Source organism: Ursus arctos, unplaced genomic scaffold (genome assembly GCF_023065955.2).
Source record: "Ursus arctos isolate Adak ecotype North America unplaced genomic scaffold, UrsArc2.0 scaffold_7, whole genome shotgun sequence".
In the NCBI taxonomy this organism is placed as follows: Eukaryota; Metazoa; Chordata; class Mammalia; order Carnivora; family Ursidae; genus Ursus; species Ursus arctos.
In genome coordinates, this window is record NW_026623089.1 from 11,442,175 (window position 1) to 11,684,646 (window position 242,472).

Genomic DNA, 242,472 nt, shown 5'->3' on the forward strand with positions numbered 1-242,472 from the left:
AAATGCTCCTCGAGGCATCGACCTGGACCACAGCTCAGGGCCGATAGTGGCAGGATTAGAATTCAGGTCTTTCAGACCCCGCAGGGCACCACTTGTCGCTGCCCCCAGGCTCCCCCCACCCCCCCCCACCGACCAGGGACCAGATTTCAGCTCAGGCCAATCTGTGGCCATTCCCACTAGAGAAAAGAGAATTTGCTCTCTATTCTCCCAGGGACAAGGCCACCACCCAGCTGCTCTTGGCCTATTCGTCCTTTCCTTCTGCAGGATATGAAGAAGTGGCTTCGCCCCAGCTAGGGGGGTCGAGTCAAATGCTCCTTTAAACAGACTGGTTTTGTATTTGCCACCAGCTTTTCTTTTTTTTCTTTCCTTTAGCAATACATCATGACCATCTTTCTATGCCAGTAAACACAATTATACACCATCCCCCCAAAAAGTCCAGTTTCAAGATTATCTAGGGAAGATAAATGTTTCCCTTGTGCTAATTCCAGGACAGTTTATATGCTGTTTTGCAACACGGGCAAACTGTTTTCTTCTTATTTAAGCATTTAAATGCTGTTTTTTAAACTGTTATGGCATACAGATCGCCTAAGAGTAACAGATGTCTGCTTGATAGAGATGTTCCCAGGAAAAGAATTTGCTGCTTCTTGGTCTCCAGAGGAAGGATGCCTTTGCAAGTATGTGGCTTTTGGTCCACATGCCCCCCCCCCAACTCTCCTAAAAAGAGGGGGGAAGAAATACAGTGCTGTGGGCTACTTGGTAAATATCTGTATTCACAGATCCTGGTGATGATAGAGGGGAGACCCTGGTCCCCCAGGAACGTCGACCCTGCCCCTCCCAGAGGGAGTATTTCTCTGAATTTTTCTAGGTGGGCGAGGTCACTGTCCATGATCTGGAGACATGAAAACGTAGGTCCATTTTTACTAAATTTGTAGCTTCCTCCAGAATCTTAGGAGTGAGAGAAACGTTCTCAAGTATCTCTATTATTATATTATTATTACTATTATTTTATAATAGGTTAGCATGAGAATTTTGGTTAAGATCATATCATGGAGTTCGACTGCCTAAATTCCAGCCCAGATCCATCACTTCTTAGCTGTGTGATCTTGGGAAAGTCACATCTCTTTCCAAGCCTGTGTCTGTACCTTTTTTATGGCGATGACATTGGTCCCTGTGTAAGATTCAAAGAGATAATACTTGTAATATGCATAGTGCAGTGCCTGGCCCTTAGCAGGTCAGTAAATATTAGTGATCCAGAGAGGTTGTGTGGTCTGTCCGAGGTCACACAGGGAAGATCTACTAGATTCCTGGTCTGGGCTGATTTCTGACTCCTTGGCTGGGGCTCGTCCCTGTTTTTTGGCAGGAAAAGACCCAGAACCAGGGAGCTGGATCTTCATGTCCTCAAACGACAGAAGTTGAAAGCAGGTGGCTCTCCAAGCAGGAGAAGGTGAAGCTCCAGGGTGAAACCCCAGCAGAGGGCAGCCAGGGGTGAGGAGAGACCTGAATGCGCCTGGGATTCAGTAACACGGCTGGGAGAGAACTCCATTGCCAGCCTGGAGCCAGGTTCCTAGTCCAGCCAAGCGGCCAAGTGAAAGGGGTGGAAGTCAGAGAGAGGGTCGCTGACAGCGGGGTTTAGCATCCCACAAGGGAAACACAGTGAAGATAGGGAGCCAGTACTCTCCTCTGGAGGCATTTTGCATCAGGAGGATGGGCAAGGGAGTCCAGGTGTCCTTTGGGGAGCCTCTTGTATCCTCGGTGACTTTCCCTGGCAGGCACGTCAGGGAGGAGCTGCGCTGATGTCTCGAAGGATAGCAGGAGGAGGAGGAACCCGGCAGCACAGCCTTCCTGAAGTTCCTGGCTTGGGCTCACGGGGGAGCTGGTGAGCTGTGGAGGGAGTGAGCGTGCTGGGTCCTTGCAGCGCAATACCCTCTGAGGTCCTGGGCACCCCCCACCCCCACAGGTGCATTGCAGTCCTTCCTCCCCAGGTCCAGCTGTAAAGGGGTTTCTGTGCCAATCAGCTTCCGAGAGCACAGGCCCGGGGATGGGGCAGCCCTGGAACTACCGGGTCTGTGCCAGCTGACCAAGGGCACCACCTTGGCATCCAGGGGTGGGTGGCCCCGAGGCTGGGACTGGCCAGGAAGCTGGGGCAGCTGCTCTACCCTTCCTCGCTCCCACAGTCCCATGGCTGTTCCGGCAGGGGGACAGGGCACTTTTGGGGCTTTGCTCTGAGGTTTTCTTTCTCCTTCCACTGGTTCTTGACCCCCCGCCTGTCCCCCTCGCCCCCACCTTGGCCTCAGCTGACCCCAGATACCCCCCCGCCCCGGGCCATCAGTGGGAGACTGTTTTCTTCATTTCATTCATTTCTAAAGTCACTGCTAATTTTTTTTTTTAAACCTTGGTAACAATGTTTTGATGCAAGTTTGTTAAAGAAGTCTAGGACTTCGTGCAATAAACTGCCTGCTGCTAAAAGTTATATTAACAACGAGATCAAGAAATGACTGGCTGTGTGCACAGAGGCTTAAAGGTTTAAAACAGTGGAGATAGTATGTCTCTCCCTCTCGCATGGCTGGATTTTCAAATATATCTCCAAATCCCTGTCTTTTAGCTCTGGTGTTTGTTCTGAAATGTAGTTATTATTTCTGAAGCTTCCAAGATAAGAGGCTAAAATTTTACTCTTTCTTCCCCTGTTATCTGGGATGATTTGGGGGAGGGGGCTTTTTTTTTTTTTTTTAATTGAGATGAAACTAATGTTCGGTAAAGTAGAACAATCCTGAGTGGGCAGCTCAGTGAATATGGAAGCACCATCGGCATCTGGGGGATAGTTTTTAAGGGGCGTCTTCTCAAGAAGTCCATCCCACAGGAGCGCTGACCTGAGCCCTGGGACCAGGGGGGCGTCGAGGAAGCCATGCTTCCTGCTGTGCTACTCATCCCTCCTACCTTCCGTATTTTATGTCTCTCAGCAGAGGGAGAGTGTCCATGCCCTGTCCCCAATTCCTTGTCCAGCTGCACAGAGTGAGAACAAAGTGGCCTCTCCTCCATGCACAGAGCTCTTTCAGACTTTCTTCTGATTTTTTTGCCATTAGGGAAATTAGTCATGTGGTAAAATCTTTAGCAGCCAAGGCGCCATTTTGCCTTTGTACAACTTTGTGGCAAATCTGGGATTTTCGGGGGACTTATCCATGTCTCTATATCCCTGCTTCTTCAGTGCTGACAAATTGTTTTGCTCAGCTCACCACTAGACCATGACTTAAAAAAATTTTTTTATAGGAATACTTTCAAAATATTTATAAAGGTTTAACTAGGATTATAATAAAATTGCCTGTACTTAATAATTGACACTCTGCCACATTTCCTCTATCTGTTCGTTTTCCTCCAAATGATTTAAAAAATTAGACAAGATGGTTCACCTAAAAGAACATTTATGACACCTAATAAAATGAACAATTATCCCTGATATCATCTGATACCTACTCCATATGCAAACTTCCCAAGCTAGAGCGCACTTGGAAATGTCCTTTTTCCAAACCAGGATCCAGTCGAGGAGCAGGCATTGTAATGCCTGGTCTCCCCATCTTTTTAAGACTGGTCTCCCCATCTTTTTAAGTTTTTTTGTAAGTGTAGTGTAAAATGCCCCACATTTTTGTTTCATTTCTGGTCTCTTCCTGGTGTCATCTAACTTTTATATCCTTTACTTCTGAGGAGGAGATAACATGGCCTCTCCTGACCTTTCCTGTGAGCCTAGGGGTTCCTGAATTTTCTCAGTTCATGATGCCACTGATGTCTCAGGAAATTTTACAGTGTCGCTAGGTTAAATAAAAATTTAACTATTCCATTTAAACAGGTCCAAATAACTTCATAAGTATTTTTGTCTAACAACTTAGCAGCTGATTGGGAAAAAAAAAAAAAACCCAGAAAAGAAACCCTAACATGAATTGAACGTTTACAAGAATATTTCTGTTTCATTAAAAAATAACCAAGAATACTTACTACTAGAATGTTTGCACCTATGGGCCCCACACAGCTTCTCAGACCTTGGAATCAGATTGACGCCACCAGCCTAATGTCCTGTCCCACAGTGGTTTTCGTGTGGGACCTACTTTTCGTCACAGCAACCACCAAAAACCCAGGTTTGCAAAGATAGGACTCCATTGAAAGGAATGTACCATGATCTAATGTTGAAATCACGAGCTAACCTGAGCTAATTCGCAGTGTCTGCTGTCACTGTAGTTCCCTTGACAATTTAGAACATTCTAGGGTACTCCTGTTGGTTTGCCGTGGCATCTGGGTGCCTCCATCGGCAGCTGGGGACTCTGGGATGGATACGGTCTCTGGTAACTTCCTCTGCGAGGATTACCAGTTGTTTGAAGGCCACGTGAACAAGGACAGGTGTGCCTCAACTCAGTGAACAGAAACACTTTCTTCTAACCTAGAGCGGCACTTCCTAAGTCTGCTTTCCTCCAGAACCATCTGGGGAGCGTATTAAAATGAACACTCCTGACCCCCCCCACCCCCCCGCATAATCCAAAGACCCTTGTGTCAGGCAAGACTTCTGGTTCATCTCTGACAGGGTCCACTCTCAGAGAAGAAAATGGGAAAAGACAAGAAAGTCAAGTCTCTGCCGACAGAGCCTGGGTCTTGCTCCAGCTGCTAGCGTGAGTTTGGTGGCCTTGAGAATGCCCCTCACTCCCCTGTTCTCTCGAGCTCCACACTTGGGTAAGCACTTCTCGTGCGACAATCCCTGAGCCCTGCAGTGTGTGGGACCCAGAGACGAGGCAGCCCGGCCCAGCTCTTGAGTTCCCCCAGCGGGGTAAGAGGAGAGGGGTGCGAATATTGAGTCTTCAAGGCACCACTTAGGGTCAGGGCAGATTTAACTTAACAGTGTTGGCGCAGTTTTCCAGGGCTATTGACGGATGCCACCTCGTATTTTCTCCTTCCCATTCCATAGCAAATAAGGCCATTTCCCCCAAATCTCCGTGGGGGGTGGGTGGAGAGGGGGATTGGGGCTCTTTTTCTATGCAATTATCAACATGGCCAGAGTGAATTATTTAAAATTCTAAATGGAAACGTGGGGGGGGGGTGTCTTTCTAGGGTTTCTTCCCTCATTCCTTAAAAAGTTTATACCCCATAAGTTTATACAGTTCTTTCCAGCTCACACCTACGTCATCTCCACTGAAATTAAAAGCAGCCTAGAAGGCCGGCAGAGCAGCAAGGGTTAACCCCATCCTACAGGCGAGGAGCTGCGTGGCCCCGGGGTAAGTGGCTGGCTGTGGAGCTGACAAGAAGTCATCAGAACCATCGGAATTCTCATTGATCAAGGTTCAACCATGTGCCTTGAAAACATTCATCTGCTCAAACATTTTGGGCACATCTTTGACACGAGGCTCTGCGTGGATACTTCTGGGTCATCTCTTTCGACTTCCTCCAATCCCCCCCAGAGGCCGGGAACACGGGGCAGGAAGGTGCAGGGCCCGGGCAGCGGAGGCCAGGCTGCCCTTCGGGAGGGTTTGCTCGAGAAGAAGCCAAGCGTCATCTGCTCGGCCTCGGGAAGCAGGAGGAGACTCTCCGCTCTCTGAGACATTCAGGCAGAGGCCTGGCCCTCACCGGTGGGATGTGGCATCCCGGGGACGTGCAGACGACACTAGCTGACCCTTGAAGCCTCTTCCAGCTCTGAGAGGCCGCGGGTTTATGTTCTGGAAGAGGCTTCCCCAGCCAGACAGGAACTCACATCTTCATTTTCACCCAGAGGGAAAGCAGGAAGTGAGCTTAAAGGAGATTTAGGACAGAAAGACTATCCCGAGAGGCAAGATTTGTTTCAACATTTTGACAAGCTCTTAAGTCTGGGCCCCGGAGAGCTTGGAGGACACCATCAAACGAAACAATCTCAGTGGGATAATAAATATTAGCCGGGAGCCTTCCTCTGTGACCAGCTGCCCGCCGGAATCCCGTCTTGCCAGCTGGGCCACCATCCCAGGCGCAAACAGGAAGGGTTCTTTCCGGCCCAAAGAGGTTAGATTGAGCCACATAACCCAGAAAGTTGGAGAGGGAGGGAGGGAGAAGCAGAGGAAGGTGCCAGGCGACTGGGGGAGGGGTGAAGGAAAGGGAGTGGGAGACAAACAGGGATTTTAAAAAGTTCCTGAACTCGGCATTTGCTCTCCTTCAGGATTTGGGGGGAACAAAGCGAAAACACGTTGGACTGTGCCTCTTCGGTGTTCTGAGATGGGGCCATGTAGGTTCTGGGTCCTATAAGGGTTACTTTATTAATCCTCGGGCTTCACCGGGAGAGGCGGGTGGGACTGCCACTATAGAGGGGTTAGCGCTCGGTGTCGTGCGGTGTGGTTAGGAAGGCTCTGGTCACCTGATTCACCTTAGCAAAGATACTGTCTTTTGAGCTCCCTAAACAACCCTCACCCCATAAGTCACAAAGCACTCACTCCTCCAGCTGGTCTCCTTTGAGCCTCACTGCAAGTCTGGAGAGAACACGAAGGTATCACTGTGCCCATTAAGCAGATGGCAAAGGTAAGACTCAGAGGCATGTATCACAGCTGCAAGGAACACCCGGGTAGTTAAGCTTCCTTTTTCTCACTGTGACTCTGGCACTTCTCCCACGGCCTGCGCTTTGAGCCCCAGGCTCCGTTTCTCTCTCCAAACTTTGGCCTGAAGAGTCACCAAGTTGGTTTGGCTTCTCTGTCCTCAGAACAATTCTCAAGTAACTTTGGAATGCCAGGCTGAATTTTCACTCCCCCCCACCCGGGCCTTTCTTTGCTGGTTATAGGCACTTTTTTTTTTAAGATTTTATTTATTTATTTATTTATTTATTTATTTATTTATTTGACAGAGAGAGACAGCCAGCGAGAGCAGGAACACAAGCAGGGGGAGTGGGAGAGGAAGAGGCAGGCTCCTAGCAGAGGAGCCTGATGTGGGGCTCGATCCCAGAACGCCGGGATCACGCCCTGAGCCGAAGACTGACGCTTAACGACTGCGCCACCCAGGCGCCCCTGTAGGCACTTTTTAAAAACCCATCGAATTGTTTGTGAAAATGAGTGACAGTACGTTTGCCAAAGCATTATGTGGGTGGTGGCATCTTGCTCTCCATTCTGCACGCACAAAGAAACAATGCTGCTAACGACCCCGGTCCTGCCTGGATGTGCCCCTCAGCACGGTGACTGTTGGTGGCGTTCTCGGCTCAGCCGTGAAAGGGAGGGGGCCGAGGGAGCCGGGGGCTTTCTCTCTCCGGGTGTTTACAGGGAGCCAGGCGTGTCATTGAGGTTCTCGTTTCCATTTTGTTGTTGCTGTTGGGCGGTGGGGTAGGGAAGGGGGAGCAGGGGGTCTCCCTGACACAAACGGGGTGGGGGGAGGCCTCGCGCACGGCCACTGAGAAATGAAACCGACCGAGTTCCACTTGCAGCAAGTTCAGAGGATGCATCAGGGAAAACGGCAGGTGCTGGATCTGAGGCTTTTGGAGTTTGGATGAAAGAGAAGAGCAAGCAAAGCCCTTGGCAGCTCCTCTCGAGGACTCCGCCGGCCCTCCTCCCCCAGAGCCTCCTCCGCTGGGTCCCCAAGGAGCGGGGGGTGCTGGAAGGGGGCAGACGGCGAGAAACAGGGACAATAAAATGCGTTTTTTGAGTCAGCTCGTTTGCCCAGCCTCTAAGTGAAATAGAAGGGGGCAGTCCTAGAGCAGGGACCACATCAGAAGATTTTACGAGATGCCACAGAAGGAAAGACTTCCCTGAAGTTCCAGCGTTGGTCAAGTTCAGGCTGTAGAGACCACACGGTTTCCTTAGAGGTGAGGCCAGTTCACTGGCCTGGTTTTCATGGAGGAAAAACAGATTCTAAAATGCTCCTAACGCTACGAAACTCACTTCGAGTGTCACCGAGGCCCGGAGCGGGAAGGGGCGACCGGTGTCTTAACTCCTTCAGGTCGGACGCCAAGAGGCAGGAATCCCGTGACCTCCCGCAGCGGTGACCCCGACCCCCCCAGGCTGGCAGAGAGCGTGGGGCCCCGATGTCCAGGCCTGCATCCTCTCCCCTCTACCTCTGGGTCCTGGCAGACTCCAGGTTCCCGCTCACCGCGCTCAGGGCCTCCCTGAGTCCGAGCCGGGCTGTGGAACAGATTCATCTCTGGGGTATTTATTTCCCTTGGGCTCAGGCGGCCAGGCCCTCGGGCCCCTCTCCCGCTGGGCCGGTAGGTCTGTTCGGAGCGTGTGCGCTCTGGCCTCCCTGTCCGTCGCTTCTGTGGTGGCTGCGTGAGGGGGTAAGGAGGCCGTGGGGCAGGAGGAAGGCGGTGGTTCCCGGACGGCAGCACGAGGGCCCCTGTGGATGTGCCCCGTAGGCTGGAGTCACGTCAACATCCCGGTTGTGCTGCTGGATGAGGGTGTCACAGATGCCACCGTTGGGGGAAACAGGGGAGGGGTACACGGGACCTCACTCTGGGGTATCTTGCCACTGCTTACAAACCTGCAATCATCTCCAAATTTAAAAGAAGTTTACTTAAAAAACAAACCGAACAAAGCAGCAAGAAAACCCCCTGCATTTCCATACTACAGTCGGGTATAGGGGGTTACTTCCAACAACGTGGATTCCTGAGAAAGGCTGTTTCACCTACAAGCCAGCGGACAGCCATGATGGGCCTGTTTAAGGCTGACCGGCCCACAGGCCCTTCAGGCAGACAAGCTTGGCTCCGGGTCAGTGGTTCTAACATGGAGAGCACATCAGAGTCACCCAGAGACTTGTTAAAGCAGATTCCCAAGCCCTCATCCTAGAGTCCCCGGGCTGGGCTGGGCCCGGGGAACCCACGTTTAAACATGGCCCCAGGAGGAACCCATGGAGGCTCATCGACTGTTCCCTCGTTCCTTTCATCCCCCAGAGCGAGTGCTTACCTGTGCTGGAGCTGTATGGGTTATTGGTTTCTAGATCTTTATTTTTAAAAAATAAGTATACACCCACATGTGCACGCAAGCCCACACACACAATAAATAAATACACACGCCTGGGATTCGGCTCTTTCGGGATTCCTTCTCTGGTCGTTACAATAGCTCATACGAATCGAGGACTCCCTCGGGACCTGCTACTAAGCTAAGCACTGTGTGTGCCCTAGCCTGCTTGGTCCTTGCACTCCTGGGAGATGCAGACACAGGCACACGGAATTCAAGAAATGTGCCCGGTGTCGCAGCCTGGACGTGGTGGGGCCCAGACTCGTTAGACCCTGCTCTCGAAATGCTGTGGTCTGAGTGTGTGTGTTTCCCCCGAAAATTCAGAGGATGAAGTCCCACCCCCTGTGCCTCAGCTTGTGACCGTATTTGGAGACAGGGACTTTAAAGAGTGATTCAGTGAAAATGAGGTCATGAGGGTGACCTAATCCAATCTGACCAGTGTCCCTCTGAAAAGAGGAGATGAAGACACGGAACCACAGTGAGGACAGAGGAGGGAGTCGACCATCTTCAAGTCGGGAAGAGGCCTCAGAAGAAACCAGCCCCAATAACACTTAATCTGGGCCTTCTGGCCTCCAGAACTATGAGAAAAGAAATCTCTGTTGTTTAAGCTGCTGCTCCATGGGACTTCGTAGCTGCCCTCGCAGACAGACTTTCCTTGTAACCAGAAAAAACTTAAAAATGAATGGCAAGGAAATTTTTTCTAGGACGCCAATGTCCATTATTTAACTCTGGGTCTGAACACCACCCCAAAGGATCTCACCTGTTGGGGGAGTGGTGAACAGCTAATTCAGGGGTCCCCAAATTTTCTAGGGGGATCTTTATTCCCCATTTCACCAGAGGCTTAATTAAGGCCATAAAGTGGGAAGGGGCTAAGGCCTCAGTGAGGGTGAGGTGGAGTAGGGGGGCCACCCCTGGAAATGCTCAAGGTTCATCCCAGAATCCCCGGAGGCCTGCTGGCAGCCAGAGTTGCCCAGCCTCCTATGGACATGGTGAGGTCCATCGAGGCCACTTTGGGTCAGTGGGGATGGAGCTTTATTTTCTCAAGTTCCCGAGACCAGCAGACCCCTAAGTCCACCCTCCTCATTTCCATGAGCCTCATTGCCCCATCTCCCCACTCCTTTGCATCAGGTGAGAATCTTGCTTGGTTAGAATTGCCCGTGGCAACCCCCTGAGAAGGCACAACAACACGTCACACTTCCCGCCAGGGTGGGACAGATTCCCAGGTCTGAGGACAAGCCCCTAGCCCAGCGGTCGGCCTTGAAGGGGGGCCCAGGCCTGGTGAAAAATAGGCATCCTTAAACACTGGAATTATGTGCAGGGCAAGAGGACCTCGCCAAGTGGGGCAGGGGGACCAGCTGATCAGACCCATGCACCCCCCTCATGCTTACTCAAGGGGGATAGGCTGCCTGCACGTCATGGGGTGCGGGATTGCCTCAACGATTAAAATGGTCATTTCTCACTCTCGGTCGGTAGAGTTGAATCTCTGCATTAAATCATGTGACCTCCTCGTGCTCGGAGGCTCTCAGACGGTGTCGGCGTCCCTGTCCCTGAGACCTGACCCTGCATACGTCTACTCCCTTTCCCTCTGCCACCTCCTAGGGCTCTGAGTTGACCTGCTTCAGCCCAGATATGCCTCCCTCCTCCTTTCCCGAGGCCATCCTCACCCCCATGAACCACAAACTGCACAGCGAGAGGCCGTGACCTTCTGGGGCTGGGCCCCTCATGCCACCACCCCCCCGGACTCTTCAGTGGGGGTCCGCCCCCTCATGACCACCACGCATGTCCTCTCCCTCGCTCTTCACTTGCGGTAACAAGAGTATGTTTTCTTTTGTGTATCTGGAGAAAACCCATACATTTATCGGTTTGGTTTATAGTTCTGTTTTTAAACAAATAAAGGCATGTCATTCTGGCTGGCTGCCATCCCCAGACTGATAAGGCTTATTGACCCTCTGCTCTGTCCTCGGGGGGGGGGGGGAGGGGAGTAGGGGAGGGGTCAAAAGGTGGAACAGGAATCGAGGGGAAAGGTTAACACTGGTCGAGGGGAAAGGGTCTCCAAACCCCTGGGGGCTGGAGTGGACAGAAAAGGGAATCAGGGGGACTTCTGGCCCAAGAGGCCATGTGTGTCCACCCCACAACCATCTCCCATGTGGTGTCTGGACGCAACAAAGAGTAGAACTGGCCTCGGGAGAGCCAACCACGTGCATCTCTTCTGAAGGCCACATTCAGTGACATCACGTCGGCAGGGGGCATCAGCCACGGTGGGAACACTTAACCCCAGGAACGGCCAGTGCTGCAAGCAGGACGCCCCTGTCCTAGGAGCCCGTTGTTAAACCTTTGTCAGCACACCACTGAGCGTTCTGGGCACAGGTGGTCATCACAGCGACACTGCTCTATCTACCTGTCTATCTAATTCCTGGGGCCCGCGGAGGGTCATCTGTAGGACCAGAAACACATCTTTTGCTGGGCAGGGGGTGAATAGGAAAAAAATGGGTGCATGGTGAACTCAGACCCAGGCAGTGGCTGACATGAACCTAGGGGGAAATGAACAGAGGAACACCTATGAAGCAGATCTAGGAGGACAGAGATCAAGTTCAGCCGGGTTCTTCTTTAAAAATATTTTATTTATTTGGCAGAGAGACAGTGAGAGAGGAAACACAAGCAGGGGGAGTGGGAGAGGGAGAAGCAGGCTTCCCGCCAAGCAGGGAGCCCGATGTCGGGCTCGATCCCAGGACCCTGGGATCATGACCTGTGCCGAAGGCAGACGCTTAACGGCTGAGCCACCCAGGTGCCCCAAGACGGGTTCTTCTTTAGAAAATAGAAAGATTTTAAAACTCATTCCTTCTCCAGCTTTTCAGAATTTCCACAAGTTAGGTTGCAGAGAGGTGTGATGTCACGGACCCCTCCCAGTCCTCCAGGAACGGCCCTCACACCCGACGTCCAGGCCAGCCACAGGGAGGACAAAGCCTTTTCTGAAAACACCCCCCACAGCCTGGGCCCCGAGAGGGATGGGCCCACCCTCCTCACCACCGCCTTGCCCTTGCTTGTTACGTGACGTTTAATTCACCTAAGCTTCTCCCGTCCACTCGGCTGAATACTCGGGGATCATTTACAAACGCACGAGCAAAAGCCCTGAACTACACTTGCCAGACTCAAACCCACTTGTCTTTGGCACCCTTAGGGAGGCCCGGGCCACTGGGAAGGGTGGCCTTTGTAGCTTGGCCAGTGACTCGGCCCAGATGCTCAGGCCTCGTCTCGGGCCCAGGCTGGGCTGCACAGAAGGACGTCTCTGAACCCCCAGAAACCCGGTGTAAAAATCCACTGAGTCCATCACACTTTTACTGCTTTTTATCCTCTTTGTTGTTGTGGGTCTGGGCTCCCTTTTGTGCGCCCGGCATGAGGAGGGCTGTAGGATCAAAAGCGAGGTGGTGAGGAGGTCGGCAGAGGGCCCTCGGTTAGCTCTGTGCCAAGCTCCTTCCAGTTAAAATGGGGCTGGACAGCTGGAGGCCTGGAAATTGCAAAGAACTGAGCTTGGGAGATCTCGGCCAGCTGCTGAGAGGTGCCTGGGGCATGGGGCCACAGTGCCGGGTGGCGCCAGACACCACAGGGCGGCACAGACGCAACGGACGTGACCCGATCCTGCCCACCGAATCGGAGGCCAGCTGCACTGTCAGCTGGGGCCCAAGGGCCCAGCAGCACGTCCTGCGGGCCTCCCCCATGCCCATTCCTGGGGAGAGCCAGGGTGGCAGCTATGTCCTTGCAGACGATGACGGTCTCCTAACAACTCGGCCTTCCTGCCCCTGGGCATTCTCAGCACACATTACGCCATTCTAGCCCAGCGTGCGGCAGAGTCAGCCAATTCCAAACAGAGCTGGGCTGGACGGACTGTGGGAAACACCCAGAAAACCCGGCTAGCTGCCCTCAGACCCTGCTGGCTGGGATCAGGCCGCCTTACCCCTCGCTGCTCTGGCAACAAGAAGCTCTTGGATGACAAAGTGCCTTGGAAGGAAGGGGCCCTGGGGGGGGGGGGGGGCGGGGGGACACACCCTGGCTGTTTGTTACTGCATGTGGGATGCGTTAGAAAGAAATACGTTCAATAGACCAGACGATGGGGTGGCCAAGCCGCTGCTCTGGGGGAGCTGCTGGTTGCTTCCATGCTTGGCTCCTGGGGGCCTGGCCTGAGTCCACAAACCCCGCCTTCCCAAAGCCTTAGAGGGTTGGGGTTTTGGTGCACTGGGAATGGGCTTCCTTTCAGAGAGAGAATAACCTAGGAGTGAGGGGAGGGCTGAGGGGAGGTGGGGCAGAGGAGAGCATGGGCGAGAAAGACACACAGGGACCTCGGGAGATGGGTCCAGAGACAGGAAGTGACAAAGATGGATGAAAGCCAGAGTCGGTGACACAGAAGAACCACCCGGACACGAGAGAAAGGAGCAGAGACAGAGATGGACACACAGAGTCAAGGACAGCAGGACAGACAGACTGTGGGACGGAGAAGGAGGGAGGCGCTGAGGCCTTTCTCAGACTGGTCCTGCCCCTCTCAACAGTGGCCCTCCCAGCAGCTGGCAGGGGGGTAGGTGGGGTCTCTGGAGTCATTGAACCTAGAATGTCTCCTGGGGGCTGGAGGCAGTTTGGAGAACCCCTTCTCCTCCCCAGGGGCCACGGGGAAATGTGTAGGGCACTTAGAGGCCCAGGGGCGCCCGGTCACCTCCAGCCCAGCTGCATGCCCCCCCCACCATAATCACTCCCTCTCCCCCACTCCTTGGTGTTCCCAGAGGGAAGCAAATCTGGGCCACCCTAATCCCTCTCACTGGGTCAGCAGGGGTGCACAACCCTCCAGGATCTGCCTGGTTCTTGAAACCCCCTGCAGGTCTGGGTCTACACAGAGAACCTCCCTTGGGGTTCAGGAGCCCTGTCAGCACTGAGGAAACAGGCATAGAGACCCACCTGACTGCTGACTGATGAAGATCGTGGCCTGCTGGAGGCCGGGCTCTTAAATCCCCGGGGTACTCACAAATGGACATGTGACTGCCAGCAAAGGAGAAGGACAAGCCGAGGTGGCCCCCCCCTTTCCCAGGCCCAGGGGGCCATCCCACCTCCCTCTCTTCCTCCTGTACTCTCCTTAGTGAGCTGGGAGGTCCCCACTGCTGCTGAAACTCTTCTTCCACTCGGGACACACCCTCCTTGCCAAGCACGGTCCTCGGAGCTGAATGATTCCTACCTCGGCACACGTGACACTGGCCGTACGGGGCAGGAGCTGTTGTTGGACCAACTTAACAGGCAAGGAACAGACTCAGAGAGGTTAAGTAACTCGCCCAAGGTCACACAGCTAGTAAGTAACAGCCCTCCAATCCCATATCTCTCTGCATCCAAAGCAGGATCTCATGCCAAACGTGTAACACACCACCTGGAGAACAATAGGAGAGGCCCAAGGAGTTGAACATCTATTCAGAGGAAATGACAAAACCCAAGGACTTGATTGTTTAGGTTTAGATTTGAGAAGGGTTTGTATTGCTGGAAAACACAGCCCTTCCTGACTGACCTTAGCGAATGGCTGTTGGGGATGGAGTGGCTTCAGTCTTATTCCCTTGTGCTCACTCGCGTGTGATTCAGCACTTTCCTTCTTCTCCCCTGGACAGCAAGCTCCTGCAAGGCCAGCAAAGTACTTCACACTCAGTGGTTCCTCATGACTATGTGGTGAGTGAATAAGTGGCTGGTTCTAGAATTCAAGAGAGAACGAGCTGAAAAGCGCTGGTTCTTAGGTTCAGGAGCAAATATGCTGCCTTTAGTTTCCTGTCCTGTGCCCACTGCAGACATCACTAATCGATCGAGCCATTCTTTCCCTCATCACAGCCTCTGCGCCCAGTTTCCTGGCTCCAGGACAGCGATGACCTCCTAGCCTGCCCACCCCTTGGAGCTGGGCGGTTCTTCAGAGCTGGAGCCAAACTGTAATTTACAAAAGACACCGAAGCCCAGAGGAAGCACTTTCCCCAAGCTCACACAGCACAAGTAGCGAAAGGTTGTCTGTTTCAGGCCTTTGGATTTGTTTTGGGGGAGAAAGGCTCTGTTGCTAGAACAAGTTTGGGAAAACCACACGTTCTGCTCGACTGTCTCCCTTCACACCCCGGCTTCCTAGGGAACAGGTCATTAAAACCGAGAATAAGGATGAAACGTACGAGTTCCAAACAGCCAAACAGGAAATGGCCTCAGCTGGAAAGGGAGAAAGAGGGGCTCTTTCCGATCTACTCCTACAGACCCCCCCCCCCCCAATGATGTGGGTCCACTGGGATAGCAAGGCGCCATACCTCTGTAACAACCGGGAACCAGAGATAGGAGTGTGTCCTCGACCTCGGGGACGTGCAGGAGAAATGGCTCCCACTGTGCTTGGATTCTGTCTGGGAAGGGAGGCCGCTGCGACCTCGTGCCAGAATTCAAGGGACATCACCACTGTCTTCACAGCACAGCCCAACCCCAACCTCACTAGCCCTGCGTATCCACCCTCCATCCCCTTCTGTCTTTATTTTGCAATCACAGGTCACATATCATGTCATCTGTAAATAGTCCAGTGTGCATCTCCAAAAGTTAGGAACTTTTAAAAGAAACACGACCACAGCAATATTTCACATACACACACAAGAACAGAGTTTTAACACTTTTATTTTTTTAAATTTTATTTAAGAGAGAGCCCAAGCAGGGGGAGCAACAGGCAGAGGGAGAAGCAGGCACCCCGCTGAGCAGGGAGCCCGACACGGGGCTCAATCCTAGGACCCTGGGATCATGCCCAGAGCCGAAGGCAGATGCTTCACCGACTGAGCCCCCCAGGCGCCCCAAGAACCGAGTTTTTAAAATATAACACTACATTCTCTAATAAAAATAATCTAACATTATTATTTGCAGCCTTCTGGGTTCACGCTCTGGGTCACAGAAACCACCCCCTGCCCTCAGGGGTAGTTGTGTGTGGTATGCCCGCCCCCAGATTTCCACACTTCCTCCCGCCTTTAGTTTACATTTTCCTACAGGTTAAATAATAACTCTGAATTTGGAAATAATTATAGATTCACAGCGAGTGGCAGAGACTATATGGATGGGTGTCCTGCGGCCTTTACTCAGTTTCCCCCAACGGCTGCATCTCGGGTCATGATAGCACATCAGCAAAGCCAGGAAACGGACGTTGGTGCAACGTGTGGGTGTAGTTTTCTGTAACCACCGCAGCTACCAAGGCGCACAGAGATCTCTCGGGCTCCGGTCACCCCCGGCCCAAGCTCTGGAAACCCCTAACCTGTCCCCGTCTCTATCATTTGAGAATGATGCATAATTCCCTTGAGGTCCGTCCAGGTTGTGAGCCTCAATACTCCTTCCTTTGTACTGCTGAGTGGTCCACGATGGCAGACGCAGGACAACGTAACCATTCACTTATCAAACGACATTTGTTCCCCTGTTTTATTATTTCCTCCTGAGCATTTTTGACAAGCAGACTTTGTATTTATTTCTGTGCTGTATTTAGTTTCCATACCCCATCTGGAAGGTAAGCCCCCTTAATGCTGGGACATTTGCCTCTTTTGTTTATTGTCGCATCTCTAGGGCCCCCGGCCGGGCCTGGCCTGCGGTAGGAGCTCAGTAAATGCTTGCAGAGGGAACGTTGCATGGGTTTTACAGAGGAAGAGATTTAGATGTAGGGACCGTAAGTGACCTGCCCAACGTCCCGGAGCCAGTGGGTTGCAGGGCTGGGTCTCACACCAGCTCCCTTGGCTCAGAGCCCCAGGCTCAGCCCCACGCCGGCCCCGCTCCTTCTCCTCTCTGGCCAAGCGTGGGCAAAGTGGTTCCCGTCCCTGTGTTTCTCTTGGCTTAAAGGACAGCAGCAGGGGTTTTCAAAATGGAACTTTACTGACGACCCGCAAAGCCAAAGAGAAATAAACAAGGGAAACGTGAGGACTTTAAAGTGTTGAACTTGTGAAATAGATTTTTTCTTCTTTTTAAAAGGAGTGTGAAGATTTAATGAGAAAGCACAGAAAATGTTTCGGGTAGTGCCTGGGACATAACGTGTACTGAATAAACGCTACTCTTTTCCTTCCCTTGCTCCTCATCTCCTAAGTTTCTGGAGCAGTGTTAGACGCTATTGGGGAGCGAGAGTATAAAAGGCAATTCATAGCCTCAAGGAATTTGTAATCTAACTGGGGAGACAAGGAGGGAAAAGGCTTGGTGTAGAGTGAAGCATCATAGGAGTGTAAGACACTATTCATATAAGGAATATATTAATCTCAATCTTCATTGGTTTCTGTTTCGTTTGTAACAAATTACCACAAATTTAGGAGCTTAAAACACACGTGTATGATCGCTCATTCTGGAGGGAGAAGGTGAGAGCTGTTTGGCAGGGCAGGCGGGTGTCCCTGGCAGGTGGGGGGCTGCTGACAGTGCTCTGTGACCTATACTGGCCTAGAATACATTGATAACATTTTTTAAAGATGGGAAATAAAAACCATAATGGAAAATAAGCTTCATATTAGGAGATCCCACTGGACTCTGGTCTTTTTTCTGGGCTACACCACGTCCACCCTCCCAGCTCCCAGATAGCAGGTAGGAAGCATGGGGGGACGGGAGGCCCTTGACGGCAAAGCAACATGGGGGAACTTGTCAGGATGAAGGCAGTGTCCTATATCTTGACTGGTAGATGTGGGACTGTATACACTTGTTAAAACTCACTGCATTGTACACTTGCAATCATTGAATCTCATCGTTTGTAATTATGTGATAATCAGGCCAATGAAAGTCATTCTCAGGAGGGCTTGTTCAACAGCCTGACCTTGACGCCCTTGCTGCCCTCTCTGGTCTGTGCTGAAGTTTTGCGTAGGGCTCAGTAGCACCGTAGACCTCTCCCTCCGGTTCTAGTTAGTTCTCCTCCTCCTACTTCCTGTCACTGTAGGATGGACCTCTAGGGCTCTGGGAATGCACCCAAATCCCCAGGTGTTCAGAAAAAGGAACTGGTCCAATGTGAGCCCAAAACGCCAGAAGCTCCTGCCACAGGAAGTTGTGCAAAGATGAATAGAGATATTCAGATGGAACCTGCTGGGCTATTTGGGCATGCAACTGGCAGCCTTCGGGAGCCCTGAGGCCAGGAGGCCCAACCCAGGGGTCGCTAAGGGACCCAGGGAGCTGACTCTGCCAGGCACCCCCAGGGACAGTCTTGAGACCCAGGTGCAGCTGTGGTGATGCCATGACAGCTGGTCAGGGGACCGAGTGGGCTGTGGCCCGGGGAACTGGAGAGCACCAGCCAGGGGTGGTCTGACCTCAACCAGAGCCTGGTGACCCAGCCACACTGATGGCCCCCAGCACTGCTCCCCTTGGGGCAGTCAGGTATAAAGGTTGGGGCTGGTGGCACAGAGGATAAAGATGGTCCATGGGACGGCGGCTCTGCCGTCCTCCTGCATCATTCTTTGACCCCACTGCGCTCTGGGGGTACTGTGGACAAGCCGATCCCTGTATTAGCCTGGTACCGCTCCTTACACAAGCTTAGCGGCTTGAAACAATACACATTTGGTTCTGGAGATCAGAAGCCGGCATGGGTGTCACTGGACTAAAACCAAGGTGTCAGCCCAGTTACGTTCCTTCTGGGGTTCCTAGAGGAGAATCAGTTTTTGGGCCTCTTCTAGCTTCTAAAGGCCACCTGTATTCCTGGACTTGGGGCCCCTTCCTCCATCTCCAAGGCCAGCGATGGCCAGTCCAGTTTTCCTCACACCACTCTGACTGTTCTGCCTCCTCTTCTATTTTTTTTTTTTAATATTTGAGAGAGAGAGAAAACACATGCACGTGTGGGGGTGGGGGTGGGGCAGGGCAGAGGGAAAGCGAGAATCTCGAGCAGACTCCCCGCTGAGCTCAGAGCCCGATGCAGGGCTTGATCCCGTGACCCTGAGATTATGATCTGAGCTGAAACCAAGAGTCGGATGGTCAACTGACTGAGCCGTCCAGGCGCCCCTCTCCTCCTCCACTTTTTCTTTTTAAAAGAGACTTAATTCATTTCTCTGGAAGTGAGCGCACAAGCAGGGGGCAGCAGAGGGAGCGGGAGAAGCAGGCTCCCCGGAGAGCAGGGAGCGCAATGCAGGGCTCCACCCCAGGACCAGGACCGGGGCGAAGGCAGACACTTCACCTACTGAGCCACCCAGGCGCCCCTCCTCTTCCGCTCTTAAGGACCCTTGAGCTTACATGGCCTGCCTCCTCACCCCGGTAATTCAGAACAGTTCCCTATTTTAAGGTTAGCTGATGGGCAACCTTATTGCATCTCAGCCTTAATCCCCCCTGGCCACATGGAACATATGTAGGTTCCAGGGGCCGCTGTTCTGCCCGCCACACTCCCTCAAGGAGCTCATGGTCTAAGGAGGGAGACAGGCTTTAGCAACAGCTGCGTTCAACACGGCATGGGTAAGAGCACGGAGGGAGGGCAGCCGACCCAGGCAGGCAGGGTATTGCTCCCCAGAGACGGGTGGCCGACTGAGGACCTGAATGACAAATAGGAGTGGGTCAGAGGGCGGTGCAGGCAGGGGCACAGCACGGGCAAACGCCTGGAAGTGAGTGGCGAGAAGCGGTAATAGGGAGCTACAGAGGGTTTTGCACAGGGGGAGACGTGATTAGCTTGTGCTCTAGAATGAGCATTCTGTCTGTAGCCCTCAGCCCCTCTTGGCAGCTCGCCTCCTTCCCAGATCCTACGAGAAAAGCCTGGGGGTGGTCATCCAGAGAGCGGCTGCTTCACGCATGAGACCCCTCCCCGGCTCGCTCATCCTTGTCTGGGCCCGTGTCCCTCTGCCGCGGCCTCCTGCCTGTCCTCCAGAACCGCCCGAACGCTGCAGAGGGGCCTGGTGAGGAGGACCCCAGTCCTTCGGTCTCCCCTCCTCCCCAACAGGAGGCCCTGCATCTGTAACAGACCCTCGTGAAGGTGGGACACGGGAGGAACGTCACAGGTGGGAGGACACAGCTGGAAGCTGGACCTAGTATGTGCCAGTGACCCAAAGATGCACAGTCAGCCTTTCCCGGGGGTCTCCCTGGGGACGCACCCCAAGCCCAAGCCTTGTCTCAAGGTTGACCCTTTGCCGGGAGCAGCTCCGGAGCCAACCCATGTCTCCCACCCACTTCCCGAACATTTAGTCACACAGATTGGTCTTGTTTTCCAACTGGTGACTTTTACCCTCTAGTGCGGTTCAAGAACCCAGCACCTAGACAGGGTCCTGAGTTTCTCCGAACATTCTCTGCCTGGGGGGTGGGGGACCTTCAGCACCAGTGGGTTTTCACCAGATCCCCTCCATGGAAGCCTCTAGAACTTCTCCCAGGCTTCAGGGTCATGACTAGTAATGGGTCGGTGACCACCCCCACACCCCAGAGAACGAGCCTCAGAGCCACAAACGAGGCACAAACTGGCACAAACGAGGGAGCTTGTCTCTACTTCATTTATTTATTAATTTGCTAGTTAATTTGTCTGCAGTATCCCCTCTCCCTGCCGCTCTGTTGGAGACCATCCTCCACTGGGGGACAAACCCTCGGGGTGGGGGAAATGCTTGTTCATGTCACATTATGGGGAAAAGCCCAGAAGAGGGGCGAGTTTTCTGTCTTGGCTGCCTTTTTGAGAAGAATTACAAGGAGGCAGGTTTGGGGAGAGGAAGGTCGTTTCCCCTCCTCCTGGCGCATCTAGTGGAGGGGGCCCCTCTCCCCCTCGGTCGGACACACCCAGGCCGCACCCATCTTTGGAAAGAGGCATAAATAGTCCAATAGAGGAGTTACATGAAATCGTAAAACATGTTCACTTAAACCCACAGGAGGCAGAAGAGGAAAAGAGAAACAAGGAACAAAGGGAACAGATAGAAAAGAGCTAAGATGGTAGATTTTAACCCACCTGTATTTATATTTAAAGCTTTTATTTAAATCCCAGTTAACACAGTGGAATATTACTTTCAGGTGTATGATAGTGCTTCAACACGTCCAGACAACACCTGGCACTCATCACAACACGGTCCCTCCTTAATCCCCATCACCTGTTTCACCCACCCCCCCACCTCCCCTCTGGTCACCATTAGTGTATTTGCTCTCTATAGTTAAGAGTCTGTTTCTTGGTTTACCTTTCTCTTCCCTCCTTTATTTTCTTAAATTCCACATGAGTGAGGTCATAGATTTGTCTTTCTGACTTATTTCAGCACAATCCACTCTAGCTCCATCCACGTGGTTGCCAATGGCACGATTTCATTCTGTTTATGGCTGAGTAATATTCCGTCGTGTGTACACCACATCTGCTCTATCCTTTCGTCAGCGGCTGGACATGCGAGCTGTTTCCACAATTTGGCTGTTGTTGATAATGCTGCCATGAACATCGGGGTGCGTGTGCCCCCTTGAATTAACGTTTTTGTATCCTTTGGGTAAATACTTAGTGCAATTTCTGTATAATTATTTTCAATGTGATTTGTCCAAATATACCAGTTGAGAGATTACCTGATTGGATTAAAAAAAAAAAAAAAAGCAAGACCCAACTCTAGGTGGCCCACAAGAAACCCATTTTAAATATAAAATAGTTTCCCCAGGCTTGCTGAGTGTATTTTCTCCCAGTACCCGAAAAATCTATTTGCTTTGAAGACCTCTATTTTCAAGTTTGGGCAAAAGTCAAGTTCAGTTTTTTCCAGACTTAGAGGAGCTCAATATTGGGGGTCTGAGGTTTGGCCTCCCCGCCCCCAGTGTTGTGTGTAGTTTTCTTTGAAATACATTATGGCATCAACAGTGGAAAAAACAAAAAAACGTGGGAATTAACTTCAGTCCACACCTGTGCGTACTTAGCTTACGTGGACCCTCGTCAGGAGTCCGCACTCCCAGTGTGGACATGAGTGCTCCAAATATGGCGGCCCCATCTGCACAAGGGGGCTGCCTCAGCAAAGAGAGGTCAGAGATCCTTTTGTACAAGGAAATGAATGCTGCTCAGATGTGTTTGGCTAGAAAGAATGGCAACGCTAATCCTGCGGGGGTCTTGATTAGAATTGCCTGGCGTCTGTAGTTAAAATGGGGGAAATGGCTATCTTGACAGTATGGAGTCTCCCAATTCATGAGCATGGCATATTTGTATCATTTCTTTCAGCAATAGTGTTTTTAGTTTTAGCATAGAGGTACTTTACGTTTTTTGTTAAGTTTATCCCTAAGTATCTTATGGTTTTGGATGCTATTTTTAAATTTCATTTCGTCTTTGTTGCTAATATAAAGGTGGAAACTGATTTTTTGTATATTGACTTTGTGTCCTGAGACCTTGCCGAATTTATCAGATTTCCTGTGTGCACGTGTTTGTTTTTGCTAGATCCCTTTGGATTTTTATACACAATTATTTCTAAAGAGACCACTTATTTTCTCCTAGTCTTTCAAACTCTTTTCCCCTTAATACATTGGTTAGAACCTCTAATATGGTGTTAGTTAGAAGTCCTTCCTTTTTTCCTGCTTTTAGGGAGAATGTGTTCAGAATTTCACTCCCAAATATGAGGTCAGCTGTAGGGGGTTTATAGACGCTCTACCAGGTTAAGGAAATTCCCTGCTAAAATTTACTGAGTGTTTTTAATCACCAGTGAGGGCTCAGGTTTGTTTTTTCCCCCCTCAAATGCTTTTTCTGCATGTTTTGAGGTGATCATGATTGTTCTGGTAATGTGTCGTTACACGGATAGGTTCTTGAATGTTAAACTTGTATTCCTGGTATCAAACCCATTAATTCTTTGGGTGACAAATGGGACTTGGTGCCTTCACAGTTTTCAAAACAACCTGTTCTCTAGACCTTTCTAAGTGTGACAATGTTGAATTTTACTTGAGTCCTGTGCTCCTGGAGAACAGAGATGGTTAAAAGAGTGCCCCTCGCCATTTTGTGTTCTGGGAAAACAGCAAAAAGCGACCCTTCCCCTTGCGGGCTTAGAGAAGACCCTGGGAAGCCCCACCCCCTACTTGTTTTTCTACGACAAGGCCCGACACAGGCCCTTCAAATTCCCATCGTTTGCCTCGAATGGTTAGATGAAACGCCAATCCCTGCCGGTCCGTCCATAAGCGCTCGCTGACCAAACTTTGGTTCAGTTTCGGTCCTTGCTCCAGGACCTTGAACTTCGGCCGATCTTCAGCCTGAGCCAGCACGCAGCCCCTTCTGAGAATAGGCTGACCTCACGGTAAGGCATTCTCTTTTAGAAAAACCTGGGTGTGGGGAAGCGGGATGTGAGGAGCCTTGTTTCCTCCTCTCTGTAAAGCCAAACCCCTTTCGGCTTGACCCTTGGGAGCTTGCAGAAAACTTCTGCAGTATCTCTACTCGCTGTCGCCATAGCTCCTTCCAAATAAAAGCCTCTCCTCACTTAAGCCAGGTTTTTCATTTGATACTTGCTTCCAAAATCAAGTCTACAGGACAAGGCACATTCGGCAAAGTCTGGCTTTTCTGTCTGCTCCCTCACCCTGTTCCCCGCTGGCCGTCTGTCCCTATAGGTAACTTTTTTTCAGTTTTGGCCTATCCTCTCTTTTTTTTCCCCAGAGATTTGAGAGAGAGAGAGAGAGAGAGAGAGAGAGAGAGAACGAGCCGGGAGAGGGGGTGGCAAAGAGAGAGAAGGAGAAGCAGGCTCCACGCTGAGCAGGGAGCCTGATGGGGGCTCGATCCCAGGACCCCGGCATCATGACCTGAGACAAAGGCAGACACTTCCCCGACTGAGGCACGTGCGCCCACCCCCTCGTTTTTAAAAGCCTGCGGCAACACGATTATACACCATCGCGTCCTCGCTCCAGTTTGAAAGAACAAAGGCGGCAACGATACACACCGTGTCACACTTATAGCTCAGAGCCCCACACCACCTGCACCTCTCCGGTCTCCACATGCAGAGCCGTCAGCGGGGGTGGCGGTGAGATTCCCAGGAGGTGAAAGCACTTCGTCAATCAGCCCTCCTCCAGCTTGAGCGTGTATCCGAATTACCGGGCAGGCCTGTTCCCAGCTCCCACCCCAGAGCTTCCGACGAGAATCGGGGTGGGGGTTGACAATGCCTCCCTCCCAAGTGCCCGGGGTGGTGGCCGCTGCTGGTCCAGGGGCCAGACTTTGAGAACCGCTGGTGTGAACTCCCCTCAAGGGTGCCACAAATGTGAGTGAGAACAAGACATCTCTCCCTCCGCATGCAGGGCCTGAAGGGGACAGCAGTGGGAATGTAGGTCCTGGTTTGACTGCAGACCTTGGCCTGACATTAGGGTGTAGGCCTCTCTTCTCAAAGCGGGGTCCTCGGACCGGCAGCGCCTCTCAGGAGCTTGTTAGAAGAGCAGGCCCAGACTCGGGTCAACTGAGTCGGGATCTGTATCTTATCACAAGGCTCAGGTGAGTCTGTGCTCTTTGAAGTACGAGAGGTCCCTGTGCCCTGTGGTCTGTCTGCCAGGCGTGGCCGATGTCCCTGGGATACAAGGTCCGGGAGGGCAGGGGCTTTGTCTGATTCGGTTCTGAGTGCTGTGGATGAAGTAGGAGTTCAACAAACACCTGGTGAATAACTGAGTAGGGAGGAGAACTCAGCCTCTAGCCTCCTGAATGGGCCTCTTTCCTGTTGCTCCCCGCCCCCCACCCAGGCCGTGGAGCCGGCCCGACCGAGGTCAGTGCGAGGTGTGACAGGAGTCCTGGCCTGCCGCACCTGGAGTGCCTGTTCCCGAGGCCCCGACTTCCTCTCCTCTTCACGGCCTCTGGGGAAGCCGGTTAGATCCTGATACCCTATGGACACTCCTCCCAGAGGGACAGCAGCCTGAAGCTCCTTGGGGTCCTGGGGGGTGCCCGCTTTGAACCTTTCCTGGCGATGACTTGGTTGCAGACCATTTTGGTGCCCTCGCTTACTAAATCCACAGCTGTCTGGAGGGAGAGAAGGGAGGGGGCCTGAGTGGGTGGAGGAGGTGAGGGAAGGGCACCACCTGCCCCGTCTGCCTGGGAAGAGGTCAAAGTTGCCGGGCAGAGGCGTGTAAATGGTGGGGATGGGCTGGTGCTGTGGGGAGAAGGTCCCCAGAGAGAGTCCCCTGTGATGGCACGCTGGGGTCAGAGGCTCGGAGTGTACCTTTTCCCCCAGTGAACGCTCTCTTGTGGTCAGGGGGAGGTCTGGGGGGCTTTGGGTGGGGTGGAACCATAAAGGGTTAAGCAAGACGCTGGGGCAGCAGGTGCTGGCAAGCTGGGGGTGACAGCCATGTGCAGAAAGAAAGAAATGCAATGCTCTTTTCATTAAGGAATTTATTTCTCTTAAAAAAACAACAGTGGTTCGATCTAGATACAGCAGCACGGTGACATATTAGAACGTACAGAGATTCAGAGCAGCAGAACAAAAGCCGTTATCTTCAGGAATGACCTCCAAAATGGAACTATTTTCTTTTATCATCAACGTGAAAATTTCCCTGAAAAAAAAAAATAGAAACCTTTGGATACTAGAAGGGTTATTATTTTAACACTACCAATAGCCACGAAGCTCTTCTACTCGAGAACATTTGCTTTTGATCTATTACAAAAATGACTTAATGACAGACTGGAGAAAGACATCGAGATTCTTCTTTTAAGAAGCGTCTTTCCGTCCGGGGAGAGCTAGCTTTTCAAATGTTTTACCCACCGTCCCCAGCACGAGACCAGCGGAGAGCCCAGCCCTGACCCGCACACTCTGGCCTTCCAAAGCCGGCGGGGGAGGGGCCTCGGGGGACGAGGCTGTCCTGTCCTGGTCCCTTGTGACAGAAAGAAGTGAGCTCGGCCGGTCGTGACTCAGCTCTGTTGCTTCAAAATGCGAGCGAGGTCACACGCGTGCCCTTTCCCCACGGCGGCCGTAAGGTTAGGAGGTGCCGTCTCGGAGGGTGGGGCTGTGAGATCAGGAGACCCCGCGAGAGGTTGTCCTCGGAAGGCGCAGGCGCGCTCGCCGGCAGGGGAGCCTGCCGCAGCCCAAGAGGAGGGCTGATGGCCCCGAGCGGCACTTCCTCTTCATCATGGGGACGGCGCAGGTGGGGGTGGGGGTGCTCCTGGTTGTCCGCGAGGCCGCCGGTCCCTTTGGCCAGGCCTGGGATGCCAGGTGCAAGGAGGCCGCGGTGTCCCCTCCGAAGCGAGGTCTGGGTCAGCGGCTCCCTTGGGAGAGTCGGTGGGAAGCCGATGCCCCGAGCCTTTCGGGAAAGGACGGGGTGTGGAAGAGCGACGAGGAGCTTCGACAGTGGGCAGGGCTCCTGGGCGAGGCGTGGAGGCCCTGGCTGCCCCGAGGGCATGCCCTCTGTGTCGTGGGGGCTCGCTGGGCTCCCGGGCAGGCGGCCACATCCTGGCGTGCCTTCGATGACAAGGTGGCGTCCTCACGTGTCCCCAGAACTCACCACCATGGGTCGCGGCGGGCTACCTGTCGGGTGTGCATAAAACCCAGGTACCCTGCTCTCTTGCACGTGCCTTGCCCCTCCAAGGCTGAGGATTTGCTGAGAGCAGTGCACTTCAGGAAAAAAGCCCTTCTGGGGCCACTCGAGACGCGGCAACGCTTAGCAACAGGGCAAGTGAGCGGCCCTCGAAAGCGCGTGGTTTAAAGAGTGATGTTCCCGGACGAGAAAGAGTCGAGAATGAGTGATACGGGATGGGGTGGCGTTCCCCGTGACGGCAGGGCTCAGGAGTTGGTGGTATTGTGGGTGACCTTGTGGGAGCACCCCCAAGGGCGTTCGATAAACACTCGTCGGTTGTGGTGCTCATGGCAGAGATGACCCCTGTCCCACTGGGGACAGCAGCTTGTCTCCTGAAAAGTGGAAGCAGAGATGTTTCTGCGGGGCCCGTGTCTCACCTCAAAGGCACAAGGTCAGCGAACGTCAGTGAGGAAAATGTCATGCTTGGAGAAAGAGAGGCCCTTCTGTGAAGAGCTCAAAAGTTAAAAAAAAAAAAAAAAAAAAAAAAAAAATCATTCACTGCCCAAACATGCCTCATCCCAGATGGGGGGATGGGGAGGAAGGTGGGGTTTGTTTTGGTTTTTTTTCCCCCCTAATTTAAAAATATCTTTTAAAAATGTAGCTATAGAAAACAAGTTGGAGGAGAAGAAGGGGGGGGTAGGACCTTCGGTGACTCGGGGACTGGGGGACTTGGTGGAAAGGAGGGCTGATTTTCAGGCATTGTTTTAAATAATGACTTCCCTTCTCTTGTAGGAAACGACAGGCCAAAAGGAACAGAGCCGGGGAGGCACAGAAAGGCCGGTGGCTCCAGTCCTAGGAGCACTCGGTGGGGACAGGCTGCAAATACAAAGGAAGACTCCAGTCATTTTAAGAGGCCCAGGAAGGCCTGTGCGTTCGCATCGTTGGAGCTCCCGGGACGCAGAAACCCACGGAGCAGACAGGCGTTTCCTTCTTGCTCCTTGAGGATTCTGTGCGGCAAGCGGCCAGTGTGGGGCTCGGAGGCGTGGAAGGAGATGGCTTCTCAACCCGTCATTCGGGAAGCGTGGAGTTGCTGTGAACTGGGCAAAAGGAAGGAGAAGGGGGAGTGGGAACTTGGGCTGGTGACCGTCCCAGGAAGATGACTGTCCTTTCCATTAAGAAAGGAGGGTCAGCAAGAGTTTGAGGATCTTAAAATACTGGAGCTTTCCACTTGGCAAAAACAGAGTATGGCTGTTTGTGTTTATCTCGTACGCAGCCCAGGAGAGGTTAACAGAAGCAGCCCCATGAGGCCAGAGCTGGTCTTGAAGAGAATAATACTGCACGTTGGAGGGATCCAAGGGAAGCCCAGCTCTTGTTTCTCTGCCATGTTTGTCAAGTGACCTAAAACAATGGTCCCAAAGGCCCCCTCTCCGGCAGTGTGCTCCAGGACCCGCTGGCCCAGTCGGAGGGAGGAGCCCGGACATGGGACAGGAGGCTGCCCGGACATGGGACAGGAGACTGCCATGCCCGCTACACTCTCCTCCCTCAAAGCTCGTGCTCCAAGCTGCCTGGGTCACGGAAAGAAATGGTTTTGGGAGAGTCCAAAGCCCCACTGAAGCTAAGGCAGCAGTGCCTTTTTGAGGGTGTGTTAGAATGTTCTGAAGAACTTCTTAAAAACACTGATTCCTGGGCCCTACTCCCAGAGAATCCATTCCATAGGTTTGGGGTGGGGCCCAGGAATCTGCATTTTGACTGGAGACGCCAGTGCAGGTAGTGCAAGACCCACACTGGGAGGAACCCTGGCAACTGCCGGGTGGCCGACAACAGGTCTGAATGAGGCTGACTCGGTCACTAGGGACTCAGCCAGGCAGGGGAGCAGGGGTGTCAACCACTCCCCCTGTTCTGGGGCAGGGGGGAGGTGACGGTGGATTTGCTCCTTGTCACCTCATGGAGGCAACAGGAGGCGGCCAGTGGCTCCTTGGTGCTGGAGGGCCATGCTTAAATGTCCTGGGCATTGCCCTCAGAAGACCCTGGTCTGGCAAAGCCACCACGTCTTCCTGGGGGCTACTTGTGCCTGAAGTTTTGAGATGCCCCCTCAGAGCTCGCCTTTCCCACCCCTCTCAAGAAATGACAGTTTGTCTCGAGTTCCGCGGTATCCCGGCCTCCTCCTCAGGCATCCCATTGCTTGGAGAGCCAACCCCACCCATGCCACCGGGGCCAGGGAATCTGGGGGGCCTTGTGAGGCTCTCCAGACCCTGTGACCCCATAAACACGCAAGGAACGTGCCTGGAGTCCCTGGGCAAGCCTCCCTCCCCCTCTCTGGACTCATTCAGTAGGACTCCACTGACCCCCCACTCCCTGATGCTTCCTCGGGCCATAGGATTTGGGACAGGTGGGGTTCCATGACTACTCCTTATCATCGCAATGTGTCCCTTAAAAAACAGAATAAGACAAAAATCCCCAAATGCAAGCCTCTTGAAAACATACGGGCTTTAGCAGTCAGAACTTGCTCAGAAAGAAAGTGTGCCAGCCGCCTTCCAGAAGGAAGAGGAGGCCAAGGCCGAAGCAACACGGACACCGTGTGCCTCTAAAGGAAAAGTGCACGTTGGCCCCAGGTGACTCCAGAGACCTCGCAGAGGATGTTGTGACGGGGGTTGAAGCCCCAAGTATGTCCGGAGCACTTAATTCGGGTTGTTACAAGCCAACAGCATGGTGACATCAGTGTGAGGGAAAGGTTACAGAGATGGATACAACCAATCCTTTAAAGGTGAAATGTGAATCATTTTCTACATTTAATAAAAACATTTTCTCATTTGAGGCTCTGGAAGTCTTGAGTCACATTTTTTTGTTTTGTAAACCCCCCCACCCCCCCACTCTAAAATGTCTTAAAACACATGGCTTAACAGCGGCTGCACAGAAAATATACACCCTCAAAGTCTGACTTTCATTTAAATACAAATATACAAAATGTAAACTGAGACGATAGAGAAATTTACAAAACTTTTCTTTAAAAATAATAAAGACAAAATTCAGTTCTAGGTATGACGCTATTAAAATACGTGCAAGTTGTCGTATCCAACTGGATTTCTATTGCAATGTTCCACGTCGGCTTGAGGGCCACCTCTGGAGACAGACCTGAGTGGAAATCTCTTTGAGAAACCTGGAGGCTCTGCGTTGGCCTCCTTCCCCGGCTCCTGGGAGGGCTCCCCCGTCCACAAGTTCTGCTTCTAAGGACAAGGGTCTAGGCTGGTCCCACCGTGGACTTCAAGGCCAGAGCTCCAACTAGCTGCTTCCGGTGGAGTTTGAACTGACGTGGTTTGAATTTATGTGGTGGTTAAAACTGGTCTTGGAATTGGATGAACTCTTGGAATTGTTTTGATGCTGGAGGGGAGAGAGGGAGAGGGAGAGAGTGAGTCAGTCCTGGTGGACGCGTAGGGGCCTCTGAATCTGAAAACGGGGCCATGGTCAGGGCTGCTGACCAGCTCCTCTTGCTTCCTGCTGCCTTGTGCCTTGTCCCACCACAGACCCAAGGCCAGAGGCCACCCCTTGGGGCAGGGGGAGAGCTATGGGATTAAGAGGACCCCAAGGGGATGTGAGGGCGATCTGGCTGCGACATCTGTCACCCCATTGATCGCCAGGGTTGATTCGGCTGATCTGGCTGGCTAGGCGGGTGTCCCCTTCCTCCCTCACCGCTCCATGTGCGTCCCTCCCGAAGCTGCGCGCTCGGTCGAAGAGGACGACCTTCCCCGATAGAGGAGGACCGTTCTTCGGTCAAGGGTATACAAGTAGCTGCGCTCCCCTGCTAGAACCTCCAAACAAGCTCTCAAGAGGACCCCAAGGCAGGGAGGGAGCAGGTGGCCCCTCCTAGGAGATCTATAGGGTTCGTTACTGTAGGCCCAGGGTTACACTGCCTGGGTTGGAGTCGAAAACCTGTCAGTTAGCTGCATGACCTTGGCAAGTAATTCAATCTCCTGGTTGCCTTGTATGCCGTGAGGGACAAGAGCCACTTCTGTACTGGGATGGTGGAACGTGAAGTGAGGGCCCCCAGAGGCCAGGGAGGGTCAGTACGGTGCCACCCACGTAGCGGGAAGCGTCGGGGCCAGATCTGAACCCTGGGTCTGTGAGCCTCCACAGCAAGGGATTGTCCCAGGACCTAAGTACATGCTAGGGACTCAGCCGTGTGGAAGGGGACAGGTCCCTTCTTTGGGGAACTTCAATTTTACTTCGTGGAAGCACTTAAAAACTAGATTTTTATAGTATACGAGCGGAGTCTGTTTTGGAACAGGATGTGAAACGCACATGAAGCTTTCAGTTCAAACCCCAAACTTGCCCTCAGTCTGCATTTTCTCTCCATGTGCCTGAGCCGTGCCCCCTGCCATTACCCCCAGATCCTTCGTATGGGCTGACCAGCCATGTGACCTTGGGCAAGTTCCTGGACGGCCCTCCACCTCCGTTTCCCTGTGAAATGGGGTAATGGCAGCACATCCTGGGCTCACACTGCACTAGGAGGCCCAAAGGGAGGGATCCCAGTTTGGCTTGCTGGTGCATCTCAAACCCTGAGGAAACAGCCTTGCACACAGTAGGCACTCGCTACATACTGGCTGAATGACCGGTTGAATTAAGACCCCGGCTTCTCCGGAGATTACGTAAGACAAGCCCTCAAACAGCACTCGGTGCAGGGCTGGGTCCACAGCAGAGCGCCATCAACAGCCACCCCATCCTGTCATCAGGGTGGGGGTGGGGGAGCTGGGATGCCTGCGGCCTGGGGACCAGAGCTGCACAGCCTCTCCTTCTCCAGCCTCCTGGGAGAGGGGCAGCTCCTTGGGGCTGGGGGCGGGGGGATGTAAATAATGGAGTCTCCCAGGCTGTGGGATGGACACACTGGGGCCAAGCCTTCTTCAAGGGCCAGGCCAGGAGGGGGCGCTATTCTGGCCACCTTGGGCAAGGGAGATGAGGTGAGGGCCTCCGTGGTCTCTCATAGGCCTGCGGGGACAGTTCTGCCACTTGGCCCATGCTGAACCCTCAATCCAGGGACAGGCTCTGAGGAAGAATGCCTTTTCCCAAGGGGTAAAGTCTCCTCAGGCTGCCCGCTGGAGGCCACAGCCTCCAACTAGGGGGGGCTGACCCCAGGAGCCGTGAGGTTCTGTCCTGCCCGCTCCTTGTTATGCACAATCATTACCTACGAAACCCGAGCCTTTCCAACGGCCACACAGGGCAGCTAGTTCTCTGTCGGGGCGACTTTGCCCCCAGACAACATGGGGCCAGGTCTGCAGACATTTTTGACTGGTACAGCAGGGGTGGGGCGCTACGGGCACCTGGGGGGGTACAGGCCACAGAGGCTGTTCAACACCCGCGAGCGCACGAGGCAGCCCCCTCGCCAGAGAATCAGCCGAACGTCCGCAGTGCCGAGGCCGAGAACCCGAGATGAAGGGTGGGCTCTGGGCAGGCCCTGCCCCTTCCAGCCTGCGGATCCCCTCGCCTGGTGGGGCTCAGGGGCTCAGGCTGCTCATCCATCTGTGCTGCTGCAGCCCCTGGGCTCCCACACCCCACACGCGGGGAGAAGGCCACAGCTCCGGTCTCAGGGAAGTACCTGGGCCCAGGGCGTCCCGGGGCCGATGCCAGGACAGACGGGCACGGAGGAGGCATCTCTCACCTGACGCTTGAAGATTCTCTGGAGCAGCCCTTTCTTTGGCGGTTCTGGAAGGTGACTTCTGTTCAGGTCCGGTGAGAGGGTACCGTTAGGTCCGAACACGTTCAGCTCCTTAAAGCACTCGGTTTCTATCATCTGGAGGAGCCAGGCCAAGGTGGCATGAGGGGCTGCACTAGTCATCTTGGCTGGACAGGAGTCCCAGCGGCCGCCACCCTGCCCCGAGCCTGCTCCCTAAATAGGTCCTCCACCTGCCCTGCGTCCTTCAGGGGCCCAGGCCCGGACCGCTTCCTGCCTGCCACTGCCTCTCCCCTGCCAGCCTCCCCCAGCTGCCTCCACTGAGGGGGTGTGCTCATCGTCCAGCCGCCAAACCCACACCTCCTCTCCCCCTCCACCCACCCAAGCCCAGGTCACCCACATGCTCTGCGTCCTTCCCCTTGCCAGGGCCCCCTCCCCTGCCCCATCCCATCCATCCTGTGGAAGCAGCACGGGCTTCCCCCAGCGCATTCCCACTTGTGCTTCCAGCCACGGCCCCTGTGCTCCTGCTCCCAGTCAGACTTCCCAAGATAGCCCTCTAGACGACCGTGTCTCTCCCGCCCCCTATCCCTCTCCCGATCCCCACGCCAACAGCACCCTAGTCCAGGCCTCGTCCGTCCGACCCAGTGGCCCCTCCTTCAGGGTGCAGACGGCCACAGCTCTGCTCACCTCGCTCTGCCATGGGATGGGCACGGAGCCCGTGGAGAACTTGGAGTAGAAGTCATCGTCCGTGTGGTCCAGGTTGACACCTTTCACGGTGGAGAACTGCTCGATGTCCAGCACGTCCTTGCAGTACACGGCACGGGGCTGCGGGCAGAGCGCTCGGTCACACGGGGCCCAGCCTCGGGTTCTGATGGGGGGCGGGGGGCACCTTACCGGGGACGGTGCAGCTCTCTCCCACAGATCTGCCGAGGGGCTCCTTCCTGCCATCACCCTTACGCCAGCTGCCGGTCACCCCACTCTCCAGGCTGGGGCCGCGGTGGGGTGACGGAACATGCCCTCTCTGACCTCACATTCCTCGGTACCTTCGGGGATCCCCGCTCCCCTGGCAGATTGTTTCCCTGGAGCCCACAGGATCAGGATGGTGGAAGCGTTTCCAGGCACCTCCATGGGAATGAGGGTGGCCGCAGCTGGGGCCTCAGCGCACCCTCCACAGAGAGAGGGAGTGCTGGGGGGCCAGGGCCAGAAAGCCACGCTGCCCGGGGAGGCCCTCCTGGGCCCTTCTCACACTGCTGGGCGCCCAGGCCCTGCAGCCCGACACGCCTGGGCTTGGCTCGCAGCGGTGGTGCTTAGGAGCTCTGGCAAAGGCACGTGTCCCCTGCAGGCTTCAGTCTCCTCCCCGGCAGAGTGGGGACAGTGAAGCACCCAGGCCGTGAGGCTGATGGAAGTGCCTGCCACGGAGCCAGGCCCCAAAACTGCGAGCTGTGCCTGTTACAGCGCCAATACCCGCTACTGTCACTCTCCCACTGGCCCTGTCCTCCCGGAGTTCAAGGACATTCGTTTGGTCGAGGTCTGAGTGGGTGCACAGGCCCAGCCTGGGCTGGGGAGGCTACTCACGTCTGGAATGAAGGGGGGGTCCAACATCCCGGCTTCTAAGCGCTTGAAATTCATGTTCCTGAAGAAGGGGTGTCTCTTGACCTCCGCGGCCCCCTCCTCCTGGCAGCCCAGTCTCTGCTTTGCATCTTTGGTGAGCAGCTGTGACAAGAGAGCCCCGAGAGGTCATGCCTGGTAGGCCTTCTCTCCTGCTGAAGGCCACAGGGGGCTTGGGGCGTGGGGCACCGTGGCCATCTCCTTTCACAAGTGCGCCCCTAAGTACGTGTCCCTCCTCCAGCCTCTGCAGTGCCCACGCCACCCCCAGGCACACCCAACGGACACCGCCCCAGCCTGCTCGGGCCTGGCGTCAGGGTGGTCTCGCCATCGCAGCGGACTTAGGTGCCTGGAGCCCAGAGGAGAGCAGGAGTCCCGTCTGCCCTCCCCAAGGGGGCACGTCTAGGGCCAGCTGTGCGCTGGGCGCCGCTAATGTTCGCCGCACTGTGTTACCTCCCCTGCTGTCGGTCAGCCGCCGAGGGCCAGGACCGTCCCTGCAGGCCTCCCTCATTCATTCACTCAACTCCGGAGGGCTCTGAGGACCTGCACCTGGTTGGCACAAACCACTGTGCCGAGGGGGGTGGCACGGAGCACGTAGCCTCAGCAAGATCCTGTTTGGAGGACCCCTCGAGGCACTACAGGTGCGACACCATGGTGGCCGAGGAACAGAACCTGGCTGCCAGCTGGGGGGCCAGGAGGCTTCCCAGGGAAAGGGCGTTTGCAACAGGCTTTCCCGAGTGGGGAAGGCATCGGGGAGAGGGTCTGCACTAGCACGAGAGACCTGACGAGCAGGCTTGGGGAACACCCGTCTTTGTCTCTGGGTGAAGGATGAGGATGGGGGGATGGGTCAGGCTGAAGGGGATGTGCTGGGTAGAGTGCTGGGGGTCTTGAAGACCAGGTCAGGAGGGTTTTGATCTGGAGGTAGTGGGGAGCCACGGATGGTCAGGGTAGAGGAGTGTCCTCATCAGAACCAAGAGGTGGGAAGGTTCATAGGAGAAGAGGAGGTGCCGAAGTAGACGGCCAGGCCAGAGGCCTAAAGGTGTGAATGAGGCCAGGAGGCTGGCAGGAGGGTAAGGGGCGGGGAGGGGGGCGTTGGGAGGGGGCGAGCAGGGGGCTGAGGGAGGGGCAGGCTGTGATGCTGGAAGACCATCAGCTGACCACAGGCATCAGTCCCCGCCCCCCAGTCCAGGCGTCCCCACCTGTGCTGCTCTCTTCCCCACCCCACTGAGCACTGCACCTGGTATGCCGTTGGAATCTCCTGCTTGCTTTGAGACTAGAATCAAGGTACACGGCCTGCACCCCAGAGGGAGTCCAGCCCTTTCTTCCTCCAACACCCTGGCAGCCTCTCCTCTGTGTGTATTCCTTCCACACGCATTTGCCACCAGCCGCATGGGCTGGGGTTGCAGTGGACAGACGGTGGGCGGGGGGGCCTCTTGGGGTGCATGGTCTGGAGGGGAGGCTTGCAGGAACCATTCCCCGGCCCCCATTTCCCTTCAAACAAAGGAATCAAAGGTGGCACCAGGGCAAGCACTCAGTCACAGCCTGGGAAGGACTGAGCCCTGAGAATCGCTGTCAAGCTGTGATCCGCGACCACCCAGGCCAGTTCTGCCCAGCGAGCTGGTGGCTCGGGGCCTCAGCTTCTCGTCACCATGGCTTCTGCCTTTCCACAAAGGCTCTGGGAATCGGCTCTGCTGGGCCAGGCTCCTCCCTGCTCTGAGAAATCCCAAAGAGGCAAGGCTCCTTGGGTTGAGGCTGGACCTCCCAGCTGTAGACCCCAGAGCCTGCAGGGGCCAGCCAGATAGTAGACACAAACAGGACAATAAAGGCCGAGTGGGCTGGGTGAGCCGCGCCAGGCTACCGATCAGTTCTTGCCAGGGCCCAGGGCTGAAAACCCAGGTTTTTATGTGGAATCTCTCCAATTCTCAATCTTGCCAATGAATCCACCATTCACCTCTTTCTAAAATACCGTGCAGGCTGAACACCCACCAACACGCTGCCTGTTTGCAACTCTGATATCGAGTGTACACCGGGAGAGGTGGTGTGAGCTGGGCAAGTGGCACAGGCAGAGTGGGCTTCCTGGAGGAGCAGAAGGGATGGGGTGGAAGGCTGAGATGGCTGAAGGGCCAGTGCTGGGACTCAGCAGGGACCTTAGGGAGGTGGGGCTGAGGTCTGGGCCAAGGGACTGGACCAGGGGCCAGGGCAGTAACACGCATGAATTTCTGGACCCCAGGAGCAGTGGAGAGGGTCCTGTGGCTGCCAAGGTGGAATGGGGGAAGGAGCTGGCAGCCAGGGACCAGCTTCCTTACTGTTTATGGAGTGGCCTTCTTAGACAGGCAGGGCTGGAGCTGCCAGAGTCTAGAAAGAGCCCGACGTGCCCCAAGCCTTCATGGTTTCCTGAGTCAGGCCCTGCTGTGTCCTGAGCTGGCACCTCTTGGAGAGGACAGGGCAAACCTGGCTGCCAGACAGGCTGGGGTGAGGGGTGCCAGGAAGCCTCAAGGCTAGACTCTGAAGACCTGATAGTCATTTGTAAGAAGACGAAGCAAGGTCAGAAGCTTCTGTCAGTTCTTCCAGCGGAGAAGATGAGGGGACTCTGGTTTGACGCTTGACACCCATGGGCCAAGGTCGGTCCAGAGCTCCAGGCTCAGCTCACCACCTTTCCCTTGGTGGCCACCAGGGGGAACCAGAGGGCCAGCAGAGCCCCAGGTCCTGGATCCCCAAAGCCCAGCACCAAGGAGGACAGCGGGCAGGGAGGGGGCTCTCTTCTCCTCTCTGTCCTCTCGGCATGTCCCACATCCTGTCGAGGCCACTGAGTCCCCAACCCTGACCTGGGACATTTGGTGATGCTCTGACCATGGCTGACGACCTCCCTGTTCTATCCTTCACCCAGTTTGGTCCCACTGGATAAACACCTTGCCTCCATAACCAAGTATTATTGGCAGTCCCCCAATCTCGGTTTTCAAACGTCCTTAGGACCCCAAATTTCCACCGACCTGACTTCTGCCTCGCTCCTCCTGTCCCCCTCCCCTGACTCTGGCTGCCGTGACTACCTGGGTTTCTGGGAGGCCCGCACATGCAGGCAAGTGCCCGGCTGCAGGCCAGCCCACGGCCATGTGGCTTGGGTGTGTGTTTGCACGTGTGCACGCCATCCGTCCTTCAGGGTCTCCCACACACGTCAGTGGCAGGTCTACGGTTCCTCTTTTTTGGAAGTGGTCAAATGGTAGCTCTTGCCCCAAATCCTTCTTCCCATGGCTCTGTGACATCAGACCGAAGCTGGTAGGAGGAAGTGGTCAAGCGGTGGGTGGACAGCTCCAGGAGAGGGGTGTCCTCAGGGTGGGGAGCTACGCCACATGGATCCTGGGCCACTCGGCTTTTCCGGAAGCAGAAGCTTGGCTACTTTCATCAGCTCCTCGGGCCCGCTCTTCTCTACACTCCGGGCTTGTGGTTTATGCACATGAGTCAGAGGTGGCAGGGAGGACAGCCTCCAGCCTCAGCCCTGCTCATCTGCTGCTCCAGGTGCAGCAGTGCCCCAGGGAGAGGAAGTCTGTGGGCTCACGCGTCCCCGGAGCTCAGGCCCTCCTGTCCCCATGTGGCCGGCACAGGAGGGCAGGGGCCTGCGGTGGGGGTACAGCACAGCTGGGCCTGGCATCAGAGGGAGGAGGGCCCCAAGCAGACACGGGCAGAACTTGGGAACCTGAGAGCCAGGAAGGAATGGGATGTGGCCACCCCCCCCCCCCCCCACACACACACATAACAAAGCCTCTGGCCAGGGGTGGGCCCAGCTGGGCTGAGGGGAAGGACAGCGGGCCAGGGGCGGACTCACTTCCAGCTTCGCTTTTGATGCTCCTGTCACTGCTCCAGCTTGCCGGCCCCGCAATCTGGCCCTGCCTGCCCAGCCTGTCTAAACATCACTCCCCACTTGCACCCTCCCCGTGGACGATCGAATCCCACTATGCATAGGATTGTTGTCAGGTGGGACCTAAGCCAGTGTGATAAGCATTCCATGTAGTGGAAGGAAAACTCTGTTGTAAGATGTTCAAAGACTGAAAATATCAGCACCCCCCCGCCTGCGCTGCACCTGCTGGCCTTAGCCAGCACCCAGGGATCCAGAGTTTGAGGCTGCAGGGGGCCAGGGTCAAGGGCAGGGGATACCCCAAGATCCCTTTGTGTCTTGGGGAACCAGTTGGGATCACCTCCTTTCTCCTCCACGCCGATTTCCCCCAACAAAGTGGGATGGAGGGTGTCTCATGCGGTTCTCCTCAGCCCCCTTCCCTTGCCGCGGAGCCTCCCTGCCCCCACCTTGGGCTTTCTCCTGGAAGCCCTCGCCGACCACCCCGGTAAACAGCAAGGAGCACTCGCTCCTCTGGCTTGGGGGCTCCCTGACGCCTGCCCTAGTGTGCCTGACCCTGCCTGCTTCAGCCCTGTTCGCGGCACTCGGCTGGGGCAGGAGGAGAGACGTCACTAGACGCCCGGCTCAAGGGGAGTGTCTGGCTCACCGGGAGCTCACCATTTTGCAGATGGACTTGGCCTCCTCGGAGAACTTTTGGGAGTACACCTCTTCCGTCTCCAGGACCCGGCGGTCCACTTCCTCCCGCTTCACCTTCTCTTTGCGGCCCCGGAACGGTGACTGGCCCTCGATCATCTCATAGATGAGGCAGCCCAGACCCCAGTAGTCAGGGCTCAGGCCATATCGCTGGTTGTTCAGGACCTCCGGAGCTGCAGGCAGAGAAGCGGGGCCAGGAGAGGTAAGAGACAGCTAGTGGCAGGACAGAGCAGGGCCACAGGGGGCCAGGGCTGAGACTCACAGCAATGGAGCCTCACGGCGTCCTGCACCCAGCAGTGCTGGCGTCGCTCACAGAAAGCCTAAAGCTTCACAGCAGGGACACACTTCCTCCTGCTGACTCCTACTCACCAACTGCCATAAACACCACCTCCTCCAGGGAGCCTGCCCTGACTGCTCTCCTCTGCTCCTGAAGGGCTCAGACTATGGCTTCAGAAGCCTGACCACAGTGGATGGAAATGTCTCCCCCACTAGAATCAGAGCTGCCTATTCACTGCTGTGTCCAGTAACGGGTATGACACCTGACACAGAGTAGGTGGTACACGCGTATTGATTTCTAGGAATGAAGATGGGTCCACACAAAGTAAAGATGATTTTAAGTTCACCTGGAATTGAAACAGCCTCTCACGATGCCTTCCCTACTACTTTGATAAAATGAATTACAGATTAACCATACAAGTGCAAACAAGATAAGCCTCTTGTCATCAGGCAGGTCAGAAACATTGAGAGGCAAAGGCATCCACACACGTGCCAGGGAGCACATAACGCTCCGTGCTCGAGGAGAGAGACGCAGGTGCCCTCAAAGACGTGCAGATGGAGTGCTCGATTTATCATCTGTCCAACCATCCATCCATCCATCCATCCATCCATCCGCACTGGCGTGGGGATACACAGCCGCATACAGGTAGGTGCACACCCCACAGACTCCCAAATGACGTGCAATTTGAAAAGAACCTTCTAGCAACAACCTAGAGAACCCTGTACAAATGCTGTTGGCACGAGCCTGGCAGAGGACAACATCCCCGGCTCCCAGAGCTTTCTGGAGCCCCCACCTCCTGGGGTGAGTGGACATATGTGTGGGGGCTACCATGTGCAGGAGGAAGCCCGGGGATGTCCTTCACCGGGAGGGGTCCTGGACTGGGCGTATGCGGTGAGGGGTTGGGGGCAGGGCGGGGAGCCTAAGGCTGGTCTCTATGTAGCTACTTGCTTGGTGACACAGCAGGTGACACTCCTTTCTGGGCCTTTCCAAGTGACTGCCTTCCTCTCAGGGGCCTCTCTGAAAGGCTGCCTGCCAACACAACGCCCCAGCCCCTACCTTCAGAGCAGCCTCTCCGAGCAGCGCTGTGTGCCAGCACTGACCGCTGACAACGAGAGTGGCTTGGCTTTGACGCACAGGTGGGGCCGGGGTGGGGGGTTCAGAGAGCTCAGTTTAGGCAAGTTGAACCCTGGGGCCCAACACCCCCCCTCCACCCTGGCTAAGACCTCCCACTGCCCACCGTGGCTCCACTGCTGGTCACAGTTGCACCAAGAGGCCAGCGGCCAAGAGGTGGGCTCGGGGAGGGGCCATGCCCACACTTACCCATGTAGCCGACGGTGCCCACCCGGCCGCGGATCAGGTCTCCCTCGGGGATCTTCACAGCCAGACCCAGGTCCGAGATCCGAATGTGGCCTGAGTGGGGACAGCAGAGTCAGCGGGTCTCTGGGACAGTCCGTGGACGTGTGGCCCACCCTGGGCAGGGCCACAGACCCTCACATTTTTATCTGTCTGCGAGGAGCAGCGGCACCATCAGCCCCTCGGGTGACTGCAGACCATTGGGAGAGTCCAGGTGTCAGAGGTGTGGGTCACTCGTTACTTTTCAGGAAGGAAACATAAAGATAGGAAAGGATGCCTGGATTTGGCTGGACAATGGCCAACCTACCTTGTAAAATGCCCTCATGGGCTTTTTGGAAAGCTGAGATCACCAAGTTTAAAACGCCTTGGCCTGATTCTGGGATTGCTTCATGGGAAAAATGGGAGATTCTCCCAAAATTTTACAACTTGCTTAAGGGGAAACATTATAAAACAATTTGGGAAGCAACGCCCTGTTCTGCCTTGTTGATCTTCGGGGGTTCTTTGCGTTCTCCCTTCGGAGAAACAGAGTGAAGTCGTCCAGGCCTTGGGGAGACAGGGATGGAACTGAGTGCGGGACCAACCCCCAAAGGCCGAGATGACACAGTGCTGAGAGCTCTGTCTTGCTGTTGTCCTATTCAGCGGCCCACCCAGGCCGGGTCACAGCCACGTCTGCCCCCTGCTCTTTGTCTGTGCCTGCCAGGGTTCCGACTCCAACAGGGAACAAGAACCCCAGTGAGCACTGGGCTCACCCAAGGCAGGCCTGGGGTGCTCTGCCCCCTCTTTCACATAGTAGCATCACACTCAAACCTCCCTCCAGGTCACCAGCGACCTGCTCCCTCTCTCCCTCTCCTCTGCCTGGGGCTGCTTGGTGTCTGGGGCATGCTGGGGTGCCCCTGGTTTCTGGTCTCAGCTCCCCACTGGTATTGCTAGATGACCTTGGCAGGTTGGCTCCTCTGAGCTCAATCTTGTCATCTGTCAAATGGGCACAGGGATGCTGGCCCTGCCCCCTCCACAGAAATGGGAAGATCTCGTCAGAAAACAGGTGTGAGCCTCACCACTCCCCCCGGCCTCTAAAGTGGGAAGAGAAGGGCCCACTGCTCCCATTTCACAGGCAAGGAAGACAGGGTACAGGGAAGTTGTGTAAGAGTTAAGTACTTTCCCAGGATCTCGGAAATTCCGGACTCCTCAGTCAGTGTTCTCTCCGTGTCTTCGTGTCTGTTTCTCTTTTTTGGCCAAGCCACACTACTTCTTCACCAAGCAGGCACTTTATCCATGCCCACTGCCCTCCCCAGGTACCCAGGATTGGGGGGAGGCTGTGGGTACTCCCCCTACTAGCCCGCTGCCCTCCCACGGTCCCAGGGCCGTGCCTCCAAGAGGCTCTACAGAAGGCCCACTGCTCCCTTTGGGTTGTGACACTCATCTCAGCTGCAGAGCAGGAAAGGGGTCTCCCAGGCTGCTCCCCAACTTACCATAATCATCTAGCAGGATATTTTCGGGTTTCAAATCTCTGAAAGGGAAAGACGGCAAGCATGTGAGTGTGGGCGCTCCGAGCATCAGGACATGGCATCCGGATTGACCTCTTTCCATGTCGCCTTCCCGCCTCTTGGCTCATGCCGTCTGGTCTCTCTGGATCCAGACAATCTTGGACTAATTTCCCTTCTCCCAGTATTTAGTACAAATGCCACTGTTGCCAGGCATCTTCCCGACCCTGGAGATGACTGGGAAGGGGTCAGGCAAAGGCCAGCCCTGGCTCCCATCCGCACAGAGGGCACCAGGACAGAGAATGCTTCTGGCCGGAATAGTGAGAGACCCTTCCAGGGCTGGGAACACCTGGAGGCCTCAGGATGCCCTGGGATGCCCTGACGGCAGAGCGGGGCCTGGGAATCAGCCAAGAGACGTTATCGAGCGCACAATGCAAACTGTAGAGCTGGGGCGGAGAACTGCTGAGGAGGGACCCCCTTTGCGAAGGGGACCCCTAGGGCCTGGCACATCTCTCAATCCAGCAGTGACAGGCCTGGGGGAAAGCACAGTGGCAAGGCACAGCTGTAGGCGCGCCCCTATCCTTCTGCCCCTCCTGTCTCTTCTCTTGGATGACATCATCGCTGTTCATAAGCATGGGCCCCCCACTGGGGGAGGGAGGCGGCAGAAGTGTCTGGTTTTACTAGTGGCAGGTCCTCTCTGTGGGTAAAAGAACAGCCAATAGGATAGCGTGTGCAACTCAGTTAAGCCAGTAGCATCTGGACTGAGGATGGGATTCTCAACCAACTGGCTTTGCTTATTTAACTGATGGCAGCTGTCCTCACGGGAATGGTTACTGTGTTCAAACCCAGTGCGGCAGCCTCACAAGGTGATAATGGGTTTGTACATAGTTATTTATTACAAAACACTCTGCTACTGTTATTTAATTGGCATTCTGTTGATGTGTTCACAATTCCAAATAAGGGCGAGAGCCATCACCTCAGCAAGCCAGCAGCCACAGGGTTGGAAAGATGGCTGGCTAACAGGCATGGGCCAGAACCCAAACCCGCCGAGAGGCCATGGCAAGTGGTGGAGGCCAGGGAGGCGCTGTGGTTCCCTTCTTCCCGAGAATAAGGGCCAGAACTTGGAGGGCTGCCTTTCTTTTTGTTTTAAGTGAAAAGCAATCAAGTGGAGAGTTCTTTTTTCAACCCTCAGGGAATTTTTTCTCTTCTCACTTGAATGAAAACAGAACAAAAGCCTAAATGGGGACATGGGGGGGGTGGAGAAGAGCAAGCCATCAAGACCATTCCTTCTTGTTTCCAAAATCTTCTTGGACTCCCCAAGATCATCTCTGCCACGAGCTCCGTGGCCAAGGTCTTTGTGCTGGGGTGTGTGTGCCCGCTGGGTCTGCGGGAACCGTCTAGGGGGCTCCTGTGTGCTCCCGGTTTCAAGAATACCGAAAGAAGAAAATTCAAGAATTTTCTGCCTTTCTAGATCCTCAACACAAGAAAGCCCTGTTCCGGCATTCTTTGGGATCTCCCCTCCCACTTGCCCTTTCTCAGTAGCACAGATGCCAAGTGACAGACGAAAAGCAGGTTCCTTCCCCCTCCCATGACGATGGTGCCCTGCTCCACAGTGTAAAATACCCCAGGATCCCAATGAGAAAGGGTTCTACTAACAATCATGACAATGGCAACTCAACAGAAGTTATTTTAACACTTAAAGCCTGTGGTCAAAGGACATTTTTAAAAAATCTTATATATATCCACCTATTACAGAGCTGCATGCTGATTACTGACAGACTTTTAGGCAAAAAAAAAAAAAAGGTGATATAATAACAATCTGTGCGGGTGGAGAGGATGATAGAGAATCCCTCACCTTTAAAGAATTTTCATGCATTTTAAAAATGGATAATGGTGGAAATCACTTTGCCACAGCAATCAGAATCTACCGGATACCTTTTAACATGTGATGTGACTGTTCAGTCTCAAAATATCAGCCACTATTTTAACAGACGATGAACTATTTCAGATGTTTCCGTAATGTATAAGGGCACACAGATTTTCACATTTCCTTGAGAGGGGCAGTGAGCAAAGTCCGAAGCCCACTGCTCGTGGAATCCATCAAGCTGGATGGAGTGGGAGGGACCGAGGTCCGCTCTGCTGTCTGCCTGTGGTGGTGACCCTACTAGGGTCTTTCCGGGCCTGGCTCGCTGAGCTTCCCGCAGGCTGGGCTGGAAGGGACCCGTGGCTCGGCCCGTGCTCATCACTTCTGAGGGAACATCACCTCATATACTTGGTCCTCAAGTGAGCCAGGGCGTGAGTCTCTATGGCAACAACCAGGCCCTGAGTCCCAGCGCGGGGGTGTCTGCGTGGCCGAGGATGTGGCAGGTCAGCCCCCGCTGAGACGCTGGTGGCAGGACCGGACAGCGAGCCTACTCACCTGTACACGGTATGCTCCCGGTGGAGGTCTTCCAGGCCGCACAGGATCTCTGCCGCGTAAAACAAGGCTCGCTCCTCCTCGAAGCCAGGGTTACCCATGTTGTAGATGTGGAACTTGAGGTCACCCCCGTTCATGATGGTCAGAACCAAGCACAGCGCGTCCTTGGTCTCGTAGGCATAGGCCAGGTTGACCTGGGAGCACAAGACAGCACCACGGTGACGGTCCAGCGACTGCCACCCACTTCCACTCGTCCTCCTCAGGGTCCTTGAAGCTGGCGGGGGGAGGGCTGGAGCGGGGTCCTCAGCAGCTTCACGCCACTGCCCTGCACCCAGACAGCCTCACGGTGGCCCTGCCCCCTGCCCCTCCTGGGTGGCGAAGGACTCACAGCTTCTGACACCGTGGTTCCAGGTGAGGAAGCAAAGTGGGGAGAGCAGGCCGGCACTCCGCCCTTTCAGGAAGCCTGACAGGATAGTGTCTCTGTGTTTACACAGACAAAGAAGCCTGTGCGTGCTTCATTTGGTTAAGATCGTGGGTTGCCTTTTTGGCCAGTCAAGAAAAGCAGGCCCAGATGCCCTTTGGGCTGGGGTCTCATTACTGCAGGGATGTTGGGAGTGGACTGGGGAAGTGGCCAGAGGGACCCTGTAAAGGGGAACACAGTTTGGCAAAGTCTGCCTCCTCTTGCATGCGGGACACGTCTGGTCAAAGGGATCGTTAACAGGGAGGACCTAGTTCCTTGCTGTCAGAGACCAGCTGCCCAAGGATGGAATGGAGGCCATGGGGCTGGGGGAGAGGCAGCAAGGCTGGGCCTGAGGCAAAGTCCACTAGATGGTACTCATCCTTCTCCACTTAGGCAACCAGTCCAAATGAAATCTGGCCACCATGGACCAGGATGGGCACAGGCTGGGCCATAAAACTTGGATGCTAAGGCCAGGAACAATGGAGTTATTTCTGAGGAAAGGAAAGAGAACAGGAGCTGAGTGGGGAGACTCTGGGGATGGTGCTCGGTGCCAGCTGCCAGGCTGGCCCTCCCTCCCACACCTGCCTGTGGTCGCCAAGGAGGGGCTCCGGGAGGGCGCTGAGCAAACCCCAGCCAGGAGCAGTGGACGGGGCACAGTTGAGGGTGGGTCAGGCCCTCGAAGACAGGCCACCCCATTTACCAGGCACAGCGCCCTTTTCCCCTGAGTAGCACCCACCATCACCAACCCCGGCAAGAGCCAGCGCTGTCCCTTCCTTTAATGAAGTTTCCACGGGTAGCACGGAGGCAGTGACCTGTGGTCCCCACTGAAGGGGGCTGGCAGCACAGAGCGTGGCTGGCGGCTGGGGGCAGCCTGAGAGGAGACCCAGAGGTGCGCACTCCTGTCCCCTCTGAGTGCCGCCTTATAAAACCACACCCTCTGGGGAATGACGGAAGCGCTAGGCTGATGGCATCGCTCCGGCTCACACACAGCTGGTGGGCGTTTAACCGGCACGACCTTGATGGAGAGCCATTTGGGAACTGCTACTAAACGGAAAATGCACACACCCTGTGACGCCACAACTCCTCCACCAGGAATCCATCCTACGGACACACTCAGGGAAATGCGCCAAAGGGATGTTCAAGGGTGGACACAGCAGCCGTGTTTGCAGGGGCTTAAAGCCCAGAAACGCTCCACACCGGCAGGGACTGGCCGCACAGATGACGGGTTATCTCTGTGCTGGACGGCAGGGAGGGGGGTGCACAGCGTAAAAGAAAGAGCTACAGCTGTAGGTCTGGCCACAGGAAAAGACCTACAATTTAAGGGGAAAACACTGCAGCTTGAGACGTCTGGTAGGACTCCACTGGCTACAAATATTAAAGCCTCTGCATGACTCCACCATGTTAGAATGGTTACCCGAAGAGGGAGGCTTTTATTTGTATTTCTTACCTCTCTGTGCTGTAGGAGTTTCACCCTGTACATGCTTTTTATAGTGACATGTGGCAGACGGATTGAGAGCTGACCGAACACCCACGGGCTCGTCCACATTTCCCTGCAGCTGGCTCGGCCTTGCAGTGACTAGTGCTGGCCCACGGACGGTGGGCGGTGTGAGGAACATCCCTGCGGCTGAGGCAGTGAGGGTCCTGGGCAAACCCCCCGGGACGCACTATTAAGACTCTAGGTGGGGCAGCTGTAAGACGGAGGGGGGTGGCTGGATCGGGCTAGACTCTGTGTGCGTGACAATGGTCTTTCTTATGTCCAGCAACTTCAGGTTGGGGCTAGTTCGTTACTGCAGCAGAACCTGGCCGAGATGTGGTAACACAAAGAACATAAACAAGATGGTGTCTCTCCAGGATCTCGACACTCAGGTCTCCCCCATGATGAAACCAGCCTGCGGGGGTCTGTGGAAACAAAGCTCCTTGGCTGGGCCCAGGGTGGGCTGCTTTTTCCACTGAGGACTTTACAAGGTGGTCCTGGAGAACAGAAGCCTTGGCTGCACACACAGAGGGGAGCCAGGCCAGTTTGAGTGACCAGAGCAAGTCAGCCACGATTGGCCATAGGGAGCCTTGTGATGGAGGGAAGGCCTGGCTGCCTTTCTGCTGCTTAATCTTCTCACTGTGTTCCACTTCCCTGGGGGATGGGGACCTGCCACACTGGAGGACCCCCCCCCCCCGCTCCTTCCCAAGGGACAGAAGCCCTGGTCACTAGAAGGGTGGCCTGTCGCCGGGCCCTGGACACTCACCACAAACTGGCTGTTGACCTTCTCTAAGATCTGCTTCTCGTTGAGTGCCATGGACTCCCCTTTCCTCTTTTTGATCCTCTTCTTCTCCAAGCGCTTGCAGGCATACATTTTACCTGTGGCCCGAACCTGGCAGGCACAGACCTAAGGTACAAGAGAGAAGCCAAGGGTATGGGACAGGTGAAAGCCTGGCCTAGGCTCCTCCAACACCAGGATGCTGGGTCGGCAGGGCTGGGAACTGATGTGCCAGAGCCTGGCCTGATGGTCATAGACCTAAGGATGCCTGGCCTTGGACCTACTGCTGCCCCAAGCCCTGCCCTCAAGAGCTGGCTTCTGTGCCCCTTGCTTCCCTCTCTCTACCCTTAGGTGAATCCTAGCTTTTCAAGGTGCACGACCAACCATTTACACCGGTATTTAAATGACCGGCCAAAGCCTAAAGTGCTGTCCCTCTCTCAGATGCAACTAGAGCTTCTCCGTCCCAAGCTTCCACCCAGATGCAGCCACTGCTAACTGGGGACTTCCAAGCACCAGCTGCTGGTAAGAGAGGCTTGTTTTGGTGACAACGCTGACTTTATAATTCAGCGGAATAGGAGCCAGGGCATTTGGGTTCTCGTCTTCTTGGTTCCACCCCTTTTGTGACCTTGGCTGAGTCATCAACCCTTCTGACCCTCAGTTTTCCTCATCTCTAAAATGGGAATAACAAGGCTTGCCTCACAGACTGGGAAGATCAGATAAAGTGCAACAGCACATATTAATGTCATCATCTGGCCAAGACGCTTGGGCCCCTCGTACCATCACGCCTCCCTCCAAAGACAGCCTATAACGCCCGTTTCTCCTTTCCAGACTCAAACCCTGACTGAGGCTGGCTCCGAGAGCACCTCCATCCCACCAGCCCTGCGGACCACCTCCTTTCCCAGCCCAGCGGCACCTCCTGCTCCCGGGCCCCACGCCTCACCCTCCCTCCCCGCCAGGGGGTGCAGGACGTCTGAGGCGCATCCAGAAGGGCCAGACGCAGTGACGGAGTAGGGGAACTTCCCACGGAAGACGCGGTGTTCACTCACCTCCCCAAAGCCCCCTTTTCCTAGGACTCGGTACTGCCTGAAAGTGTTTTTGGTTACTGGTTGCCTGGAAAAAAGCAAGAACCCAACATTGGTCTCGTGGTGCTGAGACGCAGAATCCACAAGAAACAGACGACAGCAGCACCGCGTAGCCTCCAAACCAAGCCAGGAATCATCCGTGTGGATGGGTCCCTCAAGGACTTGCTCTGGGGCTGGGTGTTCAAATCCCAGGCCACCACCCTCGGCCCCCTGCGGCTTGGGACCCGAGCAGTCCCGGCTTGCTGGCTTGCTTGGAGGGAAGAGCAGAGGTGAAGGAGCTGCTTCCCCACACTTTCTGCGTGGTTCCCTCTCTCCCAAAGGAAAATCGGGTGGCTAAGCTCAGAAAGCAGCTGCGTCCTCTGCAGGGAGAGGGGAGGGGCCAGGAGACGTGCAGGTTCAGTGTCCCGGGGAGGACATGGCGGCCTTCCCCAAGCCTGCACATCTCGGCCACCCAGCCACCTCCTGTCCCAAGGGAGAAAGGCTGCTGGTCATCCTTTCCCGCAGGTCTCCAGCCCTTCCCCGACCCAGGCCCCTTTATCACATTCCCCCCATCGCTCCGCAACACCAGCAGACCCTGTCTGCCCAAAGCGGGATTTATGAAGCATCACTGCTTTGTGTCTCCCAGCCCCCCATTTTAACTAGCTAAAGCCACCCGTGTCTAATCAGACAGACCCTCCGATCATGAGGCCAGGGTGGGACCTCCCGGAGTAAATAAACAAACGGTCATCTAAAACTGCCCGAAGAACTCCAGGGTGCAGACAGCTTGGGCTTTTTCATCACTGGCCTGTTTGGCTAAAACTCATCAGCTCCCCCCACCCCCAGCTTTTCTCAGGTACAAGTGACAAATGGTAAGTAACCAACTTGGTGCTTTGATACATGTGCACATTGTGAAAGGGTCACCACAATCAAGCTACCTTTCTGTCACCTCCCATGGTCGCGTCCCTCTTCCTCTCTCTCTCACTGGTAAGAACACCTAAGATCCACCCTCTTAGCCAATTTCAAGCACACAGTACGGCCCCGTGAACCAGAGTCACAAAACTGCTCATTCACCTGCCAGAACTAACGGAAACCTTGCATCCCTCCACCTCCACCCCCCCTGCCCCCGGCAGCCACCATCCACGCTCGGCTTCTATGACTGGGACGTTATTTTAGAGTCCACATCTAAGTGAGATCATCAGGATCTGTCTGTGGCTCCCTTCACTTAGCAGAACGTCCTCCACGTTATCACAGATGGCAGGATTTCCTTCCTTTTTTAAGGCTGGGTAATATTCCGTTGTATGTGTCTACCACATTTTCCCTCCCATGCTCACTGCAGCATTATTCACAAGGGCTAAGAGATGCGAACAGCTTAAGTGTCCTTGGACCATGAACGGATAAAGAACAATCCGCTTTTCGGATGTCAAACTTAGCTCTTGGACCTCCAGGACTACTTCTGAGCGTCCCCCAACCCCAGCCCAGAGGCCGGACCAGGGCACACGCTGGAGTGTGACTGAACTGGCCCACCTAACTGGGTCAGCTTGAGAAAGACCGGTGAGCCTCTGGTCACCCAGCAGCTCGTGAATGAACCCTCTGTTGCAATCCTTCTTGCTGCTGGGTCACGAAGGTCCTCGGCACCTCTCCTAGGACAGCCCTGAGCCCCCGGCCCCCACCGGCTCTCTCCGGTAGGCCCGTCTGGAGTTCAAGTGCCCTGACTCTTCCTCTCTTCTGTTTCCTTGGGGGCGGGGACCCGACACACGGATTCTCTCCCCGCTGGGAGCAGAGGGCCGCCCCTCCGCGGACTCTCCGTGGTTCTATGTCCTCCTGCACACGAGCGGCCTGGCTGCAGCGAAGCCTGCCATGCGCTGCATCCGCCATGCGGCCCTGGAAGCGTTTCTACAGCTGCCCTCGAAACCACATGAAGGCGCCTGGGCCTAACAGTTTACGATACATGGAGAACAAACAGTCAGTCGGCATTACCACAGAGCTCCTCTGCGAGGGGAAATGAGTGTAATACAGTCTCCGAGGAATTTCTCGGTTAACCTTGGGAGGGAGAAAACCCCTTTAATATTTCAACAGTACGGCACGAACAGGCCATGATCTTGTTAGCAAAAAAAAAAGAAGGAAAGGGAGGAAGTGGGGTGCTGTCAGTCATTTAGGGGCATTTCTAGGCCAGGGTCCTGCCCTAGTGGCTTCAACAACTCAATGCCCGCAAAAGTTAACTTCCTCACAGTTAACACACAGATTTAAAAAGTCTGTTTCTCCATTTCAAGTGTTCAGTACAGACAAGTAAAATCAAAGCTAAAGGGTTCTATTGAACAGAGTGCTGGGTGGAAAAAGGGTGAAGGACTTGATCGAAGGGCCATGGGTTCAGGTTCCAGCCTTGCCAGGCCCTTGCTGCGTGACCCAGGGCCAATTGATCAACCTCTCTGAGCCTTGTATCTTCAGTAAAACAATACTGAAAAGGCATCTGCATCCCAAGGCTGTTTGCAAGCTGCTGTGTGTCAGATGGCATTATTAGAACTCTAGGAATAGGGGCATCTGGGTGGCTCAGTTGGTTAAGTGTCTGCCTTCAGCTTAGGTCATGGTCCCAGAGTCCTGCTCAGTGGGGAGCCTGCTTCTCCCTCTCCCTCTGCCACTTCCCCTGCTTGTGCGCACTGGTGCGTGCTCTGTGTCAAATAAATAAATAAATAAAATCATATATATATAAAGAACTCTAGGAACAAAGGACACATCCCCTCTAGGGGGTCTTTGTGGTAATAGCCCCCACTGCGTGAAGCACCTTGCACACGCACTAATGTAATCCTCACACCTGCCTCGGGAGGTGGGACTGTCCCTGCTGTGCAGGTGTGAATGTTTAGGCCCTGAGAGGGGAAACAAGCTGCCCAAGGTCATGATGGTTAAGTGGTGGCTTTGGGCCTGGGATCCCAGGCAGCCGGCTGCAGAGCCCACCTCCAGTGTCTCAACCCCACACTGCCACCCCGGGAAGGTGGGCAGAGATCGGGTTGTGTGGCCCACAGCCCCAGGATCGCGGGGGGGGGGTGATGAATACATCCCCACCACACGTCCTGTGATCATCAGAAACACAAGGACCAGCGGTTCCTCCCCATACCAGACGCTTGAGGGTGACGGCCACAGTGACACTGATGATCTCACCACCAACCACAGCAACTGTATCCAGCATCTGACTTCTGGGGCCGAATGGCTGACCTTTCTTGAGCACTTGCCATGTGGTAGGCAAGTACTGTGCTTACCTCAGCCCGTCCGCACCCACGCCTACAAAAGCAGGCACTGTTACTAACCCCATATCACAGATAAGAAACCTGAGGTGGGGAGGGGGAGCAGCCCTTCCCGAGGTCCCCGTGGAGAAGGCAGAGTCGGGACTCAGACCCAGGCTGTGGACTCCAGGGCCGGGCCCGCAGCAGGATGTCTGCCTGACCCTCACTTCTCCGGCTCTCCCGGAGCCACGATGTGCATGTGTGAGGGGGCCAGCGGCAGTAAGTGGCCCACAGAGAAGACTGTCCCACCAGCGGGGGGTGGAGAGAAATGTCCCCCACCCCACCCCGCGTGTACGGAGCTGGGTGGTTTCCTCTGGGCTTCCTGAAGTAGGAGGCAAGGGCCGCGGCTGGGGCTCTTCGGGCATCTGTGTCCTGCAGCTTCCTAAGTGTCTACAGGGCACTCGGCCAGCAAAGGTGGGGACAGGCAGAAGAAAGATGGCTCCTGGCTCTCTGCCCACAGGGGGTCCAGACGCCCATGAGTGCCAGGCCTCAGGCACAGGGACCCTTGGGCTGTGGAAGGGGATGTTCCCGCCCTTGTCTACCAGGGGAGCCCAGCGTGGATTTAATGCAGGCATTGCCCTGTTCTGCAAATTCTGCTACAGTGGTGGGGGGGGGGCAGAGCCCGGTGCTAGGGGTCCTGGGCCAGGGAACCCGCCTCGGCTACACTACAGGCCTGCTGCATGACCAGGCAGGCCACACCCTCTCTGTGGCTGTCGCTGTCAGGCCGAGTCACTGCCATGTCTGTGACAGCACTTTGCAGAGAAAAGGCAGTCAACAAAACAAGAAAAGATGCTCAGTTTTACCCATTATCAGAGATGAAAAGATAAACGAGAAGGAACCCCTGCTGCTCACACACCGGCCAGGAAAGCACGAGAACAGTGTTGATGAGGCTGAGGGCAAGTGGGCACTGGCGCACTGGCGGGACTGGAAATGGGGGGCAGCTGTTTGGGAGAGCAACTTAGCGGTCCCTCACGGTTTCAAATCAGTGCTTTCTGACCCAGAAATTCCTCTGCTGGGATTTCTATGGATGTAACTGCAAAAGTCCATGAAGATACACGTACAAAGCTATTCGTTATTTAGGGAAGATTGTACCCCAAATTGGGAGCACGCTCCAAGTCCATCGACAGGGGGTTGAGCTACGTCAGGGATGTGTAACTCATTCAGAGAACATGGCGGCTCTTAATTTGCCGGCAGAGGGAGGATCCCCAAAAACAGTGAACCAAAACAGGAAGACTAGGTATGTATGTGTGTAGGAGTGTGTGCGTGTGCGTGTGCGTGCACACTTTAACAAGCACAGAGCATTTGGCTAACATGGCTACTTTCCTTTGAACCACGGACCCAGGGAGGTAAGTGATTTTTATGTGGGTTGTCAGGTGGAAAACCTGTCCCCCCGCCCCTGCCACGCACGCATGTCGGCACACACTTGTAGGTGGGCTGTGCCGGGGAGCACTCACCTTTCCAACCACTTCCACTGGAGAAAGCGATCAAAATACATACTGTCCAGATACTCATGGAAGGGCTCTCCCTTCAGGTAGTCGTGGACAGACCTGGCTCGGAGGGAACAAACAAACATTTTATAACCCCGGCCTGACGCAGACGGCCAGAGCCGGTACACATCCGGCAGGCTAACCACTGGCGTCAGAGGCCCGTCGTCCTAACGAAGGGACTGCCTGATCCCGCGGACACTTCCTGGGTCCCCGCCGCAGCACGGCTCTAGGCCCGGGGTAGAGCTGTGAGCATGAGGCTGGTGTGATGTGGGACAAGGGTGCGGATGAGTGTGAGATGTGCTGAAGTGTGTTATCACGAGGGAGGGTTAAGTGAGGTCCCTGGGGGCTCAGGTAGTTTTCTCTCTCTCTCAAGAAGGGACTCTTAAGCTGCAGTGAGGACAGAATACTTAACTAGGTGCAGGGATGTGTGTGTGCAGGGGTGGGCCGAGCAGGGATGCAGCGCCTGGGGGCCCAGGCTCTGGATTTGGTCCAGGACCAGTGAAGCCACTGGGAGATTTCTATCCCCGCAGCAGAATTCACCAGTCACCTGTTGTGGGCCAGGCCTGCAGGGTTCTGAAGCTGGCTGTCGGCAGGGATGGTCTTCTTCCCTTTAAAAAGTGGTGATACTGACCAATCTAGCCCAGGCGTTTGGGCCTGTGGATGGGGGAGGGGGGGGAGCGGCATGTACAGGGGAGGCCATGTTGGACGCTGTCTCCTGCCAAACATGACAGCAGGGGCCAGTGTAGGGGACCAGGATGTCCACTCCCTCAGGGTCACAGTGACAGCCCAGGGGCCTAACCCGCTGTCAGATCTGACCCTCAGCCAGCTCCAAGAGGACAGCAACCAGGTTTGTTTCTGCTTGTGGTGGGGAGGTGGGGGGGGTCTCTCCCTCGGCACCTAACAGGGCTGGGCCCCCAGTTGGGCCTCCCTAAATGTCCATTCTCAGCATGGGGCTCCCGGCTCTTCCCACAGGGCACAGGGGCACTGGTTTCCATGTCCTCCCCGCCTGGCTGTTAAGCTCCGAGAAAGCCGGCCCTGGATTCTTGCTCACCATGGCACCCCAGCACCTATCACTGCCAGGCACACAGCAGGCGCCCCATTGTCTGTGGGCAAAGGCTGAACAAGGGCATACAGCAAGCCGTGGGGGATCAGGCTCCGAAAGGTTTTTGGTGTGCAGGCACGTGTCAGCGTACGGGGTAGGGTCTCTGCGTGGGCACGGGTACGTGGCTGTGCCTAGCGGTTCACACTTCACAGTGTGTGTGCCAGGGGCAGGTGGGGGCCTCACTGGTGTCTGGCCAGCAGCACACCAACCGACCTGTCTCATATACCGTTAGGATCGCCGGACGGCCCGCACACAAGGCGATGGCATGTGGCTGAGAAGGCGGCCCGCACTCGTTCCTGCAGCAGCGCTACCTGGCTCTGGTTGCTGGCGGCTCTGGGGGCTGGGGGCCCGGGCAGGACTCCCAAACCACCCAGATGGGGGTCAAGTTTTTGTACATTCCTCTGCTCAACAGCCTGGACAGCCACTTGCTTTCAACACCCTTTGAGGCAGATGTTTTCTTTGGACTTGGCACTTTGGTATCTTTCCCCTTCATAAGAAGTATACAAACAGCTGGGTGGCTTGGCTGGGGCCCCTGGGCACAGGAGACCTGCCCCGGAGCCCGCTGCTCCAGGTGGAGGGTAGGGGCAGCCGCTCTCCGGGGCCCTGTGGCTGCAGACCGGAGGCTGAAGGGCCTGAGGCCCGGCCTGGGGAGGGAGGGAGCACTTACTGTGCACAGGCAGAAAAGAGCTCCTTGCCGGGCCTCTGTAGAAGCTTCTCCTCCGTCTGGGAGACCAGGTCCCGGCCAACTTGGGCAATGAACACTGGGGACTGGAGGAAGAGAAGAGGACGTGTCAGCGAGGGGCAGGAGCGGGGCGCCACCTGTCCCTCCCGCCCACTCCAGGCCCTGAGCCACATGCCGCATTCAGGGGTGCGTGGAGGTGGCAGGGCTGGAAGGCGGTGAACGAGCCCAGACTTAGGGCCAGGTTTCTGGCTCTGCCACTTTCAGTCCGTGTGACCTCATGGAGGTCACTTGGTTCCTCTGAGCCTTGCTGCCCTCATCTGCAGCACGCGGAGAGTGATGTCCCTGTGTCCTGGGCTTGGGGTCAGACCCGAACGAGATGTGTGTCCGGAGCTGGGCGATGTGGATGGGTTGGCCAGTCAGACCCCCTGGGAGCTTGCAGGTGCCCCTTCCCAGGCTGGGCCTGTCTGCTCAGAGGGCAAGGTGAATACTTGCTCAAGATCTTGCGTCAGAGGGTCTGAAAGGGGTGGAAGGGCCAGCAAAAGGCCAGCTTGGCAGCAGGGGAGGGGTGCTCAACGGGCACAGCCTTGATTGGCAGGGGATCGAGGCCTAGATCTGCTACTTGCAGCCGTGGGATCTTGGTCTGGACTCAGCTTCCCGTTATCAGGGACATGATCAGGAATAACAGTTTCTCCTGGAGAGAATCAGTGAAACCTTTGGGTCAGGTGTTCGGCCCAGACCGTAGCAGCTGGTAGGGAGGGTGCGGTAAACATCATTACTGTTGTTCTCCTTCCCCTCCTTTAAAACCAATGGGTAGCCCTGGTTTGCCTCGGCTGAAGGCCAACCGTGGGCGGGCGGTGTGAGAAATCCCTTACATGAACTATTTCATCCAACCCCATCACGGCTCTGCAAGGTAAATACTACTGTAATCTCATTTCACAGACGAGGAAATGGGGGTCCAAAAAGGTTCAGTCGTTTGACACCGGGTCACCCAGCCAACAAGTGGCAGACAGGGGATACGAACACAGGTTGGGCGGGTGAGCCTGGAGTGAGTCCGGTTGAAGGTGGTGGGGTGCCTGTGCCCCTCTCGCCCACTCCCCATCTCCCAGGAGCCCCTCAGCCCTCAGGGTGCGGAGGGCACCGTGCAGCCCTCCAGCAGAGTCAGGAAGAACTGAAATGGAAGATGACGCAGCCCAGGGCAACGAGCCCCTGGGCTCAGAGAGGGAGGTCTTTATGGGGCGGGGTCATCTGGGAAAGGTTTCATGGAGGACAGGGTCAGAGGCAAAGCAGAATCTGGGCTCAGACCTCCACCCGTCATGGGCCTTCCCATGGAGGGCCAGACGCTGCTCCTCAGCCAATGGGAGGGGCGGCCCAGGGTCTAGGGGTGACCCAGCTGCGTGCATGAAGTCCCACCGCTCTCATTCTCTAGGATGGGTTGGCAGGAGGGCTCTGGGGATGCAGCCCATGCTCAAAGCCCTAATAGGAGTTAATGAGTGGGTAGTAGTGCGTTTGGTTTGACGACCATGGGTTTAAACTCAGTCTCTGGCTCAACATGAAGAGATTAAGGGATTCCAACCAAACCCCCTTTCAAGTGACTCCAGAGAGTAACGCCTCTGCCAGTAAGGGAATGAGAAGCTGTTGGCCAGTTTAAGTTGGGAACTGAAACCCAAACTTGCCAGGGGGGTGAGAGGAGCAGCTGCCCAGGGGACATTTCCATGGGACATTTGCAATTTGCATTGATGGAAGGTATTGGTCCTTCCCCTCCAGTTCAGAGAAATCGGTTTCCAAGGGAGACCCATGAAGACGGCTCTCCCTAGCCTGAGTGCAAGGTCTAACACACTGTGTAAGATAAAGTGCCCCCAGATGCTCAGAGCGCTCTGGGGTCCCAGCAACCACAGCCCGCTGCACACCACCCCCTGTGGCTCGAAGGCAGAATTCCACAGTTTCAGATCTCATTCCAGGAGGCTAATCCCTTCTAGTCCCAGGAGGCCTGTGAGGTGGGCTGGGGAAGGGAGGGGTGTATCCTTGGGGCCAGGTGGGCTCTGGACAGGAATATCACCCTCACCGTGAGAGGGTTCAGGAATGCCAGGAGAACTGTGGTTCTTTCTAGCAGGAACTATCCCTCTGAGGGGAAGCTGAGGGTCAGGGTGGGGAGAAGTCTAGGGACCGTCCTCCTCCATGTTAAAGATGTCCCCCTAACTTCTAATCAAACAGAAAAGCCCTAAGACCCTTAGATATTGGCAGGGCTGAAAGCAGCCAGGAGAACAGGTCTTGGTGGAGGTTTCTCTATAAGTTCCCCTGGGGTCTGGGACCCTCTCAGGCAAGCAGTATTTTGAAGTGACACTTTCTTTCTTTGGTCACCAGATGGTCTCAAGTAGCTCCAGCCAACAGACCTTGACTTTTAATACCACAGTGTGAATTTAGGCACCAAGTTTCCTCCGAAATGTGTGGAATTAGCTCTTGGTGGTACAGCTTCCAAGGACAGGAGGAAGAAATTGCGGACAGGGTTTCTCTGCTGGAGGCCCCACCATGAACGGCTTCCTGATGGTCTTGGGCACTGAAACTCACCAGCTGGCCAACCTCCATGTGATCATATGCCCAGCCCGGCCCGAAAGTCCACTCTGATGACAGGATGACTCCCAGTTGCTCTTAAGTTTTGCTCCATGGCCAACTCCTGGGACAGCTTAAGACAGCATGACATGCCTTGGGGACATGGCTATGCTTGCTGGGGGCTGCTCTATCCCCTCTAGCCAGACTGACAAGAACTCCACTTCGTTGAGGAACTGTAGGCTGCAGGGAGCACCTGTCTTGCCCATGAAACCACAGCTGGAGCAAGAAAATCTGCACCTTGCTCCCCTCTTTGGCTAAGGCTCCTCTCCACTGTTTCCCCTCAAAGTTGCTGGGAAACAGAGGGGGTGCTTTATCCACTGAGTCTGTGCCTCTGGATAAGAGCCCCCTTCACCTGCAGGGGAAGAACCTGTCCCACACCCCCTTTGGAATGAGCAACTGACCTTGAATCCACATCCGGTACCAGAGGCACTTGGGCCCTCACCTGGCTGGGGACAGGCTGCCAACATTCGCAGCTGGTAGGACAGACTCAGCCCGTGCATGTTGGGCTCTAGGTCTCCCTTGGAATCCCTCAGAATAGCTGCTCCTTCTTACCCCCCGCCCTGGTGGCCCAGACTCAGCCCACTGTTCCTGGTGCTTACGGCCCGGGTTCTGGGGATACAGGCAGCTCCTGCTGTCCGTGTGAACCAGAACACACCTTTTGCGGCAGCAAGACTCGGAGACCGCTGCATGGGTGTCTTTCGGGCACCACAGCACTCTGAGAGGAGTCCCTTGTGCCGCTTGGCACGCAGGGAGGAGAAACCCCTGAGGTGGATGCAGGGGGCCAGTGGGTTTCGCACCTTCACTCTCCTGCAGGCCCCTCTCCTCCCTTTTGTCCCCCCACCCCGTGAAGTTCTCTAGGACCTCACACCGCCTCCACTGCCTGCCTGTGACCCTAAATTCTGACGTGGGGCCTAAGCCAGACCGCTCTTACCCTCCGCTCCATCGAAACAGTAACTTCCGCAATGCACAGGCACAATATTGATGACCGGCAATGAATCAATGCCCTGGAGGCCTCGGGATTTCTAAAGAGAAGGTAGTTCGTAGAGCAGAGGATGGGGAGCATGGGGTGGGGGGTGAGATCTGACTGAACGGAAGAGCCAAGCAGCCAGGACTGGGCCTGAAGCTGCATTTGCAATCCGCAGCGGTCATTGTGCGTCCGGAGTGCCCACACACTGGGTCTGGGGGACGTGCTGGCTAACTGCCCACAGGCAGGCTAGAGCTGCCTCAGTGCCCCTTAGCACTCCAGCTGCTCAAGGCTCCACCCCTCCCCGGTCAGAACTGCAGCTTCACAGGGGCCTTCTGTGTGAACCTGAAGCGGGACAATCCCGGTATTTCAGGGACAGAGGCTGGCTCGATAGGGAGGGTCGGCGGTGAGGAGGGCAGGGGCCGGGCCTGGGCAGGAAGCCACCCCACGGTGCTGCACTCGGTACTCAACCCAGGAAGCAGGTGCTGATCACCCGCCACACCCAAGGCTCTGCCTCTTAGGGTGCTCTGGCGCCCACCCCCACTGACGTCACCGCGAGATCTGACGCCCCAGCCCAGCTCTGCCTCCACGGGCCAGGCCCTCCAGCCTTGGCCCACCCAGCAGTCCTCCCACAAGGTGGCGCTATTGAGCCCCTCACCACGAGCTTCGCTGCACACACTCCCCACAGGCGGCCCAGCCTCCCGGCCTCGGAATAGGGAGGCCAGATGGCACACCTGAAATAATTACCAAGTGATTCATCGCAGACCTGAGGAGCACAGCCTTTGCAATAACAGTTGAAGGGAAAAATGAGAAATCGGCCTGGGAGGGAGCCCTCGGGAGGGAGCCCTTGGGAGGGAAGGCGAGCGCCAGACCTTGGGGGAGAGGTCGGATTTACACAGCTGGAGGAGGCCAGCATGGTACAGGCAAAGGCCAGGAGGCTGGAGAAAGCAGGGAGGGGGTGTGCAGAGAGAGGACTCATCTAGAAGATGTTAAATTAGTGCTGCCGTGTCTGTGAGGCCAGTTCTCACGGACTGCTGCATCGTTAGCCCGAGGGTGGCACCTCGAGGGCCCTGCTGCATCTGCCGTGCGGGGCACTGCTGTCTCCCTCTGCACTGGGACGACTGGCAAGAGGAAGGGACGTCATTTCCTGCATGAGCGAGGAACTCCACATGTCTGAAGACCTTGCTCCTGAAGCATCTTCTGGCTTCAGTCTCTGGTTTAAAGATGTCAGACTGGAGAGGGAATCAGCTGTATGTGGCTGGGGTCTCTGGAGACACCCAGAGATGGAGGCACAGTTGGGCTGGAAAAGGCTCTTCAGAACCACCTCCCACACGTCCTTAGAAGTCACCAGTAATTCTACAGTAAGTGCCCCTGGGGTCACCCTCAGAACCTTCTGGAAACACCCTACACTCGTTCAAAGATTCGGGACCCAAGGTGGAGCAGAAGGAAGAGATCACAGGGGGCTCTCCTGGAAAGACCCATCAGGGCCCAGCTGGTTCAAGCCACTCATGGCACACATGCGTTAACTGAGATAAAGGGCCAAGAAGGGAAGAGACCCCTCCAAGGTCACACTGTGGCCCATGGTACAGCCAGGATTAACACCTGGAGGGGCTCTATGGCAGGGCTGAATGGATATGAGCTACATTGGCCCTGAACCAGGTGTCCTGGGCCACCTCAGGGGAAGGACATAGCTTTGGTCTCATTGGCATCACTCAAATCCAGCTTGTCCCCACCTCCCAGATGGGACATGCACATACAGCAAGCCTAGCCCTGGTATCTATCCCACCCACCCCTCCTCTCCGTCCTCACCTCACTCTCCTGCATTCGAGAATTCTCTTCTCTCACCTGCTACCACTTGCTCTTGCAGTGACACAATGGCCACCAAGGGAGTTTCTTCATACCACACAGCACAGATGGTCTCTACTCCAAAGGACAAAGCCCACTGCGTTCTTGGCTCTGGCTCCAAACACCCTTCTCGATCTGCTTCTCCCTCTTGCCTTCTGCTCATGGATGTTCACTCCACACTCGTCTCTTCCTGGGAAGCTCTAGCTCTCTAGCTGCTGGACCCTTGCTCGTTCCCTTAGAAGAAGCCCTTCCTGCCCCATCAGGGCATGTCCAAATTCCACCCAGTCTTCAGGACCCACTTCTGATACAACCTCATCCAAGCTGATTTTCTGAGCAGACAAGATCTTCTACCCAATCCCACCTCCCATTGCAAGTGTCACCATCACCATCACTGCCATTTCTTGAGCACCTACTATATGTTGAGTCCTAGAAGCTTTATATGGGGTTATCTTTCTCAATCCTCTCAAGGTAGGTTTTAATTATTACAGTTTCTATTTTAGAGATGCAGAAATAGGTTCAGAAAAGTTAAGTAACTTGCCCAAGGTCACGCAGCTGGCATGGGAGCAAAGACAGGATTCAAACTCAGGTCATCTAGTCAGAGAGCCGTAACCCTAAGCACTGCCATGTCCTCCAAGAATGTCCCAGTCCTCTCAGATCTCGTGAGAAGGATGGGACTTTGGTCTTGGACGCCCGTGGGGCTGGAGAATGAGATGAAACGGACTCTGTGTGTTTGGGTAAACGCTATTTGTATAGTGGTGTCGTACGTACCACACAGGCACGCACACGCGCACACATACACGCAGGCTAATGGCCAACATATGCTTCACTTCAACATATGAAAACATCCCACCGAAGAGCTCCGTGCTCATTAGCGGCGGTTGCATCAGTGAACAAAAGGTCAGCCCGGGAGACTGTCCGCTCTATCTCCAGACGCAAGCACTTAGGGCTTAATGATGTGTATATTTTCATATGTGGGCAGCTGACATTCCCCATGTAAACTATTTGCAATTTCCCAATGTGGACAGACTCAGCTTTTAGGAAAAGCGGACGGGAAAAGGGGTTCTGGAGGGCCCCCTGCCTTCCAAAAAGGGCTGCTTAGAGGTCTGCCTGTCTGGCCCATACCAGGGCGGAGGCAGCTGTTTCTTGGGGGGCCACCCCCATTTCCCATTCCTCCCCCTGGACAGGAACAGGGGAAGGGCACTCCCACAGCCATACCCTGACCACCCCTTGACCCCTCACGAGGGGATCTGCGTCAGCCACGGGAAGCCCTGCACGCAGAGCCGCCAGGGCCTGGCTGTGGGCGGGGGTGGGGGCGGGAATCAGGCGTCCAGCAGGAGCCAAGGCCAGAGGCGCTTGTGGGCGCCTGGGAGGGGGGCCGGCCTGATAGTTACTGGCCCATCGACGTGAGTTTGCCCACAAATTTATACTTCTGTTGCTCCCCAGAACAAGGTCATATGATGGAGCTTGTTGATCTAGGGTCATAGATGTGGAAACTGAGCCCCAGACAGCTCTTGGAAGGGCAGGAAAGCTGTTCGTTCCTGTCTCCTCAGAATCGGGTACAATGCTTGGTGAGCAGCAAGTACTTCCTATGTGCTCTTAGCCAGAGTAGTTAGTAAAGGGTAGACCTGAGATTCAAATCCAGGCCTGCCTGGCTCCAAAACCTATAATCTCTCTGCTCTGTTTTGCTGAAAAGAACTGATGATGGCACACAGTAGGTGCTCAATATATCCGCTAAATAAATGTATGTGCGTATATTCACACTCACAGCAGGGAAGAGGGAAGTGGAGAGCAAGAGTGTCTGGTCCATCAGAAGCACCCTCATGAGGTCATCTGGTCTACCCTAACTTCATGACAACTGGGCCAGTCAGAGTTCTTCGGGATGTTCTTAGTTACAAGTGGTTGGAGTGACTGTCTCAGGCAGAAACTGTGGGCTGGAGGCTTGGGGGAGAACCTGGAGCTGCCCCTGGGGGAAGCATCCTCGTGCCAGGGTTCCCCAGCCCATGTACAGCTGGTGTCTCTCTCCAGTTTCATTTCATCATATCCCCACCCTTCCAATAAATTCCTCCTTTGTTTGAGCAACTGGGAGTTAAGTATCTGCCACTTGCTGCCAATAATCCAGACTAATTCACTCCCTGTAAAATTAAGAGGTAGGGCAGATGAGTAGGAGGGCCCTCCAAACACTACCCAAAGCACCAGAGGCTTCCTCTCTCCTTGCTTTTCCCTCCCCGCCACCCTTCAGGTTCTGGTTCTGAACTAACTCAACCCAGTCCGCCTGACTCTAGCGATGGGCACTGGGACTGGCAGGAAGTGGGTGAAACAGGGCTCGTTTCAACCCCAAATCCTGGCTTGAAATGAAACCTGCTTGTACAATCACGACCAGAAGACAAAGGAGGGAGTTTACTGAATGGCAGCCCTGGACAGAGTTTCCTCACTCGAGGGTTGGTTTAAGGTCTGGCTGACAGGAAGAAAAAGCACCATTCTTCCACCTTTTTAATCAAAACCTTCAGCGGCATGTGGAAAAGCCACTGCCGTGCCCTCTGTGTCCGTCTGGAGCAGTTCCTCTCTCTGACCACGGCCAGGCAGCAGACACAATCCACAAGCCCCAAATAAGAACAGAACCGAAGGACCAAGTCAGGGTTTTGCTTTCTTGGCCATTGGGGGAAAATAAATCAGCCCAGACAAATGCTTGTGAGCACAGTGCCACGGGGCTGTGGCTCCCTCCACGCGAGGTCTGATGTCTGTGCCCTCCAGCCCTCAGCCGAAACATCCCCAACTCCTCCCCGAGTGTCCACACGGTCAGCCTGACCGGTGGCCTACAGGGCCTGAGCGCCAGGCCAGATGTAGCCCCGCTGTGCGGAGACACAAGGCTGGACAAGCAGCTGGTGGCCACAGGTCCTTGTGGTAGAAGGCACAAAATGACCAGTCTCGGGGCGCCTGGGTGGCGCAGTCTTTGAGCGTCTGCCTTCGGCTCAGGGCGTGATCCCGGCGTTCCGGGATCGAGTCCCACATCGGGCTCCTCCGCTGGGAGCCTGCTTCTTCCTCTCCCGCACCCCTGCTGTGTTCCCTCTCTCGCTGGCTGTCTCTCTGTCACATAAATAAATAAAATCTTAAAAAAAAAAAAATGACCAGTCTCATTGTGCCTCTTCCGAGTTCTAAGGGAGCTTACCGGTTCCCCTCAGGGTGGGCAGAGACTCCAATCAGACGCGATTCCCTGGAGCAGAGAAAGCTTAAGCTTCGGGGCCCTTCACTTGCAGTCCTGGGAGCTACAGAGAGCTCGAGGTGGGAGGGGAAGCATTTCTACAGAGGCATTTCTGGTAAACTGAGATCTCAGATAAAAAGGGCCTGAATCTCCAAGGATCTAGTCATTGGTTGTGATTTTTTTTCTCATTCTCAGGAAATACTTTTGTACTTAATATTCTCTTCCTTTTTGTAATGAGGATGGTCTCCAGGTTATTCACGCTTCAGCCCCCCCCAAAACCTGGATCCTCCCTGTCTCCAACAGAGAGCACTGTGTCTCAGAGGGGCCTTCTCCGCAGGGACACCCAGGAGTGCGCCTTCGGCCTGCCACCAAGCCTTCAGGAGCCTAAGCTTCACCTTTATGTTTCCGTGATGAACAGCCAAAGACCCAGAGTCTGAGGAGCTCACGGGTTCCCTGGAGCTTCTGTGGGAGGAGGAAAGGGTGCAGAAGCCAACGCCCTGACGCTGTGTTGAGAAGTAACCCGGCGTCCTCCGTAAGGCCCACAATCCCACTGTGACGCAGATACGCGCGAGCACCCGGGCGATCTCCTTAACTCTTTGGGCAATGATCTCTGGCACCACTTTGGGGTGCCCCTGGCGATAGCTGGTTACCCTGCCAGGCCAGGAAACACTGCAAGGGACGGAGCAGTCTTCGCCAGCGGAGCTGACGAGGCGCTGTGAGTAGTCAGGAAGCCAGGAGCCCACCGCTTCTCCTGCGGGGATCCAGGCTGATTTAGTCCATTAGCCACGTGGGCGCCCTGTCCGTTCTGTGCTCAGGTCATGAGTTCCACCCCAAGGACCTCACAGACCAACTTACTCGGCCGAGGGCACGACGGAGTTCCAGACTGGCGCCGACTAAGGATGGCTGAGTGCGGATCAGCCTCTCGCCCCCAGAGGCAGTCTCATTAGACACAAGTGGCTTCATGGCTAAGGTGAGGTCTGACCAAGGCCCAAAGGATGAAGGGTGTTTGGCTGAGCAACGAGGGGGACCCTTCCTGTTTTTAGCTCCTGGCATTTGCATACCAACAAGTATTCTGAGAAGCCCAGGGCTCTGAGAGAATCAATTCTTTTCCTGACACTTTCCTGGACAAATTTAAGATGGCAGGATTACCTTTAAGGGCCCCAAACAGCAGGCTCAGAGAGGTCACCAACCGAGTGAGGGGCCCTGAGGCCAGGAAGTGCTCGGAGCGAGCGCAGCCCCTGCACAGGGTTCCAGGCCTTTGCGATGGCGCCCCTGCTGACCTGGCCACCCCAAGTCACAAGGTGTCACATTTCCTGGGTCAGCAAAGTGGAGAAACACAGCCCTTGAGAAACAGCCACAACTCTTCAAGAAGGGAAAAGCAGACTGGGGCTTAAAAGGTCTTGACCCGTATTTCCTTTGCCGTTCAAGAGGCTTCGCAGAAATCAGGAGGAAGGATTTTTAGGGGTCAGAGAGAGAGGACATTTTTAAACATCAGCAGAACTTAGCCAGGGGCCCTGAGAGCTAGGCAATTTTAATGAGAAAGAAAGGAAAATACAAAGTGACCCTGACCCAGGCCTGGACTCTTTACGTCAAAAGCAAGAACCGATAATTAACAAAACGAAACGTGCCTGGACGGGAGGGAGGGGCCAGCCGGGCTCTGTCAATGTGATAATCCCCGGCCATGACCTGTGGGCATGAAGCACTGGATGGGAGATGACGTGCTGTTCACCCAGGCCACGTTGGCCGTCGGGACCCTCAGAAGCGTGACTTTGCCTGGCGAGCTGTCTGCATCCAGCCCCCTGTGCTCCGGGTGAGAGCAGCCGTGCGCAGGTAACTCAGGAGCGGGCTCCGGTCCGAGGCGCCGGCTGCAGGATGCTCACGGCGGGGAGTGTCCCTCATTCCTTGTGCGTGAGAGGCCACGGCCCAGCAAGCCAACTCTCCATCTGCCAGAACGCCCTCCCTCCCATTCCTCGGCTTCCAAACCGGCTTCAATTTGAAATTGTGTTGGAAATATCTTGGCCTTGGAAGATTTTTCTCCAGTGAAGATTTCATTCCACGGGGCTTGGGAATGAAGGAGGGGCAAGAATCTCCAAAGATCCAGGGAGTCGAACTGAAACCCCCCATCCCCTACCCCCCATGATGTCATTGCTCTACCCAAGGCCCATGGATGGGGAGGGCCAATCAGGCCACACGGTGAGTCAGCGGAGCACAGGCAGCGCAGAGGCCGGCACGGCTGCCCACCCAGGGCAGATCTGGGGAGGTGGGGGAGGGGCTATGTCCTCAGGAAGCCTAGGGCTGATTTCTCTGTCTCCAGCCACTCTAAAGAGAGGAATGCTGGGCAGGAAATACTATACACACACACAGGAATGGGGATCAGAGGCAGAGCTGGCTCCACCGGCATCAAAGGAGCGTCCAAGTTTCTGACCTGGAAGGTCACAAGAAAGGAAAGGGACCCAGACGGGCATGCTGTGAGGAGCCCCAGCTGGCACAGAGGCCTCAAGGATATCAGAAGGAGCTGAAAAGAAGTCAGGCCGCCAGCGAAGAGAATTTGTTTTCCAGGAAAGGTCATGGAAGAAAAATAAGTATGCCTATCTGAAGGATAATTGCACAGTCGTTAAAAATGCTGTGCAAGGAGACCGTGACATGAGACCATGCGAATGACATGGTGCGACGTGTAAGCCAAGCCCCAGGCTTGCCATGAACGGGGCCAGCAGCTGGACAAGGGCCTGGAGGGAGCAGCCTGTGTACAGTCTACAGATGGCAGCACCCTCGTCCTCCAGACTTGCTCCTTCCTGCAGCACCTGGGAAGCTGATCTGGGGGGGATTTCTGTCTCTGGTTAACTTTAGAGAAGACAACACAGTGGAGGAGAAAGATCCCAGGCTCTAAATCAGACAGACTGGACTTGGAGTTCAGCTTCACTCTCTTTTTAATACTTTTTCTTTTATGGTAAAATATATGTAACGTGAAAATTGCCATTTCAACCATTTTCGAGTGTACAGATCAGTGGTTATAACTATATTTATAATGACAACCATCACCACCATCCTTTTCCCAAAATGTTCTCATCACCCTATTAAGTAGTAACATCCCATCTCTCCCTCCCAGGAGCCCCTGGTAAACTCTAATCTACTTCTGTCTTCACGGATTTGCCTAGGCTGACATTTCATGTAAGTGGAATTACACAATGCGTGGCCTTTTATGTCTGGCTCCTTTCACTTCGCATAATGTTTTCAGAGTTCACCCACGTGGTAGCCTGTGTCAGGTTTTCGCTCCTATTTATGGCTAAATAATATTCCATTGTGTGGACAGACCACGTTCTGTTTATCCATTCATTTGTTGATGGGCACTGGGTTCTTTCCACCTTCTGGTGACTCGGGGTAGGCTGCTGTGGACATTCGCATACACCCATCTATTGCAGTACCTGTGGTCAATTCTCCCAGCCTGCCCTCTCAACAGCTGAAGACCTCTGCCCACCGTAGAAGGGACAACTGGTCTACTACACAGGATGGCCAGGAAGACAAGAGAGAGGTGCAGAGCATATAGCATATGGTAGGTGCTAAATTAACCTGACTTGCTCACACCTCCCCCATTACAAGCCACCCTTAGTAAAGGAAAGAGCGAACAATATTCCCTTTCAAGGGTCTCCATTTAAAAAGCACAGATGCTAAATGGTGCAGCTTTCGGCACCAGCAGCTTCCCTGCTTTGCCTCGATGCTGCTAACGTCTCAGCATTTAGACACATATAGCCCAAAGAAGAAGAGCCTCGGGGGAACTGAAGCCCAGCTGCAGGCCACGACAGTAGAAGTTGGAAAATGAAGTCAGTTCCTTCTAGTGCCTTCTCTCCAACCTTCCAGGGTTGTGGAAAGCCTGGCAAGGAATGGTCCAGTCTCTTTTCCAAGTCATGTGACCCTTGGAGGGGAGGGGTGCAGCCCCTCTCTGGGCCTCAGTTCCCTCACATAGGGAATGAGAAGTTGGGCTCAGTTCAGGTTTTAAAGCTGGGTTCCACCAAGCCACAGGTGTTCTTAAAAGCCAAGGTCTGGGGACGGAGAGGGAGGCAAAAGGGGGTCCAGCCCCAGGCCACTCAACTGTGGCTGGTCTCTGTGTCTTTGCATATTGGAAATCCGCAGTTAAAGCTATCTGCAAGGCCCTGGACTGGATGGTCCCTGAGATTGCCCTGGGTGCCCGGGCCCACCCCAGGAGGTTTTCTGTCCCCTCGGAGTATATTGGAGGAATGATGTCCCAGCAAGGGCTCTCGGCTCCTCTCCCAATGTACCAGGATTTCTGGAGGCTGAAGCCTGCATTGAGAAGGCAGTCAAGCAGCACGGGCCCTTCATGGAGAGTGGTGCTGTGCCGGGCACTGGGGTGACCTTGAAATGACCCAGGAGCCCTCACAGGCCCTGCTGTTCTCCAAACAGTACCCTAGCTCCCTGGTGAGTGCTCCTGGGTCATTAATAAACCCTCAATCAAGAAGAGACTTAGGCAGAGCTCAGGGCAGGGAGCCAGGTTAGGTCATCTTAGGAAAACAGGGTCAAGAGCACAGACAGAAGTCTCAGCTTTCCCCATCCCAGCTATGTGACCTTGAGGGAGTGACTTAACCTCTCTGTGTCCATCTCTTCATTTTTAATATGGAGATAATAACCCACGGGATAGATGTGAGGATTATGTGAGTTATTTAAAGCCAGTGGAATCAGTCTGGCCCGCAGTAAGAACTGCTCCTGGAACTGCAGGGGGTTGGAGCCGGGTGGGCCTCGCAGACAGCATCCAGGCCAACCTCCTCACTCTACTGACAGAAACTGAGGCCCAGGGAGGGCAGGCATCTGGCTGTGAGGGGAATGAGAAGAGTCAGGCTTTGGGGCTCAGGCCCGGCTTCGATTCCCCACTCGGCCCCAAGCTTGGTGTTCTTGGGCAATTACTTAACCCCTTTCAGCCCTTGTTTCTCATCCATTCAGACAACCGTTATAAGGACCGAATGAAACAGGGAACATGAAGTTCCAGGCACGCAGTAGTTGCTCAATAGATGCTAGCTCCCTTCTGTCTTGCCCCCAATAGCTAGTAAGCACGAATGTGCCTTTATCTGTTTTGAATTCTGTTCTCTGCTGCTCCCAAAAATGGAAGAGGAAGAGGCCCAGCCTCCCCTTCCCCACTGCTGCTTGAGAAAACTCAGGAAGTTCCTCTGTCAAGTTTTCTTTTCAGTCCTCTTCCACGGAGTCATTTTGCAGTGCTGTGGCGAAGTGGGAAAAGCCAGGGTGCAGGCCCAGCTGCCCCTCCAGCCCCGCTGCCTACCCAGCCAGATCCTGCTCAGGAGGGGCTCAAGCAAAGGTGGACTCCGAGCTCACTGGATTCATTGACAACAGGATGGAGGTGCCCTTCTAGGCACCTTCTAGGAGACAGATGAGGGCCAAGCAATCTAGCAGAGATGAAATGTTGGGTCCAGGACCAGTGTCTGGAAGCCCAAACCCCATGGAGGATGGGGCAGGCACTGGGAAGGGAGTGATTTGTCCAAACCACTCATATCCCATGCCCTGGGTTGCCCTGGAGACCAAGGATTGGTTAGATGGTTAGGCAGACTCTAGGCCAGCTCCCTCCCAGGCCACGGAAGCCAGGAAGGGAGATGGGGAATGAGCCCGACTCCTAGTCCAGTGCTCCTGGCTCCAGGTTACGCTGTCTCCAGCAACAAGTCAACATTTATAAAATGCATCACAGCTGGGAGGTAGATAGTCAGCCCCGCATTTTCCAAAGATGATGAGGTCGTCTCAGGAGGTGCAGGGACACAAATAATACCGAACCGCTCAGTGAAAACGGTATCCCCTTTTCAGTCCTCCTTTGAGCCTCCCGTCATGAAGAAGAAAGTCTCAGTGTGGTGCCACCATCTTGCTAACACATCTCCAATACTCACTAATCTTTCTCCCAAACAAAGAGAAAGGCAGCTCTAGGCTCGGAGCCTCAGGCCGGCCGAAGAGGACCCAGCTAGGATTTAATGCCACTTTTCCCAGTTAGCTTTCTGTATGACAAGCCGGCGCTGGCTTTCCAGGCATGGTCCTGACACAAAGTTTTCTTTTGAAACTCATTTATTGTAATTAATTAATTAATTAATTTTTAAAAGATTTGATTTTTAAGTAACCTCTACACCCACGTAGGGCCCGAACTTACAACCTCGAGACCAAGAGTGGCATGCTCCAGCGACTGAGCCGGCCAGGTGCCCCGAAACTCATTGATTTGAAACAGAAAGACACGAGTTAATTTACAAGGGAAGAAAGTTCTATATAACTGATTGCAAGGGTGGGATGCAGGTACAGCGGAGCCTGTGGGCGTGCTGTAAGGAGGAGGGCCGGCCACGAACCCAGCGGCAGCCACATTTATCATCATACCAGGAGAACGGAGGCTCCAGGGACGTACAGCAGGAAGGAGGCCGAACCGGGGCTCCATGTGCTCCTGAGGACAAGGACTGAAGCTGCTGACTGCCCCCAAGGTAGAGGAACTGTCCCCGCCGAGAAGTGAGCCGGCTTGGACTAGCTCAGACTCCGGATCGGCTGCCCAGGCCGGGAAGGGGGAGGCGCCGGTGAAGCGAGCAGGGGGCCAGGGGCCAGGGAAAAAGGAACTTGGAATAATTATTATTTCCTTTCATTCAAGCTCTTTACTTTTTAAAAGGTGGATGTTTTCCGGAGAGCCACACCAGCACTAGGAATAGATTTCTTTTGTGCAAAAACTCAGGCTGATGGGTAACTTCCCCTTAACAAGAACAAACTTCCCTGCCTTACCCTATCAGTGTTTACAGAAGCAAAGAGGCCTGTGTTTGTGTGGGGCCCAGAGAACAATACCCTGCCGGTAGACCTCCAGCAAGAAGTACCCTCCAAAAGCTGCTCACCCCAGGCATTCCCAGCATCCCACAGAGGCCGCCAAGCCGGTTCATGTCAGAAGCCTGCCCCAACCCACCAGTGCACCTTGGTGTCCAGGCCCCTTCAGCAGGACCCTCCACCGGGTCTGAGCCTCCCCTGGAGTTTGCTGATAGTACATTAAAACTGGGTGCCACCCGCCAGGCCTCAGTGACTGGGGTGGTGCAGCTCAAAGACGGAGACTCGGAACCACTGCTCGTGGGCCCAATTAAAATGAATCATGGCAAGACGGACTACAAACGACACTGCCGAAGCAGGATACTCAGGGCCTCACCTGAAGCCCTGCCTCCACAATTCGAAACCAGCCTCTTCCCTTCCCAGAACTTGGTTGGCTGGTCTGTAAAATGGGTACACTAACACTTAGCTTGAAGAGTTGCTATGGAAGATCCAAGAGCAGGTCTGTAGGATGCCATTGCAGTGTTGGACATAGATGGCCTAAAGGAGAGGATATTGTTATGTCAACTGGGAGAAGGACTGGAATAATCGTGAAGGACCAGGCCAGGCCCTGCTTTTCCCAACTGGCAATGGGGCTTTGGTTCTCCGGAGGAAGACAGATCCATGGGCCTGAAGTGCACTATGATTTGTTTACTTTGTCCCCAGATGCACCCTGTTCCCCAAAACCCTGAGGCCTTCTGACAAGGACAGATAAGACGCAATGAAAGCAAGTCATTTAAAAACAAGTAACAAAAATGAATCTGAGTTTTATCAAAATTAAAAACCGTTGTGCTTCAAAGGACACCATCACAAAAGTAAAAGGACAACTCCTGGAATGGGAGAAAATATTTGCAAATCGTAGATCTGATAAAAGCCTTGTATGCAGATCAGACAAAGAAGCCTTAGGATTCAACCTTAAGAAGATGAACAGCCTAATTTAAAAAACGAGCAAAGGATCTGAATAGACATTTCTCCAAAGAAGATCTAGAAAGGGCCAATAAGCACGTGAAAAGATGCTCAGCATCATTAGCCATTAGGAAAATGCAAATCAAAACCAAGATGAGATACCACTTCACACCCTCTAAGATGAATACAATTAAAAAGACAGAAAATGCCACCTGTTGGTGAGGATGTAGAGAAATGGGAACCCTCAGGCGCTGCCAGTGGGAATGCAGAATGGTGCAGCCCCTTCAAAAGCAGTCTGGCAGGTCCTCAAATGACTAAGCATCGAGTTACCCCGTGACCCAGCTAGCTATTCCACTCCTAAGTATCTATCCAAGGGAGATGAAAACCTAGGTCCAGGCAGAAACTTGCACACGAATGTTACATGTTCACAGCAGTGTTATTCATTCTAGCCAAAAAGTGGAAACAACCCAAGTGTCCATCAACTGATGAAAAGATACATAACAACAGGGTTTACCCATACAGCGGGATATTATGTGGGCCATAAAGAAGACTGAAGTACTGATACGTGTTACAACATGGATACACCCTGGAAACGTTATGCTCAGTGGAAGAAGATACAAAAAGCCACACGCTGTACGATTCCATGTACATGAGATGCCCAGAATAGACAAATCCGCAGAGACAGGAAGTAGATTAGTGGTTGCCCGGGGCCAGGAGGAAAGGGAAGTAGGGAGTGAGTGCTAATGAGTATAGAGCTGCTATTGGGAGTGATAAAATATCCTGGAAGCGGATAGTGGTGGTAGTTGTACAACTGTGTGAATATTTTAAACCACTGAACTGTACACTTCAAAAGGATGAATTTTATGGTATATGAATTATAGCTCCATAACCCTAATATTTTAAAGTCTGTAGTGATAGATGATATATCACACTGCTTTCATAATCACCTATTATTATTCATTACTGTACTTAAAAATCCTTCCTGGTCCACCCCAGCTCAAAGCAAGCCTGCCCCCTCCCCACCCCACATGCACCCCCAAACACCTGTAATACCTCCGGTCTGCAGGTATCGGGAAGATGAGCTGCCCAGATCTCTGCAGAGCCCAGCACAGAAACCTGATCTGACCAAGGGCCTCTGGGCAACTTCACTGAGCTGACACACCTCTGACTATTTCTAGGACATGCCGTACTCATGGTTGTCTCACCATCACCAGAGACGAGGCTGTCATACAGACAATGTTTTCAGTTTGGGGCTTGGGGGATGAGAGGGTAGGCAGGAAGCTGTACGCGACATATGCTTCCCCGAGTCCTTCAGCCTCCCTCGCTGGCCAGTGGAGCTCGAACTACGCAGTTAATGCTCGTGGGCTTCCTTCACTCCTCTCCTCCCCTTTGGCAGTGACCATGAGGCACCATCTTCAAGATGGTGGGGCCACAAAAGCAGCCAGGACCCCTGGTCTTCACCCAAGAGAGTTGAAGACCCAATCAGATTGTGCCTAAGAAAGAAAGAATCTGTGTTGTGTGAAGCCCCTGAGATTTGGGTGCTGTTTCTTGTGGCAGCTAGCATTAATCATCCTGACGAACACATCGCCTTCTAATGAGCCTGGCCTTTCTGGCCAGCCTCTATGGCTGGGGCCCTCCAGACCCCTCCTTGGCCTCTCTCAACTCCACAGCTGGAGTTCATGTCTGAATGATTTCCTCATTCAACAGTCTAATTTTGAAAGCACAGAGAGGAGGGGGAGAGTCAGATGCTAGCCACCACTGAGTGAGTGTCTAACACGGACCAGCTCCTGAGCTCTGCACTTGCGGGTATATCAGTGACCCCCACGGCCACCCCACCCACCTGACAGACGGACCACCCGAGGCACTGGAAGGCTAATTAACTTTCCCAAGACCACGCAGCTAAAGGAGACCAAGTCTGGCTTTCTATCCAGGTCTATCTGGTCCTAAAACGCCTTTTCAAAGCACTCTGTGGCCTCTGTGTTAGATCTCCAACACTTTTGGTGCACTCCAAAGCCCGCCCAGGGCTGGTGTCTCTAACAGCCCCCAGAGCAAAGCTGGCCACATTTGGACAACTGATGCAAGATCTGGGCAGCGTCCAAGGAGTGGGCTTTGCCCCTTGGGAACGAAGCCTTTAAGCCAGGGTTTGAAGAGCATCATCGCACAGGGAATGAGAATTCAGCTCAAGGCATAAGCTCTGGCTTTGAGCAGGGACTTTCCAGCCAGACTCTCAGCAAACATACCATGTCAGACACCAGGGAACACAAGCCAGCCAAGTGGCAGCTCCCCAGGAAAGACACGAGGCAGGCAAGGTGAAGGGCCCACAGAAGGAAGCTTCCCAGGGCCCCCTCACTGTCTCATTCAAACCAGCTTGCAATGATCGCGAGCCATGAGTACAGCACGGCACAGGCGCAGGGGATATCCACAGAGAGCAGATGCTATCACTTCTGCCCAATGAGCTAATAACCCTGCCACCTGTAGCAATGACCTTTGTCCTCTGTCTCTCTGTCTTTCCTGGGAGGGGGGGAGGGCAGCCACTCAGTAACTCAAGATGAAAACCAGAGAGTCACCTGGGACCCCTTCTACCCTTCTCCTTCATGCCCCACACCTGGCCATCCCCCAAGAGTTCCTTCCATCTAGCATTTCCTAAGACCCTTGTGCCACCATGTCCCTAGAGCCGCTGTCCCAGCATGGGACACGGTCACTCCCACAGCACCTGCAGCAGCTCCCTAGATGGTCTTCTGCCCGCAGCCCTCCTCCTCCCCTTTCCTCCCCCATGTGGTCAGAGGGACCAGCCTGAACCAACTGCAAATGGCCTGCAAAGCCCTCGTGGCCCCACTGCCACCAGGATGGTGTCACACTCCTCAGGTTGGTCTGCCAGACCCTGCCACCCAGAGGGCCCTCATCCCCCTATCTTTCTACTCCTGCTGTACTGACCGCCGCACGCCCTGTCCCACTCCACAGCAGGGTTTCCCAACCTCGGCGCCACTGACACTTAGCGTCGGAGAATTCTTTGTTCTGGGGCCGGCCTGTGCACCACAAGGCATTCCACAGCATCCCTGGCCCCTACCCGTTAGATGCCACAGCACATCCTCCAATGTGCCAATCAAAGCTATCTCCACACACTGCCAACCGCCTCCCGGGGGCAAAACGTCCCCAGGTGGGAACCACTGCTCTATACCTTTGCCCACGAAAGGCCCTTCTTTCCTTTCATTCATATCTGGCCTCCTCCTTCTCATCACATTAACATCTGATTCAGCTGCATCACCTCCCAGGAGCGTCCCCGGCTCACTCAGGCAGGTGGAGGGGCAGCTTCCCTTTGCACAGTTCTGCCACTGCTCCTGTCACACTGCAGTGGACCCATCCACTGACGTGCTGTCACCCCCCTGCATGGTGGGCTCCTCAGAACCCGGGGGCATGGGAGCATGACCATGGGAACCTGCGTAAGTACGACAGTGCGGCACGTTCAGAGACTACCCAGGTAGGTGTGGCAGCTTCTGACCACAGGCAAGGGGCTGTGTGCAGCCAAAGTGTCAGGCTGAGGGACACAGAAGGGAAAAAAAACCAGAGCAGGGGTCTAGGTGGAGGGCCTTGCAGGGAACAGCCTGAACAAAGGCTACGAGGTGTGGTCAGCAAGATAAGACTGGGAATGACATGGCCAGAGCCCAGTGTGGGGCCTGTGGGAGAGGTATCAGGAGAAAGGATTTTGAAGCAGAAGGAAACCAGGTCATGAAGACCTCTGGATGTCTTCTACAGCCGCAGATGTATCCAGCAGGATGTAGAATTTGCGGAGGCGGGGGAAGGTTTTATGGTCAAATAAGTTTGGGAAATGCTTTGTCTGCAAACAGGTTTCCTTACTGCAGGACTTCTCAGAGCCTTTGATTATATGCTCACATACCAGATGAATCTTTACAAGTGGAAGATATAGCATGTAGCACCGTCCACATGTAACTGACTACAGAGCCTCTCAAATGATCAGTGTCCTTTAGCGTACCCTTTGGAAATGCTGCTTGGAGACGAGATACGGGGCTACAACTCGAAGAAGGGCTCAAGGTAAGGACGATCTGGGTTTGGGGACAATGGCTCTGGGAGTTCTTCAAGGACCTCAGGGCCACCACTGGGGCCTCAGCCACTAGCTCAACCCCTCTCCCAGCCCCTGGCTCCCCAGCCCCTGGGGCATCTGCAGCACTGAGAAGTGAAAACAGCTCCCGAGAGATTGTCTACAGGAAGGACTGGGAGGCAGTGCGAAATTTATTGTAGGAAAACAGTCACCCCACGGGACTGCTTCGACCACCTTCCCCAGGCCCTTGGGCCACAACATATGGTGTGGTTTAAATTTTTAAAATTGAGGAGTACTTAAGGAAAAAATGTTGGCAGGCTCTGAGGCACTTGTAAAACCGTCTGAGCTGATGAGCGGTCTGGGCCCCGTCCCTCCAGGAGATGGAGGCGGCGCTGAGCAGGGGCAGGGAGGTCTGGAGAGCAGGATGGGGTCCTCCAGCAGAGGCTTCTGGATGAGCCTGGCCAGGCAGGGAGAGAATGGAACAGCCCCCTGCAGCGGTCCCTGGATGGGCCGAAGGAGCAGACCAGGCTGGACAAAGGAAGCACTTCGTCCTCACTGTGGATCGCAGCCGGGGCGGGGGCAGCAGGAGGGCATTGAGTGGCCAGGTGTGGGAAACAGGACACCACGGGTGGGGGTAAGGGGCTCAAATCCCGGCTGCATGGCCCGGGACAGTGACAGCCCCTCCGGAGCCTCCCCGGGCTCATCCATAATATGGAGCTAATGGAATCCCATCACGTGGTAGCGGCACGGACTAGGTGAGACCGTGTCTGCACACAGTGAGTCCTCAATACACGTTAGCTGCCACTGTCTAGGGGGGACACAAGTGGGTGGGCAGCCCCAGAGCGGGTGCAGATGGACAGCTGGACCGGCAAAGCTGAGGCTCCGTGGAAACTGCCTTCGCTGAGGGCAGCTGAAGATCCTATTAGCTGAGTGGCCGTGGCACGTTACCTCCCTGCCCATCTGGGCCCTGGCAGCCACCTGTACCCTTCTCATCTCACAGAGGCTGGCGCCATCACAGATGATGCCTAGCAGGTGTCTGGCACCCACAGGCCCTGAGCCGTGAGCTGCTCTTCTCACCCACCCTGGGGCATTTACCCCCTCAGGGCGGTGCCTCCTGAGCTCTGGGTCCTGGTTCTCCCCAGGGTGTTCACGCCGTTTCAAGTGGTGGCCGGGAGACCAAAAGCAACACGACAGTGGCAGCGAGTGTGGGGAAACAGGGACCCTGCTCTCACGTCTCCTCCTTGACCACTTTCGACCTAAGAACTTCCACCGATGCCAACAAGGCCTGTATCGGGAACAAAGCAAGGCACGGCTGCCCCTTGGCCGCACAGACGGAGCAGGCCAGCCGCATGTGCCCAGGGCCGTGCTCGTGCAGCGCTAGCGGGCCCTGCCCAGCGTCTGGGGCTTTCATGGACGTGAATCGTCTCTTCTGAAATGTGCAGAAGGACTGGGAGTGCTTGCCCATCACGTGGAGAGAAGCATACACTTACGAAGGAAGCAGAGACACCAAGGGAAGCAGTGAGAGAATGACAAGTCAGGGCGGTGGCTTGGCGGGAGCGGGAAGAAGTGACACAGGAGACCTCTCCAGGTGTGAGGCCGAACTGGCCGCCCGCAGATGCTGGAGATGAGCACATCTGCTCCAGAACAGGACCCAGTGTGGTATGAGAGACCCCTGGGGCGGGGGGAACCCCTGGCCCTCCATAACCCCTGAGGGCACAGCGAGGGCTTGAAGGGGGACCAGAACTACCGAGGACCCCCTGGGACCCTTGCTGAGAACATCAAGCTGGGAGTTACAGGCCTCAAGGGACTCCCATGTCACAGAGATAAAACTTATAAAAATACGCAGAGATGGACTGTACGCGCAGGGGAGAGGAGGCCTGATGTGAGACTCCGAAGGAGCTACTACGAGTGTAAAGTGTAAAGCCCTCAGGTCACCCTGGATGTCCTTTCCAGGGGGTCACAGGCTGGCAGCAGCGCCCTCGTGCTGCAGGAGCTGCTGTCTGTGACCCGGATTCCTTGTGTCCACAGTCCTGTCTCCCGAGCGGAGTCACCCTGAGCTGCGGCAGACCTCTGTAACTGCGTTCTGCTTTAGTGCAGTTGTGAAGGGACCCCAGCCAGGGCACAGCACCCCCAAGGAGGCAGGCCGGCAGGACAGGGGCTGCCTTTTTTCCAGGGTGTCAACGTCACATCCAGGGAGTCCCTACACCTCGCTGGCAACACCTCTCTCTCTGACTGAAGCATCTCTCATCTTTCTCACTGTTTGGTTCTTACCTTGTGACTCACTAGTCATTCCCTCAGTGTAAGCTTGTAAAGTCTGTGAAGGTCCGATTTGTAGGGACCCTGAGACATTATCCGGTCAAGCCTCACCCATTTTACAGCAAAGAACACCGAGGCCCAGGGAAAGGAAGACCAAGGTCACATGGCAAATTAGGGGTGAAGCCGTTTCCTGACCCACATGCCTGTGTGTTGCCACTCCCTGCCACACCCTGTGAGGATGGACTGACAGGACCCTGTCACAGTGGCTGTGGCAGCCCCAGTCCCCTGGTGGCCTGGGGCAGAGGCAGTGCCCAGATCCCGGATGAGGACAGAGCCAATGCTGGCCCACAAGGCTACAGAACACACCGGAACTGTTGGGAGGCAGGTCGCAGCTCCGGCTCCCAAGGCCTCTAGGAGATGGGTCTGGCAGGGAGGACCTCTTTTAAGAAACGGAAACTGAGGCCCAGTGAGGGAACATGACTTAATTGTGTGGGTAGAACAGCTGGGACTAGAACCCCATGCTCCCCAGCCAAGTTGTGAACTGGATGGAGACCACATTTATCTGTCAAGTTGGGGATGAGAAGGAACAGGTTCCAGGGAAGCAAGGCCACCAGGACCGCAGGGGGCGGCGCTCACGCTGTGCCTTCAGCACTGGGGTGGGTGTGCTCCTGAAGCTGGGTCCTGGCGGCCCCTCCCCCTTCAGCATACGGCCAAACTTACTTCAGGATACTCCACATTCTATGTGAATTCAGCCAATGTTGCCTCTGCCAGCATAGCCTCAGCCACTTTGTTTCCCTCTCATTCACCCCCAGACCCTTCCCCTCCACACCAATCTCTCCAAACCACCCCTGCTGTGCACTTTCTTCTGGGCCAGGCCTCCACTGGTCCAGCTACAAACGCTTGGGTGTGGGCTGTGGGCAGCATAAGGCCCCAGGAAGCAAGCTCCCCACCCCACCCCGGGCCCAGCCTGGCCCACCTGCCTTGGCCTTGCCAGACTTGGGCCCTCTCTGAGGGAGGATGAGAATGCTGGCTCTCTGGAGACCAACAGCAGCCACCAGCTGGGTGCTTCATAGCTCCCCACATGGCCTGGCCGGGATCTGGGGCCCATACTCCTCCAGAAGGCCTCCCATTCCTCCTACTATGCGGTCTGGGCAGCCTCTTACCTTTGGGGTGAGGTACTTGGTCATAATTTCCTTCCCTTTCTCCCCCAGTTTTTCATCTGGAGTAACTTCATATTCTGCCTGAAACAGAAGAAGGGAGAGAACAATAACAGATCTGCCCCTGCACTGCTCCCGGTTCCACAAGCTCCTCCTGGAGAAGACACCATGGAGGTCAAGTGACCACGCCCTCCCCCTCGGAGCAGAAAGCTGAGGCCCAGACTGGGGAGAAGACCTGGCCAAGGAGCCCTGACGTCCAGTCCAGCCTACTCTGCACCCCGCAGGGACACGTGCTTATCAGAATAGGCGCTCTCCTCTCGGGCGGCACGTTAGGACCACCGGGAGCAAACACTGGAGCTCGGGCCCTACCCCACCCCAAGAGACTCCGACCCTTTGGCCAGGAGCGCAGGGCTCCGGGCAGCTGGGGTTGAGAACCACCGACTCAGATAAATCACAGGAAGCCACTGGAAAATAACAAGCCACCAAACTGGAAGGTCTCCGAGAGGCTGCCTTGGGTCACTCAGACCTTACAGCTGCATGACCTTAGACGGTTTCCTTCACCTCCATAAAACACAGACTGAAAAAGCACCTACTACAGGGCAGACAGAATGTGACGAAGCTCTCAGCCCAGAGCCAGGCACATGATAATACTCAATGAACAGCTGCCGTAGTTATCACCATTGTCATTACTATGCCTTGCAGGAGAAAACGCAAATATAGATGCCTTACCTTTTGCAGCTTTTCAGCTTATAAAATGAGCATACAGAGATTTGTCAGATGTTCAGAGGGCGCGCATGCACACAGAGGAAGAGGAAGAGGGAGAAGCAGACTCCCCGCGGAGCAGGGAGCCCAGTGCGGGGCTTGATACAGGACCCTGGGATCATATGCTGAGCCGAAGGCAGACGCTTCACTGACTGAGCCATCCAGGCCCCCTTTTCAGATGTTCTTATCTGAACTTCCAGAAGGTTCCAGCCAGTGATGTGGGAGGGTAGGGTGCCCACTACACCCCTTCGCCTGCATATGAAAAATAGGAGGTTCAGCAGACTCGGCCAGAGTCATGCAGAGCAGATGGCAGGACTGAGGCTTCCATCTCCAAACCGGAGCTCTTTCTCAACAACTCCAAGGAATTCAGGACTCCAGATTGCTGGCCAAGTCAGCGGGACCTCCAAAAGACAAACCTTTTTATTTTCCTTGACCTCAAGAGGGGCTCCTTCGCTCACATCTGACGCACTTGCCAAGAGGATAAAAGGCCTCAAGTTAACAAGAAGCCTGGGTAAGCCTGCCTTTCTCATTTAGACAAGAGAACTAATTGCAAATTGTTTATAACCCTTTCAAAATCCACCACCCAAGGATTTGTCAACCTCGGTCCAAAAGTACAGCTATTTCAAAAGAGACAGTAAATGACATCAACACAGACTGAAACACGGTGGAGTTAGGCACCCGGCCCTCCTGGCCCAGTTCACGGCAACCCCACCACCCAGTGTCTAGGGTCCAATCTCCCCCCAGGCCAGTCCAGAAGCCCCTCCAGAAAGGGGGAAGCAGAGGCAGCAACTGGAATGCCCACAGATGCAGCCAGGCACATTTCCAATCAACACGAGTGGGTTTTTCCTGTTACCATTTCTCTTCTAATAGAGAATCAAGGCTCAGTGATTTTTCTCCAAGAAAGAAATGTTAACACTTCCATCATTTGGATCACAGGGCTATGGGATAGTAATTCTGGAAAGAATCCAACCCCCTCAATTTACAGAGCTGGACACCGGGGCTCAGAGAAGCCAAGAGCCGGGCCCAATATTACACAGCTGGTCGAGGCAGTCAGGAGAGGAGCACAAGCCTCCTGACTTCCATGGGCCGCCCGCCCCCTCAGTGCGTCTCCCTCTATGATGACTCCACACCATGAAGACTAGCCTTGTGGGACTGATCATTTCTTGTTGAACTGATTTGATTGATGATTTCCTGAGACTATTTAAGGAGAGAAGGTGGCTCTTCCCCCTTGAGTTTTTCCTGTTATTTTCTCCACCGATGCTCCCCAACAATCCCCCCAAACTAACACGGTATCGAGTAGTTATAGACTCACCCTCAAAGTAGGGATCATTATTCCCAATTATCAGATAAAGAAACTGAGGCTCTGAGAGCACAAATAACCAGTTCAAATACAGTCGTGTGGGCACGTGAGAGGGCTGGGAGCTATGTCTCCGGAGGGGCTCGGAGTTCTAGAGCACAACTGACCACCCTTTTTCCAGGATGAGGAGAGAAGCACCTAGAGTCCTGCCATTCTGGAAACCCTCCTAGTGGTCTGGCACCATGGGAATCTACCCAGACTGCTTTGCGGGGCCCAGGCCCCGGGCACATGGCCGACCACATTTTGGGGTAACTCAATCCCATGCAGAACCCTGGATTTGCACTGTCCCAAAATACATCTGTGAAGGCGGCTCTATTTAACCAAATGGAGGCTTGAAGCTCATTAATCAGCCTCAATAACCAGCTGAAAATATTATTGCTCTGGATACTAAAACCCACGTTAAAAAAATAACATCACTTTCAGGTCAGCTGCCTCCCAGCAGAGGCCCGGCTGGGCGGCTGGGCGCCACAGTTCCACAGGGAGGCAGCCGGGAGCACGCGGGGACAGGCATCCCCAGCCCAGGATCAAAAGGCCTTTCTTTGAGAGTCCATGTCAGGTCACCACCACTTGAAGAGCATTTGTGTTGGGAGGCAGAAAACCAACAGAAGGCTTCCAGCTGGGCTTTCCACACTGATTAAGTCACCTGGAGTGACAGGCCATGTCTCCACAGTGACCCCCGAGAGGCCTCCTACAGAGAGAAGGCACCATGGCGGCTCAGCTGGGCGGGCAAAGCTCAGGCAGGTCACGCCACCCGAGGCGGGGGACCACCCAGGAACCCACTGCTGTGGGAACGCCCTTGCCCAGGTAGTGGGCAAAAGCTGCTGAAATCAGCTGCGACCAGAAAACAGAAGCAGCAAATAAGAGGTTGGGCCAACAGCCCAGAAGTTTACAATTAGCGTTGGCTCAGGAAATGGCAGCCAGACAAAGACTTCAATGGAAAGAGAGAAAACCGCATGCAAGGATTGCCCCCGTGACCTCCATCAGTAAGGGAGCTCCCTTCAACCAGAGAGGTGCTAGGTCTTATCCCCTCCCCCAACGGAGGGGATGGGTGCGGTCCTCTCTGCTGTAAGGCCCATTTGAAACCGGGGAGCTCAACCCTAACAGCCAGAGCACCAAAGGACACCTACACTAATCCACTCGGGGGATACCTCTCTTCCCCAGATACACCCAAGGTGCTCATTTCAGGAGCCTCTCCTCGCACTGTGATTTATGCCAAGCGCAGAAATGGCCTTTGGGGAGGAGACGCTGCTATAACACAGAGAGCAAAACGCTCCATTGAGTTTAAGGCAAAAGAATTATTTATAGAACCCTGCCTGCCGAAGAGTATAAACATCGGTGTACATCCTAGTTTATAAACCTAATATTTCATCCTCTTGGTCTGCTCTAATTGCATCATCAATCTCAGAAAATGCTGGTGAAAATATGTCCTCTCTATTAAAACACACTTCCCTCCGACGATTTTTAAAAACATGAAGACCACAAGCCAGTAAAAGGGGACCTGCCACGTTTTCAAAGCAGCCGGCACTGGGTTAAAGAGCAGAGTCTGAGCCGGATTCCTCTCGGCCTCTGACTAACTTCGGATGTCACCTCCTCGTCCTGGGAGACCTTCTCCTGCCCTGACAAGAAGATGAAGTCAGAGATGCTATGAGGTCTTGCCACCTCCGGCTTCTGTAATTACCGATGTGGTCAGCTTTTCCAGAGTCCTCGCAGCGGGGACAAGTGACGCGCTTGGTTGGCAGGGCTGCTCACCACGGCCCTTTCTGGAGAAACACCCAGCTCCACCCACACCGGCCTCGGCATCTTGCCTGTGCTGCCCGTGTGGGCTGGAGGTCTCCATTTGCCTCTCTGGAGTCTCTCTGTACCCTGGTGCAGGGCAGGCGAGAATCAGGCTGGGCAATTACCCCTCCCCCAACCTGGGCACCACGGTTCCTGGCCCCGTCTCCTAAAGACCCATCCTGCTTAGCACTCCACCAACAGCCCTGCACTTGACTGTGGGCGGGCCGTCCATCTCCTGCCGGAACCCTGACTGAACAGTCCTTCAGAGGGCTGGGCCCTGACCTTGCCCCCTCTCTGCTCCCCATCTAGAATGAGGAAGCACTGCCGAGGGGCACATCCCCCAGGAATCCCAGGATCCGGTGGGTCTGGTCAGCCCCAAAGCTTGTATCCACCCGGGTAGACTATTCTCTGGTCTCTAGCTGCCACCTGAGGAACCCTTTAGGCCTGTGTCAGGAAGAGAGTCACTGGCCCCCCTCAGGGCAACAGATGGGACAGGACCAGAGAAAGGAGGGAGGGAGAAGCCGACCCATGGCCATGTTGGAGGATAGCCTGAGAGTGGGAAGAGTGACCCCAAGGGGACCCCAGATCATACTTATGCAACATAGCCTGGCTGGGGCAAAGGCTAAAAAGAAGGAAGGAGGAAAGGGGTATCACACCTTTCTCTTGGGTGAGGTAACAAATTCACCAGCAGCTGTCAGAGTCCCCTGGAAAAGGGGCCATGCTGTCACCTCCTGCCTGCCCCGTCATCCTTCTCCCGAGAGCCTCAACCCTGAGTGGCTCTCTCCCCACCCCCTCTACCATCCCTGGACTGCCTAGCTGCTTCTCCTCCTTCCCCAGCCCCAACATTATTTCTCCATCTTCACTCTCCAACAAGGCTCATAAGGCCACCACGCACGGGCCTTTGACTCTCCCTGTTACTCTTTTAGTTCTAAGTGAGAAGAATCCTAACCTAACCTAGTTTGGGCAAAACCGTTATCTCTTAGCTCCTAGAATTCAAGGATGGACTGAACAACAATATTGTGGGGCGAGTGAAATGCAGCCAGGCCCAGACTATCAGGAGCCAGCCACATGAGCGTTTCTGGAACCCACTGTCATCCACATGTGTGTGCACTCACACATGCCTTGGTCTCTCTCAATGCTGACTGGCTTGCTCCAGGGGCACATGGTAGTCAACAGCTCCCGGGCTTTTTATGTTAAGCATTCTCTACAAGAGAAGGAGCTCCTCTTAATTCTATAAATCCCAGAGGAAGAAATCACTGGCCTACATTGGCTCACAGGCTCATCCCTGCTCCAACCGACTATGAACTGGGGGTGACACCATTAGGAACATGGCAGCTTCCAGGAGAGCCATGTTGTTCAGGGGTTTGGGTGGGGGACTGGGGACTGGACAATCCCATCGAGGTCTACTAGATGAACCCATTTTATAAGTGGTACTTTTTCAAGATGACCCTGTTCCCAGGGTCTGGCATTACCAACTCTTCTGAGGGTCTCCATGTCCATCTGAAGAACGATTACTTCCCTCCCCCTCCCTCTTTGGGGAGAGCACAGAAGTGACAGAAAGACAAGACAAATACTGGGTATGACTCATAAATAAGAGAAGCAGGATACTTGACTCCTGTGGTGAGGCGCAGCAAATTGTTTCGTTTTACAAATAATTTCAGGATAACCAGGCATATTTAATGCCAAGTGATAGCCCACTGATTTCAAGTGATTTCCTGCAGTTCTGGGCTAATGAATGGCTTGAAGTGCCTTTTAGCGCTTCCTGATACAAGATTTCATTTGTCGTAGCCTCCTACCTGTAGTTGCCACTCTCCAAGATGGAGACTGTCATGATCCTTGCCTCCTGTTACTCACGCTCTTGAGAAGGCTCTTTCCACACTGGAAGGAGCTGACCTGTGTTAACATTATGACACTATGGAACCTCTGAGGCTCAGTCATAACAGACACTGCAGCTTCTAGCATGCCGTCTTGAATCACTGGCTCTGGGGAAAGCCAGCCATGGGGTAAGGACACTCAAGCAGTCCCGTGGGGGAGGTTCACATGGAAAACAACTGGGGCCTCCAACCAACAGCCACCACTAACCTGTCAGCCAAGCGCATACACTTGGAAACAGATCAAGCCCTGGATGACTGCAGCCCCAGCCAACATCTTAATAGAACCTTGTAAGAAACCTGGAGCTAGTACCATCTCGGTAAATCATCCCCAAATTCTTGACCCACAAAAGCCATGAGATAGTAAGTGTTTCTTGCTGGTTCAAGCTCCTCAGTTTTGAGGTAATTTCTTATACAGCGATAGGTAGTGAATACTTCCGTATCTGAACTCGTAGATAGTATCACTTACTTAATTTCTTCATTTTTCAATCCTCCATTTAATCAGAAAGCAAGTTCCACGAGGGCAGGAACTTTCTTCTCCTACTCAGTGTGTAGTCTCCGACTGCTAGAACAGAGTATGATATACTGGAGACATCCAGGAAATAGGTGCTTAAGAACTGGTTGAGTATCTCCCAGATCTCCCCTAACCCCAAAGAGAAGAGACCTGAAAACTTTTAGTCACACCCAAGTGAGGGGACAGGCGGGCATCATTCTGGGATGCCATCAAGACTCCCAGAAAACAGGTGAGAGAAGAAGTACATCAATCTTTAAGAAGGCTGTGGAAAAGACCCTATTGGCCTATGGAGGCTGACACTGGAGCCCCTTCTGGTCCCCTGACCAGGTGGGCAAATCCTCTTTCAGCCCAAATCAAGTCACGGCTTTGACTTTGGTCACTGACCCCATTTCTCTGTGGGAGGGCAATGAGAGAGTCCTTCTCAGGCTCCCAGGAGGCCCTTGACAACCTAAGACCAAGGGCTGCATGACCCCTGCAGCCTGGTGAATGATACACAAACAGTTCTGCTGCCCCCCAATCACCCAGGCCCCATTTTAAAACAGCCACAGGTCTCCTGCTTGACTTGAGAAATTCAGACATTAGGACTGTGTAAGACAACAATGTTTCCTGGGGACTACGTCAGAGCCTGACGAGGACGGGTTATTTTTAATAAACCCCACTTGGTAGAAATTCAACACAGAGGTGGGAACAGTGTGGACGGTGCTGGCTGAGCCAGGGAGCACCGGGCTGTATGCTGCCTTCTCGGAGCTCCAGTCAGGATGGAAGGAAAAAACATATTTCAGACGAGAGCCGCGCCAGCCCTGGAAAACTCAATAAAGTCTTCCTGCGTAAAAGAGGTGTTCCAAAGGCTGGTCCTTTGACGTCAGGATGGGTGATGAAAAGGCCCTGCTAGTTCCCAGAGATGCAGACAAAACGCGAGGGGCGGGGCTGGCCCCTAGGAGTGGCGGCGAGCTAAGGCGTATGTAAAGAACATTTGTCGCATCAACACAGGGAGCCAGACTCACATTTCCTTTCCAGAAAAAAGCTCTTGGTACCGGCCCAGCAAAAGGGAACGTCTGCACGACCAGAATGAAAATGGGCATCCATTGGATGTTTTTTTTCTTCTTCTCAAACTGACTATAAGCGTCTAACAAGACACGTGGCTGGAAAATTCCACTGGCTCCTGGGTTTAGCCTTGCCCTGCTCTGCCTCATCAACTCTCTAGACGAGTCTCAAAGCTGGCGATGCCTCATCTTTTCCAAACAGGGAGCAGTGTTGGTCCAGGGCTCGGTCTTTGGTCCTCGTCTCTCCTTCCATGTTCATCTCCTTGGTCAGCTCACCCAGTCCACGGCCCTAAATACCAGCTATAGGTTGACAGCTCCCAATCTTCCATCTCCAGCCCAGACCTTTCTTGCAGATGCCAGACTTGAACGTCCATCTCCCCTCAATCATCTCCACTCGGATGTCCGAGTCACACTCCAGCTGAGCGTGCCTAAAATGGGGTTCCTGGTCTTCCTACAAACACGCCTCCCACAGCCTTTCCCTTACCCCATCCTTCCATCTGCTCAGGTCAACGCTTTGAAGTCATCCGTAACTCTTCTGTCTCACCCACAATGCATCCAAAAATACTGTTAACTCTGCCTCCAAAACATGCCCCAAATTCAACCACTCTCACCACTGCCAAATGCTTCCTCGCTGGCTTGAGCAACCATCAGCCCTCCCCTGGACTCCTATCAGAGCTCCTGCGCCTACCCTTTCCCCACCAATACAGGAGCCAGAGGGATCCTTTAGAAACCCAAGTCCGACCATGCCACTGCTCTATTCAAAACCCTCCAGTGGCTCCCCATTTCACTCCAAGTCAAAGTCAAAGTTCTTTAATGGCACAAGGTCTTGCATAATCAACAGCTCTCTTAGACCCCTCCCTGCCCTTGCTCCCTCCATTTCAGCCACAGATGCCATGCCTGTAGGCCTTTGCACTGGCTGTTCCCCTGCCTGCCTTGCTCTTCCACCACATACTCACCTGGCGAACTCTCACGGAGGGGTTCAGCCCCCACCCAGGGTCTCACTGCCCACTGGCAGCAGAGCCAGCATTGCTCCTTCAGTCTGTCTGTGGAGGCTGCACGCCCGACTCATACACCACTCTGCCAGCACAGCCCAATAATGAGGCTCAGGTGCGTGCTGGAGCCAGCCCCTGGAGCAGAGGGCACAGCAGGGAGGGGTGGCTGGGGAAGGCTTCTGAGAGTAGAGTACGAGAGAACAAGGAACAAGCAGGCATTCTCCTGAGGGGCACGTGGGGGCATTTCAGGCATCAGGAGTGAGGAAGCCAGGGCCGAAAGGCTTCAACCTGGGTGGTGGCGAGTCAGAAAATGCAGGGCTCAAGAAAGACCCGGGTGAAGGTTAAGGATGAATGGTGCAGGTAGGGGCCTGGCAGCGGAAGGCCTGGTATTCGGCCTCAGAACTCAGACTCTGTCCTGGATGTCAATGCTTCCCAACCCTGGATACACAGCATAGTCACAGGCAACTTGAAAAATGCCAACATCTATTAGAAATCAGGGCCAATCCATGGATTGGCACCAATGAGCACCCCTAGTGCCAAACTGTGGTCTCCAAGTACCATTTCCCGGTAAAGGAACCAGGGCTCCTTGGAGATACAACAGACTCTAGGTCTAGGGCAGGAAAGATACAAGATGAGCTGTGACATCGCATCCTACCAGAGAGCAAAGAGCTGACCATGACTACTGGGTCCTCTCAAGGGCTCAGAAGCCAAGCTGGTGGCCAACGATGAGATCACAGAGCATCAATAAGGATAATGACCACCACACATTGAAATGCATCCGTGTTTAAATCCACGCCTTTAAAACAAATTGGTTACTATATTAGAGGGTGCTAGTGAACTGATCGGGTACTTAGAAAACATAAATACAGGGAAAGAATGAAGCAACTCCTCCATGAACTTCATCACTGGGTAACGAAACAGTAATCGAAAGGAAGTTTCCCAGTTAGCAAATGAAGAAGGAATGACAAAATGAGAATGTCGCCACACTGCAATCCCTAATTAATCAACACATTTAGGCACTGCCTAAATCAGCTGCCATCTCTAGCAGAAAGACAAGCAGAGGGTAATGTCCCCTGATGGAAGAACAAGAAACCACTTATGAAGTCACCCTGCCCCTGCCAAAAACAAAACAAAAAGGAAACAAAAAAAACTGAAACTGAATCTGGTCAAGTTTCTCGATTCAATGAGCAATTTACAAGCAATTCAGAGGAACCTATTTATTACATGACATATGGGGTGACAGAACAGAATTCAGACCGCGGGGCACTCTTCTGGTTGAGCAAGGAGAGATGGCTATAACCTGTTAAAACATGCATTTACAAAAAGTATGAGAAAGTTGGACATTTAAACACTAATGTATGATGATAATAATTATAATTACTTTTTTGAGAGCTGCACTAAGGGTATTGTGGTGATTTGTGTGTGTGTGAGAGAGCCCTGATCGTTCAGGGATACTGAACTGAAATGCTCCCAGACGAAATCGTATGTGTTAGATCTGCTACAAAATGCTACAGGTGGGGAGGACATGGTGAAACAAGACTGGCTATGAGCTCATAATGGTTGAAGTGGGGTGAAGGGTGCATATACTGCTCTTTGACTTTACTTTTTACAGTTTGAAATTATGAGAAGTTATGAAACTACTAGCCCCCTCCCCCCCCCCACTCCCCGCCAAGATTCAAATTAATGAGTCTGGGCTTCAGCTCAGGCAATGGTATTTTTTTAAAGCAGGTGTTTCTATTACTCAGCCAAAGTTGAAAACTATTATAGTCACTATGTGAGACATGCTGAGAGCCTCCCCTAAAACCAAGACAGAGGCTATGGAGGGGAACTGGTCTGCGAGGTCAAGAAATCAAGCACATGGTCCTGGATTAGATGGGGGAAGAGATGAGGAAGAGGGAGGGGTCAAGGACATTGCAAAGATTTCAGGCTTGGGTGACTGGGTGCTGACCACTGGATCAGGGAACATATCAGGCCTGGTAGATTTGGGGGTCTGGGGGAAGGTGACTTTTGGCAGAGACACTCAGTGGGCAGTTTGGTTTGTAAATCTAGAGATCCACACTGAGACCCTGAAGCAGACACAGAAACCTGGGCCCCACAGGACTGTCCCCCAAACCAAGATAGAGGTCAGGACGACTGCAGCCAAGGGTGGCATTAGGGCCTCTAGGAAACAGCAGCATCTTAGTCGCCTGCCCTGGGAAGGGGGCGCCTGGAAATACCCCATTCCTTGGTCTCTGAGGTGCCCTGCCTTCCTGCACAAGCGCTAAGGAATTCCTGCATATTCCTACATCCTGTCCTAAAAGCCCATGCAGATCAAGCACCATTTGTTAAACAAATCAATGCCTGGTAAATCTGAAGGAAGTCTCCATATGGCGTCAAACTCACACATGCCAGCAGCCTCTGGAGCCAGCGACTGTCAGATTGGCTTAAAACGGCCAACACATGTTCATTGCACAAATGTTCCCTTAAAGCCTGTATGTGTCATGTTCTGTGCTAGGCAGGGGTGATGGGAAGCCCAGGGTCCTGGCCTCAGGGCACTTTCAGTCCAGCGGAAGAGTAGACAATAAATAAGTACACAAACACAAGCTTCAGAATTTTAGAAAAGGGGTTTCATACAGGAAAAGGGGCCATGGAATCCAAGTGTTACCTTGGGGTGTTATCCAACTTCCCCTGGCACTACCGTGCATAACCCGGGCTCCCAGAATCAGAGAAGTGACAGGGCTTCACTATAAAGCAGTAGTAACTGAGGCCCAGAGAGGGGGGTGGCCCGTCCACGGTCACCCAGTGGGTGCAGACTTGCAGACAAGTCAATATTCTCAAAGTCTCCACTGGAAATTTCTTGAACAACAATTTCATTCTTCACCCTTCTAAACGATATGGTCTATCTCTTCCTCTGGGCAAAAACAATCACTGATCACAGAGGACCAAAGGGCCTCCCCAGGACCAGGGACTTACCACTGAGTCCAGGAACTGAATGTAACACTCCAGCCCGGGTCTGGTTTCACAGAACTGCCGGAAAAGCAGTCTTCCAATTGGCTGCTTGTCACATAAACTGCAGTAATCCCTGTCTGGAAACAAGAAAAGAAGAATGTGGTGAGATGCAGGAGAGAGCCAGGCAGGGCCGTCCAATCAACCCACACCTGGATCCAGAGCCCCAGATGGATGGAGCAAGATGACTGGCCAACTCTCAGGACCCTTTCTTTATCTCCAAGCGGTGAAGACTCAGAGGGGACAAGGGCAGTTTAGAGGAAAGCACCAGTTATGACCCAACCTCTAGTTCTTAGCCCACTCCCCCTTTCCAATGCCCTGATTCCTGTATGCCAGATATGCCAGCAGTTCTGGGGACAGTGACTCCACCCCCGGATGGCGATCACCATGTCACATTCCCCACTTAGTAACTGGATAAGGGTGGCAGACATGTAACTCAAGCCAGTTCCAATCGGAGTGGACCACAGACAGTGCCTGGGCACACGGAGCAGAAATGTTCTCTCTTCCTCTGGGTGCTGGGGTGCACGGGTGTGAGACCAAGTCTGCTGCAGTGCTCTCGACACTGCAAGGGAAGCTGCTATGATGAGGCTCACGCACAGAGGAGGTCAGAGCTGGGAAAATGACTACAAGTAAAGTTGGTGTCCTCATGGTGTCATGAATCTCTGGATCAAACCGTGCCTGCAGCTCAAACCACATCTGAAAAGTTTATTTATGAGCTTGTTTAGGGCAGTTTGAAAAGATGTAAAAATTACTTGTAATTCAAAGCACTTCAAATTATGAAAACCCTGCATTTTCCAGCTGAGGAGCTGGAGGCATGGAAACAAGAAGTGACCAGGCCTCAGCCACACAGCAGCCAAGAGAGTTCTAAAGAGGAAATGTAGCACAGGACTCCACGCCTGGAGGTCTGGAGACCGGGTGCTGGTCAGTCACTTGCTACGTGACTTCAAGCAACTCACTTGCTCTCTCTGGGCCTCAGTCTTCCTCTGGACAATAAAGGTTGGAGGTAAGATGGGGGGGGGGGTGGAGGTTCCTTCTGGCTCTTCCTGCAATGATGCCAAAGCCTCTGCAGGGCTTTCTCTGACCAGAAAGATGCTCAATGGACAGACTGAGACATGTTGCCTCTGACCCTGTCAAACACTGATCATTGGACCTTTGTGCAGTTGCTCTAGAAAGTCAGGTGACCTCACGGGAAACCGGGAAGAGGGTTAGACTTCGGGAGAGCTACCCGAACAAAAGGAACGACTATCTCCTCGCCGAATGCAGAGGAGGCACAAGGACCATCACCCCGGTGGAGGGGGTTTCTCTGAAGATAAGGAGCACGACAAGGAGATATGAACACAACCATCACGTCCACTCACTTTGACACCCAAAGAGTTCATCCACAGAAAGCAAAGCTGTGTCTTGTCGGGAGGGTGGTGGCTGTGAGCATGGGCTCTGGAGCTAAGCTGCCCGGGTTCAAAGCCAGCCTCACCACGCACTGCCTGTGCACCCTGAGGCATCTGACTTAACACTCTCATCCATCAGTCTCCTCATCTGTAAACTGGGGACATTCATCATACCTATCTTCTAGGACTGTCGTGAGGATTAAATAAGACAATGCATAGAAAAGACTCAGAACAGAACTTAACATAGAGAAAATGTTTACGACACACCACCTGCTACCATTGAGTTATGGGTCTCTTGGTCTGTTCCATCTCCATTCCTTCAAGGAATCTCCGTTTCCTGACATTGTAAAAATCCAGCCCTAGGCTCTAAGGGAGCCTAGAGCACGTGACCCAGCTCTAGCCAACCAGAGCCGTCATCTCCCAGCCGCAAGATAGAGTGAAGGATGGGCACATGATTCAGCCCTAGCCAATCAGAGGTCCCGGTTTTTACCACAGTGATAGGTTCAGAAGCAGACATGTGACTCGGCCCCAGCCAATCAGAGCCCCCTCTGTCTCCAGGCCACAAGGATAGGTTCAAGGCGCACGACCTGAGTGGGTAGGAGTTCTCTAAAAGTTAGGGGAGGGACGTCTCTCCGGGATGCCAAGGTCTTAGGATCAGTCAACTAAGAGCTGCCACAACTGTTTTCCCACCAGGCAGTGAGAACCCACAGAGAAGGAAATAGGGGAAGGCGGGGCTGAGTGCAGAAGAAAGCAAGCCCGCGCTGCAAACATCACAGGAGCCCCCGAAGCCAGTCCCCCGGAGGCCAGCCTGGTGCCTGCACATGTATTTACCCGACGGAGTGCTGAAGTCAGTTGGTGTTAGGTTTTTGTCTATTGCAACTCACAGAGCACGTGAGTGGGCATATAGGCTGGAGAGTTTTACAGCCCCCTTCTCCTCTCATGGGTAAAACTGCCCGAGGGCAGCGACTTTTTGTGGGGAGTCACAGTTCTAGGCACAGCGTGTATAAGATAAGCACTCAAAAATTTCTCATTCTCTCCTGGATACTTTGATCAACATGGGTAGCCACCTTCCAGTTCCCCCCTTGATCCCCTCTGCAAGTGGTTTGGGGGCTGAAACTAGCCCTGGACTATTGCCTTAAGTCGGTTACCTTTCCACGCACAGATGGTTCACAAACAGCCATTCCAACGAACATTTAACCCACCTCAGCGGGTGCCAGAATCAGTCGGGGGGGGGGGGGGAATGGGACGCAGTCCCAGACCTCAGGGAGCTTGGATTCTGTTGGAAAAGGTGGAGTGTGTGGGTGAGCAGACAAGATCCCAAGTGACAGTAATAAAATGTCAAGTTAGAGGAGTGTTATCGTCAGCTACAGGAGGGGATCTGGGAAGGTGGGAGCTGAGAGGGTGATCGGCCTGTAGCCCGCACCTGTTAGCATGATGCCCTGCAGATACAGCCTGCATTCTCACTGCCTCCCACTTGATCTGACTCCCCCCCAAGGTGAGGAAAACAAACTTCCTCACCCTTTCCCAATCAGCTGAACCTCCCCAAGCACAAATACAGAATGAAAGTAAATTACCTAGTGTCAAACTCCAGTTTTATTCGATTATGGCAGAGAACCGCTCCGCTTATGTGATTTGAGCAATGTGCCCCTCCCCATTTCCAAAAGCAATTAAGAGATTTCATGTACCATATTGTGATTCCGTAAGGGTTCATCCGACAGGATTTTTTCTCTCCATATGGCATTTGCTGTCAGTATGGAAACAAGGCTGTTATAAACTCACAGCACAGTAAACACCATGTGATTCCAACACAAGCTGTCAGCACCTCAGTTCCATGCCTCTCCCAGTTGTACAGAGGATCCCAGGCAAGAAAGCCACTCACTGGAAGCCCAGAAAGAGATAAAAGCATCAGTAATCATCTATTTGGATTCTTTTCTCAGGCTTATATAAAGATAAATGGGCCTATCTTCTGAGGAAGCATCGCCACCAACAAAATCAGAGTGCAACGTTTGCAGTTCCTTTAGAAATGAAGAACGAGGTCATAGGAGGGAGACTATGAATTTGGAAATTGATCAGAGTGACGGGAGGAGATGTAAATTGCCAAGCACAACCCAAGGTGTGGATCGTTTCTACAGAGTGAGATGACAAAGTTGGAAGCATGAGGAGGTCTGCAATACATCTTCAGAGCAGACCCTTTCTTCTTGGTTTCTACAGAAGCCTTCCTGTCATTTAAATCCAGCTTGCAGGGCCCTGCCCACACCCCTCCTCTCAAGTGTGATCTGTTGGGTATGATGGGGAGGGGCATCCCGGAAAGAAGGGCAGAGCTTTTTCTGTCTCTGAATCTCTCTATCTTTCAGGCTAGGGGAACCCTGGTATGTTATGCACACAGCCATGCAGGTGCTGTCCACACACATACTTACACACCAGCTCTTCTAGAACATGAGAACCCTGCTTTGGGCCACGTGCTTCATTGGCCCTTTCCTCTAAGCCAGAAAGAAGCTGTTGTTATATAAGTTATGAGGGGGCATCAGGCTCCTCTATCCCAAAGTATCCACCAATCATGTAATTACTCTAGCTTTACTCCTGTGGGTCCTTCATTTAACAAACTGTCTTCCAATGTCTCCTGATTTTTGATACAAGAAGGTTCCTTCAACTTTAAGACTCTCTTCTTGAATTCAACAACGGGGTGGGGTGGGGTGGATGAGTGGGAGGAAGCACACCTATATTTACTGGCAGGTTAATGATCCAGTAACAGGCTTAGAGTTAACAGCTGGTGGTCAGTTAGGACTAAGAATGGGAGTGTGGCCTTTGTGATGTGACCCTGGCCGTGGTAATAGAGGTCTAGTGGACATGGCAAACTGAAACATATCTAGAGGAAGGTGACTGGAAATGGGGAAGGGTCTATGAAGCCCCTTATAAGCTCTAGGACACTAAGCTGTACCCTTGATCAAAAGAGTGCCCCAGGGGGCGGCTGGGTTCACTGTGCATGCAGGAGTGTGGTGGGAGGTAACATGTTGCAAAGGCAGGTTGGGCCCAGGAAATAACTGGGCTCCAAGTCCCAGGAGACGGGATGGACTCAGTGTCCCATCAGGAACCAGTGATTTTAGAGCACATGTGATTCAAGTGGAGTCCACAGAAAGGTGGATGACGATGGGGTGGGGAGCAGGGAACCTGAGACGTGAACAGAGGTCACTGGTTGGGGAGCCACTGCTGTCTGCATAGGGAGGGTGCAGCCCCTGTGGTAGGAATCCTGCTTTGGTGATGAGCTGGACTGAACTGGCTTTAAGAAAACCACATGTGTCATTGGTGTCTCCAAGGGTTTGACACCTCCCAGGCATGCCCATGAATAGGAAAGCAGGATCGCCACACTTTCCTGTAACACTGAACTGAATTCCAGCCATGCCTTCAGACAGAACCATCTCTTCCCTGCAGATAGTCCCTTTAGCAAATTGACAGATGCTTGCTGAACCCCTAATGGGCACCGTATTCTGGGCCTTGTTATGAGCAGACAAGGCACCACGGACTTTGTCTTAGTCCTAAGCAGTGTGCTTAGTAGTCGAGGCAGGAAGGAGGCATGTTCACAGACAGGGCTAGTTAGAGCAGTCACCTAACAGTGTGCATGAAACAGAACTGCGTACGGCAGGCCTGCTGGGAATGGTCGGGAAGGTGTCTCAGCATAGAGGGCACAGATTGCTCTTATGATGCTGGGCCCACGTCAGGGGTGATGGCCACAGGAGAGCACACTGGAGCATGGAATGGGAGTTGACCACCTTGCTGACAGCAATGCCAGCAGAGGCTGAGTGCTGGGGAAGGAGAAGGAGAAGGTCAAAGCCTGAGAAATGGGGCCAGAAGTTGGGGGAAAAGGGCAAGGACAAGCTACAGTGAGGAGGTAAGTCCCCATGTGAGAAGCCAGGAGGGCATGGCAAAGCATGGGGGAAGGTGTGTTAAGGATAGAATTCAGGGCTAGGTCTGTGACCACCACAGGGAGCCAGTGAGTAGACCTTCAAGACTGGCTTAAAGTGTTCAAAGGTTCCTCAAAAAATTACAAAGAAAACAACCATATGATTCAGCATTACCACTTCTAGATATTTATCCAAAAGAACGGAAACCAAGACTTCAGAGGTATCTGCACTCGTGGTCATTGGGACACTCTTCACGATAACCACAAAAGATGTGGAAACAATCTAAATGTTCATCAACCAATAGACGAGTTTTTCTAAATGTGGCATATACGTAAATGGAATATTATTCAGCCTTAAAAAGGAAGGAAATCCTGCCACAGGTGACGACATGGAAGGACCTTGAGGTGCTAAGTGAAATAAGCCCATCACAGAAGGACAAATATTCATGATTCCACTTCTGAGAGGTATCTAAAATACTCTTAGAAACAAGGGTAAAATGGTGATTGCCGGAGCTAGGGGAGGGGGAAGTGGGGAGAGGTTGTTCAACCGGTATAAAGTTTTAGTCCCGCAAGATGATTAAATTCTAGAACTCTGCTGTGCAACGTCATGCCTATAGTTAACAATACCGTACTGTGCACTTAAAATTTTATTAAGAGGGTAGATCTCATGTTAAATGTTCTTACAATAATTTTTTAAAAAGAGAACAGCTTAAAAAAATTAATAGTGATAGTTGCTTGGGGATGGGAAGTGAGGCAAGAAGGGACAGGAATCAGAATGTAGTGCTAACTGAGGGTGTCAGCAAATAAATGTACTTGGTCATGAACATACACTCGCAGGCCTGCAGGCACACGCACGGAGAGAGGCAGTGAGCATGTCCCGAAGGCCGAGGCACAGCCAAGTCACTTCCAGTTTTACCCTACACAGGTCAGGCGTGATGCTTACCAAATTCCAAGACAAGGGCCCTGTCCTCACCACCACCAGCTTGTGGTGTTGGCCGCTGTGCTGAGTCTCTCCTTGTCTCCCAGCCTGTTCTCCTAAGAAGCCACTCACGGTACCACGACTTCAGGTCTATTGTCGAGGATACCAGCTACAGACTAAATGTTTGTGTCTCCCCAAATTCATATACAGAAACCTAATCCCTATTGTGATGGTATTTGGAAGTGGGACCTTTGGGGGTGATTAGGGCCTGAGGGTAGGGTGCTCGTGAGTGGGATTTGTGCCCTTATAAAAGACTCCTGAGGACTCCCTCAGCCCTCTGCCACGTGAGGGCACAGCGAGAAGATGGCTGTTGATGAACCTGAAGGCAGGCTCTCGCCAGACAGCAAATCTGCCAGCACCTTGAGTTTAGACTCCCGGCGTCCAGCACTGTGAGAAATACATGTCCGTCGTTTAAAATACCCAGTCTGAAGTATTCTATTATAGCAGCCAGAGTGGACTAATTTGTCCTATAGCCTTGGCAAGTCTCCTGACCAGGGGCCCGGCCGCTTCACGTCTCACACAGGCACTCTGGGTGAGGCCACCCGTGGCCGCCGTGGATTAGCAACGTGGGGGAGCGCCTGCCTGGTCTTGGCGCTCAGCAGGCCCCGCATCAGCTGTGGCCCCCAGGCCAGATCGTAGCCCCTCTATGCAGGCAATGGTGGCTTTGACGACTCTGAAGGTTCAGAAAGAAAACGGGAGGTAGCCGGTGAAAGGGGACTTGACTCCACATCGGCTCCAAAGAAGGCAAGAGCCGCCCCTCCCGTGGCAGAGCCATGGACTCCCAGGTCGGAGAGGGCAGGGGCCGGGGCTCTGCCGGCCTCCTCTGCCTCCCTTGGAGCCTCCCTCTCACAGGGAAGCCACATGTCCCCACAGCACATGGCCGAGGTTAGACTCTCACAACCCAGTCAATTCCTCCAAGACTCCTAACCCCTGGTGGACTCAGAAACAGGAATGTTATCGATAGTGAAGAGAAATAAATGCTGTCACTGTTTTCATTCTTTTCGAGTGACATGAAATGGGAACATACTTTCTTAATTAAGAGCTGTGGTATGCGGACGCTTGGAGGGCAACCAGATTTTCCCAACTGAAGGCCAGAACACAGGCGGCGAGGACAGCGTGGCTCCCCTCAGAAGGCCACAAACCCAAGGGAGCAAGGCCGCCAACCCCTCCCCGGCCGGGAGAGTTGGCGTCAGGCCCTCGCGGATGGGGAGCAAGGAGAAGTCGTGGCTGGGGGTGGGGGGGGGGTGTCCCTGACTGGAACCTGCTTGGGACTGATTTCATTGTTGCCCCAGGCGCTCCTTGAACTGGGGCCAATGAAAATGCACGTTCCATTTCAGAAGTAAGAGCAAGAAAGGCGGCTTCCTGAGGAAATGGAAACGCTAACACGGCTAACACCGGAGCCCTTGGAAATGAAACCACATGTTTATTGTACATAGGGGGTGGGGGGGGTCCAAAAGCAATTTCTGGAACCATCTTTCTACCAACTGGAGGTTTATATTAGTTTGCGTTGTTTCATTTTTATTTTATTTTATTTAACATTGTTTTTCCAAAGTACCAGGGGTGGGTTTTTTGGGTTGGTTTTTTTTTTTTTTTTTTTTTTTTTTTTGGTTTTCGTTTGTTTTTTCGAGGAGTGGGGAGGGCCTGATAGGTCCTAAGGCAATTTAGGAAAACAGATGTGAGGAGACTGGATTAGGCAGGGGCCATGAGCCCTTCACTTTGCTGTACTCCAGGTCTAAAACAATAAACAGAAAAGTGATTTGAAAACAGCTTTCTCTTAAAAATTCCTGCCAAAGCTGGAAAAAACAATCGAGTGTTTGCTCTAAGGAAAAAGCTCTCTGACGTTTGAAAGGCAAGATAGCATCACGGATAACGGCAATTCTTCACAGCCCACCTCTTGGAAGGAGCAAGGGAGGCGAAGAGAAACATTTGGTATTTGGTTAGCAACAGCTGAGTGGGCTCCTATTGCTTCGAGAGAGATGTTTTCATGTGAAAAGAAAATGACATATGGCACATTACACAAACACACCCAAGCCGAGCCCCATCTTCCTGTGCCTTTTGTCCCCCTCATTCTGGTCTCGAGTTTTACCGAGAGTCTGGGAAAGAGCTGGGGGCTGAGCTGGACAGGACACAGAGCATATGCTGTCACCGCGGGGCCCTCTGGGCAATAATGGGGCCCCAGAGTCAGGCAGTGACCTCTCCCTTAGCCTCAAGGCCAAGAAAAGCAAACAATTTAGATATTCCCTTGCAGTGGTAATGAAACGAAGAATCCGGTGGGTAAGGACAGGCGCGGGCGGCGTCGGTGGACCCAGGGAACAGTCAGGTAAACAGAGGCACTACAGGCAGTAGTAGGGATGAGTCTGGCATGTTGGAATGAGTTGGGGGCCAAGATGGAACCCGGGTTCCAGGCCTGGCTCTTTTACCTGCCATCTGCAGGTGAGAGGCCCGAAGCATTGTGCTCTGAGCCCTCTGCTCTACTGAAAGCCCAGCTCCGTGATCGGAAGCCTTCCTTCCATGTCAGCAGTAGGTGACCACGACCACCAAGAGGTCAGCAGAAAGGCACCTGCTACGTCAGCAGTGGTGGCTCTGGAAAAGGCCAGGCAAAAAGGAGACACGCCGATGTGTGACCTCTGGTTCTATTTCTCTAGATTTTTAATATTTTTACAAATGAGGGGAATGCAACTATTCTAAAAACACAGCTGCAAAACTACTGAGACCAAGGAGGCCCTCGGAAGCACAGGAGCTGTAGCCACCAGACATGACCCCCTTTTCGGTGTGGGGCCTGGGTCACAAGCTGGTGCTCTGCACTCTGTGTTCACCCCGAGGGGGCCTGTGATGGAACCTTCTGGAGAGCTGGGCCCAGGCCTGCAGTGGTGCCAGCCACTGGGACAGCTCCATCAACGGTGGCTGCTGTCCCTTCTTGGTGACCCGCACCGCCTCGCTCACACCCATCCTGAGGATGCTATCCTCTACGGTCACATTCTTTCTAGAAGCTTTTTCCTCCTTGAAAATAAATGTCCATGCAGATACAGGCAGTTTTGGAAACGGAAACACCCAGGCCACACCCAGGCCTACTGCATCAACTCTCTGGAGACGGCGTCGGTGGTGTTGAAAGCTCCCAGGATGAGCGCAGCTCTGTGTTCACTCTAAGGTCTAGCTCACATTTCATCCCCAGCGCCCGGCCGGAGCCGCAGCACAGGTGTGCCTGGCAACACGCAAATGATGGAACAAGTGAATGAACAAATCAACGTCATGTGGAGGCCACTGGCTTCCAAACGGGGGAGAAGTCTCGGGTCCACACCGCCTCGACACACCCCCAGTGGTGAATCTGCCAGAAAGGAAGGTCTCCCTGTAGCAACTAGATGATAGAGTTGTTCCTAGCGGGGCTTCGGTCCCAGGGAAACAAAAGGGCTCGGGGTGCCCGGGCCCAGGGCGATGCTGGCCAGGCTGTGTGCTGCACTTGGAGGGGAAGCCATGCTGGGTCCAGAGCCCCCAGAAGTGAGGTAGGCCTGAATGTGGCACCCTGCCTGACTCACTGCTTTCCAGAAAGCTCGGCCAGGGCCATGGGAATGGGGCCAAGGGGACTGGACACTGCCTCCAGCTCCTCCTCTGATCCCTGTATGACCTCAGACCTATCACTGTCCCTGGACCTTGGTTTCCCCTTTTACAAAATGAGCCTGATGAATGACAGGAGCTTCAATGTCCCACCTCCCAACATGGTAGCTCCCCGGGGAGACCGTGAGGAGCCTGGTGGGGATGGAGACACCACAGGGCATGGGGCCTTTCTCCAACATCAGAGCTCCGAGCACACCACCTTTGGAGTCCGTCAGCCCACAAAGCTGCCTTCCCACCCACATCTGGACTGTGGCCAGAGCAGGAACAGAGCAAGCGTGGCCTTAAAGGCAGTATTTCCAGAAGGCCCAGGAAGGTTGCCGTTTGAGGGCCAAAAGCCCTGGCTTCCACAGCAGCCTGCTACAGTTTGCTGTGAGGCCCTGGGGTTGTTACTCCCCAATTCTGTGCCTCAGTCTCTCTTGAGTGCTTTTCCAGCTTACCCTTGGATAGCAATGCCTGACCCACCCTTACTGTGAGCTGCCGTGGCCTGGGAGGTGCGGGGGCTCTGAAGCCGCGGCGGCTGGGCCATCCAGGGCCCCAGGGACTGGCTTCACCTGGAGCTGTGAGCTAATGAAGCAAAAGCCGCGGGAGGGCGGGGCCAGGAAGTGGCGGGGCCAGCAGGGGCCAAGGCAAACAGCAGCCTCTGTGCAGAGCGGCGGCCCTGCTTCTTCCTGGGCTATGGGCCAGGGCCCAGTGAGGCTCACAGCTGTGCTGGCCAAAGGTACTTGAGAAATGAATGCCCGGGAAGGTGGAGGCAATGATGATCTCCCGAAAGTCCAGATGTCTCAGGCTCTGAAGACCCCAGCTACAGTGAGCCCCATCGGGGACTCGGCCAGCCTTCGTTTGTTCACTCCTGGAGACGGGAAACATTTCACCTGCCAAGTGTCCAGCGCTCTTTGCTAACATCATGTTAAGAGTCCATTCTTATTTTGAGGCCAGACCTGCTCCTTGGTTCTCATTCTTGGGATACAGAGGACAAAAGTTAGGTGGCAGGTATTCTCTGCTCCTGGACTCTTCTCTCAGGTAAACCTCTGGTTTCCCCCAGCTGCTTCCTCATGACTCCTAGAATACCAGCCACTTGACACACCCAAACTCTGTTTCTCCAAGGAACGGAGCTGGGTGGCCCTGGCCCCCTAGAACCTGACCCAGGTTTCTGGTAATTAAACATGGGACCATGTCAACAACTCCCATCAAGACATCTTTGCCTAAGTCAGCCCCAGAACCAAGAGGGGCTAGAGTGGGGGAGACGGGCATGCTTGTGGAGTTCACCAAATGCCCGTGTTCCAGACAAGAGACGGGAGAGGCTTGTTGCTTCTGCAGAAACGAACACAGAGAAAGCTGGAGTCTCAACGCAGACTTTGCTCAGCTGAGTTAGAGCTCAGGGGTGTCCAGATTTTAGATATGGATTTTTATAGCATTTGGCAGAGCTAGTTTTCAGAAAGAGATGACCTTTGGGCCAGACAGTGGCTTTCCCACTTTGCCACCTGATGTATAGTGATAATCATAGAAACAATAAGAGCTAACATGAATGGGGCGCTTGCTGTATACAAGGCCCCTTGCTAGGCATTTTACACGCTTGTCTCCTGCAGGCCTCAGAATAGGCCTATGAAAAGGATGCTGTGATCAGCCTGTTTTCAGATGAGGCCAAAAAATGCGGCATTGAGAAGGATTAGCACCAGGCCACAGAGCAGCAAATGACAGAGACGGGATCTGAACTCAGCTCCTCCTAAGAGTAGAACAACTGTTCTGGAACTTTCAGCTTCTAGGGATCCACAGCAACAGCAGCAGGCAAGGACCTCAGACCCTGAGAGGTGGATGACATCTCACCAATGACACCATTTGGCAACCTCTGGGGGCCCATGGGGGAGGGGCACCCTTGTAACCTGGACATACCCATGACCAGTGGGCCCAGGGCTGCTGTGCACACCGTATCTGGGAGCTCCAGCCACATACTAAGGACTGGAAAACCCATGACAGCTCAGTGGCTGGCCATCAGCCAGACAGTTACACTCCGCAGACTGGGCCAGCACAGGAGAATGATCTGGAATGCCCTCGCTCCCCTCCTCCTCTTCCTCTAGAACACCTGACACAAGTATGCTGTCCCCTTCCTGGCTGTGAGCTCCTTCAGCTCCGAGGCCCGCAGCACACCTGCGATCATGTAACCTACGTGCTGTCTCGTTCCCCTGGCTGCTGTCCTCAGAGTTGGCCTTGGCTCCTTGGCCGAGCTGTAAATTCTCTCCACTGCCACCCCCTCTGCATCCTCTGTAGAGTCTGGGACAGTCTGGATACCATGAGGTCACCAACAAATATAAGACTGATTAAAGCAGGAGCAGCCATGAGAAAAGTTATTCACTAGGATCCTGTTTACACTTCTTTTGTCAAAACAAATCCTTTGCTCCTTGAAGATAGAAGTCTTAAAGTCCTCGGTGTCTAGAAGTAAATGCTTGGCTTTTAATAGGGTGTTGGAACTGCATTTCATAGCACATTCCTGGGCGCAGACCTACATGGAGGCAAGTCCTGAAGCCAACAGGACAGTAGTCCAAGCAGGGCTGGACCCAACCTGGAGCAGGCAGGGCCCGGGCCGCCTCGGTCCCCGCGTACCCCAGCCCTAGCACAGAGCCTGGCATACAGCCAGCACGCAGTAACATTGGACGAGTGAATGAGTAGAATACATTAACGACCTCGCTCGTCCATTTGCTTGCTTTTGGCTATATTCTAACATACTTCTTTCCAAATGCTTCCCTGTGCTCGGTCACGTTCATGAATGGATCTGCCCCATGGGAAATGGAGCCCCTTTCCAGCACTGACATCGCACCTGCCCTTCACAATACAACAACATCACAGCTGGAGAAAGGACACGTCGCAGAGCATGGTCCGCGACCTGGCAGAAAACCTGAAGGAAAGCCAGTCTGACACCCTCCCCTCACAGATGGGGAAACTGAGGCCTGGGTGGGGAAAGGGTCTCATCTTATTTATCACCCCAGGACTTGCTCAGCTGCCTCAGTCGCTCGCAGGCCCCGGAACAGTGTGAACAGGGAGCAGAAGTCCGCTAGTAAAACTCAAAGACCCTCACCCAAGAGGCCGCCCACCCAGGTCTGGCATAGAGAGAGGCCCAGTCAAGCCTCTCAAAACTCCCTCTCGGGATCTTGAGCTCACGTCTTGAGCGCTGTGAAGTGTAGCTGCTTCTGGCAGCCTGAGGCCTATAATCGATACCACGCAGGTGCCTCAGATAAATCTTCAGGGGCTGTCTCCGCGTGCAGTCAAGGAGCCGCTTTTAATTGTCAAGAAGAAAAAAAGCAAAGACCTCATGCATTTTCATTTTTATCTAAGTAGAAGGGCACAGTCTGCCAGTGTGCAGTACCGCCTCTTGCCAAAAACCACTTGTCTAAACTAAAGCTTTCTCCGCCACCCGAGTACAGAATCAGAGCGTTCAGGACCCAAACGCACGTGCTTTTCTTTTGTCCCTTCTTCCTTTCTTTCTTTCTTAAGAGCCCCACATATCTCTTAGCTGTCTAGACCATACAAGCTCCAGCTCAGCCTGGAGCACGGCCCTCTGGGAACGCTTTTTCTCCTCCCTCTGGCTCCAGGCTCGTCACAGACATTTTGACAAATATTTAGCTGATGCCCAGCCTCGAAGGTACCCTCCTCAGCTACTCAGCACAAGACGGATAGCTGGGAATAGAAGAAAAAAAGATTGGGATGATCAGAGAACACGCCTATTTCTAACTGGTCTGAAAAATGTAACCCACAATGGCTGTTTGTTTTAAATTATTTCTTGCCAAGAACAATGTTCGGATGATAGAAAAATTCCACACTGGAACCTCCAATGCTTACGTATTTTTCCTTCTGAGCACCTGCATGGAAAAGCAGCTTTATTCAGAAAATGTAACCAGTAAAAGGGACGGGAGAACTCTCCAGAGCTCCTACTCAGCATGCTGCACCAGAAAGTCTCTGAGGACATCTTCCAGGGGGACCTGGGCTCTGACAGGCCAGGCTGTAACTGCATTTTGCTCTAGCTGAGTTGGGGCCAGTTAAAGTAGGCGACCAGAACACTGTAGGAGGAAGGCAGAGACCCTTCCTTACAGACAGGGTCCGCATGGGAGCCAGCAGCGGACAAACCGGACCTACGAATCAGGAATGTATGCAGCACAGCCCGAGTGACCCTCCACGAGTAGAGAATCCAGTTCCTCCCAAAGGGGGGTAAGAATCAGATTTCCAAAGGTAGCATAGCTCATAGACATCATCATGGTTGGGGTTAAGCCAACAGGATACCCTGAACCTCTCTAGTCCAGAGCTGTACCCTCGAAGGGAATCCTTCTGGACCTGGCTGCCTTCTGGTGGTTGGTCCCAGAAGTCTCCAGCGCCCTTATCTTTGTGTCCAGGTTTGTTCAGCTCATTAGCTGGGTTGGATCTGATAGGCCAGGGCCCCCTCTCCCACCCTTCCTTTAAGACTGCTTTATTAAGCATCTACTTGGTGCCCCGTGCTGTGCTAGGCCAGAGGATCAAGTGATCACCAGAAATACCTTGCACCCCAAGCACCCAAGAAGCCAGTCCAGCTCTGGGCTCTCTTCCTTGGAGCTAACCCAGAACTCCTCCAGGATGAGAAGCAGCGGAGGGGTGAGAGGCAGAGGCAGGAACTCATTTCCTAGCCACCTTTGCATCTAGGTGTGGCTAGATGACCACGTTTGCAAAGGAATGTGCACAGAAATAATGGCTCCTAGTTCTGGATTATGCCCTTAAAGGGAAAGGGTATGTGCCTTTTCCTTCACTGCTCCCCTTCCTATAGACAGACACACCTCGAAGGCAGATGCAATGGGCCGGCATCTGGGACCAAAAGGAAGAGGGCGACACCTTAGGGACAGAAGAGACTGGAACAGAATGACCACACAGAACCTCCATAGCAGCCTAGGTCCATGCCCAAGCCCCGTTCCAGGAGAGAGATAGGCTTCTACCTCATTTAAACCAGGGTTAGTCCGTGTCGTTGTTACAGCAGCCCTTGATCCAACCCCATACCAGCTGTATGACCCTTTCTGAGACACAGTTTCTTGGTCCTACAATGCAGATAATGATAAAATGACCTACGTCATAGGTATGGCTCAGTCAAGGCGCTTGGCATGGTGCCTGGCACATGCTAGCCCCTCAGTAAATACTATCCACCCACCATTATTATAAGAAGCAGCCACTGGATATCCCTGTCCAAATCCCCTGCACCCACCCCCTTCGCTGCCCAACCAGGAAAGAGGGTGAACAACTGCCAAGAAGGGTTAACTAGAACCAATGCTCGCCCACCGGAGCCTCGTCTCCTAAATTGGACGCTGTTTCACACGCTCCTTCGCCACAGAGAGGGAGACGGAGGTGTGGCTTCAAACACAACGGACCCACCTGACCTCCCCTGGCGTGAACCAGGTTGCCGTAATACCACTCCAAGGGCCCCAGGCTGCTCCAGCAGCCCCTACACGTGAGCAAAGAGAGGACTGTTTCTCTGACGGAATCAAGGCACCCAAGTCTCAAAAAGCTTGTGTTCATTTCCAAAGATGGTGAGTCGAAATGCAGAACATTATTCGTCCCTGTCGAGCACAATTCAGTCTTCCTCCCCTACGATATCCTGGGTCATCCACATTGAAAGAATATTTTAGTAAGAATTATAGTTCGGATGCTGGAAGGTTCTGAAGTCAACAGAACTGGTTTTGCTGTATATTACATAAAATAAACACTCCGGTTCCAGGAACTCAAGGGAGCACACTGAGAACCACATTTGTTTTCCCAAGATGCATGTGTTGTGCAAACTGCCCCCGTTCTGGCCACATCAGACTCGTGCGTCTCTAGGGTCCCTGAAGGGCACAGGCGAGGGGCAGTCCCAAGCTGACCACACCCCTGGATGATACTGCCTTTACTTACAAGGGCTGGGAAGGCCGGTGAGGTATGTGCACCCGAGGGGCGGACATCCCTGCAGTCTCTGACCCCAGGCTTTATGTAAGTGGCTAAACACAAGATTGTATACAGGGCAACCAAGGGCTTCCTAAGAACTGACGTTCCTGTTTTTAAATATTGACTTCCTTCTTGTAGCATCACTGCCTCTGATGGTCACAGAGCACAGAGCGGGGGCTGCCTGCAGCTGGGCCCACACTTCCAAGAGCTGCCTTTCCAGTTGAAATCCCCCCTGAGCCTCAGCCAGGGCTGGGCACCAGCCTGGGTCCTAAGTCTGAGCTCCTATCACCGCCCCTTCAAGGCACTCAACGCAGGTGATCTTTGCAATCTGCCTGGGTAAGATTGCGTGATGACTCCGCTCCCCACCCTCTGCCTGGAAATGGAGCACAAGCCCTGCTCTGTGGGGCTCAGGGCTGTGCTCCCCAGAGCGAGGCCTGGTGCAAGGCAGGTGCTCAGAAATGGGAGAATGAATGAATGGTGACCAGGGCTTGTTGAATAAGGGAATGATTTGGATTACGATGAAGATGAGGCCTCCCCATCTAGGCAGTCAGAGAGCGGCAAAGGCCACCCACTGACAAGTGTGTGTGGCCATCTGCCCACATTCACCACCCTCCGGGGAACCGGAACACGCCTACCGTAGTGAGTGCACGTGAATTTGGCATCTACTAGGAGCCAAATGCTTGAAGACTCCCTTCTCTCCCTTAATGCTAGCCGGTGGGGTGGAGAGTACTTCCCTCTGGCACAGCTGGTCTAAGGGACTTGCCCAAGGTCATAAAGGGGCAGTGGTGAGGCCCACCCTTGGGAATCAGAGGGAAGGCAGCAACTCGCTCTTCCCTTAAGAGGAAACCACCGTTTCCCACCAGAGAAGTAGGGGAGCCACAGGCTCAGAAACACTCAGGGCCTCCGCCGGGGGGAGGGGACACTCAGGATGACACAGGGCCTGGGAACAAGGAACAGAGCATGACCCTAGGGAGCAAAGGGCTCTGGGCCAGGTGCAGAGGAAGAAGATAACGGATGGGAGATGCAGGGAGGGTAAATATTCGCGTAACTAGGGGGCTGCAACCACTTTAAGTACTTCAGTATGGAACTACAAGAGGGGGATTTTCCGGGGCGCCTGGGTGGCACAGTGGTTAAGTGTCTGCCTTCGGCTCAGGGCGTGATCCCGGCGTTATGGGATCGAGCCCCACATCAGGCTCCTCCGCTATGAGCCTGCTTCTTCCTCTCCCACTCCCCCTGCTTGTGTTCCCTCTCTCGCTGGCTGTCTCTATCTCTGTCAAATAAATAAATAAAATCTTAAAAAAAAAAAAAAGAGGGGGATTTTCCTTCTCCTTTAGGCTGGGGTTTAAACTCTGAAGAGCAACTTATTGAACACCTCTGGAGCCCACCAGAGGCCCAGGTGAGCTGAGCTGAGGGACAGACACAAGAGAGGTCAAAGACAGGCTCTGTACCCCCCAAATGGAGGGGCTCACAGACCCTTCTTTAGGGGAGGGCCGGACACTGTGGCCTCCACGGAGGAAATGTGAGAAACGGGAAGTTCCACCAAAAGAGCAGCCTCCCAGCCTCCCCAGCCTCCTCCAGCCTCCCCCAGGCTCCCCAAGCTCCCCAGCCTCCCCCAGCCTCCCCCAGGCTCCCCAAGCTCCCCAGGCTCCCCAAGCTCCCCAGGCTCCCCCAGGCTCCCCAAGCTCCCCAGGCTCCCCCTGCCTCCCCAGCCTCCCCCAGCCTCCCCAGCCTCCCCAGCCTCCCCCAACCTCCCCTAGACTCCTTGCTAATACCTTCTGCAACCCTGACTGGAACCCATTATCTCTTCTGGACTTGGTGCATGAACACGGTCCTCATTCCAGAAACAAAGACACTACAGAAATTTAAAGTTTCTTAACCTGGCAGTGAGGACCCCCTTCCCCAGCTGAATCCGGCATGTGAGTCTAAGAGAGATGGACAGATACTAGGTGAGGAAGGCAAGAGAATTTACAGCAAGGGCCTGCCCACACAATGCTGTCTTAACACAGTCCATCTTGACAGGAAGCTCAGCCTCCCTGGCAGCAGGGCCGTGGCAGCGGGGACTGGCCACCATGTGCAGACCCTGCTCTGCAGATGTCTCTCTCTGCTAAAGGAGGGCTCCCTGGGTCCTCAGCTCTATTTCTGCCTGCCTTTGCCCCTCCCTGCCCACCTGGAATTCCATTCCCTTCCACATTAAAGACCTGCGGGCCCTCCTACCTGACTGGCTGACTCAAGCTACAGCTCCCTTGCTGGGCCAAACAGGAACCAGAGGGTCCCCTCTAACACAGGCATGGACAGAAAGTGGCTCCTGGAAAACAGCCGCACTGGGGTGGACTGTGTATGGGGTTGCCTGAAATGGGCCAGATCCTCCCTAAGCACACATGCTACCCAAGTCCAGCATATGCATAAGCACACACCTCCTCCAGGAAGCCTTCTGGGATTGCCCCAGCCCCATTTCCAGGCTCCTGCACAATCACTCCAAAAGGCCTTCCTTGAGGTGTACTAGCAGCTACCTCCTGCTGTGGTCTGGGGGGCCCAAAACCATGAAAGGGGCTGAATTGTGGGCTGAACTGTGCCTCCCCCCCAAAAAAATCCCCATGTTGGAGTCCTAACCGTCAATGCGACTGTATTTGGAGATAGGGCCTTTATGGAACTAGTAAAGGTTAAACTCGGTCATCAGGGTGGGGCCCTAATCAGGGGGCTGGTGTCCTTAGAAGAAGATAAAGAGACACCAGAGATTGCTGTCTCCCTCTCTGTGTGCACAGAGCAAAGGCCCTATGAGGACATGACAAGAAGGCGGTCAACGACAAGCCAGGACAAGAGTTCTCACCAGAAACCCATCCTGTCAGTACCCTGACCTCAGACTCCCAGCCTCCAGAACTGTGAGAAAATACATTCTGTTGTCTAAGCCAGTGAGCCCATGTCATTTGGTTCCGGCAGCCTGAGCTGGCTAATATCGGGCGGGTGATGAAAAGAGCAAGGTCTGAGGCTTAGTCCTGCCATTTATAAGCTCAGTGATCTGTGACAAATCACTTGGCCTCAGTTTCCTGGGCTGTGAAATGGGGGCTACTAACCCTCAGCCCTGCCTACCTCCCTAAGAGGCCTGTGGAGGCCCAGGGAGAAGGTGGCCAGACCGCAGGATGGGAGAGCTGGGGTGTGAGATGGACAGGAGCTCAGTCCTGGCCCCACCGCTCCGCATCTGGGTGACCCCAGACAAATCACATGATCAGAGCAGCTATCATAAGCTGAGCACTTGCTATGTACTAGGTACGGCGCTGGGAATGAGAATCCTGCTGTTCGTGGGGGTGACAGCCATGTGCTACCATGGGCACAGCATCCAAGCCAGGCCAGCCATGCCTGCTGGGCAGCCTCCCCAGAACGCTGCCTCTCAGCCCTCACCACTGCTGGCCCCGGGACACCGGCAGGTGCTCCAGGAATGAGGGAAAGCTGGCCCTTTGCTCCTTCCCACTGCACAATGGGGACATCAGCTGGGGCCTTGGAAACAAGGGGCCAAACCATTCCAGGCCACCTGTGGCACTGTCCAAGGCTCACAGACTTTCCACACCGAAGCCTCTCCCCTTGGGGTGTCACTGATGCAGCCACCCCAAGAAGACGGGAATCTGCTCGGCAGACGCTGCCCAGCCCAGCTCAGGAAGCCGCCTTAACGCCCCTCCAGAACCCAGTCCCACGGGGCCAAGGCATGAGTCAAGAAGCATACTCCCACCTGCCCATCACCCTGCTGACGGCTGTGGCCACTAAGGACGGGAAGCCCTGACAGGCCACATGGCCACAATGGCAGGCAGGGAGCTGAGTGGTGGGGAGGGAACCTGGGGTCCCTTGCTTGCATGGAAAGAAACACATGCAGAGCTGTAAATGGTGGGGGCCAGCAGAGGGGTGCTGAGTTTGAGCTGCTATTGTTAACACTGAACGAATTTCAGTCAGTATGTCCCTGGCCCCTGGACACAGGTCTCTGGAGAACAGCCAAGAACAGTGCATCAGAATGGAACATTCTGTACCAGGGCTGGAGAGACCCTCTCCCCGTTATTGGCCACAGCTCTCCCAACATCTCCCTGACCCCAAGCACCACTGAGCACTGTCGGATACTCCCATGTGGGGCCTCAGCCTCCATCTGCTGGGGGGCAGATCTGTAGACACGACACAGGTCCCTCTAGAGGCACTTCTTCGTGCTGCTGAGATGGTCTCAGACTTTAGGGAATTTGCCCAGAGAAAGGGAACAGCTTCCAAATGCAGTGGAAGGCCACAGCCCACCCTGTCTCCCATTTGTTGCTTTATCTTTGCAGCATAAACAAGCTTCGCCTACATTTATGGTTAAATTGGTCAAATCCTATTCCTCAGCCAGCCCTGCTCTGTCATTTAAAAGGAAAAAAAACACCACTTACAGATCACTTTCATTACCTTGGATAGGGCAAAGCGTTTGGCATCACTTCACTCCGCCTGGGCTCTAGGCTCTGGTTGGCCCCCACCCCTTTCACACCCCACTGGTTATTAAGAATTTTCCCTTCCCTAGCCAGGCCTCACCCACATGCTGTTCTTCTGTGGGCGTGGAAACTTCTTGTCCTGGGGCTGGGTCTTTGTTGACAATGCCATAGAGGTATCAGGAGACAGCCCAGAACTGGTAGGTTGCAAAAGGGAGGGCTGGCAGTGCAAATTTCAGTAAAGCAAAACCTTCTTCCTTTTGTCCGTTCTGAGAAGGGTTCTCACATGAGAAGACAAATCCTCCCATTGACTGTGTTGAAAACTTGTGACAAAAAGGGGTCAGTGGGGGCTTAGGCTAAGCATTGGCACACAGACGGTTGTCGTTCTGTTTTGTTGTTTTTTAATTTTTGGTAGTTCTCTCTATTCTAGGCACTTTCCTGTGGATGGTTCTGGGGGCACAAATGGAAATAAGCCTGGGATCAAAGGAGAGAGAAGGAGCTGGATGAGCCCAAAGGCTCTCAGAGGTTGGATCTAGGCAATGCTGGGAGGAGACAGGCGGGCATGGTTAGGGGGCTGCTCTGACAAGGCATCCAGCAAAGAGGACTCTAGCTAGCCCAACCTTGGAAATCAGACAGGATCCCAGAAATCGAGAAGGCATGAGCCACTACGAACATGGTCTGGACAATATCTGAGCCAGATATCGTAAACATGACTATGTTCCCTGGAGAACTTTTTAAAATTATAAAAGTCTGGGCCCAGAGACTTTGATTCTGTAAAGCCTTAGAACTATTTATTTCTTAAAAGTTTCAAGGTGATTCTGACATTAGGCTCTACTCTAGGCTCCCTGATGAAATCACTAATTTTCCATCAAACCGCGGAAGAGGGTGCATAGGCGATGGAATTGTCATTGTGTCTTTTTTAAGTTGCTCTCTGTTTTATCTAAGAATTTGTTTTGCCTGAGCCTATCATAATGGCATACTCTGCCTGACGGAATTTGCGCTTCTCTATGTCCATTTTGGTCCAAATACAATATTTCCGCTTGTGGGTACTTTGTTCCATAGAGCTGGGTTGTAATATCCCTATTGTTCAGTAGGTGTCGCTGTAACACAGGACGACCACAACCCAGTCCTGAAATTCTTCCCTGTCTGCATTCTTGCCTGCACAACACATTAGCACATTTCTTCATCAGTCCTCTAGATTTAAAAGTTTCTATCTTGAATTATCTTACAACAAAGAATAACTATATACCGCCACTTGTTTCTCAGAGCTCAGGAAATGCTATTTCACAGGGATTGTCTTACTGTTTCTCTTCCCCTTTTGTCCCCTCTCCTACAATAATGCATCTCAAACTTTATGGACTCAGGACATCTTCACACCTCTAGAAATTACCGAAACCTGCCCCCCAACTGCTTTCGTTTATGTGTGTTATATCAATATTTTCCATATTAGAAAACAAAATTGAGAAAAATCTAAAACACAGGAATACACAAGTATGTATTGTGCTAATTGTCAGAGTGATGATATCATCAGGTGTCACATAGGGTCTAGAAAACGCTACACTTGTGAAAGAAAATGAGTGAAAAGGGAGAATAACATCATTATGGATTATTATGTATCACTATGAAAACAGTTTTGGCCTTGCTAAAAAGCATCTCAGGGACTGTGTCTGTTCTTAACAAAGCTGAGGTTAATCAACATCTTAACTTTCCTTCTGAAAAAGACAGAAGGAACTTCAAATTCTTTAATTCTGATTATTACATCTTCGTTTTTAAAAGTTTTCTCCCTTTTTTAAAATGTGCTTTACCATTTTTATAGCCTCTTCTTCCTTGCTCATATTTCTCATAAGTCTCTCCTATACTTCTTAAAATATACCTGTATCCCATATGCTCTTCATACAATGGGACTGACACCCCACCCCACCCCTGCCCCAAGAGCTGGGGTTGGCGTTCTCTCTCTTTGAATCTGGGTAGGGGCTTGTCACTACTCCAACCAATAAATGCGGGGAAAGTGAGTCTTTGTGACTTCTGAGGCTAGGTCACCATCTCTGGGAAGCTTACCCATGCAAACAGCCACTATGCTGTGAGGAAGCCCAGGCCACATGGTGGAGCCACGTGGGGAGGAGCTGGGGACCCATTAACTGCCAGCATCCAAATTCAGGACATGTGAGTAGATGAGTCTTCCAACCTTGCACTCAGGCCTTGAACACCATGAAGCAGAAATAAGCCATCCCTGCTTTACTCTCTTAGAATCCTGGACCTACAGAACCCATGAGCATAATGTTTGTTTTATGTCACTACGTCACTCAGGGGTGTAACTGGAACATTCCCCCAATGTATTTCTGGTGCCTAATTTAGTAGATGCTTAAATATTTGTTAGATTTAGAAAATACATTAGAAAAACATATTATTCTTCTGCAATCTACAGCCTACTCTTCAGAAAAGTCCCACAACCTTCACTGGATATCTTCAATCCATGATTGGAACAAGAACTCACTCTCGTTTGCCAGTGAATGAAAGCCCCCAGATCAGAGGCGGCTTCTGTGCCACACAGCTCCTCAGAAAGTCAAGGAGTATGGATTCCCTGGGATTCACCCTCAAAGCAAATAAGTCACTCATCCCTGTTTCCCAAGCAAATATTTGTATTGTCCTTGACTGTGGGTGCCATTTTGTTTTCCTCCTAAACTGGGTACTTCCAGGACAAAAGTGATGTGGGGAGAAAAAGATATTTCCAAACAGCACCTGCATCATCCAACCTAAAAATAAATCCAGTAGAACCGGTTTTAGGAGTGATGCCACTGCTGAAAATAATGCTTACACGTATAATGACATCAGCAGGTAACAGACCTGGGACCTGCAGGGCCCCAGTGTCTACCAGCATCTTGAGCTCTTGCCTGTTTCCGAGGCCGATCCATCTACCCTCACCCTCCTCCCATCTGGCGTTCATTTCAGGAGCCCACGTCCGGACCTACTAAATTCAAGGAAAAGGGCTGGCTGAATATAGGGAAGCTCTGGATTTAGAGCTTTCATTAAAAAGTAATATGGACTTTCTATTTCAAGAACCGAATATCTAATAGTGTTGCCAAGGAGAAGCTCTCCAGGACCTGCTTTAATGGTAAATACGAACGGTTGTAATTAGCATATTAATAGCAGTTTGATTTTCTAACGCCATATGAAAGCATCTCTCCAGCCTCTTTACAATACTATCGGCTTGGAGGTAATTACAGAACAGAGACAGAGCACTGGAGTGCAGAAGCATGCTCTCCCCAGTTCGGCCTCCAGCCGGCCGCAGCCAAGTTTCCAGACCAAGAACGTGGAGGCATTGGGGGGCTGATTCCTCCTCTTGCACCCCATTTTAGCCCTAAGCTTCTTTCCATGGTCTGACAACCTGATTCCCAAAAAGTGAAAACAGAACATTTCAGACTCCAAAGAACCCAAATCCCAGCAGAGAGAGCTTCCCATGAACAAGGATTGACCTATGAACGAGTCCCAGAACAACTTTGGCTACTCACAAGAGCATCACTGATTTTTAAAGAACTCTCCAAACTTGATATTCCTGGCAACCAGCCAGGCTGCACTCCTGAGAGCTGAGAAGTGAAAAAGCAAACTCACAGCCCCAGGGCCTGGAGGCGGGGGATGAGGCAGGAGGATGCTGCCAGGTCGGCCATGGTTTCCAGGTCTCACACTTGCCCGTGAGCTGCACAGAACACCCCACACCCACCCTCGGGCTTGTGAGCACCGCGCTGGGCTCTAAATCACAGCCCAGGAGTCAGTTCTGGGCGCAGTGAAAATCTGGCTATGTGGCTCCGGCCCTAATTGCATTGCAGGGTGGAAGGTTGGGGAGCCGGACTGGCTTGCACTCAAGAGTGGTTCTTGTCTTTTCAGAGGGGCTGATGGGATGGCAGGCAAGGCTGTGTCGGGCAGCCTAATTGCTACAACTCTATACTCCAATTAAACACCAAATAAGGGTGCCTGGGTGGCTCAGTTTAGTGTCTGCCTTCGGTTCAGGTCATGATCCCAGGGTCCCGTGTTCAAGTCCCACATCGGGCTCCCTGCTCAGTGGGGAGTCTGCTTCTCCCTCTGCCCTTCACCCTGCTCATGCTCTCTCTCGCTCTCTCAAATAAATGAATAAAATCTTAAAAAATATAAAAATAAAAAATAAAAATAAATAAACACCAAATAAACGTGCTGAACAATCCAAAACAGACCAAGCTTACCAGGGCCACTTCAGAAGCAAGTTCTAGTTCAAAGGAGGCTTTTTCTTCTCAACTCAACTGCTGTCCCCTCCATCGCCTCAAACTGGAGGCAGCTCACTCTACTGGAAGCGCCCTGAAGACAGGACTTTTGTCCTCTACTCACATATGCCTAGCACACAGTAGGCAGCCTCCCTCATAACCAGAGCTGGTGAATGAGATGAGGACAAGCTCTTAGGTTCAGCTTCCAGAAAAGCTCCTTAAAGTCCTTTGACTCATTGAGAGAAACATACATTTATCCTTTCCCTTCTATTCTTCTTCTTTTTTTTTTTAACTAACTGCCTGGAATAAGAACGTGATGGCTGGAGCTACATCAGCCATTTTAGACCATGAGGTATCTGGAGCACCAGAGAGATAGAAGGAGCCTGAGTCCTTGATGACACAGAACAGCCAACCCACAGCTTACTTCAAGACTTCATTTATGTGAGGGAAAAATGTGGTGTTCAAACCATCCAGCCAACGATCATGAGTATCTAATCCATGGGATACTCTGCTTTACCACCAAAACTTCCCTTGCTACATCCTACCCCTCAGTCAAGACTGCCCTCCTCCCACCCTAGGGAGGAAATAATCACTTCTTTATTTGACCAGCTGCAATACTTTCTCATATAGCATAGTGGTTAAAAATTTATTATCGGGGGGTGCCTGGGTGGTACAGCGGTTAAGCATCTGCCTTCGGCTCAGGGCGTGATCCCGGCGTTATGGGATCAAGCCCCACATCAGGCTCCTCCACTGTGAGCCTGCTTCTTCCTCTCCCACTCCCCCTGCTTGTGTTCCCTCTATCGCTGGCTGTCTCTATCTCTGTCAAATAAATAAATAAAATCTTTAAAAAAAAAAAGAATTTATTATCGGGAGTCAGACCAGGGAGCAAATTCAAGTTCTTCCATTTACGAGTCACATGACTTACGGCAAATCATTTCACCTCATTCAGACCCAGTTTCATCAGCTGTCAGTTGGGATGCTTACACTACCACCTTCCAGACTTTCCTGAGGCTTGGAGGATAATAGAGGCAAAGCTCCTGGCACTCCATCAGCACGAGACAAACACGGCCATCAGCTGTTTGTGAGCCACGAATTTTGTCGCCATAGTCTATCAACTGCAATAGTTCCCACTGTTACAGTGTTTACTTGATATTTTTCTTTAACCTGGGTGTTAACTGACTCTCCCTCCCACCTGCTGGGAAATTACTGCTGTGGTTACTGTTTATTTTTTTATGACATACATTAAAAAATGCATAACCACAGTTTGGTGTGCTACATACAGTCATCACACACACGAAGAGGCGAGCCTGCCACCCTTCCTAATATTGTTCTGAGGTTCTGAAGAAAGAAAAGCACATACGTCTTCTGTTCCTATCCACCAGGCTCCTTGAGGATGGGGCCTGGGTTGTACTTGTCTCTGATTAACCCGGCATCTGGGACAGAGAAGAAGCCCATTGAGTAACTGCCTCATGAGCGGGAGAACATTCTCTCATAGCCATATCACAGACCTGGACAGAGAGCACAGCCGGATTCCATTCCAGCATATTCTGAGGGTCATCCAAATTCTTCTGCTGTGCTGGGTGCATGTTCCATAAAAAAATGACACGTGAGAAGTGGCTGTCAGCAAAGGAGTCTGCAATCGTTTCCACAAACACTTCCATGAACCTTAAATGGCTTTTGCTATAACGGGATTTGATCCATCTCGTGGAGCCCTGGAGAGACCTGGCCTGGCCAGTGAAACGTGGCAGGGCCTTCACGGAAAAGGGGTCCTTCTCTGAGCTGGACAAAGAAGACCTTCTGAAGGAGTTTTGTGCCACCTCGACAGCTGAATACATTCTTGCAAAATATTTCCATCAGGGAGTGCAGTCCCTTATGCAAAGCAAGAGGTGGTGACATTCTGAAAACACTGCATCCCAAGTAAAATGGGAGCTGTGACAAGGATGCAGCGGGACCCAGCTTCTGGGTCAGAGACACTTTTTTAACGATGGAAATGTTTTGATGGAAAATAGTGCACTTGGCCTGTTAAGAAGTAACCAAGCAAAATGTTTTGGGGCATAAGTAAAATGTTTTATTTGGCAAATTCATGCCAGTTCGGACTGGAAGGTAACTCACTTCTCCTACCACCTCAACCTTCCATGGCCAAATGGTAGACTGAAAAAAAATGAGACAGGTGTCAGCAGCAGGCTGCTTGAGACCAGAGGGCCAGAGACCTACATGCAGAAGGTTCTGGAGATGGAGGATCTCCGCTTGGCAGGAAGTTCATCCAGTGGAAATGAACCTGACCCTCCAGCCCCGTCTGCACTGTGTCCTCACCCCATCCTGGGTGAGAGGCTGGGTGGGGGTCATGACCATGCGTACGGCCCGAGAGGCAGCAGTAAGCAGTCACGTCCAGGCTTTGCCTATAAACACGTAAGTCAGGCAACTTCTAGAAGTCCAATCTGTGAGATGAGAACGAAAATACCACTTCCCGCAGGACTGCTGGGCGATGACGTGCGCTCAGGGAGTGTGAAGATAGCTTTGCAAGCTGCACGGCAGCCCCCAGCCTGCATGGGGAGCTAGAAAGGCGCACTCAGAGCAATAGCCAGGGGCATGTGGCCTGAGCAATCCCCACAGGCAGGTGGTGGTTTGGAGGACCATAGGAAACACTGGAACTCAGAGGGATAGGAGGAGCTAGTACTGAATCAGGCCCGGAGGAGAGAACTGGCTTTCACCATTCAGACCTAACTGGGGAAAGACCCCAGAAAGGCTGTCAGCAGGACTGCAGAGAGAGAGACCCCATGCCCACTGCTGATGACCATTTCGGGCGCCGGCGGGAGGCATTCCCCATCCCTGCACACAAGGGGTCCCTGAGAGGGGTCTGAGTGGACACTCATGGAGACCCCAGGAGGTGTTACTTATTTAAACCAGGGTACAGGTGAGGAACTGCTTCCTGAAGGTGACAGACTTGCCCAAGGCCATTCAGGGAGTAAGTGGAAGAGCCAAGAAGGAGCCTAGTCTGGTTTTAAAGACACTGCTTTCCTTCCAGAACCATCGGAAATAGGGTCTGACATAGCACCCCCTCGGCCCACCTCCCAGAGCCATGGCCCTGCCTGTAGCTGCTGTCTTCCTTTTGACTGCGGCCTTGTAATACTGAAGTGCCAAGAGGACCAGCCTCGGCCTGCTGCTAACCCAGCCGGTCAGCTCCCTCCCTGCGTCCGTCCAGCAAGAGCTCTTCTCTGAACTCAGCGAATGGACTATGTTTAACCTCTCCGCCTAGAGCTCATTCTCTCAAATTCTCTCTTTTGATGGTGCAGGGCAGGGGGCGGGGAGGGGGGAGGAGAGTGGAGGATGGCGGGGGATTGCTCACCTCTCATCTCTTGCCAACATCTCAAAAAATCTGTCTCCTGCTGGTGGCCAGGACTTCAAGAGCAGCCCTCCTGTGGCGGCCAAGGGAGTGAGCAGAGCAGCCTGTCATCTGCTCCCCCCATCCCTCCCCCAACACACACACACTCCTATGTATACCCCTCAATCAAGCTAGCTCCTTTCTTGGACAATGTCGCCGTTTTGGCTCACTGTGGATGCTTAGTCTTTGTGTCTCTTTACCAGGAAGGGAGAAGCACGGCGAAGCAACAGACGTACTTGGCCTGCCACCAGGGCTATAACTGGTGGTGTCTGAGTCCCCTCTGGGGCACCTTCCGATGGCCTGTCTAGCCAAGCACGCAGCCAGTTTCTCCAACACGGGGGAGCCGACCAGCTGTGCCCAGCCGGGCAGGCTCAGGCCCCCTCCGGGCTGGTTGTCCCCCAGCCAAGTCCATGGAGGCACATTCCATCTTCCTGCCTGAGTCACCCCACCTTGCAGAGCCCTGGGGGGGGACTCTGGCCTGGCGTCGCCCAGCACACTGGCCGGTCACAATACCTTCCGCTCCTACATTCCTCGAAGCCGGTGGGCAGGCGCCAATTTGCGCCACTCCACAGGGAGGAGGGACAGAACTTGGGCACACCTGCTTCCCAGGTGGCACACGAAGCTTTTTCACCTTTTCACCTCTAATGTACTAATTTATTGATCGCTTACGTTTCAAAAGAATACACAGTATTTCCCAATAAAAGCACATTTCAATTGTTCCATGAAAGACAAAGAACAGGAAATAAGCAGTGAAGAGGGAGGGGAAAATAGGACGAGCTCCCTCCAGGACATCTGACAAAGGAGAGCTATGCTTTCAGCTTGAAACTTGGCTGGGGGCTTGCTAGCAGTTTGAACAAAGAGAGATGCAGGTGGGTGGATGGCGGAGGGGATGAACTGCAGCCAGGCTTCAGGACTCCTCGGGAAGCACACAGACAACAAAAGCACCTACTGTGTGCAGGCTTTGGCTACGTGTTGGGGGAGAACTGAGATTCAGCCCCTGTCCGTGGGGGCAGGCAGGCAGAGTCTGGTGGGTGAGCGAAGGGCTCCCTGGTGGGGCATCACTCTGCCCTCCCGCATGGAGCAAGGACGCTGGACGCTGGAACAGGATGGGACAAGGGACAGGGCCACCTGGCATTTCCTGGCCGCACTCGCAGGGGCAAGTGTGGCTGCCCTCTCTACTTGCCAAGCTGTCCCCGTCCCCTAGGGAAGGTTCAGAGCCAGGAGAAAGGCCTTCTCTACACCGGAGGCTGCTCCTGACCGAGTGTGTGGCATCGCCTCCTCGCCCAGGAGTCACGTCTAAGGCAGGATGTGAGGAGTCAGGCACCAGCACCGTGTCCCTTCCTCCCACAGGCCCAGAAATGCTTCTCCCCAGCTCCAGCCCTACCCCCCCGCCCCCGACACAAGATGCTACTGCTGGGGCTTTCCAGGCTCCTCAACTAAGGCACCTCCGGGTCCACGGTGCCTGGCCACAAAGCCAACAGACCTGGTCCCTCCTTGTTTCCCGCCATCCTCAGCCTCCAGCCTGCCCCGTCCATCACTGGCCAGGGAGTGGGGCTAGCACAGGACTGAGGCCTCCCAGCTCTAACACTACAAAGAAATCCACACTTGTTACTGGGGAAACTGGACCAGAACTCAGATCCCCAGCTCCAGGCACTGGCACCCCCACCTGGAAGGAGCCGCAGGATGGGACGCGTGGGCTCAGAGGCTGCCGGGAGGGGCTGAGCTCACTTCCTGCGGCAAAGCAACATGGAAGAGATCAAGGTGTTCCTGGGGGGACTCTCCAGCCCCCTAGAAAGGCCTTACATCCCTTGGGTCCCCCTCAGCAGGAGGCAGAAGCAGAGGCAGCTCGTCCTCCCCCGGACTCACACAGCCGCCTCGGACCCTCGGGTGAGGCTCTCCCGCTCCCAGCCAGTGGCCCTGACAAGTCCCGTCTGAGCCTGAGAAAGGTAGCGCGATTGATACTCAGGGGCCCCGCAGAACTGGGAAGGTCTGGCTTCTGGCCTGGGACATTCTTCCCTATAACCACTACCCTCCCTGCCAGGTCGGAGTCTCCAGGTCAGAGTCATTTCTTTCCCCTGACATCCGTCGAGGTAGGAAGGCTACAAGACAGCCAGCGGCCTGCCTTCAGGATATTTCATCTGGTGACGGACATTCATACACACACGCACACACACGCACATAACACAGGGGAGAGTCGCACATGCCAGGCTGTGTTCCATCAACAAGAGGGAAGCCCTGCAGACTCTTCCAGAAGGCTGGACAGCAACAGCACACGCAGAGGCTCCCCTCAGGTAAACCAGGTGGCAGCCGTACCTCGGCCCTCAGGACTAGGCCATCAACAGAAATGAAATGGCTCCCAGAGACCATGATGCTGAGGTGGGGAGAATGAGTCCCACAGACAGTAAATCGGTTGCATTTCCTTCTAGGCCTGGGTAAAAGATTCGAGCCAACACCCTCTATGTAAGCCTGAGAGGAGGCCCGGCCGGCTCTGTCCTCAGCCGGGGCACAGAGGACAGGAAAGGCCAGCTCATTCTATGGGGCTTTCCGGTGAATAGGCTTCACCAGGGCCCCGCCCCCTGCCAGGGCCCCGGGGCTCAGGTGAGCAGTGAGGACCCCCGGCAAGGCCCACGAGCCCTCGCCGACAGCATCCTGATGCTCGGGCAGGTGGCTGGTGAGCTGGCAGACGTGCCTCGGCCTGGTCGCTGCAGCCCACGCGCCCCACAGAGACCCGAGGCCGCTGCGCCGGGCCGAGGCTCAACTGTAGGGTCCCACAAGCAGGAGGCCAGCTGCAGCAGGAGACCGTTCACCCTCCACAGACCCAGCCCCGTGGGGGCTTTTCCTTCCTGTCCCAGGAGATGGTAATTCTGAGCCAGGAGGCCACGGCCAGGAAATAACTGAAGGAAATGCCCCAAACGGCAGATCGTGGAGGTGTGCGGACAGGGCTGCCAGGCTGCAGGGCGAGCCGCACCGGGTCCAGCTGCACGGGCTCCAGAGGACCACCTCGGGTCCTGCCACGACAGTGGCTTCTCATCACTCACTCCTCCCTCCCCACCCTTGTGGATTCCTTCGCTGACTTGCTGGTTCTGTGGACACCTTCCCGGCTCCCACAGAGGACCGGGCATCAGGGGAGGGGCAGGGCTTACCAAGGTGTCACACACCCTCTAGGGAAGTAGTCAGACATGCGAAGCCTAGTTCTGTTCCCTGTGGCCAGGGTTTGGTGGCGGCATGTGTGGAATATTCTAGAGCCTGGGTGGAGGGGGTGGGTGGTTATTTCAGGCAGGGGTCCATTGACTTTGGAGGTAGGACCTGGCCAGGTAGGGAGGAGGACAGAGGATGTGGCCTGAACAAGGACCAGAAGCAGGAAGAAAACCTGTGCACCAAGGCCCCGGGTGCACAGCCCTCGGCTGGTGCTTCTAAATGTGCCACTGCATTGAAGCTCTCCAGCAACCCCGAGACATGAGCGACACGGTCCCCATATCTACAGGCAAGGACCAGGCTCAGACAGGGTCTGAGTCTGGCCCTGCCTCTTCGTAGTGTGTGACCTTAGGCAAGGGGCTTCACTGCCACAAACCCTAATTTCCTTAGATGCCAAATAAGCCTAAAAACAGTGCCTCCCTCTTAGGGTTGTGGGGTAGGTATAAAGAGGCAACGCAAAGTGCTGGGCCCAGTATCCGGCACATAATAAGAACTTGATCAGTGATGGCCGTCATTATCACTTTTGTTCTGTGTCTGTAGCTCAGAGAGGTTAAGCAAACTGCCCAAAGTTACAGAGCTCCTACATAAAAAGCAAGGATTTGGCACTGTGATGTGCTGATAACCATAATGCTGATAGAGGTTTACTCAAGGGCATGAGAAGCCCAAAGTTTTCTGGGGGTGGGGGGTTATGGGGAGAGGACCACTCTGGGTGGCTTCATACAGCACGTCAGAGACCAATTTTAGAGGGGCAGAGGACAGGCTTGGTAAGAGGCCCTGGCAGGGCTATGTGGTTTGGACTCTGTCCTGTGGGCAGTGGATGGGCCATTTATATCTGCTAGAAGCCTCAACTTTGATGTCTTTAGAAAAGTCAAGAAGCATCTAAGTGCTAAGATCAACACACAAGAAGGCTAGATTGGATAGGCAAGAAGGAAAAAGAAACCAGCCATCAACAGTGGACCAATGAAGAGGCTACTGCATCAGTCCAAGCAGGGTGATGAGCGTCTAGGCAATGGGATAGAGAAGAGGGCACTGACCCAACCAAGTGGGCGCAGGGACTCTGAGGTTTCTACCTGGCGAGGCTGGCAAAGCCATCATGGGACATGGGGATCCAGGAGAGGTGCAGGCTGGGAATGGGTAAGGAGTTAATGCAACAGGTGAGTGAGGCTGAGAACGATTCCTTTTGTGTTAAAGACAAATGGAGGGTAGCAAAAGCCCGAAGAGAATAAGTCTCATGGCTGGCTGGCCAGAGGAGGCGGCCAGGGCCCAGAGCGGGTGGAACGCTCCCTCTGCACCCCACACCCTCATCCTGAGCCCCAGCTAGTGGGGGCCTGCAAGCCCCACCTGGGGCACCTGAGGTGGTCCCTCAGAGACAGCCAGAGTGACATTCGAGCCCATCTGCCGCCTTCTGAAAGGCCCTGCAGAGGGTAGAGGGAGAGAGGAAGACAGCAGGGGTGTGAGAAACCACCCCCGGTAGGGGGGAGGGAAGGGACAGGTGGGCAGCAGGAGCAGCTGTCAGCTCGGAGACCTCACGGGTGGTGTGAAAGGCATACTATGACCCAGCGTCACAAAGAGAAATGTGCTCCCAGCCTGACGCCGCAGGTGACAAAAGCTCCAGCGGCTCTAGCCTCTATGGCCTTGCGTCATCAGGAGCGGAGGCCACCTACAGTACGTTACAGGTCCCGGGCTGGGTCCTGGAGAAACGCTGTCTCATTTCTCCCTGGCACACAGTAAATGATAAATACCTGGAAAAGCGAATGAATTTCCTATCGTTCCAAAAGCCCAGCCTTCTCTGTCTGTCCATGGCTTCCCTTTGCTCTTTGTTCTCACCCTGATGACTGTTGCAGGGGCTCTCAGAGGAACATTCAGAGGCTCCCAACTACCTGTTGGACAAAGACCTAACCTTTCAGGCCAGAGGCACAGATGGTGTCTCGGGCCTAAGCCAGCCTTCTTTGGACCTCTTCCCTCATGACTCGCTGCACAAAGCCCATCAAAGCAGTGTGCACCTCACTTCCCAAATGTGCCCCCATGTTGTCCTACCTTCATGGGGGTGGGACGCATGGCCACCATGGTGGAAATCCACAGCCAGCACAAGCTTGACTCAGGCCCAGGTTGGAAGCTGGACTCTGCGGCTTCCAGAGCTCTGTAACTTTGAGCAATTTACAAATCTCTCGGAGTCTCTGTGTCTTCATCCATAAACTAGAGGGTGGAGGAAGCAGCACCCAGCCCATAGGGTTTTGTAACCATTCCGTGAGTGTGTGTCTGTAAAGCCAACAGTCCGATTTTCAGCCACGGTAAGTGCCTAGGAAATGCTTGCTGGTGGTATGATGCTATCCTTGTGCATTCCAAAAGTCTCCCTCCTCTCCCACCTCCCACCTCCCACCGAACCCTTCCATCCTACATAGATGCCTCTGTTTCCCTTCCCCGCCTCACCTCTGGGCACTTGGTCCTGAGGAGGAACCTGTGACAGAACCCTACTTTCACACGGCTGATACCCAGCATCATGTGTGTGCTTTCTGCCCCATCTTCCCAACCAGGGACAGCTCCCGAAGGGACGGAGCTGGCCTCACATCCCTCCTTGGGGTCCCCCGCAGGGCCTTGCCCAGAGTGAAAGCCGAACAGGGGTCTGGGGCTGGGATCGGCTATCACCCCACCTGGCTGAATTGGTTGAGGTCCCTCCCGCCCGGAGGCAGAGGGATAGGTAAGATGGCCTTTGTTGGGGGGAAAGGGGTCCCATCCTGAACTTCTAAGTCTGCTGAGAGTTAGTAAATAGAGCTTTGAGGCGTGGAAGTGGGGCTAAGGGGAAAGGGGTCATATTCAGGTTACATAAAGCAATAAACGTGGCCCAGCCCGTGTTGCCAGGAGCCACTCCTGAAAGCAGCTCTCCACCACCTGGCAGCTCCCCAGATCCCTGGCACAGAGTTCGCGCATAACAGAACAAGTGAACGAATGCATGAACAGATCAACTTAAACCCAGCAGGATCTGGCAACCACCACCCACAGGGGAACCAGGAAACAAAGCTGTGAACTGAACAGGACTGTGGCCACAGGGATGGTGACGAACAGCAGTGACAAAGCAGCGGCCACATCGGAGTGCTCACTGCAAGTCGGGCCCTGGCAGAGCCCTCCCCGTGCATTTTCTCATTTGATCCTTGGGACCGCCTATTCCCATTTTGCAGGGAAAGAGATTGAGGACTGAGAAGATGGACAATTGTCCAAAGTCACAGTAAGGAAGAGGGCCTGGCTCAAACTGGTCCCTCTGACACCAGAGCTCATGTTCCTCACTGTTGTCTCCACCCCAACTTGACTGAGCTGGGTTGGCCCTTCGGTAGCTTTGTCCCTGAGGCATAAGCACAGTGCCTACAGCGGCCCGGCACTCCCAGGCTGCTGACACCCAAGCCTGATGAGGGAGTCTTTTGGTAAAGCCATTCCCTTTGCCCCAAGCTGGGCTCAGCCGAATCCTGGAGGGTGTCACCTCTGAGCCTGTCTCTGCCTGGCCAGTCAGGCTCTGGCATGACGGCTGGAAGCATGCACCCCTCTCTCAACTCTCCCAGGCCTCCCCCTCAGGTCAGCTGGGGCCAAGGAGGGGAGAGGAGAGCACCCTTTTAAAAGGACTCAGAGAGAAAAAGAAGATGCATCAGCGATCATTCTAAGACTTGGGAAGATTAAGATTTTTTGTTTTCCATACCCAGGGGAAAACAAAAACATCTGAGCAAGGAAAGAAAACTCAGATTCTAAAAGGGCCTGGTGCAGAGGAGACACTGGTGTTGGGGGCTGGGGAACGGCACCAGGCAGGTCCAGTCTCTACCCTCACGGAGGCTGCTGTTAAGCAGACCACAAAGGTCAGTCATCAGACTGCTGCCAAGGGTAAGGACCAAACCCAGGCCTGTGGAGGTTACCAGAGAAGGCTTCCTGGAGGAAGTGACCTGCAAGGTTGAGTGGATTACCAGGTAGAATTAGGGAAGTGTGTCTGGGGAAGGCATGGAGAAGGGAGGAAATGGGAAGAGTGGCTGGGTCGGGGGACAGGTGGGAGGGGGGAAGCTGGAGCAGTAAGCAAGGGCAGGTAAAGCAGGGCCTGGTTGGCTTGGATAAGACCTTTGGGCTCCATCTTGGCCACAATGGAAAGCCATTGTAGCAGGTGGTGGCGTGATCAGATGGACATTTTAGACTGAGCTTCCTGGCCGCTGTGTGGAGCGTGGTTGGACACAGGTGAGCCTGGATGGAGTTGAGGGCAGGGGAGACACCGGAATTCAGGCAGGAGAGGAAGGTAGCCATGGTGAGGCAAAGAGTAGGGGTGGGGAGAGGGGAGCCAACTCCAGAGATATTGAGGATGCGGACTTCCCAGGACTTGGAGAGGGACTGACCGTGTGTGCTGGGCAGGGGAGGGTAGGCAGGAAAAGGAAGCCTCCCAGGTCTCTGGGCAGTAGGAGGGAAGGTGGTGAGTTTCACCAAGGTCGGATATGGGGGCAGTTTAGAAGAACGAATTACAGTTCTTCAGGACAACAGGAAAATTACTTTAGCCATTTGTCCTACTGAAGGGTCACATGACCACACTGAAAAGAGCCAGCAACAAACCACCGAGCACTTTACAAACAACATTTCCTACCAGGAATTCCTGTGGCCACCCGATCATCCATTAAGGTAAGGATTGCTGTGTCCCCATTTCAAAGATGAGCAAATTGAGGTCAAGTGGCTTTCCCAAGGCCACAGAATCTAGGGGGAGGCATGAGCACCTCAGTCTTCTGCCTCCCAGTCCCGTAGGGATTCTACAGCCATATATTTCAATTTAAAATGATATCTGGCTTCTGGGCAGGGAGACGAATGACAGAGGAGACAATGCTCTCTCTATAAGCAGAACAGACCATAACAGGGCCGCAGACCAACATGTTCACAGCAGTCATCTTACCGGCAGCGTTCACTTTCCTCTTTTTTAGATTATATTTTGGAAATTTCATCAATGGATGCATTTTATTTTTGTAAGGAGAAAAAGAACTAAAAGATAATTCTAGAACTAATTTTTAAAGATGATATAAGGACAGCACAACCGTGAAACAGACAAAACAAACAGGGGTATTCCAAATGCTTCTCGATTTTGCATTTTCCTCCCTGACACTGGCTGGAAAGGGCCACAGCTAGGAGTCAACAGGAACCTGCCCACGGGAGCTCTTTAGGGGACACACTTTTTGTTGTTGTTCTTTGGTTATTTTTTTTTTTTAATGTAAACGTTTATACTGGCCCCAGATATCCTTCCACCCACATTTTTTCCTTCTCACTCTCTTGGGCGCTAGCTCCGAGGTGCTCCGAACAAGGGGTGTTTAATGCACTGAGACGGATGCTGGGGGACATGCTGCCAAGGTGCTGCTGAGCAGACAGAGCCTGGGAAATAAATTCCGTAAATAGAGTCTGGGCAGAGACCATTGAGAGTGTTGTCCTCGTGTCTCTTTATGGGGCAGAACGCTGTCATGCTCATCCTGCCGCGGGTCAGCCGGCCTCTTGGGCCGGTTGGAGGTCCCCGTTGCTGCATAAACTAGCTTGTTTTTCCCACTTTCGGCGACGGGCCTTAAAACAGACAGAAAAGCCCTTCTCATGCCTGGGACTGCCGTGACTCGGGGCGGGCAAGCGGGGCCCAGGGGTGCTCACCGAGCCTCGTTTGCTTTGTCCATCAGAGGCACATTTCAGGGTAATGGTGTCTGCAGATGCAAGCACAGGCTGCAAATGGAACATTCCAGAGGAAGCAAGGGAGGCGGAGAGGCCACTAGACTCGCTGCTTGGGTTTCGCTAATGTGTCTGGCTTTTAAAAAGACAGTGTGGGGCTTTCTCACCTCTGAGCCAGAGATTAAAATGTCACAATGGGGGACAAAGACGTTAATCTGAATGCCAACTGGAATGGCAAAAACTAGAGGAAAACAAAAACAAATAGTTCTCTCTCTGGACATATACGTACCTGTACATACACATTTGCACATACGAGTGTATATATACATAATCCATATACGGCCTTTAAAAATCAGGTTTATGCTATGCCTATGGGCAAGGGCTTATTTTCAAAATAGCTTAACGAAGAGTCGGCCGACAAAAATTAAAGAAGCCATAGGGAGGGATACACTGGGGGCCTGGACCAGGGCTGGGTGGAGAGCAACAGGCCAGCTCCCCACTGTCCACTGGTGTACCCGCTTCCCTGGAGGAGGGCAGCCCACGAGAACAGGAATTTCTGTGTTTTGTTCACGGATGTCTCCCCAGTGCCTGATCCTCAATAAATACGCGTGACATGGAAAAACATAAATCGCGTTGATGGAGAATGTTAATGATGTGGGAAAATATTTTTGAAATTACATTAAGAAAAAAGGTAAGGGGGGAAAAAACTGGTAGGTATGTGCATGGGGGAAAATGCTAGAAGGAATCACATGGAAATGTTGACTGTAACTACAGTGGAGTGGTAAAATCATGGGTGACCTTTCCTTAAAATCTTCTGTATGTTTTTAAGCAAAGTAATTTACCAGTTAGAATGCCTTGAACAATAACAGCAACGAGAATAAAGAAGGAATAAAGAAGTACCACGTCCACGGTCCCGAAAGCTGTTGGTCCTCCTTAGAGAGTCCTGTGGCCTGTGGGGAAGCCGTCGGCCTGGGGCTGCCACAGGTAACCCTGAGCCAGGGTCAGCAGGGAGAGGAGTGTCTACACTCAGACCTGGTGGGAATTGGGATTCTCTGGCCCCTTGAACTTGATCTCCACAGACCATGTAAGAATGTGGGTGTTAGGGGTTGCATTGCATTCCCCAGAACAGATATGCTGGAGTCCTAACCTCTAGTACTTCGGAATGTGACCTTATTTGGAAATAGGGTCTTTACAGAGGTAATCGAGTTAAAATGAGGTCATTAGGGTGGAACTCAATCCAGTACGACTGGTGTCCTTATAAAAAGGGGAAACGCGGAAACGCAAACACACACACGGAGAAGGCCACAGGAGGATGAAGGCAGAGATCACAGTGACGCTTCTACAAACCAAGAAAGCCAACGATCGCCAGCAACTGCCAGCAGCCAGCCGAGACGCTGGAGTCCCAGACCCCAGATCCAGCCTCCAGGACTACAGACAGTCCATCTGCTGTTTAAACCACCTGTGGCACTTGGTTATGGCAGCGAAAGCAAACCAAGACAGCAAGAGGAAGCCTGCCGTGGAGTCAGGTCACGGGGAGAACTTGGCAAGTCACTTCTCTCTCCGGTACTCAGTTTACTTATCTGGAAAATGGGAAGCCTGGCCTAGAGCAGTGGGTTTCAAACTTGGTTTTAACCCTGGAATAAAATCTTAACAAAGAGGCTCAAACATTAAAGGTAAAAAGAAACCCTGATCAGTCAGAAGCCTGCTCTGGATTATCCCCCTCTTCCTGCAAAGCAGCTTTTGGAAACGATTCCAGACCGTCTATAAAACCTTCATCAGTACCCTAGTCTAAGACTCTCCAAACTTGAAACCCACCAGCTAGGATCACGGAGCATCTCCCATGCACCCAAGCTCGTGCTGGGCACGGAGGATCCGACCCCTTGCCTTCAAGAGGCGGCTGGTCTTGCTGGAGAGGTGACGCTAATATCAGGAACACAGTGGGCGGACAAGCCAGGCTGCCCTCTCCCTCCTGAGAGCTACAGCTGCAAACAGGTCACCTGATGTTCTAAATCCGCCACATCTAAATTTATCTTGCCCTCCAAGGACGAGCAGATGCTGTGCCTTATCGGGGCACAGTAAGTGGCAGAACGACAGACGTGACGCGCCCTTATCACCCCAAGGACGGGAATGACGTCTGCAGAAAGACTTGGTCTCCCTGACGATGAAATCAAGAGCTCACGTGCCAGCAGACCTGAAGGGGACTGGGTCATGCAGGCCCTCAGGTGGGGTGGGACCCAGCCCAGGAGCCCAGATTCCTTTCTAGACCCTTCTGTGTCCCTGAGGCAGGGGAGGGGAACCAACTGCCCCTGAAAAAGGGCACATAGAAAGGGAGGCTGTTTGCAGGGAGGACCAGTCCCTGTTCCATCCCTGGAGATGGGGACCCAAGGCATCCCATTCCACACAGGAAGAGGAAGAAAGAAAACACTCATGAGCACCGAGAGTGTGCAGGCCGACCACCAAAAGCTGGACTAAGGGGCCACTGCAAGTTGCAGAGCTGAGCAGCCCAGGAGGGGGCTGGACTCCAGGGAAGGGGGTCAGGGTCAGACTGGACTGATCCGGGCCTGGGCTTCCCCTCGCAGGACGGAGGCCCTGGACCCCACCTGCCAAAGGCTACATGGCAGTTCCTGCCTGCCGGCCCCCAAGCAGAACAAAGCAGGAGCCCCTGAGCCACAGTCCTGCAGATCTGCAAAGAGGAGGAGGCTCTGACCATCCTCCTGGAGCCCACAGACTCATTAGGGGACACAAAGTCAACAAGGAACGAAGGAGATGGTGTCACTGTCCCCACTGCCCCACTGTGGAATCAGGTGGAGGGTTCAGTATTCGTTCAACTTTTGAGTACACGAAAAACATGCCAATGTATTCTCCTTTCTAAAAAACCACCTTATAGATAAAGCTGATGTCCCCTCTGACCTCCACGCCTTCCCCTGGGGTAACCATTGTTAGGACTCTGGCGTGTAGCCTTCCAGAACACCCACATGTCCTTTCAAAGAGACCCAGCAGGCCAGGGCTCAGGGCAGGGTGCGACACTACGGACTTCCCAAGGTGTGCTGTGGGGCTGACGGGAGGAAAGAGCAGCTGAGAGCTGGAGGAATCAGGGTGGGCCTCCAGGAAAAGGAGTCTGGAGGCAAGGGCCCAAGGCAGGGGTCCCTGGGGACTGGACCCAAGTGATGTCAGCACAGAAACAGGTAGCCCCGTTCATCATTTGTAGTCAATTCTGCTTCTTTGGGAAACTCTGAAGCCCTTCCCAAAGGATCCTCACCTTTGCCCTCATACCACCAGCACCATGATGATAAGGATGACAATGACAATGACAATGACAATGAAATAATGGCATGTGCTGGGCACTCTGCCGGCCCTAACAACAGTTCTATGGCACTGACATCAGTGTTTCCATTTTACAGACAACAAAACTGCAGTCCAGGGACATTAAGCAACTTGCTTACTGTCGCAAGGCTGAGGGTAACAGAGCCACCACGGACCACAGTGTCAATGATGGAGGTCCCTCCACGAGGCTGCACTGCTCCTGCGGCCAATGGTACAGTTCTTGTGCCTATGACCATGCCTAGCATATGAGGGGCTCCACAAATATTTGTAGGCTGATTTCTTGGTTCAAGACCATGAGCAATGTTGACTGAATAATCATGCATGAGGCAGTCCAAGGCCGTCTTCATGCTATTACAGTGTTTGGGTTCTTCGGGTTTTTTGTTTTGTTTTGTTTTGTTTTAAGTGAAGAATCTAAATTTTCTTCTAGGAACCCCCTACAGTCTAGAGCTTCTGCTCCTGGAAAGAGTTAAGGCTTTGGCAAGGGGCTGTCCCACAAGGCAAACCAAATGTCCCCCATCCATCTATGAGAGCACAGGGCACCACAGCAGCCACTTTCTGTGAATGGCCTCCCCGTGAACGTCAGTCCCGCCAGGGGGTGGGGAGGGGGCCTTGATTTATTATATGGCTTTTGGACAGTTCCTCCAGAAATACTGCCAAACAGTGGAATAATAAACTCTTTCACTCAAGCCCCTCATACTTTTTTTTTTAATGAAAGAATAAAGTACGCAATGAGCCTGAACTAAATAAATAAAAATGCCACACTTTTGCCCAACAGAACTTTCTGCGTCACTGAGGAATATTTGCAGACCTCAACAATCTTTTATCTTCACAATGACGTTCCAGCCTTCTCCGTTTTGGGTGTTCTGAGAACTTCTTTGATTTGGGCTCTCTAATTACCTTATGAGAACAATTAGCTTATTAACTAATAATGTCATTATTTGATGTTGCTTGGAGCAGACATTAGAGAACCCCTTCCTCCTCCTGTGCTCTGTCTACCGTCCACCAGGACTGTCTGAAGTCAGTTACTCATGTCTGGGCTCACACTGGAAGCAGATATGTGTGGCAAGGAATCCCTGTCTTAATACTCGTTGCCGACAATCACAGGGCTGGTTTCCGGGTTGGGTGGGGAGACAACGTCCATTCAGCCACTTCATCCATCCAATCACTGTGTCAACCATGAAGACCTCAAGATAGAAAGGAAATGATCCATGTCTTCAGGGATCTCACACAAAGAGATGCCCTGGGAGGCTCAGAGAGATGCCACCTCCTCCAGGAATGTTCCTGACGGGTAGAGACTCAATTGTTCTCCAGCTTTGCATCCTGTTCCTCCATCATGCAACTCTCTCGATTTGTTATCACCTCCTTATTTCCATCAGTCTCCTGGGCAAAGCTGTGAGTAAGCTCCAGGAGAAGAGGAACCAGGTCTGTCTCCCCGGTGGGTGGTACATAATAAATGCTCAATAAATACTGGTCAAATAAGCAAATGAACACACAACCCATCTGCATGAGATATAATAAAGACAGAAACAGAAACATCTATTCCTCTGGGTGCCGAACAAGTCTCTCTGCTTTGAAGACTGGCTGGAGGCTGATGCCCAAAACGTTTATGAGTCGATCCGACGCTGGGGAGTGGAAAGCTGGAGCTCAGGGCCTGGGGCCCGGACTGTCCTGGGCAGGTCACTTCTACTCTTGGAATCTATTCACTCAGGTCTAAAATGCGTGGTTGGATAAGATGCTTTGAGTTCCTTGAGTTGGGGACTCTGTGAAAACCTCACATCGCTGTGATGTTTAGTCAAACTGCAGCCTCAGGGGAAAGGGGCCTGGGCCACTGCGGCTGGCCTCCCCCACCGAGGAGATGCGAGACCACGGCCCCATCTCGTAAGTGTATGAAGCTTCCTCATCTACACAGTAAGGGTTGGGGCAGGGGTGCTAGAGTAGGAGTTCCTAAGTCCAAACTTCTAGGACTTTCAGTGGAGAAGGCTGGCTAGATTAAATTTGGGTACGGTACACACATGTCACACATCTTTTCAAAAGAGCCCTGACTTCTAATATTGCACACACTTCATTCACTCCTTGATTCACCCAATATTTTGTGAGCCCCTGCTCTGTGCCAGGCAGAGTTCTGGTGGTGAACCAGACAAGACCCAGTAACTACTGTCATGGGGTGCCCAGTACCATTGGGGAGACAGAAAATACACAAGTCAATGACTAAACAAAAGATGATTTCATATGTAGTTATGAGCAAAGAACATTAAGAAATTGCACCATGTGAGGGGCAGCAAGTAGAGGGAGAGTGGGGCTCCTTTCTAGAAGCTGGTTGCAAAGGCTTCTATCTGAGCTGAGACTTGAGGGCTCCCTGGAAAAACGTAGGGAAGAAATTTTCAGGTGGAGGGAAGGGCAGGTGCAAAGGCTCCAGGCTGGAAATACACGTGGGGTATTTGGAGAACAGAAAGGTGACCAGTGAGGCTCATGAATGGGGCAGGAGGGAGTGACCGGAAACAGAGGTGAGGGCCAGCTCACGTAGGGCAGGATGGGAAGGGCACTGCCAAGAAGCCCACGGGGAGGATTTCGGGGATCTATGGACTTGGATGGAGAAAAATGTCATCTCTCTTTTCACCAACCTCTACCTGAAAACCAGCACTTCCCCAGTCGAACACAGACAACAAACAACAGTGACGTTAGGGTGCCAGGGACTGGTCGATGACAGACGCTGCTCGTCCATTTACAACACCGCGGTGGCAGACACCTGGAAATACCACTTCTGCTCCTCACAATGCAAAGTTACAGTAGCTGCGAGCACAGCGGTCGGCTGTTATCAAGTCTTAACAGAGACGCTCACGCAGTCCAGTATCATAAATTCGAAAAGTATCTAAGAACTGAATCTGAAGAGAACCGGTTTCTCTTATAACCCCATGGATTTTGTTTTAGAAAAGGAAAAGCCTTGTTCTGAGAAGGGGTCCCTAGGCTTCGCCCAGTGGCCCAGGTGCTCACAAGCCACAGTAAGGAGTTTGACATTTACTCCAGGCGGGACGGAGCTGCCGTTTCAACGAGTTTCGTGGGCTACAGTTTCCGTGTTTCAAAGGCCTCCCGGCTGCGGGGCCTGTGGTTGTGCGGGGCAGTGCCAAGGGCAGGAGAGGGCGTGGCTTACCTGGCCACTGTCCTGGGCCTTCGGGAGGAGGCACCATCCCCAGGTCCTCGTGGGCTCTGCTCTTCCCTCTGCTCAGAAGCCTGCCCCCCCCACCTCACGCTAACCTCTGGGCCCAAAGGAACCTGGTCCCTTGGCCTGAAGTCTCCCCCCCCCCCCGCACCGCCCCGGGGCATCGTCCCAAAGAGCTTCAGAAAGTGAGCTCATGTGTCCACAAGAAAAATAAATGCGGCATTCGCCACTTTTCGGTTTGTATATTGCTCTAGAAAAGAAATGAGATTTTTATTTTAGAAAGCCTTCCAGCAGGACCCCAGCGGAGGCCAGGCAAACACCAGGGGGACGGACCGTGACCGCTCGGGGAGGCCCAAGCACTGGGACCCACTGCCATGAGCGGCAGCCCCGCCGTTTACGGCTGCCTTCCTGTTTTCCCCGGGCCTCTCTTCACACTGCTCTCTCACACACAGAGTCTTTTCAATGCCCTCCAGGAGAACAGAAGAATCCATTTTCACACGCCGGCTCGCACGTTTCTCCCACCCTCCCCGGGGAGTGGGCCCTGCCAAGAGGCCTGTTTATGGACATACGGGGACAGATGGGGATGGGGCCCGTGGGGTGGGGTCCTCCAACTGAGACAAGTGGAGAGCTGAATCCTATGCTCCCAGATGCCCCAAACCGGAAGTGAGAGTGGGGCCAGGCCAACTGGGAGCTGAGGGACATTTATGGTGCTTCTCGGGCAATGCCTGGGAGCCTTGTGAGGGAACAGGGATGCAGTGTGGGGTCTGCAGGGTCTGGCTTTGGAAGGAGAGGGCTGGAAGGGGCAGGGCTGGTTCACCTCGAAGGATCAGAACAGTGTCAGAAGCGGAGAGGAAGCATGCACTGGGTCTTTGGAACCAGGCTAAGTGCGCAGCAGAAAGGGAAAGTGAGGCACCCATGTTGCTGGTGAGGAACAGCGCAGAAGGGTGACCGCTCTAGGGGCCAGTTGCCCCAACCACTGCCCATTTAGCTCCGCACCCCTTTCCCAGGGCTCTGGTTAGAACAGGCTGGGTTTTGTTTTTCTTGGGTGGGGGTTCGTTTTTATCTGTATCCATTGGCATTTCTGGATTGTGAGTTTCTCCAGAACCCGGTCCCTGGGAATAAGGGAGGCAGAAAAGAGAACCCAGGAGCTTGCTGGCATGTCATTCCTCACATTCCCGGGTCCCCAGCCAGTCTGCCTTCGTCTCTCCACTTTTCACAATTTTCCTCTATTTGTTTCATACATAATGTCCGGAGCTTTTGCCTGTTCTTGGCGGGAGGGTAGGGGACAGTGCTCTACTCCATCGTGTCTGGAACTGAAGTCCTACACTTCATATTGTTATGTTTTCTATTTTTTTAAGATTTATTTATTTGAGAGAGAGAGAGCACAGAAGGAGAGGGAGAAACAGACCCCCGCCGAGCAGGGAGCCCAACGTGGGGCTCGATCCCAGGACCCTGAGATCATGACCTGAGCCGAAGGCAGACGCTTAACACACTGAGCCACCCAGGTGCCCCTGTGTTTTATATTTTTAAGAAACACATGGATCAAATATAGCAGGATTCTCCAATTTCTTTAGCCTGTCTGGCAGTTGCAGGAAAGCCCTTACGTGGCTTTCAATACTCTTGCATTTATTGGAAACACTGTATAAATTCAGTGTTACTCACACCCCTTCATTCTTCGCTCACTCATCCGCCCAGCCTCTGTCGTGCACCTCCAGTCACCAGCTACACAGTGGCAAAGTAAAAAGATCCTTCCTGAAGAGCCTTTCACAATTGGGGTGAGCAGACAGCAAACAACAGCTAAGGCAGGGTGCTCCCACAGAAGAGGACAGCTCGAAAGATCCGTGCCAGGGGGCTAACTCAAATTCTCTGAGGAAGTGATGGTGGGGCCTGACTGTGCCCCCAGGGCATTCCTGGTATCACCACCTATGTGCAGTCTACCCAAAGGAAGAGAAGCAAATGCCTTCGTAAGAACACGCTTCGTGGGCAAGGCCCCGCCCAAGTAAGCTGGCTCTCACACAATTACCCCACCTCTCTGCACAGCTCCCCGCTTCGAGTGGGGGGAGGTCTTTCCTCCTATTTCAAGCTCTCTCCTCCACATCAGCACTCCGGAAAGGTCTCTTGCATCAATCTTTTGGCCGTAAGCATGAGTGGGAGCCATTCCCTGGGCCTGTAGAGGAAAACTGGGCTCAGCACCCAGAACAGGCATTCAGGGCCAGTGAACTTGCTCACCCTGGACAAGAGAAGACTTGTCTCCCCAAGGGTGTATGACAACCATGGCAATTGAGGTCCCCACCCCTAGGCCCTATTCTCTCCAAGTCTAAATTAGCATGAACGAAATGGCCCCTGGAAAAAAATGGCCAGACTCCAGAGAGGCCCTTCCTCCCTGCTCTCTGGAAGCCACCTGGAGTTTAGCTTGGCAAAATGCTCCCAGCCCCAGGAGATGTGCCCATCTTCTCTCCCACCCTGCCTCAGGTGCCCCCAGCTTCAAGGGTGAATGCAGCACACCCAGCACGGGAAGGGCCCAGCAGAGTGGTGGCTGCTGGGCATTCCAGAAAGAGAGCAGGAGTGCTAAGGGGAAGGTGTCCTGGGCTCCTGAGGAGGGCTCCAGTGAAGCCCCATTTACACACAGGGTCTCATTTGACTGGGTTCATGATCACTTCTTTCACCTGAGGAAACGGAGGGTCAATAAGATTAAGTGACCGATCAGGTGGGATCTGAACCCAAGTCTGTCTGAACCCATTGACCCTGATCCCTTCGGCCAGCTCCACTCGCTCCAAGAACACCATACGGGGGATCTGATCTGAGGTGTTGAGGTGAAAGGTGGATCTCGAGGACACTTCCCCGTGCTTTAGCACCCTACCTGCTTCACGGGCTCACATCTGCCCCCACTGGGTGCAGGCGGCATACACAGGGCACACAGGGGAGAAGGGCCGGGGTCCCCACCAATAGGGAGGAGCCCATCACGTCCACCCCCTCCCTGGGAGCCCTGTGTCCTCATTTGGTGAGTTTGGCTGTGCCGACCCCGTGAGAAACAAGGCCCCTCTGCTGTAGGAGGGGCTTGGCTGGGTGGGCGCCCGAGAAAGAGGACTGGGTTGTCCCACTGAACAGGGTGGCCCCTCGGTGAGCACCAGAGTCCTTTCAAGAGGAAAGGGAACCCAGACATTCACCCTGCCCTCAGCTCCCAAAAAGCCTGCTTGCTGAGGGCAGAGCCCACAGGCTCCAGGAAAGAAGGGTGGGAGGCTATGAGGGGGCGCTCAGTACCAGGCCTGGCCCACCTCCACCACCCTCCCATAAGCTGTGCAACTTCGGGCCACTTACAGATCCTCAGTTTCCGCATCTGAAAGATGGAGTAAAAAAACAGTATTTGCCTCCGAGGGTAATTGGGAGATAATCCTGCCCCAGCACACACCAAATATTCAATGAAGTTAGTTTCCTTTTTAGAGGCGTAGGGGTGGGGGGAGGAGAAGAGGGAAAGGGAGAGTGAATCCTAAGCAGGCTTCATGCCCAGCGCAGAGCCCAACTTGGGGCTCGATCCCACAACCCCGAGATCACAACCTGAACCGAAATCAAGAGTCAGATGCTTAACCAGCAGAGCCACCCAGGCGCCCCTGTTAGTTTCACCTTTCAATTAGCAAGGATGTCAGCCTGGAGCTCCCACCTGGAATCACTTTGCTGCATTAAAGGGTTCGTATCTGACTCACTGTACAAAACAGTTTGTGGGTCAATGGGCTCCTCGCTCCCCCCCAACCCCTTCCCGCGCCCCCTCCAGGCAGGCTAGCTTACCTATGGTCCTTCGGAGGTCTTCACACTGGCTAATGTGAGGAAACTTCAGGATTTCCTTCCACTTCTTGCTTTTCCCCTTGCGCTTTCCTCCACCCCCTGCAGAAATGGGGGGAAAACATGTTGGGCTGATGTTGGTCTTGTCCAAGGCTCCAGAGCCTGTTTCCCATCCCAGTGAGTCTGTCCACCAGCTTCAGGGGCTGGGAGACAGCCAGGGGGCTCAAGGTCAAGTCAGTGACACACCCCAAACCCCAGCAGGCACACACACTCCCTCCAGGCCAGCATCGAGCCTGTGTGCTCTCCCCGCATAGTCGGGCCTGGGCCTCTCCACCAGCTGGAGCAGACGAGCCCCTCCAGTCATCCAGGCCTGAGCCCACACCCGGTGCCCTGGTCTTTGTCGACATCTCCCACTGCTGTTCAGACCCACTGGGTGCCCAGCCTCTGGCTCCAGACTAGACCCCGACCTTCCCATGGCAGGGGCCAGGTCTGCTGGACTTAATATTGCCTTCGGGCTCAGGAAGTCCCGCAGAATAGATCCACCAGTGAGTGGACCGCAGCCCCCTCATCGCCTCATTCTGTCCTCTCGTTTCCTGTGGAGAGTCCCCTTCCCCACATGGAGGCCAGATGTTGGGAGCAGGGACTTCAATTTCCACTCGTCTCCTGTACCCCCTTCTCCTCCTGCCCCACAAACCAGAGGGTTGCAGAGGCTGTGTTCTCAAGGCTGCGAGGACTCCTGAAGGGCCCCGTCCTGCCTCACGTCCTCCTCGGTGTGCACGTGTGATGAGCATGCCCATGCTAGGGACATGCACGTGTAACACACACGCACATGTGATGAACACACGTGCAATGAAGAGCCACACATGCTGAACCCGCACATGTGATGGCTATGCAGTGAACGCGCGGAGCTGAATAAGGTATACACGCGGGCCATTCCCATCCCCAGCACTACTCCTTATCCATGGGACAGTGGACAGATGTCAGAACGCTCAGGTGTGCAAACAGCAAGGGGAAACGCCAACTCTGGCCTGTGTCCCGGAGCCCACCAGTGTTTGGGCCTCAGACCCGGAGACCCCTCTGTGTCTCTGTGGCCAGGACTCTCAAGGGACTGAGATGCCATCGCCCACCCCCACCCCCAAAGTGGCCTTAGATACCATCTTGCTAAAGTCACATAGCCCTTTAGACCCCTCGGTATCTTGGGATATTTAGGGCCTTTTACCTTCCTTCACGCAGTCAACACCTCAACCCCTGTGGAGTTTAGGGCCCAGTTAGAGACGCAGGAGCCGGGGCAGAGCCTGGGCACCCTGGGCCCGCTCCTTGCTCTAGGTGGCTGTGCAGCGTCTCCAGTCTCTAGCCCTCCCTAAGCGGGCGTGGGCCCCTCTCTCCAACCAGGAACCCGATGGATGTGGGACCAGCTGAGCTTACACCCACCCCGGCCCAGTGTGTGCCCCGGGGCTGGCAGGGAGCTGGTCTCCATGTGTGAGGATTCCTCACTGTCAACCCTGCTGCCCTGGGAAGCTGAGGCCAGGTTCCCCATCAGCAAGTGGGTTAGCTTCTGAGGCCAGGCCCAGGACCCCCACCCTGGGAGCTGGAAGTAGGGGAGGGAGCTGATGGGGGTGGGGGTGTCCCTTCTCTGCTCTCTGCTCGTCCTGTTTTCCTTCCTCTCCAATCTCTGCAGAAGGCAAAGGCCTCAGACTCCAAGGGGCAGAACGAGTGTGCACTGGGCACTTGCTGTGGCCAGGTACCATTTGAATATTATCTTGTTTAATGGTCAGAATGACCCTTGGAGGAACAGATCACTGGACCAATGTCACAGATGAAGAAACAAATGTCCAAAGTTGAGCAACTTGCCTGCTGATGGCCTGTCCGACTCCATATTTGCTCTTCCTCTTGCTGGGTCAACACACATGGGCGCACATAGCAGAGCCCTTCCCCAGGCCCTGGCTTGGGCCAAGTCACTCATGTGCACTCCCTGGAGCCCTCACTCTAAGTCTACAAGGCAGAACCATGACTATTTCCCCCTTGACAGATAAGGAAACTGAGGCATGGGGAAGAAAGAAGCAAGTGGCCTTTTTTAATGGCTCATTAATGGCAGAGCCAAGACCCCAACTTGAGTGGACTCCAGACCCTAGGCCTGCACCCTCACCCTTCTGTGTGTAGACCTTCCCTTGGGGTGCACCGAAAGCCAGGGAAGTTCTCAGGGATCAAAAAAAAAAAAAAAAAAAAAAAAAAAAAAGCTGGTGTCAGGCCACAGAAGTGATGGAGCGTTGAATAAGAGGAGCAGGAATGGGGCTCTCTCTAGATGGGGCCCCAGCCTACAAGCTCTGAGAAAAGATGCCACCCCAGACGTCTGCAGACTTGTTCTGCTTGACCCACATGGGGCTTGTCTGCCTGTTCACTGAACCACCTGTCAAGATCTGAAACCATGAGGAGACATGCCATGCAAATCCAGATTCCAGACTTTTCTCCATAACCAGGCATCCCACGTGGCAAGAATCGGCTGGAGCCGGAAGCAGCCGCTCCCGTGGACAGGCCGTGTGGCTTCCATGCAGGCAGCCTGCCTGGTCTCCAGAAGGATTAAAATGTGCACACCCCACCCCCAGAAAAGGGCCGTGCTCTAGAGACATCAGCAAAGTCAGATGCTCCCATCTCAGCCTTCACCAGGCTGGGAGGTCAAGAATGGCCATCAGAACCCATCTAAGTCCTTGTCCCCTCCCATCCCCGCACTGTTCGCTCCCAGATCTGGCTAGAAGAAAGCACGTGTGTGTGTGTGTGTGTGTGTGTGTGTGTGTGCGATAAAACATACACAACATGAGATTTACTATATTACCCGTTACTAGGTATACAGTCCAGAGGCATTCAGTACATTCATGTTGTGGTACGACCATCACCACCATCCCCCTCTAGAACTTTTCATCACCCCAAACTGGAACTCTGTACCTATTAAACACTAACTCCCTCTTCCTGCCAGCCCCTGGCAGCCACCATCCTACTTTCTGTCTCCACGAATTTCACTACTGTAGGGACCTCGTATAAGTGAAATCATACCATATGTGTCCTCTTCTGATTGGCTTATTGCACTTACACAATGTCCTCAAGTGCGTATAAGATTTCATTCCATTTTTAAGACCGAATAGTATTCCACTGTGTGTAGGTACCACATTTGCTTCATCCATTCATCCCTTGATGCACACTCGGGTTGTTCCCACCGCTTGACTTTTGTGATCGATGCTGCTAGGGATATCTGAGTGCCTGCTTTTGATTCTTTGGGGTATATGCCCAGGAGGGGCATTGCTGGATCATATGGTAGTTCCATCTTTCTATGGAACTGATGAAACCTTCTTGACGCTATGGACAACCGGGCGGTGCTGCATCAGGCTGTACCCCAACTCTCTGCGATCAAAACCCAGGGATGTGACTTTCGAAAAGGCTCCCCAGGTGATTCCCAGGTAGACAGTCTACAGAAAACAGGGGTCTATTTTACACATGTACACACGTGTGCATGCATACTTTTTATGGATTAATTTATCCATTAGGAAAATTAACACAGACTCATTAATTCGCTCAACCAATATATGGTGAGTGCCTACTAAATGCCAAACTCTAAGCAGGTGCTGGGGACACAGTGGCAGGCAAGAGACACAGGGTGTCACCATCTTGGGCCTTCCAATCTAGCAAGGAAGACAGACATCAAAGGCTTTATTTCAATGGTTCTCAGTCTGGGAAATTTGTCCTCTGGGACCCATTTGGCAATGTGCAGAGATATTTTTGGTTGTCACAGCTGGGCTGGGGGTGCTACTGGCCATGAGTAGGCAGAGGCCAGGGATGTGGTTACACACTGCGCAGTGCATGGGACCGCCCCCCACAATGCTGCGACCTGATCCAAAATGTCGATAGTGCTGAGAAGGAGAAACACTGCTCTATTTCACAATCACTTTGACCACTCAGAAGTGCAGGGTTTGGGGGAGACGTTAGTAATGGGGCAATGTGTCGCTGAAGCTAGAGTTAGGAAGGGAAGGAGAGGGTCTGACAGCCTCCCAGGGGCTGCCCCAGGGTGACAAGGCAGACTTCTCAGCCCACCTGGGGCTCCTTTCCTCCTACTCCTTACCTCCTCAGCCCCTAGAACAAGGCAGGGACTGTGGCAGGCAGGATAATGTTCCCCAAAATGTCCATGGCCTACACCCTGGCACCTGTGGATATGTTAGGATACATGACAAAGGGGAATGAACGCTGCAGATGGGATTAAGGATAACGGCAGGAACGTTATCCCAGATGGTCTCCGTGGGCCCGATGTAACCATTAGCGTCCTTATGTGTGGAAGAGGGGGCAGAAGAGTCAGTTTAGAGCGACGCTGGGTGAGAAAGACCAGACAGCCACTGCTGGCTTTGAAGATAGAAGGGGCAGCAAGAGAGGGGGCAGCCTCTAGAAACCAGAAAAGGCAAGAAAACAGATTCTCCCCGAGAGCCTCCAGAAAGAACAGAGTCCTGCCAACACCCTAGTTTTAACCCAGTGAGACCCTACGCAGACTCGTGTATCTCAATAATTTGTGTTCCTTTAATCCACTGGGTTCGTGGTACGTGTTACAGCAGTGATAGGGACACTCTCAGCAGCGTGTCCCCCAAATGGCCGCAGGCATCCTGAGTAGCCTCCCCGCTCACCTCGCCTCCAGTTCCTTAGAAAGTCTCATGATGTAAACCCTGCCCCTCCGTAACTCAGATGGGCTGGAGAAAATTCTCTTGTCTTAACCATAACCAAAACTTACCATGAAGAGGTCACCGCTTGCAGACAAATATCTGGCTCTTAAGTGTGCTGCTGGGTTAGGAGATGGCATGTCTGATGTTGTTTATTATTTCAACCGGATGTGATTGCTTCTTGGGACCCTGAGGCAGCGAGGCCTTGTGCTGCAGCAGTCCCTTGCGTGTCCGGGCCCTGGGGCCTCAACTGCCCCAGGCCCACCTCCCTGCTTGGGAGGGGAGTCAGGCCTACAGGGGGCTAGAACCACCACCTCTCTACCACTCAGGGAGGCTCGAACAGCTGGGACAGCCAGTTCCCAGGCCTGCCCCTCCACCACTGGTCACCCATTCTCCTTGGCCAGGTTCAAAGCCCTTCACCATGTGATCACCGTCCCCCCAAGCTTTATTTCCCTGCCTGCCATTGCTCTCAGGGCCTTTGCACTCACGGTTCCCTCTGGCAGGAGCATCTTCTGTCTACCTAATGTGAGTGTTTCTCATGCATGCTTCAAGTCTTCACGCAGCCATCCAGTTTTAAGACTGTTCTGTGCAGGTATGGCCATCCCAGAGGGCTTCTCTGACCTGGGTAGCTGAGGTGGGCCCCATTCTCTGCCTGTTACCACTGCCACCAAACAGCATTTGGGCGGCCCTGGTCGGTGGGGCAGTCTGTCTCTCTCTCTCACACACACACTTGTCTGCTGTCAGATTCACTGACCCGCTCTCCCAGCACAGTGAGCACGTTTTCACTGGTGTGTCCAACCTGTACGCCTGAGGTAATGACCAGATTCCCAGCACCAGCCCCAGCTCTTGCCAATACCTGACAGCTTCCTATTGAGTGCTTTACCTGCCTGTCCTCAGTCCCCCTGCTCAAGGGAAGACCATGGGTCAGGGCCCTGGGTTTCTGTGCTCTCTGTCGCTCTCTCCTTGGCCCACTGTAAATGCTCAAACAGCATTTGCCAAGAAGATGCAAGTGTCGTCCCTCTGACGTCTGTATGCATCATCCTCTCCCCCGCGCCCCGCCCGAGACCCTGCAGGAGAAGTTCCTGGCCCCCCACCTGCCGGAGCTCTGCTCCTTCCTCAAGCCCTCACCTAAAGCCCCTTCCAGGGCTGCCCTGGAGAGGCAGAGCTCCCTTGCCAAGCCCACAGCCCACTCCCAGCTCCACCCAGACCTTTTCAATGTCTTTCCAGAGGGTGGGGCAGCTCACACAACGCCGGTTAATCACAAGCTTTCATTAAGTTAGGATGACTGACTGGGTAAACCGATGTTTGCCGGAATCAATGACAATCTCCACCCCACCCCACCCCAGCTGTCTGAGGTTAGCTCTGACCTGGGTGCTATCTGTCTGGTGCTTATTAAGGTGGCATTAGCCCCAGTTTGCGGATGAGAAGCTAGAGGCTCAGGGAGAGGCATTAATGGGGCCAATGAATGAACCCCCTGCACTGACTCACAGCCATTTCTTATCTTGAGCAGCTTTGGGTTTTATTTGCTTCACCATCTGACCCCCTGCTGCTCATAGTTTATCTTTCATGCGCCAGAAACGAGTCAGTGAACTGGACATGGTCCCGCCCTCAGGGACATCCAGCTCATTCCTGGCTTCAAAGAGCAGAGATGAGCAAGACTGCTCAGAGTGTGGCCTGGTAGGTGGGGGGCGGGGGGGCTTCCTGGAGGAGGCGCAGCTCCATCCAGGGAGGGGATGGCAGCAACACAGGCCAGGGGGCTACACGAGAAGGGGTCCTGCCCGAGGAGGGAAGAGGCCAAGATGTCGGGGACACGGGCTGAACTCTGCCAGCTCACGGCTCTGAGAAAAGGCACCAAAGGATCAAGACCGCGGGTCTTGCTCCTGGAATGGGAAAGAGTCTAAGGCAAAACCTGGAGGAAGGTGGGCAACAGGAAGACAGGAGTGTTCCCTGACTGGAAGCCTCAGCCCCAGCTGGCCCCATAAGAAGAAGGGGGCAGTTGCCAGGAAGGAAATTGTTTAGCAAATCATTTCTCCTTTCTCCCGCCCCCAGGGTCCCCCTGGGCCGCCAGCAATGGCCTCTTACAGGTGCACCCCAGGAGGGCGAAGGCAAGTGTGATAAGGGGGTGGCAGGGCAGAAGGAGGGAGAGTAGCCAACAGAGAGGAGTGGGGGGCTCCTCTGGCAGGAGGGCAAGTCCTAGCAGGGACTGGAGTGTGGGGACAAAAGGCAAAGAAGTAGCTACCATTTCTTCAGCATGGGCCAAGTGCTCATGAACTAACTGGCATTCCTTTTGCTCCTGTGAATGCCCCCAGGGAAGAATAAAAGGATCACTCCAAAACAGCTGCCATGAGAAAGCTGTCACTGTGGAAGAAGAAACCGGCTTACTGCTCTTCTTGTTGCTTGTACTGGGCTCAAGGGAGGGGTTCGTGCTCTGAGGGCAGAGGACTGAAATGAGACAGCACTGGGAACCAGAGGGAGCAGGGCGAGGCAGACCCATGCCTACTCTGGGGGATGGTGCTGGAGGGGAGAGGGGCTGAGCTCCACAACAGCACCAGCTCCATGGCAGCTGGATCCCAGTGATGAAGGCCTCTGAGCACGGAGGAGCCTCCAGCCCCCCAGGGATCGTGGCCGGACTGGCACAGTGCAGTGGAGCCCCTCCTCCAAAGGACACTGACAAAACCAGCAACAGCAGAGACCCCGATGGTCTGTGGTCTTGTTGGCTGGACTCCTTCGAGCCCTGGGGCTTCTCTTTCCATCCTTGGAAGGAAGTGGGGCAGATCTTTGCCAAACAATTGACCCTGGGATTCTTATTAACCTTTCAGTATGACATATTTGATCTGGAAATTAAAGAAACGTGACCCTGCCAGTACTCCTAGGGTCTGGGGACAATCGGTGAGGACATCATCGCAGTTAACTCTTACATCCAGTCCTTGAGGCAGGTCCTGTTACCGAACCCATTTTACAGATAAGAAAACAGTCTCAGAGGGGCAAGAACCTTGCCTCAAATCACTCAAACAGCCATGTCACAACCTGAGCCAGGACCCTGGTGCTGGATGCTTCAAGTTCCTTCTGCCCTGCTGACAAATGAGCAGCTGATCACTTGGGGGAAGCTGAGGAAGCCTCCATACATTTGTCGGGAAGCCCCTCCTTCACGCCCTTGAACCAGAGGGTCAGGGTGGTCCGTGGGCCAGCAGCATCAGCTTCACTGGGTAACTTGCTAGAAATGCAGATTCTCGGGCCCCACCATGACCTATTGACTCAGAAACTCTGGGAGTGGCACCCAGCAACCTGTGTATTAATGAGCCTTCCAGGTGATTCTGATGCTCACTCAAGCTTGAGAACCCCCGCCCTAAAGTAAGAGAAAGTTCCTGAACATCACTTTGGAAATGGGAAGATGGGACCACTCTCTCTCTCTGGGAATTTCTCTCTCTCTGATCGGTGACCACCCTGCCCACTTCTAAAAAGGATTAGAAGAAACACATCGGGATTGGGACAAACACCAAAAAGTTCCTCCCAGCCCCCAAATTCAGTGATCCTGGCATCTGACTGACAAGAACCTGCCTGACTTGAGTTGACCTTCTCACACGGACGCCTGACAGCTTCAACCATTTACCAGGCCACCAGCCAGGGCGAGGGCAAACTGTATAAGAGCCCTCCTATTTCCAACATGCTCAGTGCTGGCCTATAAGAGTCCAGGTTGGTAAGCTGGCCTCAGGGAACCCCACTTCATGCCCCTAGGCCTTGGCCTGGCTCCCTAAGAAGCTGGGCAGGACTCCCCTCAAACCCCTCCCATATCAGCCGTGCACACTTCCTCTACTGGGTGTCTCTGCATTCTGATGGCCTCTGGACCTTGATTGTTCCATGGATCCTGGAGGGGAGAGAACCATCTATGGAGATGGGCTTGCCAGGGTCCACAGAGGACCTGATACCTTGTGTGGGCCCTGAGGAGGGAGGACGCTTTCCCACAGAGCATGTTTCTCTAGGACAGACTTGTCAACTCAAGTCGAAAAACAGTGTTGGTGAGTACGGTTCTAGACAAGGTGAGCACGGAGAGAGACTCATTTGAGCTGGCCTGCAAAGAAGGGGATTGTTATCAGGATCGTGGAGGCCTCTCGAATCCAAGGAAAGGCAGCTAAGAGCAGCTTGGGTTTGTGGGAGTCAGAAGGCCATGGAGACATAGAGAAGCTGGGGCTGGGGTGTCTGCCCCTCACGCCACCACGTGCCTCTCTACAGACCATACCAGGCTCACTCACCCCTTTGCCCAGGCCCAGCGGGCCCTTGGTGTACAATGAGGAATTTGACTGGCCTTTGTCCCTGGTTCCTGGGAGGTAACCTCCAAGTTCTTAGAATTTTCCGAGTGATAGAGTGTTGTTTTTATTCATGGTGGGTCCCCCCAAACGTGCCTGAGTTTATGCTGACAAGATAGCTCAAGATGGGACTGACCATGCCAGAATGATCAACCGTATGATTGGGTAGGTTCTGAACCCGGTGATAATATCCTGACCTCTGAGGAGAGACAGGGGGCTGGGGATTGAGCTCAGCCACATGGCCCACGATTCAATCACTCATGTCCAAGGAACGAAACCCCAGTAAAATCCCTGGGCACTGGGCACAGGAGAATTTGAAGGCTGCAGCCAGGAGGGTAATGCACCCCTCGCAAGCCCTGTGCATCTCTCTCTTTTGCTGGTTTGGCTTTGTGTCCCTTTGCTCTAATAAAATTACAAGTAAAGTGCTCTGAGTTCTATGAGTCATTCTAGTGAATTATCAAACCTGAGGGGGTGAGAGAGTCCCTGAATTTGTAGCCAATTTGTCAAAAAGTACATGCGACCCGGGACCCCCAAACTTGCAGTTGGGGTCTGAAAGGAGGGCGGACTGTGGGACTGTGCGCCTCATCTGCGGAGTCTGTGTTAATTCCAGCATCGTTAGTATTGGAAATGCGTTACAGCTGTCAAGGACCCCAGGTCCACAGCTCTCTGGCCCAGCTCACCACCTGCCTGCCAGAACCCTGATTCTAAAGTCCCAAGGAACAAATCTGATTGGCCAACTCATTTTTTCTCTCCAGGCCACAAGCCATGGGCCAGTCTGGACTCTACACAATCCAGTTAGTTCTGACCTTTGGAGATGGGAGGCCTGGCGTGAGAAAGCAGGCCAAGCAAGCAGCCAGCCTCCCTGCACTTGGGCTCACACATTCAAGAGCAGGAGCCCCCAGGGCAGGGCCAGATGTCACCAGAGGCAGCACGAGCAAGACCACAGAAACAACCACGCTCACTTCTAGGACAGGCTGGGGGTGCTGCGGGTCGAAGGCACAGGACGTGGGGGGAGGGGCACAGGCCGCAGCAGCCCCAGGTTTCCCACCAGGGCCCCTTCCTCCTGCTGCCTCAAGGCCCTCCCTCCACGGAATGGCCTGTGGGGTGCTGGGGGCCACGAGGCTCAGAAAGGTCGGCACTATGGTAACACAAGGGACCAAACTTGCTAGAAATCCAAACGCTGCTGTAAAGCAGGTCTTTACGACACTCAAGGGGTGAGGGGAACTTGAAAACTGGAGGAGCCTCTCTCTCTCAACGCACTTTGATCAAGGTCTGGGAAGTTCTCGAGTATCCTGGTGACTGTACGTGGGAAGGATTTCTCTCTGTGTTCCCAGCCACCAGACGCTGATGACTCACCCACTCTTGGCCAGTCGAGTGGAAGGTAGTGTTACAATTTTGCCTGTGACGTCTGTGGGGCTAAAGTATCTGTTCACCTCCCTTCTACCCAGGTGAGCTTTCAGGAGTCAGTTTCCAAAGCGCTGCCAGCGGGCTGGCTTTCCAGAAAATATCACCACGGGGAGGCTGGGAGTGTTCTCAGAGGCCACAGGCAAAGAGGAGGAGGCCAGTTTTTCTGATGAGGTAGGTTACCCCTGCGTCTGCTGCGTCCAACCCTCGCCCTCCCCACCACTGATATTTCTGTCCCATCCTCCCGGGCTCTGCCACCTTTGCCACCACCAGAGGGGCGGCCCTGCTGAAGCTCATGAGGCAGGTGTGCAGCCTCTCACTGGTTCAAAGTCTCTCCTCTTCCAGCCCCAAACAAGGCAAGATTCCAATTATAGGACCCAGTTGGGTCCGCAGCACTAGCGAGGTCTTTGCCTCAGGGCACCCTCCTCTGTGACGTTTCTAGATCCCTCTGAATCAAAAGGACTCCTGCCCTCAGTTCCTCCATGACCACACAGTCCCACGCTGTCTCCCTCGAGCTGGAGGTCAGCATGTGGTGGGGCCAGGTGGAGATGCCCCCAAAACCACCTGCTGATTGAAACATTTAGAGGAAAACAGAACATGAAGGGCCACCAAAGGCACCCGCGGTCCAGAATTTCCTGAGTGTGTTCACCGCCTTCCTACTGGCATGGGACCCCCAGGGTGGGCCAGCGAGGGAAGAAGGTGGGGGTGGGGGACTGGGTCTCTCCAAGGCTGCCTGCTTCCCACAGCCTGACATAACCACCAACTTCACCACACAGTAGACACTGAGCCTTCTTATCACTTCCGAGACCTAAGGGCTAGGCCCAGAATGCAGGATGAAGCCCAGGCTCTGTTCAAAAGGTTGCCAGTCTGGTGCAGGTGCAGCCTGGCCAGGGAGCAAGCTGCCCAAGTCAGTAAGACGAGGAGGCGGAGGAGATGGGGCGGGTCTGAAGGCCTCTCCAGGCCCCGTTGACCTGCCTGGGAGCTGAACTCAGCTGCTTAGCTGGGGGCTCCTGCTGTTCAAGGGGACCCCCCGCCACGAAGGCAGGCAAAAACCACAGTGGGTACACGGGAGTGGGGCATTAGCATAACCGAGGCCTGAAGGACATAGGTAGGCAAAGACTCACCGTTATCCCAACCCCAAAACGTTTCAGGGCCGCTGCTGTCAGCCACGAGAACCTGAAACCTCCACTATGCTCTCGAAAGGAAGTGCGGTGTTGAAGTGGTGTGAAGGATGGGGGGCTGCACCGGGCCTGTGGCCTGTGGGCAGGTCCCAGCACCTCTGGGCCTCCCATGGTCTCACCACAGTTAGGTTTCCAGAGCAGAAAAACTTTAGCCACAACCAGAAGGATCCCGCAACCTCAAATTAGGAAAACCCAAACCAACATCAGGCCTGGTAAGTGGTCGCTATGGGGACAAGGAGACATGGCCCCTCTCCAGCACGCTGAGCCCAAGAGCAAGGAGGCTGCAGGGCAGAGAGGCTAGGGGACCATCCCTCCTAGGAAGCCTTGCTGCTGAGGGCAGTGCTAAGACTGGCCCACCTGGGGGCGCCTGGGTGGCTCAGTCGTTAAGCGTCTGCCTTAGTCTCGGGGCGTCATCCCGGTGTTCTGGGATCGGGCCCCACATCAGGCTCCTCCGCTGGGAGCCTGCTTCTTCCTCTCCCACTCCCCCTGCTTGTGTTCCCTCTCTCGCTGGCTGTCTCTCTCTGTCAAATGAAGAAATAAAATCTTAAAAAAAAAAACAAACTGGACCACCTGGACCAAAGGGTGCTGCCCTTGAGTGACAGCCGGGCTGTTTACTGGGGCTCTCCTGCCCTCCCTCGAGGCCTCTTCACTGCAGTATCAGTGGATAACCACCATGCTGTTATCTGAGCCACGCAACATACCAGCTGCGTGGCCTCGCGAAGTCGCTCAGTGTTTTCTCCTGCAAAGGAGGCTGCTGCTACCCAATTTGTTTTGCCGGGTTCAGAATTAGAGCCAAGTGTGCAAAGCTCTTAGCTTAGAGTAGGGCCTGACTAAATATAGCCGTCATCATCACGAGCATCACCATCCCCACTACCATCTCCATCACCATCATTACTACCATCCCCGTCACCATCGCCACCATCCGCACCAACCATCCCACTGCCATCCCCCTAGCATCATCACCACCACCACCATCCCCCCACCACCATCACTACCATCACCACCACCTCCGCCACCACCGTCATCACCTTCAACACCACCACCACCGTCACCATCAACATCACCACCACCGTCACCATCAACATCACCACCATCATCACCGTCAATATCACCACCATCATCACCGTCAATATCACCACCATCATCACCGTCAACATCACCACCATCATCACCATCAACACCACCACCACCTTCCCTGCTACCATGACCACCACTAACGATACCATCACCACCACCATCATCACTCTATCACAGTACTGCTACCCGACTCTTACAGATAAGAGAACTGAGAACACAGAGCAAGGAACAGACAGGAGGTCTCAAGCCCAGATCTTCCGAATCCAAGTTCAGCCATCTCTCTATCCTACCACGACTCCCCCCAACGCATGGTGCACGCACGCACAACTTCCCATTAGCGTGATGTCAGCATCTGTCCGATGTTCGTCAGAGGGTGCTGCAGAGAAGTCAGGCAGGGGCTACACGATTTGGACCCGCTCCCTCTCTGACCTCACTGGCCCCTACTCCCTGGCTCGCTCCCTCACTCCCACCACACTCTCTTCAAAGTTCTCACGCCCCGGGCACCTTCCCTCCTGAGGCCCTCTGCTCCAGCTCAGGCGTCAGCACATTTTCTGTAAGGGCCAGATGGAGTCTCTGGGTCACAGACAATAGGTAAACAAATGGGCTGTATTCCAATAAAACTTTATTACCAAAGCAGGCAGCAGGCTGGATTTGGCCCCACTGGCCTGAGGTTGCCTGAGTTTATCTTCCCTCTTCTGGGGAGAAAACATCTTCAGGGTTAACCCCTTCGCCTCCTTCAGCTTTTTGCACAGATCTCACTTTCTCCATGAGGTTGACCTTGACTGCCTTTTCTTTTCTAATAAATAATTTGAAGTGAAATAAATACAGTAAGAAATTCACCAGTTTTAGGTGAACCATTAAGTGGAACCCAGAACATTCACAATGTTGTGCTACCACCACCTCTATCTCGTTCCAAAACATTTCTTTCCCTCCAAAGTAACACCTACCGATCACCCTTTTGAATGCTATGACCTGTGCCCGCCTCTCCTGAACCCTCCCTTTCTTTTACTTTTATTTTACCATTTTCCTCGTACGTGCCACCTTGTAACATCCTGCATGGCTTGTTTATTCTGTTCAGTGCTTCTTCCCTATCTCTGCCCCTCCTTCCATGAGAATGTAGGTTTCATGAGGGCAGGGATCCTGTTTTACCCCCTGCTACTCCCCAAGCACCCAGAATGGGGCCTGACACTGAGTACATCATTGATGAACAGACAGATCAACAGACGGAGAGACCGGCCCGGAAGAGAAGAGACGGCTTCCAAGTGGACTTTAAAACAAACACACACACCAAAACCCCCCCACATCACACACCATAGTCTTTTCTGAGCCTGCATTTTCCTCTCTCAAACTGGGAACACAGGGGGCGCTAGGATGGCTCAGTCGGTCAAGCATCGGCCTTCGGCTCAGGTCATGATCCCAGGGTCCTGGCATGGAGCCCTACATCGGGCTCTTGCTCAGCTGGGAGCCTGTTTCTCTCTCTGCCCCTCCCTACCACTCTGCTCTTTTTCACTACCTCACTCTCTCAAATAAATAAATAAAATCTTTAAAAAACAAAATGGGAATACAACGGCCTCCCTGGGAGGGGAGGGGTGCAGAAAGCCTCCCCGACTCTTTCCCTTGGTTGCATCTCCTCCCGTCCCCGTATCAGCTATCCCAACCTTGAACTCAGAGCCCCTTCTCCCTGGGCACTGTGGAAAGAGAAGGTGGGGGCTCTCATCAAACAGGCAGGCTTGGACTTCTGGCTCTTCTGTCTGTGAGCTGAGTGACCCACAGGCCACCTCAACAACCTCTCTGAGCCAGTTTCCTGATTGGTCTAAATACTATCCAGATGCCCTTTGTGAGGGTCAGACAGAGCATGTGCTGAAAGCCCTAGAGCTGTACCAGGTACCAAGTAGGTATGAACATGATTTAAACCCTGTTGCTCCCCATCCTGGCTTCCCACGCCTCCCCTCCTGGGGGTTCCCACATTTTCTCTATTCTTCTGTGTCCCTTTAGGAGTTTAGAGAAATTTCCTTCGGGGGAAAGTGGACACCTCATCCTCTTGCAAACACTGATGACCTTCCTAAAAATGTCCTTTCCAAGGAAAACCATATTTCAAATGTATTTTTGGGCTTACTACACTTTGTCCACACCGGTTTTCACAGTTGAGAAAGTTTGGCCACAAAAACTAACTTTTCACTGCAAAAGTAATCCTCTTCTCTCAGCAAAGCCCAAATTTGGTCACTTTTGTCTTCAGTATGTTTTCTCTTGGTTAAAGAGGAAAAAGACTGGGTGGGGGGCGGGGGGTGAGCTGACCCCCGGGAAAAGCCACTGGCAACTATAAGCTGGCCCCTGCAGCCCAGCTGTGGCTATTTTGTTGGAGAAGTAAACAGGAATATTTGCTCATGAAAAAAATTCCCCAATTTTTCATAGGATATTCAAAAAAATATTTGCATTTCCCTGTGAGTAATAATTACTTCTGCTGCTCCCAGAATTTTGCATCACCTACCTGAAAGAAGCTGAACATCTCTTTAGAAATCCTTCCCAATCAAAATCCACCCAGCGACCTGGGTATGTGATGATGAAGATATGACAGGCCAGAGAAGGGCTGGGAGCTCTGAGGTACAGATAGGAAAGGGAGCGCCAGGCCCCGGCCTGAGTGCTTCAGCTCCATTTTCTCTGAACGTCAGGATGCCACAACTAAGTAGATTTACTGTGCACATGAGGAAACAAGCACAGAGAGGCCAAGTATCTGGCCCAGGGTCACACAGCCACTAAGTGGCTAAGCTGGGATTTGAACCTAAGAATACCTGGTTCATAACTCCTAGTCCACGAGGCTGACAGGGAGTCAGCTCAAGGGGCACATGAGAACAGGGTCCTCAGAAAGTTTCCCCAAAGCCTGAGATCACATAAGCCCAAGACCAGTGCAGCACAGAGGGAGCTACAGAGAGAAGAGTTTCCACTGCCGAGCTGAAGTCTCCCAAACTGGGTCCAGAAGAGAGTTCTTGATTCCCCTCTACCTACACCCAAAGCATGCTTCTCCCCCAGCCTCCCCTTCTCGGTCAATGGCACCACCAATGACCCATCCACTTAGGCCAGAAACCTAGGTGTCATCCCTGATTCCATCTTCCTCCTGGCCTCTATGATAAGCAGCCCAAGATGGCTCAGTGATCCTTGCCTTCTGGTATTCACAGCCTCCATGGTCCCCTCCCATCCGAACCCATGTGACCAACAGGATGTTGGTGGAAGTAATGGAGTAGGACTCTGAGGCTAGGTCATGAACGTCATTGTGCCTTCTGCCCTGCTCTGTCTTGGCTCATGTGCTTGAAGGGCACTCATGCAGACCTAGGAAGAGGCTCGGGTAGGGAGGAGCTGAGACCTCCTGAAGCAGCCGGCATTCATTTGCTAACCACGTGAACGAACCCCCTTGGAAGTGGAGCCTCCAGTCCCAGTCAAGGCTTCAGACGCTGGCAGCCCTAGCCAACACCTTGACTGCAATTTCATGATAGACCCTGAGCCAGAACCACCCAGCTAAGTCACTCATTAATTCCTGACCGCAAAAACCAGGAGACAACAAACATTTGTTGTCATTCTAAGCTGCTAAGTTTGGGGTGATTTGTTACACAGCTACAGCTAACTAACACTGCCTTCTACTCAACCACCCATCAAGTTCCGTCATGTCCAATATGGACATATTGACTCTGCCATCTCCCTTCTCCTCCGTGGCCACTGCCCTGGGCCAAGTCACCATCACATCTCACAGGATGACGGCAGCAGCCTCCTGACTGGCCTCCCTGCCTCCATCTGCTTCCTGCCCAACCCATTGTCCATTACAGCCTGTGGCATTGTATGAATGCAAACTACTTCTAGTCCCCCCAGTGGCTCCCCGTGGCCCACGGGATGAACCTGAACTCTGCCATGAGCTACAAGGCCCTGAAGGCTGAAGCCCACCTGCCCCCTCCCCGGCCTCATCTCCAGGTTCACTCTGCTCCAGCTACACTGGGCTGTCTTTGATTCCTCATACACACCAGCTCTTCCTACTCTGAGCCAATGTCCTGGCTGTTTCTTCTGCCTGAAACACTCTTCCCATGATTCTACCTTTCGTTTCCAGCTGAGAAGTCACCTCCTCAGAGAGGCCTTCACTGATCACTCTCTTTACTGGGCACCCTCATGATTCCCCATCGCCACATCTTGTGGGCTCCCTTTATGAACTCTAATGACCTGAAATCGTTTTCTTCATTTATCTGTTAATCCTGCTTATTACCACCCGCTCCTCTTGACCCCTTAGGTTATTTTTTGGAAGCCGGCACCATGACTGGACCCCGTGCCTGGCACCAAGCAAAGACACAATAAAATGTTGTTAAGTGAAGGAGTAAGTGAATTTCCTGTCTTAATGTGAGCAAGAAAAATCCCCTATCATTTCAGACCTTGGAATTCCCATCAAGGAATCCTGGCCATGTGAGCCTGGGTGTGCTTTCCCCTCTCTGGGCCTCAGTTTCTCCAGACGAGGAGCTTGGACACACAAGACCTATGTGTCCTTGTGAGGGACCTGCAAGCAGTTTAGCCACATTCCAAGGAAGGTAAAGGGACCCCTTGCTGTGTACTCCTGGAAGCAACTAGAGGCCTCACCTTGGGTTCTGCAGAACTGGCACTTGGTCCTTAAAGACCAGCTCAAGGCAGCATCTCTGCAGAAAGAACTGTTTCCTTTATATTCCTGACCCAGTAAAGCTCATGGGGTACTTCTCCCACGAGCACACTGGGAGCTGAGAATGAGCCATGGCACCTGTGTTCCCTGCAAGGGCCTGGGGAACAGCCCACCACCTGCTGCCTCAGACTGTGGCCTCGGCTCTGCTTGCTTGGCCCACAAAGACGGGCTGGGCACATGGTACAGACCCCGCCGTAGGTGACCACTCACAGGAGACTAAAGACAGTGTCTGGGGGACTGGAGTTTCCAGCTGGGGACTTGCAGAGCCAGGGTCTATGTTGGGGTCGCAGGCCCCCATGACTACTTTCCCTCTGTACCTTCTTCCCCTAATACCATGACATAGCAGATTACTCTGCAGTCCCAAGGCAGTTGGCCTTACAAAGTCTTCCTCCGAAATGCTTCCTTAATTGTGAAATGGCCAAGGAGAGCTCTATTTGGCAGATTAGATTTCTACCCTTAGGAATTCAGAATCAAATTTGAATGCAAAAAGCAGAGATTGCCACGAGGAGACAGTCAGTAGAACATGGTGGTCAGAGCTTCCTATCGATGCTGTAACAAATTCCCACAAATTTAGTAGCTTCAAATAACATGAATTTATGATACCAAATTTCTGGAAGTCGGAAGCCTGAAACTGGGCTAAACTCACGATGTGTGCAGGGCCGGTTTCTTCTGGAGAAGACTCTGCCCCCCTCGCCTTTTCCAGCTTCTAGAGGCCGCCGTATGTTCTTTGGCTAGTGGTCCCTTTCTTGGTCTTAAAAGCCAGCAGCCTCATCACTCTGACCTCTCGTTCTGTAGTCCAATCTCCCTCAGGCTCCCTGTTGTAAGGACCCTTGTGATGACACTGGCCCACCTGGATAACCCAGGATAACCTCCCCATCTCAAGATCCTTAACTTCATTACCTCTGAAAAGTCCCTTTCACCATGCAGAGATAATGTACTCACAGGTGACATGTGGGTGTCACCATCTTTGAAGGACCCTTATTCAGCCTAACACAGTGGTGATTAAGATCATACATTCCAGGGGCGCCTGGATGGCTCAGTCAGTTGTGTCTGACTCTTGATTTCGGCTCAGATCATGATCTCGGGGTCATGAGATCGACCCCCACATCAGGCTCCGTGCCCAGCATAGAGTCAACTGGTCCCTCTCCCTCTGCCCCTCTCCCCGCTCACACGCAAGCTTGCTCTCTCTCTCAAACAGATAATTTTTTTTAAAAAAGACCATATGTTCCAGAGCCAGACTGCCTGGCTTCAAATCCCAGCTGTGTCCTTTCCTATCTGTGCCACTCTGGGCATATTACTCAACCTCTCTTTGCTTCAACTGACTCCTTTGTGCCTCACAGACAGAAGTCCCGAGATGATGCGTGTAAAGCGTTTGGCACAGTGAAGACAGCTCAGTGAAAGAGGGCTGTAATTATCCCCTTCTCTCCACCAGACTCCGAACTAATGGCTGTCGGAGCTGGGAGGGGCCTTGGTGATCACCCAGCCCTGCCCCCCACTGAACGGCGAGGGACAAAGAGGCCCAGAGGGGAGAAGTGAGTCACGCAGGTCATACAGCGTTTTCTCAGACAGCTCCCCATTACCCTCTAACCACCACCTGGCACAGGCTAGCCTGAAGGAGGGTTTGGCAGGGTGGAGGGCATGGTCCCCGGCACCCTGCCCTGCACCCAGTACAGGCTGGAGGCCTCGGCAGCCAGAGAGTCCCACGGAGGAGGAGGGAAGTGCTCCCTCGCGGACCATCTGCAGGAAGCAGCTGTAGGTGGTAGCCGAGCCAGAGCCTCACATGCCCAGTTCCCGCCCCACCCACCAGGCTCGGGGGCCAGAGTCAGACACAACGCATCTTGCCCCAGAAGAAGTCAGCAGGACTCATCTTGGCTAGGGACAGAGACCCACGATTTGGGCCAAGACGAAGTGCTCTGGAGCACAGATGTCAGCCAGGCCCCTTGTTTCTCTATGTGACCTCAGATTGGACACCTTTGGGCCTCCATTTCCATCTCAGAAGAGCAAGGTGCTAGACGGATCGGTGGCCCTCTATCGGCAATCCCCGTTTCCAGGGTCTAGGAGGCCCTGACCAACCTTCGGTGATTCTGGAAGAGCCATACGTGGACACCAAGCTGAAACACCTGCCCAGCGGCTCGCTGAGGCATCCGAGTTCACCGGTGTGCACAGACCGGGCTGAACAGACCTGCTCAGAGGTGTCGTGATTAACAAAGACGGGGGGGAGAGTGATTCACGTCACTCAGATGGCCTGTTTAGCAGGCAAATTCCTCCACAAAAGGAGAGAGGAATCACCATGGGTCCTTGGCAGAAGCTCAGTTAGGCTCTGTTTCTTCCAACGAGAGGGCTGACTCACCCCAAAGGCTTTCCCCTCCCATAAATCTAGCCTAGGCAGGCACTGCCCCAATGGTTCAATCTCCCCACCATCACACTGTCCTTGAACTGACACCAAGGACTCCTAGAAAGGCCTTTCCAGGGCTCTGTATGGGCGGGCCTCTCCTGGGCTCAGGGGCAGCTGAGAGCAGACTTTTGAACAGAAAGATGTCCAAAGTGGGGCGGCCTCCAGGGCCAAAGCCAGGCCTTCACTTATTTCCTCACTGAGAAATGTATTTCATCTTGCCTCAGGGCCTTTGCAGATGCCATCCCTCTGCCAGATATATACCCAGTATCATTGTTTATTTTTTAAAGATTTTATTTATTTGAGAGAGAGGGAGAGGAGAAGCAGGGGGAAGGAGGGGAAGAGGGAGAAGCAGACTCCCCACTGAGCAGGGAGCCCAACACGGGGCTCGATCAAAGGACCCTGAGATCATGACCTGAGCTGAAGGCAGGCGCTTAACCGACTGAGCCACCCAGGCGCCTTAGTGTCATTGTTTTTAAGGACACATTTCAAGCTTAAAGAGAATAAAATTTTTTTAATATGTAATCTCACAGGTTTTGTCAAAATAATTCACTCACTCTACATTGAGAGACACATAGGTTATTATTTCCAAATTTCTACCATCACAAACAAGGCTGTTCTGAGCACTCTGACACACGTCACCCCCACTTCACTGGCCAAGTGTTCATGTCTCACTTAGTGTCGCAGCATTCCCTGAACCCCCTTCCCATCAATCCAAGAGTTACATCTCCACTCTCCTCTCCCAGTGCTCCCCAGTCTTTCCTTCAAAGTACATTTCATAACTTGTGTCTTCATTAGGTTCCCATCCGAGAGGACAGAGACCACATCCCTCTTGCTCACCAGGGACCAGTGCCGGGGACGCTGCCTGGCACACAGTAACCTCAGTGTCTGTAAATAAGTAAGTGTTTGCATGAACGACCGAGAAGAGGCGTCATCCCAGAAGCAGGCTGTGCTGTGCTCTTACCCACTCAGGACTCAGAGATGAACCTGGCACATCTTCCACCTGCCCCCTGCCCTGCCCTCGGCTTCCCGCCGCTTCTGAGAGCCCTGGGCCCGGAAGCAGGGAGCCCTGCCCTGCCACGGCAGGTCTGGGGAACACGCTTCCCATGGCTGTGCCCGGCCGTAAGAAGCAGACGCTCAGGGAACCCCGAGCCGGGCCAGTCTGCACCGCATCCCTCGAATCCCTGCGTGGCTGGAACGGACCAGCCCCTGCCTGCTGGCCGCACCTGACCTTGGGGTCAGGCCAAGGAGCGAGTCTGGGCGCTGTGCCTTCACCTGCTACCAATCCCTTCAAGTCTCCGTTTCCAAAGCTTCGGGAGAAAGTACTGGAGGCAGAAAAGGGGGGATGGGGGGGTGGCCAAGAAAACGATACGAATAACAGCCATTAGCTGCCCCTCCTGAGCGACGCTCTTCATAGGCCGACCTGTCTCCACCCTACAACTGGACAAGGCAGGTCCGGCTCCGATGGAGGAGAAAACTGAGGAATGGCGAGCCGTGACTTTATTTGCCGTTTTATTTCACTCCCCTCCAGGTCATCATTACAGCCTGTAACCTAAGTCCCAGGAGCGGGGTTCAGTCAGGGCCTGGCCCACACCCCCAGAAATTGGAGCCCGCCTCCTTGAGAAACATCTTGGGCCCAGACACGCGAGGCACGTCCTGTCTCCTCCCTTTAATTCTGACGCCAGCTCCCGAGGTCTGACTGCCCAGCCCCAGTGCAGAGGTGAGGAAACTGAGACTCAGGGTCCTGCCTTTGGCAACAGTCAGGAACGGTAGAGTCAGGATTCCAACCCCGATCTTTCAAAAAAACAAACCCCTCAGCCAAGGCCCTGAAGCAGGGAGCCCTGGAAGCTGGAAGGTCAGAGGCTCCGACTGAAACACAAGGCAAGTCGCACGGGCAATTTTAAACTGGCTGGGAGCCACATTAGAAGGGAAAGTGAAACAAGTAAAATTAATTTTAATAACGTACCTTATTTAACTCAATAAATGCAAAATATTACCATTGCAACATGTAATCAGCAAAAAAAATTGTTAATGAGACATTTTACTTTTTTTTTCATATTTAGTCTTGGAAATCCAGTGTATATTATACGCTTATGGCACATCCCAGTTCAAACTGGCCGCATTTCAAGGGTTCCATGGCCACACGTGGCGAGGGGCTACCGGCTTGGCTGGTGCATATCTAGAGCAGCAGAGAAGCATGGAGAACCAGGGGCAACTCAATCACTCCCTCCCCTGACCTACTCACACCTTGCTGCGTGCCTGCAATGGGCCAGGCGGCAGAAGCAAGCCCCACGTGCATGACTTCACACGGGGAGCGGGGCAGACACAGAAAGGGCAGCACTGAGGGGTACCACGCCCCACTGGCTCAGTTCCAGGGTTTCACATCCTGTCCCCCATAAGGACATGGATGGCCATCTTTCAGGGCCAGAGCCCCTAAACTGAGGTTTGGAAAACGTAGGCATGTTAAGCCCTCTTCTCTTGGACATCCGAATCATGACCATTCCCCCTCCTTGCTAGAGAAAACTTGGCATCGCGACCTCCTGGTATCGTTTTCATCCTCAGACCCAAAGGGAATCCATCGAGTTTGTCCAAACCTGATACAGGAGCTCTGCTCCCCTCCCCCCTCCACTGGCAGGCAGAGGCCGGTGGCAGAGGCTCAGGTGTGTCCCTGCAGGTGGCAGGGCTGACGCAGTTGTGACTGCCCAGCTGCCCTAACAGGTAGGGCCGGCAGAGCTCCTGCCCGGGCCCAAAGGTCTCCTCTCCCTGTAACTGCCACCAGACCTGAGCCTGGCAGCACGTCTTCCTGGAAAGGAAGGAAAGGAAGGGAGGGAGGAGAAGGGGAAGGGAGCTGCCCAAACGACTCTCATTAAGAGAACTGCTCCGTCTGCAAATTCCCTGCAGTCTGATCTGCTTGAACAGAGGGAACACCTCAGCAGGGGTGGGGGTTGTCAGGCCCCCACCCCTAGACAGGGACAGGGCCTGGAGCGGGCCCTCCACGGACAACTGGTGATGGGACAGCAGGAGACGCTGAGGACAGTGTTGGGTGCCCGTTAAGGACTTGATACCTGGAGTCAGGGGCAGGTCGGTAAGCTCGACCACTCGCTAGCTCAGTGACCTTGGGCCAAACCCTCCCTGAGCCCAGGTTGCTGCAGCGATGAATGAAATAAGAATGTTGGCTTTGCCGCTCAGAGTTGGGAGAAATAACTGAGGAAACACGTTCGTCTTTAGCTCAGTGCCCAGGGAGTGCTCAATCCATAGCAGCTCTCGCTATTGTCCCCTCTTGTCACCGAGGACCAACCACTTAGCCCCAAGCCTTTCCTCTCCCTGTTCCCTCCTCCACTGGCCGCATCTCGCTCCCTGGGCCCATCAGCTGCCCAAGGCTGCCTCTCGAGCTGTTCTCCAGCACTCAACACAGTCCAGACCGATCCCCAAATTCCAGGTAACATCACAGTGCCCAGCCTCTGGGATCCAGAAAGGCAGTTGGAGTCAATCCCTCCAAGTGTGCTCACACACTTGCAGGAGCCAGGCACACACTTACTTCAGGGTAAGCCAGGATCCTGGGTTCGCCCAGGGACGGCTCACCGTGCACCGTGCAACCCTGGGTGATGAGTGGATTAGAGAAGCCCTCTCCAGCCTCAAACCCTGGAGACACCCCGAATCTTCGCTTTCCCTCCAGGCCTTACATTCCACACCAAGTCCCTCCCTAAGGGTGTGGGGCTAGCTCAAAACACACGCCTGTTCCTTCCCTCTGTGTCCACTGCTGCCCCCTCGACCAGGCCGGCAACCTCTCTTGCCCCTCAACCAGACCAGCCTCCTTCCTGCTCTCCCACCTCTCTGTTCTCGCCCCCTTCTGACCATCTCCACCCAGCAGCCAGAGTTGGCCAGACCCAAATCAAATCATGGAATTCTCTCACTTAAAATCTTCCAATGACCTCTAACAACCAACCGCCTTACGCGACCTGTGCCCACCTGTCTCTCTGCTGGGTCCCTGCCATGCCCCAGACTTGCACGCCACTGGACAGCCCGACCGCCTCCCGTGCCCAGCTCCGGGCCTCTGCTCCAGCCTCGCCTCCTGCCCCATCGTCCCATGATGGCTCCTTTCTGACACCTGTTCTCACGTGCCCCCCACGGAGGCTCCCTGGGCCCACTCTACCATAACACCTCCCCTGGCGGAGACTGTCCCCCACCCCCCATCGAATCCTGCTTTATCTCATCAACTCTGCAGTACCCATCACTATCAGGAATTATTCCTGTTTATGTATTTATAAATTGTTTCTTTCCACATGACACAATCTCATGTGCTTCCTGGTTCACTACCCGTCTATCACCCCCACCCAAGGGCAGGGACGGCATCTGCCTTGGTCACTGCTGATCCTCGGGGTCCAGACAAGATGAAAAGTTAGCCCTCCACAAATACATGTGACTGTCCTCCTACCCGCTGAGCAATCTTGAGATGGTCACATCTGAGCCCCTCCGAGCCTTGAGCTTCTCCTTGTAAAATGCCACCTCCTGTCACTGACTCCGAGGGAGGGTGGGGAGAGGGAGAGGGCATCAGGGAAGGAGGAAGGGAGCAGATACTGTCACTACCAGAACAACCTTTGTCCCAGTGACAGCGTCCACAAGCCGCAGCGGGGCAGGTGGGGCGTTGGTCACCCCGGCGACCGGCGGCTCCTCCAGAGGTCCCTGATAGAGGCCCCAGGGAACCCCAGATCTCCATGTAGGAGCCTGACAGTCCCCACCCACTTCTCAGGCTCCTGAACTCTGCTGCCTCCGCTCAAACACCTGGAAAGACCTGCTTTCTGGCCCCAAGACGTATTTACGTTTTGATTAAGTCTGGTTTTAAACCACGAGGTAGGCTGGCGGGAGTCCGGTGCACCCCAGCCAGTCCAGCTGTAATAACACAATGCACCGGGTTGGGGGGTGGGGGGGAGGTAACAAAGGTGGGACCGGGGGAGGAATCGCCGGGGTTCCACGTGGCCTCCAACGCCACCCTCAGCCTAAGCCACCCACTAGAGAAAAAGGACAACAGGCTCTAGTGAACAGAGGTGGGAAGGACTCCGGGGAACTCTGGAATTCTGCCTTGGAAATAAACATGTGGGGCAAGGAGCACAGGGCACTCAGACCAATCCCGGAATGACTGCTGCCCTCGGGCTGCCCCCGCTCCCGTAACAGCCTCCCTTCCACCACATGGTGTCTCACCCAGGAAACAGGAAGTGGGTCTATTCCAAACTGGGGACTTGCACCAAGTCATATTTTTATCCTGCTGGATGTATTCTGAGGCCTCCACTGAGCATCTACGGTTACGAGACCGCAGGAGGCTGGGACTGAGCCCCGGTATGGATGCTACTATCTTCCCATCTCCTTGAAAGTATGATGCTGGAGGCAGTAAGTGACATCCAGAAGGAATGTGTACTCCTGAATTCAAAATGCCCACTAGCCAAGACCGGCCTCATCACCCACTCCCTGCCACCCCACCCGGAAAGGGAAAACATCCAGGTTAACAAACAAATGCTTCAAAAAGGCATCTTTCATTCATTTCTGGGCCCTTTCACAGGAAATCAAGTTTCCTCGGCAGAAAGCAGGATCTCGGCTCGTACCACTTGGAGCTACAATGGCAAACGGATGGGAGCTCCAAACAGATGGCGGTGGCTGCCTGGAGTGCCAGGACTTAAGACAGACTTCAAGCTCAGTGGACAGGAGTGCCCTAATTGATTAGCAATGTCTGCCACTGGCACAGGCAGGGGGAATAGTGTTCTGCATGCTACACGTTTACTGTTTAGGTTTAGCTAAGAAGCAGAACCAGAATGAGAATTCAGAAAACCCAGGATTCAACTGGCAAGGAAACATGATCAAAGTAACCCAAAAGGAGAGACAGGGGCTTTGGGAGGACCAAAGAGCCACTGGCAATTTCTGGGGCAAAGGGACAAATCACTCCCCGAAAGAGCAAGTCACTTCCTCAGCAGCTGGCAGATGGGACATGTCCCAGGACTGCTCGCATCTGGGTTATCGCTCAACCTAAAATCCACTCTCAGCTCCTCAGAGGGACACAATTCCAGACTTCTCCAGGAGACGGAAGGGTGTTTGACCTTTAGGGCCCAGAAATAAAAATCCAGAGTTATGAACACAGTTTGCTGCTGCAATGGGGAGGCAGTGGTGGGGTGGGTCTCCCTGACAACAGACATCCCATTTAAAGACAAGGAACAAGGAGCAGCTGGGGCACAGAATGTTCTCTGAGCAGGCTTCCAGGAGTCAGGGCTGTGGAGGGGGCTCACAGCAGGAGAAAATGACAGGTCCTCCTAGCAAAGCACCGTCAGTGTTTTTTTAGAACAAAGTAGGCCCTTCTGCCTATGTTTCCACCTCAACACGAGGCCCGAGGAAAAGGCTCCCAACAAGACTGCTGGAGGCAGCCTTCCCAGGAAAGCCAACCCCCAGGAGGTTTTCTAGCTGGGTTCACGTTGAGAATCATAGCTAACTAAGGAAGGGCTTGGAGGTGAGCAACATGGATAATTACAGGGTTGGAAGGAAGGTGAGTTCAAGAAGGCCGGTATCCCTCAGCCAGCCATCCAAGGGTGACTTCCAGGGAATGTGAATTATTTCCCAGAGGAGCAAAGGACAGAGTCTCCATTTCTACATAACAGAAGACTATGTAGAAATGAACTCCTATTGCAGCCCAGAGGACTGACGTGAGACCAGAGGGGAATGTTCCAGAACATATTACATGAAATTGGAAGAGGAGGCTGTCACTGCACTGTCACGGGGTCGGGGTGTGGAGATCAGCGGGAGATCTATCAGGGGGAGCCCCAGCTGACCTCCAATGAACCGCATGACCTTGCCAGGCTGCCTCCTCTCCCCAGATGTGAACTTCCTTCTCTACAGGACAGGAAGAACATTCCCCACCCCGTGTCGCTCTTGGGGTTGCCGTGAACATCAAATGTGGGTGGAAGACGGTGGGATACTATGCAGTAAAACAGGCCAACTGCAGCTCCATGTCACCACGTGGCTAAATCTCAAACACAGGGGTGAGTAAGAGAAGCCAGATGTAAAAGAACAAACATGAGACGACGCCACTCCTCCAGCATTCAGAGGTGGGCAAAATCAACCCCTGGTGTTAGAACCACCTTGGGGCGGATGGTGACTGGAGAAGGCTCCGGGGGGTTCTGCATCCAGGATGTGTGTGCCTTGGGAAAACCCAGTTCATTATGGCTTCTGTCCTGTTCTACACGGACCGTAGACCTCAATGAGAAGCTCGCCCGGGAAAACTGTCTGGAAACCTTTTGTGAATCGCTAGGTCAATACAGTAATATAAAGGAGAGGGTTCTAGAACACAGGTGCTACCCGTCTCCTTGAAGCCGAAGGCAAGTGAGACGATCTCCTATTTTGTCCCGTGATTGGGAGGAAGCTGAGGGAAACTTGTCCCCTTGCTGGGACTATGAGTTTCTAAGCTGAGCCACTGTGTAGGGGGCAGTAGGGGCAGCCTCCACCCTTCGCTAACTGCATCCTGATGGGTTTCTCCAGACTGGGTTGCCACTTCCACTTCCCCTCCCCCTCCCCCTCCCCCTCCCCCTCCCCACAAATACACGTGTCACGTGCCCTTCTTGCGCAGGCTCCTGCCTCTTGCTGGAGCAGCTGCCAGCAGTGCTGACCCCAGACTGGGGGTCGAAGCATGTGGCTCATCCTCTGGAAGGTAACAGCTAGTCTTCAATTAAATGTCAGTGGTGCGTCCTACAAAACTGAATATTTGTCTTCTCCTCCCTCCTAGGCCCACTTCCTGTGCACCTTGCAATTTTAAAAACACAGCTGGCAACTCACAAGGCCTGGTGGCGCCTGGCACGCGGGCTCAGAGGGCACGCAGATTTTTCCACTCCTCAGCAGCATTTTCCTTTAGGGAGACGCCACTTGGAGTTTGAAGAAAAATCCAAAGTCCTGACACGGGAGCACTGGCAACGGGCTTCTGGCAGTCACTGGCACGGGGTGCCCCGTGAGGAGAGGCGGCTGCTTTGATGGGGGCACGGGGGCACACTGCAAGGCGCTCTGTCATAATGTCATCATGAGGTCAGAGGCACCTTCTCTCCTCCAAATCTCACTGATTACACGAGAGCTTGGTTAGACCACGGCTTTCAAATGATTTCACGAGGGCCCCACAGGGTGCCCCTGGCATCCCTTAGGAACCATTCGAGCGAGCGATTTCGCCTGAACAACAGGTTTCTAAGACATTTAAAAACAAGTTCGGAAACTATTGAATTGGAGGAACCTAAAACCAGGATTCTGTGTAATGTGTCTGAAAGATCACCCGCAGATCGGCCTCTCGGCCTCTGTCGGAGCTCCTCGGCTCACCAGGGCTGTGGCCTGAAGAAGAAACTGCAGCTCTCGGCTGTTTCCTGCAGCCTCTCAATGACCCACTGGGATGCAAACTCCTGGGGGAGGTCTGCCTTACTCAGCAGGAGGAGCTCGACAGTCCTGATGAACGAGTGAGTGAACAAATGGGCAAAGAGCACTGACCTCAGGGGCCTGCACTGTGAGGATCAAACAAGAGATCACGCGTGCACAGTCAGTGCCGATAAACCCCGGCTGAGACTCGAACTGGGGTCTGGGCAATGTTCTCCGCCACCATTAAGTCAATATGACTGGAGAGTCCCACCCCGGCCTGGCACACGGCATCCTCCAGCTTGTGCACGACTTCAAACGTACTTATTCCCTGAGAGTAAGAGCTAAGTTTGGGGCTTATTTATTTTTTTTAGAACTCTCTGAAAGACCCCCGGAATAGCAACCGGGCTGAGGCACAACCCAAAAACAATGAGCGGATAAGCGCTGAGCGAAGGCGGCAGGCACCTCTGAAAGGCAAGGAAGAGGTCCTCGAAGACAGTTCCTTCCTGGCTCGGAGAAGCAGCTCTGCACCCCCCAGAGCCCACGGGAGCCACGATCACAGCCTCGGCGGCCGAGGCATGCGGCTCATACCCACTTACCCAGCCACGACCAGAACGGCTGATCCCAAAAGGGTCCAGACACCTGTCTTTCCGAGGATGCCAGGCATGTAACTAAAAAGGTGCATGGGCTTCCCTGAGTTTCCTGCTGAATTTGGTGACTCCTGGGAAGTCCAAAGGATCCCTCCTTTGCCTCTGATGCCAGCTCAAAGAAGTAGAAGAGATCGAGCCGCGGGAAACGTAAAGATTACGGAGAAAAACTCCCGGTCAAATCAGCCCCCAGTGTTGCTCAGCACTGCAGCCGGGCCTCCTGGTCTCCAACTGCCCACAGCTGGCACCAGCAGCCCTCGTCATGTTGTTCCCACTACCCGAGACCGCACCCCAAATCCACCCACCAATTTAATGTCTACTCACCCCTCAAGGGCCAACTCAAGTCTCACTTCTGCAAAGCTTCTCCCTCTACTAGAGCCAAGGACCACCTTTCCTGCCCCTCCCGCTTTGCTACAACCCTCCCCCTGTATCCCGGGTGCACTTACTAAATAAATACACTCCCATCTCAGACTTGCACAGCACTGGGCTTGCTGCCAGGAAGACAGGGATGAAAGCCCCCTCCCTCCTTACAGGAGCCCAGTCTAGAAGACAAGACAGACATGGGAGCAGAGGATTATGCCCAACAAGGAGATCTCCAGGACCTGCGTGAACAGAGGCTATAGAAATGTAGAAACACAGAAGGGGACAACACAGAAGGACAAGTAGGTGTCCGCCAAGCAGAGGTGGGAGAGCACTCCAAGCAGAGAGGGATCCCTAGGGGTGGCTGTATCACGGGGTACCTGGAAAGGGAGAGGAGTCTGGGGAGAAGCTGGAGCCGGCTTGTGGAAGGGAGTCACATCAGATGCAGGCTTTAGAGCCATGGCAATCTTAGCAAGACCATCACGATCTTGGCAAGAGGCATTTCAGGGGCTACTACAAAGGTCTAGGAAGAGAAGGCAATAGGCTGAACCAACAGAGTGGCGGCAGAGGTGACAGAAGGGGACCAAAGCATGAGCAGGGGCAGGAGACATTCTTCCAGAAGCCGTTCAGCACTTCAGGGGTTTTCATAATCTGAACTCCTCTGCTAAGCAAGTGCTCCTTGTGAGCAGAGACCAGCGTTTCTATTTTACTCAAGCACAGAGCAGCCTCTCGATCATTGAGTAATTATTGGACTCAGTTTCAAATTCTAGAAATATCTCTGAAAAGATGTGCTTGACCTCCCTGACCCTGATAGTGGCTAAACAAAGACCACAGTGGTACAAACTGAAAACAAGAGAACCACACCTAGGCTATCCCTGCGAGACCAGAGCTCGGCCTGTGCTTAAAGCAAAATGCCTCCAGGAAGTCAATCAACAAACCACGGCCGCGCCCAAGGGAGATGTGGGAGGGGGAGGCATATGGCGCAAGGACCAAGGAAGCAGGGAAGCTGCTCCCATCCAGGACTCCACTGATCCTCGTCCGAGCGGCGGTGAGACTATGGCCAAGTCACCGACCCTCTCTGGGACTCTGATCCTACATCCCCCAGAAGAGAATTCAGGGACTGCAAACATGCCCCCGGGCTGCTGCCATCCTTGACCCCCATAGGGGGAGCTGAGCCACAAGACCCTACCCAGCCCAGAGCACCAGCCCTCAAAAAGCAAAGACATTAAGCACTTCCTGCCACAGGAGGGAAATGCTTGTTTACAGACCGCAGCGGGTCCAGCCCCAGGTCTTCAGGAGAGGAAAGGTGCCCAGAAATCCTTGATCACAACAATGACCAAAACAGCTGCAGGCTGGACTTGCAAAGCCCCATAGGAGGCCTGGAGCAGGGTCCCTGAAGCGGGGCGCAGACACGGAGCTCTGGGCACAGAACAGCTCCCAGCAGCTCCCACACCACCACCACCAACAATAACAACAACAAAACCCCACCTTACTCATACATCCCCCAAACCCTATTTTTTTAATGAAAAAAAATCTTTCAAAATGACAGTTTTGAAAAGAAAATATACTCCCTTACCATATTTTCTCATGGAGTTAAAAATACAAGTAAGTGTTGGAGGGAAAAAAGTTTTGTTTAAGGTCAAAGGGAAAAAAGAAAAGTCATGTTTTTTGAAATCTCGGAAAATAAACAGACTCGGCCTTCATGTGCAGGCTCTCTGGGAATGTGACCTGTGGTGCTGCTGGGGGTCGCAATGCCATTTAAAGGAAAGCTCAAGAGCACGCCCGAGGCTGGGGATTAGTGGCTCGGACACTGTGTCCCCCTCTCCAGAGGACCAGCCTGCTGGCCACTCGGGACAGGGGTGTCCAGGAGATGAGAAGCTGAGGCGGGTGCGTGAGAAGAGCAAGGGGAACGCAGAGCGGACAGCCCAGCCACTCTGGGAAACAATACCGGGGCCAGCAAGGGCTCCGGGGGCTGGGGCTGGACGAAGGGATGCTTATATGAGCAAGTCGGGTGATGGGGACACACTCCAGGCAGGCAGGAGCTGTGACATCAATGAGGGGCCGTACGGCTGCTGTCCACTCAGGGGACAGGGTCACGCTGGGTAGTCCCTCAGCCTCGCCCACCTGCCTCTCAGCGGAAGCCAGAGAACCCACGACAAAGCCAGCCCTGGAGGAAGCCAGGAAGCAGGGCTCAGGGGTCACTCGTGCATTCAGTACATGTTTATTAATCCTACTTTGTGCTGGATCCTCACAGGCCCTGCCACGACAACCAGACAGCTAGACAAGGCCCTCGTCTGTCTGCACAGAGTTGACATCTGGGTGCTCGGAGCCCCTCCACTCTTTCCTTCCCTCCCCCCCAACCCTGGTGGACCTGCCAGTCCCACGGGGTACTTATTAATGTGTGCTAAGCCCTCTTGCACACAGGCTGGAGTAAGCCATGCCCCTCCGCTACAGGGCTTGTAAACTCCTGGGGAACTCTGCCGGCAGTCGGGGTGGGGAGGGGAAGAGACCCCACACAGCTGTCCAGCGTCGAGTGCTATTGGCCATTCTTAGAGAGGCAACCCCACTTGATTACTACGTACCTCCCACATCCCTAGCTCTGAGCTAACCCTGGGAGCAGGGGACACAGGCACAGGCTCCATTCCTACCTAGGAGAAGTGCCAAGACCAGAGAGGGAGAACCAAGGGCAAAGGACGAGGACGCACCTAGGAACAGCAGGGAAGTAGGGCTTGGAGCAGGGCTTTGGATTTAGACAAGGCTCCGTTGGGATCTAAACCTGACCATTTACCAGCTATGTCTACTTGGGAGAGTCACTTCCCCTCTCTCCATCTCAGGGTCTCCTACGGTAATGTGGAAATGACCACGCCAACCTCGTAGGTACGCATCTGATGACCAGCTTGCCGCTGGCATTTGACAAAACAGAACAATGACCATCCTCCTTATCTGGGCCTTGGCGGAAGTGTGAACAGCGGTGTGGGAACACAGGGGACGGGGCCGTGGATTTTGCCAGAGAAAATGCAAAACATTTTCATTAAAAGATGAAATGTCACCGGAGCAAAACCTGGGATAAGAACATAATTTCTACAAAGAGAAAAAGTAGAGAAGGCATTCCCAGCCTAGAAGAAACAGGCATTTTTTTTTCCTCAGGGGCCTTTTAATGACATTTCCTTTACCTGAAATGAAAGATTTGTGATGAATAGATGGATGAATGTAGTTTTTCCTCTCTCCCTCCTTTGTACTTCCTTCCCTCCCTCCCTCCTCTCCCTCCCTCCCTCCTAGTCAACATAAATTTATTGAGCACTTACTATGTGCCAGATGCTGATCAAGGCATGGGGGCAGATTAGCGAACTAAGCAGACGGTCATCTCCTAGAGCTTACATTTGACCCTCACAACCACCCGGAGTAAGTGTGGCAAGTACCGTCATCAACCCCACTTTATTTTTTTATTTTTATTTATTTATTTTTTTAAAGATTTTATTTATTTATTCGACAGAGACAGAGACAGCCAGCGAGAGAGGGAACACAAGCAGGGGGAGTGGGAGAGGAAGAAGCAGGTTCAAAGAGGAGGAGCCTGATGTGGGGCTCGATCCCATAACGCCGGGATCACGCCCTGAGCCGAGGGCAGATGCTTAACCGCTGTGCCACCCAGGCGCCCCCATCAACCCCACTTTACAGATGAGAAAAGGAACCACAGGTTAAGAAGCTTGAATAGCGTGCAGGCACTCCGAGCCGGAACAGGTGAAAGCAAGCCCCATTAGCTTTCACCCCCAACTCCCCACCTCCCAACCTTTCCCACCAAAGCCTTCACACCGAGGCAAGGGCATGCGCGACCGTGCCCCAAACTTCCAGGGGGGCGCCTGCGTGGCGGGCTGACCGAGACAACAGACTCCCCAGCTCCTTCATTACTCCTGCCAGCCCCTCCCAAGGTTCTCTTGTAAATAATCATTTAGACTCCAGAACAACCTTTTCCCTTCAAATTATAGCAAGTTGAAAAGCAGAGTCCACAGCGGCCCCCAAGCTCCTGAGAGAACAGCCCTTGCCCTTGTAGTTTAAGGAAGGGCAAGGGGGCCACGGGGTTATCCGGGCCCTGCAAGTGATTCCACACCGTCCACTGGACAGCTAGACATCACTGAAGAGCCAATCACAGGTTGCAGTTAGTCCAAAACACCTAACAGACAAAAACACTCTTTTTCCCAAGAAAGGGGGCAGATTTTTTTTTTTTCAATGTGTCCAGTGAGATTTTAGCTCAAAGGACTTCAAGCACTTTGGGAACTCAATGAGCGAATGGGATTATTATTAAATGAGCTCAAAATCACCCTGACAAAATATTAAGAATCGTTGAAGCAGGCTGAAGGGCACGGGGGTCCGTCCTCTGTCCTCTCCATCTCGGAGTACCTCTGAAATTTATCATCATGAAATGTGTTAAAAGTCCTGATAAACCAACAATAGGATAACTTAAAGCTGGTGGAGTGAATAAAAATAAAACACCCACGTGGGGTTAATAAAAATAATAACCCCCAGATTCGTGGGGTGCTTTGCTCCCCAAAGTGCTTCCATATGTGCGGCGACAAATTTGAACTTTCAAGGAAGGGACAGGTTATTATTAGCCCCGTGTTGCAGACGGGGAAGCTGAGACTCAGGCTCACCCTAGGACTTTCTCCCAGGAAGCCAAGCAGTGAGGACGTGAACTGGCCTCAGGGACGACACCCGGACTTCATCTGACCCTGACCCTGCCCAGAGCAGCCCCTGGCTCCTCTTCTCCTGTCTTCAGGAATGTGGCTGTTATCAAACAACCTTGGCAGGGTTTGTCTTAATGCTAAAATATTTGGCCCACCACCACCCCGTTTCCCACGCCACCACCCTACTCCCCCATCCCCGTGCAGGATTTTAAGAACTGTCGTGGCCCCCAAAAGCCACGCTGTTCTGGACTATTCAGTGGCTCACCAGGGCTGCTTGGGCCCAGCATCCATCTTCCCCACTGGACCTTTCAACCAAGTGCTTGGCTGGCCAGTGGAGGGTCCTCTGTATAAAATGTTTCCAGCAACATAAATCAAATCATCGGAAGGAACGCTTCCCCTGGAGGCCAGCCTTAACTGTTCTAACCCCGACTCACTTTTCAGAAACGCTGTGTGGGCAGAGACTGGCCACAGATTCCTCCAATCTCTGCCCCCAAGGCAGGAATCAACCTGGGGGGAGTCAGGGGGTGGGGGTGGGGGGTTCTTCTCACCATTCACCCTCTTCCCACTGAACCTTAGGACCAGTCCAGAAAATGTTTTAAGTAATAGTCCTAACCCCATTCATTTGAAACCCATTTGAGAAGAACCTAGTTCTCTACTGCGCCCCCCACCTCCCCTTCCGGGCCAGTAAGTTCTAGTTGCCGCTGCTACACGCCACCTCCAAGCCCAAGGTGCCCTAAATGCGTCAGCCAAAGTTGACCCCATGATGTATGGGTTGATGACTTCACTTCTGACACTGGCCCTGAGACGTCCTCTATTTGTATACTCAGAACCTCTGTTATGTCTGAAACCTCATAACCTTTTCTGAAGAACACATCGTACCTGTTCTGTGCTCCAGGAGTTTTGCAGCGGTCTTCAGCCAAAAGCAACACTGCTCAGAGCCAGATCCCCATGCAGACTAGCAAGGCCTCCTCATAGCTCAGAGGCTGCAAGCTCGGGATGTCTGCGTTCTGCAAAGCCCTGCCCTGACCCTCCCAGAAAGTGGGCAGGATGCTTGATTTTTCAGGAGCAGCCCCCAGGGAGACACTCCTTTGCCAAGGCAGGGGCGGCGGGGGCGGGGGGTGCAGCTTTCACCCAGCACTCACACTGGGGAGAGACCCGGTGAGTGCTTTCCGGAACCCGCCATACAGGCTCGGGTCCATTCAATCTGTTACTCCCCTTTAGCATGTCCCTGTGCTTCCCTCAGCTCCAAGTGGCCACTCCCAGCATTCATTCATTGACTAGCAGAGCAGTCCAGAGCTGCTCCGCCCACCACAGAAGCCGCTGGACACAAGTAGGTACCGAGCACTCAGAATGTGACTGCTCCAAATGGAGATGGGCTGTAAGTTAAAGTCACGCTGGATTTGGAACACTTCGCATGAAAAAAAGAATCTAAACTATCTTAGTCATAATTTTGAATGGATGACATGTTAAGCTTTGCAGATACTGGATTAAATAAAATATATCATTAAAGTAATTTCAGCTGTTTCTCTTTTACTTTTTCTTTAAAGTGACAACTAGACATTTTTAAATTTCACAGGAGATTCACGTGATTTTTTGATTGGACAGAGCTGGTTGAGGCCGTGGCTCTGATCCACTATCTGGGTCCAAACCTCAGCTCCATTTACTAGTTGTCTGAGGTTGGACAGGTTTCTTTTCCTCTGTGCACTCCAGCTTCCCCTCCTGCACACAGGGGATAAAGGTACTGCTGGCCCGAGCTGGGGGAAGATTCAGTGAAATCACGCAGAGTCGCAGCTACCGCGGTTCCGGCACTCAATGCATGTTGGCTGCCATTACTCATTCCACAAAGATTTCCTCATCTTCCTCTGACAGGTCAGAGTCTGTGCTAAGCCCGGGGGACACAAAGATGAACCTGAAACATTGACCTGCCAGGCGCATCCCCAACTCAGGCCTCGAAGAAGCAGGTTCACATCTGAGCTTTGCTACTGGGTAATATTGAGCTAGTCATGTTGCAGAGAGGGGGGCTCGTGGTCCCATTTGCAGAGGGAGAACTGAGATGTCCAACTCAGACAGATGCATGATGACTCTGAGGCCATTGGCACAATTGTGCCACAAGACAGCAGGCACTGTTTCCAGAAGGCAGGCATCAGAGCTCCGGACAGCCGCCCTGGATAATTGCATTTGCAACCCCAGCCCCATCAGCACTTGGCCAGGGAGCCCAGAGACAGGATTCCTGAAACCTGGCAACTCCCAGCCCTAGGAATGTGTGTGACTTGCTCTCTCTCTCCCAGGCTCCACCCCTACATCCTCATTTCCCAGCCTGGGAGAAGGACTTGAAGGGCTGGGGGTGGGAGTGGGAAAGAGAGGATGAGGATGGGAGGGGGGCCTTGGCCTCACTTTCACGGAAGCCTCAAGGTCAAGTATGTTTTATCATCTCTAAATGTGACTCTGCTCAGCCACAGGGATAGGGGACTCCGTCATCACAGATCCACCCTGCCGGGAGCACACGATGAATCAGTAGTTCTTATAAATTTTGTCATCACCCTGTGATTAGAACTGCTAGGCAGTTTTTGTTTAAAAAACACCATCTTGGGGCGCCTGGGTGGCTCAGTTCGTTAAGTGCCCGACTCTTGGTTTCAGCTCATGTCATGACCTCAGGGGCCTGGGACTGAGCCCCGTGTTGGGCTCTGCACTCAGCCAGGAGTCTGCTCGACATTCTCTCTCTCTCCCTCTGCGCCTACCCCCCCTTTTGCACACTCTCTCTTGCTCTCTAAAATAAATAAATCTTTTTTTTAAAGCATCATCTTAATAAATGTAAATAGTTTTAAATACCATAAGGCTTGTAACCTTCTTGTGGAATTAATTTTTTTATTGAACTGGGAGACTCAGAACAAAACAAAGAATCAGAAACAGACAGCCCTCTTGCCACCCTCGAGAGGCCCCAAGATGTGCCCCCTCCTGGAGAAGGACCATCTCCAGTGGGTATTTGTGACTGTCCAGGCCTAGAGGACAGGTGGACCCAGGTCAGCAGCCTGGCTCACCAGACCAGGCCAACTGGAATAAATGTTGGCTCCTCCCAGCCCCCCACAGACCTGCCTGCTTATAAGAACCTGCCTTTAGGGGCGCCTGGTGGCTCAGTGGGTTAAGCGTCTGCCTTCGGCTCAGGTCATAATTCCAGGGTCCTGGGGTCGATCCCCATATCAGGTTCCCTGAGGGAGCCTGCTTCTCCCTCTCCCTCTGCCTGCTGCTCCCCCTTCTTGTGCTCTCTCTCTGTCAAATGAATAAATAAAATCTTCAAAAAAAAAAAGAAAAAAAAAGGAATTTGCCTTTAAGATTAGACAATCTTGTTTGCTCAAGAGATAGCAGCTCAAATGCTTCTAGAAAGCCTCCTAAAAGCCTCAAGTGCCTTCACCAACCTGGACCCTACTGATAGCTCTGTGCTCAGCTGCTGCACGTGAGAGCAGGAACCAGTCACAGATCTTCTAGGCCTGCCCTTCCAGATCCTGGGAGAAACCTGCACCCATAGGGGGGCCTCAGCCCATTTGGTATCGGCTGTCCATCCGCCCATCAGTCCATCCCCCAACAGTCCATCCACCCAGCAATCCATCTGCTCCTCGGTCCATCCGCCTCTCAGTGTATCCAGCCTTGGCACATATGTCTCCAGCGCCCACCGTGCCCAGGCCCTGGCCTAGGAGCTGAAAACACAACGAGAATTCGTGGTGAGGTCGGCAAAGGAGACAGAGGAGAATAGACCATCATAAGGCAGTCTGGTGAGAGGGACGCGAAGGGAAGTAGGTGCACAAGTTGTGAGGATAACAGAGCCAAGGTCAAAAAAATGCCTCCCGGGGTGGAAGCTTGTTCCAGGCCCTGCAAACAGCGCAGGGGAAACGGGACAGGGAGAGGGAAAGCGGGGCACACTCAGACAGCCCGGGGTAGCCCCAGGGGCCCAACTGGGGGGCAGAGCTGCCAGTGAGCGAACCAGCGGCTTGGAGAGCACAGCTTGGACGTGAACTCTGGGAAGGCTGCGGCGTGGGTAGGCCGCCTACAGCGGGAGCCGAGCAGACGTGCAGAGATCACGCAAAGCCCCAGCGATCACCTAAGCCAGAGGCACGGCTGCGTGTTTCCAAGGAAGAGTCACAGTGCGAGTGAGAAGCTGGACTGGCATGAGGACGCTGGGCTCCGGCTTGGATGAGAGGCCACTCGGGCTGCTCTCTATGGCCCAACACAGCCCCTAAGGACAAGCGGCCCCCAACGCTCCGTAAGTGGCTGCTTGCTCCTCCGTCACTCGCTCCTAGTGGGAGCGCTCGGCCAGCTTCTCAGCCACTGCAGCGGGGGATCGGGTGACCTGACGGCCTGGTTCAGGGATGGCGGTGCTCGAGGGCATGCTTCCAGATGGGCAGGGGCCCAGGAGGGGAGGCAGCCAGTCACCAGCCTGGGAACCCGGGGCGGCCTGCCAGCATGGAAGCCTCAGCTCAGTGCGCTCATGCTGGGGCCAGCCAGATTCCTCCGTGTGACAAGGACGCCACGTGAGGGAGGCTGATGGCAGAGCAGCGGCTTGCACGTGGGCCAGCAGTCACAGGCTGGGCACGCAAGCATCAGGGTGAGCCAGGCACGGCACGACCACAAGGAACAGTCCGTGGTTGCTTCTCGTGCACTTGAACCCTAACGGGAGTGGGAGAACAGGAGGAGGGGAGCAGGAGAGTAATCTCAGGGCAGGCATTACTAACCCAAGGTCGGCAGTCAGTGGGGATCATGGATCCCAGAACTGCCTTGGGAGCGGCAGGGAGGGACAAGTTTCTCCAAGGGAGCAGTGAAGGCAGGGTGTGCTCTAGGTCCGGGAGGGAGGTGAAGGGGTCTCGGGTGAGAGGAGTGACCTAGTCCAACGGACCAAATCCATCCGGTTGGAGCAGATCCTGGCGCTGGGCCAGAATGAGAAGGGTCCTGAAAGCAAGAGGCAGGCACTGAGGCTTTATCCTGCAGGTGACGGGAAAGCACTGCCACCACAGCATTCTGTGAGGAAAATGGGTTAGCAGTTCCTCAAAATTAAACACAGAATCTCCCTATCATCCAGCAATTCCACTTCTAAGTGTATGTCCCCAAAGAACTGAAAGCAGGGACTCAGACACTTGCACACCCGTGTTCACCGCAGCGGCATTACTCACAAGAGCCAAAAGGTGGAAACAAGCCAAGCGTCCATCGATGGATGAAGGGGTCAGCAGAATGTGATACACGATGGAATATCATTCAGCCATAAAAAGAAATGAAGTACACATGCTTCCCTTCCCCTTCATTGCCCCCCTCCAAAAACAGTACAAGCTTCTCCAGCTTCCCCTCCCTCTTCATTGCCCCCCCACAATATGGTGCTGGGAAACACCAACCAGCAACTGTCATGCATATCAGCACAGGCCCCCAGCCTGGAACATAATCCTTACCCTGCAGCACTTGAGACAGCCCCAGTCACAGAATGCCAGGGGGCTGCAGGCCACCACTGGTCACTCCTCGGGACTCGTGGCATGCTGTGAAGGGTATGCATGGATAGGGATGAGGAGCCTTTGCTCTTGCCACTGGAGTCAAGTCTGGCTTCACCGTTCCACCTCCACCCCCCCTGGTAGCACCACTGGGCCTGCTCCTTTCTGGGCCTCCTCTCATCAGAAGATCTGCCCCTCCTGTCCGTTCTCCCGGGATGCTGAGCCCCAGCAGGGACAGAGCTACCCTGTTCATCCTTCCGTGATGAGCATCTAGCTCAGGGTTTGGCACCCAAGGGGGCCAGTTCGTGCTGGGTGATGGGTAGAAGCACGGGGAGGAGGCAGGGGAGAGGAAAGAAAAGAGGAGCTCTCTGAAGAGGACCCACCTCTGCAGGCCTATCAGATTACAGACTGTCCCTTCAGTGGCTCCTGTCCATCCGGGAGTCAGCTGAGAAATGACCCTTGAGGGATCCAAGCATTCCCAAGGAGACCACCGAAGTTGTCCTCCTCCTTAAGGCCTCTGTGTGAGACACTGTGGCAGTGGATAAGTTCCTTGCCACACGGCTTGTCAGCCCTATGGAAAGTCAGTACATCTGCTGTGGTTTGGGTGGGTTGAAGGCCTGTATGGACAGAGAGAGTCTGAGTTGCCCCCTCGGCTTCTCCAGCAGCCCCACGCAGGGAGGTGCTGAAGCCAAGCTGTCCATGAGAGAACAGGTGGGAGAGACATGTTCACAAGACCTGTCACTTAGGGCCAACCCCAGGGCCATTTGATAGATGATCCCAGGAAGGAAAAGGCTATAGGAGAATCACTGGGGAAGCTTATTTTAAAAAGCAGATTCCTTGTACAGTGGTACAGTCACCTTAGAAAACAGTTTGCCAATTTCTGGAAAAGCTGCACCTACACCTACCATATGACCCAGCCACGCTACCTTAGGTAGCCAAGAGAAAAGGAAATGTACGTCCATAGAGAGAATTCTATGCAATGTTCCCCGCAGCTTGATTTGTAATAACAAAAAACAGACAACAACCCAAACGTCCTAGCAGGTGAGTGGATAAGCTGACTGTGGGATATCCACACGGTGGAATACTACCCAGCAATGAAAAGGAATGAACTACTGATACACACAACAACATGAATGAATCTCAGAATACTTAGGCTGAGTGCAAGAAGCTCGACCAGAAAAAAGTACTTACTGTACCATTCCATTTCTAGAAGTCACTAGAAAATATCAGAAAACAAGATGACAGCAGGGCAGTGAGGGGCGGGGGGGATTATGGGGGGCATCTGGAAACCTTTAGGGGTGATGGACGTGTTCACCAGCTTGTTTGTAGCCACGGTTTCACAGCTGTAAGGATCTGCCCCACACTTCTCAAAGTGTCGATTACGAGTATGTATGGTTTATTCTCTGTCAATTATACCTCAATAAAGTGGCTTTCAAAGAATACAGATTCCTGAATGCCAGTCTGGAGAGTGGAAGTCAGTCACGGTGGAAGTCAGTTATGGAGAAGAGAGAAGGGGGTACGGTGAAGGCCTTCCCCAACACCCTGGAGCAGAGAGATGAGAACCAGCCACGGGGGCTCCAGGCTGCCACCCTCTACTTGTCACTTCTGTTCGTTTCCGGAATACACACAGGGATCGAGTTTCAACATCATCAATTATCCTTCCTGGGAAAGCGTATGGACATCATTATTTATTTCTGTGTTTGGCAGCTCCTTCACGGTGACAACTAGTTTGCAGAACCGCTGGTAAGTGAAAAATGCACCTAACCAACCAGTTGTTTGATCTCTACGCTGTGGCGTGCTGGTCTGGGAGCTCGTTCACAGGCCTGGCTGAACTGACCCAGATTATCAGTAACCCATGGACAGCGTCCAGCAAGAGAAGTCCAACCAAGCCACCTTCAGGACCCATCACCACCTAATTCTTCACTTGAGGACATTTAGGTTAAAAAATTTGTTCACCAGATGAGGCTAAAGCCTGATCATATAATCCAGACGTTTCACCAAGGGACATAAATTTTTCCAAGTCACAAGGACAAGGCAGGAAATATGGCCATCAGGAGACTCCAAACTCAATTTCTAATAAACTTTTAGGTCGTGCTAAATGATAGGTCTGATAATATTACAGTTATATCTGCTTATATATTTACTTTGTGGGCCTTCCTCTTTCTTGCTCTTCTCACTCATTTGCTCAGGCACAAATGAAGAAAGAAAAGAAACAGGCCGGGGGCACCTGGGTGGCACAGCGGTTGAGCGTCTGCCTTTGGCTCAGGGCGTGATCCCGGCGTTATGGGATCGAGCCCCACATCAGGCTCCTCTGCTATGAGCCTGCTTCTTCCTCTCCCACTCTCTCTGCTTGTGTTCCCTCTCTCGCTGGCTGTCTCTATCTCTGTCAAATAAATAAATAAAATCTTTAAAAAAAAAAAAAGAAAAGAAAAGAAACAGGCCGAAATGCTAATGGTGGGTAGATTTCACTCTTGGCAAAAAAATTTTCTGTAATATGATGATGTCCCTCAACAAAAAAAACACATCGAATGGTATTAACTTTATTTGCCAATTAAAATTGGAACAGAAGTGACAAATAGCGTAATAATAATCGATCACTGTAAACATCTTGTGAACTGCAACAAGCTATAGGCCACTCATGGGAGAGTCTAAGATTACATGTTAAGACTTGGGTTCAGGTCTCAACTTGGCCCTAACTAGCTGTGTGCTGTGAGACCTTCCACTCACCCTCTCTGGGCCTTGGTTTCTTCATTTGTAAAAGGAAAACTTCTCCTCCCGAAAGTCCCTCCCGTTGCTTTGACTTTGACTGTCTGGAGCTCATCTCATATCCCTTTGGAGTCTTCTACCATGCTCTGCCAGCTGTGCTTCTAAAACGTCATAGCAACTTCAAGAAAACCAAAACCACCCTCCGATTTCCCTCTAAAAACTCATCCTGTACAATAGGATCTCAGCTGCACACCTTTCCAGCAAAAGCCCAGCATATCTCATCTCTGGAGCTAAATGTGTCTGAAATGTTCATCTAACCTAAGGAGGAGGAAGGACACCAAGACTTCCTCCAAACCCCAGCCAGGGACATTCTCGACCAACTTTGATGCTGGGACAGCTGTGGACAATCCAATCCCCGTCCGCATCTTAAGGACTGGCCAGCAATATGCCAGCAGCCCCTCTTTTCCTATCTGATGTTGATACTAAGTGCATAAGACCCATTTTTACACATGCTCAGCCCCGTCCCCCAACAGATGTTGCATTTTTACTCTAATGAGTAATTTCTGAATGCCTTCCAACAGCACCCATCTAATTTCTTGGCATCTCCTTGGGATCAGCAGCCAGAAAGAACAGCAGCCAAAAGCACAGCACGTTGTGACTTTAAAACCACAGCAGGAAAAAAAAAACAAAACCCATTCTGCCTTGGAAAATTCAGACTTGACCCCAGTTCCAAAGATCATCATTTATCACAGGAAATCAGGGGTTCACCGCATGTTTTCTTCCTCTGTATCAAATCTCCTTCACAGGAAAGTTTAAATAAATGAAACACAAAATTGAAAGGGCTGGCTGTCTCCGGAAGTAGTAACATGATCAGCGGTCACAGATCCAATGCAGCCCAGCGTAAAGGAGCCTCTCCCAGGCTGCCCTGATCTGTTTGTAACAGGTCAGGTGCAGGTCACATTACCCACAACCAGTCCGAGTCACTACTTGCAGAAGAGAAACCAGAGATGCGGATCAACTGCGTGTCCTGCTAACTCCGCTCTGGGTGCTTATCTGGGCTGTAACCTCAGTGACAATCAGGAACGTCGCTCTCCGGAGTGATGGTCACACCCACGATGCTGATAATGGGAAGAGCCACCACCTGCTGAGCAGCAACTAACTGTGTCCCTCTCCGTTCATCTGCCCCAAACCCAGGGAGGCAGGGACCCTCCTTAGCCCATTTCACAGGTGAGGAAACAGCACCTTAGGAAGCTAGCTAGCAGTGGCTGAACCATAATTCAAATGCCAGGTTCTTAGCCACTTTGCAATATCGCTCTCTCCTAGAAGTTTTACATTAAAAGGGTCTTTTGCATTTCTGTAGCAACTTCCCCCTTGTAACCAGAGAAACCTGCATCCCCCAGAAGTCAGGAGACTTGCCCAAGGTCACCTAGCAAGAGCTGGGGGTAATGCAAGAACCCTTGGGTGCTGACTCCTCTGTCCATGTTCTTGGGGCTGCAGCCCAGACCTCAGAGCCCACCCAGAGGGCACCAGCTCTCTTAAAGGATGCAAGAGTCTCTCAACGAAGAGGACAGAGAAACCTAAAACTGCAACTTCCTTTGCAGGCAACAGTCTGGAGAGGACCTACCAAAGGAAACAGAGCCATCAAAGACCAGCCGAGTAAAGAGACCTGGTTGCTTCCAAGTGTGGACCCAGGCACCCCTTACAGAATCAACGCGCTGATCACCTTCTGAGGGAAGCACAGTGGGTAAGTGCCTACGGAAGGCACAAACTAACACCACCGTTCTGCCTGGAATCTCTCCACGTAAGTGCTCTTCCCTTGATGTGCAGCCCCACCCCGGAGCCGTGATCACTTGCCGCCGGCTCGTATTTCCCAGCCTTGTCAGGGTTGGCTATCTCAAAGATAGATGTGGTTTGTGTTCCTGTGCCCCAAGGGAACCTCCCGGCCTCCTGTGTCATGGTTATCATCTGGGTGCCAGCCAGTCCCTGGGACCCGCTCCTCAGAGCCTCGGCTGCGTTGGAACCAATCCCCCATCAGATGGCAATGGCAAACCAAGCTTCACTTCACACCAAGCACCTCAGGGCTCTCTCGCGGATGACATGCACCCAGCTCGAATTAGCTGAAGGAGAAGAGAATGCGTAGGATTGAGAGACGACTACTCATAAATCTCAAGCAGGGATGATGGTGACACCAATGAAAACCTCTAGATATCAGAAGACAGCACAGAAGAACATCTGGATGACCTTGCGTCCAGTGGTAACTTCCGACATACATCGCCAAAGGCCCGATCCGTGAAAGAAAGAATTGATAAGCTAGACTTCATTAAAATTAAAAACTTTTGCTCTATGAAAGACAGTATCAAGAGAATGAGAAGACAAGCCACAGACTGGGAGAAAGTATTTTCAAAGGACACATCTGATAAAGGACTGTTATCTGAAATATACAAAAACTCTTAAAACTCAACAATAAGAAAATGAACAATTTGATTAGAAACTAGGCCAAAACCTTAACAGACACGTCATCGAAGAAGATACATGAATGATAAAGAAACATGGAAAAAAGATGCTCCCCGTCCGAAATCATCAGGGAGATGCAAATTAAAACAACAATGAGGTACCGATACCCACCAGCTGCAAGGGCGGAAATCCAGAACCCTGACGCCACCAAATGCTGGTGAGCACGTGGGGCAGCAGCAACTCTCATTCCTTGCTGGCGGGGATGGAATAGAAGGGGGCAGTCACTTTGGAAGACGGTTTAGCAGCTTCTTATAAAACTAAGCAAACTCTTACTTACCTACGATCCAGCAATTGTACTCTTTGCTGTATGCTCGAAGAAGCTGGAAACTTATGTCCACACAAAAACCTGCATGCAGATGTTTATGCAAGCTTTATTCATAGTTGCCACACTTGGAAGCAACCAAGATATCCTTCAGTAGGTGAATGGAGAAAGAAACTGTGCTTTGTCCAGACAATGAAATATTAGTCAGCACTAAAAAGAAGTGGGCTAGCAAGCCATGAAAAGACACGGAGGAAACTTAAATGCATATTACTAAGTGAAAGAAGCCAATGTGAAAAAGCCTACACATTTTGCGATTTGATAACATGACCTTCTGGAAAAGGCAGAACTATGGAGACAGTGAAAAGATCAGTGGTTGCCAGGGGTTGGGAGATGGGGGGGATGAATAGGCAGAGCATGGAGGATTTTTAGAGCGGTGAAAATACCCTGTAAGATACTATAACGATGGAGATGTGTCATTATGCATTTGTTCAGACCCACAGAATACACAACGCCCAGATTGAACTCTAATGTAAATGACGGATTTTGTATAATTATAATGTGTCAATGCACGTCCATCAACTGCTAATAAATGCACCACTCTTGTGGGGAATGCTGATAATGGGGAGGCTATGGACACCTGGGGGCAGAGAACAGATGGGAACTCTATGTGGCTTCCTCTCAAGTTGTGAACCTAAAACTGCTCTTAAAAAATTAAGTCTTAAAAAAAGAAAACAAAACAAAACCTAAGTATATGGCCCAGCCACTTTCCCACCATTAAATAAACCCTAAAACCAGAATCAAAAAGTAAGTAGCCAACAGGGACAAAAACCTAGGGAACTAGGGGTGCCTGGGGGGCTCAGTTGGTTAGGTGTCTGTCTTCGGCTCAGGTCATGATCCTGGGGTCCTGGGATCAACCCCGCATCAGACTCCCTGCTCAGCGTGGAGTCTGCTTCTCCCTCTCCCTCTGCCCCTCTCCCCATTTGTGCTTCTTTCTCTCTCTCTCTCTCTCTCTCTCTCTCAAATAAATAAGTCTTAAAAAATTAGGGAGCTAAGTCCCACCCTGTGGATCAGAGCAGTGGCCCACCCATACCTGTGGTCTGAGGCGCCAGTGCCTCAGGCATCCTGCGTGGGCTTGAGGAAGCCTGGGGCTGGAGCACGGAGGTTGGCACCCTGCCCCCCACATTCACTGAGGCCATGTGGATGGCCTGTGGCTGAATTTACTTACAATCTTTTCTGCATTGTCATGTGGAGTCTGCGTGTTCTTGAGGTCACCTACTCCTGGTATTTACAACCTGCTGAACCAAGGCGGGCAACAGAATCCCACCATGGAGCTCCATGTGGAAGGGACCACATTAAAGTCCTCTTCATGCCACGGGGTCCACCATGGCACCTGACGCTACTGGCCTCAGGACAGGTGCCAATGGGATGCATCTCAAAATCACCTCCTTTGAGCTTAGGGTGGAGCAGGCAAGGCCCCTTCCAGAAATCCGTATTAAGTCTACCCAAGACCCCATGTGATCTCTTCTCCAACTAGGCCTTTAAAACTGGTGAAAATGACCCCCAGTTTAGTTACACACATATACAAGGTGCCCCGATTGACCTGGATACAGTGTAGAAGTATTCTCTCTGGTTCTGTACAAAATGGCCAGATTGCAAAGGACGTTGGAGGCTATCAGGATGGACTGCTGTATCCCTAACCCTACCCCAGGCCCATCTAGTTTCTGCTTGAAGCTCTCTTGGAACAGCAATCCACTCTTCCCAGGGCAGCTCAGGTCCCTCCAGAAGGGTCGTGCCTCCTGCCATCCTGTCCTATGAGCTGGACCACAAATGACACAGATCACCTGATAGGATTAGGCCTTGAGAAGTTTTGGTTTGTTTTGTTTGTTTTTTTTTTTTTTTAAGATTTATTTATTTATTTATTTATTTGAGAGAGAGAGAGAGAGAGTGAGAGCAGGGGGAGGGGCAGAGGGAGACAGAGAATCTCAAGCAGACTCTGTGCTGAGCAGGGAACCTGATGCGGGGCTCGACCTCACGACCCTGAGATAATGACCTGAGCCAAAATCAAGAGGCAGATGCCCAACCGACTGAGCCACCCAGGTGCCCCAGGTCTTGAGAAGTTTAAAGACAGATCATCTTTTCTGCTCCCCACTCCTACCACTCCGGTTTCCTCAAGATTGTGTTGTATTTCCAATGCCCTCTCTACGGATGTCGAACACTGGCCTTTGCAGGTATAGCTCATGGGTCAGGGCACCCCCCCCCACCGCCCCACCATGTGCCAGGCCCACCTGCACATCTTACAAATATGGGCACAGCTAACCCTCACAGCTCCCCTATGAAACAGGGATTTTGCATGCTCAATTTCACGGATGAGAAACACTCAGAGAAGAGAAGTAACATGTCCACGGTCACTCAGCTGGTAAAAGCAGGAGCCGGTGTACAAACCCAGGTCTGTCCCATTCGGCATCAATGCCTTCAGGCGCTGTCCTATTCAGCTGTGCATCCCGTACAAGGTAGAAGTGCAGAACAATCGGGTTTTTTTTTTTTAAGATTTTATTTATTTATTTGAGAGAGAGCAAGAGAGAGCAGGAGCAGGGTGAGGGGCAGAGGGAGAAGCAGGCTCCCTCATGCAGAGCTCAATCCCAGGACCCTGGGATCATGACCTGAGCCGAAGGCAGACGCTTACCCATGACTGAGTCACCCAGGCGCCCAGTGCAAAACATTCTAAACAACTTCTGGCAAACAGACCACCACTACAACATCCAGAAGGAAAACATCAGCCACCGTGCTGGACTCCTTGATTCCACTTCTAGGTCAAGTGGGTCCACAGGAAGCCTTTCTCAAGAGGACCTCCGAGGTGAGTCCACGAAACAGGGCCCAGCAGACCGACGAGCGTAGCTAGCACATAGCAGCCCCGGGCTCTGACCAGATGATTTCCAAACATTAACGTCCTTAAGCCCCCCGACAACCTTGAGGTAGGCGCTATTTTTACAGATGAGGAAACACATGTGTGTCGGCGGAGCAGCTTCCCCTAAATCACACAGCTGGGAAAAGTGCTGGGGCAGGGACTCCATCTTGACTAACCTCGTTCTCAAACCCAGGTTCCCCTGACTAGTGAGAGACCCAACACTCCCCCCGTCGCTTCAGCTGGCCACCAAACCTCCTCTCTCTCTCTCTCTCTCTCTCACACACACACTCACACACACACTCTCACACACTCACACACTCTCTCACACACTCTCTCACACACACTCACACACTCTCACACACACTCACACACTCTCTCACACACACACACTCTCTCACACACTCACACTCACACTCTCACACACACACTCTCTCACACACTCACACTCACACTCTCACACACTCACACACTCTCTCACACACTCACACACTCTCTCACACACTCACACACACACACTCACACACTCTCTCACACACTCACACACGCGGGCCAGCGGTGACGGGGTGAGTCACGTATGGGTTCTTGGACTACCCAAGGTCCTCCGGCTCAAGGAGTGGTGACTCAGTGCAGCGGCGGGTCCAGGACTCGAGAGTTCTCTTTGTCAAGCGCGCAGATCTGTATATGCTAAATGTCCGTTTACCAAAGCAACACAAAGAAGTCAATGCCGGCAAACAAAATCTGTAGGAAACACATTGTTCCAGCAAGTCACCGGGGTGGCAAACAATAGAAGGGAATGGAAGGGAGAGCCCAGGCAGAGATCTCTGAAAGAGAAGCTGCCCTGCAGACCCTCTGCCTGTGCTGGCGGCTGGGGGCAGGGGGTGGGAGAGCCTCTGAGAGGCGAGACCAGCGTCGGAGAGGCCACAGGCGCCTCTCTGAATGGCCAGCACCCCGTAGGGCGTGGAGGATGTGGCCAGGGTGGGGCTTCCGGCCCACACTCCGTCCCTCACCGTGGTGCTAACCGAGTCGGCGCCTCCCCAGGGTCCACAGTCCTATCGGGCAGCCTGAGCTTAGAAAAGCGCCTATCTGCTATTCAGCAACTTCTAGGCGGGTCCTGTTATTATTATTAACAAAGATAAGATTACAACTAATAATAACACTCATGACATTTAAATGCGTTTTGTCCTATCACTTCAGCCTTGCTCTCTGAAGGAGGGTAGAGTTCAAACTCCACATTTGTATTGCCCCAGAGGTCTAGCGTGCCAATTTGCCCGAACGCAGATGAAATTTCCAGCACCTTCTTAAGAACCAAGTGATTTTTTTTCCCTCTGAACGAGTGTACCAGGCACACTACAGTGTGAGCTGCTGGAAGGAAAACGCGTCTGGTCTGACTTACAAAAACCATACTTCACTCTCCACTTCATACCTCTCAGAAGAAGCCTCTGAACATCTCCTACAGACCCCTGTTCCCTCTCATTCGTGCCTTCCCCTGCTGTTCGCAGGGCTCCTGCGAGCCAGGCTGGTGCTGCAGAACCAGCAGTGGGCCACTCACGGTCCCGTCGGGGAGGCTGACAACACGAAAAGCAAACCAACAAATGCACAATGACAAATGTTGGTGAGAAGTGGGGAAAAAAGGAATGAACAAGGGCTGTGATTAAGAATCAGTGATCCACAAGGGAGCCCAGCTACCTAGGACAGCAAATGGGGCCTCCGGAGAAGGGGAGGCTGACGCCACACTCTGACAGTCAGTGAGGAACCCGAGACAGGAAGGGTAGGGAGAGGAAGGAAGGGGTCCCAGGCAGTGGGACTAGCACCCAGGAAGGCGCACTCAAGGAACAAAAAGGAAGGTAAATTGGTGTGAGACGCAGCTGGCAGAGGGGTGGGGCAGGGCAAACCCCCTCCCTGCCAAAGGTTGACATCCCAGGCCTGGTGCTGGTCAGCCTCTTCCAAGATGGTGCCCGGGAAGAGGCTGGGCGAGCAGCAGCTCGCATTAGTCCTTGTCACCATTACAGGGTTAAAGCGCAGTAAGTCTCAGAACAGGGCCTGCCCACAGGGGCCCTGGAATGCTGGGGGCCCTTGCGTTCTCACGACAGGGCCAACGCACAGGGAACCTTAGCCACGCGGTAGGGGATGAGGGACGCTCTCAGGAAATCCCTTCCTTGGGGACTGCGGCCTCCGGACACCCACCTGTGCCCATTCTTCCTTCTCACAGGAAGCCGGCCTCCACAATCGTCTATTGTTCTCAAGCGAGTCTACCGCATTGTCGGAGAAGAGGCCACGCGCCACAGCAAGCACGGAGAAGGTGTCAGGTCTACAAACTTCCTGCGAAAAGTCCCTCTTTGCTCGGAAATGATGCCAGTTTGTTTCTGTGTTTCCATGAGAGAACAAACAGAAACTTGCCAGGAAGAGTGTGGAGTGAGGTAACATTATGACCAAGGCCCCACTGCCGTCCTGAAGCGGGGCCAGAACACCCTATCCCTCTGGAGGATGGACTCCTGGGTCCACAGGGGCTCAGCCGCCAGAGGAGGGCACCCCCTTTGTTACCGCTCCAGGTCACCCAGGCACGAGGCCAACTGGGGCCCAGGCCTCTGTGGAAAACTGATGACTCCCACCTTCAATGTCCACAATGAGACAGATCCACAGCCTTCCACAGGGATCACAGAGACAGTATGACCCATCCATCCCTCATCGCTCCTCCCTGTCCTGAGATGCTGACACGATGTGAGTGACAACTACCGCCACACGACGCGGATGACAATGGCTCACACTTAGCATTTATCGTGTGCCATGTGTTAATGATTTAAATCTCAACAACCCTATTATTATCCCCATTTCACAGATGAAAACATACAGGCTCAGAGTAATTAACCAAATCACCCAAGGTCATGTCTGAATTGGCGGAAGAACTAGGAATCAAGCCCAGCACGCCTGGCCTTCTGACCATGAAGTCATACCCCCTCTTGGGCCATGAAAGCAGCAGTGGAGTTGGGGCTAACTCATTGATGGGGCCACACTAATTGAGGCAGGTCCTCAGACATTGGGACCCTCAACACAAGGGGTCTGCCGAGAGGTGGAGGGAAGCCAAGCTGGGCTTTCCCAATAGTGAACTCACTTCTTTGCAAAGAAAAATATTACGTTGAAAAACTAGAAAAGCACTGCGTTGGATTTTGTTTTTAAATAATCTAATTATTTCTACCTAATTAACACAAAGGTTGTTTGGAAGTTGACTTACTAATGCCATGTTTCCATCTGTTGCTTCAGGAGTGGGTGGGACAAAAACAACAAATACAGAGAATTTCTCTGTCTGGGAAGGCACATGGGCGTGTGGGCGAGGCCAGCGAGCAGAACGGGGGCGGAGTTGGCACCTGCTACTTCTGCCTTGTTCTTCAGCACCTAGTGATACACCCTGCAGGTCCCAGAGCCCGGCGGGCTTCAGAGAGGACACTCACTTGGGGGTCAGCACCAACGAGGGCACCCTGTCCCCCTCTTCCTCATGCCTGCAGAAATTCGGTCGGCTTTTACCCATCTCCCCAGGGAACCCTGTTTCCTTCGTCTTCCCATCTACGGTTTGGGACCTGGCTGGGGGAATGAGGGGGAATCCGCTTTCCAATGCTCAAAAGGCCTCCCTAGCCCCATGCCACTGTCTGTGCAGCAGAACCAAGGCAAAGCTTTCCATTGAAACCATAGCTCTGAGAACATTCCCAGAGGCCATCTAATCTGACCTCTTCATTTCATGGAGAATAAAACTCAGGCCCCCATGAGTAGTCGCTGGACCTACTTGCTGTAGAACCCAAGTTCTACAGTCAAATGCACTTTCTCCCTACACCATAAAGGCACCTTCTAAGAGCAGCAGGATGAATTTGAAGGGTTCTGCCAAACAGCAGCTGAAAGACCATGGCCTAAGCCATCCCCCCTTACCCTCACCTCCACTTCCACCCACTTTGATTTGTCAGAAGCGCCAATCACGCGCCTGCTTGAATAGGGACAGACACCTGAGCCCAGAGACCTCTGTAGCCTGGAAGGACAGATGAGCTCTCTGTCCCAGGGACTCCTAGGGCTCATGGCGCTCAGCTGTGGGGACATGAGATCCACAGGATCACATGCCTAGAGGACGAGGCTGAGTGTTGGGCCAGGTGCTAAGTCAGTAAGCAGCCCCTGAAATACAGAAAAACCTAGCCTTGGCTCCTTATTTTCTGGTCCACGTTGAGTCCTCGTGGAGCTTGTCTTGAGATGCCTGTTGCACCTGTGCAGTAAACCCCACTTGACTAGTGCGGGCTCTGATGAGGATTCCCTCCTGAGCCCAGACCAGCCAAAATCGAACTCGCTTATTCCATCCCGGCACATAAAAGCCCACGGGTGAGCTCCACACAGTGAGCAGAGCAGAAAGGCGAGTCGAGAAGGGCACACATGATCCCTGTAGGTCAGAGTCACACCCCAAGCACAGCTGCTCTGGAGGAATCACCAACAAGAGGGTCTAGAGCACAGATGTTATACCTAGTCCCGGACTAGAGAGGGGATGGAAGTTTGAGAAATGCTGAAATGAGAGAGTATGCCACAGAAAGAAAGAAAAAGGCCAGCTCAGGGGGTTTGCAGGGGGTGTGTCCAATCCCTTGCAGCCTGCGAAGCTACATAGGGCCACGGGGATCAGCTTTCTGAACCACTCATTGCTCCTACATTAAAACCTTCTACGGCTCCCTAGTGCTAAAGCCCTACTTCTTCACTGAGGTGTCCAGGCCGCGGCTTGAGTTTCCAGCCAACTCAACTCCTTCTTTCCCACCTGACACTAGCCCCTCCAGCAGCCTGAAGTTCCCTCAACAGCCTTGCTCTTTCACACCCCAGCTACAAAGAGAGGGCACAGAGGCCACCCTTAGGTGACCTGGTCTAGGACTTTGCTTCTCACCTTACCACCATCCTCAATCCCTCAATCAGACAATAGCTCAGCCTCCAGCCCCTTGCCAGCCTGTGTCTCACTCCAGCCCCAAGTGAGACTCTCTCATCTGGCCAAGATGAGAAGGCCTGCAGCCAGCTTAGCCAGCATTACAAACCTAGCTCCCAGGCTGGTAAACTGGCAGGAGGGGCCATCTAAACCAGAACTACATAATGAAACATATCTTCCCACCCCTACCCCAAACCCCCCAAAACTGGCCAAATCCAGGCCTCATGGGAAAGCGGCAGAAAAGGCCCTTTGGTTTCTCAATGAGCTGCCCAGCGAGAAACAGCAGTTAGGCCTTGTCGGCTCCATCTAAAGACACCCTCCCAGCTTCCTATCTCAGCTACAGGATTAGATAGCGTGTTCCCTTGGCCGACCCTACGGCTTTACTATTTAAACTTCCTTACCTTTAAAAACATACAAGTTATGGAAGGGCAGGAAAGCCCATTGGATGGTGGCTGAACATTTGGGAAGGGCTCTCCTGGGTAAAAGCAACCAGCATTGTTTCTAAAAGTAGGTTAAGTCCTCAGACTGCTCAAGCCCGCAGCAGCCTCAAATAGACTTCCCCAAGACAATGGGCACAACTATTTTGCCTCAGAATGTCCTCCTAGGAGAAGCCAGACAGGGGTGCCCTGTCTCCAGGTGGTCCCAGAGTCAGCTGGGGAGTGGGAAAGAACCTCTCCATTTGTGGGGCCTAGAGAGGGAACCAAGGTGGCTCGGTCGATGGGGCGGGACTGCTTAGACCTGGCCTGGGCAGACTCAGAGGCCGCCTCCAATGAAAGGCAGCTCAGAGGGACCAGCCAGTGGTTCTAGATGAGGGCCAGCAAAGCCCAGGGATTTCCAGACGATCCGGAATGCCTGGAAATACACACGTGCCTTTCTAGAGGACGGACTGCTTACTTCTGTCACAGTGGAACCCAGGCACTCCGATGGGGGTTGAACCCAACGGCCTCAGTCAGCTCGGGCTGCCTTAAGAAGTACCGCAGACTGGGGGGCCTTAAACAGCAGGAATTTATTTCTCACAGTTCTGGAGGCTGGCAAATCCTACATCCAGGTGCCAGCCAACGTGCTTCCCTGGTGAGGGTCTCTTCCCGGCTTGCAAACAACTGTCTTCTCACTATGTCCTCATGTGGTAGAAAGAGAAAGCTCTGGTCTCTCTTCCTTCTTCTTGTAAGGATGCTAATCTCATCATGAGGTCCTACTTACATGACCTCATTTAAACCTAATCACCTCCCAAAGGCTCACTTCCTAATATCATCCCACTGGAGGTTAGGGCTTCAACAAATGGATTTTGGAGGGCACACACATGCAGTCCCTAACACCAACTTTGGATCAAAATCCCTGCTCTGCTGCTCACCTGTCTGGGAGCCTCAGCAAAGGTCTGTTCTATCCTGAGCCTCAATTTCTGCATCTGTCTAACAAGGCTGGTGATGTCCGGCTCACAAAGGACTTAACAGGACGAAGGAAAATAAAAAATAGAAAGCAGGAAAGACAGAGCCCGGCACATGAAGAGAGCCCCCAAAATTATGGGCTGGAGGGGAGTACTGTGAGACCAAACATGTGTGCCTGATTCACCAGGAGAAGTCTTGGGGTGCCGGCAGGGAGGGTAAGATGGATAAAGGCTGCTGTTTACCCTAAGAGGCAGCCGTGAGACCCCACTAGCCCAACATGGAGTAGCACAACAGGAGTGTAGGCATCTCAGTCTGCCTTCCCAACTGGACTCTGAGCTCCCTAGGACAGGTCTGCGTCTTCCTCTTTGGACCCCAGGATCCCATACAGATTATTGCGTATGGTCAGTAATAGCAACATTAATAGTTAAGTTCCTGGCAGGGGCTAGACCCTAGGCCAAAGGTATCCCACATGTCATCTCAACGGAATCTCAATATTCTCCCCATTTTGCAGGTGAGCAAACCAAGCACAGGGTGGTTAAGGCAATTATTCAAGATCAGACAGCTATTGAGCAGTGGGTGGAAATTCAAAGCCAGGTCATCTGACTCCCAACAGGATCTTAGCGTCCACTCTTGGCCTCACTCAACCATCGGCTGAATGCGTATGGTTCTTCTGCTTTATTTCCTTTCTTTTGGTCCTGCTCCCTCTGTCCCCTCAAGAGCCCAAGCTATGAATACGAAAACCTCTGCTAAACTACCAGTCTCCCTGGTGGGCCTCACACTGTGTTGTGCTGGACCCAGCTCACACCCACACAGGCCAATTGTGGGCATCTTTTCCCATCTCCCCATCGAGGGAGGTCAGGTTGGTAGCCTGAACTAGGCCACAGAGGGAATAATGGCGTCATGGAAAGGGGCAAATGCTACAAATCAGGACACTTTTATTTCTAGAAAGCTGCTGTTAAATGTTTGACATACCAGTGGCCTCACAGCTATTACCCATGTGGTCGAGCTCTGGCCTCTCACTCAAGAGCAGACCCAAACCTAAAGTCACTCTGTCTGTCTGATCAGGTTTTGAGTTCCAAAGCCCAGCTGCAAAAACTGAAGATCGAAGAAGCCCACCACACCATGGCTGCTCAGGGTGCCCCTGGCCGGCACGAGGAGCGAGTGGGCAGTATGCGTAGCTGGCTGTTGCTTTAGTCTACCCAGGGTCCCTCTCTTGGCTAAAACATTGTCCCGCCCCCCACTTGCTATGCTACACGGCCAACCACTACCCGGCCACCTGCACAGGACTCCTAGAGCCCCAAACCATGTTCACAGGGATCAAATTCCAAGTATGGACACAAAACCCAAGCGAAGCTATCAGCATGCTTAAATGAAGATTGATACATGGGTGTTGGGACGAGGTGGGGGGGGGTCTTTCTTTGGGGGATGGGGGCGTAGTGGCACATCTTAAGGAACATACAATAGCAGGCTATCTTTCCCATGATGGGGAAAGAGATGAGGTATCGCAGCAAAGAAACAGGCCAACGCTCAGAGAGAAGCAGTGCTAATACAGAGCTTTGGAAGTTTGGAGACAGGAAACGGAGAGAAACAATCACCAGATGACAGAACTTGAACTCCATCCGGGACTCCACTTCCCAAACACGTGTGCCAACAAAATCCCTGGGGTGGGTTGGTTGGCTGTTCGTTGGTTGGTTTTGCTTAAGCTAGTTGGAGTTGAGCTGCTGTCACTTCTAACGGAAAGAGATGGATCTAACCTCAGTCATCGTGCTGAAATTCGGAAGATCCAAGCTACGCCATGACACACAGACAAGTTGAAAGCACCAATGGAGAGCACTCAAGGTGGCCTGCAAGCAGCTGAGTTTGATTTAAAAAAAAAAAAAAATAGAGTCTCCTGGAGCATGTCACATTTGAGAAAAGCAACACTGTGAGTCTCTCCAACGAGCTGTCAGCCATCTCTCAGAACAAGTGTTATGAATAAAGAAAAGACCTACAATCAGTAATCGATGAGGTTTTAAAACTCGGGAGAAGAAGGTGTAGAGAAGGGAACAAGAACTGAAGACTGGAAAAGAAATGCTAAGAGCGTAATGAAAAAGACAAACTTCCTCTTTAGCCAAGGGCTCAGACTTTTAGGCCAGAAAAGTTTAAGGATCACCTATTCCCGTTTTCCAAACTGATGGATCTATAGAACAGTATTCTGGGAGATGCCAAGAGATGGTCCACAAAAATAAACAACGACAACAAGCTCAAATAATTTTGGAATACCGGATTTATACATGAAAAAGAACATTTTATTCCTCTGCAGGATTGTCTGAGCCTTTTTTCTAAAAAAGATTTTATTTATTTGACAGAGAGAGAGGCAGCGAGAGAGGGAACACAAGCAGGGGGAGTGGGAGAGGGAGAAGCAGGCTTCCCCCTGAGCAGGGAGCCCGATGTGGGGCTCGATCCCAGAACGCTGGGATCATGACCTGAGCTGAAGGCAGACGCTTAACGACTGAGCCACCCAGGCGCCCCTGTCAGAGCCTTTGAGATAAGAATATGCATTGGGAATATCCAAAAAGATACCGTAAGCAGTATTTCCCAAATACTTGACCATAGACCCTAATTCTCAGGTATGCTTATTAACATTTCCTGCAGTGCTGTTCCATAGAACATTTATAAAATGTAGACCTACTCAAAATTCTATATTTACCGATGAAGAAAGCAATGCTCGGAAAAATGCAGTTACTTGCTAAAGGTCACGAAGCAAGCAGATCAGTTGTATAGCTTGAGTAAGAACCTTGGTTCCTTGATTCCCTGTCCGGTATTCCTTGGAAGTTCCATCTCATTATAATGACTCCAAAAGAATTTAAATCAGGCATCACTTGGTCATTTCCTGAAGCCAAGGCAAAGTAATATTAAAACGAAAGTTTACGACACTCGTCTATAATCTTCAGATGGTAGAGAACCTAATTTGGCTCTGACTTCACAAATTCACACCTCAGTTGCAGTCAGGAATACAACTCACGCTTCCGAATTCCAGCAGACAACTTCAGCCCTACTTCCTGGTGGGCCTGATCGGCTGCCAAGCGTCTCCATGTGTGAGGGGGGATATCAGACACACACATACGTTTGACAACACAAACTAGGTATAGTACAAATGTCAGAATGAGTTACAGAATTAAAGTCAGCTTCTGAGAGTAAAATGTAAATATGTCAAAGGCAGCTTCGTAACAGAATTTATACCAACATATCATTGGGTCAGTTTTAACTTCATTGCCTAAAATGATGGTATTTCCAATTTTTGAAGCAGATGGCAAAAAAAGATTTTAAAAGATTCATAATCAGAATCATAAAGATTCTGGGGCACCTGGGTCGCTAAGTCGGTTAGGTGTCTGCCTTCAGCTCAGTCATGATCCTGGGGTCCTGGGATTGAGCTCTGGCATCGGGCTCCCTGCTCGGTGGGGAGTCTGCTTCTCCCTCTCCCTCTCCCTCTGCTACTCCCCCTGCTTGTTCTCTCTCTCTCTGTTAAATAAATAAAATCTAAAAGAAAAAAATCATAAAGATTCTGAATCAGGTATTAATTGGCTTTTCAAAAAACTGATCTTGGGACACCTGGGTGGCTCAGTCAGTTAAGCTCTGCCTTCAGCTCAGGTCATGATCCCGGGGTACTGGGATCAAGTCCCACATCAGGCTCCTTGCTCAGCAGGGAGTCTGCTTCTCCCTCTGCCTGTTCTGCCTGCCACTCCCCCTGCTTGTGCTCTCAATCTCTTTCTCTGACAAATTAAAACAACAACAACACTAATCTCAAGAAAATGTTGTATCACATCGTTCGCTCAAGAGAAGAGGCCAACGCCCCTTTTAAGCCCTTGTTCTAGAACCGTGCTGCCCAATATAGTAACCACTGGCCACTATATGAATTCAAATCTTAATTAAAATTTAACTAAATGGAAAATTTCGCTCGTCAGTAGGACTAGCTACATTTCAAAGCCACATATGGCCAGCAGCTATATCGTATTAGACAGACGTAGATAACATTTCCATCAGGTAAGAGGTTCTATCTGACGGGGCTGCTCCAAACTGACTCACCTCCCTGGTCACAGCTGATTGGCCAGAGCAGGTCACCTGACCTGAGGGCAGCCAATGGACAGCCAGAGTCTCCACAGCATTACCTAAATTGAGGACTTCACGGGATGGAAAGGCAGTGACTAACTCACCAAACAAACTCTGTCTTTGGGGAGTGTGAGCCCCACAGAGTTAGTGGTTAGTGGGAACCTGAGACACAACAGCAGAAGTTATAAAGCACAGAAGGAAGTCCCGAGTGGACAGAGTCCCGTTGAAAGACGGAGCCTGGGCGAGAACTCAGGCCCGCTCTGTACTGTTTCTGAGTTCCCAGTGGAATGGAGAGCCAGCCGCCCAAAATGGCGACTTGCTTGATGGCATGCCCTTTATTGGCTTGCTTCTTTCCTTTCCCTCACTTCTCCACTCCCCTGGTGTTTCCTGGGACCACCCCCCAAATAAACCACTTACATTCGAATCACTGCCTCAGAGTCTACCTCTGGGGGAACCCAAACTAAAACGGGTGAGGTGAACAGCGGGTCTTTGTTCCTTGCCACCTAAAGGCCAAGCACCTACTGGCTCTGATCAATTTGGGAAACTAGAACATAATAAAAGATAGTCAACGTTCATATGTCACCAGTGAAAATGCAAAATGCTACCACTCTTTGGGAAACAGCTTGGAAGTTTCTTATAAAGTTAAACATACACTCACCATATGACCCAGCAATTCCCCTAGATATTTACCCAAGGGAAATAAAAACTTATGTTCACACAAAAAGCTGTTCATGGATGTTTATAGTGGCTTTATTCATAATCGCCAAAAATTGGAAACAACCCAAATATCCCTCAACTGGGGAACAGATAAACAAACAATGGAATAATACTCAGAAATACAAGGGAACTGATGTACATAGCAACACGGATGATTCCAAATGCATTACGCCACGTGAAAGAAGACCGATGTGGAAGGCTACATTCCACGTGATTCCACTAAATGACATTCTTATAAAGACAAGACATAGAGGCAGAAAACAAGTCAGTGGTTGCCAGGGGCTGGGGGTGGAGAAGGAGGTGACTAGAAAGGAGTCTGGGGGAGTTTCCGTGGGTAAGAAAAAATGTCCCTGATTGTGGAAGCAGTTACGTGACTGCTTATGTATGTTCAAATGTGCAGAATCGTGCCCTTTAAAAGGGCAAATTTTACTGTACATAAATTACATTCTAATGAAATTAGTGGGGAAAATGAAAGACAATGAAGGTGATACTCTCTGCAAGGGCTCTGGGACTGGCCGTTCCACAGCCCATCTTCCAGGTGGCCCAGGCGCCATGTAAGTCAAGACTCACACGCAAGCTGGTCAGACAGCCCATCCCATCCACAGCATCTTTTCCAGTGGACTCAGCCACTTCGCCCCAAAGCTCTTGAGATATGACATCCTCCCAGGTTTACCAGTGACCCCAGAGGAGTTCTACCAGATCGGGGGAGCTGAGGGAGAGGACATTCTCCTTCCCATTTCAGAACCACTGCTTTAGCTTCTCCTTTAGGTCACTTGGAAAACGTGTCCAATATAACCAGCTTACCAAGTGGAGAATGTTGACCAAAGTTTCCATTAGAGAAATTAGAAACAACTTCCAAACACTCACCAGAGGACCCAACGAGAGAGCAGGGGGCTGTGACTGAAGTGATTCCAAGTGCAGTTTCATCTTCCTATAAAACAGGCCATTTGGCCAAGATGACCTTTCAGAGCCCCTTCCCCTGACCCCACCAAACTCAAGCACTGTATGATTCTGAAAGCATTTTTCAAAGGCACTTAGAATTAAGAGAGTGCCCTTGAAAGGGGACGGTCACCAGCCCAGCAGGCTCATGTGTGGTTCATCCTCCCCAGCTGGGGTTTGGTTTGTTCTAAAGGCAAGAGTCAGAGGAGGCACGCAAGCCCCGTTGACAAAGGCATAATATTTTCCATTAGGTGTCACAGCATTCTGTGTGTTCTCCTTTTCCCCAGGGGACTCCCAGAATTGGTCCATGCGAACATCTGAAAATGTGTGCCCTGCGAAAAAGCACACACACCACACAGGCACACATCCCTAGGGCAAAGAACCACCAAGAGCCAGAATGCAAAACACCCTCCAGGCCCTCCTCCCCCAGGCAAAGCTCCAGAAGTTGTATCCGGGAGATGCTGCATTTTTCCAGAATTGTGTCATTATTCACAGAGAAGTTCACTCTCAGGTCTCAAATCCAGCCTGGAGCTGGGCTGGGCTGCCCAGAGCCACAGTGAAGACAGAACTGGCCACTCGCACCATTTTTATGGTGAGCTCTGACCTCCAGATGAGCAGGGTATGTGCAGGGGATGGAGCCCCGGCTGTCGGTCCAGCCTTGGGGGAGGCCATGCCTTCTGCCCTCCGCGCATAACAGGGAACAGGCCCGTGAGGGGCTTGAACTCAGTCAGCTGGGCACATACAACAGAGCAGCTGAACCGAGGACTCCAAGCTTTGGGTTAAAAGGGTGACAAGGGGGCAGGCTAGGCCTCTCATGGGCACAGTTCAGGGTGCTCAGGAGACCACTGGACCTAGAGAAGTGGACATCAGTGACCTGAGGTGGCTTATTTTCTGAAGCAATGCTAAACGTGAGATAGTTCATGGCTGCTCCAACCGCCCCCCGCCCATTCTTTTCCTTGGAATTTAGGGATTCCATCAAGGGCTGAATGTAATCTCTCTCCAGCTGAGTCTCCTACAGCTCAGAGGGCACTGAGTGCTGTGGACACCACTGTGTCATCCCTGGGCTGTGACCACTGAGGCACTTCTAGGCTCAGCACTCCCTCACCGGCAGGTCAGGACAGCCAGAGTTTGCGGCCAGCCTGCAGCAACAAGGGACAGTGTCAAGGAAAGGCAGGCCGACACCCCTACCCAGTACAGGGCAGGGCCTTCGCAGTCCACACTAACCTTAAACCTTGCCCTCCATTGTCGGTCACTTTCCCTAAGGAATCCTGGCCTTGGGGACACTTGATTTACTGGCCCCAAGGGAGGAGGATGACTTGCATGATAAATAAATCTGGGCAAGCTCCAAGGTTCAAACCTTCACTCAAGGCCTCACCCCTCAATTTGTTCAAAGAAAAGATATGCTTTTTATTGGGCTAAGACCCCATAAACATAAGGTAAAACCCACCAAAGGACCCCCAAGCCCCTCACTGACATGCCCCCTAATTAGGAACTCACAACTAAAAGCAAATTCGGAGGCGCCTGGGTGGCTCCGTCAGTTAAGCATCCGACTCTTGGTTTTTGGCTCAGGTTATGTTCTCAGAGTTTTGAGATCGATCCCCGCATTGGGCTCCACGCACTCAGCACCGAGTCTGCTGGAGATGTTCTCTCCCTCTCCCTCTCTCTCTCTCTCTCTCTGCCTCCCCCCCCGCCCCTCCCCCTGCTTACATGCTCTCCAAATAAATAAAATCTTTAAAAAAAATAAAAGCAAGTTCAGGAAGGTCACAATTCTATCTCTTAATAGTATCACCTTTGCCTGTAAGACAGGAGAAAAATAGAAATGTGGAAGCTACTACGGGAACAGGGGAAGGTGGCTTTATGGGAAAGATGAAGACCAGAAGGAGGGCACTATTTGCCCAAGCTCGTGCTACTACTTGGGGTAGAACTGAACCCATATTCAGGTCTCAAGTTCTTGGTCCAGCGCCCTTCCCCTGCCTTGCCAGTATAGCCCCCGGCACCAGGTCTCCGTGTTCTAGAGGCTAGAGGAGCCACATGTCCCAGGGAGAGACATTTCTAGAGCCTCCCTACTCCCTGGACCTGGGAAAGGGCTGTGTTTGTGCTCACTGAGATCCAGCCAAGCCCCTCCTGGGAACTTCACCATATCTGCCCTTCAGTTTCCAAAAGGGGAAACAGCAGGGCGGCTCTCTCGATGACAGGCCTGGGCTGCTGGGGGTCAGAGCACGGTGATCCATCAGCTGTCCATGTCACCAGAACCAGAGGCCGGAGCTGCCGGGCTCCACTTCACAGCAACCTGATGTTTCCCTTCTGCACCCCTGTCTCCAGAGCATCTCTCTCCGCACACAGCTGCTCCTGGCAGGACCTCACACCGAGCAGACCAGCAGCAAGAGGAACCCCCAGGAGCGTGCTCGCCGCACTCCACGTCATATGCCTTAGTTCAGTGACCTGGGCTGGAGGAGCTTGGCGCACCAGACGTAGCAACGTCTCCAGGCAGTGATGGTGGGAAGAGAAGAAGAAAACAAAGCTCCCTCGTGGGAGAGCTGAAGGTGGGAGGTGCACAGGACAGAGAAGCAGGGTGCAAGTTCAAGACAACCAAAATCTAAGCCAGTGGTTTTCAACACTGGGACACGTGGCAGCGTCTGGAGATGTTTTTGGTTATCACGCTGGGGGTGCTCCTGGCATCTACTGGCATCAAGGGATGCTGTTCAACTTCTCTAATGCCCAGGACAGCCCCCCATGACAAAGGACTATCCAGGCAGAAATGTCAGTGATGTCGAGGCTGGCAAACCCTGCTTTGGGCACATAACTTCTGGAAGAAGATTTTTCCTTCTATTTCCTTTCCCCCAGACCCTTTCATCATGGCTCCATCAGATAGCAAGGGAATAACAGGGCAATCTGACAATTACAACTTCAGATAACTGCTCACAGCCTATCAGAGTGGAAGCTCTCCTTTTCATCTGTTACAGTGACCGTATGTAAAGGGGCTGCAGAAAGGAAGGCCGCCTTTTGGGAAAATAACTTCGAGTAAAGACAGGCTAAAGTGGAAGTTCTGAGTGTGTTCTTAAAAAGTTTAAGCATCAAAGAAAGGCCTCGGTGAGGCCATAAACAACCAACTTGGGCTGTCTTTTTGATTAAATAAGAAGTACTCTTACCAGGTCTTTCGGATATAGTCTGCTTTTTGTTTTAATGTGGTTTTAATCAGGGAATCATGGCTCTTTGTTCCTTCAGGAAATTCTGTCAAATGTTTCGCATTCCTCATAGAGAACTACTGTCCATGTGAGTTAAGATCCCAAGTTTTGGAGTGAGCCACATTTTCTTCTTGTTTCTTAATCTCGATGTGAGGAAAAAAAATGCGCAGGGAGGAAAGAATGCAAATGTTCGTCATTGAAAACACACACAAAACCAGAACCATCTCCCTAGTGCACAAGGTCAAGAATATCTGGGTAAATCCGCCTCATGTTTTGCAGGCATGCTAACGGGTCATGAGAAATGCTGGGGCAAAGGCCCTTGACAGGAGTGCAGGGAGACGCCTAAAAATAGACATTTCACCCAAAGGAGGGTTATCTGTTAGAACGCCATCATTCTCAGCGCGACCGAGCAGCAGACTCTGACATTGGAGCGTGAAAAACATAGATGCGGTATCACCAGTTCTCTTCACTTGGACTGAAAGGAGATGAAGTCGGCCGCAACTAAGGCTCCCCTTTCAAGGCTCACTGCAGATCCGTCCCGTAGCTCCTACCCAGTTTCTGAGATGCTGACTTGGAAAAACAAGGAGAGAAGATACAATGAGTCTGCCATCTCCTCACCCCTTCCTGGAAGTGGAGGAGTCGAGTGGAAAGTTTGGTGCAGTCTACACCTCCTACAACTGGGTTCAAACCCCACTTCCGCATTAGCAGCTTTGGGACCTGGAGCAAGTTATTTCATTTCCCTGAGCCACCCCCCAGCTTCTTCATCTGTGACACAGAGGAGGGAGTGAGAATTAAAAATAGAATTTACAGGTCCAGGGCTCAGCAAAGAAGAGGCCCCGGCTCAGGGCATGGTGAGCACGGGCTGGTTCTAGGAGACCGCTCTCCAGCAATGATCACAGCCAAAGGTCTGGGCACAGTGCTCTGAGGGGCAGGTCGGCCTCCGAAGAGCCTATAGGAAGCCCATCAGGCTCTTCCCAGACTCAGCTTTCTTTTCTACTCCATGAGCCCCTATATCCAGCATTGTCAGGCACGTGGGAAGACAGAGACTCCATTTGTAGGAGCAAACCTTGGTGAAGTGTTCTGGAAGGCAGTTATGTAGCACTTATCAACACACCCTTCACCATCCAGCCCACTTCTGGGCATCTGGACTATCCCTGCCCATGTGCATAAAGAGTTATGAAAATACCAATGATGCAAACATAGTAGCCAACCTTCACTGAGCACTTAAAAAGTCCTAAGTATTTTACATGTAATTTATGTATGTACATTTCCTGCAGGATACATCTGGTATATGCTACATGTGCTATTGTTTTGATATATGTATTAAGTAACTTAGCCGTACAAGGTGGGTACTATTACTATTATCTCCATCTTACAGAAAAGAAAGTTGAGACTGAAGACATTAGTTATTTGCCCTAGGTCGAGGGTCAGCCAATGTTTTCTGTAAAAGGCCAGATGGTAAATATTTTAGGTGGGCCAGATGGTCTCCGTCACAACTACTCAACTCTGCTATTGCAGCATGAAAACAGCCCCAGACAATAGGTAAACAAATGCACGTGGCTGTGCGCCAACCAAACTTCATTCACGGACACTGAACTTTGAATCTTGTGTGATTTTCATATATCAGGAAATACTATTTACTGATTTTTGTTTTGATCATTTAAAAATAAGAAAATCATCCTTGGCTTGCAGGCCACACAAAAAATGAGGGGGGTGCATCTGGCCGGAGGACTGGAGTTTGCTAACCCCTTGCCTTAGGTCATTTCCCCCGTCCGTGAAGTCCCGTGTCAGAGTCAGACAGCCTAGCTCCAGAAGGCACATTCGTGGTCTCACGCTATCGTTACCTCGTTTAATAGCAAAAAGGAAGAGTAGGCAAATGGTTCAATAAGTTACGCATTCATATTACGGGATGTTCTGCAACATTAAAAAGTCAGACACGTACATACTGACCAGCAGCAGCTCTGGGCATGGTAAGCGGAAAAAAGCAAGTGGTCCGTTAAGACATACATCATGACCCGGTGTGTTATAAATAAAACTAAGTGTGTCCATGTGGATGTGTACATACATACACACGTGTTCACAGTCGCATAAACAGCGAAAAAAAGAAAAAGATCTAAAAAGAACAGGAAGTGTAAGCAGCCAGGAAGGAGGTAAGGGGGAGCTTTTTTTGTGTATGGACGCGGCTCTATACACAATTTGAAACTTTTATGTCCCAAACGCATCCTTCTATTACTTATGTAATAAAACAAAAAATTGAGGTGCTAGTTACAAGGCATCACTTGCCAACATACTTTGAGCTCTCTGAGCAGTTTCCATGAACCTGGTCTAAACAAAAGCTGGTTAAATTCATTACGGCAGGACAAAGACATTATTTCTAGAGGGAAAAACAAACAAGCAAACAAAGGTGGCCTAAAGGACAGTAAGTAAACACAGCTAGGTCTCTCTTGGACTATCAACAGTGATTTTTCTTTTTAATTGCGTATGTGTATAACCTAACCTTCTCTAGACACCATTAACCTTCAAACCAAGGATGTCGGTTGTAAACAAAGGCTTCAAGGTTTTCATCTGGTGTGTGATATTCCAGGCGTAGTTTCTTGCCTGCATAAACTTTAATTTATGAAGTTATTTTGGTTTGCTCCACTGGCATGAGCGCAGCTGAAGGGGGAGTCATCGACTGGGAAAATGAGATCTCCCTGAGTGCCAATTTTTTAAATCCAGCCTCCAGATCATCTTATTTTTTTGGATGCTTCCCACAGTCACATTTTTTGTTTGTTTGTTTTACATGAAAGAGTACATTCCCTTTCCTCAAGCCAGGTTTACCATTTTCCATTGCTTTTTATTAAAAACGCATCTTATTCAAATGGAATGTTCTCAGAGTTTCGGCCTTTCTTTGGCCTGGATAAGAGAGCCCTGGAGTGGAGGCCTCGGGATGGTCACACAGACCGTGCACTCCAGGCTGCCTCCATGCACCATATAATCACATCTGCAGAAAATAAGAGGGTCCGAAATCCCATCTCTGACCCTAGGACCCCAGACTTATTCTGGAGCAGACCCCAGCAGGTCCCTCTGTGCCCATTAAAACAGCAGCTGCCCGGAGCAGAGCCTGAAGATGCTAAAATGCAAATCTGCGGAGAAGGTCCTTCTCAGGTGACATTCCCATCAGAGCTCTGAGGGCCTTCTGTTGACCAAACAATGAATGTTTTCAATCCCAAGCAACACCTGGTTTGGAGGGTACAGGAGGGAGCTTTAAACTTCAACTACACATGCCACACTAATCCCAAATTCATGACAGAGTTGAATGCACTGCCCAAACTGGCAAGACAGAGCCACGCTAGCCAGTGTTCGAACCACGCCACCTAGTTGTGGCCTCCAGCTGCCCCATTCTTGACGCGACCATGACTGCCATCCTCAGTTCTTAATTTGTGATAGAACATTATTGACCCTCCTCGTACAGGGCAATTTTAACCCTTCGCTTTTGTGACGGGAGCAATATTATGTTTTCCAAATGCTCCCAGCCACATGAGGAACAAAAAATACACTGTTAACACAGTTTAGTTTATATACATTTGTGATTAAAAAAAATAACATGAGGGCCGCCTGGGTGGCTCAGTCGGTGAAGCGTCTGCCTTTGGCTCAGGTCATGACCTTGGGGTTCTGGGACCGAGCCCCACATCAGGCTCCTCGCTCAGTGGGGAGGTTGCTCAAGGATTCTCTCCCTTTCCCTCTGTCCCCCCCCATCTCATGCTCTCTCTCTCTCAAATAAATAAATACATAAAATCTAAAAAAAAATAACATGAAATCTATCCTCTTAACAATTTTTTAAGCGTACAACCCAGTACTGTTACATAGGCACAGTGTTGTAAAGATATTTCTAGAACTTTTTCATCTTGCATAACTGAAACTTCATACCAGTTGAACACCAACTCTTCATTTCCCTCTTCCTCCCAGCCCCTAGTAACTACCAGTCTCCTTCCTGTTTCAATGAATTTGACTACTTTAAATTCCTCATATAAGTGGAATCATGTTGTGTTTATCCTTCTGTGACTGGCTTATTTCACTTAGCATAATGCCCTCACAATCTATCCAGGCTGTTACATGTGGCAGGATTTCTTTCTTTTTTAAGGCTGAATAATATTCCGTTGTATGTATATATGACTTTTTTTTTAAGATTTTATTCCTTCACTTATTTGAGAGAGAGAGAAAGAGTGGGGAGAGGAGCAGAGGGAGAGGGACAAGCAGACTCTGCGCTGAGCTTGGAGTCCAACACAGGGCTTGATCTCAGGACCCTGAGATCATGACCCAAGTTGAAACCAAGTGTCAGAGCTTAACTGACTGAGCCACAAGGTGCCCCTGTATATATGACATTTTCTTAATCTAGTCATCCTTTGAAAAACATTTAGGTTACTTCCATCTCTTGACTATTGGGAATAAAACTACAATGAACATGGGAGTACAACTACTCCTGATTTCAATTCTTTTGGATAAATACCCAGAAGTAGGATTGCTAGATCATATGGTGATTCCAGTTTTAATTTTTTGAAGAACTGCCACATTGCTTTCCATAATGGCTGCACCATTTTACATTCCTAACAACAACGCATAAGGGTTCCAATTTCTCCACATTCTTGCCAACACTTGTTATTTTTTGTTGTTGGTAATGGCCATCCCAACAGGTATGAAATGACATATCACTGTGGTTTTGATTTGCATTTCCCTGATGATTAGTGATATTGAGCATCTTTCCATGTACCTGTTGTCCATCTGTATGTCTTTCTTTGGAGAAATGTCTATTCAAGCCCTTTGTCTGTTTTTTAATCAGGTTATTTGTTTTTTTCCTATTGAGTTATAGGAGTTCCTTCTATATTTCGGATATTAATCCCTTATCAGATATGTGGTTTGCAAATACACAGATTACTTTACAGGAGTGTCTTATGGCCTACTAGAATATAAAATTTTCAGACAGCTATATTAGGGGTCAACAAGATAATGCCTGTGGCAATCTGGCCCAATATTTGTTAAAAATAAAGTTTTATTGACACACAGCCTGGCCATTTGTTTAGGTATAGGCTATGGCTCCTTTCAACCTGCAGAGGCTGAGTTTACTAATTGTAATAGAGACCATATGGCCTATTAAACTAAAATATTTACTACCTACTCTTTGTAGAAAAAGTTTGCTAAACCCTAGATTATTGGATCAAGACTTAAAAGCATATATCCATTTTGACCCCAGTCAAAATGTGACAGGAAGGACGATTCTGAGTCAGATTATTCTCATTTAAACATTGTGGTTTTTGTCACTGAAGACAACTTTAAAATCCAAGCTCCTACCACCTGGGCATGTAAGTTACTGGTGAGTCTTTGCTCCCACCAGGAGCGCCTTATTCTTACATGGTTGAGGTGGACAACTGTGGCTTTCACTTACCTGGCACTCCTTCTCTAACAGCCCTCCTATGTGGCCCACATCATCCTTCCTTCCCTCCAACTCCAACCACCACACAGGCAAGTGATCTGGCGTCACCAAAAAGAGTCTTTTCCAAGGCGTTCCTGCTGCTTTTCAGAAAAGAGGCTCTCTTTGCACTGAAGTTGCATAGAGAGCGCCTATGAAACCTCCTGACCTGCCGAGAACGAAGCAGAGGAGAGACCAACAGAGCTGAGAGACGGGGACAGAAAAACCCCAGGGACGTCGTTTAACTCTTTGGATGGAGAATCTAGGAATACCTCTAGATTCCCAGACACATCTGCATTTCTGCCACTCACTACCACAGGATTTCTGAGTACTGCAACTGTGATCTTTGCAGGTTAGACTCCTTGTATTTAAAAGTTTATACGTTAGGAGCGCCTAGCTGGCTCAGTCAGTTGAGCATCTGATTCTTGATTTCAGCTCAGGTCATGATCTCAGAGTTGTAAGATCGAGCCCCGCGTCAGGCTCTGTGCTCAGTGCAGAGCCTGCTTGTCCCTCTCCCTCTGTTTCTCCTTCCTCTTATTCTTTCTCTCTCTCTCTAATAAATAAATAAATAAATAAATAAATAAATAAATAAATAAATAAATAAAATCTTTAAAAGAAAAAAGAGTTTATATGTTATTTTTCATGTTTCTACATTATCTTAATAATTTTCATCTTTGGGGTGCCTGGGTGGCTCAGTCGTCAAGTGTCTGCTTTCGGCTCAGGTCATGATCCCAGCTTTCTGGGATCGAGCCCCGCACTGGGCTCCCTGCTCAGTGGGAAGCCTGCTTCTCTCTCTCCCACTCCCCCTGCTTGTGTTCCCTATCTCGCTGCCTCTCTCTCTGTCAAATAAATAAATAAAATCTTTAAAAATAATAACAATAATTTTCATCTTTAGTGGGTACATAACCCATTACATGGGACAAACCCCTCCCTGGCCCCCCAGCCTACTGACAGCAGTGCAGAGCTCCCTGGGCGCCATGATGCTAACTCGGCACCCCTTTCGTGTGGCAGACACAACTGGGCGCCATGATGCCATGGGCAGTCCTTGTTACACACGGGACCACCTCCAGCTAACCACGTGCCCACCTCACGGACAAGCCCCGGTATCAGCAGCCAGGCACCAACGCTCAGCGAGAGTAGCTTACCAGTGCCAATGAGGCACAGCTCCAGGGTGTTTAGCTGTGGAAGACCTATGCCATTTCTCTACCCGCCTGAACCTCATCCCTCACCACCAAGACTCTACACTATCAGGCTCCCCTGTTTGTTGGGAGGGTGGGTGAATGGGTGAATATACCCTACGTGCCGGCCGCTATGTCATGTTTCACAACCATATATAACACTGCCTCTTTCTACAGCTGTGCCAGCTCCATTTTGGCAAAAGATGTTCTCAGTGAAGTTTGTGGTCGGCGGGGTGGGACAGAGTTTGAAGAAAGACACGTGTTAGGAAAAGCTACTTGAACATTCTGGCAAAGCCTCATTGAACCTGTCAGTTGCTGACAGGGCTGGAAAGAGAGTGCACTAGAGGCCGTCTGTCACATGTCCCTGACATGAAGGTGGCTCAGTGTCACTCCTCCCTCTTGCCCATAGGAAACACCAGCCCTTGCGACCACACAAGGGCCACAGAGACATCCTCCCACGTTGGCATGGTTTATCCCAGCTTACCGACGCCTTCTGCTCTCCTCCATTCTGTTCTCACAGAAGCCCTGGAGATAGGTGGTGATTCCATTCCCATTTTACAGACAAGGAAGCCGAGGCTAAAAGTGGAGAACTATTTGCTTTAGGTCACTCTGCTTAGGAAGTGTGAGATTAATTAAACAAGGAGGCCATTAGATTGAGTGGCAGTCTAGTAAACACCCCAAAACCTAAGTCTGGAAATGCCTCAAGGTTATGAAAAGAAAATGCTAAGGACATCCAATCATAAACAGCCAACTAGGCTTCTCAGCGGCAGCCCATCAAATGATTGTCTCCCGGTGTTTCCGTACCTTCTCTGTGGGAGTCCTTCCCCGGCTCCTTTCAGAGGATCACTCCCGACCACTTCCCATCTGGCACTGCCTGAATCGATTCGATTTCCAAATAAACCTAAAATCTGTCATATGCCTCAGTTTCTCTTTTAACAGAAGTGACTAGAGCTTAGATATTTTTTCAATCCCTAATCTGCACTCTTGCAACCAACCACGGTCAAGGATGAACTCAGTGGCCCCAGCAAAGCACTGAGAGGCCTGGCACCATCCCGCTCCCTTTGACCTCAGGGACCTTGGGCTCCAAGGTTTGCATTCCGGGATGTTCCAGCCTTGTAGCCTCAGGCCATGGACCCCTCTGCATCCTCTTTCCTTCCAAAGCCATGCTCCTTGGGGGCCTGCTGACAGAAGGCAGTGCTAAGCTTGCTTTCAGCCCCCACAGCCACAGCATGGGTAGGGCCCCTGACTGGGAAGCTCCTGGTTCTTTTATTTCATTTTTCTTGGGTTTTTTTAGGGTTGTTTTGTTTTGTTTTAATGAGCTTTCTCAATTACAAAATGTCCTTCCTCTTTCCAGTAAGAGTCAGGCTCTGAATGCTGTAATGTCATTTAGGTTACAAAAATGAATAATATATATATATATATTTAAATGGAAAATCACATATTTCAAATGCCTTGGTTTCAATGCCTCCTCCCAAAACAGCTTTCTACTGAGCTTTTTCTGCTCGTTCATGGTAGACTGACTATGTAATTTATGGTCCAAACAGGGATCCTTTTAAGGATGAAAGAAGACACTATTAATCCTGACACCAGCCATATGATCACCCTTCTTGGGGAGGGGGGTCACCATTTCTCACTGGAGCCCAGAAGATGTGGCAAACCACTTCCAGACAGCAAATTGAATTAGGGTATATTAATGTCAGGCCTTGAAAGAGTCAACAACTGTGCAGTCCGCTTTTAAATAAGGGTAAGACTCTCTTTACTCTACTCACTAACCCTAGAACTCAAGTGCCTGGTCTAACAGAAGGTGGGTATTTTCCTGCTTGTTGCCCAAGAAGCCAAAGGATCCAGCTTTAAGGGTCTTTATTTTCTAGCAGTAATTCTAACGTGCTGAGACCGAACCTTTCTAGTTCCAGAAATTTCTCCAGGGCGGGTGAGGGGTGGGGTGTCTAGTCTCAGAACAAAGAAGACTGGGGAGATCATTGGGTCCATCCCAGCCGCCAGGCAGGGCCACACCCATCATTCCAGATGGAATTGAATCTCTGCTCTTTATTTTAGACCTCCAGAGGAAATCATGCCACCTCCCTGGGTGAGCCAGTCCAAAGTTTAATTGAGATCTTCAGGGCCAGGCACCCCTCCTTCCGGTCCATACTCCACCCAGGAAACAGATAACATCTCACCCTCCCGCCCATCATCTCCCCAGCCTTCAGGGCCTACAAGGGGTATCTTCTCCTCTGCAGACCAGAAAACCCTCTCTGTGTCCAGAAAATATTCAGAATGCGAAACAGAAACACACACACCTCCTTCCTCCCTCACTCAGCAGCCACCAACCACCATTCACAGAGCCTTTTAATCCCCAAGCAGATTGTAAATGGAAAGACAGGAAATGCAAGAACCAAAGCTTAGAGTCACTCCATCTCAGTCCAGCCCCCCCCCCCAGCCTGTCTCTCCCCTTGACAGACAGACAACCCATTAAGAGCTCGCCCATAATAGTCTTTCCTGTAAGAACTTGTAAACAGCATCATTCAGGCTCCAACTCGGGTATTTCCCAGCTCACTTGCTTGCATTTCCTTTGTCGTGGAATGTCCCCATGGCACACCTACCCCTCCCCAGCTCCTTCTACGTCGGTCCCCCTGAAGTTAAGGGTCTTCCCTTCGAATACTGTTTCTATCACTTAGCATTGCACTTTACTTGTCATTTCTTTAAAGAAAGCCCTTTCACTTAGTGGGCCGGGGACTCCAGAGAGTACCCGCCCTGTCCTTCGTTCCAACATATTCCTACTGCTAGGTACTCATACACGGTCTTACAACCAGCTCTCACCATTAAATGAGCAAAATCAGTGCCTGCTGAAATTGTGTGTCAAGTAAACCCTGTGCCTGCAAAACTGTTCTTTTTTTTTTTTTTTAAAGGGGGAACTTGTTATTATATAACTTAAAGTTTGCAAGGCAAATACACCATAGACAAGGACAGGGGCCCCAACCCAGCAGTTGGCCGGGTGACATAACTGAGCAAAAGGCACTGAGTGTCAGGTGAGAGGGAAACGTGTGGTCTGCGGTGAAATGTAAAGCCTGGAACTCTGCCCCCAAAATAGACAACCAATACTGTAGACAAACGTTGCTATGCAAAAATCCTTACCTAATAATATTGCTAGAACTTCCAATTTTCTAAAAGAAATCTTAAATCAGGGACATGAGATGAAATTTTCTAATTATTAAAATACTGTGCAGGCTGAACAAGTGGCCGCCCCGAGACTAGAAGGTAAATAACTCCTGCTACAACCAGGGCCCCAGCACTCTTGGGCGCTGTTACTATCTGCACAAAAGAACAATACCCAGGGCCTAGGGGGTGGGAGAGAGCAGGCACGGGGGTGAACATGTGGCCAAAGGCAGATCCCAGACCCCCACCCTCCTGGGACACTTTCCGGGAGCGATCTTATTTTTTAGGAAGGAAACCGACCAGGAACTAGGATTCACTTCACTGTAATTCACTTTACATGAGCTCACTTTACAGAAATACACTTTACAGCCAGCTTTGCTGAAACAGATCTATGAGAGATATGATGGGTGGTGGCCTTTTCCCAATAAAAATATACAAGATACAACGAGCATAATGCCCTTAACTAGCTCATAGGCCCCTGTGATTGAGCAAAAACCAGTAACTTGAATAAATAATCCTACAAAACAAAGGCCTATACCCTCCTTCCCAAACTCAAAGCAGGGGAGTGGGCCCCAGGCCCAGCAGAGAAGAAAAACAGGTTTAAGAGTCACATTCCCTTACTTGGTTTACACAACTGAGAAGACACATGATGCTGGGCAAGTTACTTATCCTCTTTAAGCCTCAATTTCCTCATCTGTGAAATGGGATCATGACAGCCCAATCCTAATAGGATCCCTGTAAGGATGAGGAGATAAAGCGTTCTAAGCTGTAGACTGTACATGGAGGTATTAACTTATTTTGTGTAACAGAGAAGGAAGCAGTGAGAAAAGGAACTGCAAAGGGAGGGGGCGCCTGGGTGGTGTGCAACCGACTCTTGATTTCGGCTCAGGTCATGATCTCAAGGTCCTGAGAATGGGCCCCAAGCCTGGCTCTCTCCAAGCTGGGCTTAGAGCCTGCTTAAGATTCTCCCTCTACCTTCTCCCTCTACCTCTCCCCACCTCCACCCCTCCTTATGCTCTGTCTCTTAAAAAAAAAAAAAAAAAAAAAAAGTGCTAAAGGGAAAACCAGTGAGCATGCAGTCAGTCCCTAGCAGAGGGCAAAGCACACCTTCAGTAACCAACACAAAGTTAGCCCTTAATTAAAACAGCTCCCCAGGGTTGAGGCTGGAGGTGATCTGGACGTCCCAGAGGGTGGAAGCAGGGTGTCCCAAGGCAGGTCACCATAATGCCCAACCTCAAATCCTCTGGAAACAGCCGGGCTGGGAGCCCCTATCTGGCTGAGGCTTAAGCCAGTTCCATGCCAGGCCCTGAGGCCTCCTGAATCTTTGCCTGCTTTCCCCTGGCTCCATCCCCTCCTTGTGCTGGTGGAGAGGGACTTTCGCCCTTTCTGACAGAGTGGTGAGAGCTGAGATTGGGGCTGAGCCTGAGGAGGAAAGGGGCCCTTGGGCTCCCAAACTGGGTCACCTCAACTAGCGGTCCGGAGCTGCGCCTTGGGCCCGCAAACCAGCTGGAACTTTACCATAAGCTTCTAATAGCCCTGGGCCATCTGCCAGTCTAAGGAACCTCCTGGAGAGAAGTAGGCTTGGCATGCGGGAGAATCCAGGTGTTCCTAAATTCATCATTCATTCAAAAAGTATTCATTGAGGGGCACCTGGGTGGCTCAGTCGTTAAGCGTCTGCCTTTGCCTCAGGGTGTGATCCCGGAGTCCTGGGATCAGCCCCACATTGGGCTCCTCCACTGGGAGCCTGCTTCTTCCTCTCCCACTCCCCCTGCTGTGTTCCTAATTTCTCTGGCTGTCTCTCTGTGTCAAATAAATAAATAAAATCTTTTTTAAAAAAAGTATTCATTGAGACCTACCGTATACAGGCACATGACAAAGAGCAATAAATAATGAGCACAGGCCCTGTCTTCATGAAGCTTCTAGGCCAACAATAAATCCCAAGTATAACACATTTTCAAAAAGAAAGAAAAAAAAGTGTCAGAAATTACTCAGGCAGATGTTCCGGCACCTTCATATTAATATGATTCATGCCTTTTGTTATTGAACCAATTCACGAGTTTGGGGGAGTTTAAGCAGCCCAAGTGTGTCTTATAATGGGCCCTCAATGAAAAAAAATTGTCACATACTCCCACTCCACAGCATTTGTAACACGTCCAGCCAGCCCACAAACAGTAGTACATTCGGTTTTTCCTTCACCAAGGAAAGAATTTGCATAGATTTTAAAGGTGTGATTTTGTTTTCAAAGCTTATTTCTTTGCTTTAACACTGTCCAATTACTTACGTGTTAGTGAATTCCGGAATATGGTTTTCCAACGATAATAGACAAATCAAGTCACTGTTATTCTCTGTCCACAATGTTCATCCCCCTCCATTTGTTTAATATAAATCTACACATGAAGAACATCACAATTGATGAGAGCCAGATTTAGAAATTACAGTTAACACGCATCCTAGGCTTCCAAAATAATTTTAAGGCACATCAGCATTTCAAATCGTTATCTAAAAAAATAACCTCAAAATATAATTCTGCCTCCTACTGACTGTGGAACTTGGACAGGATTCCTAAACCCTCTGTGCCTCACTTTCTCATTATGAAGTGGGATTAACCAGTTGCACCTACCCCATTGGTCTGTGGTCAGGACTCAATAAAATAAGACAAGTAAAATAAGTATTAACTGCTTCTACTAAAATTTTTGAACACCAATGTAAAGTAGCAGAACATGGCTGTTGAAAGGGTGCGGACACTGGGGCCTCAATGCAAGCCTTGCCTTGTCCATTAATATCGGTGACTTTGGGCACATTAAGGAATCTCTCTCCATTTTTCTCGTCTGCGGGATTGGAATAAGAGCAGCTGTGAGGAGAGCCCTGGTATGCACAAGCACCATATTAAGTTTATAGCCATTTTAATGATGATGAAACCGAGGCTTATCGGAGGTGTTTCCCTCTCTAGGGGAAGCTGTCTATATAACGAGTTTATAGGTATGTCCAGGCTCCCTAAGGGAAAAAGATTTGGGATCAAACCAACTGTGGAGACAGCATCCACTTCCGGGCTCACACACAGCTATTGTTCCTAACACCTTGGGTTTACATTTCCATGGTGACCAGCATGTTTGTTTACTTGTTTCCTGATTTTTTTTTTTTTCTACAGTTGGAGTCCCACAAAGGCAACCAGGTGGGGATTGTATTGTTTATGGCAAACGTCAAAGGCACCTGCCCTATGCTCAGGCAAAGCCTGGGATAAATGCTCTCCAGCCTTCCTTGACTCGGGGCACTTTCTCTCCATCCACATCCCACCCCTCCAGGCCTGTCTTCTTGGGACCTTTAAGGCAGGTGTCCCCTAAAGACATGGCTTCTAATCCTGAATGAGCCAGGGCCCTTTGACTGGTAAGTGTCAAATTATCGGCTCACCCAAACAGGAAGCCCAGGGTGGTGCATCTCGCTCCTAGGCTAGCGGGAGACCAACCATCAATGTGATGAGGAATCTCTCTCTCTCTCTCTCTCTCTCTCTCTCTCTCTCTCTCGCTGCCTTTATTCTCAGGCAACGGCCACCAGTAGCTCCAGGCTTCCCTTCCACCAGCTTGGCAACCCCAGAAGCAGAAAGGAAGCTCTTTCTGGACCATGAATCACATCCTCGTCCCTAAACCCCCTAAACCGGTGGAGGGGAGTCAAAGAAAGCAAGGCTCTGATTGGCCAGGGCTGGATCCCATGCTCACCCATGGAGCCAATGAGAAGTCATCCCCACCTAACCTCATGGACTGAATATGGAAGAGGGGCGGTGCCCCAAAGCAAAAGGGCGGGGCTGTTAGAAGAAGAGGGTGCTGGGCAGGGAAAAAACAAAGCTATCCTCGCCTCCCGCCAGAAAGCTCTCTCCAGCCTCCACAGCTCCGCAATGGCCATCTCTCCTCTCCGTGAGACCCAAACCAGGCCTGCGTCTTTTCCCAGAGCCAGCAACATCTCTTGGCTGCCCTATAGCGTCACCTGGGTTCAAACTGAATAGTTTTATCCTCTCACACATCATGTCCCATCAGGTGCCAAGTTCTGTAGAATCAGCCTCCCCAAAGCCACTCCCACCCACCTCACCCCTCTTTTTTTGCAGGACCACATACTTCTCAGAACCACTGCCCATTTGGCCTCAGCCTCTGCTGCCAGATTCAGTGTCTTCCAGCTCAGCCAGTATCAGCCTCCTCTGCTCAAAAACTCTCAATGGCTCCATTTTGCCTAAAAATGTAATTCCCAACATCTCAGCCTGGTTTCCCCAGAGGCTGGTCCAGGCTTCCTGTTCCATGCTGCCCTACAAGTACTCCATGCTCCAGGCGAACAACTGTCTTCTGCTAGTGGTCCAGTCACCACTGTTGGGCTCTGCCCTCCGCACTCCCAGGAGTCTCTGTCGTCACCACACTCCACGTGGTAACTTCATGCGATGGAATTCCCACCACACTGGCTTTAGGGTCAGATCCAAGCTCCAACACTTACCTGCCTCTTGACCCTGGAAGCACTTTAGCCTCTATGGGTTTGTCATGGGCAAATGACAAGGATACCTAACTTAACAGATTGGAATGAAAAATACATATCTACAAAGCGCCCTTCACAAACCTGGCATGGGGAGGGGGTCTCTTTAATGGTGGCTTCACATCACAGCCACCAGCCTTCATGGCCCAGCCCAAATGCCACCTCTCCATGATGCTTTAAGTGATCTCCCCCCATCATGACTATCTTTATACTTAGAATCTACCTTGTAATGTAGTTGGCCATGCACCTGTCCTTGCCCAACTAGATCAGAACTCCCTGAAAGGGAGGAGCAGTCTCTTTCACCTTTACACTCCGGAATCAACTCTACTAGCGTCATACACCCAGGAGGTGCTTGAATCATATCAGTGAAACGGACTCCAATTTTGTGCATCCCAAAGTACTCCTGCTCATTAGTCATTAGTTTACCAGATAGGGCTGACAGAAATCCAGTACCCACTGAGCACACCCCTGGTTGCAGGATTCCAGACAGTCATGGTGTTTCTCTCATTACCAACCGCCCAGCTTGTCATGTAAGAATCAAAATGCTCACCTCCCACATATGGTTACGTGAGGATAAAAGAAGCAAATGACAGTGGTTACTATTAAAGGGAACACACAGTGCCTGGGGGGTTTCAGATAAACCCCAACCCTGGCCCGGGCACTGGGAAGGTTCCCGTTCTCCATTCTTGGCCCAGACTCCACCTCCAAAATTGTCACCCAGGGGGCTACCGGCTTTATGCACCAAAAGTGACAATAAAGGAACGTAGGCTTTTCCCAAAAATCAAATTCATACTTGAAAGACAAAAATGTGTCACCATTTAGCAGAGTCAAGAAAGTGTACTAGCTGCACTAAGGTATATGTTACAGACTCAGTCAAGCCGGTCAGTCAACAAATGGGTCCATGGAGAAATTTCAAGAATCATTTAAACAAGACGGCCAGAGTAATCTCATGACTTCCCACAGTGAAATGCTAAGTAGGACAACCCTTGGGGAGATCCAGAGGACCTAACATATGCTTTGTTTTTTAAAAAGATTTTATTTCGTTATGCTCTCAGCAAGCAAACTTACATTTCTAAAGCACTAATTGCCGTCCCCCCTTCACCAAATGAAAAAAATCTTGTTTTTTCACTTATATATAACAGGCTCACTATACAAAATCCAGATTATCCCAACTTCTATTCATTCCATGATCATTTCTTCATGTCAATAAGAATAGATCTCCATAATTCTTAATGGCTACATAGGAGCCCATTATTTGAATATGCCAAAATTCATATTATCAATCCTCTACCAATGGTCGCTGAAATTGTTTCCAGCTTCTGTCATAAATACCCTCGACCATTTATAACACTCTGTATAACATTTGTGCACTGTGTTTCTTAAGATGAAATCCTAGAACTGGAATTTCAATTTCAAAGGTTACATAATCTTAAGGCTTTTGATGTATATATTGTCAGACTCCCTGAGAAAGACATCAATTTGCACTCCTATCAGCAAAGGGAGCGTAATGTTTGAAAGAACCTATCTACCCACACTTCCTTATCAATGTGTTACATTTTTGCCATTCTCAGACTCTGCATACACACAAGATTTGGTTTACTGGTGGGTTGAGCATCTTTTCATGTGTAGTGAATCCCTATATAGCACCTCCCTTCTCCCCCTAGAAAGCACCTCTCCACTTACTATCCCCAACCTCTCCAGCTATTACCAGAGCCACCATGTGGTGACAATTTCACCCCTATGGGCTTCAATCCAAGAATCTAAGAATCGATGCCTGCAATCTACCTGAATTATTCCGGAGCGATCCACCAACACAAGACAGGACAGCTGGAGTCATTCCTTAGTTTTTCAAATCAGAATTGGGGAGGAAAAGACCAGTCTCTGTCTACTGGTGCAAGTTGTAAAATGTGAAACCATGAAATGTTCCCCCAACATACAGAGAAAGTAGTGAGGAAACAGGAGGCTGGTACATCAAGCAGCAGATGAAAGATGGAGAGCTCTATTAGTGTTCAAGTTCCGGGTTACGGAGGCCCTCTGGGTCCCTGTACTTCCCACCCTTCCTTGACATACAAGATACCCCAGTTCCCTCCCAGATGAGTTCTCATTTGCCTATCCTAGTTCAAACCGGATTGCTGTCATTTGCAACCAAGACTCCTGCTTAATTAATATAGCTTCTTTCCTAGCTAGTCTTTCGTGAAACACCTCTTCATGGTCTTTGGACATTTCTCTACTGGACATTTCCTCCCTTTGATTGATTTCTATGAGAGTATCTTACAGATTAAGGCTATTTTCCCAGTTTGTCACTCAACTTTCATTTTTGTTATGATCTCTTTTGTCAGAGATTCTTTTTTTTTTTGCACCGTCAACTGCGTTAGCCTTTTTTCTTATGACTGTGCTTCAAAACTATACAAAATATTCACCTATACTTTCTTCTAGAATGTTCATAGATTCGTTCTTTTACAAATCTAAATCTTCAGTGCATCTGTAATTTGTTTAGTTAGCGTAAGGTAGGAATCCAATGTTATATCTTCCCCAATGATTCATTAGCCACTTACCTCAACACCATTTCCTGAGTAAGCCATTCCTTCCCCTTTTATCTGAAATGCTTCCATTACTGTAAACTAGATTTTTACCTACACTTCGGTCTGTATCTGGACATTCTCTTTTATTTGTATTCTTCATTGGGTCTCTGTAATCATGAAGGCATTATCCCCATGTGATGATGACAAAGATACTGAGAAGCTAAGTTACTGGTTTTGCGACCTCAGACAAATTACCAAATCACCAACCCACCTTTTGCCACTTACAGCCATAGAAAACCTAAGGGAAGGAGAACCACCAATCTTCTCAGCATCCTCCTAGACTGTGAAATATGTATAGCCAGTCAAGATAAGGTGGACGTCTAGACCAAACGTTGTGGGCGAATGAAGAAACGGGTCAGGATTTGCCCGGAGCCTACGAGAACGCTCAGCTGTGCCCACTCCCATTCTAACCCCGTGGGTGACAACAGTGTCCCCAACCACAAGCCTTGACAAGTACATAATGCTTATCAACCTCTAACTCCTTGTGGGATATCTCCAAGTCCACACGACAATGTTGTCGTCACTCGTGCCTAGATGGAAAATTCTCACATTTTCTCAACAATATTTACTTATTGTTTTCTTTGGCCAGACAGAGCGCTGTGTATTTTTAAACTTTCCAGGAAGACTGTTTATTAAGATAATACAGTGAAGAGCAATCAAACTGTTTATTTTTGACTTTTGATTTAATTTTCTTTTCTATAATCCACTAAAGAAAATACTAGAATCATGCTTTTGCCTTTCTTAGATTGCAGGCATCAATTAAATTAGCAGCAGTGGGTTTTTTTCCTGTTTGTTTCTATTATACATGGAACCCCTCCCAGCTCTGATTCTTTCCTTGGGGTAATTTTCATTTTAATGTGTAATGGCTGCTCTTCAAATTAACATCAAATCTTATTATGAAGTACCCGTTGAATTACCATCAGTGGAAAATGCACCAGCAAATTCTTGGATCTAGAGGGTGAATAGAGCTCCGGAAAACACCTGGGCAAGGTGTACGTTTATACAGCTCAGAGAGGTCAAGCAATGTGCCAAAGCTCACACAGCATGTTGGTGGCACCTTCTTCCTTTCCCTTCAACCTCTTCATTAGAGGCATCAATAGAGCTTTCAGGGGAATTGAAACATCTTGGGTCGGGACACTTAAGAGCAAGAGAAGATACCAATATTACCTTGAAAAGAAAGAAAGTGGGTGTCTTGACCCCAGTTGGGGAAGTTATTAAATGGCTATGTCCTTGAGCTTTGCCAGATGTGAGCAATACAATCTTCCCAGCTGCTAACAGATTCTGATCCTCGGCTGAATATGTCGGTTACTTGAATATGATGTCCAAGGAGAGCACTGAGCTGGGAGTCCAGAGGCCAGGGTTCTGGTTTCAATTTTATAGTGGGAATCACAGTTGTCTTCTAATATTAGAAGGGCTCCAGCTGCTCTTTCTGCCCATGGGTCCTGCCCCCATGCTATAATAAAACAACTTTCGGGGCACGTGGGTGTCTCAGTCGGTTAAGCGTCTACCTTCAGCTCAGGGCGTGATCCCAGAGTCCTGGGATCGAGCCCCGCATCGGGCTCCTCCGCTTGGAGCCTGCTTCTTCCTCTCCCACTTCCCCTGCTTGTGTTCCCTCTCTCGCTGGCTGCCAATCTCTCTGTCAAATAAATAAATAAAATCTTTAAAAAAAAAAAAAGCTTCTGCCTTCGGTTCAAGTCATGATCCCAGTGTCCTGGGATTGAGCCCCATGTCTGGCTCCTTGCTCGGCAGGGAGCCTGCTTCCCCCTCTCCCACTGCTCACGCTCTCTCTCTCTCTCTGTTTTGCGCGCACGCGCACGCAAATAAATAAATAAAATCTTAAAAACAAAACAAAACAAACACCTTTCTGCACTGGAGGGAAAAAAAGGACACCCCCCCTCCCCAGCAAAGTGTGGTGCATTTCTTCTGGAGGCCTCCAAAGAGCAGAACCAGGACCTAATGGACCAGGCGTACCTGGGCTTGACTGCAGATTCAGGTTTACCATCAGCATTTGGTGAGGCCCAGGGAGATATAAGGAAAGAAAGTAATCTGAATCCCAGCCCTCGGGGAGGTTGCAATTTAGTGGGTAAAGCAAGAAGCCTAGCTAATAAATATTTTTCTTACTTCAGCAGGTTTTTTTTTTTTTGTTTGTTTGTTTGTTTGTTTGTTTGTTTGTTTTCAGCAGTTTAAAACAGGATGGGCTGCTTGAGAGAGGTATGAGTTCCCCAACCCTAGAAAGATTTGAGCAGAGGACAGAAACCAGCTCCCAGGGAAGGTGCAGAGTCCTATTTGGAGAGCCGGGTTGGAGGGGAGGCTCAACATCATCTCGGGAGAGAGTCAAAAAATCTTCAGAGCAGTGGTTCCCCTGACTGGCTGATCCTCGGGGAGTTTTTAAAATAGAAATTCCTAGGTACGGTCCATGAGCTTCTGATTCAGATCACGGGTAGGGCTTTTTCTTATGGGTTGAATTGTGTGTCCACATCCCCCCCCAGAAAAAGATATATTGAAACCCTAACCTCAGAATGTGACCTTATTTGGAAGTAGGGTCTTTACAGAGGTGATTAAGTTAAAATGAGGTCAGTTTCTAACGTACATAAATGTTGAATCACTATGTTGTACACCTGAAACTAATATAATATTGTATATCAACTACACTTCAATTAAAAAATTTTTTGAAGTTAAAATGAGGTCATTAGGCTGGGCCCTAATCCAGTTTGACTGGTGTCTTTATAAAAAGGGGAAATCTGGACACAGGCAGGCAGGCGCAGAGGGCAGACCGTGTGAAGAGAGGCAGGGAGAGGACAGACATCTATCAGCGAGGAATGCCTGAAGCTACCAGAAGCAAGGAGAGAGGCCTGGAACAGATCCTTCCCTAGCACCTCCAGAGGGAGTGTGGCCTGCCCACCACTTGATTTTGACTTCTGGCCTCCAGAACTGTGAGACAATAAATTTCTGTGGTTCTAAGCTGCCCATGTTGTGGTACTTTGTAGCCCTGCGGAACAACGCAGCCCGAGAGTGAGCCTCAGAGCTGCCCCCCGCCTCGGGGCAGTCCTGGCCTGGGGACCAGTCCTCCATTAGAGACTGCCTCCTCTCTGGCACCGCTCTCCGCATGGGCTTCGTTTGATCCTCGGACCCCTTCTCTGGGGAAGAAAGGAACTCCCAGAGATGACAGTGAGTCCACGACCTTGTCCAGACTAATCATCCAATTAACAGGCAGCCTTTCCCCGTTGGGTCCACTCTGCTGGTCCAGTCTGGTTCAGGCAGCAGCGAGCACTAGAGTGTGAGCCAACACATCTACAGATGCCTCCAGGAAGAAAATGCCACTCTCCCCTCCAACGATTATGAAAATACTGAAGACCCAAGGCCTTGGGCGCTGCCCTCATGCCAAGCTTCTCTTGGAGGAAGACAGAGAGGGGAGGCAGGGCCAGTGACTTGTTTTTGTATCAGACCGTTTTTATTTGTGCTTTTGATCCTCAAGGGGGGACTCCTAGAACCCTCGCCGAGGTAAATCACATGCAAACCTTCAGTCAAAGTAGCTACTGGAGGAAGAACCCACAGAATTCCACAGAGGAGAATGCTGTACGAGATAAAAGACACACGCGTCAGATTGAGGGGAACTCCCAACGAGAGCACACGCAGCACCTTTGAGGGAATGAGGAAAGAGCATGACTACCCCAAGACACATTTACAGATCTACCGCCTCCGTGAGCTAAGTGGCACTTCCCTGCCCAGACGGGCAGGTCCACAGACGGGAACAGATGCCCTGGATTAGCCCCAGAGGCGAAGGAGGAGAAGTAGGTCCTTGCTGTGTGCCCTTGGAAAAGCGCTTCACCTCTCTGAGCTTGATTTCTTTCTTTCTCAAACCGAAAGAAAAAGATGAAGAAGGAGGACTGGCCAAGTCTAGGTTGTGGGGATGCTCAAAGGAGATACATACCAGAACATTCTTACGAAGCTGTGGGCTTGTTATCTGAGTCTGTTCCCTGCTCCCTGCCGGGCCCACAAATGCAAAACCCAGGGACAATGACATGGTCATTGTCAAGGAAAGTCTTTGACTGAACTCGATTTCCCTATTCCAAACTTTGAATACCACAGAAAAGATGACTGCGTTCTCAGAGGTGAGGGGTGTTACATCCCCAAGGTTTCAAAAACGTCTTCTCACACGTCCTCCTATGTATCATGCTCCTTTCTCATGAGAAAATGTATTTGTACATCCCTAGGGCCACTTAACTCCACTTTAGAAATTATTACTAATTTTCCCAGAGCAGACAGTGGGGAAGAGCGTGGGGAAATGCTATCAGGCAGATACCACCATACGGGGGGAAAAAACAACCAAATCTTAAAATAAGTATATCAAGATGTTACACGACGTACAGGATAGTCCTCTGCTGTTCACGATATATTTAAAAACTGTAAAACCTCGGGGCCTGGGGTAGGTTAGTTGAGTTGAGCGGTTGAGCGTCTGACTCTTGATCTCAGCTCAGGTCTCGATCTCAGGGTCATGAGTTCAAGCCCTGCATTGGGCTCCGCGCTGGGCATGAAGCCTACTTCATAAAAATAAATAAACAATTAAATAAATTGTAAAACCTAATTGGCCCACACTAGGGGCTTGGTTAACTACACGATTAAACCAGCCCAGGACAAATGAAAAACACAGACCCCTTTGGAACCAGATAACCCCTCAGGATTATGCTAGAAGACACCCAGCATTTCACTGAAATGACACTCAGTTTCCAAAGTGCCTCACAATTTTTTCCCGACACTCATCCATTTCAGGGGAAACTAGAAACATTGATATGGGGAAGCCCTACAATGCACTGTTGACTGAAAACAGCTGCAGAACACCGTGCATACAGTCTGCCATTTGGGTAGAATGGACGCGTATGCTCACACAGGCATAGACACAGATCTGGAAAAAGGTCCCCCTAAATGCAGAAATGCAGACAGTAACTGTCTCTGAGGGGTAGGGCTGGTAGCCAGGACACTTGGGAAGAGAGAGATTTTCACTTTCTTCTTGCCTGTTTTGCATTGCTGTTTGAATTTCCTTTAGCAAACAGGTAGATTACCTGGGGAAAAATTTTTTTAGTCTTAAAAATTAGATAGAATGATTCCATTTTAGTTGTGAGTCACAGCTGCACACTGGATTCTTTTTCAAATGTCTCGTGTATGTCAGTACTGACGTTCCCATAGCTGGTGAGGTTGTGGAGGGCGGCAGCCGTGACGGGGCAGAAAGAGGGTCAGGCGTGGAGATGGGGCTGGGTGCTGGGTCCAGGCTCTGGGGCTAGCAGAGTACTCAATGGTAAGTCATTCACCCCTCCTAGCCTCCAATTCTTCATCTACAAGAATGGGGGAGAATAAAACATACTCACAGGATTATAAAGATCAACTAAAACAATGGACACAAAGGACTTTACCATTTCTAAGTGATTCTTCTAGAAAAATGGAAGACTCCATTGTTCACACTTTCCTCCTGTCAGAACCTGCCACGGTGCCAAATACACAGTAAGTATGCACTAAATGCTGGATTTATGACACTGGGCACGATGCAGAAGCCAACCCGGGGCTATGCCCATCAGAATTTTGCTTCCGGGGAGCCCCCAAGCTCTCCTATTGAAGGCAGATATTCAGAGCACAGGGGCCCACACCCCGGGTGAACGGAACAATGAGCAGACACAGGTTCACTTTTAAACACTTGCCCAAGAAGAATCTGACTCTCAAATCCTTGACCCCCTCGCGTTCATTCCTGAGATGTTTTTAAGCTGCCAGAAAAGACTAGTGAGAATACCAGTCACCAAGATACAAAAGCATCAGCCACCCAGCAGTTAGCAAAATGTCAGCTGAGAAGTATACATGCAGCGGACCCGGAAACTAGCCCGCACCTTCGTAACCCGTGGAACCACTGAGGAAATCAGGTTTGTCCTTCTTTAATTTATATTCTGTTATATGTTATAGAGAATTAAGCTTTAATTTTAAAAATCCCTCTAATTGGATACTACTGATGGGAAGACATCTGGGGCAAATATCTAGGCTCGGTGCATTCCTTCCCAAGCCATGGTTAGTGGTCTGCAGAACGAGCGTGCGGCACAATAACCATTGGTTGCTAATTATTATATATCACAGGGTTTGGCATCATCCATAAAGCCCCGTCACGCTGGCCTCTTCCTCTCCAGAGAGGATTACAGAATTGACTGTTTAGAAATTTTTTTTTCTCCAAGTTAACATACATTTTCCTTGTCTTAATTGGATCCAGCCTCTTTGCCCATAAGCAGAAAGGCAATTTTTCTATAACGATTGCGTCCTTCGCATGGCAGGCCCACAGCCTTCCCTAGGTCTGGAGGGATCACTGGCTTCCTATTTTCTTTCCATTTGCTCAGCCTCATTCTAGTCGTGATGTGAAAAACATGTGAAGATTTGTGTCCTAAGGTGCCTTCGATTTAGCCAAAAAAGGTATGATGTTACCGGCATGAGACATCTCCTCCAACCCACACAGAGCCTCAGAATTCGGGAGAACTGTTTGCCCCAAATGTTTTGGTCTAATGCAAATATTTATTTCTTCCAAAACAAGTAAAACAAACCACTTCCAAATTGGGGATGGGGGTGGGGGAGTTTGCCAGACATTTTTCACAGTGAAGACAAACATTTGGGAAACATTTTCCAATTTGCCCTATACCCTTAGTTAATCTTTCTTAACCGCATTGAATCATTTCCTAATTTACCATCTACTGTGACATCAAGGCCATTTCTTGAAGATCTTACTTACTTTCTCTGCTTTGCCCCTCTCCTCCATGGAACTTAGACACAGCATCAATCAAGCGTTTCTTGAACACGCCCGGCACATGGCCTCTGACAGACACCCTCCCTCCTCCGTGACTTAGAGGCTTAGAGATAGGGGCCCACGGCATGAGGCTTGAGAAAAGTTGGATCTTGAGACATCCTTTGCCAGTCAAGTCTGGGACCCAATTCTTTGTCCCCACCCCACCCCCTAGTTTTCCTAGAGCTTGGAGTTCCTTCTCACAGACGTTATCTGAACATCCCCGCGAGCTCTTCCTGAATGCATTCACACACCACATTAAGATGAAGCAGGGCACATTTCTGCATCAGCCATTACAAAGCTGTTTTTCCTGGGCCATTTGTTGACCCTTCCAGCTTGTTTTCATTTCACAAGTGGTGTAAAGCCTTTGCCAAGATGGAATTCCATTTTCAAATGAGGTTTCACAAGACCTTTTATCAGATAGGCAGACCGATTACACTGGCTGGGTTCTCTCGAGCCTGTAGTTGGCTGTCCTTCACCCCTCTTCTCTTCCTGAAGTGGTTAAGTTAGGAGGTTCGCCTTCTCTGCAGGAGCAGATCAAAGGCTTGCGTTCCTGTCCCCTCATCACCAGGCAGTGACATCATGCTGCCTCCTCTCCAGCACCTCAAGTTTGACAGGGACCCCCAGGAAGAGACTTCTTCAGCTGGCAAAGATTCTCGAAAAATAAAGGGGCTAAATTGACGCAACATGTACACACACACATACACACACACACACACACAGGTTAATATGGCTTCTGAATGCAATGTCTATCAGCTTACCACTGAAAAATGGAAAAGGGTTAACACTGAGAAGCTTACATTCTCTCTGGGATGGAGAGGGGGACACCCTGCAATCTGGCAGAGGACTCGGTCTGGTGGGTTCCCCCACCTCTCCCACCCTAGCCCGCTTCTTTTTAATTCAGTAAAGAAAACTGCAGACACCTGAGCACACACCATCAGGCAGAGGGACTTCAAGGCAAGGGGCTCCCAGGGGGAAGCAAGCACCCAAGGAAGGGGGGTGACCTGCACATGCTAAGCTGATGCCAGCAGGAACTGACCTGCCCAGCGCCCATCTAGTGGCTCTGCCAAGGAAAAGGAGTAGCATACTGCCAATGACATGTCCCCACCCCCACCCATCTGGTTTAACGCCCTGTCCCTCAGGGGCAATTCTGTGGCTTCTCAAGATTCTCTCCGAGCCCTGCCAGGAGGAGATGCCAAGAGGCTGACCTTCTCTTTTGATGTGTTAGTATGTGTGAGGGATGAGGGCGGGGGCAGGGAGAAGAGGATACAGATAGAATGCCAGGAATGGGGCTCCAAAGGATCATAGCCACCACGCATGCCTGCAGATATCCCCCCTCCTCAATCACAGATTCATTTGAGTTGATAAACAGTTCTACTTTTTTTTTAGATTTTTATTTATTTTTTATTTATTTATTTATTTATTTATTTGAGAAAGAACATGAGTGCAGGAGAGGAGCAGAAGGAGAGGGAGAAGCAGACTCCCTGCTGAGCAGGGAGCCCAACACGGGGCTTGATCCCAGGACCCAGGAATCACAACCTGAGCCAAAGGCAGATGCTTAACCAACTGAGCCACCCAGGGGGCCCCAACGGTTCTACTTTAAAATGGAAACACCTGACGTGAGGATTCACCTATTAGTAGTCAGTCACTCACAACCTAGTAAGAATTACCGCAACCAATGGCTCTCAAATTGGCATTGACCTGAAATCAGGATCCGTGAGGACAATTACACTCCCATTACACCCCTTTTCCAGGAAATGTGACAGAGACCCTCTTTCTCTTCCATAATTGCAACCTCATGGGCATTTACATTTAGAAACCATACTGCCCTGGGCAATAGGTTTGTTTCTTGGCTTATATTACATGGGAGGGGAAAGATTTCTTTTGGAACATTGAAGGACTTTGGAGGATCACTCCAGGGAAGTCCACAGTTCACGTGACTTCCTTTCATCTCCGTCTCCCTATATGCGAAACCAGGGTAATCTCTATTGCGGCAAGTGGACACCAGACCGGTAGACCAACTGAGAAGGCCAGGTGCAGCCAAGGCTCTGGCTGCCCCGTGGGCCTCCACCACTTCACAACACGGGAATCATCTTATCTGTTTATCTCAGTTTCTTTTGCTTTCTGCACATTCCCCGGAAGTTGTCCTTTGAGGTTCATTTCATTGTTGCCTTTTAAAAAAAGATTGATACTCCACAGATTACAAATTCCTAGAGATCAGGCAGGCCCTGTGGAAATTAGCCTAATTTATTACGGACTTCTGTCAGGAGGATGTTACCAGTTGACTCTTTGGCACAACTTCAAATAGAGTTCCTTGCTTCAGACAGCAACTAACTGTTTTATTGTTTCAAATGCTTATGCCACTTTCTAAGTGTGCTCTAACTGGGTTATTCTTAAAATCTTCCAAACCTCACAGGAAACAGTTTTTAAGGAGAAATCATTCTAAAGTGGATACAAAGATGGTGTGTTTTTGACATCTTTCTTAATTTTATTTCAATCTGTCCTGTTCAGAAGAAATGGAAAGTCTTAAAATTATTTTACCTATTTTCGCCCTCATTTTAAAACACCTTTCTGAAGTCCATAGAAAGAGTTGGGCTGTTCTTGTTTGTTTCCTTCCTTCTGTGGATTTACTGTACACACGATGTTTTTTTCTTAATAAAATCACTGTTTTAAAATATCCTCACATCAGGAGTTTCAAGAAGGAACACAAGGCTCTGTCTGTATCTATAATACACACTTAATTTGAATCAGGAAAGTCAGTTGCTCATACTAGGCAAATTTCCCAAAAAGATAAGAAAAAAAGAAAAAATATGGCTGGTTCACCACCACCACCAATATTCTATGAGTGTCCCTGAACTAAATTTGTCTCCAAAGTGACTCAGTCCTAATCCCTCATCCCCCAGCTCCCCTCCCTGCCTCTGTCTCTTTCCCTCTCTCTTCTCCACACCCTCCCCATTTCTCCCTCTTCCCCTCCTTTCCCTCCCCACTGTTCTCATGTCAGAAGTTAGGGGGTTATCACCCTCTTCTTCGAGTGACTGTGTAGAACTCTAGAGCAGCTATGTCCAAATGAGCTTCCTGCAATGCTGGGAATGTTCTATATCTGTGCAGCTCAACAAGGTAGCCACTAGCCGCATGTGGCTACTGAGCACTTGAAACGTGGTTAGCATGCCCAAGGAACTGAATTTTTAATTTTAATTCATTAAAATATAAATAGCACATGCAGCTAGTGGCTACCATGTTGGACAGCAGACCAGTTTAGAGTCCTAGACACCTTTAACCCTTCCAGGTCATTCCAGGTAACAGGCTGCAGCAGAGGACATGCTCAAACCAATCCCAACAAAAAGCCAGAAAGGAAGGTGGCCTCCATCATCTTCACTCCAGAACTGCGGCCCATCAACCCCACCCAGGCCACTGCCCTAGAAAGACCTCCAAAGTTCTACCCAGAAGGCACCCCGGCACACCAGATCTCCTCTTGTCATTTCTCAACCAAATGGTCCTCTTGCCCTTGTTTTTAGTGTTTTCCATTTGTAGGAGCTGACCTTCATAAAAACACAATGTCTTGGAAAATTAGCAGTTGTCTTCCACATTTCAGGCCTATCCCTCAAGTATGACCTTTGAATCCTATTTTGATCCCTCGGGCTATTTTCCAAGTTCTAGGAACAGCAAAGTCAATACGGTCACCCAGCTAAGCAGGTCACACCACCATCAACTTCAGCTTTGGGAGGTTGGGGGGTATCTAGTTCTACCCATATCTGATTTACCAGTTTAAATCCATCTGTCCACCCACCTCCAGCAGCATCTCTGTAAGTCTGACGTCCTCCCACAGGGCCCTTCAACAACCAAATGTTGAATGAATGAGTGAATGAATGAATGAATGAATGATTTCACCCTTGTAAGAATCCCCAGAAGACAATTTAAGAATGGTTTTCTCTAAATGAGAAACTGGGGAGGAGGGTGGTATGGTCTAGTTGGGAGGTAACTGCCTTCTTTTTAAAACATAGCATGATGGATACAAAGTGGAGTGGGTCCTCCAGTGTTTGGATGGTACCAAACAGAACAACAAGGTCTTCACCCCAAAAAGATCAGTCTTAAGAAGCTTCATTTATTGATTAAAATTTTTTCAGCCTTTAGGATATTTTTAAATAAAATTTTTCACTGAAGTAATACAGAATGTGTTTTAAAGTTGAAATCACTCTGATTATCTAAGCCCGCACAACCCATTTTAATCATTTTTAAATCACATCTTAAAACTCTTTATCTTCACTATTCTACTTTGGTGTGAGGTGTGGGGGTGGGGGGAGCAGGACTGGAGAAACTCTTGGTTTCTTTCTTTTTTTCTTTTCTTTTTTTTTTTTAAGATTTATTTATTTGAGAGAGAGAGCAGGAGTCAGGGGAGAGGCGGAGGGAGAGAATCTCCAGCAGACTCCCCACTGAGCTCAGAGCCCGATGAAGGGCTCCAGTCCATGATCCCGAGATCATGACCTGAGCAGAAACCAAGAGTAGGACACTTAACCAACAGAGCCCCCCAGGTGCCCCTCCTGATTTCCTTTTCTGTAGGGTCACCTGTTTGTGGTCACTGGCTATGGTGCTCTCAAGTTTCTGCTCAGTTGCATGGTCAACTGTGGTAATACCCTTTTGTAACCATAAGGCTGTTTTTATTTCAAAAAATGTCTAGATATTATAATGCTATATCTTGAGTCACAAATACCTTGGCAACAAATATGAACTTTAAATATTGCCCACAGGGGCTTCTGGGTGGCTCAATCGGTTAAGGTTCAGACTCTTGATCTCAGCTCAGGTGTTGATCTCAGGGTCGTGGGTTCAAGCCCCACTTTGGGCTGCACACTGGGCGTGGAGCCTACTTAAAAATTTTTAAAAATAAAATAAAATAAAAATAAATATTGCCCACAGTCCTGGATGGTTTCCCAAGAACACTGGAAGTTCCCACGTATGGGTTGAATAGCCCTTGGTAAGGGTGGATTTGGTTGTATATTGGGCCCTTTCCTGAATCCACTTAGAGATTACTGAAGTCTTCAGCCCAGACCCAAAGGCTTTCATTTATCAAGCCACTACAAGAGTTACAGCTTCCGAAGACATCATTTAAACGAGGATTAGTTTGGGGACTAGAAGAGTTTGGGCACTTTGGAGTTTAGAATCTGACAAGCAGCAGCTAAGCTGCTGAAAGGTAAGAGTCCTGTGGGCATTTATCTGATGATTTTTAAAATAGGCTGCTGGATTAATTAAAATCATCACTTGAAATCTTTCTGTAAGAGAGCAAGGCCTTCCGAAAACATTGCTTTTGGTTTCTCTACCTCAAAGCCATCAGTACTGAAAAGAAACTTAGGGAAAATGAAAGGCCGTTGCATTTAACGGCATTGTACTTAACAGGCTGAGCGGCTTCCTGCTGGGGGAACCACCACCTCCTGCACAGGGAGACTGAAGGGAGAAGTATGCCTGCCTGCCGGGGGCAGTGAGGAGGCTGTAAGCTTCAGAGACATTCCAATGTTCTAATAATGAAATATACTGACGTGCTGGTTTCATCATCATGAACTAAGGGGTGTGAGGGAAAGACGGAAGGGAGCATGGGCTTTCAGCCCTGCTGTGGAATGCTGAGTCTGTCCTGGCAGAGCCTGCCCCTCACCGGCTGGATGTAGGTTCCCTCCCTTCTCTTACCATCCCTAGCTTCTGCCTGTACGGAGCGTCACCTTTTCCCAGGCCCCTAATCTTGATCACTGGGGAGATCCAGGCCAAAAAGCCACAGTTATCTGAGAGAAAATTTCCTATATATTCTGCTCCTTGGCAATTGTGACCAATGGCCAAGTCATTACGTTTCTGACTTCTGGGTTCCTGTGCTCAGTGCCTGCTAGGGTCGTGCTTCGGGAAAATGTGATCGATATTCCCTCTGTCATCTTTATTGATCAGATTCGGCTACAGCTAGCCTGTGAAGAACGGTGAGCCCTTGCAAAACTGCTTCTCACCACAGTTCACTCAAGAGTGAGGCAAGAGATCTAGAATATGAGAAAAACATAAAAACCTTTACTGCAACAATAAAACCAAAAGAAACACATAAAACACACTCTGAAAACACTCTTTCTCACTATTATTTCGACACCAGCTTGCTTGCCAATTTTCTGAGATTCTAAAATGTAGATAGATAGTTAGTCTGGGTCTCTTTTCATCAAATGCTTAATCACTAAATTCATTTCCATAAATTGGCATGAATTCAGTTTCAACTTCTTTTTTTTTTCCTTAACCACTTTTTAGGAGAGTAATCTAAAGTTCCTAAGAGTGATCAAGTCAATGTTTTCTCATGAGACCAAGACAAATAAACAGCCCACAAGATACATTCGGGTGGTTTAAAATTCTGAAACTAGATTATCCAGATCTATCTTTTCTTATTTCAAAACAACTTTCACAAAGGTGCGATTTGTTCGCTACGTTTTATAATCACTTACAATGGCTCATTTTACTCTAATCCACTTACAGATTTCCTATTTTATTGATATATTCATGTTTTCCCTTTATAGATTTTATTATGGTAAGGATCTGAATTTACAGTGAACTAAGAAGCCATCTGCCTTTAAGAATGCATAACAATAACCAAAGATAGGCCCCAGAATTACCCACCAACATGAACAACTACAATTTCCTTTACAGCATTTGCAAAGTGCGTCTGTCTTTCTTCAAGGCCTGTTTCTCTATTGTTTGGGACAAATGTGACTTTTACTTGAAAGCCACATTTTAAATTGTTTACAGTGTATTTTGTTAAGTGAACTAAATTAAATTTCACATACGCCCATTATATTTCTCATCTGTGACCTTTCATAAGAGCCTTCAAGTAAGAAGGACTTTTAAACATTCTAAACAACTCAGATTATTAGGGATACTATAAATTTTATGTTAGATGTTTCACTAAACTGACTGAAATTTTCATTTCTGAATATTTGCATAATGGGATTTGGGGGGGAATTCCTTAATTTAAAAGAATGACTTCAAGAATATGATAACTGAGAAGAGAAAAATAAATTGCTTTTGTTTCTAAAACCTTCCACACTAACTAGAATATATGTGCTCAAATCTTTAATACAGACCCAATAAGAAGAAAGTGGAAGCACATAAAATCAGGGATTCTCTTTAAACGTAAGAAAGACAGGAGAAACGCAAATTTTAACAATGAAGTTTCCATGTCAGTGATTAATTTTTCTCATTCATTTGTCAGTCTCTCCCTTTTCTTACAGACAAGGCCCTCTCCATTTCAAACACATCGTCCAGAGCTATTTTCTCACCATGAAATGACTCCTAAACTCTCCAAGAGAATTTGAAAAGACTTTCAAAGGCAAAGGAAGTGAAAGGCACATTCTCCAGCACTTTTAATCACTGTAATTCGGTCATTCCATAGAAGCTTCCAGCCTGCAGTTCTCTTCCCTAAAGCTCCAAAAAAACCAATTTGTTAACCTGCCAAACAAAAATATCAGGCGGTGAAAAAAAAAAAAAAAACAAAACTAGAAAGACCAATTTGGGAGAGAAAATTGATAACACTTTGCCAACTCCAAGCAAAACATTTTAAAAGAAGCAACCAAATGCTGAGAGAAGAAAAAAGCACGCCCCAGGCAAACGAACGTGTAGAGCAGCGAATCTAAGGAACACAATTCCTCCTTAGAGGAGTAACCAGTGAAACTTGCAAAGCCTCCAGCACCATCATATCCAGTGATTTCCCAAGAAATAATTTCAGAATGGAGGGAGGGTGGAAAACTTTCCCAGCCCCCAAGCCCTAAGATGTACAACCATGTCCCACCACTAGGTGGCGGTTGCAAAAGCTGCGAGCGGGGGGCTGTTTTCTCCGCTCCTTTACCTCTCGGACGCACAGCCCAGTCCGGGGGAGAGACCACTCGTCCCCACCTTGATCCAGTTCGCTAAAATGGCAGGGTAGGTAGAAAGAAAAAAGCTCAAGCCTTAGAAACCTGAAGTCCCCAAGGAAAAGCCACTCCTACAAATCTGTTCACACCAAAGCTGAGCAAGGGAGGGGGAACGACCTGCATATTTTAAACTCTGCTGGGGTTTTCAAAGCAAACCTTCCAGGCGGCTGCTTTAGAGCGACAAATGACGACGAAATTACGACGTGAACGCTGGGTTGAGTTACTGGGCTGTGCATCACCCACCCGCACAGCGTGTACAGAGCCACAAGGTGATGGAACTGGCTGGGTAAACATGAATCGTTTTATTGCTAGCCAGAAATTCTTCCTTCATTCATCAAAGTGGGTGAATGAAAATATTAAGTAGGTAAGGCATTTTCGTGGACTGCTCCCTGAGTCGCCCTCTGAAGTCAAGACCTTACTTAGCTGCCTTCTACCTTGGGTGTCAAATAAAGCCTCCTCCCATGAAAGGGAAAAACCACTTCCCCTTTTTGTAAAACGGCTGCATGCCAGAGCTCAAATCTTGGCAAAAGAGATGTTACATAAATTCCAGGTGTTCCTAAATATGTATGTTTACACGTAATCATTTTAGGAAGCATCTAAGTTTCTGGGCCACTTTTTCTTTTCTTTCTCTCACTCTCTCTTTTTTTTTTTTTTTTCGTCTCAGGGAAGAGTCAAAATGTGTGTTTACAGCTTTGACTTAAGCTCTTACCCACTTCGTTTTGACGATATTTCCTGCCAGCTAAATGCAGGAAATCTAATAATTTGCACCCAAAACGCATGTAAGCACCCAGCACACTTACCTTTCTTAACTGAACCTAGATCAGACAATTCAGTTATCTCTTCCTCCCATCACCAAAGGGGAAAAAACCCAACTCCGAAATTCTGAATTATTTTCTAGGTGATTTGTACAGCCATGTCTCCGGTAATTCTACGAACGGGCTAATTTCTTAACATCTTACTTTGCCTTTAAAAGGCTTCCTTCCACACGACGGGATTTCCCTAAGAAACATTCCCAGCGGATGGTTTCCAGCAATAGCCTATATCAACTCAGCCTGCGCAAGCAAAGACTTGGCTTCTGCTAATTCCACCCCCTACAACCGCCCCAACACACACACCAATTCACACTCACAGAACCATCCCGGGCCGACTCGAAAAGCTATTTTGTTTGCATGTTTGCCCATCTCTTCCTGAATGAATGCTTTTCCAACTGACCTTTCAACAGCTGCCGAGATGGCACGGTCTGTAAGGTTAGAGCCGGAAACTAAGGGAGATTTTAGCATCCTAATCCCTGCAACCTCGACGTTTCTCCTTCTCTACCCAAGTCCAGATTCTCTGAGCCCAAGGGCAGGACCCCTGAAGCGTCTGCAGAGCAGCTCTCCGAGGTGTCCTGCTCGAGACCAACTCACTGCGGGCATCCTGCACACGCACAGCCCCTGCCTACACGCCGCCCGACACCCGCACCCCGGCCCGCGGCTAATACGCCAGGCACGCACCAGCCCTGCCTCTTACCTTCCCTGGCTTTCAGCAAGACCGTGTTGGCCACGATGTTTTCCAGCTCCATTGACAGTCGGCGGTCAGCGAGGGAGCCTGCCGGCGGGGCTGTCAGCTGCTGGGGGTGCTGCCGCTGCTGCTGCCGCTACTCGGGCTGCCGCTGCTGCCGCCGGAGCCGGGAGCCGGGAGCGAGCAGCCCGCCTTGCCTACCGCATTATTCCTGCTCTTATCCCTCGGAGTTTTCCCCCTCTGCAAAGAGGAGCCGCCGCCGCCGCTTCTTCCTCCCTCTGTGTCCCCCCTCCCCCCTCCCTCAACAGTCTCCCCCCCACCCCCCACCCTCCGCGTTTCTCTGTCACTCCATTCTCCACCCCTCCGGCTCCCTCGGATGCTTTAATGCCTCGGATGCTTCTGCCTCCCCTCCGTCCCTCCCGGGGGTGTGGTACTAGCAGGCTCGGGTGGTCGCAATGCGCAGGCGCCAGGCGGACCGCGCCTCCTGCATCGGCGCTCGTGGCGCGGGGCCTGGTGGGACTTGTAGTCCTGCGGGCGCGCCGCCCTGGAGCCGGAGTGGCGCGCGGCTGCCGGAGTCGGAAACCTGCCCCGGGACTCGCAGCCAGACTGAAGGCGGGCGCGGCACGGGGAGGCTAGGGGCGCCGGGCTGCGAGGGGCAGCGGGTGAATCAAAAGCGGCCGGCCGAGCCGGAGCCCCCAGTCCCGGGGCCGAGTTCCCTCTGGCCCGTTTCCCGCCTTGCCGAGAGCTGGGATAGCGAAGTCCACAGGCCACGGAGGCGGCGGGCGAAGCGCCGCGTTCGGGCAGGAGCCGGTGTGGGTCCTGGCCGCCCCTCGGGGCGTGCTTGGGTGGGAGGAAGGACAGCCCGGCAGCCTGCACACGCTGAGGCCGGCCAGTGTGCGCCGTCTCACACGCACACGCGCCGGGACGCTGACAAAGGTGTACTTTGTTTCCTCCGAGGGCGCGAAGGGGTCTGCGAGTCGGCGGCGACCCGGCGCTGGTGGCCGCGTTGGTGACCGCGCGGTCCGAGCGCCCCCTGGTGGCCGCGGGGTGGCTGCGCGGCGGCGGGTCCACGCGGACCGCGCCCCCCCGAGTTCGGGACCGCCCCCGCGCGCCTGGCGGGCACTCGGAGGATCTGGGCGTGGGAAGAAGCTCGTTCTGCTAATAAAGTGCCTTCCGGCAACCCGGGCCCGTAAATTCACGACCCTCATTACAGTCAAACATTCCGATTTATAAGAAGGTAACACGGAATCGCCCAAGTCGGCTGTGGAGAGCGGCAATGAGTAACAGCGCGGAGCCCGTTTTGGAAAAACGTTTTCAAATTACGTGTTTATTTATCTTGGGGCTCTGAGCGCCTTTCCGCAGTATGCTCAGAACATGAGATTTTAGATCTACTCTCTGCCTCTCCTCCTTGCTTTCTTTGAAGGTCCCACTCCTAGAAAATGGGCCCTCGGTCACCCATGGTCTGCGAGTCCTACGGGCTGGGGGAGGGGCGGCTGGCCCCAAGGAACAATGAGGCCTTTGCCTCCTCTGCATCCTGCGGGCCGGATATCCGCTCAGAAGCCGGCCCTGGGCCTTCTCTGCCAAAAAGGAGGAAACCTTCTGTCCCTGGGGCTGCCAGGAAGTGGCAGGGAGGTGCCGGGAGAAACGGAGAACAATTACTACACATCGGAGAATGTACAGAAATTAACAGACTTTCGAAGCCTTGGAAGCCAGAATGGTTGCAGATTTTAACAGAACAGAATTGTCTTATTCCTGATGCCATATACTCACCACCACCACCACCACTTCCTGGTGTGTGGATTTGGGTCAGTGGGTCTCCCTGGTCCTCATTTATCTCATCTGCAGAATGGGGACAATCACAGTTTGCCTGTCAGAAGGCAGGAAGCTGAGCAGATGACTTTTTAGGAATCTTCCACTCCAGGAATAACTGTCCTAAGCAGCCCAGGCTTAGTCTTAGCTATATATCCACATGCCCAGAGCCCTAACTTATAATGATAGGGTATTTCTCAGAGAGACTCCTAGAGCTGGCAGCATTTCAGAGCTCACCAACTATAATGGTCACTTGCCACTTACTGGTAGCCTAAGGCCTGTTTAGCCCAAAGTTTCTGTGGCTCACATTAAAGCAAAACAAAACAAAAGTTGAATGCCTTTAGATGGTTTGTGCTGCATGGCAGCGTTCTCAAACTTTTATGTGCGTATATATCACCTAGGGATCTTGTTAAAATGCAGATTCTGTTTCACTAGGTGGGACCTGAGATTCTGCTGTTTCTAACACGAGGGTTCTGTCAATCCTGCTGGTCAGTGGACCACACTTTGAGTAGTAAACGTCTACAGTTAGCCATAACCCCCCACCACTCTATGATCTTATACCCAGCCCATGTCCCTAGTGATGGCCTAATTTTACCTAATTGGCCTCTATAGACATTTGAGTTTGCAACTCTGGAAAATCCTGCCAGTCCCCCCTCATTTTACAGATCTGAAACAGACCCAGAGAGAATAAGTGGGTTCTGCATGGTCATTCAGAAAGTGAAAGCCTATCCACTTTCTCTGCTACATAGTAATACATCCTGCCTACAAAATAAATGGTTGTATTTCAAGTATCTGTGCCTCTGTGAGGAAATTAAGACATTCCAATGGGAGAATGGAATGATAATGGCTAGATTTACTGGATCCAACTGTGGGCCAGGTCCTGTGCTAAGTGCTTTACATGGATTATTTCATCGAACACAACATCCGGATGAGGTAGAGAACATAGCCCTGTTTTATACATAAAGTCACCATGTTAGAAGAGGTTTTATAAATTGCCTAAGGTCACACAATGAAGAAGTAGAAGACGTGGGATTTGAACCTAGCAGTCTGACTCAGAGTCTATGCACTTAATTTCTGGCTAGCTCAGGCTAGCCAGCAGAACTTGGCTGCAACTGTCCTGTTTGGCTGCCAGAGTGAACTTAAATTGTATTGTAAGAAAGCAAAGCGGGCAGTTGGCTAAGTGATTAAGACTTAAGGGGGTTTTCCATTGCACCATTAGAGCTTCCTATAATTCCACCATTATAGCTTCATTCCTTTCAATTAACTGTATTAACAACAGCAGTCCTCTAGAGAAATGGGTTTGATTCAAGAAAGAGCAGGCTATTAAATATCAATAGGTAAGTTAGAGAATCTTGCTGGCTGAAAGCAAGAATGCAAATCCAAAGGGGAAAGTGAGGGAGTTTGAGAGGGATGGGAATATGTCAAACACTGACTTCCAGATCCCCTCAGGATCAACTCAACCGGAAATGTAAAGGAACCAGGGAGTCCTACCCTTCTGTTGGCACCTGTATTTCGTGGATAAAGCTGCTCGGTCAGAGTTCTTGTAAATAGAAATCAACTCTTCAGGAAAGTCACAAACTTATCTTTGTCCTAAAATATAGATTGCTTTTGCCTGAATAATCAAACTGGCATTCCGAATAGTACTGGATCTGGAGTTTTCAACCCTTTCCTGGCCACACAGCTTTCTAATCATCAGGAAACAGCTGGAGACAGTGCTCTCATTCTCCTGTTTATTCTTTCCTTCTTCAGAGTTTACCTTTATGGGCCAAGCGCTGCAGGGAATACAATGGTGATTTCCCAGGAGAACTCGCCACCAGCACGGAAAGCAAAGTGGAAGACAAACCACTGAGAGGAAATGGAATAAGGACCATTTTGGACACATACACAAGGACTTTGGACACAAAGAGGAGTGATTTCAGGCACCCAGAAGATTCCAAGAGAGGAGAAATGAGAGCTGTAGGTGGGATTGGAAGTATGAAGTTTCCAGTTACATGCCCTCCCAAGAAGCCCCTTCATTGATGGTCCCAGCGGTTACCAAATTTGACATTAAAAATTTTTGCCATGCTGTAGACCACCAATCGTTCTTCTATTTACTTCATATTTTTCTTTAAAATCAAGTCACTTAAAAAAAAAAAAGTTTATTCATCCTAATCAATAATATTTGTGAAATCGGGGTAGTAGTGGAAATATCACAGTTTGGAAACAAGTGACCTCCAAGCAACATGTGGGGCCTTAGCAGCCTTGGGTTTCACGATAAACCAGCTGATCTTCATAAATCTGCTGGGAGGCTTCACCCTGGTGTTGTTGGATGATTATGACCTTGAAACATCTAAACACCCACCTGTTGGGTTCTGATGCAAGTTCAGAAAAGAGGTTCTTGACAATGCTCACAAATCTGCTGATGGTCCCAGCCAAGCATGGTCTCTGTGCTCCTGGCACGATGGCAGTTTTACACGGTCTTCTTTAGTGGGAAGGAAAGGCCCCCTTCTTGGTGCCACGTTCAGGTAGGAATGTCTCCACCATAGACCAACTTGTGCCCTGAATAGATACAAAGTTGTTGCCTCCAATTGAAGGCCTGAAATGTGTGTGTGTCATCTTTCAATTCCCTTCTGTATAGAACCTAGCACGGGCCTTATACATAGCAAATGGCAATATTGGCTGACCTGGAGCAAATACAGCAAGAGTCAGTCCCACCTAGGCTTCTGTGGTACTAGTTATCCCATTCTAGTTAACTATCAAAATCCCCACATCCCTGCAAGATCAGAGATTTAAAGGGAAAAGGAAGGAGGAGACACCCTTCCTTGTAGCAGAGGTCAGCATCACAGAACGTCACGGGCAATCTCTGTCTCTGCACCTCCATCCTCAAATCCAGCTGTCTTCAGCAATCAGCCCAGTAGTTAAACTGATCACACAAGTTTTTAGTAAGCCAATTTTAATTCAGACTTTTCAGACTGAGTGAAACACAAGATATTCCCTCCAAAAATGGCACACAGAAAGCTGGACTTTTTTTTTTTTTTTTTTTGATTCAGTGCTGAGCACTCAGATTTAGATGGAGGAAAGATGTTTAAATTAGTAAGGAAATTACACAGCAAAAGTATAAAAATTAATTCAGAGTGGGAGGAGGAAAAACAGCCTCTTTTCTAGTAATCTACTCAAGAGCCATGATTTTCTGTTAATACAGATAAGAATCCAAACCATCATAAAAAAAAAAAAAAAAAAAACCCACCCACTTCTGGTCTTTTTATGACTACCATCTATCAGGCAAAGACATGACCAAAGCCAGGTTCATCTGTTTGAGCATAGAAGCCCACAGTGGAACAGTGGATACAATCATGACAGCAAAGTTACAATTGCTTCTTAAAGAGAAGGCTGAGGGGGGCGCCTGGGTGGCTCAGTCAGTTAAGCATCTGCCTTCAGCTCAGGTCATGATCCTGGGGTCCTGGGATTAGCCCTGCATGGGGCTCCCTGCTTAGCGGGGAGTCTGCTTCTCTCTCCCCCTCTCTGTCTGACGCTCTGCCTGCTTGTGCATGCATGCTCTCTAATAAATAAAATCTTTAAAAGAGAGAGAGAGAGAAGGAGGAGGTAAGATGGCTTGAATGCAATGGTAGGAGCCTTTAAACCAGATGGCTCATAGGTGAAAGGGGCTCCAGCAGTTTCAACCTTAATGTGGCAATAACATCGACTTTCTCTTGCTCCGGAGACTCTGGGCCTAATTATCTCCAAGACATTAGTATGAACCTTTTACTGTCCTAAGAGAAGCCATTGCAGACATGTGAATATTTAACTGACCCCACAAAAGGAGGGCATATTGGCTCCCTCCTTGAAGTCTCAGCCAGTCAGTTATATGCTAAATGGAATCTATCAAATACTCAGGTTTTTTTTTAATGCAATGCTTTGCACAGACTGCGTTTTCGACAATTACATAAAATAGAATCTAATGCCTAATTTGACCCAATTGATCCGGAGCAGCTTGATCTCCTCCTGTAGAAGCAAAGTCATGAGTTATTGCGCCATAAAAATGAGCTCGGGCAGGGGCCAGCGGGTTAGAGCACTCATTCCGCGTAGCTGGCATAGTCTCCTCCATCCATAGAGAGAGGATGCCATCTAGCCTGAACTCTGGAGAGCTGCAGTCAGCTGCCAAATGGCAAAAGTAACCCTCAAGTTCCACGTTTTGGGGACTAAAATCTGTCCTTGAGTGTGCTGAGCCAGCTGGTATGTAACTCAAACTGTTCCCACGTACTACAAAGGGAATTCCAATCGTGAAGTGACTATTGGGTCATAAAATGTTTCCATTACTCATATCTCAAGCTCTCCGACCCTCGTATGCTTCAGGGTCCAACTAGGATTCCAAGGAATCCCCTCCTCTCCAGGCTGAATCTGGCCTCTCTCTGTTTGTGGGGAGGTAGGGGGAAGGTTAGCTTATTTTTGTTAAAACTCAGGATGTTCATTCCATTGAATGACTGGACCATAATTCATTTAACTTGTCATCCACGGATGAATGTATTTATTATTACCAATCTTTTCCCGTGAGAATGAAACAATGATTTTTTTTTAAGTCAATGAACATTTTCTCGTCATCTACCTTTTAAACTTACAAGGAAATGAAATGCACTTCTTTTGGTGTTCGGTTCTATAAGTTTAGACAAATGCATATACTTGTATAACCATCAGCACAACCAAGATATAGCATCATTCCATCACCCCTGGTTTTGTTAACATTCTTTTTTTTCTTCCCTAAAAAAAACCCCCTGAGTTCCTGAAAATGCTAAACAGAATTAACACGTGGTCCAGCAGACCCACTTCCACGTACATACCCAAGAGAAAGAAAACACATGTCTTCATAAAAACTTGTACACGGGGCACCTGGGTGACTCAGTCGGTTAAGCATCTGCCTCTGGCTCAGGTCATGATCTCAGGGTCTGGGGATGGAGCCCTGCATCGGGCTTCCTGCTCAGCGGAGAGTCCTCTTGTCCCTCTCCCTCCACTGCTCCCCCTGCTTGTGCTCTCTCTGTCAAATAAATAGAATCTTAAGAACAAAAACTTATACACAGATGTTCACAGCAGCACAATCACAATAGTCAAAAGGTGGAAACAACCCAAATGTCCACCAGCAGATGCATGGATAAGCAGACGACGGTGTGCCCAGACAACGGAATGTTATTTCATCATAGAAAGGAATGACGTACAAGGGCACAAGGGGGTTGAACCTCGAAAACATTTTGCTAAGTGAAAGAAGCCAGACACGAAAAGACAAATATTGTATAACTCCATTCATGTGCCATATCCAGGAAATTCGTAGTGACAAATATAGATTGGTGACGGTCAGGGGCTAGGCTGGAGGGAATGGGAAAACTGCCTAATGGGTACTGGGTTTTATCTTGGGGTGATGAAAATGTTATGGAACTAAATAAAGATGGTGGTTCCCCAACACTGTGAATGTACTAAATGCCACTGAACTGTTCACTTTAAAATGATTAATTTGGGGGGTGCCTGGCTGGCTCAGTCAGTGACTCTTGATCTCGGGTTTGTGAGTTCAAGCCCCACATTGGATGTAGAGATTACTTAAAAAATAAAAAAAAATCTTTAAAAATAAATAAAATGATTAACTTTATGTTACACGAATTTTACCTGAATAAAAAATTTTAATCCAAGTCATAGCTGAATACTAGGATCAGAGCAAGTGATAAATGATATTCATGTGCTGAACAACAAGGTACAAACTCCCTGAAAAGTAGGTAGATATTATTAGTCCAATTTTAAGTACAAGGAAATTACAGGCCAAAGAAATAAAAGACCCCTAAGCAGAAAGCTGCAGGGGTGGGACTCCAAGACCAATCCTTGATTCTTTACGCGGCATTGCTTCTACTCTACGGCATGGTTTTCCTGGATGATAGGAAATTTGCAGCATTTTTACTGAGTGGCAGCAGTCTTGCAGGAAAGAGAGAATATGGCAGGAGTCCAGGGGGGAAGAGATGAACAATCAGAGGGAGAGGCAGAGGAGAGGAGGAAGAAATGACAAATAGAGGAGCTCAGGTCAGCAAGGTTGATGATGGGGGGAGCGAGGGGAAACAACAGGCAGATTGCCTTGCTTGGCTTGGGGCGGAACTCCTCTGAAGGAAAAAGGGTTGAGCCAGGTTAAGCTCTCCCCATCAGGAAACTTCAAACTAGGAGCTTCGCTGCCCTGCTCACTTGGGGGGCATTGCTCCACAAGCTCCCCCTCCACAGCCCTCACACCGTCCTTCTTCTCTGAGATACATCAGTTTTCCCACTTGAGGGGGGCACCAAAGAGAGGGCAAAAACTGAACAGTGTCTTCATGTTCAGCATGGTCTCCTGTACCACCCGCTCAACTTCTCACCCTCTGGCTCCAGCATCTCAGACCCTTGGAGAAATGAAAAGCAGCTTCTCCTTGCACATGATTTGGGGCCCCTCACCCAAGTAGCCTTAACAGACCTGAGAGGCAGAGCCCATAATAAAGCTTTGGACACAGTAAAGTTTGGTGTGTGTGCTACATGCTCTGTGACCTGGCACCACCTGTTCTGAAATGTTGATGACTAAAAGGAATCACGAAGTGTTTAAGCAAACAGTTAAGTACCTTTGTTGTTGTTGTTGTTGTTGTTGTTGTTGTTGTTGTTGTTATGGAAAGGATGGAGGAAAAATTCATCTGAAGAGGAAGAAAGCTCTTTTATTTGGGGAAAACACTTTGAGGGGCTTTTGGTTGTTTGAAAATGAAGCCAACTTCCTACTCTGGAATGGAAACACTGGGAATAGTGAGGGTTTCATTGTGCTGCCTGATAACTCTAAAAGAATGTCTTCCTAGAAAGGCAGCTCGTTGCTGGTGATCACGCTCTTTCTGGGGGAGGACAAGAGCTGGGAGGGGCGTAGGAGGGCTGGGCTGAGGGAAGAGATGCAAGATCAATGATGCTCCGTGTGGGGGCAGATCCCTGCAACATGAGGGAAGGAGGGATACAGCGAAGGAGAGAAATGGTCCCTAACAGGTCCCTATGGAACTAGGAAGGTGGCAGAATATATGAACAGGACAGCTCACGTCCTGCTTGATCTTTGCCTTTGTCTGCTTTGTAGTTCCCATCTATTATCCCCACGCCTTCATTTTAAAACAATCACTCATCTTAACCGGCACTAGAGAATTGAAAAAAAGGCATGTGACCACACTGAGACCCAGAGGTCTGTGCAAGAAGGCTGGCAGCAGCTCGAAGAAGCTGAGGAGCAAGGGCAAAAAGGGAGCTGAGAAGCCCAGAGCAGCTGTCTGCAGTGGGGTGGATGCCAGAGGTGAACAGCCTGCCTGGGATTGACATGGGCAAAATTTAAGATTCTCTGGGGCTCTGCAAAGGCCCGGGAATGGAAACTAGTAAAAGACTGGACCACTCGCTAATCTAGGCTAGTAAGGGCTCGGACTTTGGGACGCCAATGTGAATGCCATTTTTGGTAGCCCAGCATGTCAGAGCAGAATCTAACAATCATATACCGTGTCATCATTCAGTCGTGTGTTATTTCCTTCCTCTGACATTTACTGAGTGACTAGGAAGCAGAAAGCCTAGTTAGGTACCGTGGGCGACCGCAAAGATGAATGAGACATGGAAACCCTGCCTTTAAACAGCTTCTAGGCTCTTGGGACCAACGAGTCACATACACCAGAAACTAAATGGAGGACAGATCAACGTAAGAAGAAGAAACTGCTAAAAGAAGGATGTTTTAAAACTGTTTGGATCCAGGGGTGCCTGGGTGGCTTAATCGGTGAAGCATCTGCCTTCGGCTCAGATCACGATCCCAGGGTCCTGGGATGGAGCCCCGTGTCAGGCTCTCTGCTCAGGGGGTAGTCTGAGTCACACTCTCCCTCTCCCTCTCCCACTGTGCTTTCCTTGTCTCTCTCAAATAAATAAACCAGATCTTTAAAAAAAAAAAAAAAAAAAACCTGTTTGGATCCAGTGTTGGCAAAATCTAGAAATCACCACTTTCACCCACTGTGGAGGGAGTGTAAACTAGCACAGCCTTCTGGAAGGCAATTTGGCAAAACATACCAAAAATCATAAATACATGCAGAACCCTTAGTCATAGCAGTTTCACTTCTGGAAATATGCCCTAAAGATATGGATAAAAATGTGTAAAGATTGGCTACAAGGATATATAAAGATCATAATATGACGAAAAATTTGAAACAACACAAACTTCTACCAATAGCAGATTGGTGAAGTACATTCTGGAACAACACTGCAGAGGTATTCCTGTCAACAATGCGGAACCCAAATCTAGTCACGAGGAAATACCAGACCAGCAAACTGAGGGACATCCATCCAAAGAGCCAGTCTGTGTTCTTCAACACTGTGAGGGTCAAGGAAGATAAAGACAGACGGATCCATTTAATCTGGAGGAACCATTCCAGATTAAAGGACACTAAAAAGACCAGACAGGGGTGCCTGGGTGGCTCAGTCGTTGTCTGCCTTTGGCTTAGGTCATGCTCCCAGTGTCCTGAGATTGAGCCCCACATCGGGCTCCCTGCTCAGCGGGGAGCCTGCTTCTCCCTCTCCTTCTGCCTGCTGCTCCCCCTACTTGTGCTCGCACTCTCTGTCAAATAAATACATAAAATCTTTAAAAAATAATAATAATAAATAAAAATAAAAAGACCAAACAACCAAATGCGAAGTGTGATTTTGACTGGATCATGGATTGTGTGGCGAGGTACAGAGGACACCATTG

At 51.8% G+C, this 242,472-nt stretch overlaps 1 protein-coding gene across 5 annotated transcripts; it reads right to left on the reverse strand.

The window, feature by feature from the left end:
* Positions 1–25,122: 25,122 nt before the first annotated feature.
* Positions 25,123–232,351, reverse strand: GRK5 (G protein-coupled receptor kinase 5). 5 transcript variants are annotated; one of them, XM_026494246.4, is made up of 16 exons: positions 231,960–232,351; positions 135,985–136,080; positions 88,995–89,107; positions 77,734–77,811; positions 53,894–53,994; positions 52,092–52,184; positions 47,348–47,411; positions 46,290–46,430; positions 43,593–43,783; positions 41,162–41,199; positions 39,660–39,749; positions 38,027–38,235; positions 33,493–33,630; positions 32,605–32,742; positions 31,906–32,037; positions 25,123–29,633 (listed from the first exon to the last, which is right to left on the reverse strand). In XM_026494246.4, exons 1-16 carry the CDS (start codon positions 232,009–232,011, stop codon positions 29,535–29,537), a joined length of 1,773 nt encoding a protein of 590 aa, XP_026350031.1. In that variant the 5' UTR covers positions 232,012–232,351; the 3' UTR covers positions 25,123–29,534. The 5 variants fall into 5 exon arrangements, with proteins under 5 accessions (XP_026350031.1, XP_026350032.1, XP_057164330.1 ...); XM_026494247.4 differs by lacking the exon at positions 77,734–77,811; XM_057308347.1 differs by lacking the exon at positions 135,985–136,080 and having other exon boundaries at positions 231,960–232,222.
* Positions 232,352–242,472: the final 10,121 nt, after the last annotated feature.

Coding starts and splice junctions, on each gene's coding strand:
- GRK5 (XM_026494246.4), bottom strand. CDS start 232,011: ATGGAGCTGGAAAACATCGTGGCCAACACGGTCTTGCTGAAAGCCAGG. Junction 52,185..53,893: donor CTCTTTTCTGCCTGTGCACA/GTAAGTGCTCCC, acceptor CCTCCGAGCCAG/GTCTGTCCACGACTACCTGA. Junction 32,743..33,492: donor ACCCCCCCTTCATTCCAGAC/GTGAGTAGCCTC, acceptor CTCTGCCCGCAG/CCCCGTGCCGTGTACTGCAA.